Raw genomic sequence first — 288,358 nt, forward strand, 5'->3', positions numbered from 1 at the left:
GTAAGGGTGGGTAACCCACTATGAAAGTGAAGGGAGGAGAACGTTTAGAGGGCAGGAGTTGGGGTGGAGAAGACAGAAAGTGAGGAGGACAGGTTATGGCAAGAGGTAGAGATGACAGGAATGTGTGTGGGGTGGGGAGAGGATGGGATGGTGTGGAAGGGAGGGAGAGGCAGAGCACAGAGGATTTTTAGGACAGTGAAAATACTCTATGATATTATAATGATGGATACATGTCATTATACATTTGTCTAAATCCACAGGATGTAGAACACCAAGAGTGAACCCTAATGTAAGCTGCGGATTTTGGGTGATTATGATGCGTCATTGTAGGTTCATCAGTTGTAGCAGAGGGTACCACTCTGGTGCAGGATGTTAGCAATGGGGGAGGCTATGTGTATATGGGGACGGGGGTATATGAGAATTTTCTGTGCCTTCTGCTTAATTTTGCCGTGAACCTAAAAACTGCTCTGAGAAACGTAAAGTATTTTTTAAAAGTATGTAGGGCATAGTGTTATATGACCAAGGTCAAGGGTTCGGATCCCTGTACTGGCCAACTGCAAAAAAAAAAAAAAAAAAAAAAAGTGCGAAATAGAATCTTGTCTCAGGGTTGGAGGAGGAACAAGCAGGGATGGGAAGATTTGTGATACCTACTGTGTAACAGGCACAGAGTGGGCACTTTACATATGTTAACTTATTTATTTTTTAAAGTAAGTAAAGTGATGTATTTCTGTGGTCCCCAAAATATTGCTCATCTCTTTTAATCCAAGGAGTATTCATTTTGAGTCTGCAAGTGTTATAGATAATAGTAATACTATAGCTATAAATATACTTTAGAATATGAAAGGTAAGGACATAAATTATTTAGGGGAGAACGACCAAGATGTAGAAGTCCCTGACTTAGGACTTCCTTATCCACAAGGACCACTGGTGTGTGTGATACCTGGGGTCTCAGTGGCTCCCTGTGGAGGAAGAACACTACTTCCCAGCCCAGATACCTTCTTCTTTTTGGGAGAGCAGCCACCATTGTGAAAGATGAAGATAAAAGATAAGTTACCTTTAAGCCAGAGTCTAGGAAAAAAGATAAATTCCAGTGCCTGGCATTTTGAGTTGGAACTTGAAATTTATTTTACCATAAGAACAATTTTTATAGAGTATGTATTTCACAGGCCTTGTGGGTAAGCACGGAATCTAAAACACTTAAACATTTTATATGAACAGGACTGCCATATTTCCAAATAACTGTCTTACAAATGAGCCTCCAGAATACCACCTGTTTCTAAGTGGGAACACCTTATTTATTAGTGTACCACTGTCACTTCTGGCTTGGGCACCTTGTTCTATGTCTTGATGAAGAATTAGAGAATTCAGTGGAAAAGGAAAACACATGTTAAGTGCATAGAACCACCTGTTACACAATAATAACAGTGCAAAACCATAGATTAATAACAGGAAGAGACATAAAGTTATATTCGGGCCAGCCTGTTCTTGGCCTGTCTCTTCTCTGCATTGTAAAATCTATGAATAACATTGTCATTGTCTAAGCCAAGTCACCTTAGTTAAATATTTAATTCTACCAAAGTCATAAACAGGGATCAAAATATCATGCATGGATTTTATGAAAGTAATAAAATGCTTCAGAAAGTACAGTTGCTTGGCCTGGGGCCCACTGCATCTGATAAATCAGTCACACTCCTTGCTACGTGCTTTTTTATGGAATGTTGATGGCAGCTTATCTGTGTTTAAGCTTATTTTGAAGAAATAAAGATAAGAAGACATTTTTGGTATATGTCTAAAACCCATGTGTAAAACTTTTTAAAGAATAATGCTCTCTTTCCTTGAACTTCATAGAGGAGTGAAATTTCCTGCAACAGCACCTTGTAAATAGTAAGTGCTCAATAAAGGTCCTCTCCTCTCTTCACCTCCCAGCTGTTGCCTACATACATATTACAGAAAAGAACCCTTTTCACATTTTCCAAATATGCAGCTCTATACCTTCGTGAGTTCGCTAAAAAATAACTTGTAGGTTTGCATTACTTTTTTTCTTTCTTTCTTTTTTTTTAAATAAAAAGATGATCAGTAAGGTGATCTTAGCCCTTGACTTGGTGTTGTTAGCACCACGCTCTCCCAAGTGAGCTAACTGGCCACCCCTATATAGAGATCTGAACCCGTGGCCTTGGTGTTATCAGCACTATACTCTCCCAAGTGAGCCATGGGCCGGCCCCTAGGTTTGTTTTTCTTATGACTAAAGCATATTTATTCATTTTAGAAATACAGCCAGCCTGGATGATGCCATTATGAGTAATTTAAACTTTTTCTTTCTTTTTTTAATGTATTGTCTGAAGTTTCTACAAAAGTTTAGTTTTTAAGCAAAAATATTTATTGTTTCAAAAGGAAACAATAAAGATAAGCAAAAGGAAGTTAATTGTTATCCAGAGATAATCATTATTAACATCATCCTTTCCAAGTCTTTTCCTATGCAGATAAATAATTGACATTAAAAAAAATTAGATTATATTGTACATGAGGGTAGGCAAAATGCTATAGCAATCTTTGGTTTTCAGTGGGAATAAACAGAAAAAGTCTGTATTCAGGTCATGACTTGGGGCAGGGGGCGGGTGCTCTGCTCTACTCCCTTCATGTGATTTTCCCCTTCTTGGCCTTCAGGATCTTCTCCATTTAACAGAGGGATGGGGGCAAGAAAGGAGGATGCTGAGTGGGAGGGGCTTAAAGGCCTGGTGAGGGAGAGGCCCACTTTCCATTGGCCAGAACTTAGTCACATGACCACACCTAACTGCAGGGAAGGCTGGGAAATGTAGTCAAGCAGTATGCCTAGGTAGAAAAAAGAAATAGCTTGTCGAACAATGAGCTGACCTGTAACTCAATTGTGTAAACTATTTTGAAACTTTTTTAAAACCAAACATTTTATTTCAGACATATTTTTGCATGCTAAATCTGGTCCCCTCTCCCTCTGCACCCTGTTGAAAGTCCCACTGTCTCTTGCCAGAGTCTCTGCCTAGTTGTTCTCCCTCCTGCTCCTGTTTTCCTGTAGCCCATTCCCCACACAACAGCCATGGTGGTTCTTTTCAAAACTTAAGTGTTATTACTCTCCTGCTTAAAGCTTTCCAGTGCTTCCCCCCACACGGCTGGGATAATGCCCACCCTGTATGGAGGTGGCCTCTCTGGTCCTTGACTCCTCCAGCTGTGCTGTCCTTTACCCACCCTGCTGTCCCCTCACCAGCCTGTCCCTGTGTGTTACACAGGACGTGCTCTGAGCCCTGCCACTCTGCCTGTTGCTTTGCCTCACACGAATTTGTCACCTCTCTTCCCCTGGGTGATGGAGACGCAAAAAGGATTACTCAAAGCCCATCTCTCCAGAGCAGTGAGAAACCCCGAAGGGGTTAACTTCCTAGAGCCCTCAAGAAAGAGGCATTCCTCCTTTGGGAAATTAACACTGAACTAGGGTTCTGTCTCAGTATTTATTCTCCAAACCAGAAAGTTACAGAAAAGGAACATAGGTTAAGTTATGGCTAAGTACAGTTCAACAATAGAAGCTGGTAACATCAGTGAAATAACAAAGTGACATTCCATAATGCAATTTGCAAAAGGTTAAGTTGATCCACCAACAAAAGCTTGTTCTTAGCAAATACTGTTTTCCTACAGTAGTTTCCTATTTTTACATAACAATAAAGCAACTCTTTTAATATATCAATAAGTAGGTTAGCCTGCTCTCAAGGGCAGGCATGTGTCCTTGAGAGCCAGCAACTTTGCTGTGTTACAATTCTGTATCCACAGCAGAGACTTTAGCCTGGGGAAAGTTTCCTGTCTTGCAAGCTTAACATTTCTATATGTAATTTTAAAAGGTTAGGTTATACCTGAAACTACAGGACTTTGGAAACTAGGCCCTGTGAAATACATTTGCTTTATAAATGTTAGTATCCTCCACATCTGCCTCTTTCAGGTTTCAGCTCAAATGTCTTCTCTCCACAGAGCCTTTCCTTACCACCCAGCCATAAATGTTTCTAACCCTCTCCCTCTACTCAGTTACATCGATTTAACTGTTAGTTGTCTTCAAAACACTTGCCATCATCAGAAATGATCCTGCTTGTTTGTTTGCATTACGTACTTATGTTTTGTCTTGCTGCGTACGAGTGGGTTCCTTGAGGCAAGAGTTCTGTCTTGTTTACATCTCTGTTCCCAAATAATGCATCTGGCACATGGTCAGTACTCAAATAATCCTTGTGGAATGAAGGAATATGATTACAAGTTTTCACACATTTTTCATGACAGTATTGGAGCCCATTGCGTGGAATTAGCTGGCCACTGTTGAGAGACTTTTAGAATTTTTTCAATTAAAAAAATGCTTTGGTGGCTATTCTTTTAGCTAGTTCTTTTGCTTGCTTGTTTGTGTCTGTTTTCTAAGGATTAATGCCTAAATGAAGTTTCGTTTAGTGAAAGGGAGTATGTACTAAATGTTAAGGTGTTTGGTGTATATCACCATTTGCCCTCCAGAAAGACTACTGATTTCAGTTTGCCAGTGTATTTAAGAGTCCTTGTATAATGCACCTCCATAACACAAGGAGGTAAGCTGGCTGTCTTTATTGCTTACCCTGAGATCTTAGTACAGATGCTCATATTTACCAAATTAATAAATCAATTTCCATTAAAAATTCTATATATCCATTTAAATTTATTCATAATGTTGTCTGATTTTAAAATGCCTGCTTTTGGAAAGTAGGCCTGCCCAGTGTAAGAACAGTCATCCAACATTAATGTAAACTTAAGGGGACCCAGGTGTTAGCTGGGCTTACCCTACCCAACCCTAACCCTTCAGATCAAGTTGAGGTTTGATTTGAGCCTCCTATCAAGCTTCTGGAAAGTCAAAGACTCTACCCAGGATTCCTGAAAATTCCAAGAGCCAGTTTCTCACCAGAATTTTTATCTTCTGCTCTGTGACTTGCAATTGACTGTACCTTGATTTCCATCCCACGCACAGTCCCTTTTTTATCTCCTCCAGACCAGTCTCAAGGCAAGACTGTAGTGTGCAGATAGAACCTCTGCTTTATCCCAGTTGGTCAGAAGCAGGACTTACTACTTACCAGGTTCCTCACATCCTCCTCCTTCAAGGTCACTGTTGCCAGATCAAGCATCTGCTCCTTCTGCGAGGACCAAGTATCGGCCTGGAGATTTATCATTTTTCTTTAACAGCATCCACCCTCCATGGGTTCCATCTGACTTCCCCACCTGCACAATTTGGGAGACTTGCTAGTTTCAAGTATTTGTGATTGGGGGAAAGGTTAAAAAGTAGGGAAGGGGCAGCAGGGTGACAGAAAAATCAGGCTCGCTCTTCTCTAGTGGTTCCCTGTCATCTGTTCCTCCTTCTGAATGATTCCCCATTCTGTCTCAAGTCAAGTCTGAACCCCTTAGCTTGGCAGACAGGGTTTCCATTTTATCCCACGATTCTCAGTTTGTATGCTGTGGGTACTACTGGGCCACAAACTTTCCCCAGGTGTATTAAGAACTCCACACAGGTGTGTTATCAAATTTTGGTCCGCGTGTAAAAAAAATACCTTCACTGTGACATCCCTTGAGCTGAGCAGGCCATGGAGGCATGAAATGATTAGCAGCAGGGTGCAACTTGCTGGGAGAAACAGAAGAAAACCCTAGACTATGTAACATCCCGGGCTAAAGAAAGAATCCTGGAAGACCAGCCTGTGAATATACAAAAGATAGGGCAGGGCAGTCCCTGCAGTGCTTAAAGGAACCAAGGAGACTACTTGAACTGGGGCACTTGTGTAAACACTTTGGGGCACTGTTGTGCTATATATAGTAGGGTTGTTTTAGTTATCCCTGACTTTTCTGGTGTTGCTTTGCATTTCTTCCTCCTTTCATGAGCAAATACATTAAATCTAGCTAAGCTTGAGTGCAGTCCATGTTTGAAATAGGATTGATCCTAAGCACAAACAAGTTGAGGATGTCTTTTATTTATTTTTTTGTTTGTTTATTAATTAGTTAATTAACGTTTATGTTCCCCACTGTTTGCACGTGGGCAGCCTTGTGTCAGGGATGGATGGCTGAGTGGATGGAGGAATCCTGAAGTGTATGTTATCTCAAGCCTAAGTTCCTATTGCATGCATGTGTGTTTGATCTGTGCGACTAATTGACAAAGGTCCAGCATCCTGTTCTTCATGTTTTGTTCTGCCCCGCCTTTATCCCCCTCGACATTGCATGATCATTCAGGTTTTCTTTCCCTCACCTAGGTCCCAACTAAACTTTCTGGGTAGGCAAATTTTATATTGCTCCCCTCTTGCTGCTCAGTGCTTCTGTGCCCTGCGACTCCATCTCTAGCCATTTTTTCTTCTTATTCTTGGGTAACTTCTGCAGACCTTTAGCTATAACTACCACCTACCAACTCTACACTGATGACTCCTAAGTCTGAGACCAGAGGTTTCTCCCATTTGTCTATTTAGCCATCTATTTTTTCCATCTGGTGGTTTCATGGGAACCTTGGACTCCATTCTCTATTTCAATTTATATTTAATAGTTCAGTGACTCAAACTGGAAACTTGAAGGTTATCTCACACTTCTGCCCACCACCTGCTCCTGAGCCATTTCCTGTATCCTGAATGCCTTAACCCATAATTATTTCTCTAACCCATGCCCTTTGGCATGGTGCCATCGCAGGTTCCTGTACTGTTGGTCTGCTTGTCACTTTCAGGATACGCAAGAGCATAGACACGTCTATATTTCAAGGCCAGTTCAGTGCCTAGTGCATAGGAGCTGCCTAGAAAGTATTGGAATGAATGAAGAAACGGACAAATGAATGAATGCATGAGCAAAGGAATGAATGATTAGCTGATTTCTGAGAGGGTTTGGGATGATTTTCATTTAGGATGATGTTTTTTATTTCTTTTTACTGGAACTAAGGAATTATTTTTGCTTGCTGACCCTAACATTTTGAAAAGCACTGTAATTTTGAGGAAATATTTTACCATATTAAATTCCTCCCTTTCCCAGGCTACACATACAAATATACAAACTTCAAAGGAGGAATTATTATTATGTTTATGTTTATTACTTGTTGCAATTGGATATTTATCTAGTTCTTTTCATGTACATGGTTGTATTCTTGGTACAACTGGGAAATACTTCCTTTAAATGTCAGGAATAATTGATCTTAATGACCTAGTTTGAATTAAATTTGTGCTTAATTAACTCCCAATGCCATAAGTTTCTAGAGTCACAGTATTTTAGAGCTGGAATGTTGCGTTTTGAACATAAATGTGAGGAAGAATTGCCTGTGCTTGGATTGATTCGTTCTGTACCAGTACTGGACTGAGTAGGACTCATTGATTTTAATATTGGGTGAGAGAGGGCAATGCATTGAAGATAAGTTTTTTAACCTTTTTTTTTCTTCTCCTCCAACAGGGAGAGTCTCGGATTCTCAGAGTAAAAGTTGTTTCTGGAATTGATCTTGCCAAAAAGGACATCTTTGGAGCCAGGTATGTTTGCTTTGTTTCTTTGTGGGCTTCTGAGGAGCTTGGCCAACACGCTTCAAATTTAGGCCTGCATCAGCATCACCCGGAGGGCTTCTTAAAACAAGGTTCTCTGGGCCCCACCACTGGAAATTCTGATCTAGTAAGTGGTACCAGTGCACCTGGTCCAGGGACCACATTTGCACAGGGGATCTAAACCTTGCATCAGAACAGTAGTCAACAGGCTGATTTTATGAGGCAATTAGATTCTGGTGGGGTTTTCTGGGGTTTTTTTGTTTCTTTTTTCTTTCCTCAGTAGAAAAATACAGTTTGGGAATATCGCTGTGCTCGTTTTAATACTTTAAAAAAAAATTTCCTAACTTTGGGAAACATAAAAGTATCATTTTGTTCCTAGGAGAACTAGATATTCTTGACGTGTATAATGTAAATTAAGAGACTAGGTGATTTGGGGTGAATTTGGTGATTTCTGTGATGTTTACAGAAGTGCCAGCAGGGAAGCAGTCTGATCTTTCTGTGTTTTACCTTTTTTATTTTCAGTATTGCACATGGTATATATCAAATATCTTTAAATCAGCCCTTTTGTTCCTGTTTGCTTTCTGCGATGCGTTGCATTAAGTTACTGGGCTGGTAGCAGGGTGGGGGTAGAGCCATTGGAACTAGGATTTGAACCAGATTTTGGAAAGCAAAGATTTTTCGAACTTTAGACCTAGACAGGGACATTAGAGATCTTCCCGTCCAACTTTTCTGTTTTACAGTCGACAAAGCTTCAATCCAGAAAGGTTTAAGCTACTTGCCCAGGTCACATAGGCCAGCAGTGTTAGAACAGTGACTGGAACAGGGCTCCTGTCCCCTGCCTGGTGCCATTTTCACTCTGTGGCGAGGTAGTCTGGGGATATTTGGGGTTTAACGGTGAGGGCACGTGGCTGCTGAGAGTTCCAGCAGCTGTATTCATTGCATCCCATCACTGATTTCACCCTGTCAGTCCCCTGTACTGTTGCTCTTCGTGACCCCTCTGGTTTCTGTGCTTCAGTGACTAATGGTGGGTTAGCTCCCCAGGTTGTGTCACAGAGAACCTCACGCACAGGGTACTGGCATCAGCCTGTGACAATGGTGGTGTCGGAGGGGAAGCAGACCCCCCCGCCTGCCAGAGGTTCTTTCTCACTTGACCGTGAAGTCACCCTGAGGGGTTTACCAGGTGTCTTTGTGCTTGTGCCAAGGCCAGCCAGGACTGGAGGTGTGGGCAGAAGAGTCCCCGCTCCCCTGTCGCTCCGCAGAGCAGCGTTCTCGCCAGCTCCTGTCACCCACCTGGAAGACTGTTTCCTGGAATTCACAAAGTCCGTGATATCAAAGCCCACTTTGTATCCCGCCATCTCCATGAAGCCTTTCAAGAAAATGTCAGCCCACGTGCCTCTCCTCTCACACCCCGTCTCAGGGCCCTAGTGGGCGCAGAACCGTTTTAGCATTTGCAGATGCGTTACTGGGCAGTTTGCTAATATTTCCTTTACTTTGCAGTTCTACTAGATCTGAAATGTATTGGGGACAGACATCTTTTTAGTATCTTTCTTCTCCCTTTTTTTTTTTTTTTTTTTGGTGACTGGATGGTATGGGGATACGAACTCTTGATGTTGGGGTTATCGGCATCACACTCTAACCAACTGCGCTAACCAACTAGCCCTGTTTCTCCTATTATTCAACATACAGAACACCAAGAACAAGCAAAAAAAGTTCGTTTTTTAATGTAAACATTTGCATGCTGACTAGTAGATCGTACGCTGATGTCAGAAATGCCTGTTGCTCTCACTCTTTCCAGTGAAATCTGTAGGTTTGGTTTTTGGTTTTTGGCTTTTGTTTGTTTTTGGCAGCTGGCTGGTATGGGGATCTGAACCCTTTGACCTTGGTCTTACTACATCTTGCTCTAACCAACTGAGCCAACCGGCCAGCCAAAATTTATAGTTCCGATGGAAGAAGTTGGATCTAGTAAACTTTGTTTTTTGTTTTTTTTTTAAGCTTGATTGAGTTTTTGTTCTGTTTTATCCAAACTCCATAAAAAAAAAAAAAATTGATTCAGGTTGTATACCTCAGCTTGTTAAGAAGATCTGAGGTTAAAATTATAGTGGAATTAGGCTCCAAATCTTACAAGAGCCAAGCAAATTTGAGCCTAGAATTTTCACTATTTATATGATAACACAGAGTCATTCTTAGGGACAAAGCGAGAAGGAATTATAGCTGAAGATATCAGTTAGAAAGGTAAATAATGTTGTAGCCTAATGGACCAAGTGCCAGAAAGTGAGTCAGAAACCCTGAATCCTCCTTCTGTCCTTCATTTTCTTAGATGAGTAAAGTACACACTCTCCCTTGCTCCCTGCCTGTCTTCCTCCTTCCCTTTCCACCTCTCGGCTATCAGCTTTCTCTATGTGCAGTAGTTTCTTAAGGACCCACTTGCCCGGGAGTGAGTTGGAAGGATTAGGTGACAGTGCAGGTTAATGCTGTGTTGGCATCTCAGTCTGGGGTGGTACCATTTTTATTTTGCCTAATGACCTGCATTCTCCTTCCATCTTACCTTGGGCAATCCTTTAAAACCACCTATGTCCTAGTATGTTAGTGTAACAAGGATAACAGGTGCATGGGATGCTGAGTCGTGGAAGAACCCCAAAGTGACGCTAGTCGACTGGCAGCTCTGATGGGTTTTAAGGTGGCAGTGACAAGGGATGGAGGGTTTGCCGTGTGTGTGCTCTGCTGTCCCCTCTGTCCTTCAGAGCCCCAGGCCAGCAGGCGTCCCGTTGCCCCCAGCTCCTTTACTGAGTATCCCACCCCCTCTGTGCCTGGCTGGACAGCCCATGCTCCCTGGGCAGAAAAAAGGCTGGCTAGGAACTGGAGCCCCTGCTGGAGGAAGGGTAATGGATAGAGGAGAGGGGCAGGCTTCATGGGGGGCATCAATGGAAATTTAAGGTGGCAGAGATCACATAGATATTGATGTGTTTGAAGACAAGGATTTGTGGTCTCTGGGGCTTGTCTGGGTCACTTGGTCTGAGGTGGGGGAGGGGTGGTGTTTGGGGGTAATGGCAGGCCAGGGGCAGAGTGTGATGGCTGGAGATGTGTGGTGACAATGGGGAGGCAGAGCACTTAATCTCTCCTTGACCCTCCCAGGTGGTGATGGAGGCTGCCCAAGGCTCCAGCTCAGAGGACTGGAGTTTGGGAGTCCCTAGTCGCAGGGCCTGCCTCTCACCATCCCTCCACCTTAACAGGCCTGTGCCTGAAATGCCCTTCTGTTCAGCTCTCTCTGCCCCAGTCCAGTGCTGAGGATACAAGATCATTTTCCAGCGTCCTTCCAGCCAAGTGTAACTTTATTAAGGGAACATTTGTTCAGAAAAAATTTGATAATTGAGATGTTGCTCCACGTGGACATTTGAGCAGATGGCAGATGTGGAAAATAGCAGTGGAAGAGAAAGATGTTTCCCTTTGGACCATACCTTGAGGTCGAGAAAGGGCAGTCATATAATCTGTCATCTAAACTGGGACACTTGTGTCTGGAACAAATGCTAAATCAAATTGAGTGGGATGTAAATCGAGACCATGGTCTCCCTGGGTCAAAGTCAGCCAGTCTTTATGATCTACGCTGTGAAAAAAAATGCTAGGTGAATTTTTCCAAAACAGCTTTTTTAAGAGAAAAAGCTGAGCAAAAGAGAGTGTAACTGTTTAAAAAGCAGATCATCTGTAAAATGCCAATGAAACATCAAGGGAGAAGGGCTGGCTAGTTAGCTCAGTTGGTCAGAGCGTGCCCCAAAAAACCCACATGAAAGGGGAAGTAAAATGCCATTTGAAATAAGCATGCCTAGGGCACCTGCAGCACAGCCTTGTTTGCTTCTGTGCCTTTGCCCCTGCCCTCCCCTCTCCCAAGAATGCACCCCTACCCTAACCTCACCCAGACGTATGTGGGCCACTCATTTAATGCTTGGCTAGCTCAGCCCCTCATCTGGACAGGCCACCTTCCAGTCCCCCAGCAGGTCGCCTCCTGCCCATAATACCTAGGGAAGCACTGTGCATAGTTCTTTCAGTGAGCTTGACTTATTGTCTTATGCTTAGGATCGTTTCTTTCTCCCAAACTAAATTGTTAGCTTCTGATGGCTAGACTTATGTGTTATTTACTTTCCAGGGTTTAGTATAGCACTTGGCACCTAGTAGACAGTCTAGAAGTATTTGCCAAAAGAGAGCATGACCCGGGCGCTGGTCCACCTCCTCCCTCTTCCCCCACTCCTTTTCCTCCCCTTCACTGAAAACGCACATTCTCTAAATGTGCCCTGAACTTGCTGCCTCTCGCTTCTGCTCATATTTCCCCCTCTGTCTGGAATCTGCTCATGTCCTTTCTGGCAGCTACTCATCTCTCAAGGCCCAGTTCGGGTGGCAGCACAACTGCTAAGGCCCCTCTCCCCTCCTGCCGTCACCCACAGCCTAAGAGGACAGAACAGCTGCTCGCCCAGGTCTGTGGAGGTTCCGTAAGTTTCCTCTTTCCCTGGCCCCTCGGCTTAGCAGAGTCAGTAGGCTCAGAGGCTACGTCCTGTCTCATTACACTGCTGTTTGTAGGCCCAGAGATCCTGGCACGTGGCAGTTGCCTGGTAGTTGGCTTGAACTCTTTGAGTGGAATGTAATTACAGGATGCTGTGGCCCAGGGTTGCCAGCCTGGAGGAACAGGCACCTTTTCTCCTCCTTATGGCAGTGCCATGGTCACATCAAGCATCTCTCCCAGACTCCAGGGGTTGCAGGTTGGTGGGTGCTTTTTTCTAATTCTCACAAAGGCTCTGTGTAGACCATGGCAGGAGGGCTGGGGGAGACCCTCATAGGACTTGGATAAAAGGTGAGTGTAGACAGAGTCAGTGAGGTGGCAGGCAGGGAAAGGTCCCCATTTGATGCTGATGTTTGTGCAAAGTGAGTACTTTGTATCCCATGGAAGTATCATACTATCTTTTGGATGACCCCAGAAACATCAACTTGAGTGTGCATGAAGTCAAGGTGGGCTGGGGATGGAGGGTCGGGGTTCTGCACCAGACCCTTCAACGTTAGGGGCCAGAATAGAGTCAGGGACATGAGGAATGGATCAGGGAGCACAGAGGATGGTGGGTCACCTTGGCCATCCTCCCACATGGGAGAAGAAAAGCCATGGGTCAGACATCAGACAGCCTGACAACTGGGTCAAGAACCATGGCCATTATAGGAATCAGAGGTGAAAGCAGCAATCAGGGACCTCGCCAACAGTTACCTGCAGGCATCAGCAGAGCACTGTGGACTTACCTGGAATATACTTTTTGATGTGGCAGGGACAAGTTGTGGTGTTTGGCCACAGAGGAGTGTGCAGTTTAGGGGTAGGTGAGTCGTGCTTTCTTGGAGTGGAGTGTAAGGAAGGAGGGTGGTGAGTTGGGATAGCTCATGTTTACTGAGCATTTACCATGTGCCAGGCATGGTTTGAACTATTTACGTGGGAGCTTGTTTGATCCTCCCAGTAGCCCTGTGCACTGGCTACTATTCTTTCCATTTTGCAGATGAGGAAACTGAGACAAGGCACATTCTATGAGTGCTAAAGTCTATACCACTAGTAAATTACAGAGCTGGGGACTGATCCAGGGGATAGGCTATTACTGTAAGTTATTTACAGACCGTCTTTGAGTGCTTGCAGGTTGGCTGGCAATGTGCATGGAACTCAAGGCAGTGTCATCAGATTCTCCTTAAACTCTGTGAAGAGGGAATAATCGTCTCCCTTTGACAGGTGAGGAAATTGAGAGGTGGTCATCAGTCCAAGACCAAATAAGGCTATAGTGAGTGGAGGGACCAATTATGTCCAGATTTATGTGACTTCTAGTGCCGTGCCAATGATAGGATAAAAGTTTAGGCGTTGGATGTGTCACTGGATAGATGATCTCTAGGGTCTCTCCAAAACCTGAGATTTGTTGATTTGGTTTTTTTTTTTTTTTGGTTAGATTTAAAGAAGTGGCCAGTCTATTTGATGGTAGCTGATAAGCTTTTCGAATTTAACCTTTTGTCACAGTAAGCAGTAACTGAATGGGGTCATTTTAATGCAAGTTTTAGATCTCATCCCGTTCCTCTTTCCTCCTTAATTATGATCAGTGTCTTCATTTGAGGTTACTTAGGTTGCATTTGAGACTATCAAGCTGCTCCTTAAAGGTGAGCAATGATGGCCAAGACAAACCAATGCTAGAATTTCATGCTTTCATACAGAAGTTGGAGATGCTCACTCTAGAACTGCTTCTTGATTGTATGTGGTGAGCATTTAACATCAGGTTATGCCTGTTAGGTTGCTGTCATTTTTTCTTTTGGCAGATGGGGATACGAAATTCAAAACACATGGGGTCGAGGGCATTGGAGGAACGTGACAGAAAATCCTTCTGTCTCCTAGTGATAGAGAGTAGTGGGGACTTTAATGCCACATGATGATTGCGTGATGGCACTGGCTCACCTCAGCCCCCTTTATCTTGATTTAAGTTGTTAACATTTTGCTGTGTTTGCTTCATCTATTTTTTTCTCTGACGTATTTAAGTGAATGACAGGCATCATGACATTTAGCCCCTAAATATTCAGCTCACATCTTTAAAAAGCAAGAACACATTTCTAGATAACCACAATACTGTTTTCACAAAATTAAAAAAAATTACCCAGTGGACTCTATTACCTGATCAATTGCCTGACTTCCCCCAATTGTCCCTAAAATGCCTTTTACAGCTGGGCTGTTTAAACCAGAATTCAGCTGCGAATCACGTTCTGCATTTAATTGGCAGATCTGCTAAGACTCTCTCAATCTGGTTCCTCTCCTCCTCCCTTTTAAATGATTTGTAGGTAGGTTGTCTCACTTACCATATTTGATTGTTTCCTGGTGGTAACATCAATTAATGAATTAATGCGTTCTTCTTTCCCCCATGTTTCCAGTATATTAGATGTTGGACCTAAAGGCTTGATCAAATTCAACTTAACATTTGGGGCAGGAATGGGCGATGCTTGTGCATCTGGAGGGATGCAGTGTCTGGTCATGCCATCTCCGTGGTGCTGAATTGATCCATGGTTAATTTGGGGGCAGTCTGATCCCTCCTCTGTCAAATTATATGTTTTTTCCCAGGCACCCAGCAAGTAATTGGTGAGGCGATGTTTTGGTGGTAAGTACATGTAAGTTTTAAATATTAATGTACTTTTTCTCCCAAAGGATTGGAAATTCTGTTTTTTTTCCTTTGCCCTTTTTTGAAAACAATTTAGAAAGTGTATCTCCTTTTTTTCCTAATGGATAAACCACGAGGCTGTAAGTACCTTGAAGTCCAGTCGTTCAGCTGTCAACACTTCTAGGACAGCAATCAGGCCAGAGTTTGCAGACTGTTGGCCCCTGTGAAGTAGACGGAGTCCACAGATGTGTTTGTTTAGCCTGTAGAACACTGAAAAACTTAAAAACCCTGAGCCAACATTTGGGAGATTCCATACTGAAAATCTGGATTTGTGGGTTTCTGGAAAATCTTGGCGGCCTAGACACACTGGGCTTGTGTCTATATGAGGCTTCATGGCTGGGGGTATGAGCTGTATGTGCCCTTTAGGAGGGACGGTGCCCTTTTGGACACCACAGACCCCACACCTCCTGTTGTATCACATGTGGCTGGCTTCCCTTACTGACGTGGCCGTGAGACCCCTTGAGAGACAGGCCTGCATTTGGTTTTGCCCCCTTGCTAGATGCTTAGCATTTGAAACTGACTTCTCCCTTTGCTCCCTCATTGCAGAACACCTTCCACTGTGCAGACTGTGTTTGTGATCTGCAAGCTCTTTGCAAATCTACACTTCTCTCTGGAGGCCTGTTTGAGCAGCCCTAGCTGTCTGGGGCATTGCTGAGAATCACAACATCAGCACTAATGGCCTCTGGGCCAAAAAGTGTTTGTTTTAAAATCCCTGCACCAAAGAGCTTGTACAGTCACTCACATGAGAGCCCCAGAGAACCTAACTCTTAAGCTGTTATTTTTATTGTACTTCCTATCCCCTGAAAATAGAAATGACATTAAAGAATATTAACCTCTCCCTCCAAATATAAATAAAAACCCCTTCTAATTCCACAAGGAGCACACACACAACTGTTTACACTTTTGTGTTTACCTCCTGGTCTATAAATATATGAATGTACACAATATCCTATTAAAATACATCTGTCATGGCTTGCACACCCTCTAGCCCACCAGGCTTCCCAGAGGGACACATTGAAAGTGGCTGATGGGCAAATGCATAGGGCAGGCAGGTCTCCATTCCATTAGACCCCAAGCCAATGCCACAACAATGGATCTTTAGTGTGATCTTGAACCACTGGGAAAAGGCTGTGCTGTTTTCAGCATGCCATAATGGAGAATGCAGGGAATAGCTGATCAGTTTTAAAAGATAAACTTTTTTTTTTTTGGTCTTTCCAATTTTGGTAAATGAAGAGGTGAACTAGTCAGCTGACATTTCTGTACCATTCTCTTATGTTGCTAGATTAGTGAAAATCCCTTCCTTCCTGTAATCTTCTGCTTTTCCTTGACTCCTGATACATGACTGTGTTGGTGTCACCAAAGGAGCCCTTGCTCTATCAAGCGGTTTGACAGAGGGCGGAAGGAAATTGTAGGATTTCTCACTCTGTTTTCTTCAGTCTAGAATGATGCCATATTCACCGAGTCTGTAGGGCAGAGAATTTGATGTATTTTTAGGAAGATGCGGGTGCCTAACACAGAGTAGATGCTGAATAAATTTTGCTAATGTGGTCAGAGTGGAACTGTGGGGCAGTTTTGGCATAATTTCAAAGAGCACCAAGAGGGGCAGAAACACAAGGACACTTCTGGGGGTTGGTGAATGTTGGATCGTGCCCCCACGCCCTTTCCTCCGCCTCCCCCCAGCTGCCTGCCCCCGTCCCTCTCCTGCGCTCCTTGGTGGCAGGTCTTTGCACGTGTCCCTGACCCCAGTGCCTGGACTCTTGCTTTTTATCTAATGCCTTCTACGCGTCTCACTGTCTCCCTCTGGTTTTGGGGGGTTAGAAAAGAGCGTAAGAGGCTAAAGTGTAAGGACGGGAAAGTTGCCAACTCAAGATGAGTCAGAAATGAAAGCATTTCTGAAGGTGTAAGACAATGAGGAAAATATTTATTTTACAAAAATTGAACTAACAAGCCTTCAGGAACATAGCGAGAAAGTACTGTAAGGAGAGGTGCCGTGTTGAGACAGCAGAGGACCGCCACTGGTTTCACCACCAAAAGAGCAAGAGATTTGTTTCTCTTGCCTGTTAATGTTACTGGACTCACGTCCGGCTGCCCGTCCCCTTGAGAAGGAAAGAAAAAAACTCAGAAGTCAAATGGTTGGTGTTAGAAAAGCAGATGTATTCAGCTGAAGGAGATGGTAGGCTACCCCATCTCAAAGATTTACATTTACTAAGGGGTTTTTAAAGGAAGGGTTGAGGGAATGGAATGTGGGAGGTGAAAAGCACGAGAGCAGATGTGAGTTACGAGGGGTCCATCTCTATGGGTCAGGTACAAGGTCTTGCCAAGGCCTTATATGGTTTCTGTTCTCATCTTCACTGTTATCTCAGGACCCTGCAAGATTTTGATCTCCGGTGTACTTGGCTGGTGCCCAAGGTCAGCTTCAGTCATTTGGCCTTGATCATTTCTCAAAACTCTACAAATCTCAAAGAAAGAACTGTTAGCTTTGCAAAGTACTAATTAGCTTCTGGGCCTTGTTTTCCTATTTAGCGAGCGAGATAAGAAAGTCAGGGGATGGGAAGCAAGAGTGGGGATAAAAAAACTGTCCTTTTTAAAATCCTCCCCCCTCTGCAGCCCAGGCAGCTTTAGGTCCCAACGTGGCTTCAGTCCTGCTCACTCCAACATTAATGGTCCCTCCGGTTTAGTCAGGGAGGGCTGGCTCTCCACCCCATTCTCAGTGACACATCCTTGGGGAGCCCTTGACAGTGGTGTTCTCTGGGCCCACTGTGCATCTGTATTGTTGAAGGTGAAAATATTCCATTTTACCTAAAAGTCATGCTTTTAAAAATGCACAATCCAGGATCCATTTTTGAAGCATATCTTTGGAACTCCAAAATATATCTTATATGTTGTATTATTTAATCTTCTAAGAAACATTGTTATAGACTTGATAAAATTTAATGTTTTATTTGGGGGAAGAGCCTGGAAGATAAGATTTTTCAGACTGATTATAAGTGAACTGGCAGGTTCTTAAAACCTTTCCTAAGTGTGATAGGCAGTTATCTAAATCAGGGGCCAGGAAACTTTTTTTCTATGAAAGGCCAGAGAGTAAATAGTGGAGGCTTTGCAGGACTTATGGTCTGTCTCAGAGCACAGCAGCAGCCTTGGACAATATGTAAACAGATGGACACAGCAGTGCACGTGGTCCATAGACCAGAGTTTGCCAACCCCCGAGAGTATAGGCCATCGATTCCCTTACAGCATATATATTTAGAACTAGCAGTGTCAGTCAGTATTATTGGTCGTGATTTCCAAATTAAACTCTTTCATAGAGCTGCGGGTTGGTCAATGACAGACAGTAATTCTGCTAGTATTGACTTTTTGAGCTGGGGGAGTAGGGTTCCTAGATATTGCAGTAGCTTTTTATTTCTTTCTTTTCAAGGGCAGCATGCTTAAAATATAGTTTGTGAAACTTTTGAATATGTACTGTGAATTTTAAGGTCTGCAAATCAATGTAGAATGTTTTGTCTTAGAGAAAATAATTCTTCTCACTGCTTTCAGTATATATACATGAATAACAAAGTTGAATTTATATGTATATAAAAAGATGCAGACACATAATGTATTACAATTAAAATATATCCTGTATTCCCAGCCAGATTATTTCTTAGACTTATGACCTTACTGCAAGTAATGTTTAATAAAGAATCTACAATGTGTAACTTCTCAGTAAATTATTAAAAGGACCGGCATTCCTACTGTAAAATATCAACACAAGTGGTATAAAATATGTCTTGACTCTTAATGAACGTGTGCTGACATTCCTGTGGCACAGGGGAGGAATGGGTAATAAGTGTCCTTCAAGGCTGTCCTCATTACCCCCTCTGTTGTCAAAGGTACATCATTGTGCCTCTATTGAAGAACTGCTTGTTATTTCAAGTCACTTATTTTTAGATGCTCACAATTAGGCATTCGTGGTAGGAAAGTAGAGAAGCATTTGAAAGGTATACTCAAGTTTGGTAGTGACTGGCTGAGAAATCAAAATGGGTGAATCTTACAACTCTGTCACAATTTCTCCTCGCCCCTCCCCCAGTATTGGTTGTGAATTATCTCAAATCTCTCTCCCCCCTCTCTCGCTTCCCCCCTCTCGCTTCCCCCCCTCTCGCTTCCCCCCTCTCTCACTTCCCCCCTCTCTCGCTTCCCCCTTCTCTCGCTTCCCCCCCTCTCGCTTCCCCCCTCTCTCGCTTCCCCCCTCTCTCGCTTCCCCCCTCTCTCGCTTCCCCCCTCTCCCTCCCTCCCCCCCATCCCTCTCTCCCTCTCGTCTGTCTCCTGTACTGACTTGTGACCACTTGGGAGTTCATTGAGAACAGTAATTTAGCTTGGTTGAAGTGATTTTAAACATTATCTAGTGAGTCCGGACAGCAAAAAAGAATTTTGCAAATTCTTTTCTTCCAGAATGGTTTACTGGTTCCCTGTAGTGTGATTTCATTTTCTCGTTATTAAATATATAGTCAAACCATCATGTTATAGAAATGAGATCTGAACCACTGTGGCGCCACACATGTAATTCAGGATCTTTTGCTTGTCTGCTTACAGTTTCTTGGCCTGGAATGTCAAAATATGAAAGTGTTCTTTCTCTGGAATGATTTATCTCAGCTCATGGCTTTCCCATCTATCCAGGTGTCCAAGCTAGGGAGCTGGGAGTTGTCCCTGACCCTCTCGTCCCTCTTGCCCCACGTCAGGTTCTGGTGTTTGTGCAGAGGACTTGTCAAGCAGTGTCCATATCTGCCCTCTTCTCTCTGTCCCTCCACATAGGCACAGAATTCTCCCTCTGAAACACAGACATAGACCGTGTTTCATCCCTGGCAAACCTCTCAGTGACTGAATTAATGTTGACACACAGGCTGTGTGTGAAGCCCTGCAGCGTGTCCCTTGCCCCATGCCTGGAGCTTCTCATGCAGCCACACTCAGTCCTGCAGTCCCTTCAGAGGCCACGAGATTCGTCCTCTGTACCTTTCTGGCGCCCACAACTACCACTTTTTGCACAGCTGTCTTGTTCTTGTCTTTCCTCAGGTCCCTATCGCTCATCTCTGCGCCAACCTTCCCTGGTGAGAGGTCCTTGGCCCCCTGTCCCCCGTGCAGGTCTCTGCAATGGCACTGAGCACGTGGGGTGGAGATTTTCCTCTGCTGGGCCTTCAGCTCAGCTCCATGTGGGCCCATGTCCTCTGTACCCTGCCATAGCCCCACATTGGCCCAGGGGCACAAGTCAATGGCTGCCATTACCCGCCCACCCCCTTTCTGTGCATGTGCTGGAGGACCGCTTCTCCCTCTAGACCCTCACCTGTGGTCACCCCTGCCACTGTGCTGAGTTTTTTTCCTATTTTTGTGTGCTTCAGGTGATTTATACGTGCCCGTATTTTCCTTATCCTCTCCTTTCATTAATTTTCTTGTTTATATTATTCTATAGGTGTCTTTAAGACCCTCATACTATTTAAAATATGCAGGTTATGGATTTTAATAATAAAATTCTCTACAAGCACATATCACATTATTTTAGCTCCTCCCTACTTTAGCATTAGCACAGATCCTTTATTTTTAAGGAAAGCCTCATCCCTAACCCCTCGCCCACACAGACTGCATCACAGGAGGCAGTTGTGAGGCATCTGGAACCCTGAAGGCTCTTGGGTGGCTCTTCTGCTCTGGGCTCTACTGAGGTGCACTGGGGGAGTTACAGTACCCCCTGGTGGCCAGATTATCAGGTGCGTTTTCCTTCTAGACAGTACAAATGTTATACACATTTAATAATCTTTTTTAAAGGACATTGTTAATTCAAATCTTGTTTGTTTGGCAGGTATTTAAATCCTTCTCAAATAGTGACACTTATACAGAGGAAAGAATGATTTTAATTTAAGCAATTCCTACTTTTTACATAGTTGGTTTTAAAGTAGACAATATAGTGTTAAACTTTAAATTTCCTCCTTTATTTTTTCCTGTCTTTTCTCTGCCAAATAATTTCTTAAACTTATAGAATCATCAAAATAAAATGCTGCTCACTAAAAAGAAAGAAATAACCGATACTAAGAATAACTGAAATTCTTCACGTGAGGAGTACTATATTCCAATATGGTCCTGTAGACAAAATGAATTATGATACATTTTCAGTTTCAACTTTTTAGGAATCAGAACTTAAACACTCCTTCAGGTTTCTTTAAGGAAGGAATTTCCAGACTGACGATCTTAAGGTAGAAAAATAAACATTGTTATAAATAGTTGCCTATATCCATGCTAATTATGGGGAACAGTTATGGGTCATCTCATAAAGTACTTGTATTTGGCTTTGGAATAAAAAACATTCCTTTCCATATGGTTCTGTCTGAGGTTGTAGGAGTTTTTAGTACTAAGTAAATGAAGCAATCCATAACATGAAAAGGAGACTCAGAAGAGGCTAGAGAGGTTTAATAAGTTTTTTTCTATTGCCATCTCTTGCGTGAAGCTAACTTTGTAATAATGTATGTAGACAGACAGCATTACTTTTCAGATTGGTGATTGTACACCTCACAAAACAACAGCAGCAGTGGTTTTTTATTTTTATTTTTTTAAATGCAAGTTTGGCTAATTTTCTCTCTGCTATGCTTTTTTTAAAAAAATTTTTGTTTTTTGTTTTGATAAAATTCTTTAGGGGACAAGGGAATGAGTCCATTAAATCGTGGTGGAAGAAACCTTGCACTGACTGCCTACGTGGTTATGTCACAGCAAAGGACTTAAAACACAGTAGGGGGCGCTTAAAACAGCCACAGAGAAAAATTGTGTGGGTAATTTATGTACTCATTTTGCAATAATGTCCTTTTCCTTTGCCGTCTCTTAATGTCTGCAGATACTGACAGAAACAAGAAGAAAGTCATGCACGTTTTCAATGGGACAGAAAATTGGGGAGGCACTAAATTAGGGAGAAAAGTGTCAGCTTGAGGTGATGTTAAAACAAAGTGTTCTCCCCCACCCCCCACCCCAGTTGCACACTTATAATTTATTCTCAAGGCTGTTAGGACAATTCTTACAGCTCTCTTCAGTGACATAGGCATTGGTAACATTTTTAATACTTATTTTTTTTAATTGGAAGATTGTTTGTTCTCATGAGATAATGTTTTCAACGACAGCCCCCGATGACACTAAAACGCTGTATAACTACAAAGTCTTATTGTTCATTTTCTTCAGACACCTCCCCCAGAAAAAAGCAAATCTTCAAAGCAAACAGGTAAATGAATGAACATTCTAAAATTGTCTCAGCTGATTAAAAAAAAAAAAAGCTTTTTAAGTGGAATGGTACTTCCTTACCATCTGGTGGTTAGAGCGAGTGAGAAACTAATGGGAGATACCCAGGCTAGAGGGTGTTAAATGTCCACATGTTGTTGTCACAGTGTGGCTCACAGCATCACTTGTCTTTCTCCGGAGCTGTCCTTTCTCTGCTCTTTGCCTTCCTCTTGCTTGATTTTATCCTCCTGGATGTTTGGGGGTGGATCTGAGGCTTTATTTGCAGAATAAACTAAATAGAAGGTTTGCCTAGTAACAGTGAGGGATGGCTAATAATGTTGCTGGATTAATGAGCCTATAAATACCATAAGCAGAGCCTAAAATTGGAGTTGAAATAAAAAGAACAGACATAATAAAGAAAACACTTTTGAGTGTCCATTGAAGATAAATCAATTCTGTTTCTTCTTTCTCTCCTCCAAAACAAACAAAAAACCAGCAGTGTCAATGGGCAGTCATCATAAATCATTTTGCAGTTTGATGATGAGAAAGGCAGATGTGGGAGTGTTTTTGTTTACTTTGGAATTTACCTATTTAAATAATATTAAATGATGCATGTTATTGTGAGCATCTCAGCAGACGTGGATAAGGAAGGAAATAAAAGCCCCTCTCAGCCCTCTACCCCAAATCTGCTTGTCTAGACCCCTTCAAGAAATGCCCCCTAGGTCTTTTCTTTGTGTGTGTTGGCGGTGGGGGGTGGTCGTGAGGGTCACACTATACAATCTTAATAACTTTTAAATCCACAATTCACTGTGGAAATATTTCTAGGTCATGTCATATGTGTATCTGTCTCAGCCTTTTCTGTGGCTTCATGGAGTTCAAGAATGTTCAGAAGCTGCTGTGTTGAAGGGCAGATCTCCATCCCTTCAGATCCCAAACAGCCAGGACTTGGCTTGAGAGTGTCCTCACAGTGTGGCTGGAGGGACTTGAGTGTAGTGACTCTCACTGTTGCTGCAGCAGGACACTTGCAGTTTGTGCCTTGATTTTTCAGACATTTTTAAACCCCTGGTTGTGTTCTGTGTACTGTGCGAGGCAGTGGTCAGAGAGGGGACATTAAACAGGATTCCTGTCTGCTCAGAGCTTAAATTCTGCACTCCCTTTATCTTCTAAGTCCTTGGCCAACTGCAGAGGAGGCCACCTTGAAAGATATGCCCCCTTCCCCTTTACTCCTGGATCCCCTGTCATGGGAGGCCTTGGCTGGAGAAAGTTTCCTCCCTGTAACCTGGGATGTCACTGGGAACGCATCTTCCTATAGAAATAATGCTGCAGGTGGAGGTTGCCTGTACCACGCCAGCCATCCTTGGTGCAAACATTTGCCAAGGGAGTGGCACTTTGCTGGTTCTGAGAGCATTGTTTTAGCCAGGGGTTCACAGGTTGCTTCATCCTTCAGTCTGCTGTCTAGCTAGGTAGGAAGGAGGAACATGATCACCTGGCTCTGTGGCACAGTTTTTCACCTGCAGAGCCCCCGCCTTGTTGAGAGCTCTTCCTGTGGCATCTTTTTTAGTTGAGTGAATGTTCACTGTAAAGCTCTATACGGCACTCAAGGGCCTCTTGTCTGTAGCCAGCGGTATATTGCACTTATGGGTATCATTTCAGATTGCTTCATCAGATTGGAATTATCCAAGTTTTATTTGGTTCACCATAAGTTTGCAAAAAGACTATTTTTTAACCTAAAAATTATAGGTAGAAATGTGATTAATTCCAAATCATTTTTATTTAACTTCCACCCTCTTCCTATTTACTTCCTATTAATTTATTCCCTCTTCCTATTATAGCCTGTTTTATTTTAACTTCTGGTGTCAGAAGAGTTCCAAGTTCACTTATAGAAAAACAAATTAGATATGAAAGAAGAAACACCTACCTAAAGGAAGTAGGCTTGTGTTTTGTGGCCTTAAAAATTTAATACGTGAGAACATGCGGTATTTCTCTTTTCTTGTCTGGCTTATTTCACTTAACATAATTTTCTCCAGACTCATCAGTGTTGCTGCAAATGGCAGAATTTCATTCTTTTTTTTATGGCTGAGTAGTATTCGTGTGTGTGTGTGTGTGTGTGTGTGTGTGTGGCTGAGTAGTATTCGTGTGTGTGTGTGTGTGTGTGTGTGTGTGTGTGTGTGTGTGTGTGTACACATACCACGTTTTCCCTATCCAGTTGTCTGTTGATGGACACTTAGGTTGGTTCCATATCTTGGCTATTGTAAATAGAGCTGCAGTGAGCATGAGCATGCAGGTATCCCTTTGACATGATGCGGGGGAAGCCAGGGAGGATTTGAGGCAGGGATAGGTTGGGTAAAGGGCATAAAGAAAAAATCACTATTTGTAATAATAATATGCTTATGATAAATAATAAAAAAATTTAAAAAATAAAATAGTGTAAGGCCGGCCCGTGGCTCACTCGGTAGAGTGCGGTGCTGATAAAAAATAAAATAGTGATTATATTAAAAAAAATTTTTTAATATGTTGATGGGAAGGATTTTTGCAAGGAGGTGTTCTGTTGTCTTGGCAGGTATGTCTCGTGGAGTTGTATCTTGGAAAGGTTCAGAGGTCGAGTGATGCTGCTTTCTCACACTTGGTTTTCCTCCAGCAGCCTGCTCGGCTGGTTTTGAATGTGGAGTGGAGTCCTTGTTGGAGATGCTTCTTGGGTTACACCAGAAACCTGCGTGGGGTGTTGGCTTGCAGAAGTTTCCCAGAAGGGTTGGGTCAGTACTTAACCTTTCTCTAAAGGATTAGCACAGTATGTTCCAGAAATGTTTGTTCACGGCATCTTGGTTTTTGGGTACAAGAAGATGTTCTCCTAAGCCTTGCTCACCACTCCTGGCAACAGAAACCTCACTCCACAACCAAGAGAGCATTGGGCTATGTTTGTTTACAGTTTAATCAGCACCGGGAGTGTATGCCTTAGTCATGGTCCTTGTTATTTGCATTAGAGGGACAGTCTTCAAATCTTCAGCTCAACAACGAGCACAAGTTCATGCTAAATGCCACAGAATAAGAGGGAGGCATTAATGGGGGAGAGAGAGGGTGGTCTACACCAAACTGTGGCCCAAATAAGTCTCACTTCCCTATAAACTTCTGATACAGAGGTTGGAATTAGCACAGGTTGCTGGAACCAGATTTCAAATGGAGTGATACATTTTCCACTAAGTACTTTAAAATTGACAATGTCCACAAACCTTAAGTTTTTAAAAAAAATTTAAAGTGGTTTTATCTCCACAACAACCCAACATTAGAGAAGCTATGAATGACCAGAGTATGTCTTTTCTTTAAAAAAGACACATTGGCAAAAAAATAAGTAAAATAAAAATCATAAGTTTAAAAAAGACAAACTAGGAGAAATACTGCCAGTTTCTATTATAGAGAAAGACCTAATCTCCTTAATATATAATGACTGCAAACAAATCAATAAAAAGACCAATAACCTAACTGGAAAATGATCTTCAGAGAAAAAGGAATACCAGTAGCAGTTGAACAAATTGAGATATTTAGCCTCACTTATAATAAAAGAAACAGCAATTAAAACTCCAATGAAATACCACTTTCAACTATCAAATTGTCAGACGTAAAGGTTTAATAGCACTGTTATGTTAAGAAGGGTATGAGGATACAGCTACCCTTAAACTATTGTTGGAGGGCCTGTCAGTGGGTACAACCTCTAGACATTTGGAAATATTGATCAAAATGACAAATGCCTATACTCTTAGACCTGGCACTACCAATTCTGTCTGTTTACCCAACAGATAACACATGCACATGTGTGCTGTGAAAGATACACAGGAATAGGCATTACCTGGTGGATGCGATCACAAAGATGGAAACAACAGAAGTACCCAGTAAAAAACAGCCAAATCTTGTGCTTAGACATCAGCGTGCTTTTTTCTTCCTTTCGTCTCTCCCTCTCTCCCTGCTCTGCTGCTCTCTCTGCTGGTTTTATTCTGCATTCATGGCAGCTCTAGGCTTGCATTCACCCCAGAAGGAGGGTGGCTCCTGCAGAGTCTGGGGCTTTTGTTTGGTTGGGCTGCCTTGGGTCACCCCTGACCTTTGAGCAGGAGAATGTTCTATAAATTGGCCTGTAGCACAGTAAATCATAAATCCATTTAAAAAAAAAAAAAAATCCAGCCCTTATGACTCATACTCCCCCCACCTCGTGTTCATTTCTTCTTCAGGTTCCCAGTAGATCTCTCTCTATCCCCTGTCAACATTTTATAGAGAAAGCAACGGAGGCTGAGATGTACTGTATTTTGAGACACTGTAGCTTTATGTGGCATAGTTAAATCATAATCACCAGTCACTCTTGTGAGGTAGGAATTATTATATGCTTTTTCCAGATGAGGAAAACAGGATCAGAAAGGTTAAGCAACTTGCTTAAAGTCACAGCAGGCAAGTGGAAGAGCTGGAACTGGACCTAAGTTAGTTTGCAGAGAGTCTTCTCTCATCCTCACTGTGCATGTGATTCACCTGGGGGGTAGTGAGGGGGGCTTGTCTGCAGTGAAGCCTGGGTGCTGGTGTTTATAGTTCCCAGGGGATTGGGATGAGCAGCTGGAGCTGGGAACCACCAGTCTACACCACCAATAAATGATCATAGTCCTCCCTGATGGTATTTCAGTATCCCTTGAGCTCTACCTCCAGGCTATGAACTCTTATTCACACTGTCAGGCCTGTCTTTATGCAAGAAAGTGATCTTTGAAATAAGGAATAGGTGCTTGGAAAGAATTTAAGCGGTAGATAGCAGACAGGGCCACTCAGTAGGAAGGACTGGGCATAGAGCCCAGCGCACAGAGGGCTGATGGTCTTCGATGATCAGCCAGTGTCTGCTTCACACGAACTGGCTCTGGAGAGGCCTGGGGAACCCAGAGGAACTCTGCAGCGACCTGACTTTAATGTTCTGGGCATTGGCTGTTTGCAAGCATTGCTTGTAGAATTATTGAGCCAGGCAGGTGGGGACTGGAGGACAGGGAACAGGGAGAGAAGGGCAGCTTCTCGAAGGAAGATCAGCAGGCGCACAAGGGATGGGGACTGAGGGAAAAGTATGAGGAATGGGCAAAAGTCTTTTCTCAGTGTTCTTGTAAGTCAGAAGAGCAATAAAGAGGAAATTTAAACTTAAAAAACTACATGATTAGGACTTAAATCCAGTAAGCTTCCTTACATATAAACATTTGACGTAGTATTTTCCATAGTAGATAGAAGTAGGAAAAATAGGAGTTTTGTTTTCCTTTTCTTTACGTGTTACTGAAATTTTTGTGTTCTCTTTTGTACATTTTAAGATTAACTGTGAAAATCAAATTACCAGACAATTGAAATAGTACATTGGTAATATTTAAAGATGATTAAATGTACCATTTTCTCATGAAAAAAGAAGCAGATGGAACTTATATTCTGAAAGCAAATATGGAAACCACATTAAAAAATCAGGAAATCCTTACCACTGCCCCCCATGTGTGTTTGATTTGTCTTTGGTCTGAGTTCAAGGTAGAGAGAACATGAACATGCTGCCATCGTGGGGCAGCCGAATTCCTTCTTTCTAAAGAATCAGGTACGTGTGTGAGGCCTCTTTTATCTCGTTTGCATTTTTGCCACTTTGCTTCCGTTTAATCCAGAGAGAGCTTCATGGGAGGACTTGAAATTTATTTTGAGTGCTTAAAGAAGGGCTTCTGCATACGAGCAGGATGTTGTGTCAGGTGCAGCAGTTGTGCATCTGGGGTCCAGGCCAGCCCACCGCATGGTCCTCCTGCTGGCACGTTATTTTCTCCTCTCATCAGATAGGTCTTCATTAACCTATTGGGAAAAAATGGATATAAGTCAAAATGTGCCTTCAGAACTTTACAGCTAAAAGAGACCCTAGAACCCTAGTGGTTCTCAAGCCAGCTCCACATTACAGTGACCTGGGGAGCTTCCAAATCTGCTGCTGCCAGGACTCACTGCAGAGATTGGGCTTCCATTGGCCTGGAGTGAGATGCGGGTGGCCAGGGTCAGGAACCGCTGAGCAAGCCCAGCCTTGCAGATAGGGAGACTGAGAGTTCGAGAGGATGCCTGTTACCTGGAGTTACAGGATTAAATTCCTGACAATGCGGGGCTTGTATTCCAGTGTGCCACAAAGCGTTGAGTCTAGCCCCATGCCCTTCCATGGCTCTGGTCTCATAGTCTCTGCTTTCGACCTTCCAAACAACAGCACATTGGGGCAGGACTCTGCACCTGTTTACCTGCCTGCCTCTAACACATATTTTTGAATAATAGAAGTTAAGCGAATGCATGTTTGTGCCTGTATCATAGGGATGACTTTCTTTTCACAAGTGTCTGCCTTAATCCTGCCAACTACGCCAATTTGTCTGGCTAGGACAAAGGCTACTGCGAGGCTAATGTCTCAAATCCTGCTCACAGTTCCAGTTGTCTAGCTCTTAGTCCTGTTCGTGATGCCAGTTGTAAAGCTAGGTGACCACGCCAGTTGTTGGGCTCTTTTACCTGCTGGTAATCCTGCACCGACTGGGCCAATGGTTGAGCTAGGGCAGGGTCTGGAGCTCCCAGACCCCTCAAGCCCATTCACAGACTGGGTCACAAACCCTTTACACACCAGGCTGGGTCACCGGACCCCTTCACACAGGTATATGAGCTAGGTAACTGGCCACACGGTCCTTGGAAGCTGCAGGTCTGGAAAAAACGTGGCCGCATAGGGCGGACGCCCAAGGCAGTAAAAACACCAGCCAAAGCGGTGCTGTGCAGGCGCACTCATTCTACCCACACAATGTTTACCAAACCACCCTTAACTGGCTCCGAGGCATGGGGAGCCTGACCAAATTGTTCCATTTTCCCAACAACAACTAATCTGTTTTTATTAGTCTTACAAGTGGGTTAATTCATGGCCTTCAGCAAAAACGGTTGGATGGCCTCATATTCTTCTAGTCCGTCTGTGTGGCAAGATAGAAGCAGGGAGTTATTCCTACTCAGCACTGCCCTTCTGAATCAGAAACCCAGCCTGACCTTATCTCCCAGGCCCTTTGTGGTGCAGCAGGACTGTGAACAAAAGACATTTCTCTCCCCTGTCTATGGTGCCAGGTGAAGTAAAGAAGTCTTAACCATGGGCTTTGCAATCCCCAATAGCATGGAAAGCCTTTATCCTCGTCTGATATTTAGTGAACAGCTGACACCTCCTGGGAATCTTTAAAATTGTTCTCTAAAGAAACAATTCTGCTGCAAGTGCCTATTTTTAAACTTTATAAAGCCCACGTCAGATTCTTGCTGCCTTTCTCTGTCTGCTAAGCCTGCTGTTTGAAAGGCAACAGGCTCTTTTGTCTTTAAAAGTTCAACACAGTCTGGTTAGTTCCTCACCTGAACTCCACAGCCCTGGAGTGCTCTGAGGGATATTTCTTCCCTCATTCTGATCAAAACCAAAACCACAGGCAATAACCTTTATACCAGAGGAGTTGAAATAATACAACTGTCAGAAGAAAATAACTTCAGAACAATGATCCTAGAGTTAAAATGAACCTAGAGTATATATTGGTATGTCTTGAAACTCTTGGTTAGTCCTGGGCATATTTAACTTGTTCAACTAGACTGAGAGCTTTGAGCTGTCCAAGTTCAGAACAAGTACATCTGATGGTTACTAGTGTAAGGAATTAGCAGCTATCAAGTTCAATAACGAACTGTATAAAACAGGATTAAGGTGTTGAGGTGGGACCTTGACCACACCTTGGTCAGCCTGGGGTAATTTCCTCTTTGGCCAGAGGTTTCGGCTTTTTTCTTTGCATGAACCCATAGGTTGTAACTAACAGTGACTGTGTAACTCTAAAGGCAATAATTCGTAGTGAAGCCCATGACCTACAACAGTAGTAGGGGCAGCTTTGCCTCAGAACACCTGCATCTCTTCTCTTTTTCCTCCACTTCCCCCCTTTTTCGTGTCCTTACTTCAGTCCCCCATATTGGGCTGTACAACAGCAGTCAAGGATCTTTTATTTAGTATTTTTATTGAGTAAAAGCTTTATGATTCATATTATTAAATTTAAAGTAGGTAAATGGAATATTTTATATAGAGTTCTTTTAACAAAAAGTCAAAAGTCTAATAAAACCAAACCAAGTATTCCTTGAGGGAAAATAAAGACAAATCAATTTTTTTTTGGGGGGGGGGGGATGTATACCCTTTCTAATCTTTTCTAATTATGTATAACAAAATATTAGCGTTATATTAGGGTGGTAAAAGTATCAGTTATTTTTGCTCTTTGTATATTTCTAAACTTTCTTCAATAAATATATTGTTTAATGTTGTAAATATATAGAAAGAAAAATGTGCATGCCTCTTGACCTAGCAAACACACTTACAAAGAACTCATCCTAAGGAAATAGTGAAGAATATATTATATCTTTATATATTCAAAGGGTGTGTGTGTGTGTGTGTGTGTGTGTGTGTATCCTTATATATCCGAAGAATTAGCTATAAAGATGAAACATTGTTTATCATAATGAAAAAGTTGAAACAACCTAAACTAGTTTAATTATGGTATGGCTCTTTAATGGAACAGTATAAAACCATTAAAATGATGTGGCAGATAAATATTTACTGATACAGAAACATTTGTAACATAGGATGAAAAAATAAGTTGCAGATTGGTTTGTATAATTAGATCCCATCTTTTTGTAAGAAATAGAGAAGATCTGAAAGGGTATTAATGTGCTACTGTGTTAGTGAAGCAGGTTCATGGTGTTTATTTTCTTTTTTCTGACTAAGTGTGTGTGTGCGTGTGTGTGTTTGTGTACAGTTTTCCTGGGAAGAGTCTATATTGCTTTTATAGTAACTGGAAAGGTTTATTTTGGTTTTAGAAAATAAAGCTACCTTTTTATTTGAATGAGAATGTGATTTATACTTCACAGTTGACTTTTTTTTACCCCCATTATTTAAATCCATCTTCTATCGTCAAGTAGAAGATATAACAGTGATAAAAAGAGCTTATAATGACAAACTGATTTCTGAATGAACTATTGATAATTATAATGGCTGGAAATTTGTATTTGCCATTTGTATCAATGCATAGGCCCCACCCCCCCCATGTGTTTGGTTTCTATAGGAGAGATAGATAATAATGCTATATGGCACTTTTTTTTTTGCAGATCAGAAGCCTAATCTTTGTAATGGGAAGCTAAATAATGAAGCTTGTACAGAATTGGGTTACAGTAAATGATGGAGTTTGGATGTGTTGTCCCCTCCAAAACTTATGTGGAAATTTGACCTCCAGTGTGGCAGTGTTGGAAACTGACTGAGTCATGGGGGTGGATCCCTCATGAATGGATTAATGCTCTCCCTGGGGGAGGGGGGTAGTGAGTGAGTTCTCGCTCTATTAGTTTCTGCGAGAGCTGATTCTTTAAAGGATGCTGGCACCTTCTCTCTCTTTCACCATGTGATCTGCTTGTACCCGCCAGCTGCCTACCACTTTCCGCCATGAGTAGAAGCAGCCTGAGGCCCATGCCAGATGCAGCTGTCCCAGAATCATAAGCCAAATAAACCTCTGTTCTTTATAAATTACCCAGTCTCAGGTATTTTTGTTATAGCAGCACAAAACGGACTAATAAAAGTAAATTAGTGAAGCTCTGAACTCAAGGCTTAGCTTTGGTGGATGCTATTGCAGAATTCAGAAGCTGTTGGTATTTATTTGGGTTTTGCAGATAAGTTCCCTGGACTGAAGTTGTCTGAAGGCTAGCCCTGATATAATTGGTAAACTACTAAGGAAAACATTGGCCTTACACTGAACAGCTTAAAATTTTATTGGTAAGATCGGCACTTTACAAAACAATCACATTAAGCTAGAACAAGGTGTGTAACCAAAGTGCTAAACTGTATGCACAGATGACAGGCATTGAAGACTTCAGAAAAGTCAGACCCAGATGAGCAATGAGAGGCAGGCTCTGACAAGGTCTTTCACAGGGGGAAACCCCAGTGCTGACACAATGGTTGGTACATGGTAGGAGCTTGGTAAATACTTGCTGAATGAGAGCATTTGAGTTAGGTTTTACAAGCTTTGGTTCTTAAATATGTGAGCTTGGATCATAAAATTACAGGACAAGGAGCTGTCACTTTAACATATGGGCATAGTGAAACCAAGAGATTAAATGCATTGCTCAAGATGACAAATGATTTCTTGATTCTCAGGCACTGTTGACTGCGTGTAAGGTGCACCTTTGACCTAACAGCAAAAGGAGAAAGTGGTAGGGGAGTTCCTTCTGACTTTCTTATGATAGGCTTGCTGATTTCAGAAAGCTTAAGATGTTAAATTGTCTTAAGTCAAGCAAAGGACGTAGTGAAGGGCATCATTAGGATCAGTACCCAGGTCTCCTGATTCCTGGCTTAACCCAGTTTTGTGATTCATGTTAGCCCTTTGACAGTTTAACACTCACCTTAACGTTTTTTAACTAGGCTGCCTTAACAAGCTTTTCATTATCTACTCGTTTTCTTCCTACCTCACTGAACCCGAGCATCGGTGCTTTCTGCTGGGTTAGTTGGTGGGAATGCAGCCCACAGGTGCTTGTTTCTGTCTTTCAGTGGAGTCCAGCAATCATCTATTCATGTTGAAAGGCACTTTGAAAGGCACAGTTCTGGGAGATGGAGAACACAGAGTTCTGCACCTCCAGGAATTTATCACTTGCTAATATGATGAATTTGAGAGCCTGGCCCTTGAACATGGGCTGTAGATTTCCAGATGTAAAAACACAAAGCATCCTTTAATACATAGAGTTGTTTTTCTGCCTGCTGCCTTTATTTCTGATTGTTTTAAACAGTCAGTATCCAAGTTGGATATTGTCATGTACCAACACAACACAACAGTCTGTGTGCCTTGGGGGTGTGCAGAGGTTGCAAAGGTTTTTAAGTTGAGTGGCTAAGAAAAGCACAAGGCCAGGGTATGGGTGTGTGTGAAGTCGGATGTGTGGACTGTATTTTATATATGAGAGGGTATGCCAGATTGAAAGGTGGAAGATACTAAAATTTACCTCTTGAATTATTTTATCATAAAATTAAACTAAATATCATTCATACTTAATTTTACAGTGCTGTAGGAAATATACTGGGGTAATATGGGTAAAAGACAGGACCTGTTATGTAACGTAAAGTTCTGATAGTTCCTATCTTCCTTTGTACGTAAAAGAGGCATCTTCTTCTCTTCTGTTATACTCCAAACAGATGCTGCTTCTATGAGTAGAAAGAGTGGCCAGCTATGGCTCGGTTGGTCACCAGGCATTTTTACAGCTGCCTGTAAAACCCTTATTTATTGTCTGCCTCCCAGTGCTTTCTTAGAAATCACTAGTATTAAGACAGTATCTCAATGATACCACTTAAATATGAATTTTCTAATTTTTTCTTTTTCCATGGCCTTTACTTCCTCTGGTAATTTTTCCTTAAGGTTGGTATCTGGTTTTGAGCTCCTGCTTGGACCTCTTACAGTCACAGAGGTGGATGAAGGCTTGGGAGGAGTGAAGCAGCTAAGGAACGTTTTTCCAAATGCTCCCTGACTGGTAGCTCATTATTTCTGATCTGATTTCCAGCACATTCTCTACTCCGGCTGCATAACTTACCTGAACCTACCGAGTCTTGTTCACTGGTCAGGGCCCCCCTCAAAGGCTGTCTCTGCTCTGATACTTCCTGGGTCTTCAGCTGGTCTCTTCAGTTCACTTGGTGGAGATGCCTGCTTCATATTTTTCACTGACTTTGGCTCTTGGCTGTTACATTTTGTGAACATACTGGCTCTTTGCTTCTCTTTTCTCCATGTGTGTTGGGGGTTTCATTCTTTGTAATCATGTCACCAGGTGTTGGGTGGGGAAACAGAGCTTTTACCCTCCTCTATGTGTTTAGTGGCCTGATCAACAAGTCGGTTGGAAAGATCTGGTGGGAAAGAACAAAGGTCCTTGAACAACCAAACTAGCTGTCAGAGAGTTAATTACAGAGAAAGTGTATTACAGAGCAGGAATTCCGGTGGGCTGTCTGTTGGAGAATGGATTGAAGGAGGTGTCGGGTTTATGACTGCAATATGCAAGGGCCACCACCAGATGGTGATGGTAGCTTCTTGGCCCAGGGAGAACTCTGGGCCTCTTCCTCCCTTGGAAGGTTGCTTTACAAACATGGTGTTGAATGGGTAGCCCTTGTCATTCTTATTAAAGAATGGTATTATATGTAAGCTGTGAATTCTCATTATCAAAAATAATTGCCTTTTAAGAGTAAGCATTAAAGAAAAAGACTGACTCAATTAAGACCCTGTTCTTTTTCTCAGTACCCTGGGCTCTTAAAACTGGGTATGTTCTTGGCCTTGAAATGGGAATTTACAGGGAACTTTGGGAGGAAGCCTTCTGTATCTTGCACTGCACCAGGTGTCCCTGGTGGAGTTTGGGCTGAGGGGTCATGGGATCTCTCTCTTTGACTGTTGTGTGCAAAAATGATTTTAAAATTGATCTCCCTAACCTATTGGAGACATTGGTTTAAAAAAAAAAAAAAGAGTAGGAGAAACATCTTTTGCTGTGGATATGAATTGGATCAGATTTTGAGTAACCGTGTATTTTATTTTTTGGTGGGCTGGCCTGTATCGGGATCCAAACCCTTAACCTTGGTATATACCAACACTGCACTCTAACCAGCTGAGCTAACTGGCCAGCCCATGTATCAATTTTTAAACCGAGGGAAGGTGAAAGGGGTGACCGTGGTTGATTTAGGAAAACAGGTGAACTTGAAAGAGCCACAAGCTACTGAAGGGTAAGTAAATGTAGAAGGGGCAAAGGCACACTGATTGTTGGACTGCTGGTCTCCAGGACACCCGTGATCCATTGATTCCTCACAGTGGTCATTGAAGGAGGTTTCAAAGCTCTGTTTCTACAGATGGGGATGCTGATGATGGATAGGTCAGGAAACCTGCTCAGTGTCACCAAACTAGTAAGTTGGTAGAGACAGGATCCAAAGCTAGTTTTGGCTGATGGAAGTATAGGCTCATTCCATATATATGAGGACAATGAAGCAATTATTTAAACAAAAATATCCAAAGAGATTTCCTTACTCCCTTGAATATTTTAACATTGGCATGAACATTTAGGAAAAAATGCCACATATTTTCTAAAAGGGGCATTCCGTGTGCCTTCGGGATCCCCGAGGTCTCAGGGCCACCTTGGGCAGGCCAGGTGTGCACACTGCTTACTCTAAGCAGCTGTTAACTTTGATCATGTCCTTTGGCTGCGGGGGCAGGGTGGTGAGGCTGAATCTGCAAGTTCCTCCTGTAGTCATTGGCTCGGCTGCCTCAGGAGCTGCTTCCTTCTTCCCCACGTTGGAATTGGCTGCCGGTTCGAGAGACAGGCATCAGCCTCAGCTCGCAGCCCAGGCAGGCTTGCGCACAGCTCCAGGGCGCCGGGGCAGTGGGCGGCAGTGCAGGGCCCTACCTGGGCGGCCACCGCCGCGGAGCCCTCCCCTTGCCGCGCCTCCCTCGAGCACAGGCGCCTCCTGCTCCAAGCTGTTGTTACCTGGCGGGGAGCTGGCAGGGACCAGGCTTTCTCTTCACTGTGGCCGTTGTTAGGGGAAACAGACCAACCATCTGCAGCTAGACTGGCTTCTCTCTGTCTCTGTCCTTTGAAAGGAGGGCTTCCTGCCTGGAATCTGGTAAGTGCCACCAACGGTTTTCTTTTCCCTTGGTACTCAGTCTGTGCCTACGAGCATCAAGAGAATATTCTCTTATAATGATTATTAACTTTAATCTAGATGTGCTGGGATTTGGGGGATTATTTGCTTTTTTTTTTTTTTTTTTAACGTCCATTAAACATTTTTGCATTCAAAAATCAAATGGTATGCAGTGAAAAAATTTTATTTATATGTTACCTCTGTCATCTTGTTTGAAACCTCTTTCTTTTCAGGGTACCGCACTGAAAAATTACACAGAATGCTCTGGTACCTCTCTCCTCCCTTTTATGAATAAATTACTGCACTTGTCATCACTGTGTTCCTGAAATGTCAAAAATAGACACAGTGAAGGGATCTGTCATGCAGAGTTCAGAAATTTGGTACAGAACCCCAGGTGAAATGAGGACAGATCTTTTATTTATTTATTTTTTCTTTTTAGACTTCATTGTGTACTAAATCCAGTTTAAAGCATAGCTGATACCGTCAGCTCAGTTGGGATGGGACAGGTGTTCTTTATTGTTTCAGGCTTGCCTCCTGGGATATAGACACCTTATTTGTTTCATAACCTTTACAAGAAATACTTAGGAATGAGTCACATGACTTCTAACTTTAGTTTGCACATGTGTTCACACAGGTTAAATCGTTTTGCTCTTATATGGATAGAGGTTCAGTTAGGAACTTTTAAAAACTGTGCATGGAAATACTTGATAGATCGTTATTCATTGTTTTCCCCACATTGCTCAGCCTCCAAGCATATAAACTTTTATTCCCTTTAAGAAAAAGTAACACTGGGGCACTTATATTTTCTTTAAGTTAGAGAGAGTGGTTCTACTTTTATTTTCTTAGTGAAGTCACAGATAATGCTCTTTGTCGAATATATAACTTGAGGAAAATTGAATTATGATTATGTAGTTCTGGAAGAGAATGCCAGGGCAGCGCTTACACTTTTGGGGTGACTCTGCTGACAGGGAAGATGCCAGGCCGCCTTAGCCCAAGGCTGAGCCAGGCATGCTCATTGGTTTTGAAGAGTGGCACAGGAGGTGGCGGTGAGGAGGCGGGAGCCTGAGCTTGGGCAGCACTTGAAGCGTGTCAGAAAGAACTCGTCAGAAATCTTCAAAACCATGGCAGTTTGTAATGGGTGAAATTGAACTTCTGACCCTATTTGCTTGATGGTGACTTCTTGTTTTCCTGGAGAATTGTTAGGTCCCGGGATATGGGAGAAACAGCAAGGCAGGGCAGTAAATAGGGAAAGGCCATCTTTTTTTGTGACTTGAAAGTGTGGAGCTGAACCTTGACCCTAAAAGGAGATGTTTCTGTTGAGAAATGGGAGGTTGGTGAGACAAACCCCACAAACCTTACCTGTTTATAATTCTTTACTTGGAAACTGCTTTGCACGTGAGGTAAGTTATATCATAAGGGATAAGGAAGAACAGAAAATAAACCCAAGCATGTTAAATGCAGCTGTGGAAGAAAGAAATATATTCCCCCTTCCCCCCACCCCTCCATTTGGTTCTGCCCCTTTCTTGCCATTGATGTGACCTTCTCCTGAAATGACTCAGGCTGTGTGTTTGGCCACGAGAGGCTGCCCCTTTACCCAAATGCATTTTTTTCACCTTGTGAACTCTCACCTGTTGTCAAGAGGCCCAAGCTCCTGGTTAATGATCCTTAGTGTAAGTGATTCTATGCCTTGATTACCATTTAGCGTGATTACTACTGCACAGGTGAACTCAGTGATCCTCCTGGGTGATTTCTTCCCTACCAGCCACCTGCCTGCCTGCCTGCAGGAACCGGGCATAGCCAGTTCTCTCTTTATGTGTGCTCCTTCCCTTGGGTGGAATTTGGTCTGAGACAGACAAGGTGGAACCAAAGATACTCTGCAGAAGAGAGCAGCTGTAGAGCAGCCTGCGTGGTGGGGGACTCTTCGATGGTTATCGGGCTCCTGAAATCCACGGATTTCTGATGAGCCTTTCCTCTGAGCCCACCTTGGGGGAGCCTCGCTGTGCACTGTTTCCAGGTGCTGGTGGGTGATCAGTGTCTCCCAGATGCAGGTGGGAACTGCCTGGGTCTCTCTCAGCCACCTTAGCAACCATCTGAATCCCTCACTTTTCTGCTAGCACACCCCTCTGCGCCCCTCCTTAAAGGAAAGAGTTGTCCACGTGCCCTTGCAGCCCAGCTCATAGGGTATAGTTAAGCCTTGTTCTGACCCAAATATGTGGTGGTGGCAATTTCTATATGTTCATAGTGACACCTAATAAAAGATGAGAAAAGCTTTCTTAGCTGCAAAAATAAGGAATGTTCCTTTTTTGTGATTTTAAGGGATAACTTTTAAAATGAGTTTCAAAAGCCACATGGCCCCAACCTGCAGTCCCTCAGGTTTCTCTTGAGAACTCTTTCATCCTCTTTACCTGTTGATTATTGAAGTGTTTCTCTCAACCTCCACTCTTAAGTGGAGTAACATATAAGAAACCTGGGGACATGCCTAAAACATTTATTAGGTACATCTTTCCCAATTGGATTTCTCTTTTTTCCCTGGACTTAATTTTTTTTAGGCCTGGTTTAATTGCTGGTGGCCAAGTGACCCTTGGGCAGTGTGTCTGTGGTCCTACGAGGTAGAATGTGTGTGGTTGGGTGGCACCCAGTGGTCATGAGTTGTCCATTTTGGACTCTTGCCCAGACCAATTTCTGCCTCATGCTTGACTGACTTGGCTGCTGGTTGTAGGATTGATGTTTACTTTAGAATCCTGGGATGGAAAGGATTAAGAAATGATTTCTAATCCAAATTCCTTGTTTCTAGGGCATTATTAAATCTGTACATTATAGTTATTGTTTTAAAAAGCACTAATTCATAACAATTGAGAAGAAAAAGTATGATTCTGCTTCTTTGATCTTCCATAGTGATTATATTTTCTGAGACAAATACTGGTTTATATGATCTAATAAAAGGTTTTTTAAAATAGCCATTTAATTCACACTGAAATCTTACATTGCTATTGAAATCTTATTACTTATTTCTACATATTATGAATTGCTTAAAGGCAGTGGTTCTCAACCAGCTGCAGTTTTACCCTCTCCTCTCTCCTATGAGATAGTTGGCAATGTCTGGAGACATTTTTGGTTGTGACAATTTGGTGGGGTTGGGGAGGCTGGTGAGCAGGTACTACTGGCACCTAGTGGGTAGAAGCCTGGGATGCTGTTTAACAATATACAGGATGGCCCTCCCTATCCCCCAATCACATAGAAGTTTCCAGCCCAAAGTGTCAGTAGGTTAGGAAACTTTGCTTTAAAGAATGTATAAAATAAGAAATGTCATGGAAAATCTGAAATCTCTGGGTAGCCTATTTGTAAGGAGCGTTTTTTTGTTTGTGGGTTTGTGTTTTGTTTTCTTTTGTTTTGCAGAAGTGCTTGGTTGAGCCTAGTGGAGCATGTAAATGACATGACATAGCTTTAAGGTAATATTATATATTTCTTTCAAGTTCAAATTATTGGCAGTGTCTTATTTTACATAGTGCAATAGGTAACATCAAGATAGTTATTTGATAGTTTGCTAGTATCCATGGCCTAAAGGGAGGTTTCCTTTCATCGTGGGGCAGGAAAAGCTCTACATTTGTGGTGGAAGGCACTTCGTGGAAGCCCCTCTGTGGCTGAGAACAGGGCCTTATCTCTGTGATGGGCATAGGGTAGGGATATCTCTGCTGCTTATCTCACTGTGTTGTTGAAGGCTGAGAAATGAGAAGGAATTGTGGAATTTAGAAACAAAAGGGGATCTCAGAGTTAATTTAGGCTAATACCTTCTCTTTGGAGATAAAGAAACTAGCCCAGAAAGGTTAACTTTCCTTTTCTAATCTATTGTGATGTTTCTCCTTTGTTTTCATTTTTTATGGCAATTTTTGCCTGTTTAATTAATTCACTCTCCAGTTAATCATGTACTCATTTCTGACACTTTTACTGTCATCCTGCCTTGTTCTTTGAAATCCAGAACGTTCAGCTATGAGTCACTTTTTACAAAGGGAAACTTATTACATACTCGTATTTGAAAAGTATAAGTTCTCCAAAGTGGTGATTCCTGTTGCTGTTGATGAAGATTGGATTGTTGAAGGGATGACTTAATGGTGTTTCATCCAACGTTTGTATTTTTCTTTGGCTTAGGATGCCTTGAGAAACCCATTTTAGTCTTTTTGTCTTGTATTTGTTATATTAGCTTAAATAGTTTTCCTATGGTTGACTTCTAAATTGGAAGAAAACCAGAATTGCATCTTGGAACAGGAAGAAGGACTTTAGAGAAACACTAAGGAAATATGAGTAAAGTGTGGACTTTTTTGTTAAATAATAATAAATCAACCTTGATTCATTAATTGTGACCAATGTACTCTACTAATATAGATGTTAATAATTAGGGGCAAGGTACATGGGAACTCTCCATGTTATCTTTGTGATAACTCTGTAAGTCAAAAGCTATTCTAAAGCAATACATTTAAAAAACACAACCACAATTGCTGCCATTTTGTTAATGGACAGAGTAGTAAATTTTATTGTTTTCTTTGAAACAGGCTGCTGCAAGGTTGTATTCCTTGTTTGCTATCTCATCTCTCAGCTCAGGATAGCCATGAAGTGCCCCTTTGCAAAATGTGTCCAAATAATCTTGAACAATTTCACACTGTATTATGTAATTTTAATTTATTCACCATTGCACTGACTCATTTCTACATGATATATTTAAAAGACTAGACAGAATTCTCAGGTTAAAAGTTACATCAACAGAAAGTGTATATGTGGGTGCCATTTGAAATACTATCGGCTGGGAATGCTACCAGCAGTGTGCTAACTGGACAATGGGACGTGGCCCATTTTTTTTGTGGGGCCTCCAAAAGCATCTAGGTGACAGATGTCACTGTCTCAGGGTAGCCTGTATAATTCAATGCCTCTGAAGCTGGAATAAAGATTTGTGGTTCCTGGGTCCATAGCCACAAAATACACGTGGTTCTGTTTTATAAGTCACCAGAAATACTATATTTGTATTAAAACAAACATAGATATATTATGGAATAAAATGAAAAATTGGCATGAATTTTTAAAGTACTACTGGAGTTTGCTGGCAGTGCCTTTAGGCTTGTGGTCCCTGGCCCTGCCCCACACTCCTCTTGGTGTGGGTACCAGGGGGACAGTATAAAGTCACTGGACTTGGAGACAGAGAAAGAAAAGTAACTCAGAGCAATCTGAGTTATGCAAGGTCTGCTAAATTTATCAGGCCCAGAGAGAAAAGAGCATGGGGCTTCAGTCATGTCCCTCTTGCCCATGTCTGGGATAATTGCTAAAAGGTATGTTTTTCCTAGATAAGCTGCCACCACTATCAGGTATAGATTACCCAAAAGTTGTACAGTGTGACACTCTTTATTTCTTTGTTGCAAATTACCTGGAATTTATGACCCAAAGAGCAGTGTATAGCTTTCGTTATTTTAGTGAACTAATGTGAATTCTTGGCAAACAACTTTGGAACTGTCCCCTTTAAATTCTCCTTTTTCCCTCAAATACTACTGACTTCTCTTTTGTTCTCCAGAACACATATTAGGGACAATCTGAGTCTCCCGGGCTGCAGTCCTAAAATTTGGATCAAATAAACTCATTCTTTTATATACTTTTGCCCCAGTTTCTTCCTTAGGTCGACAAGATAAAAGAACTTGACTTTAAATTGGTTTGAGTCATGTACTCAGCTATAAATGGGCATAATAGTCATCCTGAAATTTTGTTGTGAAACCAAATGAGATAATATAAAACATATTTGGATACAATAAGATTGGTACAGATGCTGAATATGTTACTTTGCAGTAGTAGTCAAGTGCTCCCCCCCCCTTTTTTTTTTTTTGCCTACTTGTATGGTACATCTTATATTTATTGTGTTAACATTCACCTTGTGGACTGAGGTTGGCTTTGTGCCAACCTGTGCTTTTTCTTGTGTTTTTACTGTGTGTGTGTGTCTATTAATATCAGATAAAGAAGATTACTTGGAAAGCTATGTTTTTAGAAATTACTCAAAACATATACAAAAGTAGAGAAGGTGGAATGATAGCAAACAGCATAGCAAAACCCAGCTTCAACAATTCACATTTTGCCATCTTTATTGCAGTTGAATGCAGTTTAACATTTTTTTTTGTAGTCCTTTTTACTTTTGCATATATACTCTTAGGAGTGACAATGAAAACACATTTCAAAGTCAGGTAAAATAATTTTTCTCTATATGGGTTGACCGGTAACTTTATACATAGTTTATGTTTCAGCTTGTTTTTCCTAAATTTAATTTTCTTTTTTATGACCTATAATATTAGGTGTATTAAGTCTATCTAACATCCCTGTCACCTTTTAGGTAGCCGTTTTTATTAGATTTGGGGATATCCTTCTATTGTCCTTTTTGGAAATAGTTTGAGTATATTTGTACATAAAGTAGCACATGGTACATACTGTTTTGAATCATTTTGTTGTTGTCATTTTTTTCCCCTTTAGCCAAATTTCCTGGAGCTCACTCAATAGCATTATATCGAGAACACCCTCATGTCTTTTTATAGCTCCTTTGTATGCATGTACTATAGTTCATTCAGTCAGTCTCCTACTGACAGACACTGGGTTATTCCCAGTCTTGTCCACTGTTTTGCAATAAATAGCCTTGGGCTATTTATTTTGTATTTTTGTCATTTTGTATTTTTGTCTGGGTATTCCAGTAGGGATAAGTAAATTCTTCCTCTCTTGTCTTGTAAATGTAACTTTTTATTCCCTCAAGATCTGTCCTGCTCTTCAATACCTGATTTAAGAGGTGCAACTATTCAGGCCATAAACCTTTCTTCCTGCCCCATGTTTTCAAAGCTAGGAAGGAGCCCTAGAGATGGGCTCATGCTTCTTGTTTAACAGGTGAAGGACCTAAGACCCAGGAAATGAAGAGCCATGAGCCCAGGTCTCCTGTTCCCCAACCAGCAGGTGATGTTCTTTCTGTTAAATTCACCTTCCCTCTGCCTGTCGTTGGCCAGGCTGTCCTCTAGGGCAGTGCTACTCAAAGTGTGGTCCACAGATCAGCAGCGTCACCTAGGAACTTGTTAGAAATGCAGGATGTCAGGCCCTGCCGCAGATGTACTGAATTAGAATCTGCTGTTTAACTGGATTCCTCAGTGACTTAAATGCATGATTAATAATCAAGTTGGAGAAGTGCTGTTCTGGGGGCCTCCTTCAGGAGAGGATGCGGCAGTGTTTTGTAAACAGGGACGGTGCAGGCTCCTTTTCAACAGATGGATTCCCCCTTCCTCCGGATGCATCCCTCCAGTCTGCCTGTCCCTGTCCCACACTGACCTGCCCCTGTTAGGGGTTCACAGTTGTTCTCTTTGGTTGTGGGGTCTTTCCTCGGTAGTGCCACCTTCCATTCCTACTTCATTCATTCAACATAATCTTCATCCTTCTCACTTTATCTCTGATATTGTCTATGCTCTTGTTTGGCACGTGCCCTTGCTTTATTTCATGACCCTGTTCATGCTAGTTTGTACATTCCTCGTGCATTTAGTTTATTGTGCATTTTGTCATCATTGATGTTAAAGACCTTCAAATGTTTGCTGGTATATATACCACCACGTAAGAGTTACTGGTTCCATTTCTTTACTTTACTACTGCTGTATGTGTGTGCATGCACACGCATGAGCATATGTTAATAATGGATAATAGGCCTCAGTGCATACTTAACTTAAGACGTAATTTGCAATTAAGATTTTATTTATCCACAAACTGACTTGGCAACAAAAGTGACTGCAAGTGATATGTAGTATAAGTGAAATTAGTGTAGTAAAAATGAAATCATTGTCATAATAACAATAAAGTCCTTAATTGTTGGATTCAGTTTATCCATTCTCTTAAATTTCAATTTTGGAAGGTCAGTTTTTGGCAAGTGGCAGTAATAATCTAAGTATATCTAGATGCAGGGATGAGATTTAGTACACTGTGGGAAAGATATTTTACCACAACAATATGTAGTGTTGATAAATGTACAAGAATAAGAGGTGATTTCTTTTTTTTTTTAAATAAAGATGACCGGTAAGGAGATCTTAACCCTTGACTTGGTGTTGTCAGCACCATGCTCAACCAGTGAGGTAACTGGCCATCCCTATATAGGATAGGATCTGAACCCGGGGCCTTGGTGTTCTCAGCACCACACTCTCCCGAGTGAGCCACGGGCCAGCCCTAAGAGGTAATTTTTTTTAAAGTCAGCCTTTTATACTAAGAAGCAGATGATTTTTTTTTTTTTTTTCTAAACTATGTCAGCTGCACCCGAATTAGTAAATGTTAAAATAACCATGGCTGGTAAAAACATATTGCAAATTCTTTTTACTTTTTATTTAAATGAAATTCTCCATTTGGTTGTTGATCTCTCAGATATAATGAAGTCTTGCCAGACTGTCTGAGAAGATTGGTGAATCAGAACCTAAAAACTTGTGGCATTTGAAAAATAACAATCATGTACTGCAGTTTATAAGGGCATAATTAATTAGAGAAACTTTTTCAGTATTTTAAAATTTGTAGTAGTTAATCTTATCAGCCTGGTTTAAGTGAATCTATTTCAAACCATTTGTTGTGAAAACACCATTGCTTTTAGCCACAGAAAATAACCAGTTTCATAAAATGACTTATAATAAAAATTCAACCTTTTAAAATTCAAAAGCTCAGCTTACATTATTAGCAGATTTGTCATCGCATCCAACTGTACTTCACTTTGTAGACACCAGTACATTTACAAAATAGTGGTGATTCATTTATTTATAATAAGCATTTGCTTTGTTTTGGGTGTATATGTGACTAGGTAGTTATATAGAATACAAAAAAGACTAAGAGAAGTCCCTTGACTTCAAAAGGCTTACCATCTAATGGAAACCTTGAAATTTCCACTGGGAAGGGTTTTCATGGGATCATTCCAGCCAAGGAATGAGCAGGCATCTAGATAGATAAAAATTACTCTTGTGACTTTACAACTATTTGATGTTATGTTGACTGGTGACAGGTCCTGACATATAGGAGTTGCGTATGTTTCTGAGGTTTAATTAGTCTTTTTAAAATTAGATTTAGAATTTCCATAATGCTTATAACATTAAACAATCACTGCATAAAAGGTTTTATAAGTATTGTACATCTTTCTTAGGGTCACTTATGTAAAAGGTTAAAAAAGTAAGAAGGGTATTACAAAAAGCAATAGAGAAGAGATTAAATGGTTTGTGAGACAAAATGAAACTCTCCCACACTGGAATCTGACAGTGTACAATGAAGAAAGAAAATAGATTAAAAAAATAAAAGGAAAGAGAGGAACTCAACATTTTACCAATAATAAAGTAGGATGTGTATCAGATGCAAATATCCAGCAGGCCATGAGCACCTCAGTATAAGATATTTGGGCTGAGAGTTAAATTTATTGAATAAGTATTATTTTATCGATATTCACAAGATATTCTCAGACCTACCAAGTATAGTAAGCAATGTAGAATCAATTATAGGTATCTCTTTATTACGTCCTATTTGCATTTCCGGCTGTTTAGATCATTAGTACTTTTAATTCCTAATGAATTAATGTGGTTCTGTGGTCACCAGCTTCCGGCTAGTACTTGGATGGGTCATGGGTCAGTAGGAGTGCAAGCATAAGGCCCTGAACTAACATGCTCGGTACTCTGTTGTGTTCTCACAGGGCCAAAGGAATAACAGAGATTAAAGAAAGGTAAATATAGTCACCTGGCGAAAATATTTGCCCTACAAAATTATGGAAGTTATATTTAGGAGAAATATTTTTGGTAAAAATATTTGGAAGTTTGTTTTATAATCATAAGTAGCTCGTGTTATTTTGACTAGAGGGAGGGTGTGTGGGGGGGGGAGAAAAGCAGCTCATAGTGTGTCAGTTGGAAGACAGAAATGGAGATAGATGATTAAGTTAATTGGTGTAGAGTAAGAATAGAAAACATGTAGGAAGTAGAATCTTGAAATTTCAGGGCTATCCATTAGTCATCAGTCAAAAACTTATAGAGAAATGGTGGAAAGCACCAGTAAGGAAATTATTGTGGAAGGAAAAAAGGTCCCATGCCCTTTTCCTGGTGCTCAGGTAGCCCGGAGTTCGGTCCCGTGCTTCCTCCTCCACGCACTTTGTTCTGGCCGAGCTGCACTGCCTGCCTTCCTGGGTGTGTTCTGATGTTTGTTTTTCTCCGTGCTGTTCTTCATGCCCCGAATCCTAGTGTCCAGCTCCTCCTCTCTGTCTGTGTGTGTCTGAACCTTGCTTACCTGGTAAGACCCACTTTAAATACAGACTTCTATTATGAAGGCTTCCTTAATTCCTTTCATCCCTCTTGATTGAAATAAGGCTGTTCTCAGAGGAATGGAAGATGCTCCATTGGGTATAGGATTCATTGGCACTTCCAGCTCAAGCATGACTTGGTTCAGCTCAGCAAAGTCAGTCTGAAGGGTACACAAGTTTTCCAGTCAGACATAACCAGTTTACCATGTTCATGGAGCTGTGTTTGCATTGGAGTCGCTACCTCCTGTCCTCAGGTATAAGCCCTTAGAGGACAGCATGCTGCCTAAGGAATGGACAAATTCATCTTTTCCTGACATGGAAATTTATGCATAGAGATCTGGCATCATAGCTTAAGATACATGGGAGAAGTAATACACAAAAAGTGGAAAGAGCATAGGTGAGAAAAGAGTGAAGAGGACAGGTGCACCATGGAAGTGACAGGTAGCAGAATGGTTGGCTGAAGTCGGAGGCATTAGTGTGTGGATGTTTGGGGGAGGCATGGTGGTCTATCTCTCCTTGACCTCATTAGGTAAATACTGCACCATGAACATGCAACAGTAACTAATTGCATTCCCACCTGGGACCTGCCATAGGACGTTGTGGTCCACCACCTACTGCATTGTGGTGGCATATGGGATGATCCTAAGGCACTTGTCTTCCCACCTGTGCTCTGCACACACACAAAATGCCTCTTGAAGGGTCTCTCTCCCTTCTTGTCCTCTGCATTCTGAAAATACTTTTTACTTCTGCCATCTACTCCCTTTATGCTTTAGCATGCAGTTGTTTGCTAAGAATGGAAAGGGCCAGAAATATTTCCACTGGCAAGTGAAACTTAAGTGCTTCAAAGGATAATATGAAAATATCTGGAAGTTCCAACTGGTTCAGCCAGGTTATTTCTTAACTATAGCAAATAACTGTTGTTGAACTTTAGAAAACAGAGATTAACCCATTTAATTTTCACACCTGAAAAGCAGAGTCCTGTGCAGAGTGTAAAAAGTCAACCAAATACCCCATTTTAAAGATTTTTTTCTGGGAAAATGGAAACAGTGCTTGACTATAGCCAGTACACAGCCTTGTACTGACTCATTCATAGTTCTGGAGTAGTATTTCCTCCCTGAAGAGTGGGTTAAGGCAGTTAGGGTTGTGTACATAGATAGAAGGGGTGGGGGACATTGTCCCCAGGGTTGTTATTTCTAGTAGGAATTTATTAAGGTACTTGGGTTGCCAGGCTTGTGCAGAACCTGCTAGTAGGTTCTAAGAGACTTGATAGCTTAGGGCCCCTGAACTCTATTCTACTTTTTAAATATTTCTGTGACTTTGTAGCAGCAGTCCCCATGCCCACCCCCTAGTGATGTTCTTGGGGCACAGTCACACTGGTGACCTTGACTCTGCAGTTTCACGTAGGTACTATTGTCTGACATTTGGCTGTTGATCAGGATCTGCAAATTGCTTGAACAAAATACAGTTTAGGTTTTTTGTTCATGTAAAGTAGAATTGTGGTACTTTTCCTCCTCCCACCTCCCCAAAGTACCCATAGCCTGAAAGGAAGAAACGTATCATTTCCTCACTCATTTCAGAGACTCTTGAGAACATTAAATAGTTCCTACCACCAAAGTGTTCTTGTTATAGTGGGGTTTAATAGTAACATTTTACTTATTGGGATTCAATCGGGAAGTATTCAGGAACAAAATGAAAAAATTAGATATAAAATATACTAAATTTTTTTTTGGTTCTATGGGGACTTATGGTGGCAATCCAAATGGAAGTATTTGCTCTAACCAACAGATAAATTATTAGAATGTTAGTTGTTTACATGAGTCAGAGTTTCTAAAATTTGTTCCCATAAGTAGGTTGAGCCTCCTTCTCAGCCTGTTGTCATAGGGTCTAAAAATGGAAATGTGAGTCTAAACTCTTTCCAGGTCATAAAAATAATTCTGAATTAGTAGAGCATAAATGAATGTGATTTTATTTGAGTGTCATTTCAAGTTCCCCAGGACAGGTTGGGACCTTTTAAGTCTTCTAAAATTCCCTGTAGTGAGGATTAAGGAAATAATAGCAGCTTTGCTTCTGACCTCAGACAGTTTTCTAATGAGATCAGAGCCTCTTACCCTGGAATAAACAAGACCCTCTGTGCCCCTTCAGCAATAATTCTTGACAGTTGCCATCTGAAGCTATCACATGGACAGGGTTTGCTTCTTGTAAGGAAGGGTACATTGCTGAATCTGGAAAATGAGTGGGATCTGAATGACTGGCTCTTCTGCTTACCAGAGTTACACATTGACCTGTGCTGAAAATACTTGTCAAGTGAATTAGGTCACATTCATGCATTAGTAAGCACACTGTCGTGACATAAGAGTGAATCTTTGTTGATTCAAGATTCTGTGGTGTCTTAGCTTTGGAACACTGTTCTGATTAGAGATAGAAGTTTTAAAATTAGGCTAAATGTCTGACTGCAGGATTCTGCTGGTATTTGGGGGGGGAGGGTTGTTCATTTTTTGAGCGCTTATATGAATCCAATCATTTTCCCCAAAATGTGAAGTAAAAGGTGAAAACCTGTGTTGGGAAAATAGAATAATTTAATCAGGCCCCCTCGCCTCAGGGCAGGTTGGGGGTGGTGCAGCACATCCTTTGTAAGCAACTTGTGTGTGGGTGGAGTTAGTGTGCATGCACCGTGACTTTGCTGGCAGACTGGCTGCCGCTGCGCACAGCCCTGTTTTCCAACCTACGGCTGTTTGCCGGTTACCTAGCTCATAGACCTGTTTGTAAGGGGTCTGGGGATGCAGCTTGGTGTGTGGAGTGTTTGTGACCCAGTCTGGACAACAGGCTTGAGGGGGTCTGTGAGCTCCAGACCCAGCCCCAGTTCGACAATTGGCCCAGTCGGTGCAGGATTATGGGCAGGTAAAAGAGCACGACAATTGGCGACGTCAGCAGGATTCCGACATTAGCCTCGCGGGACAACCTGACAATGCAGTAAGGATGATGAAAAATGAGAGATGACAGTTTAAACTTGGCCTGGACTCAGGAAATGGAGACAATTCCTCCTCCTCCCCATTCTGCTGGTTTATTAATCCCCCACTCTTAAAATGACAACTTTTCTTTCCATTGCTTACTTACGTTGTGGCTCTTAAAATATTCATTTTAGGTATCTTTTTTTTCTTGTTCTTTGTGAGAATTCTACATGTCACAGAACATATCACCTGCAAAGGAAAAGCTGCCTTCATTATTAAAGAATGTGAAAAATAAAGAAATTGAGTATGCATAATATGAAATTAGAAAAAGAACAAGTAAACAAAAAAATTTTTAAGACTAGGATGGAGGAATTGAGATAAAGATAAAAGTTAGTTAATAAAACAAAATAAAATTTAACGGTTAAGTAAATCCAATAGCTGGTTATTTGAAAAGACCAATAAAAATAAATTCCCATCCTCCTAACTGAGGAAAAGAGAGAGCAGAAATAATAGAAACAGAAATAAGGAGACGTAGAAGGGATTAGTAGACTTTATAGGGAAATGTTACATGGAACCCTGTGGCTACACATTTGAAAACATAGGGCTGATTTCTTAGTAAAATGCAAACTACCAAAATTGATCCAACAAAAAGGAAAAGTTGAATAGACCAATTACCATAGAAGAGAGAAAAGGTGATTAAAAGTTACCATTGAAGGGCCAAGCCGTGGCGCACTCGGGAGAGTGCGGCGCTGGGAGCGCAGCGACGCTCCTGCCACGGGTTCAGATCCTGTATAGGAATGGCCGGTGCACTCACTGGCTGAGTACCGGTCACGAAAAAGACCAAAAAAAAAAAAAAAAAAAAAAAGTTACCATTGAAGAAGGCTCCAGGATGCCCTGGGTTTCCAGCGGAGTTTTATCTAATCTTTAAAAAATAGAATATTTGAGTGTCATTTATACTATTCTAGGACATAGTACAATATGGAAAGGCTCCCAGTTAATTTTATAAATCAGCAAATTTTTAATTTGAAAACATAAGTTTTAGAGAGGAGAAGTATAGAGCAGTATTATTTATGAAAGTAAATGTGGAAATTTGAAATAACAACTAGAATCTTGAGTGCATTAAAAGGCTAATGTACTGTAATCAATAGTTTCCAGTAATACTAGGGTGATTAAGTATCAGGAACTCTTATCACTGTCATCCATTACTGCACCCAAATAGTAAAATAGAAAAGTCTGTGACCAGGTCCGTAGAAGCTGAAAAGCTATTTGGTAAAGTTCAGCAACCATTCCTATTATAGTACAGTCTGAAAAAGCAGACTAGGAGTAAATATAAATTATGTAAACATAAAAAAGCCCCCCCCCCCCCATCATCCCCTGACATCCCAGCAGATATTTCCTTAAAGGCAAAACTCTAAAATTATTTCAATTAAAATTAGGAATTAAACAAGGCTGTCTTCTTTTATAATTATTATTTAATGTTGTGTCAGAGGTTCTGGTGAATGTAGTAAGGTAATGAAATGTTTGTATGTCTAGAAGTCTCAAGAGCCTCTAGTAAAAAAAAAAAATTCTAAACTTAATAGGAAAAATTATCAAGGTAGCTGGATAAAAAATAAGTTGGTAGAAATGATCTTTTCTCTGTTTTGAAGACAAGCACCTAGAAATGGAAATTATTCTTTTCTCAGAAGCAGCAGATAACCTAGGAAGAAATTGAACTAATACCTGTATCCTTCTTAGTGAAGGTATATGAAATAAAATCTAGAGACATAAAAATATGTAATACATGAATACATCTTATTCCAAGTTTAATAAGTAAATTTATTGTGATTCCAATTAGAATTTCCAAAGTGGGCTTTTTTTCTTTCTAATTGAATAAAATAATCCTAAAATTTGTATAGAAGAATAAATGCATAATGCACTGAGAAAAGCGCTGAGACAAATATGAGAAAGAAAACCAGTGAGGGCAGAGTTACATCTCGAGTGATCACAATATACGAAGAAGTCTTTGTGACCAAGTCATTGTGGTATTGATACAGAATTACGTAATAGTTGAGTGGAACAGAATAGAGAATCCAGGACTGTCTCATTAAGAGAATTAATATATAATATGGTTCAATACTGTTGAGAAAGGAATATATTATTTAATCGATGGTTGTGGTGTAACCATGTCTTTATCTGGGGTGGAGGTGGGGGGAGCAACACAAACCTCCATCTTAGGTTATAATCAGAAATAAATTCCCAGAATCTTCAAAACCTTAAATGTAAACAAGCAATTAAAATTTTACAAAAGAGTATAAAAAACTACTTGGATAATCTTGGGGTGAGGGAGAACTTCTTAAGCAAGAATCTGTACCCACAAGCTATGAAGAGAGAGACACATGTCCTTGTTAGTATAGTGATGAGTGGGGGGAAAAAAGAGACACACACAATCTGAATATATATTTTAGAACTTTTCTATGGCAGAAGGTTACACGACTAAGACAATAGATCCAGGAGGTTTATTTATAACATCTCTAGCAGACATGGGATTTTTGTCTATAATACACAAATAACTTATGAATTGGGAAGAAAAACACAGAGGAAAAATTGACAAAAGAGAGCGAATGCAGCCAGCAAACCTTGAAAAATAGTTTCTTTTTACTAGGAAAATGCAGATTAAACAACAATGCGGCTTTACTTTAAATCCATTAGACTGGTAAAAATAGAAGAATAATACTTATTGCTAGCAAGGATGTAGTAGAAATGGTATTCTCATATTGATATGGGAATTATCGTGGCTTTATTTAGAAATCAGACTAGCAATGTATATTAATATATTTAATATACATTATATTAACATATTTTTTACATTAAAATAAAATTAATATACCTTTCTTCTAAGCAGCCTTTGTCTTGTTAGAAATGAAAGCATCCCCAAGGTCATATGTATGAGCATGTTTATTGTACCAATTTAGTGGCAAAATATGAATACATGAATGCCCATCAGTTGAAAAATGGCTTAACTTACAGACTATTACCATGTAATATTTTGCAGCCATTTAACAGAATTAGAGCTGTCTCAGAGTTGGGTTTGGAGGGTTTTCTATGAGCATTTGATGAATGAGAAGCAAGATGCGGAAAAGTATATAATATCCATTTGAGCATGGAGAAAAAGATGGAAACACTCGTTCTCTAAATTAAGCCAGGAGTGGAGTGGAGCGGAGGTTGTTGTGGATGTGGGAGTGGTAGGGATTCCCAAGCCCCTCTCCCCACTAAGTGTAGCAACAGAGTATGCCACCCACCTGTGGTAAGTGTCAGCCACATCCCATTCTTTTCCTGTGGGGGAAGCTGTAGAGCATTGTGGTTTGAGATTAAAAATCCTGGCTCCTATTTTAGGTCTTGAATTTTTTTTTTTTTTCTTACTCCATCTGTTCTTGATTATTTTATTTTATTTTTCTTTTTGTTTTTGGTGGCTGACCACTACAAGGGTCCAACCCCTTGACCTTGGTGTTATAACACAATGCTGTAACCAACTGAGTTAACTGGCCAGCCCTGTGTCTATTCATGTTTTGATACCCTGATATCCGCTCAGATTTTACAAGCATATTAATTGTGCATGTTTAAAGTTTTTCTGTTGTTCATCCTAAGACTGTGTGCCCCTTTCCAGGCACTGGTGTTTTGCATATTTGGCAATTCTGGGTTTTCTGCTGGTCCTTTTGTTTGTGACTTGTCCTTTGTTCACTGGTATGAGTCAGGTTGAAGCCTGTATAGGGCTTGGGGGGATGGGCCAGCAGGTGGCCTTTCAGGTGTGGCTCCTGCATGTCCCTCCTTGCTATCTTTAGCTGCCTGCACTTCCAGTCTCGGGACCACACTCCTTGCTGTATCTTGCAGGAAGTACAAAGTACATGGTAGCAACAGGGAAGAACATTGTTGCCCCAGGGTCACTCCAGCCCCTTGGATCTCTTGACTTTGTTTCTTTGAATTTCTGACACCTAGAGAATCCTTCCACCTGTACAGCAGCCCTCCCCTGGTTTTGCTTTTCTTTCCATCCCAACCCACCCCATTTCTGTTCAACTGATGATATTCTTTCTTTCCTAGGGTTCTTATGGGTGTGACATTTAGTCTGGACGGAAGAGGGGGGGGTAGAAATGTGCACTTATAGGCCCATCTAGGGAGAAACTTCTATTTATCTCTCCAAGTCTTGTTCTCCTCTGTAGAACACGGATAATACAGTACCTGTTACTGTTACAGTTACTATGAGGACTAAAACCGGTGATCCTCCTAAAGGCTTAGAACAGTGTCTGTCATGTAGTAAGGATTCCATAAATGTTAGCTGCTGCTGTTTTAAAAAATAGGCTCATGCTAGAGATACTAGATTGCAACGTGTTTTTGGTGTTTTTCACTATTTAATACATCGTGGATGTATGTCTTTTGACACCTATCATGTTTTAAAAGCTCTGTGGTGTTTATTGATATATCTGTATACGAGGGTTTCTGCAGCTGAATTCCTAGAGGTGAATTCCTGGATCAAGGACATGAACATTTACAATGTTTGTGGATATTGGAAAATTGCTTTGTCTGGTGTTGCACTAGTTTCCATTGGCTCTGGTAGTTGAAGGTACCAGTTTTCCCCATGTCTTGCACTACCTTACTTTATCAATCTTTTCATCTTTGCCAGTATGGAAAGTAAAAATGTTTGTGTCTTCAATTGGTGAGTTCAAATATCTTCATTTATTTGTATTTTCTCTTTTATGAAATGCAAATTTACATCCTTTTGTCCATTCTTATAAATCCATTGATTTATAAGAAAACTTTGTAAAATAAGGAATTTAACTCCTTATCTGTCATGTTACACATGTTTCTCTTATTTGGTTTATTGTGTATCTTGTAGAGCAGCTTTTAATTTTAACATTGTGCATTTAAATATGTCTTTTCTGTGGTGGCTTGGAATGCTAACAGCTATTTGTAGCATTTCTTTCTGTTAAAAATAAGAAGAGGTTTTCCCATTGTCACAGGGAAGAGTGGCCTAGAGGCATCCTACTGTTGCAGCAGCCTGGATGAGAGTGTAGTTTGAACATGAACACGAGGGTGGTAACATCCAGATGGAGAGGAGGAGAGGGTTGGGAATCCATTTTGGAGATGGTGTACCTAGGGCCTGCTGAGAGACTGGATATGTGACAGATAAAGAACGGAAGAAATTCTGGCCTCAGTGGCTGGCTGGTGGCCACCGAGGTGGGAGGAGTTAGCTGGGGAAGTGTGGAGACAGAATCCAAGCTCCTGTTAGGTCTGCGGTATCCCTCCGGCCTGGCCTCTGAGTGTGGAGGTGTGAAGGGGTGATGGCGAGTGAGGATGGAGCTCAGAGGAGAGGCCAGTGTCGTGGCCATTTCAGAGTCATTCACGTTTAGTTGGTCTTCACAGCCTGGGGGGCTGGGAGGCATCACTAAGGTTGAGGTGCTTCTTCCATGTGAAAATGTGTTCAGGATCCTAAAAAAATGAACACTAGGAACAGGATCATCTCATAAGTTAGGAACCGTAAACTACCAGGAGATAAATGCTTTGAGGATGCAAATCTAGTGCTTTGAGCAGAGGAGGTACACGATATTATGTTTACAGAGTGGTGCTTAGATTTAAGACACCTGTTCTTTTTTTTTTTTTTTTTAAATTTTATTTTGTCGATATACATTGTGGCTGATTATTGCTCCCCATCACCAAAACCTCCCTCCCTTCTCCCTCCCCCCCGCCCCCCCAACAATGTCCTTTCTGTTTGCTTGTCATATCAACTTCAAGTAATTGTGGTTGTTATATCTCCCCCCCCCCCGTTTTGTGTGTGTGTGTGTGTGTGTGTATGTGTGTGTGTGAATTTATATATTAATTTTTAGCTCCCACCAATAAGTGAGAACATGTGGTATTTCTCTTTCTGTGCCTGACTTGTTTCACTTAATATAATTCTCTCGAGGTCCATCCATGTTGTTGCAAATGGCAGTATTTCATTCGTTTTTATAGCTGAGTAGTATTCCATTGTGTAGATGTACCACATTTTCCGTATCCACTCATCTGATGATGGACATTTGGGCTGGTTCCAACTCTTGGCTATTGTAAAGAGTGCTGCGATGAACATTGGGGAACAGGTATACCTTCGACTTGATGATTTCCATTCCTCTGGGTATATTCCCAACAGTGGGATAGCTGGGTCGTATGGTAGATCTATCTGCAGTTGTTTGAGGAACCTCCATACCATTTTCCATAGAGGCTGCACCATTTTGCAGTCCCACCAACAATGTATGAGAGTTCCTTTTTCTCCGCAACCTCGCCAGCATTTATCGTTCAGAGTCTTTTGGATTTTAGCCATCCTAACTTGGGTTAGGTGGTATCTCAGTGTGGTTTTGATTTGCATTTCCCGGATGCTGAGTGATGTTGAGCATCTTTTCATCTGTCTGTTGACCGTTTGTATATCTTCCTTCGAGAAATGCCTGCTTAGCTCTTTTGCCCATTTTTTAATTGGGTTGCTTGTTTTCTTCTTGTAAAGTTGTTTGAGTTCCTTGTATATTCTGGATATTAATCCTTTGTCAGATGTATATTTTGCAAATATTTTCTCCCACTCTGTTGGTTGTCTTTTAACTCTGTTAATTGTTTCTTTTGCTGTGCAGAAGCTTTTTAGTTTGATATAATCCCATTTGTTTATTTTTCCTTTGGTTGCCCGTGCTTTTGGGGTCGTGTTCATGAAGTCTGTGTCCAGTCCTATTTCCTGAAGTGTTTCTCCTATGTTTTCTTTAAGAAGTTTTATTGTTTCAGGGTGTATATTTAAATCCTTAATCCATTTTGAGTTGATTTTAGTATACGGTGAGAGGTATGGATCTAGTTTCATTCTCCTGCATATGGATATCCAGTTCTCCCAGCACCATTTGCTGAAGAGGCAGTCCCTTCCCCAGTGAATAGACTTGGTTCCTTTGTCAAAGATCAGATGGCAGTAAGTGTGTGGGTTGATTTCTGGATTCTCTATTCTATTCCATTGGTCAGTGTGTCTGTTTTTATGCCAGTACCATACTGTTTTGGTTATTATAGCTTTGTAGTATAGCTTAAAGTCAGGTAGTGTTATGCCTCCAGCTTTATTTTTTTTGCTCAGCATTGCTTTGGCTATGAGTGGTCTTTTATTGTTCCATGTAAATGACTGGATAGTTTTTTCCATTTCTGAGAAAAATGTCTTTGGAATTTTGATGGGGATTGCATTGAATTTGTATATCACTTTGGGTAGTATGGACATTTTCACTATGTTGATTCTTCCAATCCAAGAGCATGGAATATCTTTCCATCTTCTTGTATCCTCTCTAATTTCTCTCAGCAGTGGTTTGTAGTTCTCATTATAGAGATTTTTCACCTCCTTGGTTAACTCAATTCCTAAGTATTTTATTTTTTTGGTGGCTATTGTAAATGGGCAGGCTTTCTTGATTTCTCCTTCTGCATGTTCACTATTGGAGAAAAGAAATGCTACTGATTTTTGTGTGTTGATTTTGTATCCTGCTACTGTGCTGAAATCATTTATCAATTCCAGCAGTTTTTTTGTAGAGGTTTTAGGCTGTTCGATATATAGGATCATGTCATCTGCAAAGAGGGACAGTTCGACTTCATCTTTTCCAATCTGGATGCCCTTTATTTCCTTCTCTTCTCTGATTGCTCTGGCTAGTACTTCCAACACTATGTTGAATAGGAGTGGTGAGAGTGGGCATCCTTGTCTAGTTCCTGTTCTTAAAGGAAAAGCTTTCAGCTTTTCCCCATTCAGGATGATATTGGCAGTGGGTTTGGCATATATGGCTTTAATTATGTTGAGATACTTTCCCTCTATATCTAACTTATAGAGGGTCTTTGTCAAGAATGAGTGCTGAACTTTATCAAATGCTTTTTCAGCATCTATAGAGATGATCATATGGTCCTTGTGTTTGAGTTTATTAATATGGTGTATCACATTTATTGATTTGCGTATGTTGAACCAACCTTGCATCCCTGGGATGAATCCCACTTGATCGTGATGAATAATTTTTCGTATGTGTTGCTGTATTCTGTTTGCTAGTATTTTAGTGAGGATTTTTGCATCTATATTCATCAAGGATATCGGCGACACCTGTTCTTTTTGATGAAACAATTATCTTTTCAGATGCTTTGACAAAGTCACTAGAGACTTGATTGTATTAACTTAGGAAGCATGTAAACCACCCACTGTCCTTTGCAGTAAGGTACTGGAGGAAAAGGCCAAAGTCAGGAAAATTTAAGACCTTGTGAGGAAATTCAAGACGTTGCGTTACAGTCACCAAGCCTTGCTTCCTCTGGTATGTAAAGATTTTCCCCATGTCCTGTCATCCTCATTCTGTTCCACTTATTCCTCCCCTCCAAGTGTCCTAGTTTCTCTTCTACTGCAGCTGGTTCTGAACAAAACAGAGAAACGTTATTCCCCCTAGCATGTGGATTCTTTTCATTTGTTTATTCATTTTTTAAAAAATAAATGATAGTACATTCTTAGCAATTTTTGAACAACCTTTTTTTCAGATTTCAACAGATTTAGACAGATTTGGAAAATATAAAACATAAAGCTAGTGATATACCTGTGAATCTAAATAGCCAGAGATATACAATTGGTTACCATTTTGTTTTATTTCCTTCCAGTCCTTTGGCTATATTTATATTTATGTATGTGGAAACAGTTGATGAATTAGGAATAATACTACAATATTGTTTAGAATGATGCTTTTTAACCAGTATTTTATGGCAAGCATTTTATGATAGCTTGTAGTATTATTTTTTAAAACATTTTTGAAAGCTGCAGAATATGGTAAATTCATGGTGGCTTTTTAGAAAAAAAATCTCAAGATGATCTCACTAATTGACAAATGCTCTTAAGATTAGAAACAAAAGCAAATATACAAAAGCTGAACCATCCTTGGAATACAACTGTGAAATTCAAATTTTATATTCTTAATAAGATCTTGTTTTGAATGAAGTCAGTCTTCATGCTTCTCTTACTCCTTCTGGTCTTGTTACCTAAAATTTAATTAACTGTTCTTATAAACTTCCTTTGCTTTTCATTGGAACATACTGATCCAAAGTGACCCTTTGTGGTATTTCATAAAAACCCCACCATACAAACAATCCAGTCTTCTAAGTGTAGTAAACAGTATTGAGCAAATTTTTTGGCAGGATGTTAGAAGTTCTAGGAGCCATTCAAAGGTGTACATTTAATTGTAAGTAATACAGAATTAAAGGAATGTCATGACTTTTTAACATTATTTTGAAATTTGAATTTAGGGGGGAAAAAATCCCCAAAGAAATATAAATAAGAATAAAAACAGCCACTCCTATTGCTGGACTTCTGGTAGACCCACAGTTGGTTATTCACAGGTGTCCCTTTGGTGTCCCCTCCTCAGTCAGCAAGGGATATAGGGAATTCCAAGAAGGGCTTCTGTTCTCTCCATTCCCTTTGCTAACTGTATTCTGCCCAGATTGTGAAACTGAAGTATCTGTCTTAAGACACCAGCAACTTCTGGTTCATCAAATACAAAGGCTTCTATGTTCTGGGAGTGTGACTATTTAACCTGTTCGTGGCCTTTTACTTTCTTGGCTCCCAGTCCCCTCCTTTCCTCTCCAACCACTCCCCTTCTCTTTTGCCACCTTCTCTAAGACTCTAATCATATTTCCCTGTTGACCTTGAAAATGGAGATTAAGATTCACAAGTTGTAAAAATTTATGCTTGTAAGTATATAAAAAAAATTTTTTTTAACATTGGGAGTGTTACACATAGTTTATGGCTTACATTTTTTTTTGTAACATTATGTTGTGTTTTTCCATATTTTCAAATATTCTTTTAGGACATGAACATATAGTTGTCTGTAATTTATTTTCTCTATGATCAAACATTAAGGTTGCTTACAGTTATTGAGTTTTTGTTTTTGTTATGAACTTCTTGGTTCATGTTGCTCCTCTTGTGTCCCTGAGTATTTCCTTAGGAAGGATTCCTTGGATTGCAGTTAAGTCAAAGAGAATGAGTCTAAAGAGAATGAGCCCTTTAGATTGTAAACTCTATTTTCTTCCCATTGATACCTCCTTCTTTAGGCTTTCTTCATCTTTCTTTATTCTGTTGCAATAGATTCCTGACAGGTATCCTTGTTTTCAGTTTCCTCACTCTCGGTTATCCTGCACCATTGCTAACCACAGTGACCTTGGAAACCCCAGCACATTTGTGGCATCTCTGTGTCCAACACCCCTTCAGGGAATCCAGTTACATTACCCCAAGCAGCCTCCGTATCTTCTTCCCAGATCCTGCGACTTGCTGGGGAACCTGCAGTTTTGTGCTGGGGCCACTCTCAGCTTATGGTACCGTCTTCCATCAGACCCTCAGTGCTGCCTGACAGCCCTTAGCCCAGCTCTGCTCCCTTTTGCACTTGGGTTGTTCCAGACTTGGATATTCTTGACTCACTCTCCAAGTGCTTCCCTCTTATCCTATGCCCTTGTCTTCTTGTCTGGCAAAGAAAACACAAAAGCACACCCCTCAGTTGGGGAGATGCTGAAACTGCCCTTCCCTCTACCTGGTTCCTTACCTGTCTGCAGCAGCACTTGTCGGTCCTTCTCCTGTGTGGCCGGAGAAGCGGCTTCTCTCCTCTCCTCCACGGTCTCCATCCCCTTTGCTCTGCACCAGGTCCTGTCCTTTTAGACCAGTGGTTCTTAACTGATTCTAGTCGTGCCTCCCAGGGGACACTTGGCGATATCTGCGGATTTGTTTGGTTGTCACACCTGTGGAGAGCTGCCGTCTAGTGGGCGGAAGCCAGGAATACTGCTAAACACCCTGCAGTGCACAGGACTACCCCCCACAACCAGGAATTACCTGGCCCCAAGTGTCAGTACTGCCGAAGTTAGGAAAACCTGTTTTAGACTTACTTTCAGACTTTGGTCGTGTTCAGTCCTTGTATCTTTTCACTGTAGCCTGAATGGTGTCAGTTTTCATTTTGGGATACTAGGGGAATTTGAATAGTTCCAAGCTATCCTCAGTTAATAGTGGAGTGGGGCAGGGGGGTAGTAACACTGGATCAAGACTGGGTGTTTGGGTTGAATCTACTCTAGCGTCTGTTCCTAGGTCGTGGTGCTGGCTTGGTTGGGACCTAATTTCCACCTCTAGACAGAGGAATTGAACTATGATTTCTAACATCATTCCCTCCAGTGTTAACATTTCTGAATTTAGTGCTAAGATTGTTGTTGATTAGTTTCCGTTGCATTTTAATGTGTATTTGCAGAAGCTGATTTCTGTGGGTTAGGGAGAAAGACACAGGTGAACGGGAACTGGATGTGAACCACTCATTCAAGAAGTTTGACTAAAATGGAGGTGGCAGAATTGGAGTTGAAAATGTGCAGTAGCTTTTTAAAATTTTTCATCCAGATGAGGTTTTTCAATGCATTTGTCAAGGCAGAGCCTCCGTGGACAGGGAGGGAGTGAGTGAGCATACTAACGTGAAGCATATGGTTATGGAAGAATGGTTATTAATCGTGAATGTGAATTGTTTTTATTTTTTATATCAATACTTGGAATGAAGCAATTATTTAATTAGTGTATTAGTTTGCTAGGGCTGCAATAACAAAGTACCACACACTGGGTGGCTTAGACACCTCAAATTTATTGTCTCACAGTTCCGGAGGCTGGCAGCCTCAGACCACAGTGTCAGCAGGGTTGGTGTCACTGAGGCCACTCTCCTTGGCTTGCAGATGGCCGTCTTCCCTTCTTCTTCTATCTGTCCCTGTCTCCGCATTTCCCTTTTATTAAGGACATGATCGTATTAGATGAGAACCCACCCTAATGAACTCATTTTGACTTAATTTCCTCTTTAAAGTCTCCATCTCCAAATACAGTCACATTCTGAGGTACTGAAGACTTCAACTTACAAATGTGGGGGAATACAATTCAGTCCATCACAATTAGGGTAACATTTGATGGAAAGTATAGGTAGTTTTTATCATTAAGGGAACAGGAAAATTGTTAAATAACTTATTCGGCTTGTTTAGTTAATATTTTCTTATTGTGTATTGTGGTTCTTATTTTTTAATCTTGCAACCGGCATGTAAATCTGAAACATTGCAGCTTAATCTTGTAATTTCAGATGTAATCAAAGATGATGGAATTCCTGCTCTTAAATTTAGTCTGTTTAGCACTTGTATGTCCTCACCTGCTGGATACTAAAATCTCAGGGTATTTCTCTAGTTTTGAGAATTTGACTGAAAATGATTGGCACTGTCAGCCTGTCTCTCTGTGAGGGTGTAAGTTTTCTAGTTGTCACCTGGTGCCTACTTGGTCCACTAAGCCTCCAGTGACCCTCTCACAGCTACAAGGGGTTGCTGGCTTCCCCGGGGATTTGTCTTCCTGCCATCTCTGGGAATCCCAGCCTTTGAGTACTGGTGGGAACTTGAGTCTGGTTTGCAGAATTTCTCAGCTGTTGTGCCAGGAACACTTCACGAGTGAGCATGCCACCCAGTTGGAGTGAATGTGGAAAATTGGCTTTTTGCTACAACTGGGGACACTTCCTGTTTTAGCCACATCTGCCAGGGTGGGGCACTGCGTGGGTTAGAGAGTAGGGTGTGACTTCTTCAAGCAAGAGGAGAGGACTAGCATAATGCCAGGCACCAGCCAGAGAGAACACGCTTGACTTGCCCTTGGGAGTTCAGTAAAGAGTCGTCAGGTTCCCAGACTGTCCCCTCAAACAAGGACACAGTGCTGTTGACCTCTCAGGCCCCCTTCAATGCCCTTGATGTGTACAGAGCACAAGTTGGGAATCTGAAAAACTGGGATTGCATACCAGAGATTGTAGATTTACAAGGTAGGGCTGTTTCTTGTATGATACCGAATCCTCCCTTATCTGTTTTTTGTTGTAGTTTGTATTTATTCCTCCTCCCCTTCAAGACTTTAAGCTCTTTGGGGGCAGCAGGTTGTATTCTCCAGCCTGCCTGGTTCAGGCCCTCGCATACAGGAACTGGACAGAAGCTGAGTTAGTTATGAAGGGGAAGGGCTGACTTCTACTGCTTGTATGCTCCAAAACTCTGAAACAGCTTTAAATAAGCAAAACAGCCCAGCCAGGTTTACTGTCATTCACAAAACCATGTGGCCTCTGGTTATTGCTCATCCTGTATGATAAGCCCTTGGTTCATCTTTCTAGCCACTGTGGACTGTCGTTTGCAGAAGAGATGCTACAGGAACAGTTGCAGGTGACCTAGCAATGTGGCGCTGTGTAATGATTTGAGCTAATTGCGGAGCTGGGTGGAGTTACCCAATCCTTACAGTAAGGGTGGAGCTGGATTCAACTCCCTTTTCCACCAACCAGCATTTCTTTCTAGCCGTCATTGAAATGAATCATTGGTATAAGTAGCAAGCTTGTTGCATTCCTTCCCAGTTGTGTTAAAACTTGCTGGTGTTCCAGGAGTTTCAGCAGAGGTGTGCGAGGACACTGCTTTCAAACAAGGAAGGGGGAAGACAGGGCAAGGGAGCCCGAGGGTCGCTGAGGTACATTTCCAGCAACACTAGCCCAACCGGACTCTTTCCAGCAGGGACAGATGCTTTGTTTTTTATGAGCCTTGAGGAAAATTATAGGTAAGAACAAAGACAACACTGCGTGTTTGTTATATGAATGCATAACGTATTATTGGTACAGAGTTTGGTTTTGGTGTAATCGTGTTTGTATGTCAGTGGCATTCTAGCACATACCAAGATTTTTCCATTATAAATGCTTTTTGGTGTTTGGTTTAGCTGTAGTCGATTAGTTTTGCTCTCCTTATATATAGAAAGGAGGTAGGAAGAGAACGAAACTTGAAAAGAATTGTGATCTGAATTCTACTGATTCGCTATTCTTTGCTTTCTTGTCTCTGTCTTGACTATTTAGAAAAAGGTATAGTTCTCATTCCAAAAATGAAAGCATAATGGACACTTTCTTTCGGACAATAATGAAAAACATAGAGCACTTAACTTCTATGAATGTTGTTCTCTGATTTAGAAATCACTGGTTTGGGAGAAAGTGATTGTGTTTTTCTTCCTTTTCTGTTTTGGGTCTTAATTCTGAGTATTTCTGAATTTGAAATCTCACTGGAGAAGAGGGAGACACCAGGTGTATTTGGCTTCAAATGAAATACCATCTTAGGTCATGAAATGGTTTGCTTGGAGAATGATTTATGGTTTACACCTGAATTTTTGGTTGATAGCAATAGAAATCTTTTTTCCCGCTCGGTAATTGGCTTACATGATTTATGCTTAAGTGCATTTATTATCTTTTTGTTTGAGAGAACAAAAATCAAAACCCAGAACCTACTCACCTGAATTTTTCCTCTAGGTTTTACTATCATTTTCCCACCCTTACTGCTCATACATGCAAGTATACCTTATGATTAACACGTGATTTTTTTTTCTTTACTGTCTCATCTGATGGTGATTCATAAACTGTTAGTTAACTACTTAGTGTATATCCATACCTTGCCAAAGCCTGAAATAAATTTCAGTGCAGGCCACACCTTCATATTAATGAGCCAGGTTACTTTCAACAACATATTTCTAATGTCACTGAGTGTTGATTAGGATTGCTGGAATTCTAAGACAATAAAATGTATCAACAATGTGAAATATCAAAGCCTACAGTCAAACCTGAATTATTCTCAAGAAAATACGTTATTTTACATCAAAAACTGCTATTTACACGTTTGAATTAGATTCTACTAATCAAGGAGACAAAAGCAAACAAATAACTATATAAGGGAAGGGGGAATTTTTTTGTTCTTTTTCGTGACCGGTAAGGGGATCGTAACCCTTGGCTTGGTGTTGTCGTCACTGCGCTCAGCCAGTGAGTGCACCGGCCATCCCTGTATAGGATCCGAACCCGCGGCCTCGGCGCCCAGTGCCACACTCTGCCGAGGGAGCCATGGGGTCGGCCTGGAAAGGGGGAATGTGAAGTATCCATGTGGTATCCCCAGGCTGCGGACTTCTATCAGCAATGAACAGGAAGAGAGAAGGACTTTGACCAGGATGCTGCAGGACGTGCTTTTTTTTTTTTTTTCAATGTGAGGAGGACAAAGTGAGCTTTAATTCTTATGGGAATGATGGTAGAGTCAAAAAGTGAGTACAAAGAAATGTTTTTTACTTAATTAGGAGAAAAGGAATAGGAATCATGATCGGTTACAGCTGTTACAACTTTCCTAAGCTTTTTTCATTGCTGTTGTTTTCATGAGAATTTATCTTTTAAATTTTAAAGAAAAGGTTTTGTGGAATCCTGTATTGCAACTAAATGTTTAAAACACCACGATTAGGACATTCTCTTGTCACTGTGAAATGAAAGGAAACTGTACAAAATGAACACAGGAATGTAATTATATGAATTTCACTACTTGAGGAATATACAGGTTTTATTCCAGAATGGCTTGTTGGGTGGATGTGGTGATAGTGGAGAGTCCTCTATACTTCCTGTACTTACTGACAACATCTTAGAGGCAATGGAGAGAATAGGAAGCTTTTGTGGTTGTGATGGTTGTGTTGGGCTGGGAGGCTTGTTTTGTTTTTTATATTTTATTCCAGGCAATGTTTATTCCATCAGCTTGTTGTGTCTTAGGGCTTTTCCAAATCAATTTCAAGTGAAGCCATTTACGTGACATTTCTTTCACCTCGGTGGAAATTTCCTCCTTGTGTGTGTGGAGTTAACTGTGATGTAATGTGCTAGTCACGCAGAGGGCTACCCTTTCTCTGGGTGAGTTGGAAGCAGCCTGCTCATCTCTCACCTTGGATCCCAGAGGTTTCTGAGGTCATTCACCTTCAGGGCGGTGGCAGAAGCACGTGTTGTTAGTTGTTTTCAGAATCTATCTCAACTATGTTCCCAGTGGCTCAGAAATCCCAGAGGGTCACTTGACACACCCTCACCAACAGTAAATAGTTTTGTTGCCTGTGTGCCTGGTCTGGTTTTCTTAGAACCTAGGGGCACAGGTGGGCAGTGGGCTGTGGATAGGCACCTGTGAGATGGCACCTGGGTGGCACCCGGGAGCTGCCTGCCCACAGTCCACCTGTGTCCCTTCCTCTTAACCTTCAGATTGAATGGAGACACAGACGTGATCACATGCAGTCAAGGGAGTTTAATAGAAACACACAAAAAGGCACCGCTTTCAGTGATGTCAGCTGTTGAGCTCACCTCACTATTACTCACTGGCCTGCTGCAGGCGAGAGGATCACATGCAATTATCAACAGCCACCTCTGACTCAGAACAATGACTGGAAACCCTGCCATGTTATCAGAGGGCATTTGGTCATAGATTCCTGGGCAGAGGCTGTTTAGAGTCCTGGGGGTGTGATCTTTGGGATCCTCAGTCAGTACAGGGATTTCAACCTTTCACCTCTATTAACAGGGTCGAGTAGTTTATTTTGGCCAAGATCTGCCATGCTCAGTTGATGGGCTTGAGACTCAAGGAAGTTTCTAACTTCATTAAAGGAAATGGCATGGCAGGCTTTAAGGCCTTTTGATGTATTCCACTTTTTGTCTCTTGCCCTGTTTCAGGCGCATAATTGTATCTGAGGTTAATGTTACAGTGAGTTATCTGAAAGATATTTGTTCTCTTTGGATGTTGTTCTCTCTGATATATTTGTATATCTATTTGAACTCACTGAAAGGACTATTTAAGTCACTTGCCTGTTTATTACTTGAAAATAATTTGTCTTCTTATTCTTTTAGTCATTCAGTTACCAAATATTTATCTCTTGTGCTAGACACTGAGGGTATCTCTTTTTCCCTTACACTTGTTAGTTTTTATTGAGCTAAAATTTTTAAAGGTTGATTGGTTTTTTCATTTTTCTTATTCTTGTTTTTACTTGATTTTTTTTTTAAGTAGATACTTTAACAACTTTGAAGCATTTTACTGAGGATGGTGATTAAAGACAATATAGACTTAATTGATTTGTAAAATTAATCAGATTGGGAAAACATCCCATAGTTTCATTAGCCAGTTTACAAAATTAATTTTGTTTTTAAATCTTTGTTTATTGCTGAGAGGCCACTTGCCCTGGGTGGAGTGGTTTTCCTTGTGTGTGCCAGGAGAACCCTCTGTTTCTGGAGAAAACAAAGAACTTAACAGCTGGAAAGATTATGAAAGCCCAAAGATGTGAGTGTCAGACAGGGGTGGGAGTAGAGAGAAGTCAGAAGACACCAGTCAGGGCCCTACCACCTGTGCAGAAGTGCACATCCTGGGAGATGATGCGTTCATCCCTTTTCAGGGATATTGCCATTAAAAGTTGATTTTGAGCATGACACAGGACTGCAGACTTTGAAAAAAGCCAGCATCTTAGTTTAGCAATTACTGGTTTAGGGGGAAAAAACTCATCAACTCAGCAGTGAGATTGAGCAGAGCAGTGAGGGGGGCAGCCCACTGCCTCTGTCCCTGGGTAGCCACAGCCTCTTCACCTGCCTCCAGCAGGAGGCCTTCCTCTGAAGCCTCTTGCAATTGCCTAATCCTGGTCTTATCTGTGTGACAATTAAATTACCTTTTTGTTGCACATCTATATTTTGCTTTGCTTCTTTTTAAGGGGAGAGGAGAAGTGTGAGCAGAGAGCAAAATCAAGAGCAATTTGCGAGCTCCCAAATGGAGAGTGCACCAGTTATAATCTAAATGACCTTCCAGCCTTAAGGTGAAAGTCATTCATTTATTCAACAAATATGTACTGATCCCCTCAGGGGCCACTCCCAATCTAGGTGCTGGAGACACCAAGGTAAACAGGAGGGGCCAGGTACTCATTAGGGCCTGGCCAGTGACCTGCACAACCATCTGTAGCCACCTGCCTCTCTGCCTGCTGGAAGCTTCATTTCAGTCTGGTGGGGGAGACCTATAATAACAAATTCAACAGATAATGTAATTAGAGATAGTGTTAGGGGACATAAAGAAATCAGGGTGAGGGAATAACAACTGCACGGGTGGATGAGCTTTTATAAGACAGCCCAGTTTTGTTTTCTTCTGCAAGAAGTTCCTAACATTTGCCTGTTTTTGATTAGTATGGAAGTTGTGGGTGACACTAGGTTAGTGGTTTAAAAAAAAAACGTTCTTTAAGAAATCTTTTAAAACATCGTCCCCATAGAAATCTATAAACTATTGTGCCTAGAAGGGTAAATGATCACTAATCTTAGAGCAGAATGAAAGGATATTTCCTGGAAAAAGATATTTTCACTCATTAAAGATGCTCAGGTTTCATCTCATCTAATCAATATTGGAAACTAGGAACATTCACTCACATCTATGGAATATCCTCAGCATGAATTATTCACTCTGCCCTGTAAGAGGTGTGGCAGTTTAGATATAGAGGTAAAAGGTTCAACTTTTACCTCTATACCATTGACATAAAGTGGAAGGATCCTTTATCTCCCAGTGTGGTCATTTGCCAAATGGAATTGTGATAGATTAAGTGACCTCCAATGCCAGAGCTCTAATTTTCTTTTCTTGTCTTTTTTTTTTAAAGTCAAGATTTATTATAGCAACCTCTCAAACCAAAGCTGGTAAATTATTATTTTGCCACTAGAGGATAAATTTGGGTAGTGGAGTAAATGTGATTATACTTACGCAGAGCAATGCATTCATGAGATGTATTCCATTACTTCTGAAACTTCTTAATTCAGCACCTCTGAGAGTCAAGTAATTTTTCTGAGTTTCTCAAGTGACCAAGGGAATGAGTTCCTGTTCTGTACTTGGGGACAGGGGTAGCCCTTGGGACATACTATGGTCTAAATCTGACTTATACTAACAATAACAGTAGCTTACCAAGTGCTGGCCGCTGTGGTAAAGGGTGTCCACACATCCCACGGAGGCCTTGCCACCGTTTGGTGAGATTAGCTAACAGATTATGGCCTCTGATTATTTCACGTTGCAAGAGGCAGAGCTAGAAAACAAACCTGAGTGTACCTTACTTCAGAGTGCCTGCCCTCAGTTGAGTTGCTGTGTTTCCCTAAATCAAGTAAACCAAGGCAGCGACTAAAGAAAAACAATCCTATCTTTGTCAAATCCACTTTAGGGCCTTTCTCTCCAGTGAGCGATATTACATTCTAGTTGCTGCTCAGTCATAGATTTCACAAAATCAGAAAGGTCCCTGCAGCCAGCATGTTCCACCCTCAGTGTTGGTCCTCCTTGCTGTGCTTGGTGTCTCTACTATTTCTCATCTTCTGACCCTGTGTAATTTACTAGCCCATTCTGTATTGTTTACTACCTTTCTCCCCCCGGTAGAACATAAACTCCACAGAGGTAGGAGGTTTATCTATTTTCTTCCCTGGTGTGTCTCAGGTGCCTAGAACAACAGAGCCTGGCAGGTAATGGGTGCTCAGTATTTGTTGTATGAAGGAATGGGAGAGGAAACCAGACACCTGAGCCTTCGAAGGGTCTGTGAAGGGGGTCACATGTGGTCTTCCTGCAGGTGTCCTCTGGGTCTTCATGATCCTAACTCTGGTCGGTTGGAGGCTGTGGTTTCTTTTCAGTTGTCAACACTTGGAAGTGAGTTGTCTGTAGGTCATCTCACCCCACCTTTATGTATTAGTATAATGGAATTAGCTAGGTGGCTCTTACTACAAGTTCAAAGTCTAATTGGCAGCCTTTCTTACATGCTTTTTCTAAGGATTGGAGTTTGGCCTCCTTGCTTTTATAGAAAGAGGTCTGTCCACAGAGAAATAGCTTTGTGAAACTCCTTACAGCTATTCATTGGCATAGTGAATATTTTACCCATTGTGCATTTTTCCTACCTAATTGCAATTCTCGTTTTCAGCGTGCAACATGCGGCAATTACACGTTCGCTGTGGTTTTACTTAGCCTTAATCCTTTATTAATTGCCTCTTGTTCAGACTCCCTAAGAGTGGATTATCCTTCACTTTCTGCTTCTGCTCCATTGTTATTGGTTTTTTTTTGTTTGAGTCATAACATCAGAAAAATAACCAAGAAATTACAAGTGAAGCTTTTTTATTTCTACCCAATTTTCTCCTATTTTAGCAGTGTTACACCTTAAGATAATAAAGATGGCCATTGCCCAGCATGTGTGATCTATACATATGTTTCACGATATAGACAGTGATATTTTCCAGCATCTACTCACTACAGAGCTCAAGATTTACCCCACTCACCTGACTCCCATGATGCCTAGGGCCATCACAATGCCCTGTAAAGAAACCTTTATTTCAGACCTACTGTTTGACTGGCACGTGGTATATTCAGGTGACTAAGACATGGCCCTGTTCACAAGGAGCTTCCAGATCAGTAGCAAACAGGGACACCTGAATAAATGATTGCTGTGCTGATAGGCTTCTGCCAAGAGGAATGGGGCTTGGGGCCTAGGAAGTCTTAGAGACAGCTGAGCTGGTCTTTAAGGTTATGTGCAGCCAGGTGGGGGCAGGGCATTTCTAGAAGAGGAAAAAGCATGGTGTGCTTGAGAACTAAAAATCAAAGTCACTCCACTTTAAATGTATAAGGCACTTAGAATATGGCATTGGAGGGGCAGGCAGGGGCTAGAATCAGGCAGATCATGTATGCCACAATAACTTGGACTATAGGTTTTAGGTTTGTTGGGCTAGGACTCAGAGACCCTCCAAACCCGTTGCACAGACAGGGTCACAGACCCCTCATGTGCCAGGCTGGGTCACCAGACCACTCATATACAGGTCACGAGCTAGGTAATTGGGAAAGATCCTGGGAGCTGTTGGCAGACGACAGGAGCTCAGTCCTCAGCTTCCTTAGAAGCAGCAGCGGCGGCCTCCCGGAGCACCCTGGGGGTCCTGGTACCAACAGCCTCCAACAGCAGTAGTGGCCTCTCTGGGGGCAGGGCATTGTGGATCAGAGCCACTTGTCCTTTATACTTAAGTCCGATAACTTAGAACACCTGGGTGTGAGTCAGACAACCCAGGAACACCTGGGTGCACACGCACGATTACATTAGACAATAACCGAGGAACACCTGGGTGCATATGCATATTTACATTAGATGCCCGGCAAGATTCTGAACATCTGAGGGACCCTGACCATTTACCTTCACTCTCCCTACAAGGTTACATAGAACCAAGGCAGAGTGGATGAGTCCCATGTGTTTGGCTTAGGTGATTTGGGTTAATATTCGGCTGCATTGACAAGATGTGGAGAAGAACAGGTTAGGGTTTGCAGTGAATATCATCCTTGAGGTGCTTTATCAGTGAGGTTGGGGTGGCCAGAGAGGTCCTCATGTACTTGCTGGTGCTCAAGCCTGAGGTCCTGGCTGCAGACCAGACTTGGCCATCACTTAGTGGGTAATAGTCCTGGTGGAGTGTGGGCATGTGAGCCCAGGGATTGCTGCAGAGTGAAAAGAAGCCCAAGATGAAGGCATCCACCCATAACTTTGTGTTTCTTAGGTCTGAGTTCTTATGGGAGAGTTCATGCAGTCTTCCACACCTGCAGTTCTTTCCAGTGTGCTGTATTGGGATCTCCTTTAGAGCTTTGCTATGCCCACCAGCAATATTGGCATCACCTGGGAGCTTGTTAGAAATGAGTATTCTTGGGGCTCCCCTTACACCACTGAATCAGAATCTATATTTTTAACCAGATGCTCAGGTGATCATTATGCACATTAAGGTACTAGAAGAACACTGTTCTACTGTAGAGCTCTTTACCAATCATATAGTAGGGAAAGTGAAGGAGAATGGTCAGGCCCCACAGATATTCAGAATTTTGCTGAGCATGTGATGTAAATATGCACGTATGCCCAGGTGTTCCTTAGTTATCTAATGTAATTGCCTATGTGCGCCCAGGTGTCCTGGTTTACGGACTTAAGTATAAAGGACTAATGGCTCTGATCCATGGCCCCCCTCCCAGGATGCCTGGGGGGTGGGGGTGCACAGGGAAGCCGCTGCTGTTGCTGCCAGGGCCCCCAGGACCCTTCGAGAGGCCACCACCACTGCTGCTGCTACTGCTGAGAACTGAGCTCATGTTGTCTGCTAATGGCTCCTGGGATCTTTCGCAATTATCTAGTGTGGACCTGAATGTGAGGGATCTATGACCCAGCCTAGCATGTGCGGGGGTCTGGTGACCCAGTCTGTACAGTGGGTTTGAAGGGTCTGTGGGCCCTAACCCCTAGCCTGGACAATACAAATGGAAACTTAGATAATGAAACGTTTTGGCTTTAGTTATGTATTGCCCTAGCCACACAATTGGCATAGCTATTCCTTCAACGTGACAACTGGCATAGCCGTATGGCTTTACACACATAAAAGAAGGGGAGTTTTGTCTTTTTCTTTTGTGTCTCTGTAAAGCTAGGGCTGACAGACGCCTTGAGTCTGTTGTCCAGGCTGGGTCACAAACCCTCCACGCGCAGGTCTACAAGCTAGGTAATAGGAAAAGGTCCTGGGAAGCATGGGTGAAAAATTAACAGGCTTTATTCAGAGCTAGGAGGAGCCACCCTAGTCGCTTCCCAAAGCGGCCGGAAAAGCACCCTGTATCACAGCCATTAGTCCTTTATACTGAAGTCCATAACCCGAAACACCTGGGTACACATGTGCAATCCCAGACAATAACAAGGAACACCTGGGCGCACGTGCATATTTACATTAAATGCTCAGCAAGATTCTGAACATCTGAGGGGCCCTGATCATTTTTCTATATTTTCCCAAGTCTCTATGGGACCTTTTTACCTTTTAGAATTTCTTGAAAATTATGGGCTGTAGAATATAGACAATGTAAATCTAATTAGCAATTAATAAGTGGTGTTTGATTTGAATAGATAGTCGTCCCCACTTGATACCATTTCTTACATTTATATGGCCTGTGTCTGGTTGGGATTTTGTGCTCACTTATAAGGAGGTACACTGTAAGCTGGCATGATGTGGAACGTTAATTGCTGAGATCTCCAACGGCTGCTTCACTATAGCTGCTGCTGTATGTTACTCCCATAGAATGAGAAAGTCCAGAGGCACCATTCACATTGCTTGTGGTAATTAACACATTTCCTTGCCCCCTAATGTCTCCATGGGGAAGAGAGCTCTTGTCTCTGTGGTGCTGCTGCATCCACAGTGGCACGTATTTGGTATAATTGTCATTGCTGTTTAATACTATCTGATTCCATGTCAGCTGCGCAGAAGTTTGAGCTTAACTCAGAGGTGGTTTTCTCAATCATTTGCCTTTATTAAGAGCTTTTTTGGTATGTGAAAATTCACATCTAGGTTGAGGCTTACACATCTTTATTTTGAAAGGAAACTATCTCGGGGTTTGAAAAAGGTCAGTAACAAATTATATAAGCAGGAGCAGTGATACTCGAGAACTTAAGCAACTGGAATAAAAATTTATAATGCTATATGGTGAGTTGAGGATCCATTTCTTAATGCGAACTCCCTTTCTAGTTTATAAGTGATTATCAACAGTCCAGTCAGGGTTTCTGGAATTAACTGTTTTATTATTTTCTCCCTCAATCAGTCTTCAAACATGAATATTTCTTGTGTCCTTTAGATTTGAATATTTTGTTTTTCACACAGGAGCATATCAACTCCACAAATCACTTCAAATGTCCCTGGATTTAGTTTAGTTAATTAAAAGTGGCTCATGATTTTAGTTTTTGGTTATCAGGTAATATGGTTGCTAAAATGAGGTTCACTGTGAAACGTAGAGACTTTTTAAAAAGAAAATTTTTGGTCCATTTGGTGGTTTCTTTGAGTATCTTTGAGCTTTTAACTTGGGACACTCTGAGAAATGACTCTGTGGTTCCAACATTGTGGAAAAGTGAAGAAAACAAAGCATGTTCAGCATGGTGAGACTTATGTGGGGAAAATAGATTCTGTATCGTTATTCGTCATTGGGCATAGAGTAAATACGATAAGTAATTCCACATTTTGGCAGCTCAAGGAAGACAGCGTTTCCAAATGTGTCACCCTGAGAAGAAGTTACTCTATCATAATGATAAGAAGTCAGGCAGCCAAGACATTTATTGAGGACCCATTTTGTGCAAGGTAAGTTTCCATGGAAAATACAGACGGGCCTAAGACATAGACAGTGGCATTAAATGACTTGCAGCTAGTTAAAGAGAATTAAGATTTCCGCAGTTGAAGAGAGACAAATGGTACAGAAGGGCACATGACTCAGTGGAAAAGAGTGGTCTCAATAGTCAAGACTAGGAATTCAGAGAGTGGAGAGGCTGGTTATTATAGGGTGGTTTGTTCTGGGAAATCGAGGAGGAGGAGGTGCTGGCTGCTTGGAGCCTAGAAGAACGAAGGATTTCTGTAAGCTGAAGGAGAGAAAGCATAAGAAAGCATGTATACCAGTGAGTGAATACATGCCAGGGCTGAGTGGACTGAAAACTGAAAATATTAGATTGACGTATTTGGAGAACCAGTCAGATATGACTGTTACAGGTGGTTTAAATTGGATTCTCCATTACTGCCTAATAGAAATTCTAAAGCTTAGGGCAAAAGCAAAAGAAGGACTCTGTGTTCTGTTTGTTAAATATAAAGAGGCCTGACCTCCACAGTTATTATGGGAGAAGTGCATTTTGTTCTGTGTACATTCTCTTTAATCTATCCCATGTACCTTTACCTCATGATTATCTAACACTTTCTAATCCAGGGCTGCAGGAACAGGGGGAAACATATACATCCATAAAACAAAGTCATTTGGTGGAATAAACTTTTAATGCTCAAACATACACCCTTACAAGGTCAGGGTGGTGTGGGTAAGAACAGTACTCTACTGATAGTTATAGAGGCTCCCCAAGGTTCTATTTAGAATCCTTCAATATCCAGTCTCACCTAACTTCAGGTAACTTAAGGAAGGATTTTTTAAAAATCTGCACTCCCTCAGATTTGTCAGATCTAATCAGGCTGAAACTACTGAGATCCAAATGTACGTGCTTTTTTGATGAGTCAGACACGAGGAAGAATCTCCAGCATGTGGCCAGCTTTGGAGATGTGGTAGTTATAAGGGACTCCGCTGTTCACACTGGTGGGCCAGTCAGCTAAGTTTTTTCATGCTGATGAGAGTGTTCTCTCTCCTATAACCTCTCTTTCTTCTTGGTTGTATATGGGCCCAGGGGTTCCCAAGGTGACTTCCTGCCACGTATTTATCTGCATGATTGTCTACCAGTGAACTCCACCATTCCCTTCTGCCCGGTAAATTGACCCTGTGCGGCCCACTCTCGGCATAGCACTGGTAACGGGGTTTACTGCTGCTGTTTACTAATTTGAACCCTGTCTCCCTCTGCTACACCTTTGTTCCTGGGCACCAGGCACACCCAGCTTCTCAGCAGCGTCCACCACTGTGATGCCGAAGGGGTACTCTGTGCCTCCGTGTGCCCGTCTTTAGCCCTAGCATCCCGGGAGCACGCAGTGATCAAGAAGTTAAAATGCAAACTGTGCTCTGGGAACTCATGACTCTTCCAGAATTAATTAAAAATAAGGACCTTTTTCTCCCTGTTTAGTTATTAAGGGCTGAATTCCCTTAGTATTTCTTTAGTTTAGAACTTGCTTTCTTTTCTAGTTAGACACAGCTCAGTGTGGACTCACTTTGGCCTCAAGTTCAGAGTTCCCCTGCTTGACCAGCATTATTTTCAGTTAGTTTATAAGGACATGAGTGAGATGAGCCAAGGAACTGGTTTTCATTGTTACAAGAGAAAAATTAGTTTGGAAATCTGTTCCCATACTTGATTTCAGTGCAATTCTGTGTCTGTGTACGTGTTTTTTTTAGGTTACTGGCATTATAGATTGGGGATGGAGGGAGCCAATTTATAAAAATACATAATTAAACAAGAATGTATCCTTGAATTTTTTTTTAATGAATTTCTGGTTGGATTGACTTTTCTTCTTCTAACCATGAAGGAACTGGAGAAGCAGTTCTGGAAACTCAGTCTCCCACCAGACTCATGCAAGAACAAATAGACTGACCGATGTGATTTATCCCGAAATTTTTCTTTGCTTTCTCACAACCATTTATTTTCTTTTTCTCATTCATGAAATGGGGATCCTAAAATCCTCCCTGCTGGGCTTGCTGTAGGGATTAGAGATAGTATCTACACAGGGCACTGAGCATGGTGCTCTGCACCCAGAAGATGCTTAATAAATGATACTAGAGGTTATTACCACTGTTCATAAAGTTTTTCCTGCATTTTGGGTTATCTTAGAATAATCATTGATACACTTCTTTGGGTTCTTTATATATGTGAGTATACATATATAGAGAGCCAATGTTCATAAAGGCAAAGTCTGCATTATGAACACTCACTCTTGTCTGACTTTGGTTTCTCTGGAGGAGGGATTGACAGCCTCTTTGAGGGCAGGGTCTGTGGTCTGTTTACCCGGTATCCCCCACCTTGGGGATGGTGTACACTTGGGGATGGTCTTTTGTGCATGGTATACACTCAGTGACTATTTGTGGAATTAAATCAATTTCAAAACAGTTTCTGGAAAGGGAGCAGTTTTTGTTTTGCCTTTTCCTTATGGCCTTATGAGTTGCTCTCTCTTGGCTCTATTAAAGTATTAACAGCATAAAAGAAAGAGTTGCTTTCTTAACCTCTGGTATCTGCAGATATATGGGGAAGATATATAATAGAGATGGCAGGTGATGAAAGCCGGGTCACAGACTCATTTCCTGTGGCAGCTGTCTGGGTATTTAGTAATTTACAGGTGAAACTTTCCCTTTTAGTGACTTCCACTGAACAGTATTTACACTACCGGAAGATAAGAGAACATTGATCTTGAACAAACTTTTTTTTTTTTTTAAACAAACTTTTTTAGCTTAAATATTTTCACGAGTCACCACATACCTACGTAGATATAATCAGAGCTGTGTGCATGTGTGTTAGAGACAGAAGAAGTACGTGTGGTTTCCCCCTGGCTCCCAGGAGTCTGTGACCCAAAGTTGGGATCCTTGAGTGATTGGCAAGAGAATACAAGGAGGCAGTCGGTTCTCACTAGAGATTACAAGACTTAAGTGACTGGGGGAGGTTTTAGGGTACAGGTAAACCACTAGTTGCTCCAAACAACGGAGTCATCATAACTGAAATATCCAAAAGTGTATATTTTTTCAGCAGCTTCATAGAATATGCTAAGCCATAAGGTTTTAATGCCCTTTTTACCTGCTTAGGGCTGACATAAAAATGCACTTGACTGTAATCTGATCCACTGCTCTTTTGTATTTGTTGAAAAATCGTACATATTTAAACATAAGTGGCTCGTTGCCAGTATTAGTGATGAGTGATGTATTTCAAAGTATACTTCATCCCTTTCAAATTTTGAAGGCTAAAATGTATGTGCATATTCTCTCAAAAATCTTTAGTCATCTATTTAAGGCAATTTTCTGCGTAGAAAAAATATATGAAGCCCTTTTGGGTTTGTTATTGAGGTGTAGGCTGGCCATGAAGTTACAAGGTACAGTGCCTCATTGGAGAGTATATTGTAGTTGAAGTGTGTGTGTAACTATTATTGACATTTTTGTAACTTTTTTGTATTCACAAAAGTAGGACTTGCTCACAATAGAAAATTTAGAAACAAATGAAAACCACAAAGAAAATAAAGATAATGTTTAAGCTTATCATCTAGAGAGAATGACTATTAACTTTTTAGCTGTACTTTGCTCACTTATATATTTTTTGAACTAGTCATATTTTTAGGTCCCACTTATTCCTTAAAGTTATATACCATGATTATTTTCTCTCATTTAAAAATATTCTTTGAAAACATTTTAATGGTTTATAATATTCTAACACTATTGTACCATAATTTAATCACTTCACTATTGGGCTGGAAGTTTGCTTCTAATTTTCTCTTATTATATATGATACTGTAATGAGTATTTTTTGCAGATAAATATTTACATCTCTGATTATTTCTTTGGGATTAATCCTTAGAAATAGATTTAATGAATCAAAGGGCATCAACCCTTGGAATGCTCTTGAAACTACTGCCATGCTGCTTTCCAGAGAACTTAGACTACTTTGTGTTCCCAGTAGTAGAGTATTACAATGTCTGCCTCTCTTTAGGAAGTGTTAACTTTTTTCGGTCTTTGACAGTTTGTTAGAGAAAAACTTGAGTTTCCTAAAGGTGTCCTTCCAAGATACCTGACATTGGAAGAACAAGGAGAAAGGTCTTCATTTTCAACCATATGTCTCAAGGGAGCATCACCACTGACCACACCCTGAAGGAAGCAATAATTCTTCCCTCCTCGAAGGAGCTCGATGTGGTACCGGGACAGCCTGTTAAAGGATTGTGTCTTTGTTCCCTGTTAGCAAAGAGCCCAGAGATAATGGACACAGCACATTACACAGCACCATAGATTCAAATTTATTTTCACTACCCCTCACACTAAGACTTGGCTAACCCAGAGAAAGGTGCATTGCAAAACCCATTTTGTTAAATGACAACTTGTTTTATTGAAGGTTTCTCTGTTCTTTTTCATATTTATACCACTGTCAGTGTTACAAAATTTACTTATGTCCTCAATAAGGAAATAACATTTACAAAATGCTTAAAAATAAGAGGAAAAAAACCCCTAGAAAGTGAGAGAGAAGAAATGATGCGCACAAATACATGCCATAATGCTAGCTGATCATATATAGGCCATGTCTGAATGTAATCCACATGGGACACTTTGCCCCCTGGAGGCAACTCCTGCCCTCCCTATCCCTCTCGCTGCCCCACCCCCTTCAAATGTGTGGATCTCAGCAAAGGCTATTCTGATAAAAAATGAGTAAGTAATAGGTGTGAAAGAATGTAGAACACTTCGGTGAGTCACACCATTAATGACGTATCAGGACTGACTGTCATTATTCAGTGTGTCCCGGAAGGTTGAACAATGGGACGAACCCGGAAAGTCTCATGTTCTTCTCTCCCTGAGAGAGGAACTGGTCTGCGCTGTCTTTTGCTTAATTGGGGATGAAGATGGATTGAGACCCCTGAATAAGATTTCCATCTCAGAATTCTTTAAGCCCAGTTGAGGTCAGTCCAGGCCTGGAGTCTCTCTGTGAGTGTTAGCAACAACTGGTGCAGAGACCCAGAGAGGGGTTGCAGATTTTCAGCACTGGGCTCCAGGATGAGAATGAAGGAGAGAACAATTAAAAAGCTCTTCTCTTGGAAGTTTTACAAAACGAGATGGATTTTTGACCAAGACTTTTGATGATAAGAGAGTAGGTGCTGGTGCTTTTTTTGCTGAGGGTCTGTGAGACTCCTTATGATGTCATCCCAGTTAAGAGGATCTGTCTTCTAGCTGTTGATTTCATGCAGAATTTCTGGTGTATCTCATATATCTAAGATAAGGTGATATCACCCTTCTATCTTTTCCCTCAATGTAATCTTTGGTGTGCGCACGAGGTATCTTGCCTGTGAGTGAACAGCTTGAAACTCTCAAGTAGTTTTTCTTCTAGACTTTGTAATACTCAGTGAAAAATACTGAGGCACCTAAGACTCTTCAGGGTGCATTTTATAGTCTGCTGAGCTAGATATGTGAATTTGGAGGCTAGACTGAATGTTTAAACTAATAGTTGGAATGATTCTCTGATGATGGACAGCTCAGACCATCATTATTTGACAGGCCTCACAAACTTACATACAAGTGCACCGTTATGAACATGGAGCAGAAGATTTGAGGGCCCCTTATATAGTGACATAATTTATCAAGAGGCTTGAGACCCAGAGGTTGATGTGGACTCCCCTTTCCTCCCAATCCTTTCTTTTTGATCCTTGCTGCCTCTCTGTATCTCCTTGTAATGAATCTGATCATGAGTATTCTGTATTTCAACAACCCCATGATGATCATGATGTCAGCAGTGGCTAACTTTTGAGTGCTTACTATATGTCAAGCACTATTGTAATTTTAATTTCTCAACAGTCTCCTCATAAGGGAAGTACTACTATTATTCCCATTATATGGATAGTAAAACTGAGGCACAGAGAGGCTATGTGAGTTTCCCAAAGTCATACAGCTACACATAGGGGGAGCCAGGACTTGAGCTCCAGCAGGGACGGATTGATCCTTGTCGTTTGAGCCTCAGTTCCCTTTCCAGCTGCCTTTTCTCCCTGAGCCTTCCAGATTGCAGCTGTGCCAGACTTCTAAAGTTCAAAATCCCATCTCCAGCGTGTCAGGAGGCCTTTGCCTGTGATCTTTCTGCCCGGAAAACCCTCACCCTGTTTTTGTCCCTTGCCTCCCAGCCCCATGTGTGTACCCTCAGACTCCTCTCTGGCAGTGGTGCCCAGATGGACCAGCACATAGAAATCAGCTGGGACACTTGATAAATGCAGATCCTAACCCTGGAGATTCTGACCTAGCAGGTCTAGGGTGGGGCCAGCATCTGGATTGCATGACCACTGCTGCTGACTGTTGTATTCCTGGCACGCTCTGTCACAATCATCATTTTATTTCTCTGTTTTCCAATCAAATAGGGCAGGGATAGTGTCTTGTATTTCTGGTGATTGTTTCCTTGCCTGGCATATAATAGGTGCTCAGTAAACAGGAGGTCGTTTGAATCCTAGTACCAGTTTTTTGTCTTTTTGGGAAGGCTGAAAGGAAGAACATGATACCTAAACAGCTTCACTAAGCAGAGAAAACATAAGGTTTGCAAAAGAGAATTTCTCTTCTAAGCCACATGTTCCTACAAAGCATTGAGCTTCTTTGAGAGTCACAATAATAATGCTTAATAGCTCTGAGTTCGACTTAACACCAGCACTAGGACAGTTACTAGGTGCCAAGAATTCTGGTGAGCTTTGTAGTGAATAAGGTTACCAGCTTGAGCTCCTCCACCAGATCGCCTTGGGGCTTGCACAGGGTATGAATAATGAGGAAGCGGGGAATACCTAGCATGCTGTGGTTGGCCAGCACCCAGCTTGTACTGTGAGGTCATCAATGTCAAATAGGTATTCACAGCAGAAGGAGGGAGTCAAAAGGAGCAGCAGAAAACCTCAAAAGTCTCATCAGATAGGAAAGACAGAATAACCATTACAATGGTGCATTTAGGGGGCACTTGTACTATGTGTTTGGCACGGTGCTGGGTTACTGGTATTAATACAGTTTTCCCTAATTCTTACAGTAACCCTCTGTGTTAGGAATTGTCAGTCCCGTTTCATTCATGGTCAGTCTGAAGTTCAGAGTGGTTAAGTACTAGCAGAAAGGGAGGAGGAGCCTGGGAGCTATCTGGGCCACCGTTTTCCCCTCCTCCTGATCTTGCACCCTACTGTCCTTTAACCAGCTCTGGCACTTTGGCCTTTGGTTCTCTCTTCAGGCTGATTTCTCTTCCAGGAAGTTTCTTGGTCTATTTTTCATTGCATCAATCGTACCCTAATACCTACCAGAATGAGCACAACAGATTTTATGTGCTCAGACATGACTTCCTTATTGCAGCTGGAAGGCACTTTGTGCCACATTCAGACCCCACCCACAATTCCCAACTGCACGCATTACTTATTGTGAGCTATTCCAACGATACAAAATGAGGTCAATAAATGACCAGTAGAGGAATGTGGCTGTTTATTAACGTGAAGGCTTAGCTCTTAATTGCAGGTATATAATAGCCAGCAATGATGATAGCCAAGGGACATAAAAAGAAGAGAAGGCAGCAGAGATTATGGTATTCTCCATAATGTGGGATTTTATGTGTGTGTATAAATCTGTGTGTGTGCGTGTGTGAGCAAGCTAGTGTGCATGCACCTCCATGGCACACTGGAAGCCTGTTCTGGAGGTAATAGAGATAATCAGGCCCTGAGCTTTTTTTTCAGTAGTTTGGTGGCTAGAAATGGAAATTTTAGTTTCCATAGCTAAGAAAGACTGTTTTCAAATAGCATCTACAACGGTTGTTCTTGAAGTGTGATTCCTAGATCAGGAGCCTCAGCATCACTGAGAACTTGTTAGAAATGCAAGTTCTAGGGTTTTGCCCCAGACCTAATGAATTCAGCTTTAGGGGGCTCATCAATCTGTTTTAGTTTCCTCCAGGTGATTCTAATATGCTGAAGTCTGAGCACCACTCACCTGGAAAGTGACTCCTGATTCATCTCCTGGACCCTGGGCTCCCATTAGGAAGGTCCTCATGGAGCCGTAGACTTAGGCTAGGTGCTGGCTCCTGAGTCATTGTTTTTCTGCAGCTGAGGATGTCCACAGGAAAAGCAGTGCATCTGGTTAGATGTTCTTTAGCCAAATAAAGGTTTATATTTCATGGATAACAGGGAAGATTGACTAATACTATCTTCTAAACCAGAATGTTGAAAATAAAAATATTTACTTATAATAGAGAATAACTGAGCAAATTTTTGCTGTTTTTTAAAGAACATGTTTTGTAGCTTCCATTAAGATACACTTTATGGGAAATAAATGTACTATTTTCAATGACCTTTGAATTCTGGTTTTTGGACACTGAGTATAGTCCTGTTACTACCAAACGTTTTATTATAACTTTCTTATTTCTTAAAGGATTTCATGGCATATTTATTATTTGAGAAATCAAATAGAAATCAACATAGCCTCAGTATTTTAACCCAATGAAATCTTTGGAAATATCCTAGAACTTGCAAAATAAGGGTTAGGAGTTATGGTATTGCCACTAAAGGATAATTCTCAACTTGGTGTAGAATTAACATGATTGATTGATAGAAATAAATCATTGGCTGTAGCTAGATGAGTGAAAATTTAGGGATTAAATGCAAGAGAGCCCTTTCTATGATTTTCAGGCTCTCAACTGGAAAACAGAAGAAATTATCCCGGACCCCAAATTTACCCCAGGCTTAGCAATACTAGAAAAGTGTAAGTGGACTTAAACTCTTAGTAGACCATCTACTTTAAATAATCCGTTAAATATATGTCTTGCTAAACATTTTCAGTTTCTCAAGGAAATAATTATTAAACATAGTGGAATGTGTGCAAAGAATTCTGAGACTTGTAGCCAGGAAACCTGAAATCTAATCTACACGTTACTCAGATCTGTAATTTTGAGCAAATTTCTCTTGACTTTCTGGCTGTAGTTTTAAGTTTTTTAGGTTTTGGTTTGTTTTTTTAATCTGTAAGATGGTAGATGTTGTTTTAGGTGAACAAAGGCTATTTTACCTCCAGTAAAAGACTAATTTTTACCTACACAGTAGAAATAAGAATACGAATACGATATAAACTAGATTTTCTAGCTAGATTTTGCTTGTCTGAACAAATTTTGTATGCCTTTTAATCTTTCTTTGTAATCTTTTCAGAATATGAATGTATTTAGAAAAAGAATGGCAGGGGTTTTTTTGTTTGTTTTGTTTTTGTTTTTTTTTCCTGACCGGTAAGGGGATACGCAACCCCTTGGCTCTGCGTTGTCCGCACCACACTCAGCCAGTGAGCGCACCGGCCATCCCTATATAGGATCCGAACCCGCGGCCTTGGCCTCAGCGCTCCCAGCGCCGCACTCTCCCGTGTGAGCCATGGGGCCGGCCCAAGAATGGCAGATTTTAAAATTAATTATAGGGAAAATTATCTTTAAAGTTAGAACATGGGTTTCATATTTTTTGACTTTTAAATAAACATTATTGGCTCTGGTCGATCGAAACTTTTCTCAGAGTATATGTTGATTTAGTAGGCATGTTAAAAATGTTACCGCTTAGTTTGGGGAATTAATATGAGCTGGGATGTTAACTAATATTTGCATTTTCATTTAGGTCCAGCTACTTTCTTTTTTCATATTTTTAAAATGAAGAGTATAATCCTATTAAATCTGAAATGTTTTCTTACAGTGACCCATATGTGAAACTTTCATTGTACGTAGCGGATGAGAATAGAGAACTTGCTTTGGTACAGACAAAAACAATTAAAAAGGTAGGTGTTTATTCCTTTACTAAACTTCATTTAAGTCATAATTTAATTCAATTAAATTACGGATTTTGGCTTTGTAGAAGTTTATGTTTTAAGGATAAGATAGTAATATTTTTATTTTAAGCCTCTCTCAGTATTTAAATCTATAAATTCTCCATAGACCAGAACTTTTCAGTATTAACCCAAGATATCAATTCTGGTTTTTAGTTAATGACTGTAAAAAATAGTATTCTGAAAATAAGTCTTATTACAAGTAGTAATTTTTTTTCTTGCAAAGAATACTGCAAAACAAGAATTTCTTCTTATTGACTTGTTAGTTTTCATATGGAAATTTAAAATAATTTAATGAAATGGACTAGTTTATGGAATTGGTAGGCACAAAAGGAATGGTTTAACGTGAAAAAACTGTTACCAAAGAAAGCAAAATACTTAGCTACATGAAAACACATAAAATATATTAATAATAAAGTTATATGTGTATGTATATGAATTTTCCTAAGTTTTATGTGTGTGATTTCATTAAAGATTTATTTCCATAATTACAATTATACCTTAATTCACCTCTCTCCATGTTTTTATATACATATGTAAAATATATGTTAACATTTACTCCATATTTGGGGGCTTTTTTGAAGATGCATGCTTTCTATCAAAAATAATGTTTTCATCTGTGCTTTAGTATTATTTATGCATTCCTGTAATTTTTCCCTTACTACCTTTGGTGGAGGGGTTGATTAGCTAGTCTAACACTGTCTGATAGACATTTCCTGGACAGCATGATTGCTTTAAAAAAAATTATAACTCTCCTGCTGCTATGAAGACCCTTGGATCTGTGGCCAGGTCATTTTGTGTAAGGAACCGTGACTGCAGTGCGTCCCCCACCTGACATTGGGATTGGCATTAAAAATCTGTTTTGCAAACAGAAGCCAGTGTTTTGATTAGTGGGGAGGATGCCTGCGAAGGACGGAGGCCATTGTTCCCTGTGTTAGGTGCTGTCATTTGTTCAGTTACCAGTGCAGCCGGGGGCGCCTTGCAGGGAAGGCAGCCCAGTGCCCAGGTCGCCTGCTGGATGCTGAGTCGAGGGCCAAAGCTGGCAGTTGGGGATATTGCATTGTCTTTCCTTCTGGTCCTCCTTCGCCTTCCCTCTCTCGGTTGAGGGTGTAGCTCTGTATCTTGGCAGCTCTGCTGCTTTCGGCAGCCAGCCTCCTGGTTAGTATGTGTGTGCTGCTCTCGGTCATCCTCTCCTGCTCATGGCTCTGTGACTGGTGCTTCCTTCGTTTCGTGCTCTCATGTTGTTGTTTGTCATTTCGCCCTGTGCATTTCCGTGAAGCTGCCCTCCAGGACTGCTGCGGCCCCGGGGAGGGGACGGGGCTGCTCCCTTACCAGCTCCTCTCCTCCCCACCCCCCTCACTCATTAATCCATCCCCGCTCCATTCATATCCAATTTGAAACCCTGTTATTTAGGATTGGATTCACTGTGGAGTTGTGGGTGGGGAAAGTGCTGATTTTTTTAAATGCCAGTTTTGTATGAGTTTTGTTTTTTATTTTTCTGGTGCTCAGTGCTGCTGCTGATGATGATTTTTTGCTTCTCTCTTTAACTGATATGTTAAAGGAAATGGGCTGATAAAGGCAAATATCATTTTGACTAAAAAATATCTGTAGCTGTTGACAAGGTGGTAATTTTTCAGTCTCAAATTTTTACACAATTTTTAAAGAGATGTGTTTATTTGAGAGTGTTATGCATGTGCAAATGTACAAACATACATGTACATGTATTCCTTCGTAGAATGTGCTTCATCTTAGTTTTGAAGGTTGTTGGGCAGTCCATCTTTTGTCCATGAGGAGGACAGAAGTATCCTTGCCGTGCTCTTGTGAAATGTATGTTTCAGTAGGTTGATGGATGGATGGATGAACAGATGGAGAGGAGGACTGAAGGATAAGTCAACAGATGTTTTTTAACCTGGTCATTTTGGGGGGAAATTCCCTTCTGATTTATAACCAGCAGCTTTTTTTTTCCTTGTTGTAAAATCTGATTGTCAATATTCTCTCTAAAAAGTTCTTCAAGTTTCATATTTTTATAAATAAGGAACAATTCTTTACCTTCTCCCATCTACTTCATTGCTCTCCAAAACAGATTCATAGCAGGTAGAGGGAAGTCCACAAAGTTTATTTCCTTCTTGATAGATAATCATATCAATGCTAGTTCCTTGAAGGAAATTTTCATATTTTCTTGATGATGGCTCTTTGTAGGTCCCTGATGTTTTTCCTTCTGATGATAGCATGCAATTTATGGTTTCATATCTATGAATCATTTGTTTCATAAATATACTCCCTCTCCATCTAGTTTGGTTTATAGACTTGTCTCAATTGACTGAATGTTTCTTTTATTCCATTTTGAAAATCTCTTAGCTATTTTTGTCAAGAAAAATGTTAAGCAAATATGTAGACTGTATTGTACTAGTAACTGTTAGTATTTTGAAGACTGTAAAAGATATTACAAGATAATTTCTCTTCCAGACGCTGAACCCGAAATGGAATGAAGAATTTTATTTTAGAGTAAGTTTTTCATTTTTTGGTAATGATTGTTTTTGATATCTGTCTGATATATTATCACAGTAGATTCACATTGAGGGAAAGCTGTTATGTTTTTAATGTGAATTTCCTTTTAAGGTGAGAAATGGTTGGGCAGCTCCTAATGTGTCCTAAATTTTGAAAGACTGTGTGTAGTGGTCACAAAATCTGGACTTGTTTCATTTGGGCATGTTTTGGGAGAAGTAAAAAGAAAGTTATTCAAATACCATATTTGATCTTTTCAACTCAACCCTTTTTTAAAAAATCAAATATAATTTAAAACAATAGTTTAATTATTTCTATGAGACATGGGTTATGGATTATTTTAGAAGTGGAGTAAAGCAGTAGAGGCAACATGATTGAAAAGAAGCATAAAAATTATCAATTACGTTCCATTTAGGGAGGAAAATTTTTGTCACTCACGTATTTAGTATGTATATATGTGTGTAATATAAAATTACTTCTGGAATTTCAATACTGCTGAATTAGGTAAAATTTCCTCAACCTTTTATATTTAATACCTAGAACAGCTGTTATGTAGAAATGACTGAACTATGTGAATTAACTGAGATTTCTGCTTAGTGAGCTTTTGTGGTTATTGCTGCTTTTTATTACCAAAATTTTGGAAATATTAAACTGCTCAGCTATTTTATTGAAAGTTTTTTCCTCTTCAAAATGAAGATATTTTAATTGTATAGCTGTGATATTAAAAACAGCTTTACCTCCAGAAACATTCCAGGTTAGGTCTTCTGATTAGTGCAAATTCCCATAGAACGATATTGCCATTATAATTGGTCCTGATTCCTTTCAATCATGATAGTATGTTACGTGCTCTTGACTTGGATTACTGTATACAGCATCTGTTTTCTATTATGTTCAGAGCTGAAATATGGCACTGATGTTTTAATACTTGGTTAGACCATGTGTACAGCCTCTAACAGATGTATTTTAAATTACTCCATGAAGGACTGAAAAGCCAATAGTGGCAGATAGGTGTTATTTGCCCTTAGTTAACTCTCAAATATAACTTTCAACTTTTGAAACTTCCATTTAGACTCAGTTGAACCCTTTGGCCACAATTATGTAAGTTTTAATCCATTCAAAACTTTTCTCAACTCATGTTGGCTAGAGACATATTTAAATTCTACTTTTGTTGGGTTTTTTTTTAAGGTCTTTGTTTTCATTCATTCCACAAATCTTTATTGAGTGCCTACTGTATGCCGGCTCTTGTACAGACTGTGTAACCCTTCACAAAGCTTGTAACAGACAGTAAACTTGTTGTCTGTCTGCTTGCACTGTCACTAGGCTCCAGCCAGACCACAGGGCCAGAAGCACAAGCCCCACACTCTGTGCTTGTACGGTCAAATGTTACTTCACAAAGTAAATGGAAGTAAATGGAAATGGCTTTTCCACTTACAGCCTTTATGACCCTGTAGAAGCCACCTGAGGACTTGCCATCTTCTCCCTGAGGATATATAAGAGAGAGAAGTCCTTACGTGGTAGGGTTGTTTCCACGGTTTACATGCCATGATATACACGAGAACATACACAACATGTCTCCCACGTGGCTGGTACTTAGTATATGATACCTGAGCCTGGGTGATGACATGGGCCATGTTGGTGAGGTTTTGGGAAAGAAAAAGAAATAAGCAAAAAGTCATTGAAAGCCCAGTAGCTCTGACACTGGCCTCATGTTGCTAGAAGTGGCGACATCTTTTATTTCTGTGTCTAACGGCTCACAGCTGAGGTTCTGGAGACAAGCAGGTCAGACCTAGTGTGATCCTGTTTGCCCAGCACACTGGCTGTGGGCTCTCAGGCAAGTTACTTCATGCTCATGGTCTTGGCTCCTCATTTGTAAAACTGGGTGATAGTTATGCATCACAGGGTTGCTGTGAGAATTAAATGAGATCATGTATTTTTTATATTTAATAAGGAGATGGTGCCTAAAAATTATGCACACAGTTGTAAAGAGCCACTATGACTATTTTCTTCATTATTTTTAAAACTTCTATTATTATTATTAGGCCTAAGAGATTTCCTCAGGCACAGACCTTTGTGAGGATGTGAACTTGGTCTATAGGCATGGGGTTGTCTTTTGTAGAGGAAATTAGGAACTCTTTAAAGCTATTTAGAATTATCCTTCCTTATTTTAGAAAAACTCCTAAGAGCCTTTTCTTCTTCTGATATGCCTAAATATTAGGGGTAGAATAATATGGAAGTCAATAATAGAAAATTTGATTTAGCAGACAGAATTCCCAGAAGAGTAGGTTAATCGTTCATATTATACAATTGAGTTAGGTGCGTTTAAAAAAAATAAATCATTCTGTTCTGTCTCTTATTTCATCCTTCAAATGGTTCCTGTTCATTTTTGAAATACTCTTCATGTCCCTTATAGGTAAACCCATCTAATCACAGACTCCTGTTTGAAGTATTTGACGAAAACAGATTGGTAAGTAAGTCTCTGTTTTTGGGTTTTGTTTCATTTTTTAAAAACTGAATTTTTAGAGTAGTATCTTTAAAACTTTGTCTTTATGTTGTATTTATGACAGTATATATGCCCAAATAGAAGACTATTTTTGTCCTACTATTTTAACATTCATGATTAAAACAAATACTTTTGTGTTGCTAGGACAGATAATGTATTTGTATATGTGTGTATTTTTATCACAGTTAATGTTAATGAAAGTCATCGTTGATGGTATCAGCTGTATGCACATTTATGCTCTAGTACTGGGAATACAAAACAGTAGGTGGATCTGCAAAGAGGCCACTAGGCATGTAAACAAACCTTTCGGGGTTTTAAAATATAAACCAGACTGTAGTACTGTGATGCATTCAGTAGCAAGTCTATGGTGATTCTCTCTAGACAGATGAAAATTTAATTAACAGTATATAGCAGGAAGTGTCTAATCTACATTTAGCAGGTACAATTAAACTGAATTTTAAAAGCAGTACTTTCTCGAGAGCCTTAGAAAATAGCTTTAGGGGCTGACTGATGTGCTCAGTTAGTTAGAGCACAGTGTTATAACACCAAGGTCGAGGGTTCAGATCCCCATACCAGCCAGCTGCCAAAAGAAAAAAAAAGTACTTTTAAAGAACCAAAGATATGCCTAAGGAATATAACTGATAAAAATTAACATTGTATATATAGATTGATATATATATATAATATGTGTATATGGATTGATACATATATATATAACTGATATAACTAATATTTCATTTTAGAAATGGAATTTTAGTAGGAAATTTGACTTAAAGCATTTTGCTTTCTTAACTAACTAGAATGTGTACATCAGGTACCCATGGGCTAAGTGTTCCAACCATAAAAATAAACCTGTAGAATTCAGCTGAACCTCTAAATTTTTTTTATGGCTGGAGGTTAATAGAATATTTGATCTGGAGGACTCTTATAAAAACACCACTTTAACTTCCTGTCCTTATAGCTGAGAGAACCCTGGTTGGTCCAGGGCCTTTCGTAATTTACACACACCGGTCAGTGGAAGCACCAGGGTCCAATTTGCTGGTCTCCTAGATCTCAGCCCCGTGGTGGTGAATAGCCAGGCCTTGCACCCTTATTGTAAAATTTGAGAGTGTTTTTAATCTAATATGCTTGGTATTACTCTCAAAAATAGAAAGCTAACAGACTCTGGCCTACCATCCTAATATCTTTTCTGTTAAAAATGTGGGATCTTGGTGGCTTTGTATTGAACTCACCATTTTGTACCTTGAGTGATAATTAGTAGTACTGAATAACTATTTTCTCTTCACCTCTCGTCCAGCCAAGGACTGTATGAATTAGGCAGTATTCAGTAGTATACTAGCAAGTCCCTGGAGACATCCATGTATCCATAGACTAATCCTTATTCTTTGATTTATTGAGTATAATAATTCTTTAAGATGAAGGGTCAAATTTGAGGAAATATTGCCTCTTGTCAGATATGTTTTAGTTCATTATTTAATTTTCTTCTATTAAGAGAAATTCACTATCTAAAAAAAATTTTTTTTTCTCATTTCCACGATCTAAGATGACTGTAGTTGAGATGACCTTGTGATGGACCTGTTACTATACTTCCAAACCAAAAAGGCCTTTGAATGCAAAGATTTTAAGAACCCTGTGTGAATACAGACTTTATCTGAAAAATTGTGTTTTATAAGATTAATACTTAGCTTTGCCCAGGGCCATCTGGAGTGTTGTTAACTATGCAAAGAATGTTGCTGGTGGTGTTTCTTTTCTTTGGAAGGACAACTTGTGACTCCATTAGTACTTATACGTGACTATAGTAGTACTTGGAAGTATTAGCAGTAAACAAAACTAGCTTCCATTTCTCATAGAGGTCACTTCTAGCATTTAAAACACATACTTTTAGAAAACAGGTTTGGATGTATGTAAACACAGGGTTAGTCTTCCACACCCTCCACTCTAGAGGTGTTGAGTAAGTCATGCTTTGTGGATTTTAAAATAAACTTTTTGTCACTCTTCGCAGTTTGGTATTTTCCCCTCCCATTTTTTTTTAACCCCTTCATAAATAAACCTCTTTGTTACATGACTGATGTTTCTGAATCACCAAAAATGCCAAGTTAATTACAAATCCAATGACAGTTTTTCGAATGTGGATTTCCACTTTTATTTCTTAGGTCCTTTATGGCCCTTTGCAAACATAGCAAGATTGCTTGTTTGTATCCCAACTGTGGTAATATTGCTGACTTCTCACTGGAAGACAGTCAGCTCCAGGCAGCATGTACGATATTTAAGTTAAATTACTTCAAAAACCACATACACACCCTTCTTCAATTTTCCTTTTTGTTGGTGGTGGTTTTTTTATCCTACCTGGCATGTGGGAGAGAATGTTTTCTCCAGCCGGGTTCCTTTTCTCTGGTGCTTCCGTATCTGACAATCATATTATGTGCGAGATACACACATACCTTTTAAATGAAAAGTGTTGTACCAGGAGGCTGGCCGGACTGCCAAGTGGCTGTCAAGTAATTTGTGCCCTCCTGCACTTCCACTTAACTATTTTGTTACTTGTAGGTCATGGTCTAATTATTTAGCATTAGATGGACACTGATTCCGTGGGGTGTGTAGTCATATTTATAGTACGTTTTATTAGTTTGCATTCCGTCGTGGTAGTGTAGTGATATCATAAATAACAGAAACATAGCATCCGTTGCTTGTGAAAGGGTTTGCCCTCCAGCCAAACCGTATGTGTTATTATTCGGTGTGGTGGGGAGGTGGGGAAAATACTGTGTGCGCTTGTGTTTAATGCCAGCTCCCTCGCACTGGTTAGAGTCCCAGTGCACTACTTAGTTGGGAAAGAAACGTCCTGTGAATATGATGTGGTTTAGATTTATAGCGGCATGGCTTATAGTGTGTCCGCTGCTGCCTTCGTCAGCTGTGAGAGCTCCCTGCTGGGGCCACTCCTTTCTGATGGAAAAGCAGCAGCTGGGAAGGTGCTGTTTCAGGCTCTTGCTGGTTTAAAAAAAAAAAAAAAAAAAGCGAGAGGGGGGAAAATCCACTAAGTCCACACACAAGCTGGCATTGGAGGGGGAGTGTGTGGTCATGTGGTCCTGGCCATCCTACCCTCTGTCACAGTGTGGATGAGAGCTTTTTGCTCTTATCCAATCATGCCTGGAATGCCGCTTGCCACTTGGGTTATTTCTGCTATCTGTCGCTCTTGGTGCCGCAGTGCTAACGGTTTGGCAGATGGGACACTTTTTCTTGGAGTTTGTGCCTTTGCTTTTTGACTTCTGGCAGTGCCCGGCTTGTTGTTGCCGCTGGCCCTCTCCCTCCCGGCCCCCCTGGTCACCATGGCCCATCGGCTTCGGTTTCATTTTGGCTCTGGTCGCAGCAACACAGCCCCCGAATCAGAGATCCTAGACCAGGAGAGAGAAGACGACTTTTTCATGGCATTCCACACGCTTCCGCGGAGGAGCAGCCCGCACCCGTTTGCTCGGCACGGCGGGGAGGACGGTGGCGGCCCGCACGGAGGTGTGGGCGCGCTCAAGAGGAGCACGTCCATGTTCATCCCGCAGCTGCTGGCCAGCGTCGACGCGCGCCCCACCCGCAGCTCGTCGGTGCAGATCTCCCTGCAGCGCAAGGCCGCTGACGGCGCCACCGACGGGTGCGGGCCGCCCGAGGGCCCCGACGATGGGGACGAGGCCGCCCCGACCACGAGGGCCTTGAGCGGCTCGCAGGAGCCCTCGCCGAGGGACACCCCCAGCAGCTCCCCTCCGAGAGCAGCCCGGGACCCGGGGCCCCAGGTCAATGGCACGTGCGGCCGCCGCGTGCTGGGCCCAGGCCTGGCGGACGGCACCGAGGAGGCTGCGTCCCAGGCCGGCCCGGGCCTGCGCATCCAGCACCGTGCCTCCAGCGCCGATGTGCGCCCGGTGAGGCTGCTGCCTCTCGGCCCCGACGGCCAGGGCAGCCCGGCCGCACCCGAGCCCAGGCGCTGGTCCCTGCAGCACGTTCCCGATGCTTCTGGAAGCTCCGGGAAGCGGTGCTTCGTCTTCCAGTTGCAACAGCCCCAGCAAGGCGCTCCAGGGCTGGGTGGTGACTTCAATTTTGGCTTTACCGGCACGAAGGGGGACAGGTTGGTGAGGTATCCCCGCATTCGGCTGGAGAGGAGCACCTCGTACCCCACCCAGCCTCGAGTGGAGCGCAGGAGCCCCACAGAAGACCGAGGACCCCCGGAGACACCGCCTCGGGCCGGCAGGTTGGCTCCCGAGATGCGCAGGACGAATTCCGTGGAGAGGACTCCGCAGGGTCAAGGGTGCACATTTAAGATCAGGCAAGATCAAAACGCGGGGCAGCAGCATTTCAGAATTCTTGTCACTCGGGGCCCGGACGAAGCGCCCCAGAATCCCGAGGAGAAGAATGTCAAAAGCCCTGGGTCCGCGGGAGCCGGCGCCCCGGTAAGTTCCTGCGTGTTTAAGGATGAGAGTTGCTCAGAAGGGACAGATTCCAACCAGAAAGCGTATCCTGCAGCATAATTAAAATCAGCTTCATCCTCTGTTCTGGGAGTTTCTCTGCTTTAGGCCAGTGGAATTTAATGTTTGGCTGTGTTCTGAGACGATGATTTGTGGTCCAGTGTTTGTTAGAGGTCCACGGGACTAGTTAGCGTTTTGAAAAATATCTTTTCTTTAGGTCCTCAAAGTCAAAGAGCTCTGTTTTGGGAATTCAAGCAAAATATCCCCCTCTCCCCTTTTATCCTTCTGAATAAAAGAATTTTAAAAATTTATTACTTTAAACTGCCAAAGAAACAAGTTAGTGCCCCACCATGTTGACGTTGAAAATGCGTTTAAAAAGCTACTTGCAACTATAGCCTGTGACAATGCTTTCCTTTAAAAATAATCAATTTTGAGGAAGGTAAAAAGATATGGCAAAAAGACTTGAGTTTATTCTCTTAATAATTAAAATAAGTGTATGTAAAGTTTGATTCTTCCTAATGGCCATTTTGTTGTATAGGGATTGGTCCTGTTACATAATTTGTCTGTTTTTTGTCCCATTAAGTAATACTGACCTAGAGTAGTGTCACTTGTGGGACAGTAAGAGATGTGTTTTGAAGCACTTTGGCTTATGGACCAAGGCTAGGGGGACCTCTGATGGGGACTCATTAATGGTCAGATTGCATGTCCGTGCAATTTAACACTGCCCACTTGAGTGCCTAAGCCAGGTATGCTGTATATAGAATGGTAAGTGCCCTGTCTCCAGCTGTGGAAATAGACGCTTTAGAACAGATTTTGGCCTTTACTGCTTGTGTGTTCTTGATCGCTCCCTTTCAGTGAAATGGAGTACAGAAAGACAGCTGCAAACTCCACCAGCCATATGATGACTCTGCAGCTTTCATAGTTTAGAGTGGGATGAAAAGTTTCAGTTAGTTTTCTTTTACTAGTAATCACCAGTCATTGAGTGCTTTCTTGACGAACAAGCTTCTTATATTTTGAATTGGAGTTTTTCCTCCTGAATTTCATGTGATTACCAGTTTGAGGATATTATTATGAAGTGTCTAGGGGACTTTTTGTTTGGATTTCACTTGTAAAATGTGACTTTATCAAAGTGTGTAGCTGAGTATTCCTGTAGAATTGTATTGTTTTTTAATTGCTTTGTGTTCAGAAATATTTTTTGTCACTAAGGTCAGTATATTATCACTGCTCCATCATTGCTTTCACCCTCTTGAAGGTGTAATCAGATGCTAAATGCATATATATATATTTTTCCTTTTTCTTCCATAAGTCCTTTCCTTTATTGTCTTAAACCCTTTTATAAGGAAATGGCTAGGTGCTTTGTCTTGGTATGGATCCATATCATTTATAACACAATGGTACAAATTTCAATAAAATTTTAACCCCTGCCCCAAGAAGTTGCCATCAAGACAGTTTTAAGCTTTTGTTCAGCACGATTCCATGTTGTACTTGGACTACCTACCTCATGAAGGTTGGCAAAATGCATTTACTTAAAGTTTTTTTAACTATTCAGTTATATTACCCAAAACTCAAATCATTTTGCAGTTCAAATATCAAGGACAAATGCATTTATATAATTAAAATCTCATTTGGTTTGAAGTTTCTTATATAACTAGAAAACAAATAGAATATACTAAAAAATATATGTACCTTACTTACAAGGGCCATTCTAACTTGCGAGGACAATGTAGTTGAAAACAAATTCTACAAATTTGGAAATATAAATTCTGGAATAAAGAGGTTTTCTTGGAGAACAAGTTCTACCGACTGAGCAGTACTTTTCATTTTCATATGTATGTGTTTTTGTACACATACGTAAATTAGTAGATGGTTGGGAAGCTGGTTTTCTTTTAAGCAGAAGGTTTTTTTTTCTTTAAAAAACAAAAGCAAAACTGATCATGTAACACAACCGTCTGCTCCATTCAACAACTTTGTACGTATTTCATATGGACAAGGGTGTTAAGTGTAGGCAGCAGCTGCCGTGGCCTTATTTATCTTGAGGGAAAACATTCACTTGGGCGTCTACAGCCTGGCTGCCACCAAACTTTTTTGGCGTTTCAAATATCCATTCTTTGGTCAGAAGGGCATTTCATTATTAAGTTCACATGAAAAATTAACTAAAGTTGATTACAGTCTGGTTTTTGACTGATGTGGAAAATCTTGGAAAATCTTTCTTGATTTGAGAATACCACTCAGGATTCCTTTACAAATGTGCTCGTATTTCATGTGCTATGCCTTAGACCTTACTACAAGGTTAAGTTGTTGAGTACTTATCTGTCTGTGCCTCCCAAACATCCCGCCATGATTAAATCTAAAATGCAACATGACTCCAAAAAATGTTAACCAGCTAGATTCTTAGAAAAAATACAAAGGGAACCCCTTGTGGTGATAGATTTTTGCACCTGATCTGGCACTGTCAGTAAAGCAGAATTGGTTCTTATAGGCATCGATTGTAATGTTAGAATATTTCAGAAGTCTTAGAATTTGTCAGTTCAATCTGTGGTATTAGTAGTCATTTTTAATGAATAACTTAGTTATCTTTTTAAATAGTTTTTTGGGTTATTTGGGTTAGTTATAAGCCTCTTAACTGCATTAGAATTATTCTGAGGAAATTGATTTGACATTTACCAGCATTTGTGCCCACTTTGAACACTGTTGTGTGATAATAACTGCTAAGCTGTGCATTTTATGATCACGAAGAGCCAGTTTTCTAATCCCATTAATGTTATTGTTTTAAGGTCTACTATGTATATAACATTACTTTAGTTACTTGGAAAATTTCAGGGATGATCTCAATTTCTTGCTGAAACAGAGTTTGTAATGTAAACAAAGGGAGGAGGACCCAAGGGGGCAAAAACAAGACTTCTGACACCTACATACACTAACAGGGAAGAGAGTGTTCCTTCTTTCCTTCCATCCCAGGCTCTCTGAACTTTTCTGTGTCCTTTCAGTGTACTTGCAGAAGTAGTATGGTAATCTTTTGTGATTAAAAATTCATTTTACTGAACAACCAAGTAATATCCAAATTATTTTCATTAAGGGGAGAGTTTTAGTTCAAGTCTCTTTTAGAAAAGATGTTTTTATTATACAGAAAATTTTCGACATTAATATTAGTTGGTGTCTCTTTTTTACCCTAAAAAATAACTCTGGAAATATCACATGTATTAATTACTCCTTTATTTGAAAACACAACATTGTAATGGATAAGAAAAAACTGATATTTTCTGCTCATTGACTTGGTTTCTGTTTGGATTCTATAAAAGTATGATCTCTCTTAATGTGGCCATAGATGAGAATAACCCAGTATTACATGACTTAAAATTTCAGCTGTATTCAAAAAGTTATGTAGGCAGTGCACAGGACTGACACACATGTATTTGTACACACAAACATGTAGGATTTGCAGTTCATGTTTCCATAGCACTTCACAATTTGAGGAATGCTTTTGTTTACTTCACTTAGTATGTATGACTGTCCCATTGTGGAGGCATCGTCTCATTTGGCCTACCAAATTCTCATGTGAAATAGTGTTATTTCACTGTTTGAGATGAACGCATGTGGGATTGTCCTTAGGTGTGATAACGTTATGTGTGTATCATAGCGTACTATGATATCACTTTGTGTATGTGTAATGTATAATATATCTTTGCACAATTAAAAAGCATGCGTTAACTTTAATGCTTTCTGTAATGTGACGTTTGTTGAAAAATTTGGAAATGATAACTCTATTGGTGCCTTGCACCCACCTCTGGCCTAATGGAGAGAGAAGGCAGCTTTGGGGACCCAAAGAGTCCCCCTTGGAAGTTCACTGGCTTTGGGTTCTGGGGCAGTTAGATTCCCTTTCTATGCCTGCTCCCTCATCCATAAAAATGAGGATAAAAATGTCCAGCTGATAGATTCATAGTTAGGTTTAAATGAGGCAACATCTGTGGAAGCACCTGGTTGCTGAACTTAAAGTATCTGTTAACAGGTCTTTCCCCTGGGGAATTAATTAGGTTAACTGTGAACAGTTTTTGATCATCATGACATTTAACACAAGGACAACCTACATTTGTCATACCTAGAGGTGTTTAATACTAGCTTTGATGTCCTTTCTGCTGTCATCTCATCTTTCCTAAATATTTGTCCCTAACACTGTCCTGTGATGGACGCAGTCCTTGAAAAGAATTGGATTGGTTTGTGAGTTATGCATTGTAGAGAAGGACCTTTAATTATATTTGCTGTGTTGATTTTAGAAACCTTAAAACATTTTTGCTGGCATTTCTGACATGTTGTATCTTTACCATGTCATTTTGCTGTAACGTTTTCAGTGGTTAAGTTTACTTCTTGTAGGCCGAAGCTTTTGAGAAGCAACATAATTTTGTAATCTGTACAGAATTTCTGCATTGTATGACTTAAAAATGAGGGAGATATTTAGGAATATGCCCTTTTAGTTATTGCCTTTTTGAGGGTTTTCATAAATGTCACAGCTGCTTCTCTTGGCTAAACCTGGAGGCAAAAAAGCTCCTAGTCATGGAAGTAAATCTCCAATTTTATAATAATGAGAAATTTACTACCTTTACAGAAAAGTTCACAATACCAGGAGAAATTTATTCCATTTAAGAATTATCTTAAATTTAAAGATGTTAGCTACTTCTGTATAGTTGAGGCTAATCTAAATGGTAATGCTACTTGTGCACCTTGAAATGATCAACCAGACTTTTATTAACTGCATATTGTTATTGCTGAGATAGAGTAACTATCCTAAATACATTTACCTTTTTAACTCTTTAGTGTACTACCAAGACACTTGCCATAATGGGGGGAAAGCGGGAAGTTCAGAGATGGTGTTGAAACTGTTTGATTTAGTGCATCAATACCAGAATGTCCAAGTTTCCTCTGTAAATGCCAAAAGAAGCTTGGGAAACCCAATCCAGAATTCACTGGTGATTATTCACAGGTTTATTGTCCTGTCTGCAATCTTCTAGTTCCCTTGATTCACACCAAGCAGCATGATAGTCCTTGTCTTACCCAAGAGAGAGCACCAAAACAGAGTCCACCTGCTGTGTATGTCCCGTTCTGGATTAAAAATGAACAAAGCCTAAACGAATGGAGTGTTGAAAATATTAGCTAAAGTAGGTATTGCAGAATGTCTGTGAATTTCTAGGCAAATGGGGACTACTGAAAGATTTTTAGAAATAATTTGGACTCAGTGTACATCATGAATGCATAATGTTTTCACTGGAGTTCCCCTTTTGAATCCCTTTCTTGTTCTGCTGTGGCTTACTGGGCCAAATTGTATAAATAAATAAGTGAGACAGGTGGCCTGATGTGAGTGGGCCTGAAAATAAGTCACTGCTGTTCTGTCCGGTTCTGTGCCGTATCCTGAATGGACACTTCCGTGATCTCTAGGCATCACCACGTTTTAACAGGAAGCTTAGTTTTTAGGATGGAGTAGGTTGAATTTCAAGAAGCCTGCTTTTTATATCCTGATCATTTTGGAACCATAGACTGTTCTGATACCTTTGAGTATAGTGCTTAAATCTCTCTCTGTGAAGTGGACAGGTCGTGAAATGAAAGTATCATAAAGTGAGCCTGAAGGAGCCCTGCTTTCTCTGGTTTGACCTTTGTTGCTACACTTAGTATTCACATACTTTTTATCAGTTCTTTTAAGTGCCTGCCCAAGTGTTTGTTTTAATGTTAAGTATTATGCCTTATACTCAATAAGGAGATCAGAGAAAATTCCCACAGGTGGCAGAAGACTAGAATTTCCCCAAGCAAATCTGCCTATCACGGGTCCCTAGAGTTTACCCAGCATTTTTGTGTGTGTTTGTGACTTAACTTTTATAGATGACAGGGAGTCAAGTGGCTTTTACTTCCCCTTGTAATAACTTTGAGGAATCTGCTTTCAACTTAAGTCATCTTCTTTACCTCCCTCTAGGGAGCTGGGGGTGGGGCTGGGGGTGTTATTAAGCATATTTAGTACTTGGTGGTTCAAATATTTTCTGATAGATTTAACAGTTTTTTTTTTTTTTTTTGTACAGGTCAGTAAAGAACAGGTAGACTTTTAAAATATATTTAATGAGCCACGTATGTCATAACTCATCTGTTTCCTTGAGAGACTTTTTAAAGCTTTGTAATAAAACGTACTTCTTGAGAGTTTGTCTCATATTCTTTTAAAATACACAGCTAAATATTTGCCTCTTGAAGGAGGGGGAAAGTGCTTTGGTCCAAATATTTTAAATTGAGCTGAATAGAAAAGTTGAGGTGGAGCAGATGTGCTGAAATGTGTATATTCAGCTACAACCAAAAACCCTAGCACTTCTGCAAATCCATTAGTTTTTCAGGCTAGGAGTTAAATTGCAGAACTGACATACCTCTTTAACTTTCTGAAGGGATCAGCCCCAGTTGAGCACTGTAAGCTGACAAAGTGGCTCTGGGGTTCTTTTGTGTTATCTTCCTCATGAGTTAAAATGCCTTAAGCATAGTATCTGCTCCATATGACCTTGCTGATTGTACTTTTCCATTTGAAAGAAGAGATACTAAATTGTAACATAACTTTAAACATGTTAATTTAGTTTTAATAGTTAAGTTGATTTAACCTCTTATTATAGTAAGAACCCTGCTTTTTAAAAATCCTGATACAATGTTGTACACATTAGCATGTATTATTAGGGCTCCCATATGCCAAAGCTGAGCAGTGCTAAGGACACAGTGTGCCCAAGGCCTGCCTGACTCTCGGCTGAAATTATATTAGCAAGAGATGCTTCTGCATTCTGCAGGGTGGCATTTTTCTCTTGCTAATGTACACAGGAGTCCTTTTTTATTTTAGGGTCATAGACTTACAGAGCGGTGAGTTGCCTTAGAAGCTATTTTGTTCTATTTTAAAGGAAACTGAGAACTTTACTTTTGCAGTGGTAGAAAATATTCTTTTTATCTCAAGTGTGGAATAATTATTTTTGAATAACTGCTGCATATGAAGCACTGTGCTTCTTGATGTTGGAAATATAAGTTGTTGGGAAGCCTGGTTTATAGAGCTTTCTGTTCCACAGACAGGCAGGGTGCCAAGGTGAGGCCTGCCTGGCAGAGGGAAGCCTTTCCTCCAGAAAGCAGTCACTGAGCCAGTGCTGATACCAGCAAGGGCAGTGGGTGACAGGTTGCTTATGCAGCGTCTATGAGGGACAGGAATGGCGTCTTGGAGAAGGGCAAGATTGGAACTGCACCCTGAAAGATGACCAGATTTGTCTCCGTGGGTCGGGGGTGTGTGGCCTTAACAGAAGACTGAAGGTAGAAGTGAGTGGCAGGGTTGTGGTTTGCCCAAGAATCGCCCTTGTTCACAAATTATTTTTTAACGTGAAATGTCACAGAAGAATTTTGGGGTGTGGCTATCGGCAGGAACAATTCCTCTCTCTTCCATCAAGTGTGGAGGTGAATGAATTCCTTTCTTGCCAGTCTGCCTGCTATGGAACTGTTCTCTGAGCACCTGCTCAGGCCAAGCCAAGGACAAAGAGGTACCAAGACATGGTTCCTGCCATTGGATAGTGATAGCAGAGACCCAGAAATGAAACAGATAACTGTCACCTTCATGATACTCTCATACTATAGGATCATAACCTGAACAAAGATGGGTAAACTTTTTTTTTGTTTATAGGGTTTGACTCTATTAATTGCTTATATATATGGTGGACAATTTATCCTGAAAAGGAAATAATGAATGTTCTAAGCACTTCCCTGCATTTGTTTTTGTTTGAAATGACATTTATATTAAAAGCTAATTCTCATTGTACGTTATGATATGGGAAATGTGATCTTAATTATATACAGTACATACACTTAAGTATTATATTCATTTAGTTTTAACAAAATGGAAAAATAACCCACATTTCTACCATTTAAATAAAACCGTATTCAATTATGTATGGATACAATAGTTAGAAAACATTCATAATATTGTCTGCAACATAAGCCAAGCACTAAATTAAGTTCAAGGTAATTTCATGTAAAATGCTTCACATCATAGGATAAGATGTGGTTAAAATTGATTATCAGATATGCGAATGATGATCGGTTCCTAACCTTGGAAGCAGAAAAGGAAATGACAAATAAATGTTGGAGAGATTCTAGTATACTCAGATTGCTGGTGGCAGTATTCGTGGATATGGCTTTGGAATGATCTTTAAACGTTAAAGTATTTAAAAATGATAAGGCCAGTTAGAGGTATGAAAATTCTTGTGTTTTGAAATATTAGAATTCATCCAGATGAAGTTACAAATCTAAACAGAAGCCTTCATTAAGAGATTTTTATTCTCTGCTTTTAAAGTTAGTTTGCTTTCCATAAAGTTATGAAGAGCAGATTGATGGAAAGAAGTGTTTTTAAGATTACTAGCTATTATTACAATCATTTGGTGATTGTGCAGTTATGTCCAGGTCTAAGTCATTTTGGAAAATGAATGCTCTTGTAATCTTACCTTCAGTATATTTGTCACCCAGAATTTTAAAATTTGAAATTTCCATTTCAGCCAATACATATATGCAATAAGTCAACTGGTACTTTTACATGTCATTTTTTATTTATGAAAACTCTAGTGTCACAAGAATGTGCTTTCTGAAGTTAACATAATTGTTACTGAGCGCACTCAGTTCCTGCCTTAGACTCCCCGAGATTGATACCGAACTCACAGGTCTGGCTGCCCACCGCCAGACAAAAAACAAATCAAACGTCAAATGTTGGTGAAAATGGAAGTCAGCTTTTACTCAGGAATACTGGTGACCTGAGGAGAGATGTGAGGCTCACCCATCTCCCCGGTAAACCTGAAGGAGTACGGCCAAGCTACAGCCATTTCAAAGGCTCAGGTTTACTGAGGGGCTTTTAAAGAGGAGGTCGAGGGAGTGGAACATGGGAAATGAAAAGTAGGAGGGAGGTGTATGTGAGCTACGAGAGGTCTGTGTCTGTGCGTCGGGTACAAAGTCTTGCCAGGGCCTTGTCTGGTTTCTGCTCCCGTCCTTATCTCAGGGTCTGGGTAGCATGTGCAAGTCTGCAGTGTCAGGCTGGCTGGAAAACAACTTTACGTTCATGTAAATAATGTAATTTTGCCCCATAACCAAAGTTCAAAATATCGAATAACGATGGGAAAAGAGGAAACTCAGAAATATATGCTAAGAAAAAAAAGTATGTTTTTTAAAAATTTGCCTACAGCCCATGTGGTTTTAGGTCCCAGCATGGCTTCAATCCTGCTCATTCCAACATAATTAAGTACTTGAAAATGTTCCAGTTCTAATTGTTAGGTATTAATCTCCTGAGTTCAGATTGCCACTTAACTTGGAGCTTAATTTACAATATACAGAAAATTGTTCATATTTTATATTTTAAAATGAAGTACTCTAAAACCCTATTACACTTCAAATGAAGACCTATTACCTTAAGGGATAATGCTAGAATCACTCATGAAAATTTAACTGAGACAATTTCCAGGCAATGTGAGACTTTGGTCTCTAGGAGGACCACTGAGCAAGTGGTTTACTGTCTATTGCAGAGAGATGTTTTACATTACATGTACATTTTAAACTTTTTCTTTTGGCTTTTATTATTATTTTTAATTGACACAGTAATATTTATGAGGTACAGTGAACATTTAAAATCCTCTTTTTTAGCTATTTGGAAATACACAATAAATTATTGTTCGTTGTAGTCACCCTACAGTCTTACAGAACGCTAGGACTTACTCCTTCTGTGGAGCTGTCAGTTTGTTTCTGTCACCCAACCTCTCCCCACACCCCGTCCTCTCCACCTCCCCTCCCCAGCCTCTATTAACCACCATTCTACTCACTACTTCTGGGGATCAACTTTTTAAGCTTGGGCATGTGAGTGAGAACATGTCGTATTTATCTTTCTGTGCCTGATTTATTTCAGTTAACATAATGTCTCCAAGGCTCATCCAAGTTGCTGTGAATGACAGGATTTCATTCTTTTTAGTGACTGAATAGTATTCCATTGTGTATGTATATCACATTTTATTTTATCCATCCATCTAGTGATGGACACTTAGGTATGATTACATGTCTTGGCTATTGTGAATGCAGATATATCTTTGGTATACTGATTTCCTTTCTTTTGTTTGTATACCCTGTAGTGGGATTGCTGGATCATAGGGTAGTTCTGTTTTTAGTATTTTAAAGGACACCTAGAGATTGGAGGATACAGGAACTATCCCTATCCCCAAGGAACTGTTTTTTTGTTTGCTTTTTAATGTGAAAAGAGGAATCACACAAAAATGAGAGGTAGTTATTGAGAGAACATAAGGGTGGCCCATTTAATGGTGTACTGCTCTAAGAGAACTTCTGCTCTAACACAAGAATACTGAAAAAAGAGGACCCTGGAAGAGGACCATGTGCATGGATCAAGTATATATTGATCTAGGGACCACGAGAGCAGAAATCCTGTAAAGGTCATTTTAAGAGACCCTGGAAGCCACAGTAATAGTGAGAAATGGGCAAGACAGCTTATAAAAAGGGATATAGAAACAAAAAAAATTGTCCTGGAGATGAAAAAGTATGTGGTTGCTTAATCTACAGAAACACCTTAATCTTGGGGGAAGTGGGGGAGTTTGGGTCTTCTTAAATCATATGCTAATCAGGGATTTTTTTGAAAGGTGTATGGGGAGTTTTATTTATTTATTTATTTATTTATTTTTAAGCAAATGATAGAAAAATCCATTGTCACACTCCCTCCCCTATGTGCTGTTACTTTTGGATCGAAGAATAGCACTAATTTGAAGAGCTCAGGCAGTGAAGCAGAAAGTACAGTTCTGCAGCTAATCCTGTGGTAGATGGGTCCAAGTGTTGATGATTTCTCTTTCAGTGCCTTTCGAGAGAACTGATGTCAGGGTGAAGGAGATGGTCCTTGTGATTTTGATTCATATTTATTTATACCGTTTCTAAAACCTTCCTGTTTCTCACAGATAGAACTTTTTTGGCTGCTTGAAAGAATGGGTAGAGCTCCCCAGTTGGGCCCTCCAGAGACTAATAAGACATCTTTTGTGATGTCACTAGTAGACGATGTGATAAACATTTATTAGATGACTTCAGTGAGCTCCTGCCCTAGATAGACAGCAGCAAACAAAACCTCTGTCTTCGTTCAGTGTATGCTATGGTGGCAGGGAGACAGGTGAACGGAGTAAGTGCGTAAAAATGAGAATGTCAGATGAGGAGGAGTGTCACGGGGAACAGCAGGGAAGGGCGGTGTGGATGGAGCATGGCCTGTTTAGGATTTAGGTGGAGTATTTGCCTAGGAAGCCTCCTGAGATGCTGAAGAGCAAGTGTGCGGAGAGCTGGGAGCAGATCATTCCAGAAGAAGGGAAAAGCGAGTGCAAAGGTCTTGAGCGCCAAGTGTTCCAAATGATAGGGGCAGTGGGGAGCACAGGGCTGGGACGTGGAGATCATCCTGAAGGTGGAATGGTCACAGGGTGGACAGGCTGTGGAGGGCACCATGAAGGACATGGAGGTGGAAGGCCACAGGGAGGGTTTGAGCGGACAAGTGAGCGGATCCTGATTCTGTCTTTATGGACCACACGGGCGGCTCATAGATGGAGGGTGAGGCAGAAGCAGGGATGCCACCTGGGGCAAGGCCACTGTAGTGTGAGTCTCCTCTGAGGGTGGCAGAGCCTGGTCCTGGGTGGCTGCTGCCCCTGTGCCCCCATTTATTCTTCCGGACATCAGGGAAGATCATTGATATTCTCAGGAGTTAGTCTCACCTTAGTACTTAGCCTGTCATTTTCATGTTGCAATGCCTAGAAAATGGGAAGCTTTTATGTGCCTCCAGGGAGTGTTATTTCAAGACGCTTTCTGCTGCCTGTGTCATGCCAAGACGTGGGTGGATATATTTTTGCAGTTTTGCACCAGGGAGTCTGCTTCTGATTTGCAGATTGCATTTATTATAAGGCATATTGTCCATTGATGAATGATGTGTGGGCTGCAAAGCAGATACACAGCTTTTAAAATAGCTCATTTATCTTGCAAGCTATACTGCCAGAGAGAGGCCCTTCTAAAGTGTTGTCCGGGAGCAGGGATTTTGCACTAAATAGAAAATGTCCTCAGTTTCTGGGGTCATTGTTTTTTGCCTCCTAGTTCATCATGTGCTTCCTTGATGGGGTGAAGACTCAGAGGAGAGCAGACGGACACCACCTCAGTTCATGAAGAAGACATGAATAAACATGGGGAGAGAATTTTTAGGTCACTGCTAAGGAAATAAATGCTCATTTGTCTCACTACGGAAATTTTTCCTAATAATGTGGATTTAAGCAAAGGGAAAAAACAGACATCATGCTTTGTACTGAAAATCCAGTGGTCATGATAAAGTAGCCACAGCCAGTTTATCCTCAGGCTTCTGTGAACTGATCAACTAAGGCTGTGCAGAGGTCCTGTGTTGGGAGGAGCAGGAGCCTCCCGTCAGAGAGCGTGCGTGCCTGGGAACATTCTTTCAGTATCGTACCCATGCCAGGGTGGTGGGCAGGGGATGGCAGTATGTGATTCACAGGCTCCTCCCTTACCAAGCCTGAGCCCTGCAATTAAAGTGATCTGCATTTACAGAAACCTCTCTGGAGATTGTTTTTCCTTTTGAACAGGTTTCTTATTCTACTTAATATGTTGCAATCTTCTGTCAGTGGGCAGGTGACATCCACTGGAATGCTGGTGTGTGATGCCAAGCAAAACAGATGCAAGAAGATTTCTCTGAAGTGAGGGGAAGAGAGGGAGAAAAGGGGAGGAAGAAGTGAGGGGGAGGGTGTGTTGGGACGGGCTGCAGGATTGAACAGTATTTATCTATCGAATGGAGATCCCAAGTTTACTAAGTCATTGCTTTAAAGTTCTTAGAAACCCATTCTAGGTTCATGCAAATATTTCCAAGTCTGTTGAATAGCTGTTTTCATTTCCCACCCTGCATTCAGAATGTTTTTTAAATAGTTCAATACAGACAGACGAAAGGATTAAGGATTAACATGCCCAGAGCAAGCCTCTGGTCATTAGAGTTTTTATAAAATCTTAATTTATTGATATTTCTGCTAATTAACACATTGAGCTCTTAACGGAATAGAATCTTTCAAGGATAATGCAGAGTGAATAAAAAGAATTTTACTGACTATCCAGCATACTAAAGAGACCCATGGCCAGAATTAGATTTATTGATTGTTGGGAGGGAGGGGCAGTAACCCCAGGTGATTCTGATGATGTGCAATCAGGGCTGAGAACTAGTTTATGGGGCACCTATTAGCTGAAAGTGTGCAGTGTCCTTTTGTGGCTCGGTCCACAAAATAAACTTCCATTAAAATTAGGTTGTACAGTACCTGTGCATTAAGAGCAACACAGTGTTCCAGTTGAATATTTGCAAAGTTTGTATAGAATTTATCTCCCAAAATAGCTTAGAAATGAAGGTATTAATTTTCTCCTGTTTCCAACTGTAAGAAGTAAGTGAAAGTGGGATTCCAGTTCTAGCTGTGGCAAGACCAGTCTGTCCTGTTACTTCTTGTGTGCCAATACCACTTTTCTCCAGGTAACTGAAATATCTTCCTGTTGTAAATACTGAGTGCATTTTTGTGGCTTTTGAAAACTTCACTTCTTGAAAGTGTTGGCCAGTTGTCAAGTTTTTATGAATTTCAGAGAAATGGTAATAGGTGGTTTCTTCCTTATAGTATTTAAAGCAAAATATTAAAAATGAAAAGGACTGTAAAGGTTACCTGGGCCAACCTCACGTTTTTTAAACAACAAGATATGGTGGCTTGTCCAAGGGCACACAGGAAGGTGGTAGCAGAGTTTGAATATCAGGTCGCCTGGTGCCCAAGCCACCATTCTTCCTGTTATACCCAGCGTAGGGGAGTGTTAACTGTAGCTAAATCTTGACCATCTGGAGTCTTCCGCAGATAAACTGTCCAGGGGTGGCTTGGCTTTCCGATTTTCCAGTAGCTCAGACTGTCCTACTGTTCTTTCTCAGGCCTTCTTAAGTAGAACATTCTAAGCATATTGCAACAATTTTGGGGCTCACCGTCGCTCTCATAGCCATGGATTGTTGTATGATCTAGTCATAAACATTATCTATTAATAGTGCTTTCAGGGCCTAATCAGGTATATCGTATGCTTTGCTTCTTCATTAAAGTTCTCATACCACCATGATCTTTGAGGTATTTGTTGCTTATCAATTACCACGTCTTTTGGCTCTCAGTGAGTAGCCCGTCTCCTTTTTCTAATTTGCTGCTTCTCATCTACTGAGGACTTAAAAGGTGTTTATCTAATCAGCTTGTTAGCATTGCTTATAAAGTAAGAATAAATAGGCTGAGAGTAAGGACTTTAATGAAGTGCATGATGATCTGTCTTTTGTCTTTCTCCCCCATAGCACTTTGCTCATTTTACTCTTTTTTTTGCCCTCTTGTACATTTCTGGAATCACATAGATTATTTTAAGATTTGGATGTAAGAATTCAATGGGATTATATATAGTAACTGCTTAGCCTAGTGCCTGGCACTTATTAATGCTTAGTAAATGTTAGTGGTTTTTATTATTATTGTTGTTTCCTCTCAAAGAGAAGATGTAGATTCTTCACAGATGTTTAGGGATTGTATACACAACAAACCTGTCTACTGAATTTATATCAGCAAACACATTTTTTAGTTTAACATGTTATTGCTATCTGGATTTTCCTCTTATTTATTCTTTTAGTGTTAATGAATTTTCTACTGTACTGTTATGGAAGAACCATGGGAAAAAAATCAATAAAAAGTATTCTTAAAAAAGATTTTATGATTTGCTTGACTACCAGGCGTCAGCAACTTTTATTTTTATGATTTTAAGTTAAAAGGACCTTGAAGACTTTTGTGGTTTATTCTCTTCTTTTTTAAAGGCAAAAACCAAGATCTCTTTTTGGTAATAACTACCTTTCTTCTGAATGTGTTTCTTTAAAAGTTTTCATTAAAGTTTTCTGGTTTACATTAAACCCAAATAGTTGTTATAATTTAAAAGTTGCCCTTTTGTATATTAGTAGTATTAGTTAGAAAAAAGTTAAGGATTATTTTAAATAACTCATAGTAATCTTTCCCAAGGAACTTTAGATTTCTATAAATTATGAAAACCAAATTATAAACCAAGATGTGTGCTTGATTGTGGATCAATAACTTCATCAACAATTTTGTTATTGTGCATACCACTTGTGTACTTTGCTATTTTGTTTTGTTTTGGGGGGGCAGCGGGCAAGTACAGGGATTGAACCCTGGACCTTGGTGTTATCAGCAGTACACTCTAACCAACAGAGCTAATCAGCCTGCCCTATTTTGCTGTTGAGTAGGATAAAAGTGTAGGAATTGAGTGAATGGTTTCCCTCATTGATTATCATGATGTTTGAGGATAATTATATTAAGACACATCTTTTATTTTTTATTTTGTGTGTTTTCCCCACTAAATACTGAATGTGCCTTTCTCTAATCTAATCTCTGAATTTCAGGAGTCTATTAATAAAGTATGTGTAAAGAATTAGTTGCTAATTTTGGATGTGCTTGAAATGAGATTGTCAGCAAATTACAACTTCAAACCTAGGACTGCAGTTTTCTATGGATTGGCCATCACCCCTGGTATGGAAGATGAATTCAAAATTTAGGAAAATCTTTATTACTTCTGAATTTTTTTCATGTATTAGACATTGTTTATACTTTAAAGGTAGTTGAAGTGTTATTATATAAGATCATGGAAAGTTTTTCTTTCCAGATTTGTGTTAATATCTTACAATATTAAATTTATTACATAGTAGAGACTAGGAAACAAATCCTTACTGATAATGCATTTTCTTACCAGAAAGTACATATAAATTGATATTTATTCATAAAGCCAAGTGAGTAGGTAACAGCTGCTCAATGGTACTGCTAGATATAAATTAATATTATTTAATTCAGCCTCCCCCCACTTTAACAAAAAAGAATAATTTAGTCCAGAGAGGTTGGTGATTTCACCTGCTGTTGTTACCTTTATAAACACAAAAGCCAGTAAGGCTAAGTGGCACTTCAGGATTTTTTGCATTCCAGGTACTGTGCGAAGTTTTGGAGATGTAAGCATTACATAAGACAGACATGGCACTGCCCTTATGGGGTTTATAGACTGCTTTTTTAATGAAGAACAAAGAGATGTAATAAATACAACTACGTATTTTCATAAATATGCACAGGAGGGAAACTGGAAGCTGAGACTGAGGAGATGATAGGGAGCCAGCTTGAAGAAGGGAGAGGAAGCCTCCCGCTCAGGAGCTGCCTGTGAGCTGGTGCAGGCCGAGTTGGGGCAGTGCCACCCAGTGACTGTGATAGCTTGCCCAAAGCACCTGTGCTGGGAAAAGAACTGGGTGGGTTGGTGGAACTGAAAAGGATCCGAGGGATTGAAGGGGACAGTGATCCAATGTGATTTGAAAGATAAGCAGGGCCCCTGGATCTTTCACATCGTAGACTATGTACACTTGTCCAATTATGAATAACATGGAAGACACTTTGATAGATATAAAGTGCAAATGAACTTGGCTTCTCTGAAATAAAGTTGGCTGTTTTAAAAGGTTTGGAAGCATCCACGTTTCCAAAGGAAAAACAGGCTAGTATGTAATATATCTCCTTTGAGATATCCAAAGGGTCTCTTTCTGTCATTGTCCTCTCACAGCTGATAGGAGACCACTTTTTGTTTTCTCTTCAAGGTTGGTGCTATGTATTTGCCTCTACTGAGATAGCATAGACACCGAAATGTGCGAGAGGGTGTAAAAACATCTTCCCGTATCTTTAGAACTTAACATTTTGGTGCTTTGCATCAGACCAAAATGGTAGGCTGTCTGACCTTCATTGTGGCCCTAAGACCATAGTTAGAGATTACATCATCACATGATATCCTTCTTAAGTAAAAAACAGGGAGACAGTGTGGCAGAGCAGAGACGGCCACAGACTTTTTATCCCTCTCCCATCAGGAGGTGGACTTTATTCCCTGGGCCAGCCCTGTGATTGCAGTGGGAACAAATGATGCTGGGCTAGCACTATGCTTGTTGCTTAAAAGGACTGGCAGCTTCCGTTTCCTGCCTTTAGGCAATGCTTGCTTTGGGGAGCCAGCTACCATGTAAACAAGCTCAAGTTAGCCACAGAGATAGAAATTCCAGCTTTCTAGCCATCCCCACCGAGTGCCAGACAGGTGGGTGAAGCCATCCTGGCCGTTCCACCCCAGTTACATAAGAGACTACAGACCTTCCCAGTCAATCTACACACTCAGAGTAATAAATGGCGGTGTGGTTTTAAACCCCTCAGTTTTGGGGTAGTTTATTAGCAACAGATAGCCAAAAGAGACCATGTCCTTGACCTTCAGTCCCAGGGGATTTAAACTTCACTAGTTCAGCAGAGCCTGCTCCTTAGGTGAGGTCCATGGAGTGTGGGACTGTAGAGTGCTTGGACAGCTGTTTTCACGGAAGCTGGAGGAGGGGAGCCACACACAGGATGGGTACACCAAATAGTTCAGGGACACACTTGACTTAGACAGCTGAGGAACAGCTGCAGCGGCCTTGCCCAAGGGAACTGGGCAAGTGGGTGTTGTGTTATCAGGAATAGAATTATTCAACTTGAAGGAAATTCACCATATTCTTAGAAGTTGAAGAAAGAGAAGATTGCTTAGCCCAGGGCTGCACCAAGATCCAGTTCTTTGTCAGTCTGATTTAATAGGTGGATGGTGAAGGACTTCTTACTAGTAAAGAATGGGTGGTATAGGATGATAGCCTTCATTTTTTTCCCCACTCAAGTGCTAGTGGATATCAGGTCAGGTATTGTGTTTTGTATGTATCTACAGCCATAACATTTGGTAACATGTTTTTATATAGTAAGTGCTCAATAAGTGGGGTAAATTTAGTTTCTATTATAATTTGATTCATGCAGCATCTGATTTAACTAAGTTTGCTGTAAAGCAAAATTGTTATTTTGTGCAAAATCATAAGCAGTATCAGTTGCAAATCATACCTACATACTTTAATAGATTTTTTTTTCCATGTCATGTGATTAACCACCTACATACATCTTAGATCAAATAAAAAAAATTGACAATTTCGTATTTCTTGAGGAATTCAAAAAGATATGAAGGCCAGGTTATACGTCCTGAGGATGAGGCAGTTTGATCCTGGGTCTTCATTCGCAGGAAATAGCAGTCTGGCAGCTGGGTCAGCCTCTCCCTGCCGACCACCAGCCTTTCCTTTACAGCAGCCTCAACATCCTGGGAGCCACACACCTCACATGTTACCTGGCTGAGACTTGAGGGTCAGAGGCATTTCATTTGAAGAAGGGTAGAGGCAGGAAAACTTTAAAAAGCAGGGACTCCTCACCCTGGCTGCGTGTTTGAATCTCCTGTGGGCATTTAAAATAAACAGTGGTCAGGTCACGTTTCCTAAGCGGCTCTGCAGGATTCCCTGGTTATATGTCATCTCTTTGGAGCTGTATGGACTAGCGCCAGCAGGAACAGCTGGTTAGCTTAAGTCTTGGGGCTCTTTTGATACTTTTTAATACTAATGTTTTATTACAGATTCTTTTTCAGATTCGTAGCAAGAGAAAATTAATACTGGCTTCATGTTTAGGTTTTGTTTGCAGTTTTTTGTGGGGTTTTTTTTGTCTTTTTCGTGACCGGCACTCAGCCAGTGAGTGCACCGGCCATTCCTATATAGGATCCGAACCCGCGGCGGGAGCATCGCTGCGCTCCCAGCGCCGCACTCTCCCGAGTGCACCATGGGCTCAGCCCTTGTTTGCAGTTTTAAAAGTCTGTTGGAGTGTGGTAAATAAATAAGGCACTCGATTTTAAGGTCCGTTTCTGCCATTGACAGGTTCTAGGTTTTTTCAAGTTCATAGCAAGAAAAACTAATACTGGCTTCATGTTTCAGTTTTGTTTACAGTTTTAAAAACAGCCTGCTGTAGTTTAATAAATAAAGCACTCAATTTGGGGTCCATTTTTGCCACTGGCAGGTTCTGGGATGCCTGGTCACTTAATTTTTCTGAATCTGCGTCCATATTTGTAAAATGACAATACTTACAGTAGAGTTTCTGTAGGGAATAATGAGGTAACTTTCAGATTATAGAAATGCTAATGTGTTTTGCAAATGTGGCCATTTATATTATTATTACTATTAATAAAATGCTTACAAGAGGAAATTAATAGTCCCTCCCAACCCCCATCCCCCAGACTACTTGAGGATTTTAAGCTTATGCAATTAAAGAAGTCCACATGATTGAATGAACAAAGTCTTCAATTTGAAGTGTGGATATCTCTGGGCCCTGGTCACTGTTGTGATGTGGTGGGTGTCCATGGTTACGAGCTCTGATACCCTTGAGCTACAGCATTTTGATGGAGCGGGCCCTGTTCTGCTGTTGATTGAACAGTTCTGTGTAGGGAGACTTTGCATTTTCCCTTGGGAGTATTCCTGAATGCCAGGCTCCCATCTTTCACTTGCCCAACAGGCAAGCAGGTCAGAAGGAAGGGCATAGGGCAAGCCTCAGCAAGACCATTTGATGAAGAGAAGAAAAGGGACTGGCTGCTGAAGGGGAATTGGGTTAGCCCTGGCTTCTGAGCCGGTTTTGCCCTGGGAGCTTTGATTTGAACTTTGCATCTTATCGATGCAATGCGGGGATGCATTAATAAGAGAGAAGAAAAAAAATGCTCTGGTGAAAACATAAGCAACAAATAAAATAGAGGATGGTAATCCTAGGATATCCCTGTGGCAGCAGAGAAAGGCAGGCCCTGGCCTGAATGTCAGGAGCTCAGCTCCTGAGTAGAGGGGGGTATGGAGGTATATTCTGGGATGAGAGAGTGTCGGGTTGGTTAGGAGGAGACTGGGAGCAGTGAAAGCAAGGTTGTTGACCAGGCATCTTGGTAATGTGGTAGATCTTGTTGTGTAATGTGACCATCGGTGTCCCATAGGTAGTTGCTGGGTGTCAGTTGCTGGCTGATTTATTGGCTACTCTCTTATTCTCTGGCTCACTTCTCAGTGGGTGTAAATGGGGTGATTAAAACTTATGGTTTCAAGCTTTGCTCCTAAGGCTGCTTCTCAGGTTGTGCAGGCATTGATCTGAAATCCATTTTTATTATTTTTAACATTTACCAACTATGAAGATAGACATTATACATTTAAAGGTATAAAATGTATAATGATAGAATCGCCTATGAGTGTGCTTTATATTTTGAGGTTCTGTGTATTCTATTTGAAAAAAAAAATTAGAAATCCATTGGTATATTCTGCTAGCTTATTTTAACTACTGGGTTGTTGTAATGTCTTAACTGGCTAGACTGTGGTCTGAATCTTCACTTTTTATAGGTACCAAGTGATTGCAATATAGGTGGCCCATGGTCCACTTTGAGAAACTGTAGTCTAAGATATTGAATGATACCTTATAAAAACTAGCAACCTTGGGAAAAAGTGAAGTGTGTCCATGATCCCATGTAGTTCTTTGATAGAATTAAACCTTGGGTGTAAGAACTTTAGAGAGGCTTTCTCTCCAATGGAAATCTATTTATTTGACAATTAACAGTATATAATTCTGTCCTGGAGTTTTGGATCTAGTCGCCTCAGTATGGCCAAAGCCGTTTGGCAATCAGAGACTCTGGAAGCACCCTGGACTCTTTTTTAAATCTCCTACATATAACTGGTGGCCAAGCCCTGCCCTTTCTGCCTCTTGGCACCCCCATTGCTACCGTGGCTCACCTCTTATCCAGGGCAGGAGTTTACTAACTGGTTAGACTCCTCACCACCTCCAGACTGACCTCCCCCCATCCATCTTCCACATTGTAGCCCGAACTTGTGACTTTCTAAGCTGTAAATCTTACCCTCTCACATTCTGCAGCCCCATAGTGGTTGTCTGTTACCAGTAGGATAAATCTGCTTACGTTTTCCACCTTATCAGTCTGTTAGCTCCACCCTTACCCACAGACCTTCCCTGATAGGTGCACTTCTCTGCCTTTCCTCCCCAGGGCTCCTCTGGTTAGGATGCCCTCCCCCCCCCTTTCTGTCGGTCCTTTACCAGCAAGCCTTCTTTCCTTCCTTCACTGCCCTGTCCTGCCTTCCTCATTGTACGTACACATGTTGGCATGTCTGTCTGCTCCATCGTGTCTTTCACAAACTAGGTTGAACATTTTTTGAAGATGGACATTTTCAGAATAAAAGATTGTTCGCACAGTGATCATATGTTTGACCACTTTTCCTTTCAAAATTTTACTTTTTAAAGCTGACAGAGACAATATGGCCCCAGCCCTCAGAGAGCTTACAGTCTAGGGAGAGACACAGGTACAGAAAAGATGCACACAAGATAGCATGGGCGAAATTAGGTAGCAGAAGTTCAAACTGAGAGGAAGACAAATGGATAAAAGCTATGGATTCTCACAGTTGAGGATGATGAAAGGTTGTGGAGGAAGAAAGTTGTGAACAGGGTCCTGAGGAAGCATGGGATTTACACCTGCAGAGAAGGTCATTTCCAGCAAGAAGGCTTGCAGATGAGATTAATGGACAAGTAGGTCTGTGTTGGAAATGAGGCATGTGGTTGAGTAGAGAGGAAGCGTCACTGCAAAAGTAGTTTGGAGCAGGTATGTAGATGTTACTTGCCAGGCAGTATTGTCAGTAGGATTTTTTGTTGATGCAAGGGTCTGGGGAAGATCACATCTGTTTGTAAGCCATCAGGGCTGGGATTTTGCATTGATCACCTTTCTTACACATGCTGCATAACATAGTGCTGCTTGATTTGACAAGAATTTTTCTGCTCTAAATCAGGAATCCGCAAACTTTTTCTGTAAAGGGCCAGAGAGTAGATATTTTAGGCCTCTATTTAGTTTGTTTAGAACAGACTGCATTACACACTTACTTGTGAAATACATGGATTTTGAGTGGAAAGAAAGCCTCTCTGAATATTTTGGCTTCTGCCCTACGGCAGGGTAGGTGTTCTTGGCAGAATTCTGGCACCTTCCATCCCTGAAGCATGCTCGGCAAACCATCCAGTCTGTAATCCACAGGGTGTTAGTAGGTGCTGTGGGCATCATTTTTAAAGGTAGGCAGTGCCTTCAACTGGCCATTATAGTGCCTATGTTTACAGTGTGATTATCCACTGGTTTTTGTGTGTAGTGAGGAGAGGACAGCGTCCTGGCCTGGGTAGGAGAGCTTTCTGAGCAGCAAGAGAGGGGAGAAAAGTTGGAGCTGGGCTCCAGAGTGAGCGACTTGAAGTGAATAACCTGGTGGGCACTCCAGGTGCAGGTTGAGTGGGGAGACCAGATATGGCAGAGATTAAAGAGGTATAAATAAGCACAGATGTTTTGAGGGTTGGTAAGTTGCATAGATTTACCAGTTCTATGGGCTGTTTGATGGAGCCCTTCTAGGAGGCTGCTGGTGTGATTCCCCGGGGAGGTTACAGCCGCAGAGATGGGGGTGAGGGGAAGCAGGGTAATGGGGAATTAGGAGCCAGGGCTGAATCTGAGAAATACTCTGTTAAAATTATTTTAAATACATTATTTTTCTGTATCGAACCATAATTAATATGTTCATTGTAGAAAAATTAAGAAAGCTGGTATTACTTGTAGTCCTATTACCAAGAAATTCATTCTCAGCGGGTGCTTGAGAAGCATTTAAAAGATGGACAGTGGAATTGGGTAAAAGATTAATGAAAAAATGACTATTTCATAAGTACTACTTTCCACTTATGTGACACTTCTCAAACTGCTGTATTTTCAATTCTTTCTTTCTTTTTTTTTTTAAACTGGAAAGGATAGCCCTGATGGGAATGGTGAGACTTCCAACTGAGTTACATTAGTTAGCGCTGCTCTGTAGGCCAGAATTTTAAAACCCATTGTGGTAGCCTTTGTTTCTTGTTTTATAACTTTCTGCCCACTCTTTGGTACAGTTTTCATCATGTTTTTCTCTCAACTTCTACTTCATAGTGCCCTGTTATAGAATCTCTCAATCACTTTAGGTAATGATTCCTCCTCTTAGCTCTTCATGCCTACCAAATAATACTAAGAAAAGCAAGGTGTTATAAAAAAGTCAATAACAACTTTCCCTAACCTTTGGGAAGTTGTTTTGGAGAAGGAAAAACAAAACAAAACCCTGCCTTTTTTTCCCTTAGTGCCTTACAACTGACCTGTTGGAACAGCTTTAAAACTGAAAAGTTTAAGAAACCTAATTATTGATTAAAAGGTAAAGTTGGTAGAAGCCTGTATTTTACAATTCCAGCAAAACATCCAAGTGAGTGGTGTGTGATTGTGCTTGTTTATTTCCATTTGTTCATTTCTAGCAACCAGGGACATTTTCTAATCTAGTTAAAATGCTGTCCTGAGCTGGTAAATCCAGTTCTGCCACCTCAGAGGAGGGGCCAGAGCTCTTTTTAGAAAGGGGGATTGAACTACTCCTCCTGATCTTATAACTCTTATTTATTTACTTATCTGATTTTAAGACACCACTGAAATTTAGACTCTAAGAAATTTAAATGAATATAATAATTAGTTTCAAAAAAAGTGATTGAAATTAAATAAAAGGTAAGTCAGTACATGTTGGATCAATCCAGTTGATCTAAAATAAAAACTGTACACTCACTAAATGGTTGACTGAATGAACAAATGAATTGCCCTTTGTGTGGCTTATCTCAGTGAGTCGGCCTGACTGGGGCTTGACCTCCATCACTCTCTTGCAGGTTTTGCTGCCTCATTTGCATTGGAGTAGTTTCCGTGAGCAGGGTAAAGTGCTTAGATTGGTGTAACATTCTGCATTTAGTCCTGAGACTATATATGAGCTCATGAGATGGATTTCCCTTTCCTAATCATGTAGAAAGAAGAAAAACCCAAGGAAATATAAAGAGCAAGAATTCCAAGTGGGAAATTCCCATCTGCATCAGTCCCTGATGGGCTCGGTTGTGCTGCAGAAACAAACAAGATCTCGATGGATTAGACCACAAAGGATTTTTGTCTTGCTCATGATTCATGTACAGCATGTATTAGCAGGGGAGCAGTATTCACTGTGGTCACTGAGAGTCCCCAGGGTGATGACAGCTCATGCCAAGGTGTGCTTTCACCATCACTGCATAGGGGAAGGAAGGTGGTGAGTCGCACACTGCTCTCAAAGGCTTCTGTCTGAAAGCGGCACACGTCACTGCCACTCACAGTTCATCGGCCAAAGCATGTCACATGGCCATGCCACTGCAGATTGGTGAACTATGTGTCTACCATTGCCTAGAGGATGAGAAATGGAATATTTGAGAACACCCCTAATGACTGTAATAACAGCCCTTTATCCACCTTAACGATCATGAGGCTTTTGTGCAATCAAAAAATCATCCCTCTTAAAAAGATCAGGCAGCAAGTTCCTCCAGCCAGCTGCTGATGCTCCGTGCCATACCCCTGACTGTGAGAGGCCCATTTTGATAAAGTGGCTCACCTGGCCACCTCACCATTACTCATTGTTATAGCTTGACTTGTGTCCCCCTAAAAGATAGGAGGTCCTAACCACAAGTGCCTCAGAATGTCACCCTATTTGGAAATGGGGCCTTTGCAGACCCAATTGTGGATGTAATCAAGGTAAGATGAGGTCGTTAAGGTGGATGCTAATCCAAGATGAGTGGTATCCTCACAAAAAGGGGGAATTTGCCTCAGACAGGCACACAGGGAGAAAGGCACATAAAGATGAAGGAAGAGATTAGAGTTACACATTTATGAGCAAAGGAATGCCACAGATTGCCAGCAAACCATCAGAAACCAGGGGAGAGGCCTAGAACCCGTTACCCATACAGCCTCATAAGGAACCAACCCTGTGGACACCTTGATTTTGGACTTGCAGCCTCCAGAACTGTGAGATAGTAAATTTCCATTGTTTAAGCAATTCAGTGTGTGTTTTGTTAAAGTGGCTCACCTGGGCACCTCACCATTACTCATTGTTACAGGTTGACTTGTGTCCCCCTAAAAGATAGGAGGTCCTAACCACAAGTGCCTCAGAATGTTACAGCAGTCTTTGCAAACTAATATGGTAACCGTTGTACTTTTTATCATTTTCCCTGGGCCTGGCAAGCAGACCCACTGGGGAAATCGAAACAAGGGTCCCCCTTGGGAAAGTGTACTAAATCCTGGCCAAGATGATGTTTAATCCCGATTGCAGTGAAATTCTGTTCGAGTTATCTTCTTGATTGTTTTTTCAAGTAGCGTTTAGCAAATGCTTTTCATGTCACACTGTAGAAGGTATGAGTAAAATGTGTTAGTGGAAACTCAGCATTAGCAAGAAGAGGAATAAGGAAATGGGCTAGCAGTATGAATAATCTATCTTTATTACGTTGTTATCATGATGGACGTTTCCGTGGGATAAAATGCTTTGCGTGCAGGAGTTGCTTTTGTCAGTGATGGAGAAGGGAGCATCATATTAGTAAAGGTGCTGGTGGCTTCTATCTGCATCTTCATAGCATGTGGCAACATCCAGGCTTGTGAGCAGCCAGATTTGGTATCCACTTGTCCTTTTTGGTAAGAGTGGTTTATCACAGTTAAATTTGTTTGAGAAGCTTTTTATATAACTGAAATTTACAAACTAAGGTATTTTGTTCAGCTGCCTAGATATTTTGTTTAACCGTAAACCTATTTTTATGCTGTTGCCATGGAGAATGATACTGCTGACACTATCAGGAGTACTGTCATTGACCCCCAAGGTTATGTGGAGAGAGGTGACTGCTGCTGCTCTGTGGTTGGATCCAGGCACTGATGCCCACAGCCAGCTCCTGTGCTTTTCCAGGGGGTGCTTGTGGGACATGCTTGTGCTATCTCTCCTCCTCCATGCACACAATCCCTCTCTCTTTGCCTCTGTCTCTCTCTCAACACATACCAATGTATGTCAGGGTCAAGGACTGCATAATTTTTAAAATTATGAGTATAGATGCTTTGAGCAAAGGATTTATTCATTGATCACTGTTACTGAAGGAGGTGCTAAGTGGTTATTGCCACGCTATGTACTTTTTTCCCAAATGAAATACCTCCCTTGTGACTGCTTGTAAACCCTAGATTATATGTGTCTGCTCATCCCATGCATCTGGTGCTGGAGGCTTAGGACTAGTGAGTGGTAAGGTGGTTCATGTCCCCAGCAAATGGACCCATTTTAAGAGTCTCTGAGAAGCTACTCACCAGTGAGATGATGTACGCAGGCGTGTGTTCAAGCATGCAAATTCTATATGAACCTAATGTATTCTTGATACCCTTTTATCCCTAATTTGGGTGTGCTGTGAAATTTAAAATTTCAAAGTTGTAGAATTCCTGTTCAAGTCCGCACTTGTTCTAATGGTGTCTTGGCTTTTTTGGTAAGGATTGGGTCTTTTTTTAATAAGTCAAGTAGAATCTGATTGTGTTTGCATAATCATCATCATAAGCGTTTTTATTAAGATTAGTAAATTTTGATCTTTTTTATGTTTACATGAGCTCTCCTGAAATCCTATGCTGCCCAAACTTTTGTTGAAATACTTTATTTGTCCGAATTGACAAAGTGTTTTAGCCTTTCTTTATAACCACCAAAGAAGAAAATACATAGCAAGAATACCTTTTTGAAAAATTTTCTTAACCAGGAGTTTAATAGATACTACAAATTAATTTGTCTTTTGCTAAAGGTTAGTAGTAATAGAACTTGAACTCTTTGGAAAAGAGGACTGTAGGCAAACATAATTGTCCTGCATTCAAAATTTAATTGCAAAGCATCGCTTGGTTGTGATGTTGCAGGACTGACTTAAAGATTCAATTGGAGATTTGAAGTGGCAAAATGATAGCCGAAAGAACCAGTGAGCCATTTCTTTGTAATTTGGGATCCTTTTTTATAGTTTCTCTTGATAGCTGAAATGAAAATTGATGTGCAAATTGGTCTGTGGCTAGGTAGTTTTCAACACAGAACCTCAACCTGAGGACTGATGGGCTCTTTCTTATTCTACTACTAATTTAATCTGGGGATTGTGACATGGTTGCTTAGGGTCAGGGAAAGTGAAAAATGGAATTTAAATCAGGGGTTATAAAATTTGCTTTGAGAAATAAGAAATTGCTGTTCTCATACTGTTGCAGCATTTCCTCTCGATATTATAGTGTTTGGAACTTAATATTTAAAGGGTGCTCAGGTGTTTCTTTTTGCACAGCATAATGGTTCCACTGGTGTGTGCGTTCCCAACCCCACAGCAGCATTCTCTTTGCATAGGAGGAGCTGGGATTCTTGTCCTTGGCATCACCTTCTGTTTCGCCTGAGGCTCTGCTTCTGCCTCACATGTCTCTGGAGAAGTATTACGGATTTTTTTTTTTCTCTTCTTTAACTAGATGACTACCTGAGTGTATTGCTGACTTGGGCTTCTGTTTTTTCTTTGTTTATTACCATCATATAACCAACCAGTTGATCCGTCTAAGTGGCTGTCCCCTGGTGGCACTGTGCACATTCACAGGTGAAGCATTTCACTGCTGTGCTGTTGACAGGGCGCAGCATTAGGGCCCAGGCTGTCATCCACTCGAAAGACTTGTTCAGAGAAGTGCGATTTGTTCCTGAAGTTTTCCCTCTGTGTAAATCTCTCGCTTCACTTTTATTTTTTCAGAAGTTTCGTAAATTGGTCTGGATAGCAACATAGCAAGGGAAGCAAAATATATAAAATGTATAAAAGCCATCAGAACGACCATTCTGGACACAGTAGCTTCTAGCTTTGAGTGACCCACCATGTTTTTCATATAGAAGTCATTAGCAGTTCACTGCTAGGTTAGATTAAATAAGTATTTTAAACATCCTTATTTGTGTCTTGCTCTTCTATTATCTGTGATAGGCAGTGTAAATTGAAGAGATGACCCTGCACTCCATAAATACATGTGCGGTTTGAAAAGATAAGCATGTCTTTATTTCTGGAATTCTATCAAAATTAAGGCTGTATATGTATAAACTTCTCTGTTGAAAAACAACGTGTAAAGACATATCCTATACACATTTTGCCTTAATGATGAGAGTTAATGTTGCTCTCAAATCTAGTCTCAGCCCTCTTGCTTACTTAAAATAAGTATGGGAAAAAATGTAAAAACCCAGTAAACAGTATAATAAATTACCAAAGATTTATATATAGTTATCCTGACAGCAATAAATTTGGATTTTTGAGTTTGTACTGATTTATTCTCATTTTCTCTTTAAGTCTATGAAAGTTTCCTTAGGATCTCATAATGCAAAGTTCCCCTACAATTCTTGATCATAGGTACAAGTGTCTTTAAGGTGTGATATCCTTCTATGGTTAGCCTTTTGATGTTTTAAATTCCAATAGGTAGCTTTCCTTAGATTTATTGATCTTATGAAGAAATCCTAGAGAAGAAGTCATAAGAAGGTGGTTATTTGGGGCTCCTTGTGTTAGTTTCTAGTTAGCTGAATTTTTCACTAACTTTAATTCCTGTTCCATGACTGTCCTGGGTAATTGAACTTTAAGATACATCATGTTCCTTTTGTTTGTCTTATTTCATAATGATCCTTAACAGTGCTGCTTGTTTTTGCCCATCGTGTTCTGTGCCCCTTTAAATCTCCTTAATCTTGCTATAAATCACATTATCGTTTTAAGAAATGGTGAAGTCATTTTGGTGAACTCCAGCTTTCTCTCTTCTGGTTGGAGGAATGTTTCTATGTTCATGTTCCACCCCACATTTTGAAAGAATTAAGTCTGTAAATGGAAAGGGTGTTTGTGAAGGTATCTAATCACATTCTGGGTTATATGCTTGTTCTTTCTTGCCTTGTCTTCGTATCTTTTTCACTCAATTGGTCACAATTAGGTCACTTGCCACCTGTTGTTAGGTATTGAAGACAATAGACAATAAATACTGACTGACTGAATGTGAATTAAATATGCCCTAAGGTACTTCAACCCCCCTGTTACTTGTCAGTTCCAGGGAAGAAATGGCCTTACGTAATTCAGGTTTTTTGTGTGTGTATACCTAAATTTTGCTATGTTATAGGAATTAATATAAGCTGTTCCTGTTATTTTGTTGTCAGGATGGTCAAGGGTTGGTGTACCTCCTTGTTTATGTGGTGTTCGCTGTTCTATGTTGTCTGTTAGGGCCGTTTGGAAAATACATAAAAATACACCATGCAAAATTTATGTCCATTCTTTTCCAGATTTTTCTTTCATTGGATTAATTCCCAATCTCTGAGTCAGGCTTTCCCCTGATACCAGGCTCTGGTACTACTCAATTGAGACAGAAAGAAATTGATAGTAGAGATTACCTATAAAATTTATAGAATGAATGATCAGCTCTCATTCACTTATACTGGATGTTTCTAACTCCCACCTGGAAATTCTATCTAGAAATTCTAGATTAGTCCCGTCAGTAAAACTGACGTTCCTACTCCTAGAACACAGGTATTAGTCTTTCCCAAATGCTGGCTCTTTCTAAAACTCAAGCACTTTTAATCAAGCTATTTTATGGAAGCAGCATGTTGCAGTTAAAGTAAATATTAGACGTACTATATTTCTAGTCACTTGTTTTTCGCATTTTTCAACACTTTACCCTAGAAGTCTTATTCAAACAACATATTCAATAAACCGTTATCTTGCTTACACAATAAATAGAACATTACTTATTAAGGTACAGTCTGCTTACCTATGAAAAGAATTTAACCTCTTTTCAAAGTAGCTATTCACAATTTATATCACTTAAGTTCCTCATTATTAATACACATTTCAGAAATGTCACATGGAGATACACATTCTTCCCCAGACAATGTCAATGGTTATAGACAGTCACTCGCCATGGGTACACTAAAGTCTAGAGTGGTAAAGAATATAAATGTTACTCATTAAAACCTGAATATAACCAACTGAATTATTTGTGCCAATAAAATGAGTACTACAGGCATTTGCCTGTAGAAGTACAGTGCTGTGTTCTGTAGATTATAAGTAGAAGCCACCTGGTCCTCAACAGCTTTAACAAGGTCATCAATGAGCCAGTGTAAAGCTGCCAGTTTAAGACATTAACTTCACATTCACAAAAATTCACCATCCTTTTCTGTCAGATGAGTCTTTATATAAAGTATTGTTTAAACAGTTTATAGAAAATACCATGTTCTTTTCAATTCTGGTAACTTGTTTGCATTTAATTTAGTCATAAAGAGTGAGTCCCAGCAAACTGAGTGTTTTATAAAGTTATTAATAATCCCAGCAGCTTGAAATGTGGAATTGATAGCTGACCCCTAGTACACAGTAGTGCTAATTGAGACAGGTCAGTCGAATATCAAGTGCCACTAAGTGCTGTGCTGGGTGTTGGGACTAAAGTGATGAAGGTGACATTATCCTTACCCTGGATGTGCTCCTTATTGTATATAACCTGCATGTGGAAATTTTCATTATTTGAGGGTCACGTATGTTGGCCAGTAGAGATTTTCCCAGAAGGCCAAGAATATATGGGAACATTTGCTTGTTCCTTGATCATAATTTGCCCAGAATGAACAACTGCAGGCTAACATTTACACAAAAGGAATTTAGTTGCTTAGCGTGCTGATAATACTTGAGAAACTAGAAGAGCAATTTTTTTTTTGTAATCAATGTAGTTGATTTTCCTGGCCCTTTACCAATTCCTTCCTTTGTCCCTTCCCTTCCCCCCCCCCATCAACATCATATCTGTTCTCTTAACAAGTTCAAGGAATTATTATGATTGTTGTCTTTTTTTTTCTATTTGTTTATTATTTGTTTTTATTAGCTCCCACATTAAGAGAGCTATTTTAAAACACTTCTTTCTTTAACTTTTTTGCTAGACTCTTAGAGTTTGACAGTGTTCAAGTTTAACTTTGTCCTCCTTTAACTTTGTTCTATACAAATGCTAAAGAGCTTAATAAAGAGCTATATGATCAAAAAAGTAGCTCTCAAGCTAGCATGAAATTCCAGTCTCACTTATTTCTGTTTGCCCACTGGCAAAGAATTAAGACAACTGCATGTTTGACTTACAAACAAATAGAGGACAAAGTGTTGTTCAGTAATTGTGCTTTAAATATGAAGCTAAAGTAAGTTTGTGTAAGATAAAGCAACAGGAAGAGGAAGATACCATTTCTTTTCTAGTACGTGCCTCCTGCCCATGCAGACCGTAGAGTGGGATTCCTGGGGGAGAGCAGCAACCTGCATGGTGACACTTGGCCTCATCCTAATGAGTTCACTTCTGTACTATAAGACCTTTCCAAACAACATGGAAGTAGACAAATTAATGTAATTAAGTTCTGACTTTATATGGCAAAGTCTAAACCCCTGGTCCTACTGCTTTTTGTGTTCTCACATTATCTGAAAATCTTTCATATGTACACTACAAGGTCTTGAAGAGGTTTTGTGGTGCCTGTTTCCATTTGCTTCCTTATGCATCATGTGTTTTGTCCAGAAGAAGATATCAGACTAAATAGACACCCTCATCATCATGTTAGGGTTTTAATTCGGGTCAGAGTCCTTTTGTAAGTTGAGCACATGCACATGCCTGTGTGTTTTGCTTGGAGGAACAGTGAGTAAGCAAACAGGGGGGCTCATTTGCTTTTTGTTTTAAATTGTATATGTTTATGGGGTACATGCATATATTGCATAATCATCTGCTCAGGGTAGTTAGCCTAACACAGGATGGGAAGGATTCTTTTAGAACCATTAAAGAAAAAAGAAAAAGGCAACAATGGTGATCATGTACATAGTTCATGTTCCAGATTCGTGTACAGCTGAGGATGATGTTGATTATTACAAGGAAATAAGCTTTAGAAATCAAATTACAGAACAACTTTGCTAATTCATGCCTGACTAATTTGCCCACCCAGTAGCTCTCACTGAAATCTTGCTTTTCCTCTACTAATTTTCAGAAAAATTTAATAGTAGGCTGTGGAGAAGGCTCATGTTTCTTCTTATTTTAAGGTTCATTGTGTAAAATGTAGTGATATGCCTAAGGTATAATAAATAAGCACAAATATATCCTCCAAACCGTGAAGAGAAAGAAAACATCTGTGGAAAGGCCGGATTCTGGTTATTGTTTTGTTTTGGGGGTCTTTTTCCCCTGATTTTTTTATTGTAGGATGTTTTTGTTTATTCTTCACATAGACACATGAATAATTAAACTAGTAGTCTCCTAGTTTAAGAAAACCTATAAAATTTCTTGTTATAAAATAAAATTGTAAAAGGAATAAGCTGTGGAAATATTTATCAGTTTAGTTAAGACTCTCACCAGAATGGGAAGTGGGCTCTAACATGATGTACTAATAGTTTTATGACAGAATTTTGTTCTGTACAGGAAGAAATAAGAGTGTTTTAACTATATTTTATAGTTTAATATGTTGCCTACTAAGAGCTTTGGCTTGCTATTTGTGAAATGGAGAAAGAAATTTTGATTAATATCGACTCTGTTTCCAAAATCCTGTGATAGATGCTAACCAAATGTGCCATTGAGGGTTTTTTGGCTTGGGGAGAGTTTTTTATTTGTTTTAATACTGAGGTGCTGATGAGAATGTGTTCTGAACCTTGAATATTCACTGTATATCTTTCTCTGTAATATAGATGGTTATTAAAAACTTGGATCCAAAAACCAAATGTTCCAGTAACTAATGGTTTGTATCCCCTCCAATTAGAAAATAGAAGCATTAGATTTACAAGGTATTACAGTTATATCATGTTCCCAATATAAGTTCAGCTTAATTCTCTACCCCACATACCCAGAAGCATAAATGTAAGTACACAAACAAAAGGAAAGGCCGGAGTCTTAGTTATAATGTTATGTGTATGATATTTTATTCTGAGAATTGAGACATTTCTACTGCAGTACCATTAAGTTAATCTGCATATTCATCTAACTAAATTGTTTGTAAAAATAAGTGGATGAATTAATGAGTGAATGAATGACCTATGATGGGGCATTGAGAAGAGTGTAACTGCTAATGTTTACAAAGGATGTTTATACTTTGTGTATAAAGTAGCTCAGATTTAAGATTTTTGCCCTAATAACTTAACTATTGTTGAGTCTCCAAAGGTGGTGGGGAGTGAGAGAGGCGGAGGGGCAGAGGGAGAAGGTACGCAGCTTTCTGTCTCAGGGAGTTGCTGACAGCTCTGGATGCTGCTGGGTTGCATCCTTGGGGTACGTGGCCCATAAGAATGTCATGTCTGTCTTGATGGTAAAAGCGGTTGAGATCACATGAGCCAAGGCATTCCACTTACTGACTTTTTAATATTTCTACTACTAGAATCTGCTTTTTAAGGTAAGGTTATGAACAGAAGTGTGATTTGCATACAGCCTGCAAAGAGCATGCCTCCCCAGGTATAAGATGAATCAGCTACACATGCTCAGAGGCCCATTCCTCCAGCTACAGTAGCTGCTGAGGGTGATGCACTGAAGCAAGGGAAGCCTCTAGTAATTAGGGGAAGGAAGCCTCCACTTGACACCTCGTCACCACCAAGTATTTATTGAGTGTCTTTAGTGTCCAAGGCAAGGGAATGTCTTCTGTGGGTTCTACATGTTTTACTGTTACCAGGGTTATAAAGGCTCTTGAAATCTGTATGTGCTAAGTGTGAATATCTATGCAGCTTTTTACAAGTTTTCAAATTCTGCCTTAAATTAATTGTGCTCATGAAATACCATTAATACTTACGATTTCCATAGTAAAACTAATTGAATTCACTTTGAGGAACTTTATTCCTTATCCATTGAGTTCCCAAGTAATAATTAAAAGTAACATGTTTAATATTCATTCATTTCTACTATTGAAATAAAATATCTGTGACTACCAACTATCCAGTGATTAGATATTTTGTTATAAGTTAACATCATTATTATAAACACCTAAATTGACATTAGACTTAAGATGCTCAGAGCCTATCACATGCTTGGCACAAAGCAGGCACTGAATAGATATTTGTTGAATGAAGGAATGAATGAGCAAATGAACAAAGAAACAAAGCAATGACTAATGCAGCGACCATTTATCATACGGCTTAGTAATCAGGAAGTTCAGTAGGGAAGTACAACCACCAGATTTTTTTCCCCCTAATCTTATTAGTGCAAAATATTTGTTGTAAAAACAGATCCACCTTCATTGTTTGGACAATCTAAAATAGATCCAAACCCATTGTTTTATTTACTTCATAAAAGCAAGGTAAAGTAGCTTATACTTCCTGTTGTTTGTGTGATTTGCTGCTGTTGCTGAAGAAATTACACTCTGGGCAAATGTGAAACAGTAACCAGCATGCAAGCTTGGAGGTTACTCCAAATGTATATAAACAACAGTGGCCAGGCTGAGAACTGGAGCATCTAAAAATAGATAGGTGATCCCTTATCTTGTTGCATATGAAAATAGTGTTTATATGAAGTAATATTATTAGAAATGACGTGTGATAAAAGAATTCCTGCAATGTCTTATACAATTTAGAGTGGGAAAATGGATTGTCCCAGTGTGACTTTGAAGCAAGGATTATTGCTGCTGCAATGTGGACAGTTTCTCTTTGATGAAAAGGAACCGTTTATTTATGCAGACATATAACTTGCTTATCCATAGAGACTTGTCCTCTGCCTACAAAGTAGCACTGTGTTTTTCCTCTGCATGTTCACTGAGAAACCCACTGGTGATTGTCTTAAAAAAGACAGGTGTATTAGGATTCCTTGAAATCTTAATGGCTTAACACACCGAAGGTTTATTTGTCACTTGTGCTCCATGCCAATGTAGGTCGCAGGCATTCGGATCCACATGGTCACACGAAGACCCAGATTGACAGACAGTTGCACAGGAGCTTTTCACAGTTCCATCTCTGAGGTGATACAAGTCACCTCTTCTCAGAGCACATCAGCCAAAACTAGCTATCTAGCCCCGCCCAACTGCAGGGAGGCTGGAAATCCTAGTCTTCTCTGTGCCTGTGAAGGGGAGAGAACTGAAAACTGGTGAGCAGTTTTTGTAATCGGTGAGCACTGTTTTTATATCAAAGTTGGTTAGAGGGTGGTGTAGTGAATCCAGCACCATCGGTTCATTTTTAAGTGGACTAATTTATCTATTCCATGTCAGTTGGCTATTTTCTGAACCCTGAGAATAACTTAATCCGGCCAGTTCTCTCCCATACCAACTCACTGGCACATGGTGGCTGGTGGTACAATCTTTGCCCAGGGAAGATACCCCTAATTTTTTATGTTTCATATTTCCCAATGAGCTAAGCTGATGTGATAGTTTTTAAAACTGAAGCACAGTTGGGTAAAAGTAAGTCAGGACAAAAAACTCAACCACTGGTGATTGTTGGTCATCATTCCAGTGAAACTGGAATTTTCAGGGAATTTTTTCCCCATGGATACAGTGAACATTTGACAGCAGCTGGTAGTGGCCAAGATAAAATGTATTTAATTTTCTCTTTCCCTCCTCTCCTTCCAGCCTTACTCTTTCCAATACTACTGCTTATTTAGAAAGAAGCAACCCAAGTTATCATCTCTTACCTGGGATATAACCCATTTAAGAATCTAAATTTATAAACTGTCAGGCCATTAACTACCTGTAACCCTCAAGTGGGAAGAGTAACATAAAAGAACACGGCCCCCGGGGCCCACTAGAGGCACTCAGCTCACATCCCTGCGGGACAGAGTGAGGAGGTGACCTCACAGCTGTCGCGTGCCTCCTGAGGCCCACAAAGGGACCCATTGGTAGCCGTAGGCGTCATCTGTGAAAGCACGTGTCTTCCCTGTCTGTTCCTAGTGGCTGCCAGACTCCTGAGATGCGCTGACCGTGAGTGGTTGTCCTGAACCTCAGTATCCCCGGTCGCTGCTGCCTCCAGGCTTTCCCATCCCCCCTCCGCCCCGGAAGGCCACTGGGGGCAGGTTGACCTGTCCATGGGTGCTGTTTTCCCCTTGGCGCTTTTGGAATTGCACCACTCAGCAGAGTTCTGTCCCACTCTGCCTCTCCCACTGCCTCCTCATTCCTCTTCCCTTCCAGGGACTCCCTCCGCTGCCCCCACCCAAGTCACAGTCTCTTCTCTCCCCTTCCACTTTATTTTTACCTTGCTCAGGGCTCATATTCCACTCTGTCTTGTATTTATAGATATTTCTATGTATGTCTGCTGTACATCCTTTTCTCTTAGCTCCTGTGAGGCCAAGGATGGTTTTATATGTTTTCTCCTCCCCTTGTGGTCTAATACAATGTTTTATATATGTTTAAATTCTTATTAAACGTTGAATGAATGACTATATGATACGTTCTTTTTAGTACAAATAATTATATGGAATGTAAAGTCCTTAACGTTTATATTATGTGGTTGTTGCTTAGATTACATACAGTGTCCTTTAATAAAGAAATGCCTGTTAAATAGAATTCAGCTTAGAAGGTGACATCTTTTTATCCATAGAGTACTTAAAGACACATGAATAGACAACAATGTAATTTTTTTGCTCTCTTCTATGAATTTAGTTTACTGAGAGCCCAAAATATATTAACCTGTCTTTGAGACAGGATGTACTTAAAGTAATATTTTTCTCTCAAATCATTTTCCTGGGTTGTATCATATTCAACTAGGTAATGTCCAGGAATTTGAAATTATTGGTTCAGAGAAACTTGCTCAACAAATGAAAAATTATACTTAACGAGAGCAAGATGGATCAGTGATTACCTGGAATATGCCATGAATGGATTTGTTTTTTTTAGTTGGGGGAATAATTGTATCCTTGGACTCTTCATTAACTGTTGGATTGCATTTCTTAATAAAATGATTTTATGAAGCCAGGATGAGAAATGGCTTGTGTTCTTGGCGAAATCACTGCCAGTGTAGTTAATGCACCAGTTCAGCTAGTTTTTAATTTAAAAAACAAATTATCTTTAAAAATAGTAACAAATCCCCCTTTGGAATATCAAGAAGACATCAACTGTTGCATATCGGATAATTATCATGTGCTTCACTGCTGTTAAAAGGCACAGTAATTTTAATAACCCAGGTTGTGTACAATAAAGCTCTTCTTAAGAATACATCAGCCATGTGCTGTGATCATGTAATAATAAATGGCTTTTTATTTATGCCATTGTTTAAGGTTTTAATTAACATAACCTAGTTTTTGCAAAACATCTTATTACCTTTGACTCATATATTTTCTAGTGCATAATAATGGGTTCTCAGGATTTGTTTATAAGATCTCTATTTACTCTAAGGAAATTTGATATTAGGAAGTTTTTCTTTTTTTCTTTCGTGTGTGCGTGTGTGCACACGCACAGCTGGCCAGTACAGGGATCCAAACCCTTGACCTTGGTGTTACCAACACCATGCTCTAAGCACCTGAGCTAACCAGCCAGCCCTAGGAAGTTTTTCACATACCATTCGTCTTCAGTGCCATGAACACCCATCTTACTCTAACCTTTATACCAACCTTCACATTAGCACATAATGAATCGGTATCACGAAAATGTGCACCACACTTCCTGCTTGCTGCTTTCTCCCAAGATAAGTTGAAGAATTCCTCTTTCCACCACCTTCTAGAAATAGTTTTTGCGTAATTTAGATAACCAAGATACATGAGAAAATTTTCATAATTCATGGTGTGACTTCTCATCAAGACTATTGAATTTGGTTTGGCATTGAATAATTTTGGTATCCACTTTTTTTTTTAGAATGATTTGCATCTGGAGTAGGGGGAAGCACTTTCTCTCAGTGGCTCCAAATCCACTGTCTTATTTTTTAACCAAGCAGCTGTTCACACAGATTTCCTAAGAAGTGTCTAAATAAAAATATGGCACTTCTGAAATGAACAGAAATCGTTGCTCTTTCAGAAATCAGCAACTGTAGAAAGGTGATTTCAGTGCAGTGAGTACTTGTTTTTCTGGGCTGTTCTCATTATTATATGCATTCTGTTAAACTGCCAGACTAGGTTGATTTTTTTTCCATTCATTTTTTTAGATCATAGGTAAAAGCAGTTGAAGTGATTTTCACATCGCATATTTGTGTTTTTAACTAATGGTTTCCATAATTTAGGGTGCATTAAACCAACAATAACAACAACACAGCAGCCACAACAAAACTTTCAAGTATTTGCATGGCCAGTGGAGTGTTTTGTTTGTTTTTATCTTAAATAGATTTTATTTTTTTGGAGCAGTTTTAGGTTCACAGCAAAGTTGAACAGAAGGTATAGAGATTTCCCATATACCCCTTGCCCCCACCCGTGCGCGGTATCCCCATTATCAATGCCCCCATTAGAGTGGTGCATTTGTTACAATTGATGAACCTACAGTGACAGCATTATTACCCAAAGTCCATAGTTTATATTAGGGTTCACTCTTGCTGTTATGCATTCTGTGGGTTTGGGCAAAGGTAAAATGACATGTGTTTACCATCATCGTATGATACAGAGTAGTTTCACTGCCCTAAAAATCCTCTGTGCTCTGCCTCCCACCCCCCTAGCCTCTGGCAATCACTGATCTTTTTTATTGTCTCTGTACTTTTGCCTTTTCCAGAATATTGTATAGTTGGAATCATACAATATTTAGACTTTTCAGATTGACCTCTTTCATTTAGTAATATGAATTTAAGTTTCCCCCATGTCTTCATACGGCTTGGTAGCTCATTTCTCCTCAGCACTGAATAATATTCCATCACCTGAGTGTACCACAGTTTTAGTCAGTCACCTACTGGAGGATTCTTGGTTGCTTCCAAGTTTCAGCAATTAGGAATAAAGCTGCTGTGAGCTTTAAGAAAAACAGTTCAAGTGGAATTTTAAAACTTTAATATTTACAATATCTCAGTTATCGTGTAACCTCAGAAAGCACAATTTGAGGAACTCAGTATCATGCTGAGGGGTATTACAGTATTGAGCTTCATGGTCATATACAATAACTGTGAGAAAAGACAATAGTAATGGAATTCCATATAAATAGTTATATAGCCATCTGCAGCTGTACCTGGGCACTCAAGGCAGGCAAATAAAACTAGGGAGGAATTTTTAGAAGAAATTCCTGGCAGTTGTTGGAGATTCTCTTCATAATACTTCAGGTTTTATTGGGGAGGAGGGAAGGAAGAAATAATTGTTTTAAACAGACTTTTAAATGAGTTTGGTTTGATGAATGAAATATTCCATTTTTGCTTTTGCAATCTTTGTTTTTCCAGGAAGAGAGCTACTCCCAGGGTGTGAGCACAAAACAAAAGCATTTGAGCAAGATAGTGTAAATTTATCGTGTGTGCCACCAGACTGGAATCATGAGTCACTTGTGAAATAATTTGGGGACAGACCTTCAGACAGTCTCCTTATATCTCTTGCAGAATTTGAGTTTGATTGTGAATAGCATTTTTATTTTTGGCTGTACCCAGGAGAAAGGTTTATATGGAACCTCAAGACACTGTTAGTTAGGAAGGTGTTGGGTTAGAACGGGATTGCCCAATGCAGTTTAGTCTCACAAGAGCTTCCTGGTTGGTCCAGGGGCAAGGTATCTAACACCCTGCCCTCTGGTTCTTTTCCTCCTAAAACAGGTTTTTGGATTGGCCTTTGCCTGTGTGTGAGTTTCCTAAGGCTTCTGTAACAAGCTACTACCAACTTGGCTTAAAACAGCAGATATTGATTCTCTCACAGTTCTGGAGGCCAGTGTAGAATCAGTGTCAGTGACTGAAATCAGGATGTCTTCAGGGCGTTACTTGCCTCTTTCAGCTCAGGTGACTGCCACCACTCCTTAATGTGGCATCACTCCAGTCTCTGCCTCTGTGATCACGTTGCCTCCTCTCCTGTCTGTGTCAAACCCACTTAATTTTTTCTTATAAAGACACTTATGGCTGCATTTAGGGCCCACCTGGCTAATCCAGAATAGCTCCCCATTTCAAGATCCTTAATTTAATCACAAAGACATTTTTTCCTCATAGAAAAAAGAAAGGTTTTCTATTTACAGGTTCCAGGGCTTAGGATCTGATATCTTTGCAGGCCATTATTCAGCCTACTCTGCCCCGTTTTTGATAACTGTGGGTTGGCTTATAGAAGAGAGAGCCAAGACATTTAGATTCTGTCCTACAAGGGTCTTTTCACCATGACATTAAATTGGGTGATTTTCGAGCACATAATATATGTTGGTGCTGTTGCTAAGCACTGTGGGAGATACAAAGATACATAAGACTCTGCCTGCCCTGAGGTCACTATGGTTTTGGTGAAAGGGAAGACACGTACATGTAAAAGGAGTCATAAGAAAAAGATTGTGTTAAATCCTGAGAGCCAGAAAGTGGTACCAAGGGTGAGCATCCAAGCCCCCGAACCCCTTCTCTCAGCACGCGCAGCTCTGTGTGCTGGAGCATTTGACTGGGGAGAGATTTGGGAGACGATCCTCCCAGCCCACCACTAGACTACTTCCCAGTCCATAATCACTCACTGTCTCCAAGCCTTTTCCTGCAAGCGCGCCTTGCTGTGTTTATTCTTTCCTCTTGTGCTTTAAAGATGCCACTGTCTAGTCTTCAGTTCCTCTTTCTCCAATGAAATAGCAATTAAGATCCTTGAAGGGAAACAGTTCAAAGATAATGTGTCTATGATAAGTATGATTAGAATCACCTAAATCAGTGACAGAATGAGAATAAAATCAAGGAAACTTATGTTTACAGTAGATCAATCTATTATAGTATGTTATATCATTTTTGGATAACTTGAATATATGCTCGTTCAATCTGTCCACACGAATGCCACTTATCTTAGTGTAAATTACAGAAGTATTCCTTTGAAAGAGAAAAACAGTTATTTTTTCTGTATATGTTTTAAGGGAACCTGAATTTCTCTGAGTTGCAGTGAATGGTATTGACAGTAGTCCAGGGATGCCCGATGTTCAGCTTGTTTCCGGCCACTGGTTATCTTAGCTACATCGGCAGTGGCAGTATAGAAAGGCAGGAGAAAGCCTGAGGTTGAATCCTGGATCTTCCACACGTGATTGGCCCTAGTCACAGTGTGAGTTGAGCATGTTACTTAACTTTTCTAAACCACGCTTTTGTGATATTCAAAGTAGAGCTAACGATGCTATCTACCTCAGGGTTATTACAGGGATTAAGTGAAAAATGCATGTGGAGTATTTAGGACATTGCCTTAAAGTTTGTCTTTTCCTTCTTCCTCCCCCTTTTCACCTTTGAATAAAGAATGCTTGTGGGCTGGGTGCGTTTATTGGCTTTCTTTAGTGCACCGCCCAAAGTAATCAAACACTGTTCTGTCTGGTCCCTTTGGACAGACACATGATGACAAGTTAAACATTTCTTGGGATACCATTTCACCTTGGATTTAGAACAGGCTCCTAAATTACATTTTATATGACAATGTCTCCCTGTATTTTTATCCCCTTGACTTCTTGAATTACAGCATAACACATTTCTTCCAGTAAAAAGCAAAATTAAATAAATAAATGAAGTTGCTGACAATAGCAAGTAACGATTCACAACATGAGTCAAGATTACTTAGCCGTTAACATTGAATTGATGACAGTTGCCTCCTAAATATTATCTTTAATCAAATCACTAGAATGTTTGCATCTACCTTTGCTTCTAAACGGTAGTATGTACATTACATATACCCACACCTCATGTGATGAGGTTACAAGAGGCCTGCGTTTGAACACAGTTCGTTCACAATTTGAACAATAATCCTTCTGGAGTTTATGAGTCTGTTTTATTAAAATTTCAGGGGTACAAAAGAGGATTCCTCCCACACAAAGCTGCTGCTTGTTCTCGCACCATGTGCATACAGCATGATAAGTGACTTGAGAAGGTACCACATCAGTGCCTCTGTCCATGTGTCATCTTTTGTCTTCAGTCCCCTTTGCAGGGAGAGAGACATAAAAACTGAGCTTGACTGACATGAATAACTTTGATATGTTTCTTGGCTGTCAGGATACTTTTTTCCCCTCAGATTGATGCCTAAAAAGAAAAATAGTTTTCTTTCACCCTCGTACTTGGGGTGGGGTCTCTGCTACCAGAGTGCTCAGTTGGTTCTGCTGCAGCCTCTGTCATGCTGTGCCCTGCTCTTTCCAGAGAGCCATACGGGGGACACTGGGACACCCCAAAGCTGGGAAATGGACTCAGTGGCCTTTGAGGATGTAGCTGTGAACTTCATCCAAGAGGAGTAGGCTTTGCTGAATCCTTTGCAGAAAAAACTCTGCAGAGATATGCTGTGGGAAACCTTCAGGAACCTGAACTCAGTAGGAAAAAACCAGAAAGATCAGAACTTTGAGGTACAAAAACTAAGGGGGAAAATCTCAGGTGTGTGTGGAAAAGTCTTCATTGCTCACTTATTCCTTAATAGGCACGTCAGATCTCACACAGGGCACAAACCGTGTAAGTCTTAGGAAAATGGAGAGAAGCCATATAAAGGTAAGGAGTGTGGGAAACCCTTCATTTATCTTCATCTTTTAAAAAACATGAGAGAATTTGCAGTGGAGAAATATTCTGTGAATGTAAGAAATGGGGGAAAGTCGTCAGTTGTCAACAATCTTTCCAAATGCATGGAAGAACTCCCGTTGGAGAGAGACCGTATGGATGTAAAGAAAACGTAGAAAAGCCTTCCTGTATCACACCTTTGCTCAAAGACATAAAAAGACCCATACTGAAGAAAAGCCTCACAGATGTTAGGAATGTGAGAAAGCCTCAAATACATGTATTCTGCTCAGATACATCATATGACTCACACTGCACAGAAATGCTATGAATGTAAATGGTGTGGGAAAAGCTACACATTTCCTGTTGGTTTAAAATACTTAAAAGAACTCACGCTGGGGAGAAACTCTATGAGTGTAAAAAAATGTGGAAAAGACTCCAGTTATCACCACTGTTCAGACACATGAAAGGGCTCATGCTGCAGATAAGCCCTATAAATGTACGGAATGTGGGAAACCCTCCATTACTGCCATTTCCCCCCCTTTTGTTGGCTTAAAAAATAAGGACACATATTATCTTACTTGGTAAGAAGTCTTGGAAGCGAGCAGTGTCAGTGCGGATGGATGGACTGGTGCCTTCGTGGAGGCCCGTTTCCTCCCCCTTCCTCCTCTGCTGTCCACAGGGTGCTGGTTTTATTTTCTCCGCTGGCACCCTCGTGGTCCTGATGGCTGTCTCTTGCATGACTGCCAATCCACTCAGACATGAAAGGAATCACACTGCAGAAACACAGTATGAATGTAAACAACGTGGGAAGACCTTGAGTATCCCTCTAGGTTTGCTAGCACATGAACTCACCCTAGAAAGAAAACTATGAATGTAAAAACATGGTATAGCCTTCAGTTGTGCCAGTTACATTCAAATACGTGAAAGAATGCATGCTGGAGCAAAACCCTGTAATGCAAGAACTGTGAGAAAGCCTCACTTTCCACAGAGCTTTTCGAGGACACCTGAGAGTGCACACTGAAGATAAACCTTACAAACATAAGGAGAGTGGCAATGCCTTTGGTTGACCTACATCTTTACAATACCACATAATGAAAATGCACATTGGATAGAAACCCTGCAACTATAAAGAATAGGGAAAGTTTTCAATTTTAACAACTGTTTTTCAATGTATAGTTTATGTGAAATTCACACTGGAGAGAAGTTGTGTAAATGTAAGAAATATGGGAGAGCCTGGTAAAAACTAATTCGTGTATATTGCTCCAGAAAATTTATAATGTGAAGGAAATGTTATAAAGTTGTAAACGTGCATTGCCTTTATCAGTGCCACATTCTTAAAGTGTATCTCTGCACTAGGTGTTTCTACCTCTTACTTTCATAAATGAACACTGAGGTGAGATTATTCTGTAAGTACTCTTTATGCAGTAGTACAGAGATATTCATAGGTAGTGTCTTCTTCCTTCAATCAGTTATAATTTTTGTCTCTCCGTTTTGAAGTCTGTTGAATCCATGGGTGAATCGAAGTATATTTCTGATATGGAAGCAGGTTTAATTTTTACATTTTTTTAAGTTGTCAAATAAGGGGACATTGAAAAATGATAATTTTGTATTTGGGAGTTTCCTACTGGCATTCTTTGGCAGGTATTGGATATCTTTTATCTATTATATATAGTCCACCTTCCTTTCTTATGAGAATATCTTTCTTATTTTTGCTCAGGAGAGCCATATTTTACTGTCTTTGCTAATAAGTAGTTGAAATCAATTTTGTATGCCAAATTTATCATACACTATAGTCTCACAAGAATTACTATTATTTTCTCTTTTTCATTCTTTTTGGCTGGCATATGGATGATAGACTTTGATTTACGAAGGAGATTTGTGATAGGAAAATAAAATTAAGAATGGAGATGGCCCTCCTGGATTGGGTTATGTCAACATGGGTAATGTTGTGAACTAAATTTTCTAGAATTGATTCCCTTTATATTTCCATGTTAGAATTCACCAGTAGCCTTGCTTGTCTGCAAGTTGGAAGGCAGGACTGAAGAAGTCATTCATCCATCAGGTTTTGGCCCCACAATACAGCTGTATGGACAGATACGAAGGGACTTCATGGACATTTGCTTTCTGCCTATATTCCTGATGCTTTACCCTGCCAATCAAGAGTATCCTCAAAATACCACCATCTGCTGGGCTTCTATTTTCTCAAAGGTTTAGGCTTCTTCAGATATCTTCACAAGCTTCATCTCAAATATCCATCCACAGTTTGGACTTTCCTGGAAGCCCTCATTTGTCCATCAGGTAGCTAATTCATACTGTCAGGGTTGGAAGAATTTTGTTAGTCTGACTCCCTCTTCTCTAGATCATACTCAGATAAAGCCTATAGTACAGTATATGCCTTGTTCTGTTAATACTGGTAATGGCTTACATGTTCCTGAGTCCGCCATGAGAGCTGCAGTGGTGCAGTCACAAAGAACCACATGGGTGTTGGTTTCTCTACTGCATTGTGCAGTGACTGCTCTGACACCGTCTTTCCATGTGAGAATAAGCATCGTCCTTATGTCATGCAGATTGTGGGAGTTTCTGATTACTCACAGCTGAATGTCATCCTTCAGTACATTCTCAATTATGTTTGCATATGATTAAAATGGTGTGCTTTTTTTTGGTTAAGCAAAAGCTTCTGTAGATAGATGTTTCTTAGAAATATTTTATTAACTTTTTGAACAACTTTCTACTGACAAATATTTTCTTTTCCATTTCTTGAGAAAATATATTAAATATCAAATAAAAATTGTGTTGTGCAACTAGTTAGGAGGGTTACTACCCCCAGCTTAAATGGAAATTTTTACAGCACCCTGTCCCATTGGGGAATGTATTTGGGTCTGATACCACCTCCCGTCTAGTGCACTGATCCTCTCCCAGGTTCTTTCCTTACACAGGTGTCTCTCATCTTCCTAGATACTTCTCAGTATCATCATTTCCCCCACTTTGCAGATAAGGAAATTGAGGTCTACAGAGGTTAAGTAACTGCATCAACTCAACATCCAACGAGGTGCAGGTCTGGTGGTTGCACTGAAGTCAGACTACAGAGCCACACTCTTGGGACTACCTTTCACAGGTGCTCAGTCCTCACTGTCTTCCAGGAAGGAGAACAAAAGAATGCTGGCTGTAGAGGTCATTCTGGAGTTTTTTGGGGCATGGTAGTCAAACAGTCCCAGCTCAGTTCAGTGTAGTATCACTGAATTCCAGTGTATGCTGGGCTCTGTTAGTTGTAAGGAGCTCCGCAGGGACCTTGGCAGAACCATTCCACTACTCTGTGTGTGACCCCGAGCAAGCTCCCTAACCTCTCTGAGCATCTCTAAGGTGGGAATCATAGTGTATAATCTAGTGTATTATTACTAGAGTCATGAAATTACGAGTATGTATGGTCTAAACTCATGTATAAAAATAGCATAAGGCCTTGAATATGGCACCTGAGAGGTAAATTAAATTGTTATTCTGTAGAGTACCTCTCTGGAAAGAAAATCAGAAAGAGTAATACACTACGGACTACTTGTGAGCTGCGGTAGTTGCGGAAGCCTGTGCTTTTCAAGCTAGTGTCTCTGAATCATAGGATAAAAACATGAGAGATAATCCTGAATTACTGAACTAAGTAGAAGCCTTAGTTCTACTCATTTTTGTGCAAAGGTTATAACTCTTATATTAAAATAAGCCATCAAAACATTGTAAGTGGAATGCAGAATTCTCATTAATATTTAAGATGATCAAGAAACCTTGCCCTGGCCCCAAGCCCAACTCCAGTGGTAATTCACCTCTGCTCTCAGTCATTGCCCTGTGGTTCCCACAAGTGATCTAGAGGTGCCCACCAGTGTGTACTTGGAAGGGCGAGAGGGGGCTCATCATGTCCCTGTTGCCCTAGCTGATGGTGGTATTTGCTAAGCTCCCCAGTTGGTGCCCCATTACTTTGTAGATTTCATAAGCTTCTATAGTCTAGCCTAGGGATCCCTGTATGTGATACAATTTTCTTCAGGATTATAAGTCTAATGTTCCAAACAGCATACACATAAATGGACTCTTGAATGTAACTTGTTCGTAAATTGGTAAACAGCCTCCCACCAAATCATCTTTTAAAGAAGGAAAAGAACAGAGAGACCATTTCTAAAATCCTGAGTGTCCCCACTTGAAGTTTAGACCAAGTTTTTTAGTTTTATTTAGTCTTGCATCTTGGTCCTTATATTACATTTTATTTATTTATTTATTTATTTATTTTTGACCGATAAGGGGATTGTAACCCTTGGCTTGGTATTGTCTGCACCAGGCTCACCCAGCGAGCGCACCGGCCATCCCTATATAGGATCCGAACCTGCGGCGTAGGCACTATCGGCACCATACCCTCCCGAGTGCACCACCGGGGCTGGCCCATATATATATATATTTTTTAAGGGTTGTTAACTTATAACACTCCATTCCATTTTTTAAAGCTCTTTCATATATTTTGCTCTCACAGGATAGAACAAGTTGTCTCAGTGTATATTTGCTGAACTCTGTAGTACAAGAGAATTTCTTTGTAGACCAGACTAACCGAACCACCAGGTTTCTGAAAATAGCTGTGTGCTTTCCAGTTGGCCAGTCTTGGCAGGGACCCACTACTCCTCCTATTTCTCAAGGGTCAATTTAAAATATTCTCTAACAGTAGCTTAATAAACACTCACTAGTAACTTTCACAAGCCTTCCACATGTACTGACATCCAAGGTGTGTAACCATTTTTGAAATAGCAAGTACAATTGGTCTTAGCCCCATTTTCCAGATATGCAACCTGGTCCAAGGAAGCCTTGATGCCCAAGGTCATCCAGTTTAGTTAGTTCCTGAGCCATGCCCAGTGCAGAGGTCTCTTTGTTCTGGCAGACCTCATGTGCACTCCTGTGGTTTAGAGCACGTGCATCGAGACAGTGCGCTGCTCAGAGATGGTGCTTTCCGCGTCCCTTCCATTTGAGTCATCCATCAGCATGGGGCCCCCATTATATCACATGTGGGCTTCATGGCTGGGACTAGAGTGAGGCAGGAGAAGGCATCAGGTGCAGAACATAAGTAGGCACTCACTGTTGCGCTGGCAGCCCTGCTCTAGGCCTTGCTGCCCCATCCTGTGGGTTTCCAGTCAGCCTGGATGTATGTCCGCTTCTTACAAGCCTGGGAGCTTGAGTTGCAGTCCCTGGTGATTCTTGGAAAAAGTCACAAGTGACGAACTGAACTTTTTTCTCCCAGACTTATTTTGTGTTTTGAGACATAGAGTAAGAGTTTGATACCTAGTATGTATGCTAGTTCTCATTATCTGTGGTGGTTTGATTGTTGGAGACTTTCCATAGGACATTGAAGGGAGTGATTCGGGGCACTTTTCTTCTCTGTGATTTTCATCTAAAGCACGCTGACATTCCCTCTCCTGGGTTCCTGGGTCCTCCTGACTTTGCTACCAGCCCCACTGTGTGCTCCCCGTCATAGTCCTATTCAGCATGGCTCCTTGTTCTGGAAACTGTAGCTTCCACTGTTGATTTTAAACACGACTCAGGCAAGGAGTTCAGCCTTTAGTCTCGGTTTCTCAGGGATTTTCCTGGCAGCCACATAGTGAACTATGTCACATACTCTTGTTTTACTAATTAGGAGATAGTCTTGTGCATGGAGCTTTACTTGCAGATCTTTTTTTTTTTTTTTTTTTTTTTTTTAAAGTACTCTGGGGGCGGGAGGAAAACCAGCTGGAGAATAAGGACAACTTTCTTCAAATAAGTAATTAAGCCGTCCTGTCCTGTGAGACCAATCAGCCCCTAAGAACAAACATAGTAGAAAATAATGACTCTTAAGTGTTATAGTAAGAGAGAGTCGTTCAGTTCCCAGCCCTGCCCCTTTCTAGTTACGGAAGCTTCTTTACTCATTTTTCCCTGATGCTTCAAGAGGGTGGGAGTTAAAGAAAAATGAACACCTGATTACTAGAACAATTTTACAGAATTTCCCAAAGATAGAACGAACACCTTCCAGAGTAGGGGGAGGAAAGTAGTTCTCAACTGGGAACAGTTTTGCCACCTCCCCCTTCCCCCCACAGGGACATTTGACAATGCCTGGAGACATTTTTTATTGATGAGACTAAGGGACAAGAGCTGCTACTTTTATCTAGTGGGCAGAGGCCAGAGATGCCTTTAAACTCCTTACAAAGCATAGGACAGCCCCCTACAGCAAAGAATTATCCAGCCCCAAATGGTCATGGTGCCAACTTTGAGAAACCCTGATTGGAGATAACACTTATTGAATCTACTAGTTCCATTTGATATTAATTACTGTACAAGGTAAAGTTGTTTTTATCCTCACTATATGGCTGAGGAGATTGACCTTTGGCAGTGAATAAGGAAATTGCCTTTGGTTATTCATCTACTTCTAGGTGGACTTGGGATTTTAAACTAGCCATATGTGCATCCAAACTCATCCCCTTTCTACTGCCCCAGCAGGTAGTGAGCTCCCCGTCACTGAAGATGTCCAGAACTGAGCCGGGTGACAGCAACAGGGAGAGATACGAGTCTCAGATGTTTGTTGTGCTAGATGGCTTCTGGGGTGTCTCCTAAGGATCACATTCTCTGATTCTATTTTGAAATAGGATTTGTCTTTTTAGCCGCAGTATTAGAGTGGCAGGCAGATATCCCTTGGCCGTGACTAGTGAAATCCCTGCGCTTTGTCTATGCACCTGTGAGTTGTATTCCTATTAATATCCCAGCCCTATCAGGCCAGAGGGTAGGGTTCCAAACCAGGGAAGCCGAAAATGCACTCCCTCCCCCACGTCATCCGCATTCTGGGTCTGTGCAGTTATTTTTACCAATGTGTGTAAATGGGTCCGGCTATTTCTCATTTGGGAGAACAGCAGAGATGCAAATGAAGGGAGCAGAGCAGGAGGGAAACCAGCTATTTGATGGTTTCAGAGACTGCAGTTTAATATCAGTTGCCAGTTTAACAGGTAATTAGTTTCTCTTTTGTGGACAAGGAAAACTGAGAGGTTTCCTCAGCAGTTGTCATCCCTGGCCACAAGTTAGAATTCGCTGGAGAGCTTTGAAAGCTTTCTGTATATGAGCCCCTCCGTCAGAAACATAACTGAGGGGAGGACTGTGTGCCAGGGGTTTTTAGAACTTTGGTGATTCTAATGTTCAATCAGGCTGAGGTCCTCTGGAGAAGGCCACACCTCAGTCCTGCTCATTCTGCTCAGGTACCTGTTGTCATTCTGTCCTGAAGAGACCAGAAGAAGGAGTTGGGCCTTGTTTCACAGGGTGTCCCCCGTAGATTGTAGGGAGTAGCAGGCGGCCCATACTCTGTGCCTAAACTAGCACCCGCTAGAATCTGAAATCAAATGAATGTAAGTTTCTCTAGATCCTGGGGAATCCTTATGTTAAATGGTGCGCTTTCAAGATATATACAGTCACTTAGTTTTTCACAATGCTTTGAAGTTTTCCTCTCCAGACTCTGTCACCAACATTATATATGTGGAAAGGAGGAATTTTTATTTTCCATTGCTGCCTTCTAACAACTTGTACCCTGAGAGGAGGAAGCTTTACATACTTAATGAGTTTTGAGGGAAGCTTTTTAATAAGAACCTTGTTAATGGCCTGACTTTATGATAAATTTTAAGTTTTTAAATGATAATCTAAACATTTTTGCTTAGTGGACCTCCTGAAGAATTTTGATAAACTGTTTCTCACACATTTTTTAAGTTGGCAAGTTGGCATCTATAATTTATCAGAAGCTCAATAAGTTATTAGTACAGTAGTTGCAAAAGATGTAATTTCGAGTATGCTGAATATTACGTGGGTGCTTTAAATATAGTCTTGTGTTTGCAGATACAGCTCATTTTATGGAAAAAATACCTGCCATAAAATTGAATTAACAAAACCAGTCCTTATTGTTAAAGCAACCAGCCATATCAGGCTTATTTTCTTTCAGGGGGGAAAAAAAATCTGACTTCATTTAAGTCAAATAAACAGGAAAATCCGGTGGGTGGATGGATGGATGGATGGTGGATACGTGATACATTGTCATTCCAGGAGACTGTCACTGAGGGTGGAGGGAAGGTAGTGTCTCCTTCTTGTCCTCTCAACTCTCTTTGCTCCCTCTGGAGCTGTGCATTTTCAAACTGTCCCTTCGTTTGTCCTCCAGAGATTTTTATACCCAGCAGAATGGACTGCAGTAAGGTTCAGGAAGGGCGAGAAGTACACCTTTCTTTGGAAAAGGGGTGGTTGTAATTCAGGAAATGGAGGTAGGAAAAGAGAGGCAATGGAAGGCAAACACTGTCCTCAGGCAGATCAGTTTCAGAGAAGACATACGGAAGTATCTAGAATGTGATTTCTTTGAAATTGTTCAAGCCCAAGCCCCCTGGAATGTCTTCACATGCTCCAGTTTGAAAAGCTCTGCTTTAAAAGATAGTCGGGGGAGGTGTGGGGTATAGTAAAAGAACAAAAACTATCCAGTTCTGCTTTTCCCTTCAAGCCTATACTTTACTCATTTCAAGGTAGACAAGGAAAGAAGGTCATATGAAAGTATATGCACATGACAAATAATACCAAGATTATTTCCTTAGGAGTCTACAGATCTGGCAAGTGTAACCCCCGAGAGGATGTGGAGTCAGCAGTGTAGCAAACCAGGGTTTTCTGAGCACAGACAGGGAGCCTGTGCATGTTTTTCCTTACGACCCTGGTGCTTGAAGTTACAGACCTAGTGGTTAAGAGTGTGGAGCCAGACTGCCTGGATTCACCTTCTGGCTACCACCTACTAGTTCTGTGACCTTGGGAAAGTTTTTTTATTTTTAAAAAAATTTTTTATTAGCATATTCATTGTTACAAATTGTACTTATTTTTTATGTCACTTACCCAATCTCTCTCCTTCTCCCTCCCACATCTAATAACCATAGATTTGTTCTTTCCATCTGATAGATTAACTGTAACTCTGTTGGTTTGTTGTTGGGCAAGTTTTCTTAACCCCCTTATAACAGTGCCTGGCACATGGCAGGGTAGGCTGTACGCATTAGCTTATCAGTCTTTGCAGTCTGAGGTCCTCTCCAAAGTACAGCTGAAGCTTTTGCCCCATCAAACTTCCTTGAAGTCCTCCGACCTCAGATGTAATTTTATCCAAAGTATGGCCAGTGGAGAAAAGAGACTTAGAAGGATCTATGGAGGGTGTGAAAGCTCATATTGAGGCTATTTCAATATGAAACAGGCTTTTATGAAAAATCAGTTAATACCCATGCATAAACCTGCATTTTTCTAGTTCTGAATCGTTAGTCATTAAGATTACAGGAATGAAACCACACTGCTTCTACGTTACCATGTAATCTGTTGTTGCTGGCTTGCAGTGTTCTACACATCCAAACCGTTGGCCAGCCATGCAACGAGTTGGACTGCTTGATTCATGTGCCTTAAGATGCATGAAGAAGAGCTTGTAGCAATAAATGTATTAATGCAGTCAGTATAAAAATGACATGGAATCTATGCTATACCTAGCCTCACTTTTCCCCACTATACAGATTATCCCTTGACACTGCCTGATTCCTGACGGTGTCTGACATTCATTATTTCAGGTTAGTAAAGTCTATTCTTTGGTAGCTAAGTCCAGAGAGAAAATACATGATCTAGGCATATCATTACTTTCTCTTTTTTCCTATATATATTTAGTCTATTAAAATTGCTTGCAGAAAATTTGACTTTTAAATTTCTCCTGAGTAGAAACGAGACACTTTTCCTGAGAAAATTATCCTGAAGTCTTGAGAAATTAAACTGTACCATAAACCAGAAGCACAAAATTAAACAATATTGTGTCATTAAGGGAACCCACTAACACATTTCCCCTTTAAATTAACTTTGAACTTTAACCTCAAATCGTTTGCTTTATAACAAGTAAAGTATAAGTGAATGTTTACCTTCTTTTTAGCAGATTATACTCATTAACATTTTTTAGTATATTCAGGAAATTAACATCTTTTTCACAAGGAGAGGGTGGAAGAATGACAAAAATAAGGAATGACAGTTATACCTAAGGTTTTTCTACATTTGCATTTTTTACAAAGAAAAAATAGTCTTGCCAGAAACTGTCAATTTACCTGGGAGCTTTTGTGCAGCTGGACAGCTCTGAAGCAGATGTAACAGAAAACCGAGATGCCCAGCTGTGCCCTAGAACCCGTATGGGTGACAAGCTGACTTCTTTCTTCTTCCAAAAAGAGACAAAAATCATAGATTAGTCAGTTCTCCTAGATCTGTAACTTAGCCATCCAAGCCTAAGGAGAAGACTTCTCTTTATATAGAGTATAAAGGGGGTGAACATCAGCATCACAGAGAGTTTAGACCAGTGACCCCCTGTGCCTGCAGGTAGCCCCCATCCCCTGGATGGGATAGCTGGCCTTACACTCAGCTGGGATCACAGCAGTTGGTGGCAGTGACCCATCTTCACCTCTTCCCTTGAGTGGACTTTTTCCTCCACCATCTTCCACGTTTCTTTATGTCCATATGAAGTCAGTAAATTGGTTCCTGAGGATTGCTGCTGGGCGCTGTGCTAAGGACTCGCAGGCATGATCTCTGTCCCTGAGATCATGGCACAGGGAACTACACCCTGCAGACGAGAAGAGCCATGAGTAGGATGCCTGTGAACAAACACCAAACCTTCGTGGTACCTGAGCTGGATGGCTTCTCTCTCTTCAGCACGGTCTCTCTCTGATCGGTCTCTCTCTGATCGGTTCTCCTCCAGTGCGCAGGGGACCTTTCTGACACACCGTCCTCACCACTTGTTCCGTTTAACATCCTCATGCATCTTCTCTGCCCTAGGAGACTGTCCTCTCACGCAGGCAAACCACACAGGGCCTTGTAGCCCAGACGCGGCTTCTGTCCCTGCTACCAAAGTCCCTATCGGGCCCCTTGTCAGTGACAGGCCTTCCCTCAGTACTCGCAGCTTCAGCTTTGTGCTTCTGCTGCCATCATTCCCTTCCCTCCTGCAAACTCCTGCTTTGTGACCCTGTTTGAAGATTATGTCCCACCTAACATCATAGCTGACCTTGACCCTTTGCAGAGTTAGTCACTTCCCCCTGGGTATTCCTGCAGAATTCTAGTCAGGCCTGTGTCTTGTATCAGCTACTGTGCTGTGTGATGACTGTCTTTCCAGAGCTGCGCAGACCCCAGCCCCCCATGGCAGTTGAGCACACACAGTGTGGGAGTCCATGTGGAGATGTGCTGGAAGGGAGAAACACAGTCTGTCTGTGGCTAGGGAGGAAGAGATTCTGCACTCAGCAGTGCTGCTCATAGTCTGTGTCCAGTTCCCAAAGTTCCCAGCATTGGCACCCTTGGTATGTACTGGGTCTTAGTGCTCCTGTTGCAAAATCTGCACCTCCTATGGCCCGCGGTTGACCCTGTACCTGGAAGATGGTCATATTTGGAGTGGGGCGGGGGGACATGCAGGGAGAGAGAACTGAGTGTTCTCGAGACTCCTCCACCCTCCCAGAGGGAGGGGACATCAGGTGCATTTTATCCCCTGATGTCACAGCTGATACCTGGAGTACCTGGACTTGCTGTGAGTCCACAAAGGAGTGTCTTCTCTCAGCCCGGTTCTAGGTATGTGCCTGGACTAATGCCAGACTGCTGGTTTAGGGCTGCTGTCGTCTTTACCAGCACAGTTGTTCTTGGCTCTGTCTACCTCTCTGTGCCTTCTGTTTTTGTTTTCTGAATTTCAAGAAAAGCATCCCTTAAAATACATGGTCTTCCTGATCACAGATACAGCCAGCATGGTTTAGTTCTGCCTGCCTTCCTGTGAGCTTGCTCTGACATCTCGTTGACATGGAGGGTTTGTTTGTTGTTATAAATAAGAACCAGTGTCTCCAGGACACACCTTACTCTGTTTTAGTGAATGGCAGCTGAAGTACATCCCTTACCACCAAAAACTAAATGGCGAAGGAGCTGGAGGAATGAACTGTATGTGTTTTTATCAACAAGGACCTGAGTTTTGTTTGTGTTATGTGTTTTGGTGTGTATGAAGTGACTTTTAGAGAGCGTTGAAATCATTGTTGCACTTTTTTCTTTGAGTAGAATGCCACGTGACTGTTATTTGATTAAGATAACTTTATTTTGAATCAATTCACCTTGAAAAGCAGGAGGCATCACCCAGGTGGTGAAAAGGTGGATTTTATAATGCCCAGTGTGGGTGGAGGCCAGCCATTCTCCTGTCTGCGTGACAGAGGCTGATGTGTGTGCTAAGTAGGAGGAACAAGAATATTCTTCCTTCCCTTTGTCTGTGGCGACAGCACTGGCTTCACGCTTTAATGAGGAATGAAACACGGTTGAAAGACTAAATTTATCATGACATTCAGGTGGCTCCCCAGACAAAAAGCTGTCAAAGAGTCACTGTATTTTTAACATTTGGTCTAAAAGCTTCTGTAGAAGTTACTCAAGCCATTCATTATTTAGATAATTCAGAGCACATGCTTCCAAAGGCGCTCTAAAAATATACCTCTTCCCCACATCTCATCGGTACTGGTGCCGGCCTGTGCAGCCGTGGAAGGAAGCAGCGGCCAGAGAAGTTGCATTAAATAGTTTAGTGGGAAAGCAGAGGTTACTTTTCTGGCTTGGTGGTAGAGGGAATTGTGGTGTTTATGTTGCTCTGGAGCATAGAAAGATCTTATCAAACTCTATCTTTACTCTTTTAGTTTATATTCTAAGATCTCTATATTTCTCTTTCATTTGTCTTAAATTCTAAATGTGATTTTTTTTGGAAGTCATTACGTAATGACTTCTAGGGTAAAACCCCAAGCAGGAAATGCCAGTATTCACTGTATGAGTGAAAATTAATTTGGTTTTCATATGTTCTTGTGGTTAATATGATGCTTGATGGAAATAATTTTGTCATGAAAATTATTAAAAATCGATTTGATTAATGTTTGTATAAGTTGGTATGAGATGTCATGCTCTGGTGGAGACGACCTAAGGATGTTGTCAGGGCCTGGAATATTGTCCCTCCAGGGCCCATAGGTGTCCTCAGCACCAGCTACCTCCTGACTTCTCTTACCATTGAACAGAGCTGTCCCTTCAACACTCTAGTGTTTCCTCTCAACATTAAAGCCACAGGAGGCTCTCTGATCCTCGACTAGGTCCCTTCTGTGGTGTTGAAGACATTTTTAAAAATCAATGTAGTGTCCTTAACCTAAATATTTTACATTGCCTGAACTTTCTGTAGTTTGGGCAACAATGGGATGTTTTGAAACCAAAATCTCTCAACCAACTACCTCTTCCATTGACTGGTGAAACATTGGTTTGAGCCAGTGCATTTTGACCATGTGCCGTTCTATACTTGAAATAAAAAATAATTTTATTTCCACCTCCCTTGATGTAAACCAATAAGAGCCTTCTGTTTCGTTTAATGGTGAAGTAGCTTCATCTTCAGCTGTTTTAGAAATTTTTTTTTAATGTAAAGAGAAAACTTGATAAAGTATGAATGAAGTTTCCTGCTTTACCATGCCTCAGGGATGGTCAGCTGTGTCACTTGAGGGAAGGAACAGTTGGAATAGGAGGTAGTGTTAAAGAAAACACACAACATGAGCATTTTAACAGCACCCCCTAAAGTCTAATCAAACTGTGCTGTCATCAAAATCCCTTCTCATCCACACAGTTTGGAGCAGGCATCCCATGAGAAGCCCAGAGTTGGTACACAGCTTCGCTTCCCTACCAGTTACTGAGATACTGTGCAGAGTATTGGTTAAGAGCTGGGCTCTGGAACCAGCCTGCCCAGATAGAAACCTCAGATCACACGCAACTCAGGTTTGCCATCTGTAAAATGGGCATAATAACTGTGCCTGCCTCCTGAGGTTGTTGCAAGGACAAGAGCCTATGTGGAGTGATCTCTGCATAAGGATTTGCTGCTGTAGCCATTAGCGTTGGGCTTCTGGGCAAAGCTTAAATTATTTTATCTTTAGAATTCTAACATCTGTCTTCCTTGCAAAACAGCATGGGCACATCGATGTTTTGTGAATTTTTGCTAAAATGCACTTAGGTTAATGATTCGTGAATTGCCTTTCAAAGATATGAGGTTATGCAACAGAGCTTTGTCTAAATCAGTCTCTGTCTGATGATCGTGCCCTGTGTCCTTTTTCTTCACATATTAGCAGCGGGAGGAGAAGAGAAGGGCAGGTGGCAGTACCACTTACTCACGTTAGGTAGGCGCACAATGTGTATGATCAGTATTCGGTGAATTTCCTTTTTCTTGATAGTAGTTAACTGACATTTGCACTAACTTTAAAATTAGAATGAAATCAGGCAAATGGAGAATGAGCAGGCAGGCTCCCTGCCTCCTTGTGTTAACTGTCATCTGCATGAGTCATTGGGGATGTGGGGATAGGACCACGATCTAGACAGCGAGGCCATCAGCACTTCCGAGGCCTTCTGCTGACTGCTGCTTTTGCTACAACATACAGAATTTACTGGCACCTCCCTTTCAATTTTATGCCAGACTATGCATCTCCCTGTTGGGTTGCAGCAGATATTGCCGAGAAAATAAATGAAAACCTTATCAGAAGGATTGGGGCTGGTCTCACTCTTCATGCACACCCGAACAGTGGTGACTTTGATTTTGATTATCCTTCCTGCATCGTTTAGAGGAGACAGATGGTTTTCCAGTTAATCAAATTTTTAAAATCATCTAAAAGGAAGTTTCTAAGCCTGAAGCAAATCATTTCAGTAAGTCTCATTCATATTTACCTGCTGCTGCATTTTAAATGGAAGAGAAAGTTTTTCAAGTATATTTGGAAAGTAGTGTCTGAAAATTAGAAAATTTCACCAGCAGAGTGAAAATAAGAGCCCAGGATTCAGAGCTCAAAGGTCTGGATTCTCTTTGGGGCATGTCCTCAAGCTAGCTGTGAGATAGTTCTGATTACATCTACAGAACTTTCCAGCTTTTATATGTTGGGAGTACAGTGAAAGTAACTGCATATTTTATGTGAAAGTGACAAGTCATTGTGTCCCGATTTGTACCTCTAGTCATCTGAATAGTAGAAGCCAGGCCACAAGCCGTGTCACTGCAGGACATAGTATGAACATGGCCTGTCGGACTCCAAAGTCTAGGCTAGTGACCCCTGAACCTGCATTAGACTTCCCGGGTGACTCCCAGAGTCTGAGATGGGACCAGTGAGCACCTCCAACTGAATTTCACCTGGGTGGTAGATGAATTTCACATGCCGTGTGGTAGATGGAGGGAGGGGAACACCATGTGTGTCTAAAAATTAGCAGAACCTGATACGTGAACATGGATTCTGAAACACAGGATTGGAAAGGTTTTTGTTTTTGTCTTTTAATGATATGCAGTTTATAAGATTTATCGATGACTAGGCTGTATACTTTTTCCCTAGACTCTGAGCTCTCAGGAAGCTTTTTAGTTATAGCACTTAATAAGTACTTGTTAAAATGTTTCCAACATTTCTTTAAACTGGGCCCACCTGCCTCCAGACCCTCTGTGGCCTTATCTCTTCTATGACTGACCATTTGGTGGCTGGCACCGGACAGAGACTCAGCCAGGCTAATGGGGCTCCTGGGTGCCAGCCACCTGTGTCCCCTGGCCTGCTCGTCCACAGCACCCATGCCAGGCCCTTCGCCTTTGCTCTGTGGGTAATGAAACATTTTCAAGAAATGTTGACATTCAGTGAATTGATGGAAACATTAACTCTGCTTTTTTCTTAACAGACACGTGACGACTTCCTGGGCCAGGTGGACGTGCCCCTCAGCCATCTTCCGGTAAGGACAGTTCCGTGCTTTGTCTTGCCTGCCGGGGTCAGCGGTTTCTGCTGGTCTTTTAGAGTGATATCTCTTCAACACGATGGAGGGACTGAAATGAAGAGATGAACTCTGCTCTTAGCTCTTTTCTGGAAAGTGGTTCCTCAGGCTGGTAGAGGATAACTTAGCTGTGGAAACCAGGTGCATCGACTCATCGAAGCGTTCCAGCTGCATCGCCCTCTGCCTTCTCTTCTGCGCTTTACCTCCTCTGCCGTCGTGTGACCCATCTCACAAAACGGCCATCTCCTGCTCTCATGCCTTCCTTCTTGTCACCTAATACGTTCGCTTCCAAGTTCATCCTTTGGGTCTAATTGGGTGTTTGTTCCCTTTGTCTAAAATCGCACGTGCTATTTCTCTTGAATCCATCTGTACAAGCTAGGGATTCCCAGATTTTGGTGTATCGTTTTCTCGGTACACATGGAGACAAAAGAAAAGACACTGTTCACTCTGAGTGAACTTGTCAGCTGGGAACACCCGTCCTAGATTAAGAAAATGCACCAAATCAGCACATGTGGTGTTGCTGCCATTTTCCTCCCCTCAGATGAGTAGCACGGAGTGTCTGTGGGCCTGGATCTGAGGCCAGGGTGGTCACCTGCAACACGAGGTGGTCTAGATAGGATATGAGACAAGACCTGGAGGCCTCAGGGAAGGCAGATCATCTCATATTCCAGCTCTAGCTTTCCAGATTGTTCCACCCCTGCTGCCGGCCTTCTTCCCCTGTGCAGCACAAAGTGACATAAGCAGCAGCTAAGAAAGAGAAGTCAGATGTTTCTGCCTTACAAAGGCATTGTGTTATTTTTTAAAATTCTTTGGGTGAGCAAGTAACATAAATAGTCTATAAACTAAAATGACTTAAACCACCTAGAGTGAACCTCCTGCTGTGTTGAGAGTGTGGCTGTTACCGTATGTTAAATACCAAGGAAGACTGTGCCTTACCAAGGAAGCTTTGAAGATGTGTTGTGAAGGAATGTGACTGCAAGCAATTCACTCTTACTTACTCAGGGGAGCTATTAAAGAAGAAAGGTTTCAAGTGCATTCCCTTCCAAAGGATCGGAAGCAAAAGTGATAGCCTTAAATTATTTTCATTTGTTTCTCTATAAAACCTGAAGCTCCGAGGTGCCTCAGGAGGGCACGTGTGTGCCTTCATGGGGCTTATACATGAGATGGGTCCCATAAGCCATCAGAAACCTGGTTATCCTTTTCAGGTCACATTGAGAGGAAATCGGTGTCTCAACATTGGCGAGGAGATTCTCTTCACATAGTTCCCCATCAGTAGGTCTGCTGATGCTCTTCATGTTCAGGCTGGAATCTTCTCATGCTTTTTATACACTGTTGGTTGGTTGGCCATTGCTTTCATGGATGTTCCAAACCCACCTTTTCCCTAATGTAAAAACAACATCTTGGCCAAGGGAGATCATTTACTGATACTCTCTAAGAGTCATAAGTGAATTTTTAAAAAAAAATTCACCATGACAAGCTCCTGTTTGAGTGATTGAGTGGCTGTTAGTTTTGAAAGTTTGGGCAGGGCTCCCAGAGAATAGAAGAGGCTCCTTTTCAGAGACCAAGGCGGTTGATGAATAGTTCAGCTTCAGATTTTGAATGGAGGCAGGGCCAGTGAGCTTTCAAAGAAGGAAGTGGTGCCCACACACAAGGCTAGAATAAAAACCAGCAGATTAAAGAAGATGGAACAGCGAATCCCAGAGAAGACTGTGAGTACTTTGACTGTGAGTTGAGTCAGCTGAGCAGTGAGTCCTCCCGATTATGTGTGTGTCAAAGGCTAGCATGTCTAGTCTTCAAGTGCCATAATCTCCATACTCAAAATTGACTAGCTTTTTGGAGCCAACTACAGTCAAGCAGATGGACCATAAAGAAAAGGAAAGGAGCAAAGACACATTCTTTATCTTCCATATGATGATGGAACCCAAGTAGCATATTTTGAATGGATGTGGCCTCGGGCCCAGGATTCGAGGTCGCTCGCATATGTGTATTTGATCATTTCCATAGGACACTTATGGGAAAATTGCACAGTGCCCGTTGTGTTTTGTGTGATAACACACAAGTGTGAGAGTAAGGTAGATGTTAGCATTTGAGTGTGTTTTGTGGAGTGAATAATGAATGCTCTGTCCTTGTCAGTTATGTGAACATTGTCAAGGCAGATTATATATGGATTCAATATTTGTCAAAATCATCAAATTTTAGATAAAATAGGATGATAAAGAAAATGCCCCAGTTGTCTCTTTATCAATGCAGGAGGACAACGGAGAGCAGAAATGTGGTCAAGTTGCCCTTGCCCACCCACCCAGGCCTTTTTCAAGGTTTAAGGAATCTCATTGGGTGTTTGATTTTTAATTGATTAGATACTGCTTCATTAGCCAATAGGGAATTGATTCCTCCATCAACTATTTACCGGTAGGCAGGATTCTAATCTTTGAGGCTAGATCAGTGAAGCAAGTTGCTCCCTCACAAGCTTGGCACTGCCCAGTATGGTGGCAGCCACAGGTGGCAGGTGCGTGTTTGAAATGAGCTAGTGTGACTGAGGAGCTGAATTTGTCATCTAATTACATATTAATTCCTTAAGACTTAAGCTTAAGAAGCCACGTGTGGCAAGCAGCTCCCTCCTTGGACAGCACATGTGAGAATCAACCAGAGTTCCTGGCTTTATGTCAGTAATGAGTGATTCTGGGTCACTTTTCCTCACATAATAATAATATGGGGGGGGGCACCCATAAGTGGGAAGACTCCTAGCCCCTCCAGTTTCACTTGGTGATTTTTCCTTCCACTTTTCCCTCACCTGAGGCTGTTTCCTCCAGTTGTACATATGTAATACAGCAACAGTATTTCATTTGAATAATGAAAAAAGGTTCCAAGGTTTGGAATCATAGAAATCAAGATGAAGAGAAGTAATTTATATTGTTTCTTAAATCTTTATTAGCAAATTACTTAATTGCCTGTGCTTCCATATTGACATATAGATTCACCTATTTATTTTAAGGCATTTCAAAACCAGGAATGAGGCATTATTTTGTTGCTCACGATATTATGAACCTTTATTCCTTTAGAAGGAATAATCAAGTCTCTGCCTTGATTCTGGAGTTGCCTGTGTTGAGTGTGGCTGTTATCCCTGTCAGGCAGTGGAGGGACAGGAGTCAAGACAGCAGAGCTAAACTTAGTGTCATCTCTCGTGATGGTTAGGACATTATTTTTAATGATGTAAATATCCTATTTTGTGGTTTCTATGTGTGTGTTTTTGAAAAATAAATGTCATAGACCTAGTCGTTGATGTTGCTGCAGAACCTTTCCTTGCTGAACTTCTAGTGTGGTTGCCAGTGGAGACTGGTGTTTGCAATGTAAAACCTTGCTTTCGAGGTCTCAGGATCGGTTCTCCGAAGCTGTCCCCTATTTGCAGCCGTAAATTCTCTGATGTAAAGGTAAACTGGAGGGTCAGAGTGTCCCCCCTCTCAGTGAGCCCCTGGAGCAGCAGGCCCTTGGGTAGAGGTAAACCACATTACCAGCACGTTGGCATCTGGACCTGGCCTTCGTACTCCTCAGCTCACCGCCATGTGTTGGGCACCTGGATTAATTAAGTGCCCTGTCGGGTTCAAGTTGGAGCTCTGCCAGGGAGATGAGCAAACAAGGCCACTAGGAAAGGAGAGGCAGGGTATGGAGGGGGGCTGGAAGTGGCTGCGCTCTGCATGGTGGAAAGGCATGACCTCCATCGTCAACTGCAGTGGGAGGAGGCGGCGCCCACTCCCTTTTGTCCCCCAAGTGGGGGAGGACAGAGTGATAATGAGGGACAAAATAACTCCTTCTCCCCGCTTTGATCAGATTCCTCAATGCTTTGTACTTATCAGATGTTTCCAGATGAAAGAAAATAATTTTAGAGTTGGGATTCACTTTCCTTCTTGGCCTGCAGACTTAAGTCTTCCCAGTTTTATTTGGGACGGTTGAGAAATGAGTAAGAAATAGGATGCAAGGGGTCTAGAATGGTATGGACCTCGGTTTCCTTTGCTTCTGTTCCATGTTTGTCACTCGTTTTCGATATTTCTTTTTTATTTTATTTATTTTTGAGGGGAGGAGTGAGTAAAAGAAGGAGGAGAGCCAGGGAGGGTAGGTGGAGCTAGCAGGCCAACCCTTTATGCCAGGCGGAGAATTAAGGCAATGCAAACTCATGCTCCAGGAAGTCTGCAAAGGTCAAGCTTGAGAAGATGGGCATCTGTCTATGGGGAATTGTTGACTCCCATCTCGGAGAAGGGCGAGTTGCCTAGGCAACCTTAATCAACTGAAGTGTTCCTTTCTGGGCCTCTCTTTTCCCTGTAAAATGAGGGTATTTGCATGGACAATACCACGTTTCCATCCGGTTCTGAGATAGAACATCTTATCTGTTCCACTGTGTTTACTAAGCGGAGGCAGCAGCCACCACAATGACATACATGTTACCTAGGAGATTTTGGCAGCACGAAATTCTGGAGGCACATGGAGGAGATGGGAAACTGATTTAGGAAGGTTGTTGTTGCCTGATGCCTGTACCACAGCTTAAACACAGCAGCCTCTCTGTTTTTCTTTTGGGGCACCAGTGGCAAACTTTGCTGTAACTGTACTGTGATTATTGATTTTTTTTTTTTTTAAGATACCATGTTCATACTTGTGTCATTACAAGTTTGTTTGTTCCTACAGTAATTGATAACTTGTATCTACTCCTTAGGGACTGAAATCACTCCAAGACTGTACTAACAACAGAATGAAATTTCTGGCAGGTGTCTGTCTGCCTGTTTCATCTCTGCCTTTGCCAGTGTGTCTGCCCTCCCTTAGAGCCCCCAGCACTCACACCCCTGCCCAGCTGCAAAATCTCTGCATCTGTGGGCAATGCCCTGGTGCAGAGAGAGTATTTTGAAAACATAAATTTCTTCCATTTGTCAAGTGCTACTTAAGGCTAACTTTTGAATTATAGTTTTCCTACAGTGAGGCATTTTGGGTTTGGTGGTATTGTTTGACGCCCTAACTGAACATGAAGGTGACTTGGGAGATCAGCGTTCTTGTGCCCCATGTGTTTATGGCTGGAGGCAGGTAATGGTTCCCTCTCACATGTGTGGAATTCAGTATCATAGAGCTTGGAGGGACTTGGAAAGACATTCTTCCACTCTTGGTATTTTCCATGTGAGAAAACCTGGGCCCAGAGAGGGAGGTGACTTGCCTCACCATCAGCAGGTCGGTGGCAGTGCTGGCCTTGACCCTGGGTCTCCAGTATCATCGTGTGCTTGCAGTGTAGTCAAGGTCATGGGTGGGCTGAGCCTAAGGCTTGGGTGCTTCTGGTAGTTGCATCCAGGTTTTGAGTCTGGGGTCCTAGTGAGACCTTTCCCTTTCATTTGCCTGCATAATTATTTACCTCACTCCACGTCACAGTGACCACACTTCTGCTGAAAGCACCTACTTTCTTTAAGGTGAAAGCGCAGTGCATCCAAAAGATTTTCTTCAGAACGCTCATACCCTGGGACAGGAGGCAGCGTTATGCACTTTGGCCAACAGTATCGATACTGTTCGCATCAATCTGCCAGACAGCTCTTTCCCAGGAACACCTCCAGTGCCATCCTGGGAGTCTGCACTTAGCTTTTCTCCAAGGAGCATGATCTGGTTGGAACCTGGATAAATGCCAAGGAGAATCTTGTAGTTATCTACCAGATTGTCATCTTGCTCAGACTAGACAATTTCCATGAAGGTGAATTTGCATTTTCAGTGCCCCGCCTGTTATTGCACAGCATTGAGTTGGCAGTGCTCATAAGCGACATGATCACGTAGGACTGGCTGCTGGTGATATGATGGCCAGCATTTGTTAGGTGTGCCAGGCCCCCTCATGAGGAGTTTATATAAACCAACTCGATTGATTGATTTAATATTCACAGCGACCCTATAAAATATGGTTACTGCCCCATTTTATAGATGAGGACACTGAAACCAAGAGATTAAGAAACTTTCCCTGGTTTCTGTAAGTAACAAAGTCAGGCCCCAGACCTGAGAGATTTTGCCTCTTGACTTGTGTGGTATTAGTCATTTAAAGTGCATAGCATGTGGACAGATTCAGAGTCCCTCTAAGCTCTCTGGTTTTCTCTTTTTGCTCTGTTGCTCACTCTGCTGCTTCTAGATTCTTCATGCCCATGAATGATCCTGTTTATCATGGCTTTGCTCATGTTTGATTTCCTGAGCTTAAACTGTCCTTCCTCCCAGTGCTCCGCCTACTAAGAGTTTCCCATTCATTTTGGATTGGACCAACATCCCAAAACCGTTTCAATCCCCTAGTCAGAATCAGTCTCATCCTTCCACTCAAGTCTCATGGAATGTAACCTCTGCCTTAGCTTCTAGTGAATTGTTAATGATGGCCCCTCTTACCTAGTTGTAATTGGAAGGGTTGATACCGTGTTGTATCCACACCTTATACATGCTATTGCTCTGAAGCTATTCATTGGTTGAATAAATGAAAATAAGGGATTCCAGCAATACTATTCTCGATTAATAGATTTTCCATCACAAGTGATATATATTTGGAAGCTTTTTTTTTTAGAAACTGTTTCCAGAATGTCTGTTTACTGCCTTAGCAAGAATGGTCTAGAAAATATAATTTACTTTTTTTAATGATAGTGAATTTTCAGGGCCTCTGTAATTTATTACAGATTAATTTGAATTAATCAGCTACTTACGTGAGTGCCTACTTAGTGCCAGGCAATGTTCTTGGCACCACTAATACAATGATGAACAAATCCAAGTCTCTGACCTCTTGGGCTTACATTTTAGAAGTGATGGATGATAATAAACTAGTAAGTAAATAAATGAATGAGATAATTTCAGGTAATGATAAGGGTTAGATAAAGCGGGATAATATGACATAGGGTAATACGGATAGGGATCTCTGAGGATGTGATCTGGGATCTGAGGCCAGATGGAAGAGTGCAGACAATCATGCCATCTGGAGCCTGAGCTGTCCAGCAGAGGGACCTGCCAATGCATGGGCCCTCCGGCACGAGTAGATATGATTTGTACACATGACTGATGAGGCCAGGATGGATGAAATACAAGGAGTAAACAGTTACTGGTTCACAATAAGGTTAAAGATAATTAAAAGCCAGATCATAGTTGACCTTGTAGGTCATAGGAAAGAATCTGCATTTTATTATAAGAAGAGTAGGAAGCCGCCGGCAGTTTAAAGCAGGGAATGACATAAACAGAAAATGTTTCAAATATAAATGCATATACACACACACACCTGACATAATAAATCATCATACTGTGGTTTCTCTCTTTCTAAAAAAGTAAATATTTAAATTGTGTTTAATTGGAAGTTCTAGGTATTTGAGGTTTTACTACATATAGTGTTTAAAAATTAGTGAACCAGAAGCACTTATTTTTTCAGTTTTCTGCTTTGTTAGGCCAATGGACTTTGCACAGTAAAATGAGTACTGATTTCTTTTAAAATGAACAAATATCCCAGTTATATGCATGTAATAAGCCCCAGCAGAAGGCTGATTGGTGCTTCCTAGGACGATCTGTGCAGGAGATCTTTCAATTATCTTAGGCTGATGACATGATATTTTAATGTGAAAAATAAAGTAAAATTGCCATCATAGATGAGGTCTTGTGTGTCCTGTTAACTGTGCTCTTCGGTTTCTTGAGTCACAGGGTTAACAAGGCACCAGTGACCACTGCTTTTCTGAAGCTAATCAGCTCTGCAACATTGAGGCCGCACCCTGCATTTAGAAATTAAACTTGGCAATGATGGCTGTAATTTTGTCATTTGTCGATGGCCAGGATTGGCTCCTAAAACCCGATGTGGATAGTGACATCTAGTGGACCTTGAGTAGATAAATTCCATGGACTATCAGACTTAAATTAATTGTCTGGTACTGGGTGAGGAATTGTCTGGTACTGCTCTTTCATCTGTGCCACGTTCTGAACTGTGAAAATGTGTTGTCGGTAATCCAGTTTGCTGTATCTAAACTATGAAGTCATCACGAGTACTGAAAATTAATTTACTTTTCCTTCCTGTAGACGGAAGACCCAACCATGGAGCGACCCTATACGTTTAAGGACTTTCTCCTCAGACCACGAAGGTGAGCTTGGCGTTCTGGGTGGGCGTGCCCGTCCCCTGGGTTTCACCTGCCAGTCTCCTTAGAGGATGATGTCAGAGTCACAACAGACACAAAAGATGTAACCAGGTCGTAGCCTTTATAACCAGTTTTCTTCCATTCTGTAGTCACAAATCTCGAGTGAAGGGATTTTTGCGGTTGAAAATGGCCTATATGCCGAAAAACGGAGGGCCAGATGAAGAGAACAGCGAGCAGAGAGAGGATGTGGAGGTAAGCTGAGGCACTTCAGGCTGGCTCTGTCTTTCATGCCCAAGATCCTATTTCTGTTTCATGTTTCACTTCGAGACATTACAGTTGAAGTTTATGAGGCTTAAATACGGAAAAAAAACCTAGCCCATGAATCTGTCTGATAGTCTACCAGTGCATTTGTTTCAGTTAAAAAGATGAAGCGTTCATTTTATGTTACAGCTAATCACTGAAGAGACATCTTTAGACAGTGCCCCACTGTCTGTATTCTGTTGCTGGCCCCACTGCTATGGGAATTCTCCATGCACAGATAGATTTCTGTCATTGCTTTGGACTTTCAGCTCTTTGTAAATTCCTTTTAGCACTTGAAATTGCTTCAAAGTGAACAGAGTGCTTTAGAAAATCTCTTCCAAGTTCATTTGGCCCACAGGTGATGGCATGCAGTAGAAAAGCGCTCCTCTAGAAATACCATTTTGGAATGCCATTTTTGCCCTCTTGGCACACGGCTGCCTTCTCCCTTTCTGGTCACATATCAAGGCTGCAGGTCCCTGTATACCTTTGCAGCACACATCTCAGACAGTGGTGTATTGTTAAACAAATCTTCATACTGTTTTGAATGTGTCCTTTAAACACAGCCTTTTGGGGCTTATTTTCACATCTGTTTGCAGCTGTCGCGTGTATGTGATACGTGAATAATGTGTTGTGGGCAAGTTAACCAAACCCCCTCCAACCAAGAGGTCATGTTTCCAGGCAGTATTTCGTTTGTGAGCTTGCTTTCTCTGTGTGCAGAAGAGGAGAGTGGGTGGTAGACAGTTATGAATGTTAAGATTTTATAAGCACATCAGGTTTTTATCTCAAATCCAAGGAATTTTTTATAGTCTTCTTGCCTTCCAGTTGAAGTAACCCATGAATTACCTAATTTTCCAGTGACTTCACCAAGGGATGTTAGGAAGGGAGTACTTAATGACTAAAATATGCATTGCAGAAATGTCACTCTTCACTCTGGTACCGTGAAGCCTGTTGATGTGGAGGCAGTGACTGTGGAGTGTCCTAAGTGGAGAGCAGCAGCTTCCAGATGTGTCTGGCTCCTGCATTTGTGCTAGACACAGAACAGAGGCTTTCCTTCCTCTCAGAGCAGCCTTGGGGCTGCCCTTCCTGGGCCTCCTGGTCACTATGCCATGATTTTTTTTTTTTTTTTAGCACTTAGTTCATCCTCTCCATTCCCTCTTACCTTACGAAGATGTTGAAAAGATCACTGTTGTAGGGTGACCCAGGTCATCGGCACCACTTCGTGCAGCCCTGGAGGCCTTCAAGTCCAAATCACAAACATGAAATATGCAAAGAGTATAATGGGATGTGAGTAACTTAACAGGCTGTGAGTGTCCAAATCTTTGTTGCTCCATATCTGTGGTATAGTCATCTTAGAAGACAACACAGTTAATTGGCCATTGCTGAAAAGATTTTTGAGACTCTTCTAGAACTGATTTCTTGACATTATTTGGCCATTCATTCAAATGTGGCACACGAAGCCATTGCAAGAGCCGTGGTGCAATGGAGCAATGAAAAAGGACACAGGACACACCGTGGTTGCCTTTCGCTCACATCTGCAGACCCAACCTCAGTCTTCCATTTGCCTCCATTCCGCAGCACGGGTGGGAAGTCGTTGACTCGAGTGACTCAGCTTCTCAGCACCAAGAGGAGCTTCCTCCTCCTCCTCTGCCCCCTGGGTGGGAAGAAAAAGTGGACAACTTAGGCCGTACCTACTATGTCAACCACAACAACCGGACCACTCAGTGGCATCGACCGAGCTTAATGTGAGTACTGTGTGATGTCGGGGACACGTAGTCCTGCGTGGCACAATCAGCTGCAAACAGGGCAACTCTCTGGGACAAGGGTAGGAAGTAAATCCTACATTCATAAAAGCAGATGGCGTGTGGTACATCAAGACCCCTCTTCATTCAGGTAAAGGGCATGCGAGCAGGTGGCATTTGTGCATGACAAGGAGGAAGCCGCTGCCTTTGTGTCACGTGCCTCCATTTTCACCATGAACTGATTTATTTTGTATATTTTCTTTATATAGATTCCTGAAATACAAAGAAGTGTTGTTTTTTCTAGATTTATCTTATGTGTGGCGATTATATTTTTTTCCCTCCTCTTCAGCTTCCCTACCTGACCGCCCTAAGAATGGAAAACAGTGGGCAGATTGGCTTGTAATTCTTTTTTCTTTAAGTTTTTGGATTTTTATTCTCTTTATTATTTGATTTGGAAACCCTCACGAAAACTTTTTTTTAAAAAAACATGTATTATCCCCTTGATACAATCAGAAACACATGGGAGGGTTGCAAAATCAGAATTAGGAACTATTGTTTATTTTAATCCCTCACCAGCTTCAGGGGTGCAGCACACTGATTACTGTTTCATTTCCTCAGCAATTTTGGGTTTGCTTGATAGCAAATAAACACTAATTAAACCTCAACTACTATAAAAATGGTTTTGAGGCAGCTTGTTGTTAAATCATACTTAACAGCAAGACCTAAATCTATTGATCTACATAAAGGGCAAAAACAAAATAGTCAGGAAAAGGAGATATTATCCTAGAAATGATGAGCTTCCTAGCAGCCAGGACAAGGAGGGCAATTATAAATGAATTACGTAATTTTCAGTATGTAATAAAAACAAGTATTTTGGGTGATAATTTTCTCTACGACCCAGAACTCTGAAAGAAAATTGTTAATGATGCTTTATAAACAAGTGGTATTAGCAGTATGATGATGGATGGTTTTCTTAAAAGCTCTTTTATCTTTACAAATTGCAACAATATTCCACACATGACTGTGGGTGGAGAAGGTGGCCAAGTCATCTGGTCTAGGTTTTGTTTAATTTAGAGAGAAAGCTTACAGAAAATGAAACAATGAGTAGCCAAACCTTGCTAACCCCCCAAGTGGGTTCTTGTGAATATCAGCTATTCTCCGTCAGCTTTGGGCTGCCCAGCATAAACATTACTCCCTTGTTCTCAGGACAGCATAAATAGAACACCTGGATAATGTTGAACTATTCTTTGTTAAATTTTTTTCCCACAGAAATAGAAATGGTTTAGTTCTTTTTATTTATTACTTATTTATTTTTTACTATTTCTTTTTGGTTAATGACCATAGCTATTAAAACTATAATAAGCCATTTGGCTATGCTAGTAGCCATTTATAGTAAAAATGACTTTGGATCCACCTTGGGCTTGGTTACTTGTAGTGATTAGAAGAATCTTGGTAGCTACATCCTAAGCAAAATACCATTATCTCCCTTTGCTAAACAGCATGAGAAAGGAAAACTGAAAAGAGTAATCTGTGATCAGAGTATCTTATGACCTCTGTAAAAAGTGACCCATAGCAACTCACAAAGGAAGAAATAGTAATAGCTAATATACACCCATGGAAAAGTGTTCACCTTCCTTAGTAAGTGTCATGCAGATGGAAGTCTATATTTGGGGGATAAATGGGGAGAATGCTGCTTTCTCAACCTCACAGAATTGTGAAACTCTAGTGGAATTTCTGAAAAAACACTTCATGTTTTTTGAAACATACCATCTCTGTGGTGGTTTCACAGGTGTATACTTATCCCCAAGCTCATCCAGCTGGTACACATTAAATATGTACAGTTGGTTACATGTAAAACATATATAAAAAAAACCCATCTTTGGTGGTAGTGTCCAAAGAACCAAAAAAATGGTATAAGTTTTGTATGATGCTGGCTCACCAGTAGTCCAGAGCATGAAGGGGAAAATGCGGTTCTTAATCTGTGTTCAGGTTCACATGTGGTTTCAGGGGAAGTCAGAGGCCTGACTATCCCCATCAGAGACACAACAACACTAGAGGGACAGGCTGAGCCAGGGAGGGCGCCAGCAGGACCTGATGGCACGCAAGGGGGGCCTCGTTTCTGATGGGCGTGCCTTCTAGAAAGCGAGAGAAAAGTTAGATAAGGAAAAACTCAGTTTCCACATCTTCTTCATCCCATCTGAACCATTTTGTGGCTTTAGGGTTCTTTCTCCTTAACTTTATTTGGCGTGGCCAGAAGCCCTCAGACTTCCCAGAATTATTTTTAAGAATTGTTTTAAATCAAAAATCATTTTTTTTTGTAATTCACTTTTCACAAACTGCCACAGCCCCCTTCGGACGAAAACTGATACTGTTAGAAGGATCTTGATTAAAAGGCTGTATCTGAGGAAGTCAAATAGTGATTACCATGTGCTAAGCAAAGAGTTGGGCCTACCTTGGAGATGCTCATTCGTGCCCAGTTTGCTCCAAACACTGAAAATGGATTTTGTTTTCAGCCAGCTGAGAACAGGGATGTTTTGTTTGTCACGGACTTCCCCTTGCCCTCATGGTATTCTTACGAAGTCCTTCTTCATCCTGGTCTCCTGCAGGACCTGCCACCTACAGTCATAAACACAGTTCATTCAATGGCCCAGCTGCTTTCTGCTTACTTTCTCTTGTTCCATGGTCCTGTGGACATGGTAGAACCCCTTCCCCTGGCTATTTCAGATCTCAGTTTATAGGGGAGTTTCTTCCTCTGGGGAACTGCACCTTTTTTAACCAGGTGTCCTCAAGTGCCATGTGCTTCCCCTATCACAGCCTGTTTGGGCTGGGACTGTTTTCTTATTCACAGATCTACCACACGTGCCTGGCACAAAGTAGGAGCTCAGCAAAATGCATTTTAAATGGATGGCTGATAACAAATAAGCCACTTCTGAAAGTGATGCCAGGCACATGGTTTAGTGACCTGTTTAGGCCAGGTTTGGGCCTAGACTCATAAAATCACAAATACAGTATTACAGTGTCTAACATTTCCAACAGAGCTGTCCTCTGTAATCATTCTATTTTTGTGGTTTCGGAAGGTTTATTAGTATACTTGTGTTTTCCATGATTTTTAATTGTTTCTTGTATGGTCATAATTATGTTAGTTTTTCTGAAGATACTTCTGTTTATTTAGTGTGCTGTTTTATCTAGTTATAGCTGAATATAACAATAAGATATACAGGATGTATATTTCTGTTAGAATGCAAAAGTTTGTTTTGGGTGTGCAAATACTATAAAACTTTATGAATTCATATTTTAATAATAAGGAATTACGATTAAACATGGATTAAATGGAAGCTAATCATCACACTCCCCCTTTACCAGTAAAATTAGTAGTGTAAAGATGTTTGATGGAAATACTTAAACTATTTTGGAAACTCGTGTTAAAGAGTCACCTATTTAAAAAAAAAAAAAAAAAAAGAGTCACCTATTTATTTGCTAATTGCAGTCTATTCGCTACTGTTGCAGGGGCCCGGCAGGCTCTTTATTGGGATATAGTGTAAGTTAATTTGAGAATGTATTAGAAACTTTAAAAACTTATGTTTTAGAAAGAATCTATGATGAGCATTCTTGATTACCACTATTTCAATTAGTCTGAAATAATGTTTTCAATTATTTTAAGATACTAATTTGCATCATAGTTTTTGTTAACTGAATGCGGTGTCTTACTGAAAGTGTCTGTGAGAGTTTTCTCTGAAAAACGTGTTAGCATTTAAACTTCTACCCTAAAAATTTCTTCCAAAAGATGATTGTCTGTAATTTACTGCAAAAAAAGTTTTCAGGATTGAATCGATGCTTTCAGATCCTGAATTGAGAGTGTTGTGTGATAAAAAAAAATAGGGTATGCTGGCACTGCAGTGTTCTTTACATCCCAGGTGGTTTGAGGGGTTGTTTCCTGATGTTTATTTGGATTTTTAAAAGCAGGTTGAGGTGGGGAAAGTGCAGTGTCTTGATTTTGAGATTCTGTCAAAATGAGCTAGAAAGCAACTGAAAAAGATTCACTTTGGGGCAGGTTTACTTCCTCCAGGTCACAGTTCTGAATCTGTATTGTTTGTACTCTTTGGTCAGTTGCTGGTGACAAAAAGTGTCTGCCTTGTCACTGCTAGACCCCAGGCCCCCCACAGAGTGTCTTGACTCAGTGACCAATATGTATGGGTTTGCCTGTCACCTTTCCTTCCAGAGGCCTGACTTGTCACGGTTTCTTTTCTTTCTTAAATATTAACGTACATTTTTAAGTATATGCCTAAAAGATGCTCAAAATATTATGACTGATACATTTTAAAAACTGCATTTATTTGATTGAAGTGAACCTTGAACTACACATTTAGCCAGGAATATGGTGGGAGAATTCTCACATTTGATGACCAGCTAATTGTCAGCATTTGGCACTGACCTTTTAGCAGGTGAATAGCCCTTGGTGAGGGTCGGGCTGTTGCCGCAGGGCCAGTTCTCAATACCTCCTCTCCTCTTCTCACATCCCCCTCACCTGTGCGCTCCCAGGGACGTGTCCTCCGAGTCAGACAACAACATCAGGCAGATCAACCAGGAGGCAGCACACCGGCGCTTCCGCTCACGCAGGCACATCAGCGAGGACTTGGAGCCTGAGCCCTCAGAAGGCGGAGAAGTCCCTGAGGTACGAGGTCCCCTGCTTGCTGCCTAACTCTGCAGCTCATTCTTTACATGGTCTCCAGGTTGATTTTATGTCTACTTTTTTCTCTCAGTAAACATTGTCTAGGATGTAAAGATTATGATCTCATAGCTAAATGATTAACATAAGTATTAATTAGGAAGTTATTTAAAAAGCCATATTTGACAAATATATGTTGCTATATTTCAGTAGAAAAGGGAATGGCATTATTTTTAGTGTGAAAATATTAAGCCCTTTTAACTTTGTAATTTATTTTTGCCCAGGGCCTAACCACATCTCAGTAAATGACAACATGCTTATAATATCTGAGCAATCGAATGAACCCTATAACTTGTTTGGGTATCACCTGCAAGTTCTTACTGAGTTGTTTTGACGTCTTGAGAGAGATTTTACAAGTTTGAGTGAATAGAAATGTTTGTAATTTCCCTTTAAATATCATGTTAGTGAAAAGAATTATGAATTAAACAACAAATTAGTGATAATCTTCCATGCTGTCTTAACAACTCCATTTGCTCACTAGAAATCCATTCTTTTTAGACATTGTGTTAGAAAGATCATTCAAAAGATGTTTTAGTGACCAAAGTTGGAAAAGCAAAATCAATGATACCGTAATAAATTCTCTAAAGGTTACTTTATACTAGTGTTTAATTACAGCATGTAGCATCAACTGTGAGTCCTCAGCAATTAAAGAAAATCCATGAAAATCATTTAAAATGCATGTAGTAACAAGAGCTGGAAATAAGGCACTGCTTAGAAAGGTGGTATTATAAAGTGGTTAAGAGCATGGCCTCTGGAACCAGGCTTCCTTGATTCACATCATGGCCACGCCACTTATCAGCTGGTACCTTGGGCAAGTTACTGTCTGTGCCTCAGTTTCCTCCTCTGTTAATTGTGGTACTAATCACATCTTCCTCATGATTATTGTGGAGATGGTGCGCCTCATGATAAGTGCTCAGTAGATGTTAATTATGGTCATAATGGTTATTGTTGTCATGTGTTTTTGTTGGAGAGTTGACAGGATCTGCAGTTCCTAGCATTTACCCCAATGTCTCATTCCTTGATAGCCTTGGGAGACCATTTCAGAAGAAGCGAATCTTACTGGAGACTCTCTCAGTCTGGCCCTGCCTCCACCACCAGCCTCTCCCGTGTCTCGGACCAGCCCTCAGGAGCTGTCAGAGGAACTGAACAGAAGGCTTCAGATTACTCCGGACTCCAACGGGGAACAGTTCAGTTCTTTGATTGTAAGTAGTGGTCTTGTTTGAAATTATCATTTTTTTGTTGCTGTAGGAGAATCTTGTATACAAATAAAGACCAAGGGTCTTCCAGGTCCCCGTTAACTCTGACATTGTCCAAAGTTCCTCCTTCCCTAGAAGCAGCAGGACTACACTAAAATTAGCCCGAGCCAACTGAGCATCTTTTTTTATTTGGAAGACAGCTATGCTCACCAACCCTCTTTCCTGAATTATAAAAAACTCAAAGGAATAGGATTCCATGACTTCTGTAATTATTAGCTTTAATCTTGTAGAATTTCTTTCCCAACCAAAAGGCTCGTAAAAACAGTACCTGTATCACAGGGTAGTATTTCACAGTGGGAATTAGGAGCTGTTGGGCCTCTACTCAGTCCTCTGCAGTCACCCTCTGTATGCTTTGCATTCTCTTTTCTCAGGTAGGGCGTGATTAGGTGGCCCACTCAAGACAAGGTATGAATGGGAGATAGAAGATGTCTCCTAAGTTCCAGAGTATGAATCCTTGGGAAAAGTCGTGAAATTGTGACACTGACATCAAGGTAGCATTTGAACTTGGGTTGTCAGCCGTCAGAGAAATAGTCTCTAGAAGCTTCAGAGGGGGCTGAGCCCCAGTGAGAAGCAAGAGAGTTGGCCATGAAGACCTCCCTGTTTGACAATACAAAACTGTGCAGAAAAAGCCCATAGAAAATTCTTGCTTGTTCATAGAATTAAGAGCAAATGCGATCTCAGTGTTCCTCAAGAAATTGAACCTAAAGATGTACTGTAGTAAATGATGGCATTCACTCCACTGAAAATGGCATCCTAGAAAAAATAGTCATTATTATGACCATATCAGATGTAAGTGATATGACTGTATAAAACATAAGAACAACTAAGTACTCACAAAATTGTTACTCCTTTGGTTATGGTGTTTTTATTCTGGAAGACATCATGGGTTCATATTACATGAGTTGCCTTGATTATTCAGTTATTGTGGTTTCATATTAAAATTCTATGAATGTATTTCAAAAGAGAAATACCACTGAGATGAAAATTTAGTACAAAATTGACAGCATAAAAGAGGTTACATATATGGGATATTTGCATTGGTAATACTGTTGCTGTGGAAACAACATAAGCAATGAAGCCATGTATTTAAAACCTATAAAAGAAAGGAAGTACCACAGAAACCATAGCAATTGCATACGATTAGTCAACCAAGTGCAAAAATAATAATAATTTCCTTCAGCATTAACAGTAAGTTAGCACTTCTAGTTATTTGTATGGGAACTCCTGCATTCAGTTATTCTAGATAAATAAAATATCCTTAACTCCCAAGTGTGATATTATCTTATTTTCAGATATTGTTAACTGTTAAATGAGAATGTCAAATACAGAAGTCTTCTCCCGTTTTGCTTATCAGAATCATTCTATATTCAAGGACAAGAGCATGAACTTTTGCTAAAGAATGACTCTTTCGGGCTAATCAGTGTGAGAAGGTGTGGATAATCTCCCACCTCCATCACAGAGTCATTCTTGGCCCTTATCCCATTTTTCATATTATAAGATACTAAGATTAGTAAGCGGTACAAACAGAATCTGATAAGGAGGCCCCTGGCATCTGCGATCTCTGTGTCTGGACATAGAATCCAACTCTTTATCAGTTATGATAGTCAATAAATGTTGAGTAGCCACATACCACTATTTCTTTCTCTTTTTTCCTCTGTTCACACCATATTAGAATTTACCCAGAGGTTGCATCCCAAAGCAGAATACAAGACTGCTTACTTCTTTCTTCTGTTTTTAGAGCAGCACTAGAATGTTGCAGGGTCCTATGGAGTCTCCTTTCCAAAAGTTTGGGTCTGCTTCTCTTATTCTTGGCATTATTTCTAAGGACCAGTCAAAATCCCAGTCTGCTTAAAATACTGGAAACTAAAGTGGAGGATAGCTGGACTCCTTAAAGGATAGGTGTTTCGTTTAATTGCCTCCTAATATCAAAGAGCATTGAATAGGATTGACTGAAATCTTTTGTAAAGTACTGAAACGTGTTTCTAAAAACACGTTTCTTACCCCTCTTGTTTCTTCCTCCCCTTTAGCAGAGAGAACCCTCCTCGCGGTTGAGGTCGTGCAGTGTCACCGACACGGTTGCGGAGCAGGCCCATCTACCACCGGTAACCCATGCCAATTTCCCGTCACCACTTGGGTTTTTTTGGCTTTTATTTGAAATCATCCGGGCTGCTGACAAAGAGTTTTTCCTGTGCAAACCCATTTACCATAGAAATGAGACATTTTAAAATTACCTTGCAAATTGCGCAAGGAGAGTGGATTTCCAGTACAAAGAATTGTTATTGCCACCAAAGTCTCTAAAATGCTGAAAACCTCATTGCTATAGTTTTTCATCCAAATTTATATCAATTCTGATGGGCTTGCTTCTCTTAAACTACTTGGTACGTTAGTAATTTCTTTTACTTCATGCCGTCATTATAGCTATGAAAACACATTGAATCTCTTAAAACAGGAAGAACTCTTCTGGGTGGGAAGCCAGTGCACCTTTCCATGAGCAATGGCCTAAATTCTTTACTCCATGAAGCCTCTGTACTCTCTCTTTAAAGGCAGCTGTGCTGACTAAAGAATTGGCTGTAATTCATTCTCACTCTCCTACAACGTTAATAACTATTAGCAGATATAGAAGCATAGAAGGTTGGGCTAGCCAGTTAGCTTGGTTGGATAGAGTGCAGTGTTACAATAACCAACATCAAGGGTTCAGATATGTAAAAATACTTGTTCACATTGGAAGGCAGACCAGAACTGCCTTGGGAGATGTTTGGTGTACACTTAAAAATAAGAAATTTTACAAAAGATTTACTTCCTTTGAAGGTAAAAGTATTATGTGGTTTAACATTTTCAGTTTGATATTTGACCATGAACACTTTTTTTATTGCTACAAATCCTTGTTCATTTTTGACTAATACTTCATTGTATATGAATGTGAAGAGAAAAAAAAGTGCATTTAAGGTTTTCAAAATCACAGTGTCCTCCCTATCGTGTGCATTTTTGCTTGGCTTCAAAGGATATTTTTGCCTAGGTTTTAGTTTTTTAGGTTTAAAAAATGATTTAATGAGTATACTAGTTTAGTAAGCAGTCAAGATAATAGGTACAGTTGTGACTTGCACAGATTACACTAGTTAATAATAAGCTTGACAGAGCATCCTTTCTGGAGTGGTTTCAGTACAGGCTTGCCCAAAACAGAACAATCAGCTGTGATGGACTGATGGGATCCTTCTCAACCTAATGATTCTGTGATTTTTCCTTGATGAGTTAATGGCACTTTCTCTCCTTTTCAAAATCAGTGTCAGTTTTATTTGCCGGAGAGCTCACTTGCCTGGATACTGGGGGTTTCTCCCTCTTTCTTATATTCTGTAATGCTGTGAACTCACTGCTCACCAGTGGCCTCTTACTTGAGTTTTGAGTTTGGCAGGTGTAAGAATCTGCTGATTATTTGACAGTGGGGACAAAACCAGGCTGGCTTTCCGTTTTTCTTTAACAAGACATCTCACTTTTTCAAGGTTGTCATTGTTCAGCCAGGTCCAAGGTGCAGCCTGAACCTTTCTGGGTGGCCTGGGGGTCCCTGCTTCTCTCTTGCTGCTGGTCATCAGTGACTCCTGGGCTTTGCTTGGCGAGGGTGGATTCCAAGGATTCTGCTCTCATGTCATCTGCCTTACTGCGCTGCTACGGCAGTGATTGCTGATTCAGTGAGCAGTGGTCATTGCCCTAAGTGCATTTTTCACTGATGTAAATTATCCTTTAACAGCCCAGTGCCCCTACTAGGAGAGCGCGTTCGTCAACTGTCACAGGTGGTGAGGAGCCAACGGTAATGATGCACTTTATCAGACATTAATGGCAAAAGTCTATGGGTGGTTTTAATATTTCGTATAATGGTGAATGCCCTCTTTTTTTTGTTTAGTAAGATCAGCTTCTTTGTGCTACAGATCTGTACATATTTCTTATTTTAAACTTCCCGTTTTCTGATTGTTCAAAGGTACTGGGTAAAATAGAATGATTTTTTTAGTCCTGTGTGATTTTATTAGGAGTACTATCAAGCTTTGGCTAAGTTTGGTTAAGCTTTGGTTAAGTTGACCATTTAGAATTTATTTTTGCCTTTTAGTGTTTGTACTCTAGATAAGCTTTTCCTTTTTGTTGGAGTGCTTGGCTGAAATAATTTAGTTGGAAGATAACCAGAGAAGCCATAGGAATTGCATGAAATTGTATGTGTGATTCATGGTTGTGCAGTGGCTGGCCTCTGCTGTGTGTCTCCCATTCCACATTGTTAACTTGGGGTCAGACTTTCTGTGACTTCAGCAATAACCAGTGACCTTTCTCTGCCACCAGAGACTCTACTCACAGGAAAGAACAAGTGTGTTCATGTAATTCTGGCGTGGAGAGCATAATGAAAATATTTAAATGGCCTAAAAAAATTGGTGGCGATCTAAGCCAAGTGTCTATTATTCTTATTATTCATTATTTTGCATAATGTATAGTTTTCATGTTTGTGGGTAACTTAAATTTGACCATGTATTTTAATTGCCTGTTTTCTACTTGATCCCTAAAGTCAGGCTAGCTTGTAGTTCATGCTTTGAGCTGCCATAGCTGTTTGAAGAATTTTCCTTATTGTCTCTCCTTTGTTATGGTTACTATTACTGCTTATTACTTGTGAATAGCTTTACATACACAGTTGCTGATTTTTCTGAAGGATGTTGATGATTCAAAGGAACAATTTAGTTATATTGTTAGAATTTAATGTTCAGCATTGTACAGAGGAAAATCAAATTGGCGATCAGTAATGATCAGCTCAGTTTAAGGTATTGAGCTGCAGTGGTTTTGTGTTGGGTGAACCAGGCTCAGCCTCCAGTAGCATTCAAAGAGTTCTAAATGAATTAGCACTAATAATTTCTGTGGGAGTATTAGAGTTGCAAGGTAGACAAGATCATTTCATGAATAAATTTTAGTAGAATTCACTGCTGATGAGCATCTTCTACGTGTCACTTATTTTTGCATTTTATTGGCCTAGGAACCTGATTTTAGCATTGGAGTATTGTGATAACTGACTTAGTAAATAACACAATGAACTGAATTTTTATAGTACCAGACTCCATGGTAAGAGTCACCTGGCAGGACAGAGTGATACATCTGAAAGATCCCATGTGACTCTTAAGACTGCCTTTTTCTTGTCTTCTTGCCTGTACTCTCCCCTCGCCATCAATAAGTTAAAATATGGGTTTGGGTTGGATTTTGATTTTTAAAGACTTGGCAATTGTAGTTCCTAAATGTCTCAACTACTCTCATGCTTTATGTTCTGTGTACCTAGACAGGTTTGAAAGCATCACATCTGTTTCTCTTCCACGTCCTTTCTCACAAGTGCTCTTGACTTTCTCTTCTCCAAGTCTGTCTCCTAATATGGTTTTCCCCACTTTGGCACCTTATCTCCTTACCCTCTCCACATCCCCTGACTGAAGTGTGTTGCCCCAGGGTGGAGCTCCCATGGGCTGTATCATCTCACTCCTCCCTCTGTGCTCTTACAAACATACGTGTGTATACACATGCACACACATTGTGCTGTTTTATTTTAGAAAAATGGCATTTTATGTACATATTACTCAGCAACTTGACCTCCCTCCCCTCCCCCCAACTTATGGTCATTCTTCTTCTGAGACATGTTAATAATTACGTAATATCCAGTGATGTGAATGCACCACAATTGATATAATTTTCCTACATTGAAAGACATTCAGCTTCCCTTGCATTTTGGCTCTATGCACTGTGTTGTAGTAACCATCCCTGTGTATCTATATTTCCATGTTAGTGCTTTTATTCCTATGGTATAATGAACAGGCCCTGATTCTCACCTGAGAAGCCACACACAATCCTTAGATTAACAGCAGACCCTTTCTGTGAGATAAAAGGACGGATATAGCACAGTCCTTTTGATTTTTGCTGTGTATATTCTAAAAATATACTGAGGTTCCAGGGTTTGAGCAAGTCTTGGAGAATCTGTGATGGTCATTTTTAAAAGAATATGGAAGCTTGCAGTGTAAACACAGTCAAGTTCTTCATTTTAATGAAAGAAACGGAACCCCTGTGAAGCTCTAGTCAGTGGCCGTTTGGCATTGTGAAACAGTGATGTTGTCAACCTACAGATGAAAAGCTGTAAATGTTAAATTCAGCTCACTGGCAGTTGTTAACCTGTTTCTGAGATAGCAGGAACGTGTACACACACACACCCCCAGTGCAAGTCTGATTAGGCTCGAGGCTGGGCCTCTTCCGCAGTCTGTCTCTGGAAGCTGAGTCCTTGCCCTCACTAGCCCTGTGTGGTGGGAGGCAGGGTTTTGAGTCACAAATGGAATCATCAGCACTGGTTCTACGTGGTCATTTGGAGATAATGCTGTAAAGAAGCATTTTATAAACACCATCTCACATAAATGTAACTAAATTACAGGTTGTCAGCCCAGTTCTCAATAGAAGGGAGAATGAACATTTTAATCAAATTCAGTGTTCTCTATTATACTCCTAATTTTCCATGAACTGATTAGTCCTGTTAACTGTGGATCTATGAAAGTAACCTGGTTTCTGGAATCTATACAGCTTTAGAATTCAATTCTGAGATTATCTATGACACATCCAAGTGATTTTAGTTTATCAGTCACCTTTGCAGGAATGCAGTAACTGTAAAAATATACTGTAGGTTTCCAGAACTGACTTCTGAGGACATGTCTGATTGCCTCTTCCAAAAATATAACTCACCAGGGAGTGGGAAAAATCACAAATTCCACTTAATATTCCATTTAGCCAGGGTATTTTTGTCACATTAACAATAGTAGGCTAAAACCTGATAGCACATACTTTGCCCAAAAGACAAATTGGTCACTGAGTTTACAACTTGGATGACTTAGTTTAGCTGAGAATATTTTTAGAGGGCCCAGATAAAAGTAGCCTGGAGATAGCTCTTTCGTGTTGGTGTCACAGTTGGAGAAGAAGGGAGGAAGAGCTTATTCAGGCTGTGGACTAATTTCTCTGTCTCTAATATTCATGAAAAGATTAAGTCCATGTGTTGTTTATATTTCCGTTGCTGCTAAATCTCCACACCTGGATCCAGCGTGCTGTGTGGTCACAGACATGGAATTATCTTCATGGAGCCTTTTGGACTCTATGGAAAAATGTCAAGGAAATGGTTTCAGTATGTTTAGCAGAAAGTTTTCTTAAACATAATCTTGCCTTGTCTGGCAAACATTATTTAGAAATAACCACTGAATCAGCTACTGCGTGATTAATTTGAAGTTAATTTTTCTCTGGATTGTGCTGTTAAGCATAATAGAATATTGAGCCTCTTTAGATGGAGTACCCAAATTACCTACAACGTTCTTGATCATGCTTTCTCTAATACATGGCCCTGGGATCTATTGGGGGCTCTGTGACTATGACCTTCTTCACCAAGGCACATGTTGGTAGTGAACAGAAAAGATGGGATAAGGACAGGAAGAAATTGGGTTATAAGAAGATTGACGTCCTCAGCCTAATATCAAGAAAACGACACTTGCTAAAATACCTGGAGGGTTGGGAGAAGATCCTCATTAGGGAAAGGAACACTCAAAAAAGCAGCAGCTTCCCTTTGTAGCGTCACATAAGAGGTGGTTCCTAATGCTTGGGCTCTCATTTCTTTCACACTCTGCCAGGAGCCTTGCTAGCAGTGTTTGGTATCTTGCTTCTGAGCCTCTCTCCCACTTAGAGCCCTCTTTCCTGGGTGCAGACCTTACGTGCAGCATCCCCACATCCAGGACTCCTGGGACAGCACTTACCTCCAGCTTCCATTCCATTGCTTCTAGCTGTCCTTGACACAGTCTTGCCATTCCAAAATTTCTCCATCCAGACTAAATTTCGCAGACTGTTTCTTATAAGCAAAAGTGTCTCAGGAATCCTTTTGGGATCAAATTTGGACCATGCAAATATAGTCACTCTACATTGGACATGTCTGTAAACCCAGAAACTGCCTGTGCTTCATTTTCCCTTTAAAGAGACACACTCCATATCAGCAAACTGAGGTAAACACAGTCTAGGGTATGAGGCTCCTTGGGAATTCTTACCTCAGGTTGCGAGGGGACATCCAGAGCTGGGGCACACAGATGTCCTGGGTATTCCTCAGGATTATATTACCACTGTGTGAGTGCAAGCATTCTAGAGAAGGGCCTCTTTGTTGGGTCTTTAAATTTTGCCCTGAAAGCTCTAGCATAAGGATCCTAAGCTGATGGAAGAATGTAGGACTAAGTTGGAAGAACATTCCCAGAGCAAATATGTTGAGGAAAAAATATTCAGAGCATCCCTCACATAGACAGTAACATTGGGCAATTTGAAATGCCTTTAAGCTCTACATAGCTTGGCAGTAAAGTGTAGTAACTAGAACAGATTATAATATTTTTTTCTTTTCCTATGATCACTTTAGCAAGGACCCTTTAAAAAGTTTTTTTTGACACCGTAATGGTGAGCACTTATGCAGCACAGTCTAATGTTTTGATACATATATATGTTGTATGTAACCAGGTCAGGGTAAAGTATCAATCATGTCATGCATTTATCATTTCTTTGTGGTGAAAATATTCAAAAACCTCTCCTCTAGCTTTATGTAGTACACAAAACTTAGCTGCTAACCACAGTCACCCTGCTGTGCAGTAGAACATCAGAACTGATACTTCTTGTCTCAGTGTATTTTCGTGCCCTTTGGCCACCCTCTCCTGTTCTCCCTCCTTTCACCTACCCCCTCCCCCTGGTCTCTGGTAGCCACTGAGCACCTACTCTTTATATGTAAGATTACATGGTCTTAGAAACACGTTCTGTGAGAATTTGGACCCCACAGCTGTGTGGGGTTCATCTTAAAGTAGATTTGAAGCTGTTGGAAATCTATTGCTGTCTTCTAGACACTCTCTGAGATGTTTTCTGTACATACAGAATTAATTTACTTTGTCTAGAAAAAGTAATTATCCAGGAGTATGTTACTTTATTAAACTGATCAGAAAACAAATGCAAGTTATTAAATAATGATTTCTTGCACAAACAGCCATCAGTGGCCTATGTACATACCACGCCGGGCCTACCTTCAGGCTGGGAAGAAAGAAAAGATGCTAAGGGACGCACATACTATGTCAATCATAACAATCGAACCACCACTTGGACTCGACCTATCATGCAGGTATGAAGATCGCCCTACGACTTAAAATCGCAGGTGGTAGAAGCCCAAATGTACATGGCCTACCTCCTGTCCTGACGTTTTGTGTATTGTTCTGAAAGACCCGTGAAAAAAAGTTTGCTCACAATGAACATGCATCACTTTTAAGTATAGTCATGGCCTAAGGGAGAAATTGATCCTAAGATCAGTCCATCCCTAGATTCATTTTAAAAATGTGACGTGAAAGATATTTTCGAAGCAAGAGCCTATTGCAGTGTGTAGCCTCTTCCCCGTCCCCCTTTGTTTTCTGAGGCTAGTTTTTACGCTGGGCTAGTGATTCATTTTTATTTCCCTCGAATGTGTTTCCCCATCCTTTCCCCCATTATTATGTTTAATTATTTCCTCCACGCTTTAAATAGGCCAGACCTCTCATTATTGCTGTTTGTGGTAGTGTTTGGATTCACACTCCTAGTCACACACACAGGGAGATCCTCGTATGAAGCTAACTTGTTTTTGCCTCCAAAATAGCTTGCAGAAGATGGTGCATCCGGATCAGCCACCAACAGTAACAACCATCTAGTCGAGCCTCAGATTCGCCGGCCCCGTAGCCTCAGTTCGCCAACAGTAACTTTATCTGCCCCGCTGGAGGTGAGAAGGCTGCCTCGCCTAACTGGGCTCACTTCTGTGCTGTGACTTCTCATTCTCTCTTCTCTCTCAACTGACTTCCGTTTTGCAGCCACCTCCTCTCTCTGATCAGTCGTTGTGTTGGTGGCAACGGTGTTCTTTGCGGCCTTTACTCCACGCTTCTCTGTCTCGCCCCGTTCATGCTCCTGGACTCCCCCTCCTTCCCCCCCCACCAGTGCTCATTCTCATTTGGCTGAGGCCGTGGTGACTTGTGCTGGACATGGGCATTCTTTTCAGACCTTTCACCATTCTTGTTGTGTTTCGCTCCTTATTGCCTGTTTCGTCATTAGGATCGCATAATAACTTTCAAATATTGATGCTTATATTGAGTTGTAAAGCATAGCTGTTGCTTCAGTCATTTTTTTTTTTTTTCCTTTTGACTGCAGGCTCTTTCATTGTACGGGCATACGTGTTTCTGATGCATATTTACATCTCTCGGTCACTGCTGGGTATCTACTTGGCTCTCTCTCTCCTGTTTGTATTGTTTTAGTGCCATCCCTTAATATCACAAATGTCGAAGAGTCAGAGAAGCCAAAGAGCAAATATTTGAATCCTAAACTTGACTGTGTGTCTTAGAGATAGCTGTGGGTTCCCCCACACCCTTGGTTAGGATGCTTAGTGGAAATGGGTGATATCTCTTCCGTACTGTATATAAATGCTATGGGTAACAACTGTGTCATTCCAGGTGGTTGTCTCCATTGATGTAGGTTTTTCTTTTTGTGCTCTAACACTTGCCAATCTATTCTTCGTTAGACTGTGAGCTCATAAAGAGCAGGGGCACATTTTCCTCCACTCTATGTAAAATCTCTGTCCACAATGCGTGATAAGGAACAGTATCTTTGGTACGTGCTGAGTGGCTACCAAAAGGATGGTGGTTATAGGTACTTAATATTGCTGTGTGTTTAACCAACAGAAAAAAAATGTGGAGTTAGATTGAATAACAGAAACAGGTTTTTAAGGAGTTTCCTCCTTGTCCATCTCCCATGAGGAGCATCCTACGACACCCAGGTACATTTTGACACATTGAAATAGGACATGATAAAGAGTTCTAATGCTCATTGTTATTCCTTAGGGTGCCAAGGACTCCCCTGTCCGTCGGGCTGTGAAAGACACCCTTTCCAATCCACAGTCCCCACAGCCATCACCCTACAACTCCCCCAAACCACAACACAAAGTCACACAGAGCTTCTTGCCACCCGGCTGGGAAATGAGGATAGCTCCAAACGGCCGGCCCTTCTTCATTGACCATAACACAAAGACTACAACCTGGGTAAGGCTGCCGCTTTTATTTGGCTCCGTTTTTACTGGGAGATCTGGCTTTAATCCTTTTATTTCCTTACTCTGTCTTCACAGTACTTATGGTTCATGGACTCTGAAACGTGTCTGCAGAGGGTCTCCCCAGCCTGCGGCGAGGCTCCGCACGTGTGGGCTGTTGGGAGTGGGTGGTGTGGACACAGGCTATCATTGGTGTTGGCACAGCGTAGACTGCCTTTTCTCATAGTGCTTCTGGAAAGCTCTAGTTTTGACAATTATCTGTATTTGGAGAAAAGATGGCATTCTATGTCACTAGGATTTTGATGTTACTGCATAATACTCATGACATAATTTTATTAGGAATTATAATCTTTTAAAAAATGATTTGTTCTTCATCAGTTTCCTTTTGCATTTTTATTGACATTACCCACCTTCATTTGATTTGTCATTTTAGTTTTTACCATTCACATCAGATTAGTATTTCATGTTTCTCAGCTACATTTTCATTCCTTTAATCGTGTGTTAGGAGATGCACTGAATTACTTCGGTTGTAAATCTCATAGCTCTTTTTTGTGGACATTTTGTCAAAATTGATTTTTCTTACATGCTGCTCTTTCATGTGCTCCTGAATCATACACAAGAGAGAATCTGTGTGTTGTTACTAACTCAGGCAAAATGATATAAATTGAAGTGAATGTGCATATCTTTGTGTTCCTCTCTGTTCTTCATTTTTTTAGCTTAATTAGTGGTGGCTATTTCAATATAGCATATAGTTCTTTTGAAAATTGGTATTTTTCTGCAATATAATCTCTAGACCCGTAATTAAACTGAAATTGTTTCTCTTATTTCTGGGTATTTTTGATGCTGCAGAAGGTTTGTTTTTCTTCCTGTCTCTCGTATCCCCATCTATTTGTCTGAGTAGAGTTAACTCAGAGATTAACTTAGTCTTTCCGTCATCTGTGCTGCTTGTTTAGAACTGATGTTACTTGAAAGCTAGTTGACTTTTAGTGATTGTCCACTGGCCCTAGTTCTTCAGTCTTGGATCAGTAATGAACTCACAGTTTAAACTCCCATTTCTGGTGAAGGACACTGTGTGTGTCCAGTTGATAGAACAGCAGTATTATGTTAAGGAAAAGAATTGACCAAGGTGACCTGGACTGTCATTTCACTTTGCCCATGGTATAATATTCAGTTCTTTGAGAATTGGTCTAGAGGGCTTCTCTGTCTAAAATCCTATGGATCTTGGTATAGGGTATCTCCATGGGGTCATTCTTGGCATTTGGGGCAGTACTGTGCCTTCTCTGGAAGTTTAACATCCTTGGTTCCTGCCACTAAATGTTAATTGCCACCATTTACCATCCACCCCCCACATAGTGATAACTAGAAATGCCCCTACACATTTCCAAACACCCCTTAGTGAGAGCCACTCTGAAAGCTATTCCTGTTTTGAAGTAAAGCAATTGCCTGCCAAGAGAATTTAGCATTTAGATCTGGTGGCATTCATTTGGTAAACTGATAACTACCTCTAAAGCATATAATGACACATGGGTATGTTTGACTCACCTTTTAGTCTGAAGATAATATTACAGGTTTACAGGCAAGATGAGCCTAAGAGACGGGCAGCTCTTTGGAAACTATAGTGGTAGAGGTTGGTTTTTAAGTCTTTTTTCTCATTGGCATAGAACCTGTGGCTGTCCTACTAGTGTTCCCATTTACTACAGCATTGGTGTAATTTCAAATATTCAGCCAGAAATTGGAGCTCCAGAAATAGGGGGTAAATATTATAAAAGTAGATGGATTAGTGTATGGAGCCACTGTGGCTTGCCAACATAAGCTATGATTTTAGTAATCTGAACTAGCTTAGTAATTAAATCCCCTAACCTTTTCACAGCCTTTCACGCCACAACTGCAGTGTAATTGCAGCTGGGCAGATTTTATTTTAAATAGCACTGGCTTTATTTATTGCCTGCATTGTGGCTGAATGAAATCCTGTTATAGTTTCCAGCTGTCTCTTTTTACCCAGATACTTGTTATTGACTCATTTATTTAGTAGAAATTATAATTTGTTAAAACAACATTTTGCTGCTGCTGCTGCTATTGAAAATCCTTAAGGTAACAACTGGAAATTCCACAAGTTCCTACCCTTCTCAGCCTAACTCAGATGTGCTGACAGAGCTACGTTGTCTCTTCTAAACAAAGGCCATGTAAAATTCTCACTGTGAAAGGCGCACTCTAAGTTGCCTGTCCACGCTGACAAAGGAAAGCGTTCACAATCATTTTCAGCTTAACATCTGTTTTGAGTTTGGTTTGGGGATTTGCTTTGTTTTTGAAAGAGAGAACAAATAAGAAAACAGCATAGCTATTCTTAGATTTGAGCATTATAATAAAAAAAAGAAAGAAAAACTGGTAGGGCAGGTTGAGAATAATGAAAATAGTACTCCTTCCCCCATTAACCTGAGCATGTTGATTCTTGCACTAACCAGAAGCATGAAAAGATTCCTGCCAACATTTCCCCTATATACGTTGACAGAGTCAAATTCCATGTGGAGTATATTTATAAAACACAGCCTTTCACACACACAAGCAATGAAGGCAGTATGCCAGCAGTCTATTTGGAATAAAGTCTGACCATGTCAAAAAAAAAAAAAAGGATGGCTCTGTCCCCACCTGGATCAGACCTTCTATGAATGCCTGTTGGGGGCCTCCACTTGCCACTCCCCCTGCTAAGGGAGCAGCTCAAAGCATGTGTGTACTGCAGGCTGAGTACCCTTTATCCGAAATGCTTGGGACCAGAAGCATTTTGGATTTCTGATTTTTTCATTTGGATTTTGGAATATTTGCAGAATACTTGCCAGTTGAGCATCCTTAATCCAAAAATTCGAAATGCTTCAATGACCATTTCCTTTGAGCATCATGTTGATGCTCAGAAAGTATTGATTTTGAGCATTTCAGATTTTCAGATTAGGTATGCACAACCTGTAGTCTATTTCTGCCTTTCTCAGGAAAAAGCATTGGCTTATTTTGCAGCAAGAAAGATCAAACTTTAGTTAATTTCAAGTTTAATTTCTACCCAAGTTCAAACTAATGAAACTCATTGTATCCTAGGTGTGATTGCTGGTCTCTTTTAGGTTGGAAAGAATTATGGAAAAAGCACAGTTGTTTTTGAACCAGCCAGTATTCCAATATTTTGTTTTTAAATTAGGAAACTTTTTAAAAAAAAGTTTGCATTCTGTTTCAAACATTTTCGACTGGATTGATGGAAGCAATTACTCATGAAAGAGCACCCCTTACAACACCAAGGAAAGAAACAGACAAGTGTGTTTTATGCATTTGATTCATTATGTTCGTATCAGCAGAGACCTCAGGGGTGTTCACCTTGTTGTTATCCCTCAAGTTGTCTGTGACTCATATGAGTACAGGGCTCTGGCTTCCACTTCCCTGCTCTGTCACATGGAGATGCCTACCTCCTCGGGTGGCTCAAAGGCTTCAGTGGTGACCACTACACTTGTCCCTCAGAGCATGATCAATGGCAGCTGCTGCCATTACTCTGATTATTGTTAGTATAATAAAATAGAATGGTTTCTCAGGGCCTCTGGCCCTCACATTCTACGAAGTCTGGGTTCCCATGCCAGGCTGTTTTAGCAAACCTGTGAAACTCGAGTTTATTTTATACTGAAGCTTCACTCCCCTGGCACTTTAATTTCAGCAGCTGCTGCTTTTTTCTTCACATCACCACCTTTTTACCAAAAGGGCTGATTGTCTTTCACAGTAGACTGTGTGTGATTCCAGGGCACAGCTGGCCTTGCATGTATCATCCAGAAGCCCTGCCCTCTTTCATGTAATTACTGTCCCAGGCTTTCTCTATACCCAGTATGGTCATTGGCTGTGTGGGGTCCCATGGGTCCCCTGTTAGTTGTGGGATTACCTGTTCCAGCTCAGAATTAGCATTGAGTGGGAAGCTTTTGTGTAGTTCAGTGATTTAAATTTTCCTCTGTCCTTAGTTAATCAATCATAAGTGTTTCCCAGCTTCTTGGAACTTCTAAATTCTGAATCTGCTTAGTGTATTTGTTTACCCTGCATATGTTCCAATATATACTACACAATACTAAACTTATTTTGTGTTTCTACCGAGACTTTAAAAATATATATTAGGTTCAGGGTCAATATTCATCACAAACTGCTAACATGATTTATTTCTTCAATTAAAAGTTCACTATAGCTAATAGAAAGCAAAAGCTGATTTTATTTTTTGTGATCTTTCTTGATTCTTACCAATTCCCAAAGTGTATCACTTTGTTATGATCCAGTGATACCATGGCTTATACGGTTGATGAAAAAACGATGAGGCAGAAAACCTTTTAATTATTTGACAACAGCAAAGGCTTCAATTTGATCGAATGAAGATAACAAATGTCTTAAAGGTTTGTTTTTTAATCTTAGGCTCATTTGGTTGACAGTGTGTTCTGAGTTTTATTATCTATTTTCTAATCTTTGAGTCGTATGGATTCATTAAGTTACATTGCATTTTAATTAGGTCTGTATGAGTGAGAGGCAGCTCCTGGACTCTGGGTCATAACCTTTTGGCAAGTTCTTGTGCTCTCTGAAACTCAGATTCCTCATCTACAGGAACAGAGAGCATGTGCTCAGCCTCCTCACGAGGGATGTTATGAGACCATAGTCTCTATTCTTCTGTTAATCATAAAGTATGACCCAATATGTCAGGGTGTATATTTCTCTTTTGCTGAGTCCCTGCGATATCTTATGAAATATATCCCTTAAGAAAAACTTTTTGTTAAGTCTTAGATATTAAGACGTAAATGAGAACCTAATTTGTAGAACTTGGTCAAGAATCTCAGTAAAGTTCTGCAGTCAGGCTCGCTGAAGCAGACTTGCTCCGACATAGCCACATGACTCAGCAGACCAGATTCTCATTCTCTGCTTAGTTCAGGAGGAAGGAGTGTGCAATGGGAAACGCAGTCTGTTCCTAATGTCTTAGGATGGCTGCCTTCCCGGGAGCTCAGGATCCATAGGGAGATTTACAAACCATTGCGGAGGAGAGCCATGTAGTCACTGGAACCCTCCCTTCTAGTTTCCATAGTAACATCACTTCGGGGACCCTCTTCCTCTTACCCATCTAAAGGTCTCAGGTTCATGGTTAACCTTTTATTTAAATATTCTTACTCCTTTTACCAAGCCAAGGAGGAAGAATAGAATCTTTCTTGAGAGATGGTCAGCCAGGCTTCCCATACAAAGCAGAAAGAGGGGATCCTTCCCGTGTTCCAGGTACAGCAACCTGGTTTCTTTGAAACTTTGAAACACATGACTGGAGAAGGGAAAGGTCAGTGACCACACACAGACACTCCTTTTAACATCTACTGCCTTTCACATTTTTCTTGCAGGAAGATCCACGGCTGAAATTTCCTGTGCATATGCGGTCAAAGGCATCTTTAAACCCCAATGACCTTGGCCCTCTTCCTGTGAGTACACTGGAGACACATGAAGTGGTCTGAAAATGTTCACCTGCCCAGTGTTGATGGAGAGGCCCTGTGGGCCTTCTCTTCCTGCAGGCCTCCTGGGTCTCACCTCTCAGTGTTTCTTAAGAGAGTTGTTTGTTTGTGATCCCCAGTGTTTGTGAGGGAAGTTTCTGGATTGCTAGCCGCCAGAGGAAGGTAGACCTTGTAACTAGAATGTGCAAGAGACCTTCTCTACAAGTGACAGTTTTTAAACAACACACTTATTTTGTAACTTAACAGCCACTGAGTTTCATCCATATTGCTGATGTAGCCTTAGGAACAAAAATAATGAAAATAGTGTGGGAGAAAAAGTAATCACAAAAAGTTTCTATAAGTCATTTAACCTTAAGTGTTTTCCACCTTGTTGGTGACTATTTAGAAATTTAATCTTTTACCAGTTTGTTCTCTTTTGGGGCCTGAGTGGGAGTTGAGCTGTGTACTTCAAATTGGATTTTGAATGAAATCTTGACCATGCACCCTCCTAACAGCCCATCCTCAACTGCAAAAAAAGCCTTGGGGGTTGGGGGGATGTGGACTCTGTTTTTAAATTGGAATGTTTTTAATCATTTTTCAAGTATAAGAACTTTTATGTTGCCTTGTGTATGGTATATTATGGCAAAATTTGCAGCTCCAAAGGTTAAGGTTCAGTCTTTATTCATTAGTTTATGCAAATATTCCTCACTCTCCAAATCCTTTTGGTTCCTGGATTAAGATGGAAAGAACACGGAGTGTGAGTTTAGAAAGTGAAAGAAAACATGTCCTCTGAATCTGTTGGATTCCTGAGATTCAGAGAGCAAATAGGGACAGTTCAGATAATGCGGGCAGACCAGCCTTAGGTTGAAAAATGATCTAAATCTGTTTCATTCCTGAGTCTGAATAGTGAGAGTTCACAGCAGAGTGTACCAGTATTAAATTGATCAGTCACTCGATAACATGAATAAAGTAATTTTATGCAACATTTTTATATTAATCCTCCACCTCCCTTCCTTTAGTGCTCATTATTTATTTAATTAAATGAGCTATTCAACCTCAAACTCAACTGTGTGCTGAAGTTTCATTTTGAAGCTTTTGCAATAGAACTGTTTCATACAGTGAATGCATGTGAGACTTGAACATGTGATAAAGCGTGTTGCCAGAAGCAGTCAAGAGTTAACATGGAATGTTTATACTTAGTTTATTCTCAGTGAAAAAATGTAATCCTAGGAGAGAAGAGTAAGAAAGCGTCCTATAGTTTTTAAATTTGGCCTTTCATCTTGGAACTGCTAGCTCATGTCTGTTTTCTCTCTCTCTTCCTTCCCCGGATACTTAGCCTGGTTGGGAAGAAAGAATTCACTTGGATGGCCGAACGTTTTATATTGATCACAGTAAGTAGGCACTGTTGTGGACACATACACAGGTGTTGCAGGTAAAGGGAGGGGGAGGACATTCAGATACGATAGTGACAGCTTTGTCATTTCATTTTCCTCTTTGTCTAGGCAGCCAGGTGTTATGTGGAGAGGATGATACCAGAGAATCAGTGCCCTCAGACGGTACTGTGTGCTCACCCCAAGTGTGCTTTAAAGTAGCTCATCGAGCTTTCACCCAATTTGATCTTCTGACCTATTAACTTTTTTTTTAATTAAAAAAAATAATTTTTTGGTTGATGATCCCTTGACTTCTGCGCTTTTAATAAATACACTCTTGTAATAGAAAATAAGATTAGAACTGAACTGATGATTAAGTCACAAATGTATGCGTGAACAGTGCTGAAGCAGCTTATAAGTTTTTAAAACACTGCCTTCAAAGGTCCTATGGCAAGATGCCCACTCTGACCTTATTTTCTATTCATGGCATGTTTCCTTGCACCCACCACACTAATATTTGTGTAGTTCTTTTCCTAAAATTGTAGTGTATTTGCTGTAGACATTTGCCCCGGCACCTATGGACAAATGTGTGGTCTCTCATTTCAACTAAAAGTTAAACTAATAAAGGTTTGCTTTTAGCCAGTGAGTTTTCATATTTAATTATTTTGTCATTCTTTTTTGAAGTGACTTATTCTTCATGGGATCATATTTATATATTCTTTAAAATTTCTGAAAAAGTATATTGAAAAGAAGGTTTTACATAGATATAAAGTTCAAAACGTGCCATTTGGTATTATTTTGGTCATTGTTTTCATTCTGTTCATCAACGGGAAGTCTGCGTCAGGTTTCCCTAGCTTCACATTTTTGTAACTAAGCAAAAGCACACTGGTGAGCCACTTGCCACGAGGAAGCCTCTTACATGTAGGACTTGTCACTATTGCATGGGCGTAGTATCTCTTCCAGATGTTACTAGGGGACCGAGGGCCTTGCCAGTCAAAGCTTCGCTTTCGGTGAAGCTTATACACGGGGATGTATAAAGGGTAGTTATAAACTGAATTAAGCAAAAGACCCACCAGCTTAGAATTAAACCAGAAGTGAAAGCCCTAGGTGTGTTTGGGGAGTAGACTACCCTTTGGTTTAAATCGGGCTCAGTTTTTGTCTTTGATCAAAAAAGAACTGATTTGCCTATGTTCCAGAATTTTACAGTGAGCATAAACTTGCTGCCATAAATGCTTTAACGTGTATGTGTATACCCTACTTAAAAAAAAATACTATTTATACATAATTCTGCTTTTTTAAAATTTTTTTTTATTTTTTAGTAATGCCTATAATTCTACTCTTAAGAGAATTTGCTAAAATGGGAGAAAAGTCACACCCCTTTTTTCCACTAAAAAGTTTCCTTTTCAGTTTTTTATGCATTACAATCTCAGCTTTCAAAGGCAGGTATAAATAATACTGATCATTGTATTAAAATAAGGTCTTAACTGGTAACATTTCATACAACACTGTGACAGTGTTCTGGCTGGTGATCTGATGCTTTGGTCAACCTGAAAAGAACTTTGTGAATGTTCTTACTGTACTAAAAGGAGCCAAAAACAACAACCACAAAAACACTATTGCCAAGGGCCATCCCAGTGTGATTAAAAGTAATAAAAATCATGGACTATTTCCCTAGTGGCATGCATAGACCTAGTGACTTGAAGTGGAATTTGTGGAGGGTCAGTGGTGAGGGTCTCAGGAAGTTGCTGTCTTTGGACAGAAGGTGGAGAGAACTTGCCTGGAGAGGCAGCAGCAGCCCCACAGCCTCAGGCTGGCCCTGTTCCTGTTACTGGGAGGAGGAAGAGGGTAGATGCTGGCCAGATGCTTGGGCTGTTCCCCAGTCCTGACCAGCCCACCACTCACACCAGGCTCATCTTAGACATTCCTCATTCCTCTTGCCCAGAACAGCACGTGAGCAGCTCCTCTTCGTGCCTAGGAGTTAGGTGGTATGGTATAGACCACATACAAAGCCAGGTTGGGCTGAGCTATATTGATGATATTTGTGGCCATTTACTTGGAGATTAAAGTTTATTTTGTCTTTACACAACCATACCAAAAGGTTCTCCTAAACAGATACAGCATTAATTATGCGACCAAAGACCATTGAAAAAAAAAAGATCTGTGTTTATCAGAAACTGATTAGCTGTTAATGCTATATTTCTGCCAGTTCTCCATAATTTGTCAAGGTTTACTCAATGGAAAATTGATAAAGGCGTACACATCAATGAAACTGTTCAAATCATTTGTCTTTCCACCCAAATTCAATCTGTGAAAAGTTCAGAACACCTATCTTTTTAGAGACTTTATCAGGCTGACAGGTACACTCCAAAAATGAGTATAATTACCTGGTAGATAACGTTTAGGAATTTTCATATCTTCAGAATGAAGCCTCTCTTTCTGAACAGTTTTGCAGCAAAATTCAGCTTCTCATTTTGCTGTCATAATACCTGCAGTACAGAAACCAGGTCATGCCTACATATGCCATTTTACCATGAAAAAAATCATCCTGTAAGTTGTGCAGAGTCATCCTGTCTTCCAGCATAGCTGGGACATGTGACTACACATCAAATTACGGGCAAGAATGTGCTTATGTTTTAAATAATTAGGTTACTTATTTTCTGCTTCATAAATTCTTCTTGAGAAGTTAGACTTTTTCAAGATTAACAATATTCAACCATTGCAGAGATTTAATTTCAAAAGCAGTGATTGCTCAGTACTAATCTTCTACTTAAGACTCCTTGATTCTATTGGTTGATATTTATCAAATAGCTCCTATGTCCCAGGCCTGGTGTCAAAGGTTAAGGGAAGATCTTGAACTCATTCTTAATCTCTGATAGGAATGATGTCATTCTTAAAAAACCAAATATGCCTGGCAGCTGAGTAATTGGCCACAGGTATTTTATGTACAAAGTTAGAAGAGAAGATAAAATTCTAGTGATTCTGTTTTGGTCTTCCCTGTCAGTAGTTTTGCCAAACCTGTTAGTAGTAGCTAAAGTGACTGAGTTTCTTATCCTTCTACTTCCTTCTTGTTCTTTTATTTGAGATACAGTGTCTCAAAAATGAAAAGCAAGCTTAGACTCAAAAGTGCTTTTAAAAAAAAGATACCTGGCTGCCATATGTTCAGATATTGACAATACTTAACTGCCAAATTGACCTTTATTATAACCACACAGAACTTGTGTGGTTCTGAAAGATTAGGTTGTATTAAAGGGACTTTGTTTTCACCATCAGCTTCATTCAGTGGGAGAGAACATATGAAGCTCCTGTTACATGCTGGGGCTTGTGTTAAGTGTGGTGGATAGGGGTTGCAGAGATGGGAACAAGCACAGTTCCTGACCTCCCAGGGCTGACGTCTAGCAGGGAGTACCAGGCCGTACTTAGGTGTTGCATTAGAGGAGTGGACCAATCGTTATGTAGATGCAGAAGGGACAAGGACTGTGCCTGCATGGGAAGTGGTTGGGTGAAGGGGCTGGGAGGAGTCTGCAAGAGGGCCTTGGAATGGGTTGCCTTTCAGCTGGATTTCAAACACTTTTAAGTCAGATTGAGCCAGGCAAGCACAGTGAAGAGTGATCCTAGGAGGGGGAGACGTGTAGGTGCATGGGTACATGCAAATTATGCCATGTTGGGAAAAAGCAGTGTTGTTCCAAATAGCTGCTGGCAGAGGAGGCCGGCATGCACACAGGCCAAGTCAAAGGGTGTCGACTCAGGTTCATTCTGCAGGTGGTGGGGAGCTCCCGAGGGATTTTCTAGAGGGTAGTGACAGTGGTCAAAATTGAAAGATCCTTTTGGCAGAGGTATAGAGGAAGTCTTGAACAGGGGAGAGTGAGACCGTGGCCAGGGAAGCCTAGAGAATAGTCCAGGAAAGGATGAGAGCTTGGACAAGCAGCCTTATCAGGGAGAGAGATGGGGATGGTTCCATGACCTCCAGAGGTGAGTGGCAAGGACGTGACCAGGTTCCTGATTTGGACAGTGAAAGGATCATGATACTGCAAATCGGGAATTCAGGGTCATGTGAAGAGTTTTTTTGTGTTGGGTGATTATGGGTTGGGTTTCCATAAGAGTGGAGCTGAGGTACCTGTGGGAAACCCAGGTGCACGTCAAGGACGGAGCTTAGAATTCAGGTCAGGTCTGAAGATTTGGGAGTTCTCATGAACTGGGAGTAGTTCATTTATTTATAGTCCAAGTTGGTATTTTAAGGAACAGTGTTTAATTGAGCTGAATTGTTTCCTTTATTTGGTTTTCTTTTCTTTTGTTTTCCATCACAATAGCAACTTTTACTTTCCAAAGTCTTCTGTTTTCAAGGTAAGGGACCCAAAAATGCCTTTTGCTTCCATCAAGGTTCTCTAAAACAGTTGAGACTTTTCATGTAAACTTTCTGCCAGCATGAAAACAAAATAAGGGTTCTAGAGTTGTCATGTGCTTTGGTAGCTTTTTCTTTTTTTTTTCCCAACTCTGCTTTCATTAAAATAATATCAGACTTATAGAAATTCTGATATGTTCAATAAAACTGAATTTATTAGTTATTCTTATCAGCCTACTTACAGAGTATACAGGAGAAAAGTAGAATCAATATTCTTTACTTTTCAAACAAAGAATTTCTTTTTTTTTTAATCAACTTAGATTTTCCCATCCAAGTACTAACCAGGCCCGACCCTGCTTAGCTTCCGAGATCAGACGAGATCGGGCGCGTTCAGGTTGTTATGGCCGTAGACTCAACTTAGATTTTCTAAAACCCCAGAGAACCCATTCTTCCCCAGTCTGCTCTCCCCATACCTTTTATGTGAATCCATCCCCACTCCCAACACACATGCACACAGGAATACATAAAGTCTTTTGAATTATGAACAGTTACAAATCCCAAGTGATCCAGGGCAACTATGTATTACTACCCGTACAAGTGCTGGTTTAGGTAGCTTTGAACAATCTTTTTCACACTCACTAATTTGCAAGAAAGAAAACCACCTCTTGCCAACTTGGCCAAAATGGTCACTGTTCTCTGGAATCTTCCTCTGATATATGTAATTCTCATTTTTGGACTGCCTTAGCTGCTCTGAGTTTTGTGTGCGTATGAGGGATGCATGTAATGGATTATTCATTTGTTCAATGTAGGATTCTTAATTGAAAGCAGTTTTTCAACACCATAAGCAAATAAAGTATTTGAAATGAGAAGAAAAAATCATGTGCGTGTTTGTTAGCCTTTGGGGGAACTAAGACTTTTTATGTCTTTTTTCAATTAAATGAAAATCGCAATCAAGTTATAAACCCTTGAAAGAAGAGGAGTTTATAATTGAAAGTTAGGCCGACTGCGTGCCAAAAACAGCGTGAATAGATGGTTTGACTTTAGTTGTGCATTTTCAATTGAGTGTTTTTAACTAAACAGTTTGTGGGAGTTTGCCATGCAGTTATCTTCTAACTCTGAAATACTAAGTTGTTATCTTTGAGGGACAGGGTGGGAAACTGGACAACTTTTGAAGAATCCAGAAATAGTTTTTTGTAAGACATTCTTTGCATAGAGTAGATTTGAACTGATGTGCTAACCTTTTTTGTTGTTAATATTTTCAGATAGCAAAATTACTCAGTGGGAAGACCCAAGGCTGCAGAACCCAGCTATTACTGGTCCGGTTAGTATTCTCATTTGGTTGCATATAAACACACATTTCTTGCATATTACTATTTACCGTGATGTCAGGGGACTGGTGTAATTGAGTAGTCTAACATTACTCCCATCTCCTTCTTACCCGTGTTGCCAGGTGAGGTAAAGCTGTGTGTTCCTTTTCACTTTCATTTATAAAGGAAATAAAATGGTTTGAAAATGATAGGATTAAACACTTTTCTTCACCTTTGTAAAAGGGTGGGTTGAAAGTACGATCTAAATTTCTTCTCTTCCTTTTTATGTGAAGCAAAACAAAGCCTTATATTTGCAGAGTTTTGTCTTTCTTTTAGGCCAAGGGTAGTAAATGCTTGCTAATAAGTTTAAATCTCTTCCAGCTTTAAAAATCTGTAGAAGTTTGGGTGAGGCTGTAGCTAACTTCTGGAGCTGGCAGAGTTAAGAATCTTTAACTCCACTGACCCACTGTTATCTCATAGTCCCCCTGCTATGTATGCCAGGTATAAAAAGAATCAGTTCTGACTTGTCACCGTAACCTCTTAAAATACTGCAGCATGCTGTTCATAGGAAGAGTGAGAATCTCAGTCACTGAGCAGCACCAGGCGCTTGGTATCGAAAACCTGTGCAATCTATAGAACTGGGGCCACATTCATCAACAGGGAGTACACCAGCAACTTTTGTCATAGTTATACAAGTGTAAGGAGATAGTTTGGAATTACAGGAAATGTACTGGGATCAGCAGAAAAGACTGGAGACACAAAAGGAAGTAATGTTTGTTCTATTGAGTGCTGAGCTAGGAAGCCAATAGGTATATTTAAAATGTTAATTTTTTGGCTTTAATCTGACTCAGTTTAAATTATGTTTTGAATTATAAAGATAAGTATATTTGAAAACTTAAGATAATACAGTACATACATTAACTGATAACTGACATGAATTGTTGACTCTGCTCAGCTACTTTGGTACCATTTCCTATACAAAGTGCCCAGTAATACCTAGGTTAAAACAGTCAACTACTTTTTTCTCTATATAGTTTAAAAACACTGCCTTACCATGACAGCTTCCTTTTAGTATATGCACAGTCGTGACTGCTTGTTAGAATAGTATTTTGCCTTCTACATCATTAAAAACGAAGGTAAATTCAAGAACCAGTGCTGTTTTCAAGTGGCAAAAGACTCTTGACATGACAACTTGGAAGGCTTTTCAAATATTTCTATCGTTATCAATCATATACCTTCAAACACTTGTAGACATTGTTAATTATCATAAATCCAGGTAGATTTGCCCCCCCCCAAAAGATCTCTATTTCTGTTTTCTGTTAATAAGAGAGCCTTGTTTGCACTTTTCATTATTGGTCATATTGCTTTCAATAGGAGTATGTATATTTAGATAATTACCAATTTAGTGTAGACATGTGACCTTTGTCATCATTCAGTTCTAAACATTTGGCGGTTTCTGTATGACTTTTCTCCTTGACTTACAAATGATTTAGGATGTGCTTTTTAGTTTCTAAAAGTATGGGAGGGTTTTTGCCTATCCACTTCTTATTGATTTCTAATTTTATTGCATTGTGGTCAGAGAATATTGTCTATGGAATATTTATTATTGGATATTTGAAACTTCCTTGGAGACTTGGTCATTTTTTGTAAATGTTCTTTTTGTATCTTAAAAAGAATGTGTATTGTGTCTTTAGTTGGATATAGAGTTCTTTATGTGTCCATTAGGTCAAGCCTGTAGTGTTCAAATTATCCCTATCCTTGTTACTTTTTTTCTGACCATCCAATCTCACCAAGAGAGTTGTATCAAAATCTCCATGGTGATTGTTGCTCTTTCAGCTTTGTCTGAGATTTATATAATTACATTCACTTTCTCCCTTCATTAGTATTCGCCTAGTATATTCTTCCCGTCTCTTGCATTTTTTCTCCTTTCTTGTTTTCTGTTAGATTGATAGAGTACTCTATTTTCTTGTATTTTCTCTACATTGAGCAAGTTGCAAGTTGTATTTTCTATCTCTACTCTTTTAGTGCTCACATTAAAATTTCTAACCAACATACTTAAGATAAGAATTAATCACTCTACTCTCCTGTGAGACATCAGGATCTCAGGGAACTTCAGTGCCGTTCTTCCACTACCGTCTTCCATATCATTGTTGGGTACAATTTTAAAACTACCTTGTCTTTAAACTTTGCAAATAGTCGTTAATACTTTATCTTGTTTCTTAAGCAGTCAATGCTTATTTAATTTTACCTGTAAATGAACAAGTTTCTTTGCCCACTGTTGGTTCTTGCATCCATTTTTTTTCTGGTTTTTTTTTTTTTTTTCTTAACAAAATGTGGTGGGTTCCAGCTTTTCAATGTGTGGTCTGACCAGCAGCATCAGCATCATCTGGGAACTTGGTAGCAATGCAAGTTTTCAGGGCCCACCCCCATACCTACAGAATCAGCAATGTGGGGTGGGTGCAGCAATCTGTGTTTGAACAAGCCTGCTCAGGGAGACTGGTGCCCAGTCAAGTTTGAGCTCCTCCACTCAGCAGCAGAGACTCTCAGTGAGAGTCTGTGTGGTAACACCTCTTAGTCTTTGACTCAGAATGTTTTATCTGACCTCTCTATTCATGTTAATTTCAGCTGACTGTAGAATTCTCAGTCCTTTTACTTCATTACTTTGGAGATATTCTTAAATATCTTCTGGCCTCTATAACTGATGATGAGATGTTTGCTATCAATCTGATTGTCATTTCTGTGTGGGCAAATTGCCCTTTTCTCTGGTGATTTTGAATTTTTCTTTGTGTTTTATGTTCTGCAATTTCACCATCATGTATCTATGTGTGGATTTCTCTTGATCTTGCTTTGGATTCATGACTCTTCAATATAGGAATCATGTCTTTCCTCTGTTCTGGAAAATTCTCAGATGTTATTTATTCACATACTGTATTTTCCCCATTCATTCTGATTATCTGCTTCTGTAACTCCAGTTAGGCATTCGGTTCACTTTTACATAGTCTCCCTTCTCTGTCAGCTTTCTTATTTTCCATCTCTCTCGTTGCTGTATTATGAGTTACTACTCAGCTCTTCAAATTAATTCTTAAGCTTTTTTCTAATCTATTCTTCATCAGCTCACTGTGTTTATTATTTCAGTGACTATATTTAAATGCTCAAAGTTCTATTTGGTCTTTTAAACTTTGTCTTTAGTTACGGCCTGTTCTTTCCTTTTATTTTTTAATTCTTTTATCATTTTAAAAATACTTATTTCATAGCCTCTTTCTGATTTTTATTATCTCTGGTCCTTTCGATGCTAAATCTCCCACTTGTTATGTTTGTAAACCCTCCTTAATAGTCATGTATTACCTAGTTCAGTTTATAATTTGTGTGTGTGTGTGCGCGAGCTCATCTTCATTTTTTTCTTACGGGGCTTTTATAATTCCTGACTTGTATTTACTGTTAACTTCTTATCTTGAGTTTATGCATTCCCAATTAACATAACTGTGAACCTTCTACCCATTTTGGTACAAGCTTGAAGTATGGATTTATTACAGGTCTGTTTCTTTTTGTTTCTCATTCATTTATGGTCCTGGACAGAAGGTAAGCTTCTTTTCAACTTCCTGAGCCAGTGGGTTGAGTTTTCTTGTCCCCTTTTCAGATGTTAGGTTTTAATCAGGGGACTCTGTTTTGGCTCCATAGGCCATATAGACTGTAGGCCAAGTTCTATGTCCTCTTAGGAAGATTAAAACCCAAACCTCAGGCACCTGTGTCTAGGCCCAGTGACCACTTATTTCTCTAATTTTGAGTCTTTCTGCTTATACCTAAAGTTTCTCTTTTTCTTAAGTTTTAAAAATATTAGTTCTAAGTTGATCCAGCAGTTTTACATATTTTTAGGGAGTGAGGGGACCCTTTCTGTAGCAGCTCAGCGTACAGCTTTCCTGTGTGTCAGTATGCTCTCTATATAGCAGACATCACCATTAGTAGCATTTATTAAGTTCTGCCTGTGCCTGCTCCTGTGATGAATACTGTCTCATGCTTGTGTAACGCTTTGTACTTTTCCAAGACCTTTATATAATCGGCTGATTTGAAACTCACAGCAATCCCTTCAGGAAGGCGGGGCAGATGTTATTGTCCCCAATTTATCAGAAACTCAGAAAGCTAATTGTGTTGCTGACAGTCCCTGCAAATGTCAGAATCAGGACTGGGGCCCCCAGTGTGCTGGCATCAGTGTTGTCTTTATGTCAGGCATGAGCCCTTCTCTCCAAGGAAAAAGTTCCAGTATCTCACCTGGACGGAGATGACGCAGAACTGACTCACACAAGAAGGCAGGTTTTCATTTTGTACAAAAGAGAAAGCATGTTTAATACAGAGCAAAAGGGCTTTAATCAACAGACATGTTAATTTTTCAAATAGGCTTATTTAACATGTTAAATTTGTATGCAAGAAAATAAGATAACAGATTTTCAGGAGAGAACAAATAATTTGTCCAGTATCAGAAATACACGTGTAATTCTCTTCAGAAGCTGCATTGTAGGGATGTCTTTGTCCTAGTACATTGTTGGACTCTTTTCTAAAATCTTAACTCTCCTTACTCTGTCGTGAGAACTACCTCTGGAGAGAAAAAAATAAGTATCGAAGGAAAATAATGTTTTTCAACTTTTATGCATCATTCCTCAGAAGAAGAAATACCAGAAATATCTCAGCATCTTATTTCCACCCACGCCTAGTCAGCACCTGCCTGGCAAGTAAGAAAATGGTTATCACAGGCTAGGGGCAACTATTTGAAATCTATTCCCTGGGAAATTTGTCATTTAAGATTATCGAACTTACATACACCATGATAAATATTTAAGCTCCCCCCCCACCCCCAGCATTTTGGGCGATGGGAGGAATAAACAAGAAATAATTGCTGGGAATCACAGACTTTTGGAAATGAGAGAGCCTTAAAGTTCACCTAGTCAAATCCTTCTACAGAACTGTGAAGAAATTCCTTAGTGAAGAGGTGATGTCACAGAGCCAGCTGGGAACAGGGTCTACACTAGAATTCAGGTCTTCTGATGCTGGTGTGAGAGAGTGAAGGGGAATCATTTTTTTGGTTTAATTCCCTTCTGTCACCATCAGTCACAGCTAAAGGCATCAGCCACATGCCTTCCCTCCTCAGGACTTGGCACTCGTCCTGTCGTTATGTGTTCTCTCCTGTCACTCTGGTTTCTGCTCAGGTGTCCCTCTTCAGAGCTGCCTTCCCTGATCACCTCATAGAAAGTGACCCCCAGCAGCTCTGTGTCATGGTTTCCCTCGTAGCACTTACCACTATTTATTCATTTATTTCTTACTGTGTGTTGCTCCAAGAGGGAGCCAGGGAAGAAACTTTCCTTAGCGCGTGAAATGCCTTGCACAGAGTTGGATGAATCAGCAAGTGGACCAGCTGAGAGTGATAAATAAACAAACTAGAGAGGAAATCTTAGTTTGTGGTAGGATGTGGCACTGGTAGAGCAAAAAATATGATCTCTTTATTAGCTTATGTCAGAATATTGTGTTCTTTTCCTTATTTTGGTAGTTGTCCAGATATTGACAAAATTTATACCTTGCCTAGCATCTGAATTTATATATGATTTCATCAGAGTAATAAACACTGCCTAAAATAAATAGGATATGTGATTAAATCCAGTGTTCAGTAGAAAATCAAATGAAGACTGGCTTAAAAACTAAGAACAGAGACCATAGGCAGTATAAATTGTCTTTAGAATGTTCTTAAGATATATAAATATGATGTCTTTATAGCTCTTGAGTTACAAAGCAAAGCCCTGACGTTGTCTTTTTCTGTAAGAGTGGTGCTTCGATTTTGTTCCAGTTAGCTATAATTTGTATGGTCATGTCTTAAAACAGAGTTTGAAGGAGGGAAGCTTTCATTCTTTATTTCTTCTCTTCCTGGTCAGGAAACTTAGCCCAAAATGATATCAGAAGAACTGTTTTCTGCCAGAATTCACTCTGTTCAATAAAAAGCAACCAGTTGCTCTGAGTATGATGCTGTCAGAGTTATGTCTGTGTGTCTGCAAAAGCCAATTCTTTTTGTTTTATAAAAAAATTGTAATCCTTTTCAGTAGCCTAAAGTCAGGACTTTGACTCTAAGAAATTATAAGCTGCTTTACAACATAGCAAATAAAGGTTATTTAAATGACTACATAAAAATGTTTTTACTTTGCAAGAAGACATATCAGAACTTTTGAATAATTGCAGTCAACTCAGTTACTGAGCCCACACCCGATGGTTCGCTCTACTTCATAGAAAAGGCATTTGAGATTTAAATAAATCCTTGCCCAAGACCACTTAGTATAGTAAGAGGCAAACCTTCTGACTCCTAAATTGGGGACTTTTTCAGAATGCCATTTACCTGATTTTATATTCCTTGACAAGAGTGTTGGTTCTTTACTTCTCTTTCTGCTCATTGTATTTCCCCAAAAAGATTTTTAGAGCATGATTACGCTTTTCAGAATGACCAGTATAGGTGATAATTTCGAGTTGTGTATAAAAAGCATCATAGCCAATAATTCTTAACTACAGCAAAAGAAAAAGAAAAATATATATGTAATATGAATATTATATATGTATATAATGCCCTGACTCATATTCTGACAAAAGTTATATGGAAAGCATATTTAGTTTGTGTAGCATACCCCTAAATGATTTTTTGAGTATCAATATAGTTGTTTTCAGGGGTGAAAGTTCCATTTAGTACTGATTATTAGCCCCAATCAGTTCTAGGACTTTTCCGTGTGCTAGGTAGACATTGTATAAATTTTCCATGGATAATATGAAGAGTGAGAATTTAATATTTATGATTCATGAAATCGTCTGAATGTTGGCTCAGTATATATAAAATTTCAGGCGTGTTGTTTGCTTTATCTGTATTTGTAAATTTATCTTCCAGGCTGTTCCTTACTCCAGAGAATTTAAGCAGAAATATGACTACTTTAGGAAGAAATTAAAGAAACCCGTGAGTAATCATGTCTTCAAAAATCCTGTGTTTTAGTCATTTATAAGTTACCAAAGTTACTTCAGTGAGAACAGCTTGTTTGTTACTTATGTATGAATACTAAAAATATCACCTTCCTTTTTTCACTGCACTTTGATCCACCTGGATCTTCAATCTGAGTTTTCTTTTTAACAGAAATGGTAAGTGAAGATTAACTCAGTATTACATATCAAATCACCTGAAGGGTAATTTCTTATGTAATACATGAAAAGATACAGATGATTATTATGGGATATAAATTCAGGACCCTAGTCAAAACATTTGGGAAAGTCCACACAATTGCATATGGTTACAGTATTTAGTGAAACCTAGATCCTTGTTAGAAAAATGTTTAAGTCCTTCCTTTTAAATTCAAAAGTATAGTTTAGCTATAATATTTCTACTTGTAATATAAAGTTTATAATATTTAATTATGTTACTTGGCAGGGTTGGGTACAAGTGTAATGCTCTGGTTACAATTCTCACTGGCAGTTTGAAACTGAGAAACCGGGTAAATTTTTATAAGCAGTGTTTTAAATTACAATGTTGTCTTTTCCACGGGCACCCCGTACTCTTCAGCATGGTTCCTTCTGTTGTACTTTCGATTCCACCTCTCGGGTACAGGTTTTAGCAGTTTTCTCCTCAGTTTGCTCATCTACCATGTCACACGATTGGGGAAAGGAGAGTGACAGCCACAGCTCAGGCTGTCCAGTTTGCCTGTGTCCCGTCGCCACCCCTCCATGCCGCACATGCCTCAGTCGATGCCTCCTATGCGGGGCATCTTCTGTGCATGAGGCACAGTGTCTGATCTCTGTGCTCTGTTCCAAAGTCCTGATTCACATAGTTCAAGGATAACTATTTTTGAAATGATTGTTTGCCTTCAAAGCTCAAATCTGAACACACAAAATTCCTCGGTGTTTCTTTGTGAGTCTTTTCCCCTTAATAGGTGATGACTTTGTGGATATCACCCAGTCTCACTATGTGGCACTTACACAGCATGTCTTCTGTGTTCTGGAAACTGTCTCTGCAGATCGCTTCCAGTAGCAAGGCTGACCCTGGACCTTCTCTTTCCAGGAGGCAGCTCTCACAGCTTCAGTCAAGTGTTCTGTTATTTTCATGTCAATGAACTACAGGCTTTGGGATGCTTTCCCCAAACTTGACATAGTCAGGATCCCACTGCCCACAGCAGCATCATGAACTTGTAGGCATCATGGACAGTATCTGCCATCTGCAGTCCCTACCAGAGTTGAGAATGGTCCCAACCTGGCCAGGTGGGGATTATCTTCAGGCTTTGATTACCTGGGCTGCAGATTCTCTCCTTGATGGAATCAATATATTGAATTGACTGTATTTCAGTTGCCGGTGGGTGGCTAAGTACCCACAATTGTTCATAAAGTGGGAGAGGACTGTTTCCGTCCACTCAGCGAGCAGATCTTCTTCTGCAGCATGCTGCTGACAGAGCTGAGCAGTTGCTGTTGGCTGCTCTGTGTGTCTCCTCTTGACACAGTGCAGCTTTCTGCCTGGGCAAGGAAAAATCTGAAAAGGAAAGAATCTCAGTTGGAACCATTCATCACTGCTTGTTTATTTGAAGCCTACCATCATTTCTACCCTTTGTTGTTTTTTCTGTTAGGAAATAATGTGTATACTTACTGTATGAGTATGTGTTGTTTTTTCTTTTGTGTAGGCTGATATCCCAAATAGGTTTGAAATGAAACTTCACAGAAATAACATATTTGAAGAGTCCTATCGGAGAATCATGTCTGTGAAAAGACCAGATGTCCTGAAAGCTAGACTGTGGATTGAATTCGAATCAGAGAAGGGCCTTGACTATGGGGGCGTGGCCAGAGAATGGTTCTTCTTACTGTCCAAAGAGATGTTCAATCCCTACTATGGCCTCTTTGAGTACTCTGCGACGTAAGTGTGTGGGGTGCATTCAGAATGTCCCCTGAAATCGTTCTATTCTTAATAAGTTTAGACTTAACAAAATAAGCAGCTCACTTGTTTTTAGATGAATTAACACTGCTGATATTAGTCTCTCCATACACCTCCACTCCTTAGACGTCTAGAACAGGTTCTGACTACATGGTGAGGTAATGTACTCTGTGAACACCTAAAATTGATCTTCTCTTGCCTGTTGGATTCATGGAACTGAAATTGAAAATGTGTGAGGTAATTATGGTAAGGAACAAGAAGCAATTTTCATTTGTAATGTTATGTTAATTCAGGAGGAAAATTTGTCAGTGCTAGACTTCAGAAGAAGAACTTGTTCTGTGAACAAGAATAGTTTCTGAAGTCACACTACTTAAAGGCAAATTATGAGGACTTCGAGGACCCATGTTTGAGAACACAAGTACCATGCCCAGGTCCTGTAAGGGAAGAATCAGGTTCCTCCTTGCGTTAGATTTCACCATGGCCAAGGCCTGTCAACTGAGGCAGATTTAATTGCTTTCTCAACACACATTGGCTACTTATAAGGCTGACTGCTTCTCCTTCAGGCTCTGGATCCCCCAAGGTTTAGGCTGGACCTGAGCCCCAGTAGAATAGTTGTTGACCTTACCAAAAGGCCTTTAAGGGCCGAGCCTGTGGCGCACTCGGGAGAGTGCGGCGCTGGGAGCGCGGCGACGCTCCCGCCGCTGGTTCAGATCCTATATAGGCATGGCCGGTGCACTCCCTGGCTGAGTACCGGTCACGAATAGGACCAAAAAAAAAAAAAAAAAAAAGGCCTTTAACATCACTTCAGCCCTGGGCTCTAAGGGGACATAGGTGTCCTGAATCTCCCACCTGGTGCCAGGTTCCTGGCAGGGCTCATTGGAAGGCAACCTCAATATATCCTTCTCTGTTGCTCTAGTGAAGAATTGTCCGATTTATTTTTTATTTTTACTAAGTCCCATGAGATAGCTCACTTTGTTAAATTGACAAAACCATTGAAGGGGTGGGGAAGGAAGCAAGATGCTCACCTGTCACCCACATTTCCAAAGATATCCCTGAAGGAATCTGTTTATGGAACCTCATTTGAAAACCAGTGATCCTCATGATTGTGAGACCAAGGAAGGACCGTTGGACATATCTAAATATTTGGAGGTTTGCATTGTTTAGATAGCCATATTCTGCTCATTGGGCCCTAGAGGCCTGTTCAGGGCAGAGTTGTGATCAGAAAGACCAAGTATTGGGCCCATAAGAAAAATCTCATGACCAAACCAACAGTCTCTGAAAGAATTAACCTTCCTTCATCAGAGACGGCCTAAAGCACTCACATCATTGGAAATCAGCCCCTTTCTTGTGTGGGATTTCTCATCTTCCCGAGATATTGAGCTGAATCATATGGAATAGATAGTTTGGAGATGAAAAATAGTCAAACATCAGCAGTTTCATATGGTTTAACTTATTACGTAGGGCATATACATCTAGTAGGCCTCAATGGTTGGTCACAGAAAAGGGGTGACTAAATGGTAAGTCGTGTTCTCTAGCTTATACCTTTTCTGACTAGGTATAGAATGTTTGCAAGTACACTATAAAAGTTGAGTGACAGGTGGCAAAGAAAAATTCAAATTCTCTCATTTCTTATTTAAAAATATGATTGGGCTTTTCTTCTCTTTGTTCCTCACCAAAAGGGACAACTATACGCTTCAGATCAATCCCAACTCAGGCCTCTGTAATGAAGATCATTTGTCCTATTTCACTTTTATTGGAAGAGTTGCTGGTCTGGCAGTATTTCATGGGAAACTCTTAGATGGTAAGTTATTAAAAAATCGTGAAGTAATAAAAATAGAGTAGTGTCATTTGTGGTGTCTTGTCTTTCAAATCACTGATTTTAAGCAGAAGCCTTACTGGTGCTCTGTAATTCAATAAAGTGTTTTTATGTTTTGCATATGATGGAGGTTCTTTTCCTTGGTGTTATCTTAATTGAGCACTGAAGACATAGTGTACATACACAGTTTAAAAACTTTTTAAAAATTTTAAGTGTAAAGCACAGAACATTCTGTATTTTATACATTTTGTGTGTTTTCTGGAAAAACTTTTCTTTAGCAAGAGCTAGATTTGGTGACAGATGGTAAAGCTAATTGAAAAGTTAATTAAGATCATATCCATCCAGTATTCTGTCATTGTTCCATTTGTCCCCAAATTATTATTTTTTAATGTGAGAAGACTAAATAATTTCAAAGTAATGTTACAACTCAGCCAAAACCTTAGTCCTGAAACAGACGACACAGAATAATTTCATTATTATTTAAAGCATATAAATCACAGAATTTCAAAATACCTTGTAAATTAGATGTCAAACCTCCTACCTGGATATATCTGTAGGCTTAGAATAGAGACCTCTTACAGATTTAGCCATTTCAAAAGTAGTATCCTTAAGAAAACACTACAGAAATATCAGTGAGGAAAAAGAATCAGAAATATTAATTAAGAACTTGGGGTAAAATGGTGGAGGGTGGAAGACAGAGTAAAAATTGAGATTGACATTTTAGTTACTGTAGAGAGATATTTCTGGGGAATTAATTTGTTAATTGCATTTATGTAGCCTTAGCCATTCCAATAATTAATTGCTATACCTCTGTACTTTTCCCCTGCAATATATTTCTACTGTTAATTGCTAGCTGCTTTTGATATTTCAGTTTTATTTGGGAAGAGAGTAAACAATTTTTTCTGAATAGAAAGAAAACTACGCTCTTTCTGTGTATGTATATAGTGTGAATGTATTTTAATTTGCAGCTTCAGAGTCATTATTAGATTGTTGCACCCTGTTCAAATTCACATCCACCTCTTAGAGAAAGGTCAGCTTATTCATCTTCTGCCAAGTGAGAAGACACTGTTAGTAGTTGCAGGTAAATACAGAGAAGTGAGATGTTTTCCTGACCTCAGTGAACGTAGATTTTAGTGGGAAAAAGAGAAATAGAAGAATCGCAGTGGTGGTGTCCAAGCAGAAGGGAATATGTTGAGCACGCAGAGCGGAAACTGAGTTGGCTGGAGCTTTATGGAGGCAGCTGCCCCTTACAGGTGGGGAAGCGTCTGAGCGTTCAGTCTAAGTACCGTGATCATCTCAGAAGAGCGGGGCCTGGCCAGGAGGCCAGGGAGTGAGGGGTGGAAGCGAGTACAAGTGGGGGCATCTGGGAGACTGCCGGAGTTGTCCCTGCAGAAGGCGATCAGAGCCCAATTCAGGGACTGCAAAGTTGGGGGCCCAGAGACGTGCACGGTGAAGCACGGTGTCTTCAGTTCTTACTGACTGGAGTGCCCGCCACTCCCTGTCGTCGGCATCATGCATCACCTCCACCAACGCTGAAGCACATCAGAGTCTGGTGCCTGGCAGGCGAGGGTGGAGGGGGGCACCAGCCTGAGGTTCTAGCCCTCATGGTGCGAGGGCCCCATGTGAGGAGGCATGGAATGTCAGCTTGCCTTTGGACGAGGTAATATGGAGGTCCCTGAGGGACACCTGCCATTACCTTCCTGAGGCTCCTCTCTCCCCTCCCCGGAGGGTTACACAAGCTGTCTCAGGGGTCTCCCCCATTTCCATCTTGTCCCCCACCCATGTTTCTCCCCATCACTGCCCAAGTAAGACACCGGAATGCAGGTGGGATGCACGCTTGGCCCTCCAGTGACTCCCAGTTGCCCTCAGGGAGCAGCCCAGACCCTGAGGCACTCGTGCAGGCTGTACACTGCTGGCCCCTTCTCTGGCCTGTCCTCCCTGGGACACCCTATGCCTTTGCCCTAGCAAGCTGTTGGCAAGTCACCAGTCTTGCTCCTCTGCATAGAGTACCCTTTTCTCCCCCAGGTTCATAGGTCTTGTTTGTGCTGCAGGCTCCTGTGTGACCTTGAGGCTCCCTGTCACCTCCCAGAAGCCTTTTGGCTCCTCCCCGCTGTGCTGTCTCTATTAACACAGCCGCCCCCTTGCCACTGCCCCCCCCCCGTCGACCAGGCCTTGCCTGCTCATCCATGGATTGCCGTCAAAGGTTCTTGACTAGTCCCGTTTCTGATTCAAATTGAAAGGTTAATCTTTTATTTCATGCCCTGATGCTTAGCAGTATGGAAGGTTTGAAACAACCCAGTTTTCTTATTTTAGGTTTCTTCATTCGACCATTTTACAAAATGATGTTGGGCAAGCAGATAACTCTGAATGACATGGAGTCTGTGGTGAGTAAATACAGGTCACTCACAGTGGCTGTCATGGGCACACATGCCTTATGGAAAAGTGTTGGAGACCACATTCGTAGACACAGTGGTTTTCATGGGTATTGTCATGCACTGTGGACAACTAAACAATTTATTGATCACCCTAATTTTTGTCACAAGCAGATTATTATTCACATTTCCTAGTATCACAGTACTTACAGTGAATTCACCCAAATCTCAGTTAACTCCCCTTACCCAGCATAGGATTTGTGTGAACAAATTAAATCCAAGGGACATCCACAGACCTCATCACAGCCTGTTTTCTGTTCAAAACTGCTAGTACTGAGTGTTTAGAAACCATCCCTTTGTTTTCTGACCTCGTAAAAATGGCAGGGGCAAAAGCCAAAACATTAGATAAGGGAAATACTGACAGTCATCCTAGATGTGGAAGAGCGAGCAAGCGCACTACAGTGCAGAGCTGGAAATGAATGCTGTGAGGTCTCTGAAAAGTGACTAGGGTTTCCACGCTGCATTTAGCTTACCCATTTTACCTACACTGACCGTTCTAGAGTAGAAAGAATTTTCTGTGAAAACAAAAGTCAACACTCTTTTCATAATACACTTTTGCTTTTTGTTTTTGTTTTTCTGAATTTACCTGTACTGTACCCTCTACCTCCAGGGCGTGTGGGTGTTGCCCATGTGCCAGTGCATGCACAGGGTCATCAGGAAGCATCTTTGTCCATGCAGGGCATTGGCAGCTCTGCTGTCATGTTCTGTCACTTGAGCTAGGAAGCATCTGTGTATCCTTGGCCTTGTGGTGGTATCGACTGTCCCCTGCATAGTTTGGTGTATGAGCCAGGTCCTTGGTACTCACCAGCATTTATGCAGTATTTGTGCTCATCATCCTGGTGGGAAGGGAGAGGAAGGACTGGCATGCTCTGGGACCCACTGCTGTGTTTTCAGCCGTGGGGGGGGTTGATGTACATATCATCAAACCAGTCTCAATTTTCTCTTCAGCTTTCACCTTTTATTTATGTCCTATGCTTTCATTACTATAGAGTGAGGAAGCTAAGAATGTAGGAATTTCTCTTAAAGTCTGAAGTAATTTTATACTACGTGTTGACTGTTTTAAATACAGTCGGCCCTTTGATCTGTAAGTTCTGCATCAACAGATCCAACCAACCACCGATGAAAAATTCTTATGGAAAAAAAAAATAAAAATACAGCAATAAAAAATAATACAAATAGAAAAACAGTACAGTGCAGTAACTATTCACGTAGCATTCATGTTGTGTTAGGTATTATAAGTAATCTAAAGGTGGTTTAAAGTATACAGGAGGATGTGCCTAGGTTTTATGCAAATACTACTCCACTTTGTAGCAGAGGCTAGGGCATCCTCAGATTTTGGTATCTGCATGGGGTGCTGGAACTAGTTCCCCTTGGATACCAAGAGACAACTGTATAGTGTTCACATTCTTTTATGCCTTCTCGAGCCTGTTAGATCTCCAGCAGGAGAGTCTCTGGGCCTGACCGGTGAGCAGTGAGAACACAGGAAAGGAAATAAGTGAAAACCGTTGATATTTAATTAGAACATTTTTCACCCCTGCTGTTTTCACTCTTGAAAGCTGGGAAGTATAGTGCTCTCTACGTCGTAAATTTTGTAGACAGCACAGGATGTGGCATCTCTGACCACCATCCAGAGAAGGTGCTTCCGCTGCATTTCACAGGAGACAAGATTCAACAACAAACTCCTGTTACTACCGAAGTTTTTTGTTTGTTTGTATACTAAATTAAAGGGGAAGTCAGTTTAGGGTGGAGCAGGAAACAGCACATTAGTAAGTAATGTCATTTGTGAGCATTCTGCATGGAATTACATTAGAAGGACTTAAAGAAGTCAAATGAGTTTGTATTTTGAAAGAAGATGCTCGATTTTAATTTCTGTGTCATTTCTATAGGATAGTGAATATTACAACTCTTTGAAGTGGATCTTAGAAAATGACCCCACTGAACTGGACCTCATGTTCTGTATAGACGAAGAGAACTTCGGACAGGTGCGTGTGGGTAATCCTGGGAGCTCTTGTTTGGCTTTTAAAGAGTGTTTCCGTCTTCACAGGCTGTGACACGACTTTGCTGGACAATTAAAAACAACCACTAGGAGCTTTGGATGTTAATTACCATCTCATCCTAGCAGCACCTTACCGCCGTGCCATGAAGCCAGGTCCCAGTTATCATCTTTTCCTTTTTCCAGCAAAGTTACAGAAATTTGAAGGGCCTCTGGGGCATGAACTAGCACCTCCTAGTTAGTCTAAAGCAAATTTGAATGTGAATGTTTAATTTGTGCCTTAGTTTGGAATTTAGGTATTTCTAAAAATAGTATGATTGTCCACTTAGCAGTATAAATACATGGCCAAGAACGGGTGGTCTTTGAGGGTCTTGGTGTTCCTTCTGTGCTTTATGGTTTGGCTGTCATGGTGAAGTTTGTCTTTTGGGGCCCAGCGTGGTGGGCACAGGTTTTCCCACCTTTCCTTCTTGCTTTGCCCCACACTGTCATCCAGGCTGGGTTAATTGTAAGAGTTGGTTTGGGGTGGAGCAGGAAATAGCACATTAGTAAGTAATGTCATTTTCAAAGATAAAGTTACCTGCTTGGGATTTTCATCATCATCCTAAGGGGGTCTATAGGATGTGTTTATCTTATATCTGAAACCTTTGATTCATTTGTCCCCCAGTAATAATGATGCTGCTTGGGAGGCATCCACAAGGTGTCATCTGCCCCTGGTACCTGTCCTTTTGCAAAAGCTCAGAGATATTTCCCATCTCTCAGACCAAATCTACATGGCTTTGAAATTAATTAGAGCCCATTGTGAGGGTTGCCATATGGAAAATGAAATAAATATGTTCTTGTTGCTTCAGAGATTATCAAACATGTATGCAAATATCAAAAAATGCATTTATGGCCCTGTCACGTCACCGTTATGCTCAGTCTTACAGGTGAAGTTACTGATCAGGCCCTCTTGGGTTAGAGAAAAGAAGTTGATGCCACTAGATGCAAAGAAATTAATGACAGCTGGGGACAAAAACTGTTGAACCAGAAAACAATCATATAAATATCAAAATTATTTGTTACCCCTGTGTCATGTGTTAAGAACCAGTAAACTATTCCCAAGTGTGAGTCCTGGGAGTGTGTGGGACCCAGGAATCTGTTGTCCTTCCCAGTTGGTTGGGTGAGGTTTGTAGAGGAACTTTAGGCACCAGAGACAAGAGACCTCGTGGCCTTATGTAAAAGATGACATAATCTCTACTTGTTCCCCTCTGGGGTTCCCACCCCTCCTTCTTGTGCTTTGAGCCTGAGAATTCTCACAGACAAATGGACAGCACTCTACTGCATGGGGAGCTTGTCTGCTCTGCCACCCGGGGCTAGCAGTGTCTCCCAGCCTGTCCCTTCCTCTGCCGCCATTGGTACTCACTGCCAGCCTTTCAGTCTCCTTGAAGAGCCTGCTGCCTCTGCTGGCCCCGTGAACACAGGTGGCCCTCTGCCATCTGTCCCCTGCCCACCGCTTATCTTGTCCCACCCACCAGCAGCCCCTACCTCAAGCACATATCTCCCTCTGGTCTCCAGACTGCCCCAGACTTGGCTGCCTCTGGAATTGTTTCTCCTGAAAAGCCTCCAGGTCCCAGCACTAAAGCCAGGTCCTTCTCCCCAGGCCCCACAATTGCTCTGGTCTATTCAGTGCCACCACTATCCCCTTCCACCTGAAATGAGGCGTTACCTTGGAATCCCCTGCCCCCATGCCCAGCAGGCAACGATGTCCTGTCCTTTCACTCTACTGTTTTTCCGCTGTCTGTGCTCTTTCCTGGTTCGTGCTCTGCTCACATCTTGACTGCGTTGTCATCACAGCCTCCTGTAGGTCTCCCGCTTTCCTGTTTTGCTTCATTTCCCAGTCTGTTCTCCAAGTCTCCTAAACACATGCCCCATATGTAATAGTTCTGAAATGCAGACCTGAACATGTGGTTGTTCTACTTGGTCATCCTGTAACCTCCAGCATAAATTAGAACTTGTTGGCCAGGCTGACGGTTCCTCATGATCCAGCACTGGCCACCACAGCCTCATCCCTCCTTCCTCCCACCTATCTCCCACCTTCACACGTACAGTGTGCCTTTGTGAATGTCCCAGGAGCACCGTGGTGCCATGTTGCTGGCTGTGCAGTGCCCTCTCCATGCCAATGCATCCTCCTCTTTCTCCCATGACCTCTTGTCACACTGTCCTGCAGTCATTGACTGCCTCACTGTGTGCTGTAAGCCACCTGAGGTCTTCTTGGTGTTGCTAGTGCTCGGCATGCAGCTGACACCTACTAAATGCTTACTGAGCAAATGAATGAGTGGTGCTAACCTAGTTTTAAAAAACAGTTAATAATGTTGTAAGTAATAGAAGTCTGAAGTGTGAGAAAACACAATCTTTAAGCTGGACCCCTATGGAATGGTCTTAACTACCAATTTTAAAGGATAACACATTGACAGTCATCCTGGAACTATGTCTTCCTTTTGTTTTAACATATGAAGGAAGGAGTTGAAATAAAAAGAAACAAGGAAGACTGAAAATCAGTCTTGTGTGTCAAATGCATAAAAAAGTCTATCTGCTTACAGAAAACCGTATAACCAACTTAGATGAATAGTTCAGAAAACTGAGCAGTGTCAAAGTCAGAAGCAAATGATCTGAGAAACCTTCCTTAGTTACAGTTAAATGTAACCATTGCCATCTAATAAGTGAAAACCAAATACAGGATGTTTGATTTTTAAGTAGACTTCTAATGAAGACTGATTATCATTATAGCTCATGCCAATTACCCATCAAAAACAATTCTCGAACCTCCTCAACCAATGATGTGGATTCTTCTGACTTTAGGGTAGAATTGGAGTAATGCAGTCATCAAAACAGGCACACCAGATAAGTAAGGTGATGATTCGGTGCCCAATTTGTTAAATTACCTTTTAGAGAGCTAACCTGATTGATTAATGGGGAACTAATGTATCCATTTTGCATACTGGGAAGGAACTTGGAATGAATTAAGCAGCTGTGCATTGATCTTATCTCCCACACTCAGTCCATCACCAAGCCCCATTCATTGTACCTCCCAAATCTACCCGTTCTCCCTGTCCATTCTACTACAAACACCCCAGTCCACGCCACCATCTTCTCTCGTAGACACCTCACTGGTCTCTATCCATTTTGGCCTCCTATAATGGCAGATTGGTCTTTTCAGAATGTAAAAACAATCGCGTCATTTCCTGGCCGAAACCCATCAGGGGCTTCCCACTGCCCTTAAGGTACAGATTCAAATCCCTACATTGTCCCATGAGGTCCTGAACAGCCTGGCTGCACCTACCCCTCCCCCAGACTCGTTTAGCCTCACAGACCAGCCCCTGAGGCTGTGTCTGGCCATGCTGGCCTTCTCAACACACAAGCTCCTTCCTGCCTCAGGACCTTTGCTCTTTCTGGGGGGACACACTCCCTCCCACTCTCAGTTCCAACGCCCCTTCCTCAAAGAAGCCGGTCGCTGACCCAAACCATGTACTTCAGAGTGTCTTCCTTGTGTCCTTGTGGCAGGCACCGCAGATGGCTTTGTGTTCATCTGTCTGACAATGTGTTTAGCATCTATCTCCAACCAGATGTGTCGGTGATGGCAACCTGTGTGAGCCATTTGCTCACCACTGTACACCCACCACTAGCACTGGGCCTGGCACTTGGTAGACACTCAAAATACAGGCGTTGAGGAGGAAAGACAGGCGGTTATGAGATGCCTGTCTTGTAAAGTCGCTTCCTCAATGGGTGGGGCCACTGCTGTTGCCACAGGGTGCAATGGATGTGTAGTTCGCCTTCCACCGTGTTTAGAGCCTTTTTTTTTTTTTAAAGAAATATTAGACCATGAAGTGGAGTAGCTGTTATTTCATGCAGTGAAACTGCAGCTGTTGCCATTACTTTGCAATCTGTTTTCTTTCTCGTTGGTGAGAATTTGGAGCTGCTGGTTTCTGGGGCCTAATGGGAATGCTTCCACTGGAGAAATGTCAATATTTGAACAGTTGTCACATGCCTTACACCCGGGCACTGGTACACGCACGTGTGCACATGCCTGGGAGGACGAGCCCTCTCAGGCCTGTAGCAGGCAGAAGTCCTTCATTGCCAGTTCAGCAAAGCAGTCTCTGGTGGTGGTGAGTAGAGTGGGCAGCAGCCTGCAGGGACTCCTTCAGGATGGGTGATGGCTGCACTCAACGGGGATCACCCCCAGGGCGAGGATTGGTTCTGGGACGGGGAAATCGTCACAGACATTACGATGGCCTGTGTTCCTCCCAAGGGCCGCCTTACAGACCACAGCTGTGCCTGGACCTGTTTGCCAGGATTCCAATGGCAGGAGGCTAGTCACCAGGGGTGGGGGGAATCTAAAAAGTCCCCTAAGGAACGATAATGAAGGAAAAGTTGAGAAGCGCTGGGTGGGGGCAGCAGACCCAGGAAGAACCAGCCCAAGAGCCCAGAGGTGGCCCAGGAGGGCCAAGTCCCACACCTCAAGACCAGTTGATGACATAGGCAGTGGCAGCTGAGGACATTGGCAGTTGGAAAGGCTAGAGTTGACTTGGGAGCTTGGTCCTGCCGGTACAGCCTCTCCAGTGTCTGCTGGGGGAGCCTGGGGAGGGTGAGCAAGGGATGGCAGGCTGAGAGGTGTGCAGGGTGGGGTCTGTCCAGCCCAGCTCGGCGCCCAGGGGTCTGAGGAGCAGCAGACGAACAGCAGACGAACCTGGCTCTGCCTGGGTCCAGTCTACACAGTGTGATCCACGCTGTTTCTCGGCTAATTCCCCAGATGTTTGGCCTGAAGCGTCTCTGGAGGATCAGGGAGGTAGTTGTGGGGGTGCAAAAATTCTGTTTCTGTGAGGGTCGCACATCTCAGAGGTCCCTCTGAGCTTTATGAGGAAGAGACTTTTGTGCTTCGGCCAGTAGACTTAAATAGGAATTTTTCTACTTGTAGGTGTTTTTTGTACTTTTTTTCCGCAAGTACTTATTGAACACCTGCTGTGTGCCAGGCACTCTGTTGGTCGTGTTCATCCTGTTGAGTCCTTCAAGAGTCCAGACACAAGGAGACAGTGATGCCGCCTGAGAGCCAGTGTCGGGGCAGATGTGTGTTCAGTCAAGTAGGGAATGGGTGAGGGGCAGGAATCTGCCCCAAAGATGGGTGATGACGTCCGCCCTCCCAGGGAGCAGGACAACTGGGTCACCTGTGGAAGCAACACTTGGCTCCTTACCCCAGTGCTGCGCCCACATGGGGCTGATGGTCTCTATGCCATAGGGGTACCTGCAGCTTGGTTGTGAGGACAGTTAGGGATTCTACCTGGGGTGGGCCTGCCACTGCTCCTGGAGCACAGGCAGCAGTCTAAAACTTAACCCCCAGCAGCCAGTTTAGAAAGTGGAATTCACGCGGGGGTCATTGCTCCCACTAAAATGTCATTCGTGAAGATCCCCAGAAGGATAGAAATTTACCACCCCTGAGAGCTTGAATTGAGAAGCATGTGCTGCCAGCATCTGGGGTTTGCCCCCACACACTGGCTTAGGGAGTGGGACTGGAAGCCTTTTTGTGCCTGTCCCTAGCCCTCCCTTCACCGCTGTGGTCAGAATCAACCGTAAAACTGGACAGCTGCCCTCAGGTGGATTTATTGCTTATGATCCTGTTATTTAGCATGGATGGTATGGTCCCTTTCAAAAATAATTTTATCTGATTATAAAATATTAATCTTTGTAATAAACACAAGGTCAGTATTATATATGTTGCCTATCATCTCTATCATGATTTTTTTTAAATCATGATTAAAATTTTTTGATTATATCTTCCAGAACTATTCTCTGTAAGTGCACACATACAAGCATTTTTATAGAAATGGAATTGTACCGTGCATACAGTTTTCAACTTAATATATCACAGATACCTTTTCATATCAGTAAATATCGATCTGTACCATTTTAATGGCTATACCATTTTGTACATATACCATATATTTTTCACCATGCTCTGTTGGTAAGCATTTAGGCTATTTCAGTAATCTTCCAATATTTATATATAATGTGTAAACTGCATAACCCTAGAATACACATTTTGTTTGCTTTACTAGTTTATTTTTCCTTGGTATAAATTCCAGAAGAGAAATTATTATCAAAAGAGATATACACATTTAAGTTGTGATGCCCGTTGCCAAATTATCTTCCAAAAAGATGGAACCAGTTAGACTCCCACCAGCAGTGTAGGTGAGAACCATTTCTCTGCGCTTGGCAGCACTGGCTTATTTCTCTTTCCCTCAGTGGGTGCTACTCTCCTTTCCCCTCCGCTCCCTATCTTGTATGTAGTTGGCCCTCTCACTCAGTAGCTCTCTGGAAATGACAGCTCCCAGGCAACACCTGGGGAGGCCCTGTAAGCAAAGAAGGAGGGAAGGATGGATCCTAAAAGGACTGCATTGCAAAGACTGTGGATATTTATTTATTTTACCTGCCTGGAATTTCCTAGGGCTGTGGGGGCAAAGTGGGGGAGAAAAGATTCCATCTTAGTGTAGCTGAGCTGTACTAAAATCTGTCTCTGTACCAAGGACTGGGCTTGGATTTATTAACCTGTCATTAGTGTGGATCTGACAGAAAAACCCCATTACTGAAGGAACGGCAAGACAGTCTTTGAGGAGGAGTAAATGGGGAGAAAAGGAAAAACCAATATGGGGCATATTTAAAAATACTGCAAAAGGTATAAATGAACACTGTCCACAAACCTCCAAAAACTAGCACAGAACTGGAAATGTTTTGCTACAGAAACCATCCCCACCCCACACCCCAAACGAAAACTGCATGATATCCTCCAGCATCAGGGTGGCCTGTGTGCAGGGCAGGAGCAGATGGCCGCTGGAGAAAACGGGATGAGCCGGAGGGATGGCAGCAGGAAAGGGAAATGAGGCAAAAGGAAGGATTGGGTGAAAGCATAAAATGCACTGACAGGGTGAAAATCCATATTGGGGACAGTCAGGAGTTGAATTGACTGTAGAAAATGGAGTTTAGTTGTGTAGTGGAAAAATGAGATCCTTTTCCCAATAAAGAGGAAAAAGAAGAAAATGTAAAGGGACTAGGTTGATGATCAGTGTTTGAAAAAGCCATCTCAGTGTGACTAGAAATGAGTGCAGTAGTCCCCCCTTATCCATGGGGATTCATTCTAAGGTGGGTGCCTGAAACGGCAGATAGAATCAGACCATGTACATACTGGGTTTTTTCCTATACATACATACCTGTGATAAAGTTTAATCACCAGTAAGTGATTAACAACGGTAATAACCAAGTAGAACAGTTAGAACAGTGTACTGTAGTAAGAGTTATAAAATGTGATCTCTCTCAAAATATCCTACTGTACTCACTTGTTTTCAGACCATGGTTGACCACAGGTAACTGCAATGGCAGGAAACAAAACCGCGGATAACAGGGGACTACTGTACATAAAGAAAACATTCGGAGATAAACAAGATCTGAGTATCCAGGTCAGAACAGCTCAGTACTTTGAGTGTGTGTGGCAGAGGTGGCAAGTAATCACTGGAAGTAACCCCTGCAAAGCAAAGACATTGTTACTGAATTGAGATGTGTCCCTCGCTTAGAATTCTAGCACTCATTCTGGAAAACCTTCACCCCCAGGCTTGGTTTACTCTGTAATACGGCCAATGGGTGTAGTAAAAGGCTACAAAGAATCCCACTGAAATAGGAGAACTGATGTAGTTACCTTCAATCGGGGAGTTAGGGGTGGTATTTTCTTTCCACCATTTTTTTTTCCCAAAATTTTTACAATGAGAATAAACATTTTATTTTAAAATGATAGGCCTCTCTCTCCCTTCCTTGCACTAGTTATTGCTTTATATGTGATAATATTAAGCTAGGGCCGGGTCACAGCCTATGAGAAGGTGATGCCTGGATTTCAGCTGCTTTGCTCTTTTATGATCATGCTTGATGCTTGGCTCGCTTTCGGGGAGGGAGCTGTCCGGCAGATGGTCAGGGAGAAGTGTCCCAATGTAAGCAAATGTCTGCAGTTCTTAGGAAGGAAGAGAAATCCGTCTCTTCTGCCTGACTTTTTAAAGATTCTTTCTTTCTTTCTTTCTTTCTTTCTCTTTTTTTTTTTAATTATAGCCCCTGTATTTTCCTCTTTGGAAGAAATTTCATGCATCCTTTTTTATGACTACCAAATTTCATTTTCAGTAACAAAATGTATTAGAATTTAAATCTCTGTAGTCTTGATGGATGTACCCTGTTTTTTTCTGTGTTAAACTTAATTAATTTTTTGTTAAGTGAATAGCAGATGAAAAAATGTTCCTCTTCTCTATTATGACTGATATATGAAGAATAATTGAAACTCATAAATAATCACAAAATAATTTGCCTTTAATGATAGTATCTTTAAATGGGTAACATCTTAACAATTTAAAAGCCTCATTAGACATTTTCTTGTACAGAGCCCCTTTGCTGGCGGATTTTTCTGAATAAATTTTGCTTCCTTTTATAGTATGACATTATTCAGTAATAATATGCAAAATAATTTCATGCTGGTGATTGTTGTTTTACCTTTGTAATTACAGACATATCAAGTGGATTTGAAGCCCAATGGGTCAGAAATAATGGTAACAAATGAAAACAAAAGGGAATATATTGAGTACGTATACATGTGTTTATTTACAATCTTTTAATTAATTGAACAGCACATTTGGTTGTTGTCCCTGTTATGGGCATGAGTTTATTGGTCAGTTTTCAACATTACGAGTTCCTTTTGGCTTGGGCTAATGGGAAGTTGAATATGGAACGGAAAGTTTGCCTTGTATCATGACATCAGTGAGAAGCCACATGAAGATGCGGGGGAAGGAGAGAAGGTACACCTGATTGAGTAATATGGCAAATACTCTTTTGGAGTATGTGGATATGTCATCTAAAATTTAGAATTCCAGCAATGGAACATAGTGTCAATGACCAGTGTGATAAAATTAGGAAACACCAAAGGGAACTAGAAGTATGATGCTAATAGTTCTTACCTGTTCACATAATTAGACACACTTGGTCTGAACTTGGACAGTCTTAGCAGATGACACCCTGGCAGGCACCCTTGTCTTTACTGGAAAAGTCCAGAGTGAATAGGTTTCAATAAACACTCCAGCCCAGGGTGACTAGAGTCTGAGGAATCTGAATATGTGATATGTGTTGTGCATTGTTCTTTGCAGTTAACTCTCTTAGGGTTCAGTTTGGTGGGGGCTGGGGCCAGAGCCGGACAGGGTTTCACCTAGCTTCACTGGAAAAGGTCTGGTCGAAATCTCCACCTGCTCCCAGCCACCTGTCCTCCCCCAGAGCCAGCAGCGTGCTGTTGACTGATGGTTGCCACCAGCTAATAAAGCCCTATGTGGCTGAGCCGGGGTTGCACTGAGGCCTGTCCTTGGGGGCCGTTGCCATGGTGCTGCCTTGGAGGTGACAGCCCTTCATGACGACAGAATACCTCCAGTGGAATCCAGAGTGGATTCACCTTGTGATAAATTCTGCTTTGCACTAAATACTCACAGGGAAAATGATTTTGGTGAATTACATTTACTCAGAGGTCTTAACTATTCAGCTTCCAAATTTTGGTATTAAGGTGTTAGTGTAAATCATTTTGCTGATGATGCTTATATGTCATTGTTGAAAATGAGGACAAATACTAGAATGAAATATATGACAAAATGTATTGTAGTGGGTTCTCTCTAAAAATACATGTCCGTATTCACACATGTGCATATCGTGTATGCCTGTGTATTCATACCCCACAGCCGTTTCTCTTTTCTCCATGTAATCACGTTTATAAAACAACTCCAATCAACTGAGGCTTGATTGGTAGGGAGGGGGAAGAAATCAGTTATTCTTTTGAAACCCTCAGTGAAATTTTAGGTTTTTCACAGATGTTCCAGTGTTTCTGGAAAGAATTCATGAATAAACGGCAGCGCACACAGGAGACCCTCCCTTCCGCTCTGCTCTCAGAGGGTTTCCTCTCCGTCCCCTGCCTGAGAAGCGAGCAGTGAGTGCGCCACTGTGGCGATGGCTAACTATTGCTCTCTTGCCTCCTGCAGCTTGGTCATCCAGTGGAGATTTGTCAACAGGGTCCAGAAGCAAATGAACGCCTTCCTGGAGGTAAGCTGTGCTGAGAGGACTCCCCACCGCATACCTTTAGTCCTGGGTCAAGGGGGCATGACCGGCCTCGGGGTGACATGGTGGAACTGATCACACACCAAGGGATGGGGGTGGGGACATGCCATGGGAAAGACAGGATTGCACAGCTCACCCTACTGGTCGGTCTCCAGGGCAAGGGTGTTTGGCTAATGTGGCACCACCTTTTCTTTTGTGTGTGTGTGTGTTTCCTCTTGCTTGGCTTTTCTATTTTTTTAATGTCTTCTCTTTTCAAAGAGGACTTTCTGCAGACTTGATCTGATTCATTGTCTTGAGGTTTCAGGCCGTGCCCAAGAGAAGGCCATCTTTTGCTACAGTGACAGGTTCTCAGAAGTCTGAGGACCCAGAGCTGAACAGATGATGGGCAGTTTCCCTTCAGCGGTCAGGCAATTTTTTAATCCCCTGCCCTTTCTTTATGGTTCTCTTAGTAATTCTTCACTGATGTGGAGAACACATTTTCTTAAGCCAAGTTCTTATTTTATATCTAGCCACCCCGGGCCAACTTTCACCCTGTCAGGAGTGAAGCAGGCACTTCCCAGATCCATTTGTTTAATGTCAGTGATGCTCCCAGGCCCCTTCTGGAGTCCCCTAGCAGAGGGTGAGGGACTCATCATTTTTAAAGGTTTCACTTTGCCCAAAAGTGAAATTCCTTTTAAAATCTGATCATGAGTATTAGCTACTTAAAAGACAACACAGGGAAAAGCCCCACATCCACATTACTAACTTCCCCTGAACTGACGCAGAGCTCTGGTTGGGCGATACGCTTAAGCTCACTCCAGCTCGGCTACCTACATGTGGTGAATGGACCAGAACCTTGCCCTGGCAGAAACTCAAAAAGATACAAAGCCTTAGGGTCATAAAACGTGAGGACAGATTTCACAAGGGCAGATTTCATACTTCATTTGGGTGAGAAACCCCAGAAAGCAGATTCCTGGGCCCCACCCCAGGTGATCCAGACTTTCAGAAACCCAGCTGTAGTCTCACAGGGCCTCATCCTAGACCACTCCACTAGTTAGTGATAACCTGGGAACTAGAGCGTGGTTTTCTGTACCCTAGTCTCTCCTACACTGGATCACACTACCTCCATTTGTGTTTCATCTCTGTGTTATTTTTAAACTAGTGTTCTCTTGCACATCTGTGGCCTGTGTGTTTTAGGATGCACTGACTCACAGCAGTGTGTCATAAATGGCTTTCAGAATCCACCTGCCTACATATCCCAGATTTTCATCAGGTTTCAAACATTACTCAAGTACCTGAACCTTCTAGATCGTCTGATCTTTCAAAACTTTTTTGTGGTGATTATCTTATTTTTATTGGGGCTATCATTACTTGATATTGTCACTGATGTATCAGTAAAGAATACATTTTTCTTGGCTAATCAAGAAAGTTTGTTTCCTGAAAACTTTGTATTTCTCAAAGAAAAAGGTGTTCAGGGTTGTTATTTTATTTTATTTTATTTTTTTCTTTCAGGGATTCACAGAACTGCTTCCTATTGATTTGATTAAAATTTTTGATGAAAATGAGTTGGAGGTTTGTATTATAAACATCATTTTATGTAAAGTAGGTTTTTAAAAAGTATCTCATTACAAATGATATTTTAATAGTCTGTGATCCACAATGTGCTGCTAGGAGTAAGTTCAGATTAATTCTATTACATGTCTCCTGGGGGGCTTGTTTGCTGATTTGGGAGTAAGATCAGTCGTAGATTCCTGGCCCATGAGAGGGCAGTTCTGGAACATACCAAATAAGCAGAGGCCCACTGAGCTGAGTTGGGATCATGGGCCTGTGTACCAGGTGAGGAAAATTGCTGCATGAAGTGGAGCCAACGTTTGCAGCAGCCTTTTAGGGTAGCAGCATCCTGCTTGCAAGACGAGGCTGGCCGAATGTCTTGCGTTGCATCACCATCCGTGCCATGGCAGCCAAGTGGGGGACTTGGCTGTAAGCATCTACTGGGGGCTGTAGAAGGGATGTCTCATTGAACTTGAAGTGGTTTCTGTTGAGTAAGGAAAACATCAGAAAGCAACAAGGAAGCACCAGAAAGCAGTTTAATAATTGCCTGTTTCAGCTTCTTGGTGTTGATGTAGATAAGAGGTAGTAACTTATGAACCAGAGGACTATTTCACCCTTTGTTGTATCAAGAGAAACAGAAGGAAGAAGGCTAGGTCTTTGGAGAAGCTGTTGTTGGGACTCGGTTGGCCACTTGTCCGGGCCATATCCAGTGAAGCATTTCTCGCATACTGGCTTTCTGTACTTTAATCTTAAAATAGAAACTTCAAGATAGATGATGTCATAGAAATCATACAGTGCTAGCCTTTCATTTTACAGGCGGGGAAAGCAAGTCAGGGAGAAGTTAATGACCTCACAATTCACCCAGCAAGGATTTGGTGCAGTCAGACCTAGGAACCTGGTTGTCCATCTTCTGTTTTAGATCTCTTTCCATGTTGTTCTGGTACCTCTGCAGGAATGTCTTATTCATTTGTCCACAGGAAGCCTACTGGAGAGTTACATAATAAGAAAAGCAAATCTTAGACTAAGTAAGTCAAAGAACCAACTTACCAAAGAACTGCCTTATCAAAGTTCTTATCAGATAACTGCCTTAGTCCTGTACATATGTGTAGTCCCTAGGCCTTTGGACAGATGAGGTGATTTGTCATCACCTGAATTGATTGATCTGGGGTAGATGAGTTCTTGCTTGCATTAATTCCTTTGTAGGTAGGGAGAGATTTTCAGGTAGTCAGACAAGTAACCTCTCTGGAGAGGAAACAGCCAGGATAATGTGCATATTCTAATGGGGTGTAAGAAAAATCCATGGGCACACTGCTTAAAATTAGAGGGGTAGAGAAGAGGATTGATGTGGGGTTTTTATTTCCAATATGAAATGTTGTGACCTTGTACAAGGGTTAGAATTCAGTCACCCTCATTACCTGTGCTATCTTTGTGATCTGCTGTGACAGGTAACATTTGGAACACATATCCATCTGCATTGTTTTTATGATTTGCTAGCTTACCTGCTTTGCACAATGACACAATGCTGGCACTGGGGAAAGGTAATTTCTCAGCTGTGATTTCTTTGGCTTTCACATCCTGCCTTGTTTACATCTGGTAAATTTCCTTAACAGTTGCTGATGTGCGGCCTCGGTGATGTAGACGTGAACGACTGGAGACAGCATTCTATTTACAAGAATGGCTACTGCCCGAATCACCCTGTCATTCAGTGGTTCTGGAAGGTAACTCCGGGGCCCAGTCCCTGCTTCATGTTGCTCCACGTGACTCAGGAATACAGCTCCATGCTTCCCTTTGCTTGGTCTTACTGTAGGCCTGATGCTGGGTGTTTGGGGTCTGTTAGCATTTGGACTACTGGGGGATAGAAGAGGCAAACAGAGCTAGAAGCCCCTACTGCGGTTTTTCTAGAACTTTAGTGGACAGCTAGACTTGTTGAATAAGGTTTGATCCTTATGAAGGCACACACTGTCCTTCCTCGGCCACCTGGTTAAAGCAACTTTTATTTGAGGAAGCCACGGAGTAAGATGATTTAGAAAAGGAGTTAATTGGCTTCAGGAGTACTGGAACTTAAGAACAGGAGGCTTTTCAGGACATGCTTTGGGGCTGGCTTTTCCAAGATGCCATTTTCTGTTAAGAAATTGTTTTCTCCATTTTTAAAATTAATTCCAGCAAACATTTTGATCTTTGTATCTTTCAACCAGAATGCAAATGAAATTTGATTTCCATAGGGCCAGTGTTTGTACCCTGTCTGGCTTGTGGGGAGGTAAAGTAGGAATAGGTGGGTCCAAGGGGGAGAGGATTAACTTTTTTAAAAAGTTGCCCCCCAAAAGGCTATTACTTACAGAAAAAAAGAAATTATTTAACTTATTTTAATTTCTAAATGTCTTTTATTAATATTTCAAGTGCCAGAAGTACAGGGAGATAAAAAGGCAGAATCTTCAAATCCTAGTCCAAGTCTCACTCAGCTTTGATTCTTGGGGGGGGGGGGGGGGGCGGTTTGCAGCAGTTCAAGTAGTAAAGCCAACTCAGTTCCTGTAATAATTCAGATATATGAAATACACAGATTGTTTTAGAAGCCTATCCTTGCCTTTGTTTCTCTTTCTTTTTTATAAACTGTTATCTTTGACTTTGTCTACAGTCTAAAGTACCATCTCATAACCTGGCTTCCCCTGAGGTTGACACTTCTCAAACACTGTATATTTAAAATTGGCTTAGGGGGACTGGCAAGCCTCGAACACAGAAAAGTGAGCTCAGTGCCATCAAAGAGTCTGTTTTTTATATCATTTATTTTGGCCTATTGGCAAAAGAAGAAAGACATTGTGATCACTCACTCTCTAAGTATTGTGATGGCCTTTAAAAAAAAAAAATCAGTTTTCAGTGTCAACCGTGTAGGTTTTCCATTGCGGTATAAATAAGATTAAGTTTTACCTGCCTGCATTACCACAGCATGTGCCGTGTGTCGCATGAGGGACATAATGACCTTCTGCCTCTGTTCATAGGCTGTACTGCTGATGGATGCCGAAAAGCGTATCCGGTTACTGCAGTTTGTGACAGGGACATCCCGCGTACCTATGAATGGATTTGCCGAACTCTATGGTGAGCAGGATACTATTAGTTTCAGTCCTCGGTGCATTTCTGGACAGGCATCAACTGTGGCCTGAGAACACTGCCTCCCCGGCCTCTACACAAGGCTCAGAAGTCTTTTCAGGACAGTGTGCTATGCATAGTTCAGTAAAAATAGTTCATATAGACAGAAAGCAGCATGCTTCTGCCTTGAGCTATTTGTATTATTTCCTTTATCTGTATGGGGATTGGGGGATTAGTGGAGAGAACCATAAGATTGGTCTTCTCTATTTTCCCTCTTCTATTTTAATTTTTTAGTATATCGTTAAAAATTTCTTAGTATATCATTTTGCAGAATCTCTGGTTATAAACTGATCATTTAAAGGACACCTCACTTCCAGGAGGCAGAGTTCTTCAGTGCTTACTATAGATTTAAAAAAATCACTCTTTGTGATCTTTGTACTGAAGGTCACATTTCTCTTATTTACCCCAAAAGTAGTTTTAAATGTAAACATCCAGGGTTCAGTTGCGAGGCTGTAGCTGTGTGTGGTGTGTCTGTAAATGTGTTTGCATTCTGGAGGTGATGTAGAGTCTGTGTTGTAAGGTTGCACAGACCTCTGGCTTCCCCAGCATCAAACACGGAATGTTACAGAAGCAGAGGCGGGGCTCAGGGCTCACCAGGCGGATCTTGCTTCCCTGTTCTTCACGTCGTGCCATAGCTTTGTTCTGTTGCCTCAAGCATACCTAACATTTTTTTGTCTGTTCTTCTAGGTTCCAACGGTCCTCAGCTGTTTACAATAGAGCAATGGGGCAGTCCTGAAAAACTGCCCAGAGCTCACACATGGTGAGTGACAAACGCTCAAGTGCAAACAGAGAGTATTTTAAAGGCCTAACTATGTGCGATGCTGGTCTGGAGTTCACAGAGTGCTACTTTCCTGCCCATAAATAGCTTAGAGCATACAGTAACAAGGATGCGATAAAAATATAAATTGCACAATAATGCTGATGAAACTTAAACTGAGATTTGAATGTACCCGGTAAGGTTTGGTATATAAAGAGCTAAACCTTTTGTGCTATAGGGCATTCCTCCTCCAAACCCAATCCTTGCCTGATTATTCTAGGTAGCAGAAATTTTGCTATTCACCATACCTGGATATGGGAGCTCCGACCTCTAAACAGATTGGGTTTTTACTCCAACTAACTCCAATTGGTTATTCAGAAGTTAGGATAAAATTTGCTATAAAAACATTTTTAAAAGGCCTTCTGCACTCATCAGTAACCCATAATTCCCTGGATTTTGGTAATACAGTAGTCCTACCGTATCTGCAGGGAGATACGTTCTGAAACCATCAATGGATGCCTGAAACTGCTGGTACCAAACCCTGTATTACTATGTTTTTGCCTATACATACCAATGGTAAAGTTTAACTTATAAATTAGGCACAGTAAGAGATTAACAACTAATAATAAAATAGAACAGATATAACAATATGCCATAATAAAAGTTATGAATGTAGTGTGTGTGTGTGTGTCTTTCTCAAAATATCTTCATATTTTCTTACCAGAAAAAGCGAAACCACAAACGAGGGGGCACGACTGGGCTGTGATTGTGGCTACCTGCAGAAGGGTCTCAGTTGCTTCTTTGAACAGTTGCATAACACCCAGCCCAGATGCAGACTTAGCCCCATGGGTTTTTTAAAAACAGTGTTCAGCAGTCATGTGCTAATCCGAGCTCCCGTGACCCTCGTTTTGGTTTCTCTGCATAGGCTTTTATTTCCAGCTCCTTGGGAAGCAGTGCAAGTGGGCCTTCTGGAAAAGGGTGAGCAACACAGCCTGCTTTGACCACGCAAAGCTTACATATTCCACAGAACACTCACTGCAGGAAGCGCCTCCCTAAACTAGAGGAGAAAATTCACAGAAAAATGCATTTGTGAAAGTTGGCTGTGAAAGGCTTTTTGCTTCTGTTTGATTCCTTTGCCTCAGAAAGGAAGGTTTTTTGTTTTCTGTTTTTATTCATACCGTTCTCATGACTCTCCGAACAGAATAGATGTGGTCACTGCTTCTCAGACCCTGGAAAGCAAGCCAACTTCAGCCTGCAGTTGGTGAATGTCCAAAACAGTCATTGTGTATGATCCTCTGCCTTTAATCTAGGGAGAGAATGTTTTGGTGGTTTGGAGCTTTTAGTCAGATGTGGTTTTCTGGATTATGATAGCCTGAGTTTGAATGGCAGCCAGCACTGAGCCAAGACCAGGGCTATTGATGTTAACACAGAACTCTTAGACTCGCAGTGCTAACCATGATGAACAGCAGTAAGAGCCAAGTTCCTAAACTTCAATGATGTATGGGCCTTTTTAAAGGGAAAAAATTGTCGCAGATCCAGATCCTCTAGAGGCAGACCCCGTCAGGATCACAGGCCCTGGACTGTGAAACCCCAAAGTCACCTTCTGTGAAAGGCTCTTTTAAGTGCCATCTGCAAAAGTGGAGTTCTGTCTTGATAACTGATGAAATAATGTTTTCAAATCATCATCAATATCTAAACCAAAGGTTAAAAACTTCTTTTAGGACTTAAGCTCTTTGGGATTCTCAGAAATCCAGGAATCCAGTTTGAGAAGTTTGGTGTTATTCTGTCTTTGGGACTTATTAAACATTTCAGGTGTTGTTAAAGGGGCCACTGTGGACATGTATTTGTTTCTTACTGCTGCTTGCTGATAATTGTTAGCTTTTAGCAGAAATGGTGGTTGTGCTCGCTTTTGGAAGCACACGTCAGTGCCTGGAGGGGGCAATTTTAAGTATAGACACAGGTGTGGGTCAGGGGCTGGGCTTTGGAGCCACCCTGGGCCTGAACCTGGCCCTCCTGCTTACTGTGTGACCTTGGGCAAGTTACCTCATCTCTCTGTGCCTCAAGTTCCTCCTCTATAAAATAGGAGTGGTTGCCAGAATTCAGTGAGCTAATATAGGCACAGTACTGAAACGAGGCTGACTGGGATGTGGTGAGTAGTTATGCCAAGTGTGTGGCCATTTTCACAACAGACACATTCGCCATCCACCCCCACAGGCACTGGTTCTGTGACTGGAGGCTTTGACTTTCTCAAGCCTCATGTAGGCATTCAGTAAATGATAAGTGAATATTAAACACTGATCTCCATCTATTGAGCACTTGCTGGGGCCAGCCCACGCTACAGATATTCTGATTTGATCCTCCTAGCACCCCCATGAGCAGTTTCCCCATTTCACAGATGAGCAAACAGATTCAGAGGGGTGAGGGTACTTGCCCAAGGTCACCCAGCTGGCAAGTGACAGAGCCAGAATTTGAACTTGGTCCTGTGAGCAAGTAGGCTTGATTGCTTGCAGAGGTCATTCATTTGTCTGAAGACTTGTCAACAGGCTGATTTGTAGCCCCCCAACTGAAGCCTCCAAATATGTAAGGGCTTTTTGTAAGTGCAGCTTTCACTTTAAAATATCAATTACTTCCAATGACTTTGGTTAGCGGAGGCAGCTTGGCATTGGTGTTCTGGAGGCCCAGACAGCCTGCTTCTGTTCTTAGGTCACTAGGAGAGTGACCTTGGACACCTTAACTTTATCTCTCTCCTTCAGGATCTTCATCTACAGAATGGAGAGAACGTTGTCTGCCTTATCATAGCATTATGATGAAAATGAAATGAGTTAAAACAGAAAAGAACTTGGTGAGCTGGCTGGTTAGCTCAGGTGGTTAGAGCATGGTGCTGATAACAGCAGGGTCCAGGGTTCGATCCCTATACCGGCTAGCCACCAAAAAGAAAGAAATAATAAAACTTGGCCTAATGTAGAATAAGTGATAGCATTAGAAATAGACACAGTCTCTATTCATCTATAACTCTTAAAGCATATAAACTCTTTGTGTCCCGAGGGTTTTGAAATCTTGGCATGTATGTCAGTTACCTTGCCTTTACCTTGCCTTTCATGTCTCCCTTCCCACCAGGAGTTTTCCAAGATCCACATCTGGCTGTAGCAGAGGTTTCACAGACTATTAGAAAATTGTTTTCTCTCCTCTTTGTATTACATAACCTTTTTGGTGTGGACAGTTTCATAGCTAGAATCCATTTTTTGATCATCAAAATTGTTGGTTAATGCTTTTTCATTCTGCTGCACAAACACCAAATACCCCATTAGCCAAATCTAGGAAGTGCTGTTGTGACCATAGGGTGATAATTAGTGGCTTTTTACTGACCTTTATGTTCCTTTTGCAGCTTTAATCGCCTCGACTTACCTCCATACGAAACCTTTGAAGACTTACGAGAGAAACTTCTCATGGCGGTGGAAAATGCCCAAGGATTTGAAGGGGTGGATTAGGTACCCCCGCCTCAGGGGTGGTTGTTCGTCCAGCAAGTTCTGCTTGCACTTTTGCATTTGCCTGACAGACTTTTGCAGAGACTGTGGCAGAGGAGCAGCCGCGTGGCCAGGCTCCTGGAGCCGAGCCTTCGCCCTTGCCCAAGTTCAGACGTGGGAACCAATTCCAGCTCGAGTTCCTGCATTTTCTACCACAAATTATCAACTGGTTGATGTGTACACTAATTACATTTCAGGAGGACTTATTCTATTTATGTTGTGCCTCTGCAGGCAAAGCCCTTAATAAATATTTTACATACTTTCTAATGACAATGAATGGAATTAATCACTCTACAGGTATAGTATTACAACTCATGTTTACTTTTTTAAATGATTTAGACCGATTTTATTTCATTATGATTAAAGATGTCTCATGTACTTGGAAAAGTGAGCTTTTTTTTTTTTTTTGTATTTGAATTTCATACCAGGCTTAATGTCAGTGATATTTTTATTTTTGAAATACTTTGACACCTCCACCCTCTACTTTATTAGAATTGGAAGACTAATTTTTATCCGAAAACTTTCTCCAGACAAGTACTTTGAGAGCATTTCAAATATAACATTAGGCATAGTGATAATTTTTTCCATACTCAGAATGAAAACAAACTGGATATTACTTTTTTTTTTTTTTTTTTTGTACAAATTTAGATTATAGCTACAGGCTGAGAGAATTGTAACACATAGCATGACAAATTTTGTGTTGACTTGAAAGGAATCACACCATTATTCCTTAGAAGTAATTACGTGTGCTATAACACATTTGCGACAGGGTTGGACTACCAGTTTCTCATAAGAGAAATTACTTAAACCTTCCTGATGCTGTACAGTCATTCTTTATTATATTTTCCTCTTTGCTGTTTGTAGTAGAGAATTTTGAATGAAACTTGGCACTGCTTGATTTGAAACTGTGGAAACCAGATCTGTCTAGACTCCTATTTGTACGCGTTTGCTAATGGTAGCTAAATAACCAATTTCTGTCGTAACTGCACCAATTCTGAAGGCACTTTATGTACTACGTGGAGGTCATATCTGGTTTTGTCTTTTTTTTTTTTTTTATCATAAACATTAAATGTGATGATTATTTCTTCTCCCTGCACACATCTTTCCGGTGCAATATTTGCCAATTGTGAATCTGACTGCTGGTGTATAAAAACCCGGATGTAAAGCTGAGCCTACAGACCTCCAATTGTTTTGTGATTCCTACTCAACTGCAAAGATTTATTTAATACACACTTAATCTAACCAAGTTTTATTACCTATGACTTGTTGCATGCTTCAATACTTGTGCTGCCTGACTTGTGTCCTGTGTATGCTGGATCAAAAGAGAGAATGTTTGATCCACAGGGTCAAGCTGTTAAGCTGGTGGTGGTGGCAGAGGATTGAGGGTTTCTGTCTGCACAGTTGGATTCTTTTCTACTTGTAAGTCTCTGTTGCAGAATTCTGATGTGTTTAGAGAAAAATGCCTGAGGCAGTGTGGGACTTCAGCAACCCTGCTGTCCTTTTTATGTGTTGTCCTAAACCCTGTCGTGGCAGTTAGGGGACTCTACAGATTTTATCTCTTGCCAGTCGTAGATAAGACAAAAAGTTGTGGTTTCAGGGGCTCCATTTGTTTTGTAAGAAGGACCTTTTGGTATAAGAGATTGCTTGTTTTTACCCAGCTGTGTGTGGCATGTGAAAAGCCATGAATGTTTGTGGTTATAAATGAGTTGTCTAAAGAGGTGCAGAGGCCAGAGATTTCTAAAAGAAGGTGGATTTCTACAGAGCTTAGTATTGGCTCCCTTTTCATACTGGCTTTAAAATACCTAGTAGTGATCAGAAAACTTAGATGTTAAGTAATTATAAAAAACTATACTGCTCATTATTTGTGTCTACTGGTAGGATTTTTCCCCTACAATCAACATAACAAATGTGTCAGTGGCAAAAATTCCCTTTTTGTAACCCTCATAGTCCAGAGCCGGTTTTCTTTTTAAGAGTCACGCTTCATGAAGCCTGAGCTGAGCAATATATTCTGATGGTTTTTGAGAGGGATCATATAATTATAGTGGGAGAAATCCAATTCTGGTTTAAGAAATGGGATTCTTCTGTCATTTGTATATTGAAGAAAAATCAGAATATTCACTAAATGCATGTTAGGCCAATTATTAAAAATATGAAAGAAAAATAATTCTGATCATTTCTCAGCTAGGAACGACAAGAATTATTGAAATATACTACTATGAATACTTGAAAGGCAGTAATTGTGAATGACACTTCAGTTCATCTACCCCTTAATCATATCTGATTTTATTGACAACTAAATATTGCTGGATATGGGGTTTGTTTTTAAGAAAATCAAAATAAGATTCACTAGTCCCCAACGATTCTCAAAGTTTCACTCTTTGCTTAAAATGCTCTTATATCTTGTTTTCTCTAAACCTCAATCACCACTCTTGGTCATCACGGTGCAGATGCAGGTGGCAGTAGAGAAAATGCACTGCGTAACAAGCAGGTCGATGCACTCCTCAGGCCTCCACCTGCTCTGGTTAGCAGCCCTGGGGGAGGAGGGAGGTGTCACCTGTCCTAGTTGATTCTAGTTGTCCCAGCAGCCACGCAGCTCTGCAGTCCAGGTCCAGGGTCTCTATGGCCTCTGTTTTCTCCCTAGCCATGGCAATCACCTTAATCCAGTTTCTTTAGTTCCCTGCAGAAGCTTTAGTTATTATGGGCCACTTATCATGAGGCTAAGAAGTAAGTGCCAAAGCTCACATGCTGCATGTCGAAGGTCTGTTGACATCAGCTATCACTTCTGCCTGTGGATCCTGGGTGTGTCTATTCCTGCCCCTTCTTGGCCTGAGGATGAATTTGGAAAGTCCACCTGGCGGCATTAACTTCAGACCACGTGCTGCTTCCAACCCACTGGCTCTGGACCAGGCAACAGTGAGGCATTTGTTTAACAATGTACTTGGCTTCAGTGCTCTTTTACTTTTGCCTGAAACAATTACTGTCATTTATTTTGCTGTAGCTGGTCCTCTAACAGAGCACAGGTACCTAAGATACTTGTTTAATTTCTGTTTCCGTGGACCTTTGGTGGGTGACATCAGATATTCCCTAAATTCAGATGGTGAATGACATAACACGACTTGACATGGATTATTTCTCCTATGTTAGAACACAGTGGCAGATTTTGGGAAATGGTTTGCAAAATTCTTGAGCCACTTTCACATCTCCCATTATTAAGTAGACAACATATGCATGCCATTGCTGTTTGATCTTGCCAGATCCAAATTGGCTCTCTTGAAAGCCAAGTTCATATGCAGCCACTTACCGATTGTTCTAACAGTTACCAATTACTTAGCAATTGACTCTTGTATTTTTTTGAGTCCTGTATCTCACCTCTGAAACTTAAAAATCTATAAAGAGGTCTGTGTTAACTCCCAGCCCCTCCCCACTATGCTAGTTCTCCTTTCTTTTCCTCTCTCCTCCTCACCCTGACTCTGCACCCCTGTACTGAGAGGGGAAGGAGGAAGATGCTGTCTGATATCATTTTCTGCCTTGCCAGTAGGGGGTGCCACTGTGCAGGGTAACTGCCTGGCCCTTCCTGACCCCCAAAGATCACGCACTACCTCTGTCTCAATCAGGCATTGGGGTACATCCTGACAAGTCATGTCAAAACTGCCAATTTCAGGACCGAGATGTGATTTTTTAAAAAAACCTTATAAACTCCACTTTGTACTTTAGATTTTAAAACTGGGAAGAAAATGTGATATACTTTGGACCACTTTTTTAATTTGTATAATAAGCCTTAACAAACAGTGTATATACACTTGCACACCCCCCACCCCAGAGTGTTTTTGATGTGGCAGAGAAAATGCTATAGTGTTAGGACATGAGCTTGTGTCACGTTTTGTAGGAAAGGGGTAGCTTTCTGTTGGTATGAAATTTTACAAGAAAACCTCTCATTAGACATCAGTTCTTTGTTAAAGATGTTATGCTCAAAGCAATGCATGTTTAAAGTGCATGTCTGTCAGTCGGTTTTCTGTTTGGAAGAAGTAACAGCGGGAATCTAATGATGTTGCGGTTGGCTCCTGACCTCTAGTGTATTGCATTCTTAACCGTGAACTGTGCATCGAAGCCTTCCTTATGACCATTGACCTGTGTCTATGGATACCTGTGTTCCTGTATAAGCTGGTTTGCCCCTCTTACTCCAACTAATTTCACCTCGATTGTCACCGTTTCCTTCATGTTAACTTTGCGTGACCTTGTTCTTCCTTTCTCCTGTGTATGTAATATGTATACATATATACACATGCTGTCCAAATATATATGTATGTATTTGTATAGCATTTTTACACCTTTATTGAGTAATCTGGTTTCGAAAGGGAGTGAGTTTAGTCCCTTCTACAGTTTTCCAAGCTGCGTCCTGAGAATTCTGACCCTCAGAGCCTGAGAGAACCCTAGGAAGATTATGTTAATTTGCTGTCATTTCTTAATTCAGGATCTGTTATCAAGTCAAACATGAAAAAACAGTGACTTTTATGGTGAAAAGAGTTTCAAGCATTCCAAGTGAATTCTCAATGTTTCATAACTTTTTATTACAAACCCATCTCCTAATATGAAGCCAAGTACTATTTGATACTGTGGTATAAACCAAACTACCTTGAAGTTTTTTTTTTTTTTTTTTTTAAAGACAACTTATGGATAATGCTCATTTTCACAATCAGAACAGCTTTAAAATATGGTTGAATTTGTTTAAGAACAAATCCTTTTTGCTTTTCCTTTTTCTTCAGTGATCTAAAAAATGGTCAGTTGTTTTCCTCACAGCGAAAGAGTAATGTAACAAAATGAAGTCATTGTAAAGAAGTGCTGCAACTTGTCAATATTTAATAAAGAGTTATGGAAGCTGGAACATTTTCTACATCAAGTATTATGGGTTGTCTGATTTAAAGCTTCTTCGTGAATGCATCATCTTAATTGGCTCAGAGGGGTTTAAACGCCTGCAGATTTATAGTATTTTTATTTTCTTCATCTCCCTAAAAGTTCTACACCTTTAAAAACATTAGTCTGCCCAAAACACATGGCTTAAACTTAAGACACATGATTTTTTTATCCACCAACCTTAAACTTGTGTGAGAGCTAATGAGACTAACAATGAAGCCAAGGCGGGTCTGAGAAGAAAGATGCTGCCAAAGTCCAGGTCTCACGTCAGGTCCCCGTGAAAACCCAGTGCCATTTTTCCCTAGGCTGTTTCATTCCACTCAAATAATCTCATAAGCTCCTGGGGAATTTTTCCTTTTCTTTAGGACTGTGCCTCCTCTTGATGGCCTTAACCCATCCCTAAGAACTGGCAGGAGATAACAACCAAGCAGAACATAGTTTAGACAGTCCTTGCTTTCCTGTGACATGTCATTTTTCATTCCCAGTCGGTGGTCTCTCTGGAAAGCTGTCAGCAGCACCCAGGATTGCTGCCACTTCTTCCACACTTGAGTACGCAATGGAGAGATCAAGGTGGATAGAGCCCCTCTGAACTTCTGCACATTCCTTCTTAGAGAAAGATACAAAGGGCGGAATGAATAAGTTAAATCAGTTACACAGTTGCTAGGTTAATACGCTCTAAAGTCCAAGAGTGATCTAGGCACTTCTGAAATCTTAAAGCCCCTGGCAAAAATGTCAGCGGGGTGAGCAAGGGTACCTGGGAAACTAAGGACAGCTCCCCTGTGGTTGGCTCTGAGGAACCATGATCAAAGGGGTCTCTGGGGTAAGAGGAAAAGCCACTTTCTGAGCCCTTCAGTGCTCACCCTGCTGGGAGAGGACACGTCTCAAAACTGAGTTTCCAGAGAACACTGGCTGGGGAGTCTGTAAGTATGGCGCATGAATTGAGCAGGAAAAAAAGTGAGCCATAGTAGACTCCCATGAGTAGGTTGCAGGGCTCAGGTGTGGACTGAGGAGGGTGAGAACAGAGATTCCCTGTTGAGTGCGGCTGACCTCAGGCCGGACTGGGAGAAAGGTCCATTCTAGCCACCAGCCTGCACCTTTCCGCCCAGTCTCTGGGACACCCCAGCCCGTGCCCCATGCTGATGTGCCTCCAAATTCCAAGGTGGCACTGGCTGCGTTCCCAACTGGGCGGCGAGGCACAGGTGAGGCTGTCTTCTTCGAAATTCAGGAGCCTCAAAAGACGGGCCTGGTGAGTCTTCAAGGCACAGGTGTCTCTCCTGGGGCCCTGTGGCATTGTTCTCTCTGTCCCCTGCGTGAGTTTGTAAGTACTCCAGGGCCATCCTCCAGGGACCTCTTGCAGGCTTAACCTGTCCCTGGCTGGCTGTGATGCTCACTGGCATCCCACCCCAAAGTTCTGGGGCCCAGGGTCACTGCCCCATGGCTGTGCCACAGCCAGAATCCCGGGCCATTTCTGCTGCGTCACCCATGACCCTGCTGCTCGGAGCCGCTCACCTGCAGTAGAGCGACAACCTCTGGGCCGCCTGCCAGCGTCCCCAATGGGAAGTAGGGCCCAAAGCTTTGCTGCCTCCAGCTCTTCTGCCCTGCCAGGGGTGCTCTCTTTGACATTTCTCCCCTTGCCAAGGCCCAGGGTGGTGGAACATCTGGGCTCAGAGACAGTGACAGTAAGTGCCTAAAACCTAACCCATACCCTTGTCTCCTCCACGCCAAAACCTTTCTCTTCCTGTTTCTGCTGGGAACTCCCCTGATGACAAGGCCTTTGATAAAAGTCTGTAATACGAATTGTCTAGATTTAGCTCTTGATACAGAAAGGGAGGCTTTTATTTTTTTTTATTTTTTATTTATTTATTATTTATTTATTTATTTTTTAAATTTTATTTTGTCGATATACATTGTGGCTGATTATTGCTCCCCATCACCAAAACCTCCCTCCCTCTTCCCTCCCCCCGAAAGGGAGGCTTTTAGAATGACCAAAAATCTCTTGTTCCTCGAAGTCTGATGTTCATGCCATGTTGTCCCTCAGGACGACAGTCAGCTTTGAGTCTGAAAACATAATAATTATTTTCCCCTCTAACAACATTTTATTATGAAAATTTGCAAACACTGGAAAAAGGTGGGAGAATTGTACAAGGAACCCCTGTGTACCCCCTACCTAGATTCTACCATTAATGTTTCACTGGGTTTGCCTTATCATGTATCTACCCATCCACCCATCCTTTTGTCCCTCTCATTTACCGAAGCACTGAAAAGAAAAATACAGGCATCATATACTCCCCCAAAACTGCAGCATGCATATCATTAACTATATGTATTTGTTTTTCTTTTGAGATAAAATTCACATAAAGTGAAATACAGAAATCTTAGGTGTACATTGAAGTTTGACAAATGCATGTGCCTGTGTCACCATCACCCCATAAAGTTCTTTCATGTCTCCTCCAAGTCAATCCCTATCCCCAAACCCATATAGCAACTGCTGTCCTGAATTTTTTCCAACATATATTAGTTTTTGCGTCTTCTAGAATTTCATATAAATAGAGCCATACAATTTATTACAATAAATTTTTTCTAGTGAGTATCTACCCCACCTTGAAGCAGTAAAACCCATTAGGTCAACGGATAGGAAACCACGGGGCATCATGAATGAGAAGACATCAGTTTAATGTCCAAGTAGTATCCCCATTTCACATGCAACATATACTTCCTGAATATACACAATCAGCTCAAGCCTTGACCATTTATGTACAATGATCATCTCGAACTCCTAGATTGAAATCCAGGTACGTTTTGCAATGAGAGGTTACCAATTCCTCAAGCTTGCAGAGGGGATGGTCTGGATTGTTCTCCAGTTCCCTGGCTCTCTGCCCTCTCCTCCTGCCTCACTCCTCTTGTTTGTGCATGCATCCTGAGCAGGGAAGAGGCAAGAGTTTGTTAGGGCAGGTTAATGCTGCAAAGAGCAATCCCCAAATTGTAGTGGCTGAATAAAGATGTGTTTCTCACAGTCCTGTGTAGGATAGAGGAGACGCTGTGCTCCATACAGTCATTCAGGGACTCGTGTTCCCTCTAACCCCCATGGCTCCACAATCCTCTGGGACAGGGTCCTCTGCACCCCACCAGAAGAGGAGGGAAAAGAAAGCCTGTGGGAGATTGTGCAGAAGGACCAGGCAGGGAGGACAAAGCCTGGTGGGTAGATCCCATCTGCCTACCTCCTTCTGGCCAGAAGTCAGTCACATGGCATACCTAACTGCAAAAGAAGCTGCGAAATATCTAGTGGCACCTGCAGGAGAACAAACTCTGCCTTTACGAGTTCAGCTTCAGCCTTCAGCATCCCTCTGCAGAGTGAATTTCCCCTTGGGATAGTGCCTTGCTGCCATTTGCCAAGCTTCTAGGGCCTTCAGTTTATTCTCTTATGATAATACTATTACTACTTATAAATCTTCACATCAGCCTAATGAGGTAGATATTATTAGCACCAATTTACACACAAGGAAACAAACTGGGAGGTTAAGGGACTTGCAGAGTGGTGCTCTGAACCCAGCTTGTCTGGCTCAAAAGCACCATGCAAACACTAACTCTACTTCCCATCCGCCATCCCCTCCCTCAAACCTCTTCTCTGAGAGAAGAGCCAAGAACCTCATTTATACTAAGACATAAATGAATGATAGACTAAACACATGACCACTCCAGAAGTATTTTTATTTTACAGAGACAATGCTTGGTTAAAATCAAAAGGAATAAAGGTCAAAATTACGACATTTAGGTATCAGCAAATTGAGAAGGGGAGGTTTTTGAGGGCAGGGGGCCTGGTTCAGGGCACAAAATCCATTGCGAATTTTTGTGACTCCATTGTGAATCGATGTCCACACGATGTGAAGACAACCCGTTCTTGGGGACAGCCCCAGCCTCAGCACCTAATTGGAAGCCGTCCTGCCTTTCTGGCTGCAGTAGGACAGAACCTCCCCACCCTCCAGCCTTCCCCCCACCACATAGCAAGTGCCTTGTATTTTCCAAGTACCTTCCAGGGACAACACAAACATCGGTTTGTCCAACAGTTAAAGGGCTGGAGGGACCAGAGACTGAGGACTGGATTTTCTACTTCCAAGAACTCTTTGATGTTGTATTTTTAGAAGTTTCTGCTTGTAAAGGATTTTAGATATTAACTAACATTTAATACTATTTATAGCAAAAAGTTTGAGTTTGGGACTTGTTTGAATTCTAGTTATTTAGCGCTCATCCATTCCAAGACCTCTGCCACTGCGTCTTCTCCCTCCCCCCTCCTCACACCGCCCTACCCTGACCTTAACCCTCTCCTGACCCCCTCTGACTTCTCTGAAGTCTATATTTACCTAGAAGATCCTCGCCTGTTCATCAGTTGACATTATCAGGGGGACATACTTTTCCCAATGTAATGAGGGTTTAAACAACAGCCAGGCCTTTGAACCCTGGACTCCAGTTAAAAAGTAACAGGCTGGATACTGGATCAATAGACAAATATTAGCTGTGGAGGCTGAGAGAGAGAGTGTTGGGAAATATCCATTGCTGGCGACGTGAAAAGAGCAATGGCCATACCTGCCTGGGGATCCAGGAATCCCTCAGACCCCCTCGACCTCGGGCCAGTTGTCATGTTGGACACTAAAGCCCCCAGCACTTAGGTCAACTTCTAGAACTCCATTGGCCTGGACTACTGCAGTGTCCTCCTAGAGGGTCTCCCCCTCATTTCTCCCTCTTCCCGGCCATCATACCCCATGTTAGCCTGAACTCCAGCAAAGCTTTGATCGTGTCACTGTGCTGCTCAAAAATTTTGCACAACTCCCCATTGCCCTCCCACCTGGTGCTTGAGGCCATTGGGATGCCTGGGCAATAAGGCAGCAGATCTCCAGGGGTCAAGTCTAACCACCACTCCCCAGTCCTCATCCCCCTCACTGTGCAGTGTTCAACGTTCTCGACCATTTCTTTTTTCCTGAAACTCTGCGTTTGGTTTCCATGACATTTCAGTCTCCTGATTATTCTCACTCTCGAAATATTCCTACTAGTTTTTCTCCTCCCTTAAATGTAAATGTTTCCCAATAATAATTTGTTCTTAGTGAGCTTGTTCTCTCTCCCTGCCCCACCCCCACCCTCCTCTGGTGGCTTAAGTCATTACCTCCATGTGGACAATTACCAAATCTACCTCTAGCCCTGACCTCTCTCCAGACCCTCATCTCCTAAAGCTTGCTGGACATCATCATAGGACGTTCCTCAAGTTACTCAAACTGAATGTCCCCATCTGAACTCACCTCCTTTCAAACCTCACCTCTCCGTGTTGCCACATTTCTGGGAGTTGTACCATTGTCTCTTCCAGGCATCCACTTTGGAACTTCACCTTTGACCTTTCACGGCTTTGTTCCCCAAGCTGAAAGAATGACAACATACAGTTTTCTATTCATGCCTTCACTCATTGATTTAACACACAGGTACCGAGTGGCTGCCATGTACCATGCACTTGGGGGGCTAGGAATACAATGATTAAAACAAAGCAAAGATATTCTCCATCATGAGATATATATTCTAGCAGAGGCAAATAAATAGTAAACGTATAAATAAGTACCATGTGTGTAATGTTCCATATTGATGAAGCCAAGTAAAAAAGTAAAGCAGGGAAAGGCTTTGGATAGCACGGGAGGGTGCAGATTTAGATAGATCGAGGCAGGGTAAAGATCCAAGGGAGGGGCCCTGAGGCTCCCTGGGGAAGAGCATTCGGGGCAGAGGAACAGCAACTGCAAAGGTGCTAGGCAGGAGGGGAGATAAAAAAGAGCCCCTTTGGGAGTAGAGCAAGGCAAGTCATCTCTTAGACCTCCCAGCCAAGAGCTCAAGGAGAAAATGGAGGCTAGAAGCTCAGGGAGAGGTCCAGGCTGGAGAGGAAGTGTTTCATCGTGTAGATCACACATGGAGCAATAACACTGAAAGGAGGGGTCCCAGGACTGGGAGACGAGCGGGTCCAGGAAAGGAGGGGCAGCCAGAGAGGTGGGAGAGAAACCAGGAGTGGGGGCCAGGGTGGGGCAGGGAGGAGACCACGTGCTGCTGGAGGTCGGTAGGATGAGGACTGAGAAGTGCCCACTGGAATTAGCAATGTGGACGTCATTGCAGCCTCAATAGGAGAGGTGTTGGTGGAATTGTGGGGGCAAGTGCCTGACTAGGAGGGTGCGAGGGAGAAGATGGGGAGGAGGAATTGGGGACGGCAGGGACGCCCATAATAGCTCAGGCAGCTGCATTCCCATCTCCTCTTCCTCCACCTCTCCCCTTCCTTGCCTCAGTAACTTCTGCCCAAGTTATGACAATGACCTCCTGACTATACATGTCACTTTCTCTCTCTCCCAATTCCCAGTCCAGTTTGCACACAGCTACAAGTACAGCCCAACTCTAATATCTTCCTTCCCCCGCAGAAGGCCGTCAAAGGCTTGCTAGTATCGACCAATGAAAATCTAAACTCCTTTGCAGGCATTCAGGGTCATTCAGGGTCAGGGCCCTACAGTCACTCAAAGGGACCAGCCCCGGACACAGCCCTTGCACACCTACCTTCTTGCCTTTGCTCATGCTGCAACCTCTACTAGGCATGACCTTCCCACACGTGCAAGTCTAGCCAAACTTCAGGGCCCATCTCAAATGTCACCTCATCCAGGAAGCCCTCCCTGATTTCCTCCACCAAATGATGTTCCATCCCTCCTGTGAACCTACCACACTTTGTCCCTTTCTGCCTCTTGTTGTGGTTATTTGTATAATTGCCTTCTTCCTACATATCACCATAAGCAACCTGGTAGCATGGGGCTAAATCCATGCTCTCCATGCCTTGGATGCTCGATAGAATTGGAATACAGTGAGCTGGGCAGGTGCTGGGGAATGGGGGCAAGCTTCTGGTTACAGCAAGGCTGGGGGTTGTTTGAATAAATTATCAAACATTGGCTGGGCTGGCAAGGATCTGCCACCTTGTGACTCTGATGGAGGGGCCCAATTGATTGTAGGAAAGTTCTTTGGGATCTCTGGCAAGAGAACGAGGTGACAGTCAGTACAAGGCACCGAAACTGCAGAAAATGATCTGCTGAGAAGTCACGCCACCGGGGCCTGCAAGTTTGGCGCCTGTAGTTTTCTTCTTGTTCCCTGAAAAATAGCAAATGAATGCTTTGCCTTTTCTGCTCTGCCTCTCACGCTTAAAGACAGTTTAAGTTTCCTGGTATCAGCAACAATTTTGTTGTCGAGAGATGGCAGTTTCCCCAGAGGCCTTCAGGCATCTGAGCCACACTTGGCTGCCTAAGCAGAGGTGCCTGGCAAGTGATTTCTGGTGGCTGCTTAGCAATCTCCTTCAGGTCCTGACTGAGGACACATTAACAGGACTTTGTGTTTGCAGAAGGAGGTGGCCCCAGAGGAGGTAATCCTGCTCTGTTTTTCGGCATGGTGGTGAGAAGCTGCAAATGAAAATAACAACCTTCCCTTGGGATCCTCACAGCTCAGAACGGTGGGAAAATCTCAGGAACTCATGAATGGACTTCCCGAAGATCACATGAGGGAAGAGCATGCAGGATATATAGAGAAAAAGGTCACAAAATCATTGGTGGGTCATAACTCATCTGCCTGTGAACTTTATTTGGCCTTCCCAGGATGATTTTCAGTTAGAAGTTTTCACCTAGAAATCAAGTTTTCCACTTTCTTTTTTAAAATTAGAAGACCCGACATCAATTAGCTGGAGCTGAATAGGGGCTGCCCTCTTTAGATGGAGTATAAACATTCCAGTTTGCCACACTCCCGTCCACTCCCTATTGTCACATCTGGCTCATTTCCATCCTCATCTGCCTAGCCATATAAGCATTTGAGTTTGCAACCTCTGCATCTGCTCATGGGCAATTTGAACCAATGTGAAATTTGGACTTATTTAAGTAATTTCCCCATTTTTCTTTACTTAGAATGTGGCTGTTTTCTCTCATTGTCACAAGACATCCCAAGGACCTGGGGCCTATTAACTCATATCCATTTGGAGCTCAAACCCTCATAACTGTTTCTGAGTCTTCCATCCCACACCTCCCTCTTCTAATAGCTCAGCTGGGTTGTGAGCTGCCAGTGTCTTTCCCAGTTTCCTGCCCTGGAGTTCCTGCCTTTATCAAGCCCAGGAGGGGTTGGTTTGGCAGAACATTCTCCCCTTTTGATATTGTATGAGGAGAGCTTTATTTTAGGTAAGGAGAAAAAAAGAAAAAGAATCTTGGAGGTGTAGTCTTCAACTTGTTTCCCCAATCTTTGAAAATCCTTTTATTGAAAACATTCTAGTGCTATAGAAATGCTTCTTCTTTTTCAAAATCCTGCTCAAAACGAGAGTGGAAGAGTCTAGCTGTTTGAAATATCATCTCCCCTGGTCCTACTTGCCCCAATTTGAGGATAGCCTGCCCAAATTGCAGGCCTGGTTCCAAGAAGGAGGAACCAAAGAGCCATGTGAAATTAATTTCACAAATCCTACGTGGATGTCATGGAGGAGTGGGGAATGTGACAGAGGGTGAGAAAGACAGGTGCAGCTTCCTCTACAAGAAAGCATTCATTCGTTTAAGAAACAATAAATTATAATGATCTGCACCGAGCACTGTGCTAGATCCGTGGTCTTGCTCTTAGAATTTTCATTTAATCGCAAGGCAGAAGAGAAAGTCAACAGTCAGAACAAAATGTGCCACAGACGCACAATCCAAAAATCTTGTATTCTGGAATGCACAACTACTAAAAATTTTTTTGCATTTTAGGAAAGTAATACATTGTATATACCATACCTATGTAACATACCCTGCAGAGTCTGGGGCAGCACCCCATCGGCTAACCCAGTAACATTTATGCAGCCAACATATGAATACTCACACCAAGTGGAATAAATTAAGATTATAAATAGCCTTGTGTCAGTCTAGGCCAGGTTTTTACCATCCAATGAGGTTCTCTCCCCAAATCAGATTGCTTCACGTTTATGAAAAATGAATTTTAGAATTGCAGAGAAGGGCTTGTGTCCTGCCCAGAGGTTCAGGTCCAGGGAGAGAAAGTTTTTCTGGAGGAGGCTTCACTTGAGCTGAAACTTGAAAGATCGACTGGACAAGAAGTGGAAGAACTTTCCCAGCTGATGAGCCAGCACACACCAGACAACAATCTGCAAGGATCCCAGCAGACTGTGGGAGGTACTGAGGAAAGCCGGGTCCTGCTGCCTGGGGTTGGAGATGGTGTGGGGAGAGGGGCCCTAGGCACAGCAGGGACCAGGTGATGCCGCCCACCTGTGTCAGGATCCCAGCACCCTGGGCCAAAGAATCTGGGGGAATGGAGACCTGCAGACTGCATTTAAGCAAGTTCTCCAGGAATTTCTTATCCATGCTGAAGATTGAGAACCACTGGTCTATTTGATGTATCCTATGTGCCAATCCTAAATTGTTTTAGGAATATGAGGACATTTAATCCTAACAGCCTTACAAGGTAGGTGCGTTGTTATCCCCATTTTTTCAGATGGGGAAATCTAGGTACAGAGAGTACAAACAACTCATCTAAGGTCACAGAGCTTGGAAGAGATAGACCAGGTGGTCTGGCTTCAGAGTTGGTGCCTTAACCTGAATGCCACCTTTGCATTGATTTAGGTGTCTGTTCCAAGCGAGATCCTCCCTCCACCCGTAACCTCGGCAAACCTGGGCCCTGCTTCCTCTGCAGTCCCAGCCGTGTTCCCTGAAGATGCCAGTCACACCCTGTGTACCCTCACCCAGAAGGGCCAGGACCCTGGGATAGATCAGCTCTCAGGGGAAGGAGCTAAACTTTGGTCTTAACCCCCGGGGTTGGAAGCACCAGAGAGAAGTTGACCAGTTTGTGATAAGCCAGTTAGCCTTGGGGTTCAAAGCCCACGTTGCTCTCCTTTTTATCTGTGTTACTGATGCCTGTTTTGATTGCTTCTGTTTGAGGAGACAAAGCTGGAAAGTAAGGATGAGGGTTGCAGTCTGCTGACCGGATGGTCAGGCCTGGCGAGCAATGTGCCGTCCTCTTGTGTCAATTCCAAAAGGCAGGGTTTGGAAATAAAGTCAACAGAGAGCTTTTCCTCATCTCCACATAAACAGCCATTCAGCTGTATTTGGAGAGAGTTGGGCAATGCTGGATGGGGTTGAGTCAGAGGAAAAGTCAACTTTGACTTTTGAGTCTCTAAGCTGGCTTCGGTTTCTGTGTTTCTATCAGCTGGCCTACAGCTCACATCAGAGAGAAAACACTTATGGGTATCCCCCTCCTCCCTCCACCCACCACAGAATTACCAGGGGCATTGGAGAATGTTCTGGAACATTCTGTCTTCTCCCCTCACACTGGGTGTATACCATTAGTCACCAAGCAACCTCTTTTTGATGGCTCCAGAGTTTTTGTTCTAGGACAACTGCTGTCTAATGTGAGCCAATTCAGAGAGTAGAATCACGCATATAGCAAGAAAAATGGCCAGATGCCAGGGGTAGGCATAGCAACCATCTGCTCGGAGAATTTGAAAAACAAAGAGGGGACATTGGAGATCATTTGCTCCAAACTCCTTGCTTTAAAGATGAAGAAACTAAGACTCAGAGAGGGGAGGTGTTTTGCCCAAACTACCTAGCTAGCAAATGGTGGGAGTAAATCCAAGACCACCCACCCAATCCCCAGTTCCATGGCTGGTTGGGTTTTTCCCACCTCACTATTTGGCCTCTCATCATTTGTCTTCAAAACTTTCCAGTTCATAGGAGGGGACTTCAAAGAGTTCATGGAAAGATTCTTATTAACTTTTAATTCTATTTTTCCACGAACTTTTGCAGTACCCTCATATTCTTCATCATCCATTCAACATTTTACTCATTCATTCTGGAGTGTCTTCTGTGAGCCAAGTGATGGACTTGAACCTGGGTGAACTGAAAGCAAGTGCTGACCCTTCCTTTGAGAGGCCCCCACAAGAGCCCTTCAGGGCTGCAGGTGGAGGGGAGCAGAGGTGTCTGAGCCCTGTCATGACCTCACACTCCCTCAGCTGTCACCTTTGCAGAAAGGAGACCACTGCAGCCTCCCAGCAAAAGCTCTTTCTTCAGGCCCGAAGCTGCTGAAATAAAATGACTTCCGCCATAAGCATCTCTAAAGCAAAAGAAACAAATGGATTGAGAAAATTCTGGAATTTAGAGCAGTTCTGGATATGAGCATACACGGCAGGGCCAGTTCATTGTAAAGCACTTTTCCTTTAAAAGGACCCAAGCTCCCGGTGGGCCCGGTCGCAGTTCTGCTGAGGGGGGTGTGGAGGTTTAACTGATGTGGCGAATACGTGATGTGCTGTCAGAAAGCTCGGGGCAGCTTCCTGCGACATCACCGAGAGGGACTCTGGGAGTCAAAGGCACAAAAGAAATTAGAAAAGAAATGATGCTCTGGTGAGATCCTTGCACCATTTGAAACACAATCTGTCATTCCCAATGATTCACGCACCGACAAGAAAGACTAAAAATATTGAAGTACGGTATTTGCATCTATTACATAGTCATTTTGTCACACGTGGCTGGAAATTGGGTTTTCTGAAAGGTTATCAGGAATTGTCTGCCTCTGCTGGTGGATATGTGTGACTTTGAAATGAACTAGAGTGTGGGGCATGCTAAGATGGGCTGAACAGGCCTGAGAGCCAGATCGAGTCATCAATTCATTCATTAGCAGCAGCGACAGGGTTCAACCATTTTGCCAATCGAGTGAGAAGGCCACCCTCAGCCTGTTCCTGTCCGAGCCCTGTGCCCAGCTGCTCTAGTCCAAGCCAACTTGTCCAAGACAACTGACTCGTGAGTTTTGATGCTAGATGCTGAAGGTGCATCACGTTCATTGTGGCTTCTCAGATGGCGTCACCCAGGACAAATCAGTGAATTCAAGCCCTGCATCTGTGAATCAAACCCACAGTGTTTCTTACCCTGGTCCATTTCGCAAGCAAGGGCTGGGCCATGGCTAACCATCACCCTCTGTGGTAGGAGCCACTAAACAACATGGGGCAGAGCAGCCAGAACCAACCTCAAAGGGAACCAGAGGGAGGATTCTGCCCCCAAAGGACAGGGCAGGAGGAGGAAGCCACTGAAAGGATGAGAGAGGCAGCTGCAAGAGAATCCTTGTCTGGACGACTCTGCCTTCCCCAGACACCCTGCACGGAGCACAGGGAGCGTCCCCGAGGGCCACGTGGGCATTACACCCCCTAGCCCACGCCGAGACTGCTGAGCTCAGATCTCCAACAAGGCAGGGCAGCGTGGCTATTGGGCACATGGCTTCTGGTTGCCAGAAGAGATTGAGTTTTAAGACAGGACAATGGTCTTCAAGAGGCAGAGGCTGTGTGCAAACTCTGAAAATTCTAGAGGTCTACTCTGAAGAATTTAACCCTAAATTGACTCAAACCGGATATGTGGCCTCACACAGACATGGGAAGTTACATGGCAGCCGTGTTTTTGAAACAGCAAAGACTGAATTAATCTGAGCAACAGTTTAAACAAATGATGGTCCATTTTTACGATGGAGGGCTGTGGCTCCTGGAAGGTGTTGGCTGAGAAGTCTCAATCCACAGAGTGTAAACATGGCATTCCCACGCCACCCCCAATCGCTGCTTTCGACTGGCCTGTGTACAGTCTCCCTTTACTGTCTCCTTCAGTGACAAGTTGGACAGATTCTGCAACTTTCTTTGTGACTCGAAGCCCTCCCCTTGCCAGTGGCTGCAGAGGGTGGTGTGGCTCAGTTCTGAGACTGCTCCTCCTTCTTCTGAAATTGGGGTAAAGAGGAAAGCCAGATGGCTGAGTTCCGTCATTAGCAGAGGGCTTGTCAGAGGCAGGGGGTCCCTGGTCAGTACTCCAGCGAGGAAGATTCTATGGGATTCTGGTGGCCTCTGAGGAGGTGGTGGGTGTGGCTTTCACAGGAGTGGTGTTCAGCTTCACCCCAGGCCCTCTGTCACTGGGGACCTGTCAGAGAACAGGGCCTTGTCCCCTTTTGGTTCAGACTAGGGGGTACAAGCCCCCAACCCCCTCTCTAGGCACTCCCTGGACTTTCCCTTCCTTCCCTTTTCTGTGCCTTTCTGTGGAGTTCAGGAAAAGCTCAGGTGGGTCCTCTTGCTACCTGCTGAGATCCAGGGAACTGGGATGGCAGGTCTGTTCTCGTCTTCCGAGACAGAGCACCTGCACCCCACAGGTCCCTCTGCCCTCCTGGCACAGGCTCCCAGTCTTTGGTCACACAGCCTGTCTCGAGGCTCGCTCACCACCCACTTCTGTGGTGTGTCCCCACGCGGGCCCTGGGTGCTGTGGCTCAGCCGGCAGTGGGCTGGAGGCCAGCTAGCTGCCTCCCTTCCAGCAGGCTCCGTGAGTGTCTCCCTGGGATTCCCTTGCCATCTGCCTGCACGGAGGGAGGTATTTGGAGAGGAAAGGAAGTCACTTGTCCCAGGCATGTGGCGCTGCCCACAGCTGATTTCTCACCTCCTCTGGCCCCAGGTTCTCCCACTGAAACCCAAGGGGGGGAGGGGTGCATTAGGGACTATTCCGAGGTCAGACCCCCCTTTAGAATGCAGGAACACCTCTCATCTTTCATTTGCAGCTTTGATGCCTGGCTGTAATTCCAGAACAATGGGGAAAGTCCCATGTCACATCCTATATGAATCAACCAAGAAAAGAGACTAAAGAGACTGACAAACTGTCAGTTACAGATATCAAACAACCTCCACAATACAAAAGCAAGGTTCAGAACACTGTATGTACGGCGCTCCCTGGTATGAAGACAGAGGATAAAATATATGTGTCTCTGTGTCTAGTCTATTTCTGAAAAGGTACAAGATACGAGTAACAGTGGCTGCTTGGTGGGAGGGGCCTGGGGTCCCACTTTTCACCGGAGGCCTCTGTGGATGGCCCAGAGCAGGCACCCGCTTGAGACAACCACCTAGGAAGGGAGACAAGAGGACAAATTAGAGGAGCTTTGACATCCATTCAGCGAAGGTAAGCAATGATGGACATAGGAAAGGGTACCACCGACAACAGAGTGACACCAGAGAGCAGGGGCCTCAGGGCCAGCAAAGGGGGATTAAAAAAAAAAAAAAAAGACATGCTAGTTTTATAAAAATAAATTTACTAGTTGAGCATGACCTGCTTCTAAAGAGCATGAGAGGCAGCTTACAATGAAAGGTCCAACGGAAAAGTGGAGAAGTGGAAGAACATTGCATCTAGAACTTCAGGTACAGACTTGGCTCTCACATTGTCCTGCAAAGCACTAGCACTGGGACATCAGGGCCACCTAGGGAGGTGGGGCTACCAGCCCACTATGCAGACAAGAAAACTACAAACAGAAAGCCACCTTAAATGGCTAGAGGAGAGGAGCTCAAATGTTCTCATCATAAAGAAATGATAAAGTTTTATGATGATAAATGTGCTAATTTCCCTGATTTGACCCTCACATTGTCTACATGTATTGAAATGTAACTCTGTATTCCATAGATAGGTGCCGTCAATACGCGTCAATTAAAAAAATAAATTCTTTTCATAAATAAGAAAATGATTCTGGTCAGTTGGAAGTATTAAGTACTACAAAGACAGGAAGAAAATGATATAAAAAAGCTGCCTTAGTCATGTCGTATAGCCAGGATGGGGGGCACGGGGGACCAGACTCAATTTTTTCTGATTCTGCATGTGATTCATTATTCTGCACCTGTTCCCAGAAGTCTGGTGCCCTAGTAACAGTCCTATTGGCAGATGGAATTTATCAATGCTACTGGATGTCACCTGCATATAAGAAGCCTGGGACACAGCATTGTCTCAATTGATCCTCTCACCAACTGTTGTTCTCAGTCCCATTAGCACCCTCATTTTATAGAAGAGGAAATAGGCTCCCAGATATTGAGTGACTTGGGCAGGGTCACCAAATTTGAGGGTGGCAGAGTAAGGATTAGCCCCAGTGAGCTCCACCTCACTGCCCTGCGGGGGTCGGCACACCCCCTTGCCCACCCAGGGAATTCTGCCCACTGACAGAAGCCAGGACCCTTGTCCCAGCTTTTCCTCTCTGAAGGCTCTGACTTCCATGGCTGCAAGCTGAAATTTGAAATGGCAAGTTTAAGTTTAAAACAAAATATTTCTGACAAAGTCTTCAAATATGGAATTCACTTCTAAGGGAAATATTAAAACCTTAAATTGTAGCATGGGACAGAAGTACGTTTCCTGAAAGTTTCACCAGATAACAGAATATCTCACATCAGGAGCTCAGTATATTCCAAGACTCTTGTACCTTCCTTCCCCCCAATATGTGGGCTGGTCCCACATACTGGGCAAGTCTGGGACTAGACCATGAGCTTCTTGAGACAGGGCTTTCCACTCTTCCTCTACATTTATCAAGTCCCCAGGACAGGGCCTGGCAAACAAGGGTCTCAAAAATGTTGAATGGATTGGTGCATGGGTGGGTGGATGGATGGATGGATGAATGAATGAATGAATTTCTCCTCCATGCCCACTTCTATATAAGTCCTTCGTCAAAATGGTGTCTAACCTCCTGAGTGCTCTGGGTACCCTCACCCATTGGAAAAGTTTAGAGATTTTCCTCTCTATTATGCCCTCAGGGCACTGCCATGATTAAAAAAAAAATTAGTTACAAAAAGCTAAGAATAAATTCCTCCTTCTTTTCTTGTTCTTCAAAGCGACAACTTTTTCTTCCTTCCGGTCCAGGACATTTCAGGAATCCTATCTATTTGGCTTACTGTGGTATCTCCAGCACTTAGCAGAGTGATTGGAACACAGGAGATACCCAATAAATGTTTATTGAACTAATGAATGCACTCGAAACCTTGCCCACACCCAGGACCCTTCCCTCATGAGCCCTCTCATCCACTCTGGTTCATCCATTACCGAGAGCATCAGGGTGACATCAGTAAAGAGGAGGTCTCTGCTGTTCAACTTTGTCTCCCAAGCCACATGGTACGCATTTTCTACTTCTCTTGTGCCCCTGGCAATTCTGGAGAGTGCTGAAAGCACAGATACTCAGTCAGTACCTGTGTGTAATAGTGTGACTGACCTCCCTGCTGTACTTAGAGGCACTGCATCAAGTGGTCGTAAATCCACCAGTGGTTGTAAAGCAGCCCCCTCTTTTCATGGGCCAAGCCCTCCCCCACAACTCCTCTAGACGTCCCTCTCCTCTTGTGCTTGAGTGTGTTGGCATCAGCTCTCCATCCGGCTGTTACTCATAAGAAACCTATTTACCCACTTTACCAGTGACCTCTGAACATTGAGTGTACCCACCTATCCAAAAAAATTGAGTATCACTACCAATATATGTACATGTATTTACTTCTAAGTTATAAAGATATTTGGATATATTGTGTTCCTTAAAATCACATATAAGATATAGATACTAAAGAGGATGAAATAAATACTGACAAAGATTGTAACATTTTCTTCTGGGGACAAAAATAAAAACAGTAAACGTAGTTGCAATTTCTTAGTTATTTATTATGGGCTAGGCACTGGGCTAAGCCTTTTACACTAATTACTCTCATTCAAGTGGGAGCCACATAGTATTTGATATATTGGGGCTCACTTACCAATGTGACCCAGGAAAATGGCAACGCTGGAGAATGCTCATTAGGTCATTTTTACCACTGAAATGGTATTTTAACTTCTGGCTTTCCCCATCTGTAAAATCCATCTAGAATTTAGTGTCTGTGATGCTGGGGCAGGGACAGGACCAGCACTGAAGTTGGGATCAGAGGACGTGGACTTGAATCCCAGGTCACCCCACACAAGCTGAGCAGCCCCCAAGGAGGCATTTGATGTTACTGATGTCACGCTTATCGTTAAAACAGGAATACTTTTAGGTGTTTTGCAAAGTTGTTGTGAGGATTAAACATTGGGATGAAAAGCAACATTGAAAAATGATAAACTCCTGTGAGGCCGAGTATCCATTCACCCCGCAATCACCTGATCCAAGGAAGCAGAAGCACTTGGAGAAAAGGTGTGCAAAGCGACGGGGGAGGAGCCTCTCGGAGAAACCCTACCCTTACACAGCGGATCGAGTGTCTTCTGGGCTCCCACACGCGTGACTTTCACCCATTGTGCCCAGGGCCAAAGTTCTATCAGGTTCTGGGACTGCTTTCTCTAGTGTTTATTAGCTGCGGCTACCTGTTGTCCTTCATAGGGAATGTCCTTCCAGGGGCCTAAGTGTCAGCCCTTCATTCATTCTTCTCTAAGAATCTAGGTCTCAAAGAGGTGGTGTGACCTTCCCTGTATGGAACACCAAGCTTTGTGTGTGCTGTTACTTTAAGTCTAAAGGACAAGCAGGTCCACGTGGGCAATGTTGGTGATGATGGCTGATCTCTGTGACCCCAGAAAACGACTTGGAGGTTGCAGGGGGGAGCATCAGACTTCATCTTTCCAGGCCCAGTTAGATTCCGAGCAGATCCATGAAGTAACAATGGCACCCCTTCCTCCGTCTGTCGTAGCTTTAGAGCTGGCCAAGGGAGCTGGGGTATGTCTGAAAGTCTAAAGAACCTGGGAGAGTACAGAGCTGCACGGCCCAGGACAGCTGCCATGTGCAAGCTGGGGGCAGATGTTCTTCGGGGGTGGCGGTGAGGGAAGGCCTCTGTGCTAAGTCTTCATCTCCAAAGGCCCCTGATAGAATTCCAATATCTTAGCTGAGAGTGTGGCTCATTAATCCACTAGCACTTTAATATGAGCTAATTTATCATAGTCCCAGCAATAAAACAGAATGGAAAAGGATCAGACAGCAAGCTTTCTTATATTTAATTTTTTGAGTTCATATTATACTAACATGGTTCAAAATTGAAATTATAAAAGGAAGTACAGTGACAGATCTCCCGACCACTTCCAAACCCCAACTTGCCCATGTTCCATCTCATGGCAGCTACCAAGAGTTGTTTCTCAAATGTCCTCGCAGACAAATGAGAACACACTTTACTCTCCTCCCTGTTTTTACTGAAATGGAAGTATGTTATGCATGCTGCCGAGTATCCTGCTGTTTCTCAATTAATGGAACTTTGAAAGAGTTTAAAAGAATAATATATCTTTGAGATTGTTTCATCAGTTTATTTAAAAAGACACATTTCACAGTCTTTTTAGTGGCCCCAGAATATTTCACTCTATGAATGTACCTTATGCTATTTGACCAATATCTTTCTAATAGATATTTGGTGTGTTCATGATCTTTTGCCATATAAGCAATACAGTAATTTTGTATACATTTCTAAGATAAATTCCTAAAAGCGGAATTGTGTGTCAAAAGGTATGGATATTTGTAATTTTAATAGATATTACCAAGTTGCCTTGCAATTTGGAAAAACCTACACTCCCATCAGCAGTACGTGAACGTGACTGTTCCTCATACTCTTGCCAACTCTATGTAAAGCTAGCAAGTTTTGAAAATGAGTAAAAGGCAAAAAGGTCCCCAGTGCAGAGTGGCCAGGCCCTGCTCGGTGTCCTATGAGGGCTTGTGGTTGGTGCCTGGTGAGAAGCTTGAAGGCACTGGAGGTTGCCCTGGAGAAGCTGCCACAAGGAATATAAGAAACTCTGAGACCAGCTCTACCCACCTCTTAATCCTGCCAGGGCAGAGCCAGTGGAATGACTGCTAACCCACAATCTCATTGGGGTTGGTGCCAAGACATCTCTGCATCTCATCCGGGGGAGGTAAAATCGAAACGTGTGACTGAATCTCAAACCCACAAAGGCAATTAATTGCCCCGGTGTGCTGGCCTTCCTGTGCTGGCGGCCTGTTGATTGCCTAGTGCTCAGCACATTTGGGGCCGGTGAGCATCAGTTCTCTCTCCCCTGGCAGGGATCTGGTTTCTCCAGCAAGATTGTGACGTCTGAGAAAGGAGGGCTCCATCTTTGCCTGCCCCTTCCCCTCACTATCTCCTGCCAAGGAGGTCTGATTAATTGGGGCCTCCAGGAACGGCCTTTGATCCTCTGTATTTGGTCTTCTGGTCAGTAAAATACAGGCTCCTCTTTAGCTTTCTGAGGACAAGGCTGGTTGCTAATCTTGTTCGGTGTTAGGCAATTTTCTAGCCAAAGTTCACTACGCTCCTTTGGGGCTTAGGTAGCAGTGTGGAGTGTCAGAGGCTAAAACTGCCCCCTCCCCCTGGCCTGCGTTAAGCTGTTGGCATCTCCTGAGGGGAAGACCTGTGGCCTGTCTTCCCGGGAGGGAACGACAGAAATAGCTGCCAGTAACTGTGGGATCCCCAGTACATCTTAATCTCTGACCAGTCCTCCCTGCCCAACCTGGCTAGAAATGTACAACCCCCCAGTGAACCTACAGACTGGGGGTCCCGGGAGCAGGAGGGGAGAAAGAGAAGCTATGAAGCCAGATGGGAAACTAAGTCTACTTGCCACAGAGTGACTGAATCAGAAAACCCCCGATGCCAGAGCTCCAAGGGGCATTATGTCAGCCAGTCTCGTAGCTTTACCACTGAGAAAACCAAGGCTAAGCCAGGGGGGGAAATGGTCACCGAGCCAAGTCACCACCATCCAGAGACAATCACTACTGACAGGTTGGGGTGCTTCATCAGGAGGCTGTGTGAGTTTCATGGCATCGATCATATAAGGAACGGTTGAGATGTTCTCCTTCACCCTGAAGTTTGCGATGACACCAACCCAGCAGGCTTATGGGAGGTCTGGAAGGCTTTTCTCATTTCCCAATCAAGTCAAACTCAGCCACACCCAAACGAGCTGACACTATTCCCTGCCTCTCTCAACAACACATGCCTTGGCAGATGGGTCCCCAACGTGATAATCATTAACAACAAAATACACATTAGTCAGATTGGTTAGGAAGAATGCTCTTCAGTTTGATCTCAAGTTTAAAAAGGCTAGTGATAGTCTAAGAAGGTAGAGAAATGATTCTTTGGTGTCAACCACACTGGTCTTTTCTCCATTTCTCCTTTTTTCCCCTCCTTTCCAGCCTTTGGGCCAATAGCTCCCTGTGCCTCCAGACACCTCACCTGCCTGGCTGCCCACACCACGTGTTACTCCACCAGCCATCAGGGATGGTTCATCGACATGCAAACCTTTACCAGCCAACTGGGTCTCAAGTTTTGTTTTGTTTTGTTTTAATATTTTTAGCTTCTATTTTTCTAGAATTGTATTTTTGAGAAGAGGGTCCAACTTCTTCAGCGATAATAAGAATAATTGATATTTGTCATGCTGGAGTTCTTCTTAGTTTGTTTGTGACTCTTTTTTAGTACAGATTCCCAAATATTCCAGGAATGGATATAGGAAAGAGAATCATATATGTCTATAAACTTCCTTTCCAAGGAACGAATTTCTAATGGTGTAATTTCAGGCATGAGTTTAGGAAACATGTTGAGGGCAAGGAGGGAGAAAGAAGGAAGGGAAAAAATATTTCTTGGGTTTTTCAAGTTGCCCGAGAAAGATGGCCCAGTTATTTGTAAGATCAGCCTGCGACAAACATACTGTCCTCCCTCCCTCCCTCCCTCCCTTTCTTCCAAGATAATGAGCTTTAATACACAGCCGGCTCTCCGAACCATGGGTTCCACATTTGTGGATTCAACCAACCTCAGATCAAAAATATCTGAAAGAAATAAAACAATACAATAAAAAAAATAAATTTAAAATAAAGTATAATGACTATTTACATAGCATTTACATTGTATTAGGTATTATAAGCAATTTAGAGATGATTTAAAGGATACAGGAGGATGTGTGTAGATTATATGCAAATACTACACCATTTTTATACAAAAGACTTGAGTATCCTCAGATTTTGATATCCGTGGGAGGGCCTAGAACCAATCTCCCAGGATACCAAGGGACAATTGTATATAGTAGCCATTATTTTGCACTGGCCCCTATTTTTCACTTAGAAACATCAGAGAACTACATTTTAATACTTTTGGTTTTGTTTGTTTGGAGGGAAGTGATAGATTGATGGGGATGACAGAAACTACTCATGGGATTCTCTGTTTTAGATGTATTGATTTTGTTTGTGTTTACTGAGATATAAGTCACAAGTAAAATTTACCCTTTTAAAGGGTACAATCCAGTGGGTCTCACTGTGTTCAAATTTGTGCAACCATCACCATACCTAATTCCAAAACATTTTTATCACCCTCAAAAGAAACCCCATACCCAAGCTATGTGTCCCTGCGCACGTGTGCCAGATCTCAGCTGATCTGCCCAAGACCCCCTCAGTGCCAACCCTAGTCCCCTGCACGGCCCCTTTTCCGCTCCGACAAGATGAAAGAAACTATCACAAACCAGGAAAAACTTGCCAAGTTGCAGGCTCACGTGCACATTGGTGGGAAAAGAACCACTCACAGAAAGAAGAAGGTGGTTCATGGAACAGCTACAGCAGATGATAAACTTCAGCTCTGCTTAAAGAAGTCAGGGGTAAACAATATCTCCGGTGTTCAAGAAGCAGATATGTTTACAAACCAAGGAAGAGTGATCCATGTTAATAACTCTAAAGTTCAGGCGTCTCTGGCAGCAAACACTCTGACCATTAAAGGCCATGCAGAGACAAAGCAGGTGACAGAAATGCCACCCAGCATGTCAAACCAGCTCAGTGCAGACAGTCTGCCTAGTTTAAGGAGGGCGGCTGAAGCTCTGCCCAAACAATGTGTGGATGGGAAAGCACCCCTTGCTGCTGGAGAGGAGGAGGAGGAAGTTCCAGATCCTGTGGGGAATTTTGATGAGGCTTCCGAGAATGAGGCAAACTAAATTGAATGAACTTCTAAAGAAGATAAAACTTGAGGAAGTTACCAGGAGCAGCTATTTTATATTATGACGGCTTTTTTAATTGTTTTGTTTATGGATGTGGTAAAATCTAGATCTCTATATCTTTAAGCCCAAGCCCCTTGGACACTGCCGCTCTTTTCAGTTTTTGCTTAGACACCATTCATTCTTTGCAGCTAATTAAGCTGAAGAAGCCTGAGAATAAAGTTTGAAACAAAGGTTGATGAAGTTCTTTGCCTAGTTGGAAAACAAAACAAAACAAAGAAACCTTGTACCCAAGTAGCAGGCACTCCCCACCCTTCAGCCTCTAGCAACCACTCATTGTTTCCTCTCTCAAAGGATTTGCTTATTCTGAACATTTTATATACATGGAATCATTCAATATGTGGCCTTTTGGGTTGGGCTTCTTTCACTGAGCATAATGTTTACAAGGTTCGTTGATGTAGCATGTATCAATACCCATTCCTCTTTATGGCCAAATAATAGTCCATTGCATGGATATATTACATACAGTTTATCTATTCATCAGTTGATGGGCCTTCAGGTTGTTTCCCCTATTTGGCTATTACGATAATGCTGTTTTGAACATTTATGAACAAGTTCGAGTGGACATATATTTTCAATTCTTTTGAGCTTATACCTGAGAATGAAATTGCTGGTTCGCATGGTATGTTTAACTTTTCCAAGAATTGCCAAAAGGTTTTCCAAAGCGGCTGTACCATCTTACAGTCCTACCAGCAGTACACAAGGGCTCACTTCCTCCACACGCTGATCAACACTGGTTACTGTCTGTTTTTATTACTGCCATCCTAGTAGAAGTTGTATCTCACTGCGGCTTTGATTTGCATTTGCTTAAGGATTAATGATGTTCAGCATCTTTACATGTGCTTATTGGCCATTTGCATATCTTCTTTGGAAAAATGTCGATTTAAATCCTTTCCCCATTTTTTTATTGTGTTATTTTTCTTTTTCCTGTTGAGTTGTAGATTTTATTCTGAATACCAGGCCTTTATTAGATACATGATTGGTGAGTATTTTCTATCATCTGTGAGTTGCCTTTTCACTTTCTTGATAGTGTCCTTTGCAGCACATAGTTTTTAATTTTGATGAAGTCCAATTTGTCTATTTTTCCCTTTGTTGTCTGTGCTTTTGGTGTTATATCTAAAAAACCATCGACCTTTGTAATCCAAGGTCACAAACATTTACACTTGTATTTTCTTCTGAGTTTTATAGTTTTAGTTCTTACAGTTGAGCCAATGGTCCATTTATTGTTAATTTCTGTATGGGTTCTTTTGCATGTGGCTATCTGGTTGTGCCAGTATCATTTGTTGAAAAGATTAGTTTCTTCCTGATTGGATTATCTTGGCACCCTTGTCATTAGCACAAGAACAGAAAGCATAGATAACCCTAAATCAAACAAACGAATGGAAGAAAAGCCTGATTTGTTTTTAACAGGCAAGAAAATGAAACTCTAAGAAAGTTAAAGGAAACCATAGATTTAAAAAATCTTATGGTGAAGAGAGATTTTTTAAAAAGTATATAGCGATGGAATAAATTACAAAGTAAACAATTCATAGATGTAATTACACACACCCAAATTTAACCTCCTCTTAAAATTAAAAGACAATGAGTCTGGAAATTATTTGCAACAACTTACATATCTTTACTGTACCATTAATATAAATATAGTATCTCCTTAATATAAAAAGAGCTTTTAGAAATGAATTAAGAAAAAATACTAAAACTTCAGTTGAAAAATGGGCAAAGACATGAAAGATAATCCAAAGGAAAAATACAACTAGCCAATAAACATTTTTGAAGGTAGAATTTGAGTAGTAATGAAAGAAATGCATGCTAAAATGAGGTGTCACTTTTGCCTATCAAACAGAAAAACATTAACAAGATCTGATGACCCGGCAAGGGCCAATGAGAAGGACATCAGGAATTAAAGTACAAATCGATATAATTTTTTTTCTATAGCAACTTATACATACATATATACACATCAATATATATTCATGAATATATATATATATATATATATATATATATATATATATATATATGTTCTTTTCATGTAAAATTTAAAAGCAACTAGAAGGAAATACCACTACAGTGATTGTAACTGAATAGCATATGTGATTGTGGTTGATTTTATTTCTTCTTTACACAGTTCTTCATTTTCTAAGCTTCCATAAATGACAACAAATTATCTTAAAAATAGAAAATATTAGGAACATTCCAAAGCAAAACAAGAATTCACATATGCTAGCAGCCCCTCAAAGGGATGCTCTGAATGCTGTGCTATGTTTTGCACAATGCTATGCAAAGCACACTGAAGGAATTTGTCACACACAAAAAAGAATGATTATGGGACATTCTACTTCCTAGAGATGTCTAGGGAATTCCCCATAACAGTAAGAAGCTTTGGTGTAAATTAAGCTCTTTGGGTTATGAGGACCTGAGACTGGGAACTTGAAGGAAGAGGATTTAGTCTTGGAAATCCCAATGTGGAGCTTCTCTATCCTGTGATCTGGCCTCAAGAAAACTCAGAAATAGTCTCCAGGGTTGGAATGTATAAGGAAATTGGAAGGTCATCAAGACCCAGTGCCACTGCAGTAATTGTCTGTTCCATTGACACTGCAGTCACGGAGTTAACTTGTGAAGCATTGTCTCCTCCTCCACATAATGACAGTCACTCTCTCTACCTGTGGGCTGTTCCCCCACCAACTGCCCAACTCCTGGCATGTCTTAACGTTCAAACCCTTGAAGAGAGAGGACCTGATTGGTTGGTTCGGTTGGTCATCGTTGTCCAGGTTAGGTGTTCTCATAAACCACTCTCCAACACAAACATTAGCCAATCACCTGGGGGTGGAGGAGGACATTTGGAAGGTTCCTTTCCTTCCTGAAGCTTGTGGCCAAGATGATTCCCTCAGAAGGGACTGGGGAGATAAAGGGCACACTAGCCTATGTATACAAAGAGTGGCTGGGCCCCAGATGGGGACCACTGCTTAAGGACATTTCTTCTAGGGTACGCGAGTCCTAACATCATCTATGAAAGGCTGTGGAGTAGCATGGAGTGAGCAGGCTAGTGCAGTCGCTAAGAGAACAGGTTTGGAGTGAGAGTATTTGGTTCAAGCTTGGGCTGTGTGACCTTGAGCAAGTTACTCAGCTTTTCTTGAAGGTTCTATTGCCTCACCAGCAAAATAGGAATATTAATTAAGCCTGTTGCATAGTATTATGAGGACTTAATGGGGTAACAGACATTCAGCACCAAGCACAATGCTGGACACATAATAGATATGCAATCAACACTATTACCATTGTTTTTTTTTTTTTTTTTTTTTGTCGTTTTTTCGTGACCGGCACTCAGCCAGTGAGTGCACCGGTCATCCCCATATAGGATCCGAACCCGCGGCGGGAGCGTCGCCGCGCTCCCAGCGCAGCACTCTACCGAGTGCGCCACGGGCTCGGCCCAACACTATTACCATTGTGATGGGAGTGGACAGGAAGCAGGTTGAGCTGGTTGTCAGGTGAACCTACCAGCAGACAGCGATGCAAGTTTTGTTCACTGTCTCCTAAAACCTGTTTATTTTCTACTCCAGATCTTTGCTAATGCCTAGCACAGTGTCTGAAAATAGCTGGTCCTCCAAAAAATGTTGTATGAAATGAGAATCTCTACTCTGATAATTCACTCACAGGAAGTGTATTCTCTGAACTTAACAATTTAACAGGTCTCAAGTCCCCAATTTGTCCTTGCTATTATTACCAACTGTTGGTGATACTATTATTGTTGATAAATTTATTATTGTTTGTAATGCTATTATTGTTGATAATATTATTGTTGGGCTTTTCTTACTGTGCATGTTAGGCCTGAATTCCAACAATTGGCTGACAGCCGGCAAACAGTAGCATCTTTCCAGACTCAAACATTGTTTTGACATTTAGAATACAATTATTGAACATTCATTTATTAAAATATAAAAACTAAGTCCTCCACACAGATGCAGCTTACAGATCAACTTCTCAGGCACTAAGTGGTTAACATATTGATGATATTGAGTATTAACACATATACTTTGAATAGCATGACATTATTTTAGCAAGGGTTATAATTTGTCTTCCAGTCAAGCTATTTCAATGGCTTTCTTCATCCTACCAAAATGTTTCCTGAAATTCCATCAGTAGAAATTCAGTCATCTGTGTTCATATTTACCTCTCCAGAGGTTCCTCTTTCAAAATGCACATCCTGAGGAAGGGGTAGCATAACGTCCCTAAGTTTTAAAACACAATATATCTTCAATCAAACTTTTCACCTTCTTCCTAAAACCAGCTTTTCTCCAGTGTTCCAGACTTTGGTAGAGTCCAGCACCCACCCAGCAGCCTGATCCAGAATCCCTGGGCTCGCCTTTGACACAAGCCCTGAGATACATGCACTGTCCTTCCGCTCCGTCACCCCTCACCTCCGGCTCCCTCTGTTAACCACTGCTCGTGGCAGTCAGAATGAGCTTCCTAAAGCACAAACGTCATCCTGGTCTCCGGTGCTTCTCACCACTCCCAGGGCTGAGTGCCTGCTCCCTGGTGCCTACATGCCAGCATCATCAGCTGCCCCATCCCCCATGTCATGCTCTCTCATTGCAGGCGTCTGGCATTCTGCTTCCTCCTACCAGACCACAGCTTCCTTCTCCTTTCTCTAGCTAGCTCCTACCTGCTTTCTTGTCTTGGCTCAGACACCACTTCCTCCAGGAAGCCTTCTTGGATCCTTAAGTACCTTGCTATGTGCTCCCATACACAGAGTACATATCACATGTGCCTCTTTACTTGTATCTCACTAGATCGGGGACTATGTTTTATTCATGAGCATCACCAGGGCTTGGAATGGTACCTTGACCATAGTAGGCCCATAATAACTATTTATTGAATGAATTACACAGTGGCCTACTATACCAGATCCTTTGCTCTAGGCTAGTGATTCTTAAGTATGACACCTTTTCAAAAAAAAATCTGCAACCCCTCCCCCCCCCACACACTACCAGTTTATATTTTTAAGATCTATTGATTAATAAAATGCATGATGACTAAAAGTTGGAATTCAGTAGAACATTGAAATACATTTATATTTCTTCAATCCCAACGTACCCACATATATTCAAAGACTTGATGCATACCTGGACTTTCAGGCTTTGCAGCCTCTCTAAGACACCCCTCCCCCATGTGGTAGCTTTCATGAGATGAGATTCTTAAGGCAGGAGAAAACCTTAAAAGGGCCCAGGACCTCACTTTCTCCTAATCCACAGTTTTTCCTAATGATGGGCCTATCCCTGGGGATTAACGAAAAGTAAGAATGGTGCTGAAAAGAAGTAAAAATGTGATCAGTATCTGGAAAGTAAATTCATTCCCCCAGAGCACAGTGGTTTTTATTCTAGTGGCTGGTCAATGCTGAAGTCTAATGCTAATGCATGGAATTAATCAACATCTGTGTACCCCAATTCCTGGGAGTGAAGGAAGCCCAAGAGCACAGTGGGAATGTGGGCTGGAGACCGATGTCTTAGAGCATGGGGCTCCCACGACCGATGTTCAGACCCATGAATTTTTAAAATTTCTCTTCACTTTCGGCCCCCATTCCCACCAATGAACCCACATTGCAAGGCATGGAGGTTGAGCCAGCTGCTGTGGTCTTTTCGAAGGCGAGATCACAAGAGGCAGCTATGAACCTCCATCAGACTTGACCACCAGCTCCACTGTCCTCACCAAAGTCTCTTAACTTCCACTCTTATCCTTCTCCATCCCCCTCTCCTCTCCTCACTGCTGACTAAGAGGCCCTTTCCAAATTCAATTAATACCCTTCAATAGCTTCTGTTGCTCCTGGGATAAAGATGAAACTCCACCTTTGTCCCCACAGTCCCATGGGATGGCACCCTGCCTACCTCATGGTCTCATCGTGAGCCTTCTCCACTTCGCATCTGCTCCAGACACAGGGGCTCACCTTCAGACTGTTTCAGGCCTTCACACATGCTGTTCCCTCTGCCATACATGCGGTTCCCTCTACCCCATATCTCTCCAGCCCCATCCCTTCACCTAGACAATTCCTGTCCCTCATCCGGAGCTCAGGCCCAACATCACTTCCTCCATGAAGTTGCTCCATCACTTCACGCCCCATTACTAGGTCAGGCCCCCTTGTTATATCCACCTAACACCCCAGACACCACACTGCAGCACTATCAGCTGGTCAACTCCCTTCCACGATCAAGTTCAAACTCCCCTGACTCCTGCCCTGTCTGGCCCCTGCACTGCGGAGTGTCAAAGCCCTCTGCCTCCAAGTGGAGATCACTTTTGTCAGTGCTCACAGCTTCACCGTGACCTTTAACATCAAGCCAGCCGGCCTTTGTGCAGAAATTTTAGTCCTTTGATGTCTTGCTGCACTTGTCCTCAGCTTCGGGATCAAAGCCAAAGTCTGCCTGCATCTGTTGCTAGGATCAGAGGCTATGGAGCTCTGCTTCTGATCATACTGGCAAACAACTGAAGAACAGCAAGGTCAAGCCATAAATGCAAAAGCCACCTGCCTCACCTCCTGACCACTAGCCCACTCCCCAAAGGAACTACCATCAATTATGTCCTTTGTATCCTTCAAGGAAAAAGAGAGAAAGCATGCTATTATGAACAAATAAATACATATGCAATAAATACATGCACATAAGTATGCATTCATGTCCTTTTATTTATACCAAATGTATTCTGACATATTCTGGAGTTGGAAGGCGTGGGATTAATCATCTTTACCACAATTCCTCATCTTTTCTTTTTCTGTTTGGATGTGTGCACAGTATTACATTATACGGCTGTATTTACTTAGCCAGTCTACCATTCAGGTATTTAGTCTGTTTCAGTTTTTTGCTCTTACAAACAATGCTGTGGTAAATATTCTTATGTGCATGTCTTAGTGTACTTCTGTGAATATAACAGAGTAAATTCCCAGTAATGGAATTATTGGGTCAAAAGAGATGTACATTTCCAATTTTGATTGGTATTGTCAAATTGTTCTTTAAAAAGAACTTCCGGCAACAGTGTTTGAGAGTGGCAGAGTGCCCATGGTGTGGCCAAAACTAGATACCGACAAAGTTTTACAATCTCACTTGCTTGCTCAGTGAGAATTGCTATCTCACCTACATTTCCATAATTGTGGTGAAGTTAACCGTGTTTTAATGTGTTTATTTTTTTGTAAACTAATGTTCATATCCCCTCCTGATTTTAACCTTGAGACATTCATTGGATTTATATGAATGCTCAAGGAAACTTGGGAAATGTTATTGTGTTCTGTGTTGCTAATATTTTTCCCTGTTCTATGTTTGTTTGGTCGGTTTTTGTCTGTTGACTTTATTTTTAATCATCTAATGTTCAGAAATTCTTGATTTTAGGCTTTGTGTACTGATTAAGACTGCATTCCTGGCCCCAAATTATATAAATTTTCACCAGTTTTAGAGTGCTAGGCAATTTCTACGTGTTGTCCTAAAGACTCAGCTAGTGTCTATAGCCCTTCAGCCCCCTTGAGACATCACAATAAAATGCCAACAGTTGATCTTCCTTTTCACAGTCCTAGCTGAGATTTTCCCCCACTCACAAATTCAGCCAAAATAGCCAGTGATCTTGAAGTTAGTTCAATTGATTTTTTTCCTGGTTCCAAATTCTTGCCTGGGTTATTGATTACTTTTCAATGCCCTTTACACAACCTGGATTGAAGAAGACATCCCATAAATTCAGACATCCAGATCTAATTAAAATCCTGCTCCTAAAACACAAGAATCTATATGAACTGCTTTTCCTAAAACTTTTGGAGAAAATAACTTCCTCAGTTGTCTTTGACTGTCAGTGTGTAACACCTTCAGCCGAGCCATCCCTAAGTGGTCGGGATGCTTCTGATGGCCTGTGAAATAGCTTCTACTCTGTGTGTCAGGAAGGGAAGAGGGGGCTGGGGGTGAGCTTCCCTGGTGACAAAGGAAACTGCAGCAGTATCAGCCTTGAAAATTTCAATATGTCTCCACCATCATGGGACTTCTCCCCATGATTTAAGTGATAATATTTGGAATTTTGCAATTTATAAAACCTTCCACATAAATCAGCCCATTGCTGTTTTACACAGCAATACTGAAGGGAGTCGGATAATATTATTCCCAGCTTTTTATATAGTAAAATGGAGGCTCAAGGAGATAAAGGGCTCTTTCCAAGTGAAGCTAAACTGGGTTACACATTTCTGAGTCTACTATTTCTTCACAGGGTGTCACTGTCCTACCTCGTTGACATTGCCTTTCATGGGATGAAAGAGCTAAGGCAAAGTGCAACACTTTTATTCAAATAATCATGTGCTCAAGGAATGAAGTAATTCTAAAGAAGCTAACCTTCAACCTCTAAAATGAGCCAAGTCAGGTCAGTGTATTAACTCAAGGTCCTGCGGGACTCCTCCAAGCACGTGGGTCCATGCGCCTGCATATGCTCTCGTCTGGTGGCCTCGTGGTTTACTTTTTAACCTCCCTCTGCTCTCTGCTCAAATCCCGCCTCAGCGGGGCCCTGCCTACTCATGCTATTTGGACTCTTTCCCCAAAACTCACTACCTCCTTCTGTTTTTCTTTATTTTGTTTGTTTGTCCCCTCATTCTGGATGTGAGCTCCGCAATTTAGTCGGGTTGTGTTGGCTCCTTTGTTTTGCTGTGATATACCCAGTGTCTAGAATCCTGCTGGAGACACGGTGGCCCTCAACAAATATTTCTTGAATGTGTGAATGAATGAGGACCCATTGGAGATTCTTGTTTGGTGTTTATGGAAAACTCACTCAGAGTGTTTGCCCATCCTCAGAAGGAGGAGGCCATGGAAAGAGGGAGGCTGGGCCAAAGGTCAAAGGGCCTGCACTCTGGGCCTTCTTTCAGTAGAAATACAAGAGGAGTGGCCAAGGTCTGGAAAAACTATGGCAGAAACATAACATTTGACAGAGTACTAGAAAGCACCTAGATTAATTTTGTCATTTAGAAAATGAGGAAAGAAAAACAAATACATGCATGAATCTTGACTAGATCCTAGTTTAAAAAAAGACAACTATAAAAGAGATTTAGGGGATAGTGGGGAAACTTGAAAAGGAACTAAGTATTAGATGCTATTAGGGAATTCCTATTAATTTAATTATAATAGTGGTACTCAGGTTAAGCAGAATATTCTTGTTCTTTGCAGATATGTATACCAAAGTATTTAGAGGAGAAATACCATAATGTCTGCAATTCATTTCCAACTGCCTCCTGAGAGTGGATACCAGTAGTCATGTGATGACCTGCCCCCCTTATCCCCCCACGACGAGGCCCCTACCCCCACTGCCATGCACCACCAGGGTCCTGGGCCTGTTTCCACTGATAAGAAAGAGGACCTTTAGTGAAGGTGACCGCTGTGTGACCGAAGTGATGAAACTGAGACTTGCTGTCAACATTCTATGTTCCACTCGGGTCCTGGATTGTGACATTGATTTGAAAGTGATTTTGATTCTCTTAACAATAAATCTGAGGCTGTGACAATTCATCATCCTTCCAGTCCCACTGTACTTGGCCCTTTCCCAGCACATGGTAAATCAGACTCCTTTGGTCTGTTCCTTTACCAGTGAAATAAACCAATCAAGCAGTTGATACAGCTCATGACCTTTGAGCTCTACCCATCTTTTTCTCTATTCATTATTAAAGACTAATGCATCTCCTGTTTCACGCAAAGTTTCAGAGCAAATGCAAGCAAGTATTCTCAGCTTTCCTACACAGAGAGGAAACTAAAGTCTCAGAAATGAGTTGTCTTGTCCAAAAAACAAAACAAAATTTAAAAAAAACCAGAAATTCAAGCAAAAGAGAATCTTGAATGAGATCCAGGATTCCCATTTCCCGAACTTTAGCAACCCTCATGACAAAAGCTTGGCATTCTTCATTGGAACTGATCACTCCCCGCCCCCCCATTTCAAAAAGCCTGCAGCTCATAGTAGGAAGATGAGAAAACAATGGAGCTAATCATCTACGGTGGGTGGGTTGGAAGGCGGGGGAGCCTGCTTCCAGCTGCTTGGGAAAGTTACCCGATTTTGTTTTTCACTCTTGGTGAAGCCCAATTTTGCAGCCTTTATCTGAGTACAAACATTAGGGGCTTAGACATTCCAAACTGAACTTCAGCCTTGCAGGATTCAAATCTATCTTCTCTTAAAAGAATGCATCCCTTTATTTCTCAAGAAAAAAAAGTTTTGCTGGGAAAAGTTTGGAAAAGATTCATCCTATCTCTGAAATTCAGAATCCTTGCAAGTACCACGTCTGGGAACTTATAGAAAATCATCCGAAAGTTGACCATTGGTTTTCATCATGGTTTTCTAAATGAAGGGAAACCTGTCTTGGCAAAATTGCATCAACTTTCATAGACCAAGAGAAGCTGATCAGAATGACCCGGATGTATGTGGGCTGAGGCCTGGGAGTAGGAGAAATTTGTCCTGCCCTTTCAAAGAATGTGTACATGAGGAACCCCGAGGAATGTTTCACTTTAAAGGAGAAAAACCGACAGTAATTCTGAAAAGAAATATAATTGCTCTAACCAGGAGAAGCAACTTGAAACGTACAAAGCAAATTACCACAGGCAGTGCGGATACTGCAGCTCCAGTGATGTGACCTCTAAAAAAATCACATTGATGCCCTGGCCATTGAATGAAGCTGGAGAGCACAGGGCCTTCAAGGTTTCCGGAGGGTGCTCAGGGTGTTCTCCCCACTTCAGGATGAATGTTGGGGCTTTTACCTTGTGGATGTGTCAGCCAATCCCTCGGCCCTCTTGGGAAGACCCTGGTCTTTTCTAGGGGCGAGGGGGCAGGATTACCTCAGGTTGTCTGAAGCAATCAGGCAAGGAATTTAGTCTCCCACAGGAGCCTGGGGAGCAGGAGCAGAACCAAACAGCAGTGGCAATCCTGTGGGCTCATTTCTTGAGATCAGTTCTTCAACAAGAACAAGAAAAAGCCACACTATCTTCCTTTTCATTTCCACCTGAGGAAAAATATGACAACAGGAGGTGTGCAGCAGGATGAAAACACCTCTGGCCAAGGCTGCCCATCTCCTTGGACCATCATCAGCTTTCACTGGAATAACCAGACCTCATTTTAGATTGGATTTATTGCTACAGAGAGAAACAATTTCCTTTTAAAGCGTAAGACAGCAAAATGACAAAATGGCCTTAGTAAGAGTGAAATGTTCATCAACGTTGAAAATACCAGCCAGCAACAGAGTACGTGTGGGACCAGGGGCGCGTCCCCTGGTTGGTTAGGCTGCTGCTTATGTGTCTTTACCACCAGCCTGCGGGCTCTGCTCGTCCTGCTCCCTGTTCATTACCACAGCTCAGCAGAGAAGGAGGAGCTCAAATAATCGTTGGTGTGAACAAACGAATAGATTGTAACTACGTCAGAAGTGACCAGTTCAAGAGCAGAATGAGATTGGCTTCCAAATATTGGTCAAGAGCTCTAAGCAGGATGAGCCAAAGATATATTTAATTATTTATTGGCGGCTGGCCCATATGGGGATCCGAACCCATGACCTTGGTGTTATAAGGCTGCACTCTAACCAACTGAGTAACCAGCCAGCCCTTCATTTAATAGGTTCCTATGACCAGGTGACTTTTCTGGTTCTAGAAACCTGAGGAGGGTAACAATGTAATTAACTGCAGTCTTCCTCTGAGGAAAGAGTTAAACAAGTTTAAACCCTGGTTTCTGAGGGGAAAACACGTGCTCACCAGCGCGTCTGCCTGTTTTACTCCTCGGATTACCACGTCCACAGGCCGCAGTGCCCCCACACAGCCGGGGTGGTGCTGGCTTTTCCAGGCCTGCTCAGTGTGTCTGACCAAAGGTGATGCTGACTTAGTGGACTAAGGTCGTGCCCTCCCTCCCCCCAGAATCGATAATTTAATGTGACTTATCAGAAAGAGAAAGAATTGTTTACTTTTAAACCCTGGATCCCATAAAGGGAGAGGGGAAAGGCCTAACAGCCACAGAAGCTCAGGGCTGTCGCCTACGGCCGCCCCTGCCCAACCAGCAGAAATAGGAAGAATGGAAGGCCCCATCCTGCTGGCAGAGAAGGGCCCCGGGCTGAGCGGAGACAAGGGCTGAGTGCAGGTAAGTGCCCTCTCCCCGGGATCCTTCCAACTGCCCTGTGAAGAGGCCATTCTCTGGGTGGCCGTTGACAGGGACATGAGGGTGAGCTGCTGGCTCAGCTGCTGAGAAAGACCCCACGCAGCACCTGAGCAACATGAAGTGTTGAACGTGCCATATTTGAATTTGTCTGCCACGATCATTCTGTTTCTTCCGAAAACCTAAGGAAAACTGGAGACTTTCTTGAAGTTTCTTCTCACCCCTGTGGAGGGAAAGTATGAGGCTAGGGAGGAGTTGAGGGCCCCGAGGCTTTGTGTGGACATTTATTTCTGCCCTTGGAGCGGCTGTACATTAAGCCATTTCCTATTTTACGATGGTCTGATTTATACGATGGTCTGATTTAACAAGAACACCGAGGCCTTCAAACAAGATTCCTTCGGTATGATAACTGAAATTAGGTCTTGACCAGGAATCTCTCCCCTTCCCATGCTTCAGGGCAAACACACCTGCAAAAGTCACTCTGTTTTGTTCTTATACTTGTCAAATGCCAGCATTAGAATTATTTCTTTTGCATGCCTTGGTCCTACCATATTGTTCCCTCAACAGCACTAGAAACAGCTGGACCGCTGCACAGATATGAAACTGGTTCCTGAGAGTCCTCAGGCTTCGGCAATTCTCTTTAAAGGGTCCATTGAGGCCTCGACTTGGCTGAGAATTTGCCCAGTGATCCCTCTTCACCTCTGTTCGGTGATAAACACAGATAATAGATGCATGGATAAGGAGCTTTCCAGATTTTCCCTTCTAGGTAGATCTCAGTGAGAAAAGAAATGTTGCTTTGCTCCTATTGACAAGAACATTCTATTTTAACATTTTCATGTACTTTCAAAATGACAAGACTCACAAGCATGATACCAACTTCCTTTGTCTTCATTTAGACTATAACAGCCTAAGAGAGTCAAATTGATGTGTTTAACACATCTATGTTAAATGACAGTACATGTAGATTTGGAATAAAAAGGTTCTCCATTTATCTTTTGCTTTTTAAGAAATCTTTTTTTGGTACTGATGGATTAGGTTTGCAGCAAGGTGACACTTCACAGTCCCCAAAGCACTCTTTTCTCAGCCCCATGGAGTCAGCCCTAGAATGTTCTTCGCTCCTAGGAACAAAATATTACAGCAGAGACAAGATCTGACCTGAGAAAGAACAAGGAGTGCTGTGGTATTTCTGGTACTTGCTAATCTAAGATGTCTCACTGGGAGCTATAGGGCATACAGTATGCTTACAGGGTGATGAATTTGCTAGAGGGTTAGGCTTTGTAAAGACTTCCTTCTTAATGAACTTTCCCACTTATGAAAAGAAACCCATGGCTTTAAAAGAGGAGCAAACCAAGTGTAGCTTATTTTTCACACTCACGGGTTCAATGGAAAAACTGGATCTGAACTGACTGTGGCAGCTAGAAATGCCTAGAGCTTCGGTCACAGTTGTGAAGGTGAGGCAGGCAGACTAGACACTGCACAGAAGTTTGGTTTTAATAGATAGCAATTTAGGAATGCCGAGCACTCAATCTTTCTTCTGGAAGTCTCAGGAAGTAAGGCACAGAGAGAGATGGTGGGATTTGTGTAGACGGGATCAGAGGCCTGGAAAAGCTAGCCAGAGTCCCTCAAGGCTTTTTATTAAGCTGTAGAAAACTGTACCGGCACTTGGACACATCACCCTGATTAATATCTGACATCTTTGCCTTAAGCAATATTTTTTTATAGGAAATAACAGGTGTTATTATTTCCTAGCCAGCTTATAAACGTTCTATTTGTTATGAACTGGTACTATTTAAGTATAGCTAAGTTTGAAAATATTAGAACATAAGACTAAACATGCAGAATGAGAAATGACTATGTGAATTTAAAATATATCCAAGAGTAGATCCTGGCATTAACCACTTCTTATTTTTTATTAAGTGATATATTATTGGATGACATTTGAAAAATAAAAACATTCTGCTTGTTTAAACTGCTTTGTAAGTTGACAGAGTTTAACCACTTTTGCAGAAGCAAGCAAGTAAGTAATAAAACGTGATGGCTGTTTTAGCAATGTTTAAAAATTGTTCACAAGACAGAAAATAATTGGTACTCAATAAATGCATTTATTGATTGATACAATAATACCATAAAGCTGTTGTACTGCATAATATAGTATTTCACTAATAATTTGCTAAGAAATTAGCCTGAGGCTTATCTCTCATAACAGCACTAACTTTTCATGCTTGTGACAAGCTGTGTAGGATAAATTCCAGCCTTCCAATCTCAGAAGATTATTGTGCCAGAGGGGATTTTTATTAGAAAATCCAGGAAAAAAATCTGCTACAAATTTTAAAGTTCTAATTATTTCTCTCATGACAAAAGTACTACATAAATCACAGAAATTAATGCATAGACACAAAAGGAGAAAAAACAAAATCATAATTCCTCTACTCAAAGATAATCATGGTTAACATTTGGTGTTTTTGCCCCAGGCATATGTATATTTTTCACAGAAAGGGATTCAGACTGAGTATATTGTTTTGTAAGCTACATTTTCATTCAGGCATATCTTACGTTTCTTTCCAAGTCAACAACTATTTTTCTACAGCATCAATTTAAATGACTATGGTCTGTCATAAATGTTACTCTTCTCCTATAGTCGGACATTTAGGTCGTTTCTAATTTTTACTATTAAAAACAATGCCACCATGAACAACCTTATAGGTAAACCTTTCCACAAATTTGGCTTTTTCCTTGAGATAAATTTCAGGGCCATAGACATAGAGGTTTATTTGGGAGGAGAAGTTTGGTAAGATTTCCCTGTAATGCATTAATTTCCTCCTTTCTATTCTTCCCTCTGTGCTTTTCCTTCTCTTTTCTGTCTCTTGCAGATTATTTAAAACCAAAAGTAAACAGAGCCCTCATGGAAAAGTGGAAGGTGCTCAGACACTGCTACAGGGCCTGGAGAAGTGAAATGGGCCCAAGCCCTTGCTCCACACGGAGCGTGTCCTCCCAGGACCCTTTAATTAGTGAATCATTCACCTCTCATTGATTCTTCCCAACTGAGCTAAGAGATTTCCTGTCTTGTGATGGTCAGCAATGTCCCTGGAGTGACTAGGAGGCAGGGATGTCTGTTCTAGATGCCTCAGGCAAAGACAAAGCAGGATGAGCCTGGCTGGCTTGGTAGCAGGAGCGGTAGGGAAAGGCGAGAACAAAACAGTCCATCCCAGGAGTGTGTCCACCACTGGGCTCAACCCAGGGCACTAAGGGTTTGTGGGAGCACCTGGGGCCAGCTAGATTCTAGAGCTGGCGTGCATTCTCTTTGAGTCACCCAACATTGGCCAAGTGAAGCGTTCCCCCTGAACAGAGCATATCTGACTTGAGGCCAAGTGGCACTTGCCTGCTGCCTCTCCAACGACAGCATCCTGTCACAGATAGGAACCAAAGGGAGTCAGTCACCCAGTGGAAGAGAAGCAAATCAACAAAGTAAAAAAGAAGAAAAAAAAAGAGGCAGGTTCAACTCTCCAGCCTCATAGAAGCAGAGTGACGTTCGTACTGTGCTAATAACTGCAGGTCCAGCCTGAAGAGGGTGATTTCATGGTCTGCGTGTGAATAAAGGAGCTCTTTGACTGACGAATGCAGGAGGGTTCATTTTCAGTTGTTAAAGATGGGACCGTGTTATGGCTAAAACAAGGCTCTAATCAAATGTTAACAACTTGGTTACCCAGGGGAAAAAATAATCAGTTCCTGACCTTGTCTTTTTCCAGCATTTAGGGAAAATAAAGGATTAGGTAAAATGCTTTAAGTCCTCTCATGTTCCATTGTGCGCAGGAGTTCACATATCAGTTAAAAACCATTTGTAACAGGAAAATCAAGTAAATTCCAAAGGGATTTACTCACAGAGCTCCCTTTTTGCCAGAAAATGAGTATTATTAACTAAAAATTGACACATCTCCTCTCTCTCCAGCGTCCTCCCTTTCTGACCTCCCCTCATCTCCCACCCCTGCTGTAGTGAAAATCAACTGTGGAGAACAAGATCTAAGATGTGAGCAACGTCGGATGCGTCTGCGTCCAATAGATGCCTCTGAGATTAGGTCACGAACATCTGAATGCTGTATCCTCCTATGAAACGATTTTAATTCTCTCAGACTGCAGAATTTGTCACATCTGCTGATGATGGATTAGGAAATATGGTGAGGTGAAAGTCAGGAGGATCCACTAATCCAGTTGGATTATTCCTGTTTATAATTTGGCCTTCCGCTAAGTATTTGTTTGCTAAGTCTGTTTCCTCTAGGGATTCTTTCTCTCTCAGGCCTTTTAGAAAATGGATACAAACAGATTTCCCGTTCATTTCCAAAGGAAGTCTTTGTTCTGTCGGTGAGAGGCCCTTGGCGGGTGGTGGTTTGAACGTAGGCGGTGGATCCTTTTGTTAATCTGTTGTTCCAGAACACAGAATCCTTCCACCCGTGGGTCTTTACTGCTCACGATGCTCACTTCCTGTGGTCCCTCTTTTCTCTGCTCAGGTCACATATGAAGCTGGCAAGGTTCTGTGATGAGGGCCAGTGGCAATCGTGGAATGTGGAGGTGACGTTAACACCTTTCGACTACAGATTTTCCTTAGCAGAGCTGTGGAGTGTGACAATGGTGTTTGTGTCCAAACTATCAAACGCCATTATCACACTAAATAGCTACTGCTAGGCAGTCCTTCCTCTCAATAAATGTCTGGGCATCTGTTTGGGTTGGGCAAGAAGGTTTGTCTTCTATCAGTGCTCCCAATCTTGTGGAATTACTGAATAAAGTCTGGTGTCCTTCTGCTCATAACCAAAGGCCTGTCTGAACCCGCCTCTCACCTGCTGTTATATAGCTGATAATGAATGTTCTTGTTATGCTGAGTCATTAAAAAGATCATAGAGTCCCTCAGAACATCCAGCACAAGGCTAGGCACCTGGTAATCGTTCAACCCATGCTCATTGAGTTGAAATGAATGAATATCTAGGGAAGTGTTTAGATATAGAAAACTAAAACTGGGTTAAATCCAGGTTATGCAAACTGTAGGCTTATAGGTACAAAATTAAGGTATGTGGGTCCCCCCTTTTTCATCATAAAAAGCCAACTTTCTAGTTATATACAGCTTAAATGACCTTTCAGAAACTCTAGAACATGTTTGATTTCTACTCATTTTAATCAATTACCAGCCTGATTAATGAATTTGTATGCTAGGTCCTTTTTCCATGTTTCAATAAATTACCATCGGAAAATTATATGTGAATATGTGTAAGCTGCCATAGAAAATGGGAACATTTTAAACCCATGCAGTTTCTGGGACAGTTGGCCAAGCTGGGTGTCTGGTTTGGAACACATTGTCTCTAAGAGGTCTTTAAAGTAAGGAGTAGGTTCTGTTTGTGCTGGGCTAAAGCTTCTCTCCCATGACATGGCTAAATGAACTAGTATATGTTTAATTAAATTGACAGGTTGGATCAATCATCAGAAAGTGTTCATTCAATCATTCAGCCATTCACTTACATAAATATGTAGAGAGTGGCTACCATGTGCCTGGCACTGTCCTAGGCACTGGGGATACTTTTAAATTAAATGTGTCTGACATTTCCAGAGATAGCCATTGACTGTTTGGGGACCATTCTAACTGTTTCAATTATATTTTTTAGGGAGCCAAATTAGTAAAACTTTGCACAATAATTCCAAGTCCCTTGCTTGAAGACACCACAGAAGTGCAGACCACACATCTGTGATACACGGCAAAGGCATCAAGGTCACGAGCTTCCATCCAGAGAAGAAAAGGAAGTCCATGCTGCCAGCCCTGTGTCTCCTTCTACCTCCCATTTCTTCCCTCTTGGTGTCGTTTACTGTCAAGAAGAGAACCAGATGCCCCTAAAGTACACTGACATTCCTTTTTTGTGTGTTTGGAGATGGCATTAACTGAAGGGGCATGCTAGAGGGCTCTTGTCATAACAAGTCACTCCCATGCACTGTTTTATTTGAGCTATACAACACAGGGCAAAGACAACAGGTTTGGGCCCCTTCCTCAGATGGCAAACTGACACTTTGAATGGCTCTGGAATCATGTATTCATGCAACCATACTTAACATGGGTCTCAACTCTAAATTTCTGTCCTTTAGTTGTAGCCTTCATTGGCCTGGTTATTCAACAGAACTTTGTCCTTCACGGCTGAGTCCATGCAGAAGCTGGGTTAATCATACCAGTACTTGATCAATATCTCTGGCTCCCCATCTGCTTTGTCAATGGATTCTGAGGGAAAACCTGTGAATATGAGAAGGATGAGTCATACCTCGCTCTCTCCTGTGAGTGTTCATAATGCAGAGAAAGCCAAATATGGCAAAACCCTGTAATTGCAAAATGAAAGGCAAGTGAAGGGACATGTAAGTGGCAGTTTTTGGGTCAGGAAGGGGTGGCCAAACTGTCCAGACATGGAGTAGCCATCTTAGTGACCCAGCAACTAATGCGGCACCAAGTGATCCCAAGTCTTCAGGCTGCAAACTGCTCCCAGACTCGGGGACAGTGGGAGGACAGGGCCTTACACACTCTTCACTCCCACTCGCCTGAGATATTGTTCAGATGGAATCAAAGAGAGAGCAAAGTGAAGGCCCTCCTATGTCTTTTCTACTAGGTGGGCTCACTTCACAGCTTATTGTGATCGCTGCCTGGGTTAGTTCTGCATTCGAGATTGGGGACCCGTTCTTTCTGCAGACCTCTAAGGAACACGCACAAAAGGCAAACCTTCATGTGGCCATTTTAAAACCTCCTCTAATGCAGTCCTGCAGCTCCAAATCTCTGATGACAGCATCCTTCCCCAGACCAGCTTTCACCTCCCCTCCACCCCCTGGGATGACCACTGCCAGTCCTCTCCAATAACGCATTCCTGGGGACGATTACTGACTCCAAATGCAGTCTAATGAAGATGAACAGGTCCACTTGGATATGCAGTTAAAATCACACTCAAGCTAAGGAGGCTGCCAAGAACAAGGCAGCCACTCTGACATGTTTCCTTCCCCAGGACACAGGCCACTGGCAGCTTGGTTTGCTTTGTGGATCATACCGGTGAGTCCCTATGAATCCTCTCATGTGTACAATGTGTTCCTTAACAAGACAGTTGCCACTTAGGGCCTGTCTAATGCTCATCCAGCCCCAGAGGCAGTTTTGTGAAATAACACAGCAAGTCACCATTCGTCAGTGGCTCGTCTATACATTTTTCTGAACTCTTCTTAAACTTGTGTTTTCCCTTTGTATATAGTACTTCCTTGAATCTGAAGACAATAGAATGCTAGGACTGGAAACCAGTTTACTTTTTGTTCTGACAAGGAAATGGAAGCCCAGTTAGTCTAGAATTTACTGGACAGGTCCATGTTTACACCCTCTCCCCACCCCAACTTCAGCCATCCACTGAACAGACACAGGTTGTGAGGTTACTTGTGCCAGGTGTTGTCCTGGACTCTGGGGATGCAGAAAAGAACGAGGTTGGGCACTTTTCCCTGAGCTGCTTTCAATCTAGGACTTGGATAGATGCCTAAACAAAGGCGTTTATGCCTCAGTGTCCTAGATGCCAGCATGCCAAGAGACTTTAATTATGTTCTTCATTTCTTTCCAAATGAAGTAACACTGAGTCTTTGATGTTATGATCTTTTTTGTTACTAGTGGGAAAATATTTCTTCTTGTTTATTTTGGTGGTTCAATTGCCAACAGGTTACAGATAAAGGATACTGTTTTGTTCGGGGTGGCAGTACTGTAACAGGAAGATCTCGCTGCTTTTGCTTTGCTGCTTGCCAGCCTAATGAACAGCACAGGATCTGCTGAGGGGCTAGAGGATGGGTTGGTGCTGTTTCAGTTACGTGTGTGAAGAATTTTAATTTCTCAAAGGAGCTGGGAAGAATGTGAGCCGGCTGTGCTTCACAATGCAGGCTGGGTGAATACTGTTTCTTCCATTGCTACCTGTCCCCCATCACAAGAACCTACTCCAAGGCCATCAGGTGAATACTTCGAGGCCCCTCTGTCTCCCTTTGGGACATGCTCAGTTGAGGAAGCCGTTGGGTGCAGGAGCCTCTGGGCCTGTGGGGAGGTGGAGGGATGGGGTCATCCACTTTCTTCTCTGATATACAAGTTTCCTTCCACGCTTTCTGCAGGAGAAGGAAAAGTTCCAAATCACACACAAGCTCACAAATATGTAGATGGCTACCAAAGATTCCGAAGGCCTGGTCACAGGCAGCTTAATTCAGAAGGCAAGATCACCATATGTGCTCTGAAAAAAGATTCGTGTGACACACATTTGCTGTACTTAGGACATTTAAACATTCTGCATAGGACACAAAGATGAGTAAAACAGACTCTGGCACTGAGTCATTCATTCATTCAACCAACACTCAACCATGTATTCCTTCTATATGCCAGGCGTTACGCTAGTCACTGAGAATTCAAAGGCAAGACGCTCTCCCCAGAGTCAAGTTGTTGCCAGGCTAGTGAGGACACAGACAGGTGAACGAGTGATAGCTGTATTGAGCCATAGGATTTTTTTTTTTTTTTTTTTTAAAAGATGACCAGTAAGGGGATCTCAACCCTTGGCTTGGTGTTGTCAGCACCACGCTCAGCCAGTGAGCTCACCGGCCATCCCTATATAGGATCCGAACCCGTGGCCTTGGTGTTATCAGCACCGCACTCTACCGAGTGAGCCACGGGCCGGCCTGAGCCATAGGATTTTGAAGTAGGTATGGGGTACCAAGGGGGCCTAAAAGTAGGAAATGCCATCTGTGGTATGAAAGAGAACTTTGTGACCTTGGCAAGTGAAGTGTAGATGTTTTCACCTTGGCAGAGCTTGAGTAAACTTCAAGTTACCAAAGCATTCCCCAGCAATTCCGTCCAGAGAGCAATTGAGCTATGAACTTGGAATTTTTTTGGTGGGGATTTTCCTCTCTCAAAAATGCAGCCAAACACCCACAAAAAAATGATCACCTTTAAAATAAAAGTACATTGTACTCTTTGGCAAGTGACAGGAGGTAGGTGTGTGTGTGTGCATGTATGTGAAGAATTTTAATTTCTCAAAGGAGATGGGCACAATACTTTTAAGGTCTTGTTCAACTGGGGCTTTTTTCCCTTTTTTTTTTTTTTTTTTTTTTCTCCAAACCAGGGAAAAGCCAGCTCTCAGTGAGATGATCAACTTGGGCTGATGTGAGAATTCTCCTATCCACCAGCTCTTTGAGCCTGGGGTCACACGTTACTTGAGATACCTACCGCCTCTGGTTGTATGCCCCTGAACATCACAACAGCAGTGGTTCAAAAGGATTTCAGGTTTGTTACTGAAGTATTCCAAATAGTTTGAAGGGCTTCCCCTGACAACAGAATCCAGCTTTAATTTTGATAAAGTACATTTTCAAAGGCGTGGAGGAGAAAAGAAAGGAGTGGAAGAGATTGCTCTGTTGAGTGTCTGTTGACCCACTACATACACCAGACAAGAACTAATCTTGCTGTACCTAGAGAACAAGTCCCTTTTCATTTTCCTGGCACATTTAGCCCAGTCAAGAGCTAATTAAAGTCCTACCCTTTTCTTAGGGCTGCCTGTCTTCCCTGTAGCACATTCTGTCCTGCTTTTCTGCATTGCTTCCAGTTGCAGCTAGATACAAAGAAGTCAGATTATCTCCCACTTATCTGGATATGCCAGCCACTGTATTCATCATAGTCCCTCTCACTGAGCACTGAAAGATGTGCCTGGGATTTTTCTGGTTTCTCCTGTGTCTCTGCCTGAGCTCAGTACATCTCAAATAGAGTCCTCTGATCGGCAGTTAATCAGTGATGTGTTGGGTTGGGTGAAACACAGAAAGCATAGCTACATGTGTCCCAAAGGACGTAGTAGCTTCAAATCACCACCCCAAAATGTAGATGCTGTGTTAGGAAATTTTGTTTGCAAGAAGCATGTTTTTTCTTAGGTTAACTCAAGTAATTCATTCTCATAGCAATTTTTCTTAAGCAGCTACTATGCACAAGGCACTGAACTGGCCTAAGTTTTTTGGAAGGGGCCATATGGCAGGAAAACGGGAATCACATGGAAGTCATAAGGCAGAGCCTCATGGAAAGAAGATGGAGTCAGGATTCATGAGTGCTCCAGAGATTGGGGCATCTGGTCACCCCAAGGCTGTGGAAACCACGCAGACCTCTACCATGGGGATTCATTTGCTCCCTTTTTCTGTTCTTCCTGTTACCGTAACTGCCTGCATCCTTACTACATTTCTGCTCTCCCATACTACTGCTCACTCGTGTCTTCTGCTAATTCCCGGGTCTCATGGCCCCTCCTGCTTCATGGCCCCTGCTTGCCGGACTCTTTTCGGGGCCTTTTCAGTTTCTTCATGTGCTACCAAGTACCTTACTCCTTCCCTGTATCTCCAGTTTGGATTCCTGAACCAGAAAACTGATTGCGTCAGTTACGCTGTGTGTTCCCGTTGGGACAGAGCTTTCACTGTGGGCCACGACGTAGGCTGCTGGGCAACCTTTGGGGCAGGAAAAAACAAAGGGGTATGTGTATGAGAGAGGCTAATACAGGAAATAATATGTCCCGTTTACTCTGAGCAGGAGCTGCCCATTCTCCAGGTAAAAAGGTAGGGGAAGGATTCTCAGACCAAGAGAACAGCCTGTGTAAAGTCTCCGAATGGATGGAGTTTGGATTAGCCAAAGAACTCAAAGCAGGCTAGTGTGGCAGGAACATGACAAGCAAGGAGGCGATGGGGAGGAGGCAGGGGCTGCCACATGTCCTGGCATCAGCATGGAGGAGGAACACACGAGGAAGGCAGGCATGGTCACCACTGCTATTTAGCAGTCATGCATTTTACCGACGGGGTCATCAAGACCGGGGGTTGGCAACCTACAGCCTGTGCGCCAAATCCAGACTGCCACCTGTTTTTGTATGAACTAAGTATGGTTATCACATTTTTAGAAACTTAAAATCATTTTATGAATGTAAAATTTATATGAATTATATACACTTACATTTATATGTGAATTTATAGGAAGCTTTAAGAATATTTTGATATATGAAATTTATATGAAATCTCAGGAGATTTGAGAAAAATCTCAGGTGCAGGCTATCAGTGCTAAGAGGGACTTAAAGATATGGTAGCTGGCACATCCAATTAAGTGGGAGATAATATGACTTCTTTGCAGCCAGCTGCAATTGGAATATAAATAAAATTTAATTGGGAGTTACACACTGTCCCTGCTAGCCCAGGCTATTCAGTGTTTCAGTTGAACACTGAAAGTTTTAGATTCTGGAAAACCTCTTAGACCCAGGCAAACCTGGATGATTGGCCACTGTAACCCAGCCAGGATCCCTCACATACTCATTGTCTGGGGCTGCTTTCACACCCGAGGGGCAGAGGTGAGTGGTTACGACAGAGACCACATGGCCCACAAAGCCTAAAATATTTACTCTCTGGACCTTTATAGAAAAACTTTGCTGACCCCTGATCAAGACCAAAAAAATAATAGATAACTTATCTGATAAGGTAAGGGACTTATAACTGATTGTAACTGTCAGAAGAGTGTTGACTATGCCTATTTATATTCCCACTGGATTCATTTTTAAAACCTAAATTAAATCATGTCACTCTCCTGCTCAGAATCCTCCAATGGCTCCCATCCCACTGGGAATAAAATCCAAGCAGCCTCTACATGCTTCTCAGACACACTCATCTCTTGCTCTTCCTCTCGGTCATTCCATGCCACCCCAGCCCCTTGTCCCTCAAACATGCCAAGCACACCCTGCCGCAGGACCTTTGCACTTGCTCTCCACTTTCTCAGGACTGTTTTCCCCAGATACACACATGCCACATTCCTTCATTTTGTCCTTGTTTCTGCTTGTGTTGCCTTTTCAGAGAAGCTCTCCCCATCACTGCAGCACGCTTCATCTCCTGACATCGCTTATTGATGTGTCTATTTTCTGTGTCTACTCTAGAAGGTCAGGCACATGAGGACAGGGACCTTGCTGAATCCCCAGCTCAAAGAACGGTGCCAATCACATGGGGTGGGGGGGGGTTGGCAATAAACAGTTGTTGGATAAATGAATGGTTGGTCCAGAATCTTGTGCATGTTTCCAAGGCTATGTCCCTCCCTACTCATTGGACCATATTACTGCTAACCAATATTTCACGTTAGCTAATATCCACCCTGTACAATTAGGTGGCTGCCTGTCTCTGTTGTCCACTGGCTTCATTTCCTGCCAAACACCTTGTCTTTTAATCATCTGACCATCTGCCCTGGGTATGTCTCATGCCAGATGCCAGCCTGAGATGCTGCCATTTCTTTTGTCCTAGGGAGTATATCCTAGTCCATGAGTGGAACTGAGGTGATTCAATCCCCTGAAGCCAACAATGACATTTTATGCATAGGTGTACTTTTCTGGGATGAGAGTCCAGAGCCATCATCCAATCCACAAGACTGATGAGGAGCTCTGATTTTAAGCAATTGAAGTCCATTTGTCTAAATATATGACAGGCTTTCTAGTCTGTGGCGGGCCCTCCTGCAGGGAGCTGGTTGCCCTGGGATGCTCTCCTTGCATCTCTGAAAGTTTCCTCTCTTTTGCCACATTCTGAAGCCTTGTAATAAACCACCACGCTTCACTACAGTGAGCAGGGCCCCCAGGGGCTGCTCTTTTCCAGACAGTGAGAAGTGCTGAGCTGAGCCTCCTGCTGGCTGCCAGGTCCCAGCACAGTGACATAAAAAGCATGTCTTAAAGAATGCAAGGCCTGGTTTACACACTCTGTCAGGCATCTGTGCTCCGGGATTCATTTGCACTGCTATAGTTTGAATACCACCCCCCCTAACTCATATGGAAACTTCATCTGCATTGTAACAATATTAAGAGGGTGGGAAACCTCACTAGGGTATTTGATAGGTGGGGCCTGTGAGAGATGATTGGATCGTGAGGGCTCTGTCCTCAAGAAAGGACTAACCCCTCTGTGGATTAATGGTTTCGTGGGTTATCATAGGAGTGGCACTGGTGGCTTTATAAGGAGAGCAAGTGAGCTTGCCCTGTGACAAGCTGCATCACCTCAGGACTCTGCAGAGAGCCCCACCAAGAAGGCGGCCTTCACCAGATGCACCCTCTCAGGCTTGGACTTCCCACCTTCCAAAACTGTAGGAAATAACTTTCACTTTTGAATTACCCAGTTTCAGGTATTTGGTTATATGTGACAGAAAACGGATTAACACACCTGCCGAGCTCCCCCACTCATCTGAGTACTTGAGGTGAGGCCTCCCATGGTCTCAGAGCCTCAGGCTTCCTGATGGACCTTTTGCTCTGAGGGGACTTTGGAAGTCACAGTCCTTTCTCTAAGAGTAGCTTGCAGGGAGGAAACTTGGACTCTGCCGTTTCCTCAACTTTGAAAAGATTTTCCTTTCCACAAAGAGGATCAGCTTGAGTAGCCTGTCTGCCAGGGCAGCTGCCGGCCCACTCCTTCTCAGGAGGCAGGGGGATGCCGGGCCTGTGGCTCTTGCTTGGCCCCGAGCGCCCCGCCTAGCACACCCCAGGCCCCACTGAGGTTGGCCATTGATTATTATTGTTGTCGTTATATTATCTTAGGAATTCTCAGGCTTTGGGGCCCTGGAGAAACCTTAGGCCAGGCCAGGGACTGTGATGACTTAGACTAACATTAACATGGCACTGCCCCTACGCGTTCGGTGAGGCCAGAAAGGGAAGGTGCCCTCGAGCCCAGGGTTTCTCACCCTCGGCGTGATGACACTTCGGTGAAGGGCCGTCCTGTGCACTGCAGGAGGTTGAGCAGCCTTCCGGGCCTCTACCCGCTAGATGCCAGCAGCCCCCTCCCAGTTGTGATGACTCAAAGTGTCTCTAGACGTTAACAAACATCCCAAACAACTGGCAGCAGTGTCGACCCCAGTTGACAACCACTGCTCTAAGGAGATATTTGGCAACCTCAGAAGGAGAGGTAGAAGTGACAGGAGCCTGGGGGTGTTAGCAAGATAAATTTTGCCAAGTCAAGTGAAACCAAATGTTCCACAAAGTAAAGTATGTTGGAGGGTTAGGAAGAGAGGCCAGAGCAGAGTTTGGGTTCAAATTGGGGAATATAAGGAGGGACACGACCTAAGCTTGTAGGGGGAGGGGCCTTACGGGAGGGGGAAACAGCAGGTAGGTTTGAGCTTGGAAGGAAAGTCTTTAGGTCCCAGGGACCTGGCGAAGAAGGCACACGCCGGGGCCTCTACCTCCACTAGCTTCAGCTGTACCAGCCCTGGCTCATCCTTCCCTTGAGCAGAGGCCCAGCCTCTCTAAAACCACCCTCTGTCCTTTGCGCAGGAAAATACTGAGTACCCACTCATGCTAGGTCCTGGGCATATAGAGATGTATTTCTGTCTTTAGGAAACTAGAGAGCAAAGTAGGCAATTGCTCCCAAGTGCCAGGAGATGAAAATGCCAGGAGCTCTGAGGCACTGACTTGGGGGCTCAAAGGAAGACTTCCTGGAGGAGGTGACATCTCAGTGGAGATTTGAAAGACACGTGGAGGTTGTTCAGATGAAAGAGAAGGGAAGAGTCCTGGCATAAGATTCTAGGATGCCACCTCTTAAAATTCCGTGAAAAGGGAACAGCTTTTTGTTCTGCTTTCCATAGCAGGCAAACAGTAAAACAAACCAAAGAGCTCTTGGGGTTGAGGGGTGGAGCAGGGAGAGCAGGAGAGGAGCAGGGGAAGGAAGAGGCTGGGTATGAAAGAAAACACACCTCATGGGCTGCAGCTGTGGTCCCCAACCAACAGCACCAGCATCACCTGGGAGCTCGTTAGAAATGCAGATTATCTGCCCCATCCCAGACCTATTAAATCAGAAACTCTGGGGGTGGGGCTGGCAACCTGTGTTTTAACAAGCCCTCCAGGTGATTTTGATGCCTGCTCAGGTTTAGAACCACTGGGCTGTCAGCCTGATCCACTGGTTCTCATTAGTGTTTAATAAGAGAGTGACTGAGGGAATCAATCAACCAATTACTCTGCCTTGGAAAAGAGAACAGCAGGGTATTCTCAACCTCTGCTGCACATTAGAAGCACCCTGAGAGCTTTTAAAAATCCCAATGCCCAGGCCATGTCCCAGACCAGTTACATGAGAGTCTCTGCGGGGGACCCAGGCATTGACATTTTTAAAGCACACCAGCTGATTCTAACGTGGAGCCAAAATTGAGCTCCGCTGCAGTAAAAGAAGGTATTAGCAAGATGCTGTTTCAAATGGCTTAGAGAACTTTAAACAACTTACACAGAAGTGTGCATCAAGTAACAAAGGATTTAGACAAAATGGAGCTTTATTTTTTTCTACAATAATAAAAAATTGGGAGGTGGAGACCCTAGTACAGCAGTTCCACAATGTCTTCAGCAATTCGGCCTCCTTCTAGATGTCCACTCATGTGGTCTTCTTGGTCACAATATGATTACTAGAGCCATCACATTCATCTTCCAGGAAGGAAAAACAAAGAATGAAGGGCAAAATGAGTAGCGCCTCTTTGAGGAACGCTCCTGGAAGTCCCACGCAGAGGCTTGTGCTTAGACCTCACTGTTCAGAACTACCCTCATCTGTGAGGCAGTCTGCGAAATGAAGTATTTTAAGCAAGCACCTTATCATTGCGAACAATATTGTGTTCTGTTACTAAAGAAGGGGAAATGGATATGGGGTAGAGAAAATGGATATTTGTTAAGCAGCTGCCAGACCATTTTTGTATTTGGGTTCAGAGTAACTGAACTAATTAGGAGATGTGTGTATAAAGTGATTTGTTAAGGCATTGGCTTACATGGTTATGGAGGCTGCAAAGCTAAGGCTAATGTCAGAATCCTGCTGACATAGCCAATTGTCAAGCTACACAACTATGCCAGTTGTCAAGTAAGGCAAATCATAACTAAAGCCAAAATGTTTCATTATTTTAGTTATACTAAGTTTCCATTTGTATTGTCAGGGCTAGGACTCAGACCTTTCAAACCCAATGTACAGACTGGGTCAACAGACCCCTCACACGCCAGGCTGGGTGTCAAGCTAGGGCTTCCAGACCCCTCAAGTCTGTTGCACAGACTGTCACAAACCCTCTCGCCACAGGTCTGTGAGCTAGGTAATAAGAAAAAAAAAAGGTCCTGGGAGCCATGGGTTTTATTCAGATCTAGGAGCAACTGTCCTAGGAGCTTCCCTGAGAGTTCTGAGAAGCCCGGTGGATCAGAGCTGTTGTGTCTTTTATACTTAAGTCATAGCCCTGGACACCTGGGTGCCCATACACAGCTTACATTAAGTAGTAAGAAGGAACACCTGAGGATATTTACAGCAAATGCTCGGCAAGATTCTGAACATCTGAGGGGCCCTGACCATTTTTCTGTTTTTTTCCCCCAACAATCCACCCCTTCAAGGTCCCTTGCCATACAGTCTACACATTCAGAATCTTTCATGATGTTCCCTTAGTGAGGACAAATGACCCTTACATTTCTATAACTTATTGCCTGGCCGATATGCCCTAAGGCTTGTCCTATAGTTTTGTTCTTTCAACTATTAGCTGCACATGTCCGGTTAGTAGTCATCATTGGTGTGAAGTTCAGTGTCTATTCAATAAGCCAAAACCTTGGTCACATGAACGTATGTCTGTATCCAGTTGATTCTGGTGCCTGCAGCCAGAACACAATGGGCGAACAGATGGAAGGGTTATTGTTACCAACAGGGGGAGTTCTCGCCCCTCGGGTAAGATACATGCTATTTGCCATCCTGGGAAAGGATGGTTGCAAGAATAGGTATCTTACCTGGTTTATGAGACCAGACATTATCTGCTAGTACTGTTGGATCTGTAGGTTCTACATGTAACAGTATAGGGAACTCATAATTGGCCATAATGATAATACAAATGTGCCCTTTGGGATAGAGCGCTTATCTGTTCCAGGCCATGTTACCTTTACTCGAGGAGGCCAAGTACTTCTCACCCAAGGTGAAATTTGCAAATTGTCTTCTAATCCTTTCCCCCAAGGCCCTCTTAGGCCTACCCAGCGTATATGGGGGGCTTCTATACTCCAAGGCCATTCCCATTGTACTGTCTGTCCCTGTTATAAACAGGTTGGGGCTGGTAAGAGAATATTTCCATTCTTGCCATATCCTGGCTTCAAAAGCTCATCTCTAGTAGTGACTTGCAGCTGTATATGTGCTGCAGCCCTATGCAACAGAGCTTCCACTGGAGAGGGCCCGCCCTTGCGGGGTCTCTCATTTAGAATCCTGACTGTCGGCCATAACCGCCGTGTCCACCCCTTCAGGGATGGGGGTTGTTGGGCAGATAGCCTTAGCTCCTTTTTTAAAAGACCATTGTATCACTCAATCCCTGCTGCCTGGGGATGATATGGCACATGTAACTTCCACTGAATAGACAACTGGGAAGCCCACTTCTGAACCTCATGTCCAGTAAAGTGGGTTCCATTGTCACTCGCTATAACAATAGGCTGGTCATACATGGCCGTAAGGCTATTTAATGCCTTCAGTGTTTACCTGGCCTGGAGCCTTACAAGACCATACAAACAGAAGACCAGTAGCTGTATCAACAGCAGTGAAGATGTATCTGAAATTCTCTGACCTTGGAAGTGGTCTGACAAAGTCCACTTGCCATCGAGTCAGGGGCACCCTTCCTTGAGTTATTTGCCTGTCTATATGGGGTACCCACCCGGGGTGTGGACTCTCCTGGCACATACTGGACAAGCATGACAGGCATTTACTACATCTTCCCATTTTATAGGCAAGGCCCATCTTTGAGCCGCCATCCACATGGTTTTGCTGCCAGCATGCTGCATTCGTCGATGTAACCATTGGGCTACATCAGTAGCTGGGGCTCTCTCCAGCCATCTTACCTTAGCCAAGGCATCGGCTTCATCATTTCCTGGACTGGCTAGGGGGAAATGTCCTGTGACATGAAAAAGGGTTACTTCTTTCTCATGCCCCAATTCCCATAACTCTCACCACATGGCTTGTCCCCACAGGGGTCGGAGGCCTACCATCCACCGTTGATATTTCCAAGTACAAATCCAAAGGGTTAAACCTTTGTACACAGCCCAGCTGTCAGTACAGATGGGTAATGGCCCAGGCTCATTTATTACCATCCAAACAGCTCTCAATTCTGCCCATTGACTGCTTTGCCCTGTGCCATTTTCATACCGCATAGTATCTGTTAAGGGCTGGACAGCAACAGTTGTCCACGATGCTGAGGGTCCCATGCTTGAGCCATCTGTATACAAACTTGTTCTGTGATAGGTCCCTGTCCCTCATGGAAAGGTGTAGCCTCCACCTCCGTAGGTAGGGGTTGTGTCAAATTTTCCTCCACAACCTCTACTGGGCCTAGCATAGTTTGCAACTCTTTGGACAGAGGACTCATTAACACAGTGCTTCTTTGTTCTATATATGCTCCCCACGTAGACAGAATGGGAGTCTGAGCTACACCTGTTTTAGGGTTGGTTACCCACGTGCGCAGCCAACCTAGTACGGGATATGTTGTCCTTACTAGGACTTTGGCAGTTCCTGTGATAGCTTCAGTGGCCATGAAGGCAGAATACACAGCTGTTAGCTGTTTTTCTATTAGAGAATAGCATACTTCAGCTCCCTTCCAGAGCTGAGACCAGAATCCTACAGGTTTCAGAATTGGTCTTGTCTCTGCCACAAACCCCATCGTAACCCCTCTTGGGTGATTATTAAGTCTAATTCAAAAGGCTTAGTGGGATCAGCCACTTGTAAAGCCTGTACTTGGTGTATCGCCCCTTTTTGTAGCCTGGTAAGCCTGTTCTACTTCCTCAGTCCAATCCCAGGGGGCTCTTTTCTTTGTTAATGCATACAATGGGTGTGCCATGTGAGTCATATGGGGTATAAAATCTCTCCAATACCCCAGAAGTCCCAAATATGTCTGTAGCTGAGCTACAGTTGTGGGTCGAGGGTAGGCCTGTATCTTGTCCACAATAGCTTCTGGGATGACCTTCGTCTTACCCGACCACTCCTAAGAATTTGACTGACAGCCCAGATCCTTGTACTTTGGCTGTGTTCACAGGTGACCCACATCGTTCCAAATGGCTTAGCACTGTTAGAGTTGCATGGGTTAAATCTGTAAGGGAATCAGAGGTAACAACACATCATCAGTGTAGTGAAACATCATAACCGTGCTGGGCTTTGTCGTTCTTCCAGTTGTGAGAGGCAGGGGTGCCCAGTCGCAGCACGGCATCCTCCAGACAATTATCCATGCTTCCAACTCTGTTTCTTCTTTAAATCTTGATCAGTTTGTAGCATAGTGAGAAGTATGCTTAGCAGAAAAGTGGCCACTAGATACCATACTCAAGGACAGCCACATTTCCTCCCCCTCCCAAGGGGCTCTCTGAGGCCACACTGCTTCATGGAGTGCCTGGTCTATGCTGACTTGTAGTATAGCAAGCAGCAACCAGATCCCGGTCAACAGGAAAGTGGCCAGAGGGCACCACATCTTCAGGAGTAGCCACATTTCCTCCCTCTCCAAGGGGCTTTTGGCTCCTGTACCTGCTCAAAAATCCTGACAACTACGCCAATTGTAAAGCTAGGGCTTACAGACCCCTCGAGTCTGTTGCACAGATTGGGTCACAAACCCTCTCCACGCAGTTCTGTGAGCTAGGTAATAGGAAAAAAAAGCTCCTGGGAGCCATGTGTTTTATTCAGATCTAGGAGCAACCGTCCTAGTGGCTTCTCTGAGAGTTCTGAGAAGCACTGTGGAGCAGAGCTGTTAGTCTTTTATACTTAAGTCCACAACCCTGGACACCTGGGTGCCTATACACAATTACATTAAGTAGTAACAAGGAACACCTGAGGATATTTACAGCAAATGCTCAGCAAGATTCTGAACATCCGAGAGGCCCTGACATTTTCCTGTTTTTTTCCCAACACTGGGTCACCAGACCCCTTACACGGAGGTCCATACTAGATAATTGGGAAAGATCCTTGGAGCTGCTGGCAGATGACATGAGTTCAGTCCTCAGCAGGAGCAGCTTACAGGTCCAATAGCTTACAGGTCTGGCGATGACAACAGCCTCCAGCAGCAGTAGTGGCCTCCCCATGGCCCCTCCAGGGGCATCCCGGGGGTAGGGGAGCCCCGTATATCAGAGCCACTCATCCTTTATACTTAGGTCCATAACCCAGGACACCTGGGTGCACATGCACAATTACGTTAGACAAAAACCAAGGAACACCTGGGCACACATGCCTATTTACATCAAATGCTCAGCAAGATTCTGAACATCTGAGGGGCCCTGACCATTTTCTTGTATTTTCCCAATAGAAGCTGAGAAGTTCCATGATCTGTCATCTACAAGCTGGAGACCCAGGAAAGCTGGTGGTGTAGTTGGAAGGCCTGAGGGGGTAGGGAGCCAGTGATTTAGACTCCAGTCTGATTCTCAGGGCCTGAGAACTGCAAGTGCTGAAGATCAATGTCCCAGCTTAAAGCAGTCAGGTGCAAATTTGATCTTTCTCCACCTCTTTTCTACTCAGAACCTCCAAGGAATGAATGATGCCTACCCACACTGGGGTAGGCCCTTTGCTTTATTCAGTCTACCAAATCAAATGCTAATCTTTTCCATAAATGCCCTCATAGATACATCAGAAATAATGTTGAACCAGATATCTGGGCATCCGGTGGCCAAGTCAAGTTAACACATAAAATTAACCATCAATTTCACAGAAAGCTTCCTTGCATATTCATAGATGAATGATTTAGGGAAATATGTGCTACAAAACCATATTAGATTCAAAATGAGGGCCAAACTTTTCCAGGAGGCAGTAGGGCATTTAGTTATAAGAAACTGCTATATCCACATTTTCCTTCTTTGGTCGGGGAGAGGGATGGGCAGGGAGGGTGGTCAAGATAGGTAAGGAATAGGAAGAGAATAATTACAGAAGTCACCAGAATTCTGGGGAGGGATTTGAAGTCAAGAAAAGGTAGGCAAATTTTTCAAGGTTCCACAATGATCAGTACATCAGGGCCAGAACCAGGACAGAAAGCAGAGATCTGCTATAACAAGGATAAATTTTGTTTCTGCAAAGATTAAGTGGAAGGTTAATCAGGACTCTCTGGGTTGTAAGGAATAGAAACCCAACTCCAACTAGCTTTAGCAAAAAAGGAATTTACTGACTACCCTAATTGAGTAGTTTAAGGAGTAAATGGGATTCAGACATGGCTGGATCTAGGTCAAAGGACCTCCAATCTGCAGTCTCAGTTATCAGCTCTCAGGAGATCCTTAAATCAGAAGAGCCTGTAGGCAATCTACTGCATTCCTTCTCTGCGCTTTTTTTTTTTTTTTAACCTGAAACTTTTATTATTATTATTTATTTATTAAGAATATTCATGAGATACAAAGCTAATTGTCCCCCCTCCTGCCCATGATGTGAGGGCCAGATTCATGCTGGGGGCATACCCATTACCAGAAATTACTTTTGTACCCTTCGTCCCCTCCCAATTATCCCCCTACCTCCCTCACCCTCCTCCTCTCCCCTTCACTCCAATTTGTAGCCTTAGGAATGTTCCCTCCCTCTGTTGGATCACAGCACTACTGTGGTCTGTCTTTCCTTCCTTCTTTCTCTCTTAGCTCCCACATATGAGTGAGCACATGTGGTATTTATCCCTGGGTGCCTTGCTTGTTTCACTCAACATGAGTTTCTCCAGGTTCATCCATGTTGTTGCAAATGGAGAATTTCATTCTTTTTTGTGGCAGAGTAGTATTCCATGGTGTATATATACCACAGTTTCCTTATCCAATCATCCGTCGGTGGACATTTAGGTTGGTTCTGTATCTTGGCTATTGTAAACAGAGCTGCAATAAACATGGGAGTGCAGGTATCTGTTCGACATGATGATTTCCATTCCTCTGGGTATATACCCAAAAGAGGGATTGTTGGATCATATGGAAGATCTATCTGTAGTTGTTTGAGAAAACTCCATATTGTTTTCCAAAGCGGTTGTACTAATTTACAGTCTTACCAACAGAGCAGTAGTGTTTGTCTCCACACTCTCGCCAGCATTTGTTATTCACTGTATTTTTGATTATAGCCAGTGTAACTGGAGTGGGGTGGTATCTCAATGTGGTTTTAATTTGCATTTCCCTGATGACTAGTTATGTTGAGCATTTTTTCGTGTACCTGTTGGCCATTGTATGTCCTCCTTTGAAAAATGTCTATTCAGCTCCTTTGGCCATTTTTTAATTGGGTCATTTATTTTTTTACTTCATAATGCTTGAGTTCTACGTATATTCTGGATATGAGTCCCTTGTCAGATGCATAGTTAGCAAAAATTTTCTCCCACTCTGTAGGTTGTCTTTTCACTCTGTTGATTGTTTCTTTAGCTGTGCAGAAACTTTTTAGTTTGATATAGTCCCATTTGTTTATTTTTTCTTTTGCTACTGGTATAAAAATAGACATTCAGACCAGTGGAGTAGAATAGAGAACCTAGAAATCACTCCTCAGGCTTACAGCCATCTGATATTAGACAAATGCAACAAAAACCTACATTGGGGAGAAGACTGCCTCTTCAACAAGAGGTGCTGGGAAAACTGGATATCCACATGCAGAAGAATGAAACTAGATATGCATCTCTCACCATACACTAAAATCAACTCAAAATGGATTAAAGACCTACGTATAAGACCTGAAACTGTAAAATTACTAAAGGAAAATATAGGTGAAACACTTCAGCAGTTAGGTCTGGGCACAGGCTTTATGAACATGAGCCCGAAAGCACAAGCAGCAAAAGAAAAAATAAACAAATGGGACTATATCAAACTTCTCTGTGCTTTTATGTCAGGTCCTAAGTGGGGGCCGTCAGAACATACACATAAATAAATAAGCAGCAACTCTGGCCCTGAAAGCAGCTCACAGCAGGTGCCTCGTCCCTATCTGCGTGGGCCTCCCCTGCAGAGCATGGGCAACCTGACTTCCACCTGCCAGGATCGGCATCTTTTTGCTGGAGGCTGGCTTTGGCTTCCAGAAGCTGCTCTGCCCACACACAGCAGGCAAAAGTGCCAGATCCTCCTCCACCGACTGATGGAGTCAGTGCATAAAAGCTTCACTCCTCAGCGGGGTAACCCTGAGATGCATACTCTTCACCAGCATCCAGAGGTCCCCAGTGCAATTAAGCTCAGTGGCCCACAGTGGTAACTTGCTTGATAACGGGACCTCTATGGGCTGCCCTCCCGCCCTGCCTAACTTCCCCACTTCCCTGCTGGTGTTTCCTAGGATCACCTCCCAAATAAACTGTTTGCATGCAAATCCTTGTCACGGGGTCTGCTTCTGGGGGACCCAATCCAGGACAGCTCGGAATGTTGGGGGGAGTGGGTGAACTCCATCAGCAACATGGAGATACCAGAATCAAAGAACATACAGTGTTCAGGTGCTGGAGCATGGAGCAGAGAGCTGTGAGAAGGGGCTGGAGAAAGTGACATATGTGACCTGGGAGGAAAGGGACATTCCTGGTGGATGCAATTGCAGGAGCAAGATTGAAATGGCACATGTAGCAAGATGAGAGCTTGAAATAGTAATATTTGTGCTGTTCCTTTTTCTCTCTTCCTCCTATGGACTGTTCTGGGAGTGGGGAGGTAGAGATACAATGTAGCTTCCAGGAGCAATGGATTGGAGGAGTGCAAAAACCAGCACAAAACAAAGTGTAGGGGTTTTAAATTATTTTTCCCCGGATAGGCTTTTCAGAGTCAGAGGGTGAAGGAGAGCACAGAAGCTTTTTCTTCCCACCCAGGGAGGAGAGACGAGGAGGGTCGCCTGGGCTGGGCACAGTGTGGCGCATCAGGGAAAGGGTAGGACATTAGAACCCTTGTGGGGGGTGCCGAGGGCCTCGGGGGGCCACCTGGAGGCTGAGGCAGTCTTTGTGGAGAGTTGTTACGTTAGCTGTTTACCCAGTCACCGCAGGTGACAGCCGCCTGCTAAGTCCGTGGAGTGTCCCGGAGAGGATGTCCAGGCATCCCTCCGTGCCTGAGACTGGCCGACCCCTTCCCAAGTGCCACATGTGACCATACCATTCCCCTTTCAATGGCCCATGAAAATAAACCCCTTACTCAGAGATGGGTGCTGAACCCCCCCCAGAGCTGCAGTTGGGGTATGAAAGGCCCTGCACAATGGTGGAAGCCCACCCACTCCCTGACCCCAACACAGGCCGAGCAAGAGGCCTGCCTAGGAGCCGGGGTGAGCGGCCAGCTCTCTACAAGACAAGGGAAATGACGACTCGCAACTTCGGGAGAAAGCAGAGCGGACTTTAAGTTGCCCACTCACGCACTATGCATTGAGGACCGTTCACCGTGTGTGCATCTATAGACGGCAGAAATATATTATATAAAAGCCCTGAGGTTTGCTTTTTAGTTGTCTGAGGACGAACTTTGGCAATATGTTTATGTGATAAAGACAAAAGTATAAAAATAGAACTTATTAATGTTTTTTGATAAAATATCTCCAAAGCATCCTAGAAAATTCACTGTTAAGTAAAGGGTGACCCACACATGAGGACTATGTCACACACCACTGCAAGGAGAATAAACATGTCTCAGGCAGGGAGGCCTGAGAGGTGGGTGGCCGGCTTGAGACAGACCCCAGGAAAACAGAGAGGGCAGCAAAGGTGGCCTGGGGAGTCTCTTATCGGTATCCGCTCCTTTGCTTTGATACTCTTCCTGGAGGTTGCTAGGGCTTTTCTTTGGAGTATGTCACTGAAAACACCCTTTCTAGAAGACAAGTGACAGACAAGGCACCCAAGAGTCAGAAGATGTGATTTGGGGTGCTAGCTCAGTCACTGAGTCATGACTGACCCCTGGCAAACTCACAGAACATCTCCGCATTCAGTTCCCTCCTGTGGAAAGGGGATTGAGATGCCTGAACGACTCCCCTCCCAGGCCATTGGCAAGCTTAAATGGCAGCGTAATCCACATTTGGAAGAGTTAACAGCTGCATGCAAAGGAGGATGCCACTGTCACTTTAGCAGACCTCCTTTTGTCATCAGCATCTCTGCATCCACCACTGTCAGGGGCTGTGCTTTCTGGAAATCTATGTGAAAAGGTGGAGGGGCGACCCTCCGAGGCAAACTGTCTGCCTCTTAACAGGCCTGTTTCTTGAGATGCAACAATTTTAGCCAAAGTTGACTATCTGGGTTTGTGACCAAGGGATGAGGTAAGTGTGACAGGGGAGCATTTTAGTCTCCTGACCTCAAATCACACAGGCAGCAGTTTGTCGTACCCATGACCAGGGCTGGCTCTGCAAGGAACACGCTTCTGCACTTCTCAAATGTGGTATTTATATTTCTTTACACCACTTGTTTTTTTGGTAGGACTGGAAATTTCAGGAAAATAAGGCTGAGCATAGGCTACTTTCCTGGAAAGTTCCATATCAAAATAACTGCTTTCCCTTTCTGGAATTCT

The 288,358-nt window shown here is 41.8% G+C and overlaps 2 protein-coding genes across 11 annotated transcripts; both read left to right on the plus strand.

The window, feature by feature from the left end:
• The first annotated feature begins 85,138 nt into the window (after window positions 1–85,138).
• NEDD4L (NEDD4 like E3 ubiquitin protein ligase) lies at window positions 85,139–224,503 on the plus strand. 8 transcript variants are annotated; one of them, XM_063076566.1, is made up of 28 exons: window positions 85,139–85,154; window positions 87,565–87,618; window positions 150,122–150,172; window positions 158,246–158,307; window positions 158,451–158,553; window positions 160,177–160,343; window positions 164,880–165,012; window positions 166,092–166,268; window positions 168,350–168,424; window positions 170,065–170,124; window positions 175,357–175,488; window positions 175,993–176,112; window positions 177,221–177,418; window positions 182,802–182,879; window positions 184,225–184,279; window positions 189,860–189,918; window positions 196,812–196,877; window positions 198,580–198,809; window positions 200,507–200,628; window positions 202,957–203,027; window positions 204,962–205,057; window positions 213,633–213,706; window positions 215,139–215,199; window positions 216,706–216,765; window positions 218,355–218,462; window positions 219,738–219,834; window positions 220,573–220,645; window positions 224,028–224,503. In XM_063076566.1, the coding sequence occupies exons 4-28, from the start codon at window positions 158,261–158,263 to the stop codon at window positions 224,128–224,130; spliced, it is 2,565 nt and encodes an 854-aa protein (XP_062932636.1). In that variant the 5' UTR covers window positions 85,139–85,154; window positions 87,565–87,618; window positions 150,122–150,172; window positions 158,246–158,260; the 3' UTR covers window positions 224,131–224,503. The 8 variants fall into 8 exon arrangements, with proteins under 8 accessions (XP_062932636.1, XP_062932635.1, XP_062932637.1 ...); XM_063076565.1 differs by lacking the exon at window positions 170,065–170,124; XM_063076567.1 differs by lacking the exons at window positions 170,065–170,124; window positions 175,357–175,488 and having other exon boundaries at window positions 85,140–85,154.
• Window positions 224,504–250,298: 25,795 nt separating this feature from the next.
• LOC134362061 (transcription factor BTF3-like) lies at window positions 250,299–250,781 on the plus strand. Of its 3 annotated transcripts, none has more exons than XM_063077385.1 (2): window positions 250,299–250,680; window positions 250,735–250,781. In XM_063077385.1, exons 1-2 carry the CDS (start codon window positions 250,299–250,301, stop codon window positions 250,779–250,781), a joined length of 429 nt encoding a protein of 142 aa, XP_062933455.1. The 3 variants fall into 3 exon arrangements, with proteins under 3 accessions (XP_062933455.1, XP_062933454.1, XP_062933456.1); XM_063077386.1 differs by having other exon boundaries at window positions 250,323–250,371; window positions 250,483–250,781; XM_063077384.1 differs by having other exon boundaries at window positions 250,299–250,781.
• Window positions 250,782–288,358: the final 37,577 nt, after the last annotated feature.

This window comes from Cynocephalus volans, chromosome 13, assembly GCF_027409185.1.
Source record: "Cynocephalus volans isolate mCynVol1 chromosome 13, mCynVol1.pri, whole genome shotgun sequence".
In the NCBI taxonomy this organism is placed as follows: Eukaryota; Metazoa; Chordata; class Mammalia; order Dermoptera; family Cynocephalidae; genus Cynocephalus; species Cynocephalus volans.

Excerpts from the sequence above, each read along its gene's own strand:
- NEDD4L (XM_063076560.1), top strand. The coding sequence starts at position 90,978 with ATGGCCCATCGGCTTCGGTTTCATTTTGGCTCTGGTCGCAGCAACACA. Across the intron at positions 158,308-158,450 it reads TTTCTCCTCAGACCACGAAG|TCACAAATCTCGAGTGAAGG; the intron begins GTGAGCTTGGCG and ends TCCATTCTGTAG. Across the intron at positions 166,269-168,349 it reads AACAGTTCAGTTCTTTGATT|CAGAGAGAACCCTCCTCGCG; the intron begins GTAAGTAGTGGT and ends CCTCCCCTTTAG.
- LOC134362061 (XM_063077384.1), top strand. The coding sequence starts at position 250,299 with ATGAAAGAAACTATCACAAACCAGGAAAAACTTGCCAAGTTGCAGGCT.